The 262,379-nt window shown below is 41.5% G+C and overlaps 15 protein-coding genes across 21 annotated transcripts; 6 read left to right on the top strand and 9 right to left on the bottom strand.

Moving 5' to 3' along the window:
• Nucleotides 1–10,541: 10,541 nt before the first annotated feature.
• Nucleotides 10,542–21,734, bottom strand: LOC311000583 (uncharacterized protein; the record flags this gene model as incomplete). The annotated part of the gene is made up of 3 exons (XM_083991321.1): nt 10,542–10,550; nt 20,376–20,612; nt 20,922–21,734. 3 exons carry the CDS (start codon nt 21,732–21,734, stop codon nt 10,542–10,544), a joined length of 1,059 nt encoding a protein of 352 aa, XP_083847447.1.
• A 32,094-nt stretch (nt 21,735–53,828) lies between these two features.
• Nucleotides 53,829–54,491, bottom strand: insl3 (insulin-like 3 (Leydig cell); the record flags this gene model as incomplete). Its single annotated transcript, XM_083990822.1, has 2 exons — nt 53,829–54,031; nt 54,287–54,491. 2 exons carry the CDS (start codon nt 54,489–54,491, stop codon nt 53,829–53,831), a joined length of 408 nt encoding a protein of 135 aa, XP_083846948.1.
• Nucleotides 54,492–58,095: 3,604 nt separating this feature from the next.
• LOC311000582 (potassium voltage-gated channel subfamily V member 2) lies at nt 58,096–62,071 on the bottom strand (the record flags this gene model as incomplete). The annotated part of the gene is made up of 4 exons (XM_083991320.1): nt 58,096–58,413; nt 59,894–60,019; nt 60,818–61,451; nt 61,539–62,071. The coding sequence occupies 4 exons, from the start codon at nt 62,069–62,071 to the stop codon at nt 58,096–58,098; spliced, it is 1,611 nt and encodes a 536-aa protein (XP_083847446.1).
• Nucleotides 62,072–63,681: 1,610 nt separating this feature from the next.
• rps28 (ribosomal protein S28) lies at nt 63,682–66,476 on the top strand. The gene is made up of 4 exons (XM_083990823.1): nt 63,682–63,829; nt 64,129–64,176; nt 65,340–65,462; nt 66,354–66,476. The coding sequence occupies exons 1-3, from the start codon at nt 63,791–63,793 to the stop codon at nt 65,460–65,462; spliced, it is 210 nt and encodes a 69-aa protein (XP_083846949.1). The 5' UTR covers nt 63,682–63,790; the 3' UTR covers nt 66,354–66,476.
• A 13,673-nt stretch (nt 66,477–80,149) lies between these two features.
• On the top strand, nt 80,150–86,839 carry angptl4 (angiopoietin-like 4). The gene is made up of 7 exons (XM_083990817.1): nt 80,150–80,796; nt 81,590–81,700; nt 81,832–81,907; nt 84,647–84,760; nt 84,854–84,949; nt 85,184–85,468; nt 85,577–86,839. The coding sequence occupies exons 1-7, from the start codon at nt 80,269–80,271 to the stop codon at nt 85,759–85,761; spliced, it is 1,395 nt and encodes a 464-aa protein (XP_083846943.1). The 5' UTR covers nt 80,150–80,268; the 3' UTR covers nt 85,762–86,839.
• A 4,597-nt stretch (nt 86,840–91,436) lies between these two features.
• On the bottom strand, nt 91,437–105,594 carry LOC311000171 (dipeptidyl peptidase 9). Of its 3 annotated transcripts, none has more exons than XM_083990810.1 (21): nt 105,448–105,594; nt 104,106–104,196; nt 103,715–103,953; nt 103,397–103,509; nt 102,643–102,816; nt 100,417–100,588; nt 100,089–100,199; nt 99,831–99,959; nt 99,681–99,742; nt 99,502–99,602; nt 97,782–97,959; nt 97,484–97,643; nt 97,270–97,349; nt 96,661–96,813; nt 96,214–96,349; nt 95,095–95,240; nt 94,813–94,959; nt 93,963–94,115; nt 93,403–93,545; nt 92,610–92,721; nt 91,437–92,521 (listed from the first exon to the last, which is right to left on the bottom strand). In XM_083990810.1, the coding sequence occupies exons 2-21, from the start codon at nt 104,159–104,161 to the stop codon at nt 92,429–92,431; spliced, it is 2,658 nt and encodes an 885-aa protein (XP_083846936.1). In that variant the 5' UTR covers nt 104,162–104,196; nt 105,448–105,594; the 3' UTR covers nt 91,437–92,428. The 3 variants fall into 3 exon arrangements, with proteins under 3 accessions (XP_083846936.1, XP_083846935.1, XP_083846937.1); XM_083990809.1 differs by having other exon boundaries at nt 105,444–105,576; XM_083990811.1 differs by having other exon boundaries at nt 100,417–100,585; nt 105,444–105,576.
• Nucleotides 105,595–106,180: 586 nt separating this feature from the next.
• On the bottom strand, nt 106,181–108,259 carry rps15 (ribosomal protein S15). Its single transcript, XM_083990821.1, has 4 exons — nt 108,200–108,259; nt 107,690–107,775; nt 106,980–107,214; nt 106,181–106,342 (listed from the first exon to the last, which is right to left on the bottom strand). Exons 1-4 carry the CDS (start codon nt 108,200–108,202, stop codon nt 106,229–106,231), a joined length of 438 nt encoding a protein of 145 aa, XP_083846947.1. The 5' UTR covers nt 108,203–108,259; the 3' UTR covers nt 106,181–106,228.
• A 3,089-nt stretch (nt 108,260–111,348) lies between these two features.
• On the bottom strand, nt 111,349–117,915 carry cnn2 (calponin 2). The gene is made up of 7 exons (XM_083990819.1): nt 117,637–117,915; nt 114,718–114,839; nt 114,524–114,590; nt 113,985–114,122; nt 113,759–113,875; nt 113,023–113,169; nt 111,349–112,749 (listed from the first exon to the last, which is right to left on the bottom strand). The coding sequence occupies exons 1-7, from the start codon at nt 117,691–117,693 to the stop codon at nt 112,441–112,443; spliced, it is 957 nt and encodes a 318-aa protein (XP_083846945.1). The 5' UTR covers nt 117,694–117,915; the 3' UTR covers nt 111,349–112,440.
• Nucleotides 117,916–121,890: 3,975 nt separating this feature from the next.
• crsp7 (cofactor required for Sp1 transcriptional activation, subunit 7) lies at nt 121,891–126,613 on the bottom strand. Its single transcript, XM_083990812.1, has 3 exons — nt 126,310–126,613; nt 125,189–125,263; nt 121,891–125,100 (listed from the first exon to the last, which is right to left on the bottom strand). The coding sequence occupies exons 1-3, from the start codon at nt 126,379–126,381 to the stop codon at nt 123,358–123,360; spliced, it is 1,890 nt and encodes a 629-aa protein (XP_083846938.1). The 5' UTR covers nt 126,382–126,613; the 3' UTR covers nt 121,891–123,357.
• Nucleotides 126,614–132,851: 6,238 nt separating this feature from the next.
• On the bottom strand, nt 132,852–148,689 carry crtc1a (CREB regulated transcription coactivator 1a). 2 transcript variants are annotated; one of them, XM_083990813.1, is made up of 15 exons: nt 148,515–148,689; nt 146,269–146,385; nt 144,453–144,578; nt 143,787–143,848; nt 143,074–143,168; nt 142,256–142,341; nt 142,124–142,164; nt 140,977–141,167; nt 140,624–140,769; nt 140,249–140,341; nt 138,497–138,595; nt 136,813–136,917; nt 134,163–134,246; nt 133,861–134,038; nt 132,852–133,104 (listed from the first exon to the last, which is right to left on the bottom strand). In XM_083990813.1, the coding sequence occupies exons 1-15, from the start codon at nt 148,638–148,640 to the stop codon at nt 132,899–132,901; spliced, it is 1,755 nt and encodes a 584-aa protein (XP_083846939.1). In that variant the 5' UTR covers nt 148,641–148,689; the 3' UTR covers nt 132,852–132,898. The 2 variants fall into 2 exon arrangements, with proteins under 2 accessions (XP_083846939.1, XP_083846940.1); XM_083990814.1 differs by lacking the exon at nt 136,813–136,917.
• Nucleotides 148,690–152,008: 3,319 nt separating this feature from the next.
• Nucleotides 152,009–154,153, top strand: LOC311000178 (uncharacterized protein). Its single transcript, XM_083990820.1, has 3 exons — nt 152,009–152,176; nt 152,526–152,836; nt 153,275–154,153. The coding sequence occupies exons 1-3, from the start codon at nt 152,159–152,161 to the stop codon at nt 153,405–153,407; spliced, it is 462 nt and encodes a 153-aa protein (XP_083846946.1). The 5' UTR covers nt 152,009–152,158; the 3' UTR covers nt 153,408–154,153.
• Nucleotides 154,154–156,713: 2,560 nt separating this feature from the next.
• gdf15 (Growth differentiation factor-15) lies at nt 156,714–158,451 on the bottom strand (the record flags this gene model as incomplete). Its single annotated transcript, XM_083990818.1, has 2 exons — nt 156,714–157,519; nt 158,100–158,451. The coding sequence occupies 2 exons, from the start codon at nt 158,449–158,451 to the stop codon at nt 156,714–156,716; spliced, it is 1,158 nt and encodes a 385-aa protein (XP_083846944.1).
• Nucleotides 158,452–166,906: 8,455 nt separating this feature from the next.
• On the top strand, nt 166,907–193,276 carry mast3a (microtubule associated serine/threonine kinase 3a). Of its 3 annotated transcripts, XM_083991659.1 has the most exons (27): nt 166,907–167,357; nt 169,951–170,039; nt 170,898–170,970; nt 173,134–173,154; nt 173,347–173,425; nt 176,581–176,738; nt 179,775–179,850; nt 180,115–180,324; nt 181,642–181,743; nt 182,403–182,535; nt 183,161–183,246; nt 183,552–183,637; nt 183,955–184,163; nt 184,313–184,451; nt 185,165–185,297; nt 185,379–185,544; nt 185,712–185,813; nt 186,443–186,565; nt 186,778–186,890; nt 187,040–187,221; nt 187,399–187,520; nt 187,618–187,806; nt 188,209–188,432; nt 188,766–188,888; nt 189,111–189,247; nt 189,558–189,742; nt 189,865–193,276. In XM_083991659.1, exons 1-27 carry the CDS (start codon nt 167,272–167,274, stop codon nt 190,728–190,730), a joined length of 4,212 nt encoding a protein of 1,403 aa, XP_083847785.1. In that variant the 5' UTR covers nt 166,907–167,271; the 3' UTR covers nt 190,731–193,276. The 3 variants fall into 3 exon arrangements, with proteins under 3 accessions (XP_083847785.1, XP_083847786.1, XP_083847787.1); XM_083991660.1 differs by lacking the exon at nt 173,134–173,154; XM_083991661.1 differs by lacking the exons at nt 166,907–167,357; nt 169,951–170,039; nt 170,898–170,970; ... (3 more) ...; nt 179,775–179,850; nt 180,115–180,324 and adding an exon at nt 181,414–181,492.
• Nucleotides 193,277–201,560: 8,284 nt separating this feature from the next.
• pik3r2 (phosphoinositide-3-kinase, regulatory subunit 2 (beta)) lies at nt 201,561–225,939 on the top strand. Of its 2 annotated transcripts, XM_083992188.1 has the most exons (15): nt 201,561–202,033; nt 215,250–215,342; nt 218,355–218,429; nt 218,668–218,823; nt 219,802–220,012; nt 220,518–220,603; nt 220,834–220,936; nt 221,254–221,352; nt 221,478–221,658; nt 221,836–221,955; nt 222,542–222,684; nt 223,670–223,846; nt 223,963–224,034; nt 224,153–224,323; nt 225,339–225,939. In XM_083992188.1, exons 1-15 carry the CDS (start codon nt 201,715–201,717, stop codon nt 225,544–225,546), a joined length of 2,214 nt encoding a protein of 737 aa, XP_083848314.1. In that variant the 5' UTR covers nt 201,561–201,714; the 3' UTR covers nt 225,547–225,939. The 2 variants fall into 2 exon arrangements, with proteins under 2 accessions (XP_083848314.1, XP_083848315.1); XM_083992189.1 differs by lacking the exon at nt 218,355–218,429.
• Nucleotides 225,940–234,351: 8,412 nt separating this feature from the next.
• ifi30a (IFI30 lysosomal thiol reductase a) lies at nt 234,352–239,429 on the top strand. Its single transcript, XM_083991407.1, has 7 exons — nt 234,352–234,594; nt 235,851–236,039; nt 236,244–236,318; nt 236,487–236,573; nt 236,677–236,829; nt 238,716–238,784; nt 238,904–239,429. Exons 1-7 carry the CDS (start codon nt 234,463–234,465, stop codon nt 238,964–238,966), a joined length of 768 nt encoding a protein of 255 aa, XP_083847533.1. The 5' UTR covers nt 234,352–234,462; the 3' UTR covers nt 238,967–239,429.
• The last annotated feature ends 22,950 nt before the right edge of the window (nt 239,430–262,379 follow it).

Genomic DNA, 262,379 nt, shown 5'->3' with positions numbered 1-262,379 from the left:
GGATATTGTATACTGTACATGCGTGTGAGAGGCAGGGCAACTTTGGAGCAAGTTGAAGAACACGTTGATACTGGCACAAAGAACGATGTTCAACCAATACATTATCCAGTTTTGAATGACGTAGGAGAGAGAGCACCTTAAACTTCTTTTACTTACATCACCTGCACATTTGTTTTCCAAGCTGATGCCATGGTGACTCTTCTCTTCTTACATTCAGCCGTCTATCGTATCTGCTCTTCCTGGCAGATAGGAGCAAGTCTCTGTCCCAGTTACACAGACAGAAAATGTTCTATCCATGCAGACGCTGTAGAGCAGTCACCCCAGAAGCATCTATCTGCCTGTCTATCCCCTGCCCTTCAGAGACTCAGCTAGATTATCATAATGGGTTATGAAAACTTCACATGGAACAGTGCTTTTTCCGAAACAAGTCGGGGGGTGTGTGATAGCACCGCTGGCCCTTTTTATTAGCCTTGACAAAGCATGCCTAATGCCTTTAAATGTGCTGGTGGGAATAAAGAAGGGCGGCCCTAATGGAAATTTACTAACTCCGGTCCTGTGATGCTATCGTCTTGCGCATATTGTGGCTCCATGAGAACAGGACTAAAGGTTAAGGATTAGTGCAGCCCATAGTGTTTCTAATCCCCTTTTCTGTATTAAATTGCTTTTTAATCTGTGCCATTAGGACCCCTCTACACTTTTGAAGACTGCGCAGTGAGTGAACTTTTGGTTTGAATGACAGGAAATACTGCAGAAAAAGATACTGATATGGCAATAATGGTCAAGATGAAGTTCTTTATATGAGGATAAAAAGTAGAACAGAAAGTACTGGACTTTGAAAAAACTGATCTCGGTTCAACAAATTAAGATAATAAGTTCCTTCAAGATGCTCAGTGTGTTTTGACTAATTTGCACACTGCAAAATGTGAACTCTTGCAGTTTACAACAAAAAGAGCAAGAGGTGCAACAAGAATCAGTCCCTACATTTAATTATTTCACTGTTTCAAAATGTTTCGATGCAAACTTGAACTAGCATGGATTTTGGCAACTCAACACACCAGTACATAAAATACTATAACTGATTTTGAAGCAGAGATGTGCATAGTATGATTTAAGTTCAACAACGTTTAAAGAAAGAAAAAATATCATCATTATTGCCAGTTTCTGCAGTAATTAAGCATCATACATGTAAGATGCAGAAATGTTGTTGAATTGAACTTAACTACACCAGTTATTTTAGTAGGCAACTGTAATAGGTTTTGGTGAATGTTTGTGAAGTCTTCAGCGGGGCTTTTCTTTTTTTAACTAAGTTATACAGTTGATCTCTGCCTGTCACTGTTAGACTATTGAATCCACAGTGATCTTATACTGAGCAACTACAAAAACTGATTATTCCTTTGATTTTCAGTGTCACAGCATGATGTATGATGTTATTCATTCTCAAAAGAGAATTTCCTGCTTTTGTGTAGGAAGTAAATAACTGTGTAGTATTTTTAGTCCCAGTCAAACTTTTAGAGTGGTTCTGAGATGCTTGATATGCAAATACGGCTCCTGGACTATAATATCTGAGAAACAGTCCAAGACAACTGCTTCAAACATAGGCTGTTCATGTTTAAAGAAAACATACGGTAGCTGATATAAGTTTGTGCATTCTTAAGAATATGAATGTATGTTTACAGTTTTTTTTTACAATTGTATGTTTAATGTACATTTTACATCATTTACATTTTGTACAGTTTTTTTTTATTTTTTTATAGTTTCCTGAGAGACAACAAATGACATGACAAACCACTGGTCCAAGATGTGGATTCATCAGATCAGAGTGACCTCTGACCTCTGAGCATGTATGACTGTACAATACCTGACAATAGATGCCTGACAAGCCTCGGTTCATAATCACATAAATCCACCCTGCTGCAAAGTCCAGGCTCTCACTGACTCATGTAATTGTAATCTGGCTTTGGCTTCCTCTCTTAAATATTAAAACCAGAAGCCTCTAGAATGTTTGAACCTAAAAGCTGAATAATGACACACAAAATGTGGTCCCCTAATTTGGTTTCCAATGACCAATTACATGACCATAAATCAGAGTAATATAGCCATGTTGTGACAGCATGGGACAAAGTGGGAGCTGGAGATGTAAAAGGAGAACACCCTGAGAAGAGTTGCTCCAATAACGTAAATGAACAGGATTGATGATGCAAACCGAGGGTGCAGGGCTGCTGTTACATCCTCAGCTTTAGTTACCTGTTCCTGGTGCTCATTCCTCACCGAACCAGGTCGGGACTGACCCAAATTTGTGCAAACGTTCCATCAGTCAGTTTGTGTGAACACTGACATATGTGTTTCTGCACGAATTGCCACACAAGAGACAGGCACAATAAAGAGAGAGGATATAGAGGGCTGCATGTGTGACTTCTTCCTCTATAAGACTAAAGAGTCCTTCGCAGGGTTTTACAGCAGCAGCTCTCTCACCCTGTTCCAAAACCTCAAACCACTCAATCACTTGCACGCTCTCACTCACTTAGCCAGCCAAGCTCTTGTCTCTTTTCACATTTCCCCCGCAACCCCGACTAAACAGTGCAAGGGCACCGTGGGCCAGCTTTGCCCTTATTGTCCCCTCATGCTCCCGCAGAGGAGACATGGGGAGGCATCCCGACCAGTCGACCAACGGCTCAATTTCATTCTGAATGGCATGCAGCATCCAGGCTCTATGAAATGGAGCCTCATAATCAAATTGAAAAGCCTCAGTGCAGAACAGTTTAAATGAAGGCAACTCTCTGTCTCTCTCTTCTCTCCCTCTCTCTGTCTGTCTCTGTCTCTCTCTCTCCAGCTAGCACAAATCTAATAGAAAATCCTCATTCTTCAGTCTTGTACAGGGCTGCTGTGTTGCAGTCTGGAAGGCTTATACACCCTAAAAATGGAGTTGTGCTTTACAAAATCAAATGTGTTGAATTCTCTGTGTGTATGTTTGTGAGTTCGAGCATGTGGATGCCAGTCTGTTTAATTGTGTGTGCGTGCGTGCGTGTGTGTGTGTGTGTATGTGGGTGGGTGGGAGGATGTGTGCATATGTGTGCTAGTTGAACAAGCTGAGCCTCAGCCAGGCATTGGATTAGGTCGGATATTGACGCAGACAGTGTGCAACAACGAAACAAGCACGAGGAGGAATTGTTTGAGAGGATCCACGTGTATTTGTAAAAATCTGCGAACAGAGGACAGATGCCGACAAGGCTGACATGAAAGGAGGATCACGACGGAGAGAAAAAGAAGAGGGAAACGCGCCAGAACAATGCGGAGATCTAAAAATTGAGGGAACATGAGAGATGGAGGGAGTGAAAGAGAAGATAAATGAAAGAGAGGGCAGACAGCTCCCCGTGGGTCTCTCTGCCAGCCCCTGGAGTGATTGAGAGCTGCAGGCTATACTCTCCAGTTTGTCCCTGCACACTAGACGCTGTCACATTTCTCTGACAGGCCAGCAGGCATCACGGCTCCTCCGTCCATCCCTGACCAGCATGTGGATCATTACTCAGCGCTGGTAAAGACAGAGGAGAACCAGAGGCTTCAGCCCAATATCTAGGAAATAGGAATAGGAAAATCCTCCATTAGTGCGCTTCATCTGTGTGCTGCACTGGTACAGTATATATTTAATGTAGAATTCTGTCAGAGCATCAAATATTCAGAAATCAATACTATAAGAGTTCAAATCGCCATTCAAATCACGAAAAATTGTCATCTTTATCAAAAAAACTATTTCCTTGCAGAAGTAGAGAAGGCGAGCCCACTCCTTTCACTGTACTTCATGTCCTTACATCTCTGCTTGTAAAATAATGGCAGCTTCTGTGGTGTAAAATAAAGCTAACGCATTTAACAAAGACACGACATTCCCAGGGATCGAAGAGGCAGCCGCTGTTCAAAGATATTTCACAGAATACTCTCACACTGACTTCACAGGTCTGGTAAGGTCAGCAAGTGTGTGGACAGCTGCATGATGTGTACTGGGACAAGACTGGAATATATCTGTTGAAAGCCCATTGCAAAGTGTGCACGGTCTTATTTTTCACCTAATACATTCATCCAAACTCTTTCATACGCACATCTACTCGTGTGTGTGTGTGTGTGTGTGTGTGTGTGACAGTGCTCATTGTGTATCATCACCGATGCTACAGTTAAGATAATACAGTACAGCGCGGCACACGTCTCAAGCAGCGGTGTATTTCAGAAACCCTGCATCTCTAATAGAGGCTCCGCAGCTGTAGCTATCTCACTTCATTCCTGCTCCTGTAGATTTATTTAATATTGATACTGTAACATGAGACTTGATATTCTATCTCAATTCAAACTAGCTTTCGAATGTGGGAAAAGTTAAATATTTTATGAGCTGTTTGAATCTAAAATTAACACAGTGTCAGCACATTAGACCGTGCTTTGTGCTCCAGAAGAAGGTGTTCCTTAATTCATCATCTGTAGCACCTTCGCTAAGTTAGACCACTCCTCGTTTTGCTAACGCTACATGTATTTTGTAAGTATGATTTTGTCCAAAAATTGTTAACTAAACTGAAGTCAGTTCACATCTCCACTGAGGCACCTGGGCAGCTGAGACACTATATTAAATCTAAGAGAGGCAGATTTTGGATTTGCCTGCACATCGACAGCCCTGATACAGTTTAAATGCTGCATTCACTTAGCCATCTAGTGGACAGACACCTTCTTGTAACAGGGTTTTTGTTGATGTGCTGCAGTGAGTGTTTTGTCTTATTTCCTGTTGCTGGCTTGTCTGTTGAACAGGCCCACACACTATTCAGATTTGCTGGTTGATTTAGCTTAGCAGTTAGCAATGGCCCTCCCACTCTCCTGCTTGGTCTTGTTCAGTTTGTCAGATTTTTAGTCCTTCCTCTTCCTCCTATTAATAATAATACATGTAATCAATCATTTACCATAATAAAGGAGATGCAGATTGGGGAGTGTGGAATCCAGGCTGGCAAGGTAACTGCCTGGAAAAAGAGTTGTTTTGCTAGCCACGCATGGTCCAGTCATGTAGACTTTGGCAGGGGAAAATCTGAACCAGTCAATCACTCAGTCAGTCAGGAACATACATTATACCGTCCCTCCAGAAAAACGTGATAGTACAATCATATAATTCAACGCATAATAGCCTGCATATTATGTGGGAATTGCATTTTTTTAAAGACACCACACTTTCACTGGAGAAATTGGCGATTTCTGCACAAAATGCGTCACTGAGTCATGTTTATTAAGTTTTGAAATAAAACAAGATATTCCCAGCACTTTCTGTTATGTATTATGCTTGCTTATCATAGGAAGTCATTAGAAATTACTCTTTTTACATTAAGGTGGCGTAGCCTAGTGAGAACAGAGTGTTGGGGGAATTACTTTTTTTTTTTTTTTAATTTTTCATCAAATTGCATTTTTTCCCGCAAATTCCTGCAATTTCATCGCATAAAATTGCATAAATACTCTGCGTATTTCATTGCATTTTTAAAGAAAACATGCCGCATAATGAAGAATTTTTGCCTGCAACAATCACAACAAAATGGAATGACTGGTTATAGGGCTGTATATATATATATATATATATATATATATATATATACATATATATATATATATATATATATATGTATATATATATATATATATATATATATATATATATATACATATATATATATATATATATGTATATATAAAAAAAGATAAATTATAGATGGGACCACAAAAAAGGGCTCAGCCCTATAATAACATATATATATATATATATATATATATATATATATATATATATATATATATATATATATATATATATATATATGTGTATATATTTTTTATTTATTTTTTTATTTTTATTTTTTTATGGTGATAATGTCAACACTGCCGTGGCCTTTGGTGACTTTTCTCAAACCACAGTCTTGTCCTAGGGCAAATGACACAAATCTAGACCTCAGCTGTCAAAGTCCAGTGTCCAGTGTCACTCAGTGAAAATTGGTGATTCTTGTTATCATGGTCAAGGATTGTTTTGAAATTTCATTAATAGACATCTTAAATACACATTGTCATTCAGCGAGGACCATTAGTTGCATGTGGTAGAGATCTTGTCTACTACTTCTCAATTAAATTCCCATGGTGAAGATCTAACCCAACAACTCAGAAGGAGGAGAAAAGGCAACAATAAAATCTACACACAATAAACTGTGAGAACATTATAAAAAAAATTAAGTTCAGCACTGCAGTTGCCTGAGGGATGTTATAACCTTTACTGAGGCAAAGAACTAGACTAGAGAAATATGGGACAATGGCATTAACTCACAGCAGAAAAAGAAGAGATTCTCTTCGTGTTTAGGGCTGGCACCATTTAAAGATCACATTCAATCATTCTATGAATCATCTGAAACATGATGTGACCATTATTAGTTTGGCTTTTGTGCATTTACACAGTGGTAACAATATGCAGTCATGAAATAGAGGAGAAAATCCTACAATTATGTGAAAATTAGAAAACAGAGGATTTTCAAAAGCTGACACAGATGTTTAGTACCAAAGGGACAAATATGTAATGTACAATTAGTGTCCAAATCACTGTCTGAACACTATCCACAACAAGGAGGTTCAAATTATATGGAAAAGCTTCCTACCTTTTCCCTCCTTTTATTATTCAATTAGTGATTTAAAAAATAACAGCAGCCAAAAACAAGGCAAAACCTCCATGGGGAAAAGGGACACAGGTACATGCCTGTGGGAATGTGTTATTGTTAGGACTAATAACATACTGTGTTCAACAGGGACACAATGCTATTATAATTAGCACCCAACAAGGTTACTGCATGTGTGCTTGTGTGAGTGTGTCTTATAAACTAGGTCCTGGGGAGATTGGGGTTAGAACTGAAGGGGGGTTACTTTCCCTGTGGGACACCCCTGCCTCATTAGGAGCAGTTTTAATTTTCAACAAATTAAGGAGGAGGCTGTTAGAAACTTGATTTGTAGATACGGGCCATAAAGTATGGGCTGATCCTGATAAAATACTGAACAAACTGAATCTTGGCCTCGTGGATGCATAAATCTAATATACTATACGTATGAAAAGAGTGTGATCAAAACACTAATCTTACTCTTTCAATTTTGCAGATATTTTTAGATTCAATGTGCTTTACTCTTTCCAAAGATATCAGTATCTCTGTTGTCCATCACCAACACACATCCATAGATCCACTTAGAAACCATAGATAAAAGATGCTCCTTTTAACTTGAGAACTTTTTAAGTTCTCTTCACTATCAAAGAAATGTAGTGACAGATGTTTGAAAATCCATGTTACAAACAGGAAACTACTGAAAGCTATTAATGGGGCCAATTTGTTACAGTGAAAACATGTTGTTACTGTAGTATATGTTGTTGCCATGGAGTCTGCTTGGGCAGTACGCTACGCCTCCTGTTTGCATCCTCCATGGGGGACGAGGGGTGTTGGTGCAGGGTTAGCCTTTGAAAATCCCTGACTTACAGCAATCCGAAAGAAGGGCTTTGAAATACATAATTATACATTATATAATAATTATTGCAGTGCTTTCTGATGAAGCAACAGCATTAGTTATTGATTAAGGGAAGTGAAGGCAGCACTCACTGCTGCAGACTGTTCTGGAAACCAGTAAATATCACTTAACCAAAGATGGTTACCCAGCCAAGAACAAAGACTTGTGGCTCGTAAAATAACCAGTAATGTCACTCAAAGCTCAGAGAGTTTGTTTGCCCTCACTGGTGGTAAAACCCAGATGACATAACTGCAGAAGAGGCCGTGCTGCTTGGAGACCACATTAGACTCGGGTGTGTGAGCAGTGAGTGTTGATAGTCAGAAAAAAAAGTTAAGAAAAAAAACAACGACTCAGTTAAAATGGATTTAAATTTCTTTGGGAATGGATCAGCTTTTCTAACAAAAGGCTGTTACTGTTGGTTTAATTGTAAAGCATTTACAGTTTTAGTTGAATTTCCATGACTGTGAGGATTTACTTTCAAATCCCTGAAATCTTTTGCCTTACTGCACTCTTGTTATTTCATATCTTTTTTTTTACCCTACAAAATCTATTTTTACACAGTAGGAAAATGTGAGAAAATGACACACGACTGCTGTGAGACCTTTTTTTTGGTCCTGAATGAGTTGTGATATTGTTGTGAAATTTAAAATAAGCATATTCCAGATGAGATGGGTGATGGCACAGTATAATGTCAGTTGAATACCTCAGATCTGATCTTCTCAGTGCTGATGTGCGAATGCCTCCATAAAATCTGCTCCTTGAGGTTTGACATTGTACGTGGAAATGGAGGAGCATTTCTGCGTTGCACCAATCAGCTCTCCAAAGCATCCTCTTTATTTTAGCTAATCAACAGTATTGCCCCATTCGCCTCCATTGACTCCCATTATGGCTGATTGCTTGATTGATGCCAGATTTGTGCTGATAAACCTCTCATGAAGAGGCAGACCCAGTCCTTGACATATTCCCACACAAACTCAGACGTATGAGAGCAAGCCAGAAATCACACTCGCTCTTGTGCAACTCTGATACGCATTTGACCGAAGTGACTTACACATGTTTGTGTCCTACTTAAGAGTACTTTGACATGTGGAGCTCAGGAATAGGCACATCAAAGATTAACTTAATTCACACCCCTCCCCACCAACTCAGCTCACATACATCATTATAAGCTCTATAGTGGCTTATAAAAGACAAATGATAATGCACTTACTGAGCAGCGTAACGACAAAAGGTTAGTATCAGCAAAATATTCCCTGCCAACTTTCTTTGAAGTAACTGCCTACACTTTTTCCCCTCCTGACATACTGTATGCCATGTGATTACGACTTTGAGAGTTTCAAATGATTTAGCATATTGCTTGGAAACCATAACGACTGGTCATGTTAAGTAAGACTTCTAAGTTAAATTTAACTTTCTCAATCCTACCATTAGGAGATTTTTTTTAAATCACTGTTGACTTGAAGCATTAAATGGGATACAAATCAATATCATAGTTAGACTTAAAGGGATAGTTCAACATTTTGACAAATTGGCCCATTGCCATAATCCCTATAGTCATAGCAGTAGGTTCGTTACCTTCATTTGTCGGTGCGAGATATTTTTAGAACGGTGGACAAATTGTGACCTGCACAGCTATGCGATAATAACGGAACGTTAGGAGATGGAGTTGTTTTTGAGGTAAATTCATGCAAAACCGCTGCGCGCATTCCCGTCGGGGGCAGTTTTACGGCAAGCAGTCTCTACATTTGCCTCAAAAACGACTCCGTCTCGTAACATTCCATTATTATCTCATAGCGTGGTGAATGTGCAGGTCACAACTTGTCCACCAGAGCGTTTTGGAGTTGTCTGATTGTGTATTTGATGAGTTTGATGAGGGAAACCAAGAAATCCCATGAGCCTCCATAGCGTAGCTCTGAGCAGCTTGTGGCTCTGCTCCGCCGTTCTAAAAATAGCTTGCACCAACAAATAAAGGTAAGGAACCTACTGCTAAGATTATAGAGATGGCAATGGGCCAATTTGCCAAAATATTGAACTATCCATTTAAATATCCAATTGTCCCTTCGACTCCCTTCCCTTCCCTATGGTTTGTACAATTTATATATGACAGCATTGGAAAAAACATACTGTATCATTCATAAAATATAATATAAAACAGAAATCAGGACATATGCTGGAATGAATAGGAGAATAAAGGAAAAATGCATGTGAATGAATTCACTAACTGTACATGAGTTTATATGTAACAGAGGTCCGCGGGTAAAGCCACAGTCACGAGATACCAGTGAGGAGAAGTGACGGTCAGTGGTACTGAAGTTAAACTCACTCGCCCATAAAAGACATGCTAACCCACTTGCCAAGTGTTCTTTCACCACTTGGCGAAACGTCGCCCGCGGTACGGGAGACCCAGGTTCGAAACCCACTCAGGGCAGGCCAGACAACATCGGTCACATATAGAATAGCATTATTGTAGCGTACAGCATGTGAAAGTAAACAAGTGAGAAACAATGGCAAGTGTACGTCAAAAGATGCAGCTTACAAATGCAATAATATAACTGTGTGTGTGTGTGAGTTTGATAATCTATTAAAGAGAAAATCGTTATTTGTGGGACAAATAATGATGGCATAGTTTATGTGTAATTATGTGAGGACAAAAAAAACCTATAAAAGTGTATGACCAATAGTAGCAGCCTATTAAATGTGTGAGTGTTGGCACTTCAGTGTAGATTAATGTCACGTATATACCGTCCATTATCATCCACATGGACAATTATCCTCTCATATGTATACTTTATGCCTGAGTCTCAGATAAGTATAGTTATGTGTTGGACAAAAGTGACTATGATTGCACATGTAAGAGGGTACAGTGGTGTGTGTAGGAGAGTACAGTGTAACATTATGTAACATTATGATCCTGTGAGAACAAATATGAATTATGACCTAAAAGCCCCCTGTCCTTTTTTTTTTTTTTTCCAGCTAATCAAAACGACCGGTAATGCATGTGGTCAGGGACACTGGAGGCACACAAACACACTCAAAACACACCAAACCACAAAGGCTTGAAATATAGTTTAGTCCAAGTGGACTCTGAAGACTAAACCATCTTCATTAGGTGACTGTTCCCCTGGCGGCCATTTAACATCCCAACAGCACCACAGTGGCCATATATTCCTCGCAGAGATTATCACCCTTAAGTGCTCCATAACCCACACCACAATCCCACAATCTTTACCTCCTATGAAGCTGTATCCTCTACAGGGAGAACCAACAACAGCATCATGTGTAAATGCCACCGCCCTGACAACTTCTATTTTCATTGCGAGGTGATTGTAAGTCATTTGAAAACGAGCCCCTGGTAAATTTAGGCTGAGGCAGTTTCTTTCTGTCCCGAGGCAAAAACATCAATAGCGGAGAGAGAAGCCAGGACAACCTATAGCACATGACAGATCGATAGCTGCAACAAACTCAGTAAAGATTGACTGGAGAGTTGCCTGGAAACGTCCTGCGTGAAATTTATGATGGGAGGAGGACACGAGCCAACAAGAGAAGAAGCTAGGAGGACAAGAAAGGCAGAGAGAGAGCGAGAGAGAGAGAGAGTGATGGGGAATCAGGGGAAAGTCATTTTGTACCTCTCTCATCTCACATCTCACCAGTGTCTTATGGAGAATATATCAATTTTAAATACCAATTATAGCTTTTAATAGGGTTCTCTGCATTATGCGTGGAAAATAAACACAGACAAAAAAAAAGTCATAACACAGTGTTAATCTGAAGGCCATTCAGATTTATATCAGTTTTTTTTACTCCAGTTATCTTCTATTTTCCTTTCTAAGACAAGACTTTCCCATTGAGAAAAGGGGGGAAATGATATCTACTGAGGCAGACAGTATGTGTTTGACATTCCAATGGGAAAATTACTGAAACAGTGACAAGATGAAATGAGAAGATATCAGGTTTCATTGTTGCTCCACTCTGACAGAGAGCCCTTACCATATGTCACCCGGCTCCAGCATGCTCTGACTGGTGCAGCGGTCTTCCATAGACTCAGGCTAATTGAATATCCTTATCTGGCTCTGAACCCCCCCTCCCCTCCCCTCTTTTTCTCTGGTGAAGTGAAACAGAGGCCAGTTGAAAAAGCAGCACATTTGTATTCACCCACAGAGGCTTCCAGAAAAAAGATTGTAAGACATATAGACACACATCTACTGTACTTTAAGGAACTGCATGTAATCTTGTTTTCAGGTAGGTGAACCATACCCAGTACTGTACTACAGTCAAGACTAGCTGTCTTTCATGCTGGTCTATTACGTCTCACATGATAAAAGTTCTGGGAATTGTGCTAACAGCCTCCAGCTACAGTTTCCCTCTGTGATTTTTTTTCTCTTTTTTTCAGTTATGAAATTAAGTGCTGCAGTTTTCTAATGCCCCTTGGGCCCTCTAATGTAAATTGATTCTATTTAAAAAGAAAAAGAAAAGAAGCTGTTTCTCCCAGTCGGAGAAGAAGAGGTGGTGGGGCAGCAGAAACAAGTGATCAAAAATGGACTCTCAAAAAAAAGAGACGGGAGAGAGATGGGAGGCAGCTTTGTTCGTGAAAGGGTTAAAGAGAAAATGGCAGTGACAAAAGGGGAAGTGCAGAGACTGGTGGCCCATTAAGGGGTTAACAGTCGGAGGGAGGCCGATAATGGACGTTGGCGCAGCTGTATAGGAATTACAACACACATAGAGCCAAACACCATGGAAACCCTGAACATAAACCAGAGAAAAACACAGGGAGATGGACTGAGGGAGGAAAACAGGCACCACCACGTTTCTTTTTCTTTCTTTCTTTTTTTTCATGTCAGCATTGTGTGAACACTCACGAAATCTGATGAATAAAAATAGCATTCATGTACTGTTGTAAAAGAAACCAATGCTTTTATCCATTCACTTCCCAAACACCCATTAACACGTACGGTAACAGTTCAACCTCTTTGTAAACACGGCTGCAGATGCATAATTAAGCACAGAGACCAGATGCTGTGGCTCAAAAACAGGAAATTGTTCTTGGAGACGACTACAGCGCAACAACGCCGTGAAGGATTCCTGTAGGAGAGGGTCTTCCACATGACTACAAGCTGCCACAGAGTTAATGTGGCCTTTGCCACCAGAAGGCAACAGTGGCATCCACATGATAATGATATACTAAAGCTATCCTCCCACTCATTCACTCACTCACGCTCTCTCTCTCTTTGCCTTTATACATACACACAGGTACAAACAAATGTACGCGAGTGCAAATGTGCTCAAACACGCTACACACATGCAACAGGACAAAAACACACACACACATGCATGGCTAAAAGAAATGCTCTGTGGAGCAGATGTTTTTCTGCAGCTTACGTTGCCTCCAGTCAATCTCAGCAGACCCACAACTGTGTTATCCGTGAAGTCTGTTTCATATTCTCCAGCTAGGTGATGTGAGGTAACGAAGGAGGGGGGGGGGTGAAAGGAAAAACTGACAAAGCTGAAGGAAAGCAGCTTCATTCAACTCGTCTTCTGTTACAGTGTGTAAAGCTTGTGTCTTGGAGAAGAGCCACTATAGCTGATGATGAAGACTCACACATAGTAATTTACATATATTAGACACACATATAGTACACACACGCATACACAAAGGCCTCCAGATTAAAGGCTGGGCTCATGTTTTTATTCCCAGACAGAATATGTTTTGTTTGTATCAAGGTAACAAATCGTACTCAGATTTTTTTGTAAACTGCTGATGGCAGGGTAGATCTAGCTAGATGTGGATCAGCGAAGGTTTTTTGTTCTTCACTGAATATTTATCAGTGGACAGAGGAGGCTGTGATTGAGTTTTACAGGGGAACGCTTGTGTATCATGTGCTGTAAATTAAGTAGTGCAGCAGCTCAGGGGATCAGCAGGCAAACTCTGACCTGAGGGCATAAAGACCTGATGAGAAAGAGGGGGGAGCGAGCGCATCCAATGAGAGAGCACAGGCAGAGCAGAGGACTCATTATGAATATACGCATATGTATTCGCATGCATGGCTGGTGCTCACGCGCTACGCACACATGTGCACAGGCGCGCACAAAGCAAACACTCTCAGTATGGAATTTCACAATGGCAGGAGAAGCTCTCCAAACTTACATTTTCAAGGGCAGGCTGCAAGCGAAGCGTTGGTCGACAGCGTGAGCAAAGTATGATGAAATCACACATCTCTCACATCTCGTTAATGCACTCTGCTCTCCCACCAAACACTGTGTTTAACAAACATTTGAAAACAGCCAGCAGGCAATATTGAAATGACTCAATGAGCTCGCACGTCGACGGTATTAAAAAGGTGCGCATGCTCGCACACGTACAGTATGAAGCCATCAACTGTACATCTGAATCTCTCCAGCTTTGTAATGAATGACAAATATCTGCTTACAGCTGCATTACTCATACTCTCATACTCTTTTGTGTTGCGATCATGCCCTAACGCAGGAACAGCCTCAGATCAATAACCTAATTAGCCATAAGGCATATGCATTACGGTGATACATTATATGCCTGACATCCCTTGGCTAGAATCTCACAGGAATTACCATATAAATGAACTGCGGCCATTTATTAAGCTAAGAGCCGTGGTGGGAACTTGGCATGCTACAGGGTAGAGGGAAAAAAAAGCCAAGTTACAACACACATTAGAAAAGGAAAACATCGTGAGAGGTCGAGCAGTCAAGTTACAAATTGCATCGACTGCTGGCAGAGCGAAAACATCTGCCATGCTTTGACTCTATCTGCGGAGTAAGTTTGCAACGAGGCTCATGGCAACTGAGGAAACCCCCCCAACACTCTTTCTTTCCACCCTTTGTATTCAACTGGACTGCAAGTAATTCAATACACCTCTCCTTGTGCAGGCTCACTCAAATGAAACGCAAAGTGAATGAACTATACCAAGTGGAGCAGTGTTGGAACACCACTTACAGTACCATCAGCATTTGTGTGGGCTGCCCTCCACTGTGTGTATGTGTATGTGTGTGTGACGTGGACATGTGTGCAAGCCCTTACTGTATGCGTGCGTGTTTGTTAAAGGCAAGTGTGAAATGAATCGTAAATCCAAAATATAATCTTGTTCTGCACATGATTCCTTGACCAAACTCAATACCCCCGAGAGAAACTGCTACACAATACCAAGCTGATCTCTCCATAGCAACACACATGGTAACACAAATCTATTTCAGAGCAGGAGTGCAGCCTTGCACTTAAACACAGCGGATGGAAAAAAAAAAAAAAGAAAGAAAAAAAATAGGGAAAACAGCAATCAATTTTTAAAAGAGCTTCATGTTCGTACTTACTGCCTGTGTGTTGCCAGCCGCAGCCGAAACCAAGAGGCTCCCACTGCTCACACCTACCTCTCCTCATACAATTGTGAGCATTATCAGAGATCTACAGCAGTGCCACTCCTTCGTCACATACGGAGGTTGCAAAACTAGGAACTGCCCCTTGCCTGACATTTAATTGTTCAGTGGGGTGTATGTTTACTTTCAAGGTGTTGGCTGCCCTTCACAGACTCGCATGCATAAGGCAGTGGAAACATGGACGCCTAATGAGAGAAAAACAAACGGAGGCCCCCGTAACAACGAGATGACCGATAGAGAAAGTTTACATCAACATAATGTTTCTCCTGGCATAAACCCGCTGGTAAATCAGAGCCGTAAACAGATCTGTCGACATCAATTGTTCCAAGCTTCAGCATTCAGTGTTACCTCAGTGTTATTACGGAGCCAAGACAAGCACATGACTGATAAGATGAACTACTTTTTAAAGAGAGCCACAGTGGGGTTTTTTTTTTATTTTTTTTTTTTAATCTAGATGGGAGGAAAGCCACACTAAATATAAGTGTAGTGGTAATGATCTTAATTATAAGAAAACGTCAACACTCAAAATGAAAGCAGAAAAACTTTTTTCCTTTTTTTTTTTTAAAGGAAAAAGTGTTTGATTTGCCCCTCAGTTGTTCATGTTTCTGTTCATGTTTCTTGTTTCTGCAAGGAAAAAATTCACACTCGACTCTTCAAAGCTTTCACACATAACCACCACTAAACACGACCACGCTAAATCCTCCAGACAGCGTCAAAGAGACACTAAGTTGGTTGCAAGTGCCACTTTGATATATACTGTGTTGACCTTTCCTAGATCATATAGGGTGATTATACGCATGTTGCACTGCAGTTTGGCAGGAGCTGCACAAAAGGCTTTACTGTAATAGCTTTCCTCCTCTTTCGAGCCATCCATTCTGCAATGACACATACAACCTTATGTTCTCCAGAAAGGTGGGCTGGCACTTGTCTGACACACACACACACACACACACACACACACATATACACACAACATACACACACTTACAGCTACAGGAGAGCAGTTTACAGGCCCAGGGCACCCAACAAACATGGGTGGTGTGACAGCAGAAGGAAACATTGGCACCAGTCTATGAATATTCTATATTTCTTTTTTTTTTGCTTTTTAACCCTTGATCCGATTTTTTTTTTCCAATTTGAATTACGAAATCAAAGACTTGCATTGCATAATAACTAGTAAACAGTGAATATCAAGCACAAATATTTGTTGTATTTAAATTTATATTACAGCATCAGAAATCAATTAATCATTTAAGTCCTTTTCCAGGCAGAAATATCAAACGTTCTCCAGTTGCAGCTTCTCAATTTTAAGGATTTGTTGCTTTTCTTTGTCTCGTGTGATAGTAAAGCGATTATTTGGGGCTTTTGGACTGTTAATTGGACAAAAATAAAGCTATTTCAAGAAATCATCATAGGCTTAGTGAAATTGTGACAGACATTATTCGCCGTTTTCTGACATTTTATAAGAAAATGATGAATTAATTTGTCAAAAATAATCAGTGAGAGCTGGGTCACAACATTACATAACATTTTCTGTTATTGTGTTGTGCCTGCTTGGTTGTTTTCTTTTGGAACGTGTAAAGCTGAAAGAATTACTCGACTAATCTATTGTTTGATTAACTGAAGACTTTTCTTCTCATCAGTTGTGATAAATGATCAGTTGTCTTTAAGTAAAACTACCCAAACATTCACTGGTAAAAGCTTCTTAAATATTCAGATTGGCTGATTCTCTACTAAATATACAGTATATAATGGAAAATTACTGCATTAATTGGATTAATAAACTGAATAATCTTAAAATGTTGCCTTAAATTATTCAAAATCAATATAATCTTCAACATCAATTAATTGAAGAACATTTTGACCTTCCATCATGAGTTGTTAACTAAAATACTGGTCGATTTTGTCACCCAAATGCACTGGGAAAAATTCAAAAAATTCATCAGTCTTTGAGGTTTTCCCCCCAAAAAATCACCTGTGATGACCCAGTAAGGAAAGGAAGTTGTGTTATTGTAATTTCTAAAAATGCAAATAGGTTTAAAAGTGCACCCCCATTTCTAGGGCATTTCTCGTGTTCTCATTTTGACTTCTGTTAGTATTTTATTCTCTTTCAGACTTCAGAAAATCCCTGTTCATTTCAGGCCTTGTGTGGCATCAAATCTGACAAACAGTGTAAGAAAAAAAAACACACATTGAAAAAGACCTCGGTCGAAACGTCTGTGTCCTGCCTGTCCTGGTGCTTTACTGATTAAACTTTCCAAAAGGATTTTTGAGCGTGCTGGCTTTTCTCCTCTGATCAAATCTGACAAACAGGAAGTGATTAATCACAGTTTTTTACTGAACACGACATCTGTGTTTCCTTAAAAATCAGCCTTGTTAAACAAGGGCAAATCCACCACTGTTTATGTACTACAGTGACCCTGTAGGGGATATCACCATAGCAGTAAGTGGCAAGCATTAGAGTACTTACACAGCCTATCACAATAGAAGCAGCAATGCACCTTTCAAAGCACAATGTTATTGAGGCAGGACACAATATCGTACTACCTGCCATCAGTTCAGTGGGCTGGCTATAGAGTTTCAGGGTGTGCTGTGGGATACTGTAATCGTATACACTTTATCAGGCTTGTTCTGTCAGTGTTTTGTTTAAGGGATTTCAAATGGGAGTGGGGGTAGGGACTGTCTCATTAAGGGCAAGTCAATAAGATGTAACCACGATCCCACAAATATCCGTGAATAGATAAGCATGTCTAGCCATATCAAACTACTTGGCGTGGTTGGATCTGAGCAAGTGGAAAAGGTTTGATACTTATACAGAGTCTGTCATTGGAGCACTTCTAAGATTTTCATCCTTCAGATTTCCAGTTTCATGATTGAGACAGGATTATGTCATACTTGTGAAATAAAAAGCAGCATACAGTGGTCCCAATGTAAACCACAGCACTAGTTTGCAGTGGGAATTAAACACTAAGTGTCTGAAGAGAAGCTAATTATAAAACACGTCACCGTCACCGCCGTTTTGATCGTTCTAAGTAGTCGAGTTGTTTTAAGTTATAAGTTGTTCCCTGCTGAAAGATGGCATCGCTCTCCAGCTTTTAGCTTCACTTTAGCCATCACATCAGTTTGGAAAAACAAAGAAATCATGCAGTAGCATAGTCGAAATGGTTATGAAAGACATAACAGTCCTACAGCTGATTAAAATCCTTGCTGCTTTAAACAATAATGACTATTCACTTGGACTATTTTAGAGCTATCAAGGAGTCTTTGTAACGAGGTTTTACACTATAATTAGTACAATATGGGCTTTCATTCAGTATTACATAATGATAATAGTGTCATAACATCCTCCTGATGTTAACAAACAAGATTTTATTTTGGGAAATAGTTGGATTTGTGTATTTTTTCCTTTCTTGGTTTAGATGAAAAGAAACAAATAAACTGCATCCCTAAAACTTACAAACTACAGTTTCATGATGTCATAATATTATCTTTAGGTATTTAGAGACGAAGTGGTAGTTTATTTAGACAAACACATCTGGATCCTCCACTAGTCTTGCTAAGCTCATTTGCATCATGGTTTTCTGTGCTGCCCACCTGTCGACAAAACCACCCAGTGATTTTCACAATAATGGCAACTTCAAGAGAAAAGTTTACTTTGCCTTCAGTCATTTGGTCATTTTGCTGTTCAGTTCTGCTGATGCTCCAAAATCGAGCCAAGTTCAGAACAGTCATGTCAAGGTGGTTCGATGTACCACCTTTTGCAACTGGTGCCAGCTCAGCCCCTGGAAACAGCTGCAGCATTTTAAAAAGGAGTCTGGTGCTTTTTATTTAGATGCTGCACCCTCATCAGGGGCCTGCTCGTTCCTGCATGCTCTACAGCCATAAACACTTCACCTCGTGTAAATGCTGCGGGAAGAAAAACAACAACAAACAATGGTGGAGACCAAATGTACAATCATCAATAAGAACTAAAAAAAAACTTTCACAACCATAATGAACATGTGAGACCAATAATTAGCCATAATGGGATGTGCAGATTTCTTGTGAGAAAGATGCATTTGAACACCTTGATGTCTTTCGCTTTTTCAGCTTTACCTTTGTCTTTAAGGTCCAAACTGTGCCAAGACGTGTTTTCTGCTCTGATGTGACATAAAGACCATTAGACTCTCTAATATTTAACTAAATATTGAACCAATAACATGATGATGGTCTTTCATGCTCTCAACCACTTTCACATTGTCTCTCTTTTCTCCTCAAGACAGTGGATGGTGACACACACACTGCCAGTAAATCTGCATCTTGTAATAATTGGAGATAAAGAATAAGCTTTAAATATTACCTCAGAACAGCCTATCGTCTTTGAGTCTTATTTCTTTCTCCTCTACACACACACACACACAGACTTTTCCACTTGTTACCACACTTTTACCTAACCTGTGATTTCATTTTCTGCTAGGATATTTTCACTCGTCTTACAACCTTTGCTTGACATCACAATCCGAAAGATGTTTCCATCCATGTTGTTGCTTTATCTGTCATCCAATAGGCAAGCTCAAAATTTTCTGGTCACAGATTAGAGATGGGTTTTTTTAAGCCCTATATCGTTTTTATCACCATAAGGTGTCTTTACATCTATGGTTAGTGTCCGCATATTATAAAAACCCATTAGAATGACAGGAGTATTGGACTATAATGTGCAAGAAAGCTCTACCAACCTTCCAGCACTGCAGAAAGTGAGTTTGGAAGTGTGTTGAACACCAAGCAGCAGCTGCTCACACTGACAGGTACAGGCCTAATGATATAAAGCTATAACCATTAAGTCAGAAACGGTGTCTGGAAGCCAAAGTATTAAAATTCCCCCGCTCAGATCCCCCTCTGTTCTGTGGAAACAACAGGCGCTTTGTTTCCGATTCAGCTGCCACGGAGCGTCATTTGAATATTTTCAGTGGGCTACCCAAAACAACACTGCAACATGGAACAGGTGTGTGCGCGCGCGCGTGTGTGTGTGTGTGTGTGTGTGTGTGTGTGTGTGTGTGTGTGTGTGTGTGTGTGTGTGTGTGTGTGTGTGTGCTTCCGCGATCGCGGTTTTTTTGGGGGGGATGTGCACGCGCCTGCCTGTGTGACCAAATCAAACAAACAGCAGGTCAGATGAGGAAATATCGCGTACATTTATGGCACTTACATCGGTGTTTTTTCTGGAAATGCAGCCCACTGAATGACGACTCCAACACCCCACCTTCACACATTACACACACACACACACACACACACACATACACCACGCGCGCGCACACAACATACACAAATGTGATTGTGTTCTATCAAAATCATATGACAGGCGTGGTCATTGAGTGAAAACGCTTAGGCCAATTTGTTTTTGTGATTGGAGGCTAATTAGCTGAGATCGCACATGAGATTATGTGAAAAAGGCAGGCTACCTTATGGAGGTCGATGCGTATCCTCTCCTCTCCTTTATGTGGGCTCTCTGGCCACAGGTGATAGCTCGAGCCGTAGTTGGGGCTGTCTTTGCTGCTATTGCTGCAAGTCGCAGACGAGTTCCCCGCGTATGCCTGTTGTGTTACCGGGGGGGTTACGCGGGAGTCGCGGCTGTGTGGCTGCGCTGCTGTGCCTTGCGCGGCGATCCTCCCAGACTTATTGCGGTCTTGTTCACAGTGCTGCGGACGCTGGGGACAGAGCCCCAGTGCGCCTTGCTGCCGCTGCTGCTGCTGCCGCTGCTGCTGCTGCTGCTGCTGCTGCTGCTCTTGCTGTTGCAGCAGTGGAGCCTGGTGAGTCCTACATAGCTCTCCCGAGCCGCTGGCGCAGTAGTTGATAGGCAAGCTGCTCCCCACCAGTAGCTGTTGCTGCGCTCGTAATTGTGGGATCTGCTGTTGCTGCTGCTGCTGCTGCTGTTGCTGTTGCTGCTGCTGCAGGTCCTGAGTCTGAGACTCAAATGCTCTCCTGTTAGCCTCGGTTGACTCACATACATTTAAAGAGCGCCCTTTCTGCGAGTTTGCACGGATTCCTTCAGGGGAGGGGTCCCTCTGTTGGAGTCTTAAATGACTGTGCTGTTGATGCTGTTGATGCTGTTGATGCTGTTGCTGCTGCTGCTGCTGCTGCTGCTGTTGCTGCAACAACTGCCTGTGGTCTCGGTGCCCTCCTGCTCCTCCTCCTCCCCTGCAGCGTTCCACGATGCTTGCCTGTTGGTAATTATTGGCACTCCTTCGGAGTCGATCCCCCCTTTTAGATTCCCGGGAAAAGAGCAGAGAGGAGGAGGACGACGTTGGTGGCGGTGGTAGTATAGGCGGCGGAAAAGGTGGGGAGGGCTGCGGTGGGAGAGAATCGACAGGATGGTGCTGATTTTGAGAAAGGCTCGCCTCCTGCTCGGAAAAACTGCAGTGGCAGCTTGGAAAAACAGGCTGCTTCTGTGACTGCGGCGGCGGCGGCTGCTGCTGCTGCTGCGAGCCGGCCGGGGCCCAGGGATCCTGCTGCAGGTGCGCCGGCTGCCCGGTGCTGGGTTCACAGCCTCGGTGTGAAGGTCGCTGGGCGGTGTCGTAGCTCGCCAGAGGTAGAGGGTCGCCGCTGTGAACAGGTCTCCGAGTGGGCTGGCTCAGACAGGGGAGCTCCTGGAGGCTCTGGCGGTGAGCGGCGGTGGTCGAAGTGCGGTCTCGGTGGTGAGAAGAGGGCGGGGGCGGCAGGCTGAAAACAGGAGTGTCTGGGTCTCGGCTCTGCTTGCTGCTTGCTTGCTTTTCGTCGGGGATTTGGTGCTGATGGACAGCTCCCGCGTACCGATGCCGCATCCCCTTGATCGCCTCGTCTCGCTGTGGTTGCTCCTTTGCCGTGCAGAGCTCCGACACCCGTTCATTGCGATCAGTCCCAGCAGAATAGGACCGACTTGTATCATTGGTAGGTTTGACCAGGACCTGCCTTAAAACGTCACTGTACAGCCAAAACACCGCCTTCGACTGAATATCGGTCCATTGCCTGCTATGCGCACAGGTTGCAGCGGATCGATCACTCCTTAAGGGTGTTAGGGATATTACAAGAATGGGACTATGGAGATGGAGAAAGGTGTTTAAATCCAGCTCACATGGTCGATCATCTTAATCCACTGTGGACCCAATAGATCGACTTTGTCAGTGTTGCCATAACCACCCCGCATAATCAGAAATCACTTTTACTGCTACGTCACCCAAACAGATCCATAGGCCTGTCAAACATTATGTTTTGCCTAACCGAGCGTCACTGAAACTCATCATGATCAACTCTCACTGATCATATTCCCTCCAAGTTAGATGTCCGCAAAGTGTTAGTATATAAAAAAAAAAAAAAACCGAGCGCAACAATAATCACACTCTTGGTTGATATCTATTTCCAAGGCACATTTCCACTTGTTGACCCATAGAGGAGCATATAAAGTGAACAGGGCTGTAACGATTACCTCATGCCATACAGCCTGTGCCTTGTAGTCTGCTATTTAATAATTTAGCAGAATATGCCTGGTTTTGTATTACCAGGCAGAAATATTGAGAATGGGTGTTGCTGTGGCTCGCAGTGTGGTGTGTGTGTAGTTGCGTGCGTGGTATGGTGCGTGTGTGTGCGTCGCTGCTGTTGCATGCTGTCGATATAACACGGTAAAGGCTTCACTGTCACAGCAGCCGGGAAAAGCGGCTAGATGGAGACAGAGGGAGGCGAGGTGCAGACGGCGCTGTCCGCGGTGCTGAAGGAGTTGGGACGTACATCTGCAACAACTGGTTCTGTCCTGGTGTCGATAAGTAGCCACAGGATGGATGATTGTCCATCAGGTGTCATACAGAACGTCAGAATAAAGCAGTCTGTCTTTAAATAGTTGATACTCACATGTCCAACACAACGAAGAGGTGCATATCATTCTTCATCAGCCAGTACTGGCCATGTAGGGAAAGACTGGAACTGAAAGATTTCCCCTGCACTGGTCCCAATTGTTTCCTTGCAAAGCTGTAGTGGAGAGAGATTTACACAAAGAGGGAATTTTGTATTAGAAAAGACTAAAACTATATCACCTTGATTTAGTTATCCCAGTTGCCCTACATGTCATCATGAACACCACTATGTGACTAGGAATTTCAGACAACAGTCAGGGAAGTAGAAAGAAAACAACAGATAACAACAACCAGAGTGATACAATTTAATAAAGACCAAACTGTTTATATGTAGGGTTTTAAAAGCTTTTTAAAATATGGCCAGGGCTCGGCCGAACCACTGAGGGAGAGTTTATTCCACGGTGGTGCAGCTAAAACAGTAAAAGCATGATGGCTCTTTCACTTGAGCTTAGGACCTCAGGGGTCTCAATGCAGAATTACGAGTTAAAGTATCAGAAATATATGACGGCTTTAAAACTAGAATAAGAGAGCTGTGTGGCCAGCTGGTTTGGTGCTATTGAACCGAACCCCATCACCACTGTGTCGGTATGAAAAAGCTGAAAAACTGAAAACTTTTTCTTTTCTTCTGTACATGTAACTTGTTGCTGTTTGTAATTTGTTGTCTTTACGCTTAATGGGAGGGTCAGCATGAGAAAATATAGGAATAATCAACAAAAAACACATAACTTTTAGCGCAAGAGATAGATAGCAGTTGAGGCTGAGCCAAAGAGGCAGGAGGGGATAGGGATGGAGAGGGAGCCAACTTTTACATCATACATTAGCCATTCTTAATAAGTAATAATCCTTTCCTTAAAGCTGGCTCAGCCATTTGGAGTTTTGATGGGTATAAAGACTGCAGCAGTGGCACACTTTGCCCAACCACTGGAAGAAAGCTGAGGTACACTCTGTTTTATAGCTCCATGAAGTACTGCAGGAATCTGGAGTGGAGCTGCGGTCAGGGCTGCATTAGAAACCTGATCATTTTCATTAAGTAATTGGTCGTCGTGACCTGTGTGAGTTCTTTGGCGAGATGAAGTTTCATTTGTTGGTTTGGGAAGCAATGTTACAGCTTCCACATGAATAATTAAATCAAACTTTACAACTCCAGGACTCACACACACAAACACTCATTCACCGACCAGCCATGTATGCCAGTTTTCTCTCTGTCTGCCCCTACCCCGTTTTTATCACACACACAAACACACACAAAATCATAACACTGCAATATTTCACTAGAGCATCCTTTCTCTAGCAGAATCTGCCACCAGAATTGAATGCCTCTTGGATTTGTCCCATGCATGCAGCCGTCAGACTTGGCCGACTCCAGCCATGTTAAAAAGCATATAGTGTGTCTCTGTCCCTGTTGGCTACTGAAAGCAGAAGCAGCGGAAGATCTGTGACACTAAAATGGTAGAGGAGGAAACGTGGAGGAGGCCAATGGCTGCAGCACGTAACATAGGAAGTAGATAAGGAGCCTGTAATTACAGAGAAAGAGAAAACCAACCAGGGCGAAGCAGAGAGATGTGTAAGTATTCGTGTGTGCGTGAGAGAGAGGGAGAAACTGATAGGGTGCACACTCATGTGTACGTGTTGTGTGTGCTGTGTGTGTATGTGCACATGTGCGAGCAACACAGGACAGAGAGGGAGAGATATCTAAAAAGAGCAGGTGCGCCAACACAGAATGGATCAAAAGAGTTGAATTGAAAAGAAGAGGAAGACAGAAAATGTGTTGTACTGTGAAGTAAACCAAAAATAATTACACACAGGTACAGAGATTAACCTATTATTTTACCACTGGAAGATAAGTCATATGTACGTCTATAATCTCTATTCCTACAGACAGTTGTATACCTCTGTCTGGTATAATACTGTGTCCTTTTTAATGTGTCCGTCAGCCTTTATTGAATATCAATATGATCACTTGATTCAATTAACTGGTGTGACTGAGACCGAGTCAGAAACACTTTGTGGGTCTGCCGGCTATCAGACTGTCTCTCTAACCACCAGGCTATACCAGTCACGATGTTGTTATGTCATAAGTTTGTGCTCCTCTAATAGTGATCTGCAGTCAATGTTTGTTATCCTGAGGACAGAGTGGCATGCAGAAAGAGAAACACAGGGGACAAGGAAACAAGAGGCGTACAAGTGTTCCTAAAAAGACTTAGCAGAGGTTTCAAAAACACTTTCTTGTGGCCTTGAGTATGATCTGCAGCAAAGACCTACATTGTTTTGGTTTTTTTTTTTGCCTGGTTATGTGATAGCAATGGAGTGGAAGGCAGCCATCTTGAATTAATTTGTCAATTTGCTGCATGTCATGGCTATGGCTGTCATCTCCCTCAGCTATGACTAACTGGAGTGATGCCTCAAGGATAGAGTGAGTTTGAGGCTGCGGGAGCGACAGCGGGCCTTGATACAGTGTTATGACCAGTGAATAATGTGACACATATTCTGCTGGACTGATGCGGCTGGCCTGCATAAACGCTGATATGCTCCACACACATGATAAACAACCTGCGATCTTGGAGATAAGAGACGAGTCGTGACTCAACCCGGGCTGCGGCATCATGGCAAAGCTCAGTGCAGCCGGTGTGAGTTGATACCGAGGGCAGGCTTGAGACAGCGCGTCTAGGAGATACAGACTGCCAGCCACGGAGGTGGCAGCGGTGGCAGCAGCAGCAGCGACAGGGCCCTGTGCCCAATGGTGGAATTTATCTCTGACAGCTAAGATCATTAGTTAGATTTGCTCCGGCTACTCAAATGACTAAGCAGCTTTCCCATCATTCAGGAGGAGGCAGGTACAGCAGGAGTCATTGTTAAATATCAGCTGACATGTTAGCATCCCAAAGTCCCATAAATGAGTGGAAAGACCTGCGCAAGGCAGACAACTGTGATGAAGTGTTTTCTATTATCGCCACAAGCAAAGCCAAGGTGCAGGGAATGATAAAGTGGCCCGTGCAGGCGGCAGCTGTAATGCACAAGCATGCCAGGAACGTCCAAGATGAGATGTGATGAGATCCCATTGAAGGAATAAAGGGAGACTCAAGAAGCATCCTGGGTAATCCCGACACACAACCATAAGCTAGACGAGTAGAGGGGCGAGTGTTCTCATCCATCTCAGAGGATGAACAAGAGGGCAATTAGTCACCTTCGTCCACACAAAACGCCCCCCTACACACACACACACACACACACACACACACACACACACACACACGTTATAGCCGTTTCCTCTTCAGCTTATTAAAGTAAGGGCTACCACACCACAGTTGCTTTAGTTTTTGATTATGAGATTATGAATGACAAATATGAGGGAAATCTTTTCAGCTGTTTCCACAAGAATGACAAAAATATCTAACTAGAAGAGTAAAACAGAAAAAAATAATAATAGATTTGAAGCTTTTTCAAAGATGTGTTTTCATGCGATAGCTTCCACTTTCATTTAATTTGCCTATCCATCTCCAACTCCAACTGAGACATTATCTCACTATCTTAAAAACCTCATACGTCATACTCGTTCCCACCTTTAATGGAGGTGTGGTGGTGTTAATGCAGTAATGACAACAACGACTCAGGGGTTTGCCTGCTGCCGGCTGCACGTGACGTCTTCTCGCCACACAAAAACAAACACCTGCTTTGTTTTCTCCATCATGGCCCCGGCTGAAGCACTGGACCATCAACCTCTGTTCACAAAGCACAATGATGTCACTGCATTAAATGGAGCGGCTGTTGATGAGGAGAACTGAAGTGGGCAAAGAGAAAGAGGAAGAAAAAAAAAACAGGGCAGGGTCCATTTATAACGCAGTATGGTGTGTGTGTGTGCGTGTGTTCGTGTGTGTTCAAGACATGTGCCTCACAGTGTGTGTTTGTGCAGCAGTGTGCACATGTGAACACATGTGAACACATACCTGAGTGGGCGGATGGGACCAGCGTTTGACGAGAGAGGCTCAGTTTGGCCAGTTGTAAAATATGGTGATGAGAGATAAAGAGAGGAGAAAGCTCATCACTAATGCAAAGGTTCAAAGACTCGGCCCCTGTCTCATCATCAGAGCCGCAACAAACACAAAGGAGATGACCAACTGACCCCCACCAGCCCCCACCACCAGCAGGCAAAGATGCACTGTACACTCGTCTATAAAAAGGTCTTGTGAAATCTCCCCTATAGAAATCGTATCAAGAAGAACACACACTTCAGTGTCTTGGCTGCTTAAATTGATCACCTCACACCCTGCACACAAGGACAGAAAATGTAAATCCTGTACACAGGCAACATGGCATTATCGGAGACTAATGTAATGCAGAATGTCCCTTTACATCCCACACTGTACACCAGAAACACAGATATGGTCCATTTATTTCTGCTCCCTACGTCAGATAAGAAAATTCATCCCTGAAAAAAGAGAAATGAAAAAAGTCATGCACTGGTGCTGTTAGCTGTGAAAATGCAAATGAAGTGGGCTATAAAGGTTATTAGCTACAGATATTAGACCCTGCAATTGCAATTTCATCATGCAATCTTTTCACAGCCCTCTTTTTTAACTAATACTGATAGAAAAGAGAATGAACTGAATGACGATGAGGAAAGGGAAGGAAATACCTTTTCTCAGATGGTGGCTGCACAGGCTCTCTGCTTGTGGAAGACACATCAACAGTGATTATAAATGACAGGAGGACAATCAATAGTCTCCTGCTAAGAATAGGGGCTCTCCCAGTCATTGCAGTCTCCTGTCGCTTGTAGCGTGGAATAACGGAGAACACACGCTCTGAAATTCACGGAGCACATGTTCGTCTTATTGTTCCAGCCACCGGCTGCTTCCTCCTCTTTCTCTTCTCGTCTGTATTTGCGTCTATGTTTTTCTCTCCTCCACCTGTTTGCGTGCTGATAAAAACCCCGCTTTCTGCAACGTAAAGCCTCCTCCACTCTCTCTTCTCTCCCTTTCTCTTTTTATAAAATTTTGTATTTATTTTAATTTAATTCCTTTTTTTCCAATGAGTCCACATTCAAATCTCATTTCCACCTCTGTGCCATGAAATTAATTTTAGGAGGGGCGTTAAATGTGATTTACAGGGGATCGATACAATTTGGACGTTTATCAATTCAGGACGATAAAATAAAATCTGACACGGTACGGGTCTCCCGGCTAAAAAAAAACCGCTGAAGGGAGCTGTGACAAATCAAGAAAAGCACTGGAGGGAGGTTTTATGACCTTGTGTGCGCTGACGTCCCCCTCCTCCTCCTCTTCCCTCTCCCCCCTCCTTCCTCTGAATTGATGCGGGGATTCCTGCTGCTATTTTTAGCATCTTGGTCGTGGAGAGCCGTGCGTGGGTGGAGGAGAGAAAGAGAAGAGAAAGCTGCGGGAGAAGGCAAGGGTGATGAAGAGGAGGGAGAGATGGAGGAGAGGAAAATGAGGAGAAGGAGGAAGGAGGAAGGGGGGGAGGAGGGGGGATATTGAAAGGGAGAGGGGGGTTCCCATGCGGACCTCAACTGGAGCAGCATCAACACAAAGCCCCCCGCTGTGAGGGCTTTGAATCGTGACCAGACATCCAGCAGAAAGAGAAAAAGGGAGCGCCGTGTCATTCTCTCCTCCAGGACGGTACTGCTGTTTTTGATTTAGCTGCATGATTTTCTTTCCTTTTTTCCCCCTTTTTTAAACACCAGTCTTAAATTACACAGCTCTGTGAATAAGATGGTGGTGGTGAGGGGTGGTGGGTGGTGGGGGGGATCATGCAGAATTATAGAGTATATAATTATATTGTGGGGAAATCAGAGGGATGTGAGGATGCTGATCAGGGAGAATGTTCAGCAAGAGACTACAGTGATAAACCTGTAATGGCATTTAGATTTATTATACACTGCATTTTCACAGCTATCATTACTAATGCAGGCCTATAGCCTATATCACAGTCGTCTATTTGTCATTCAAAGGATTGATTTTAGGCGTCACACGTCCAAAACAATTCAATAAGATCAAAGTCACGATAAGGAAAGAAAACAGACTATTTATTATAGGTGTGTAGCCTATTTCTTAGAAATGCACTGAAACAGACTATACACCTGATGGTGTCCCTCCACATCACGTGTATAGGCTATAGGCCTAATACCCACATTGCTTTACTTAGCAGTTAATGAATTTCAATTTCTTTTTTTAGGGTAGCCTATATTTTTCTAATCCTATTATGACTGAACAGGATATACTCAGTTTGCAGAGAAGGGAATGGTGTGCACATTGTGTCCACAAAGGCCAACTACTTCACACCATTGTACCAGTATGAGCACTTCCGTGTCTTTACAATGCCAACACTATAAAATTAAGTCGTGCAATTAGCCGCACAGGCTGAAATCAGGATGTGGAGGGACGCCTGGCATATGGGGAGAGGGTTTTATTATTTATCACCAGCGGGGCTATTTTTAGCTCATGCTGCCGTGTTGGCGACGAGGGTTTCCGGGCACATAGATGGCAGGTTTCCCCGTCACCTGCGGGTCACACGGCAGGGGAGACCCGCGGATTACCATACCTCAAGAAGCTAGGCATCAGAGAGGACTCCTCCAGCTGGTTGCATTAGTTTATCCACTCGGGCACTGATTCAAAGGCGGATAACGAGCTGCTGGGGGAAGCACGAGCATGCAAAAGTGACGCAGAGGGGACGTGGGACTGTAAAAAAATAAATAAATAAACACCAAATGAGGCGTTCCGCTCCTTTTAGCTGGTTCACGTTTCATATTCAAACTAAACAAGCACACCTGTGACCGCATTACGGTTAATCAAGTGGACGTATCACTGCGCCAAACAACCAGCCATCTTCTACAGTAGCCATTCACACATTTAAATGTTTTCAGCCAGATAACGTGATAATTACAGTAGGCCTATAAATTAAACAGTAGTGTTACAGTTTTGAGGAATAGGATATTTAATGATTCTTATCAATAGGCTTATTAAAACACCAGCAACAGACAGGGGTTCTCCACCTTAGCTAGGCCCTTGTTGTCAGTCATAGTAGTCAGACTTACGAGGTAAATTCATGAATGGCTCTGTTGTTTTGTGTGCATGAATGCCATTAAGGCTAAGTAACAATAAGCAGGCCTGCACTCTGCAGTATCTGCTGTTTCATCATGCTTGCATCATTTACACACACATATAGATTCATTTGGCTCTGCATTTTAACAAGTTAAAGGTTGATGTAACCAATGTTCAAACACTGATAAGCAGATAATAAAGAGGCAACCTTTCCAGGAAATAAGCAGATATTTTGTTGTATTTCTACAAAAGAATTAGAATGAGCAACATCCAGGAACAAGGATTAATCAAGTTCTCACCACAGAGAATTTAGGCCAACGCTGGCATGGGAAAACATAGCTGAAAAGACCTTGAAAATCAACTTAATGATGCTGTTTCCCTTCCTAAATGGGTGAGTGAAGAGAAAGGACAAGAGCGAGAGAGGGATAAAGCAAAATATAAAAGAGAAAAAAACAGGGTTGTCTGATTGAGTGGGAGACGAGGGAAAAAGAGGGAGGGGAGGAGGGCGGGGGGCAGAGTGCATTAGAAATGATTGGAGGGGAGCGCTAAAGAAAGAGTGCAGTGGATGGGGGTAAATTCAGATGTTCTGGATGATAATGCAGCCTTGTGTCCTAATGAAAAAAAAAAACAGATGCTATCTCGCTGCTGGAAAATGCAGGACCTCTTTCCCTCTCTATCTTTCTCCATCCCTGGTGGGGGAGTAGAGACAGTCTCTCTGCTCTTGAAGGGCCCTAACTCACTAAACACAGTGGGGGGATTAGCTTTAGCTTCTCCTGAGGGCCAATGTGTCCTCGAGGTGCAGAGAGGCAGGATGTCTATCCCTGCAGCAGCCTGTGGGTCTGTCTACCCTCCATCTACTCTGCATGGATGTCTGGGTTCCCTCTACCCTGCCTGCCTGCATGTCTTCTTATTCATCAGTCTCCGTGTGTATGTCAACACGCTTGTCTGTCTTTGTCTGGCCAGCTGTTTGTCCAGTCTGTGTATTATTTGTATTCCATGTGTATCTTTGCACTGGTCCAGCTTTTCTCTGTCTTCCTCCCTGACAGCCTCCCCCTCTCTCTCTCCCCCTCTCTCTCTCTCTCTCTCTCTCTCTCATGTCTGTCTGCATGTTGGCACTCTCTCTATTTGACTACCTCCATTTTGCTGGATGTCTTCGGTGCTTGCTCCCGGGCCGCCTGTCTGCTTCATTGCCTCTTTGCCTGGGCACTGCTTCTGAAAAAAAAAGTGTCGAGACGAAAGCTTCAGCCACACCCAGAAGCATCAAGAATTTGTTATTCACAACGCAATGCTTATGCTATAAATGTACAGTTCGACTGCTCTGCTTGTGTAAATTTGGGTGACTGTGGCTAATTTAAAATAGACCTGAGGGAAACACAGAACAATGACACAGACACACTTCTAATTAAGGAATTAAAGCAGGGTTTAATTTGTAACAAGGTCCGTTCATCAGAGAATTTAACTACGTACCTTGAATTGGATGTTACAGGATGCAGCTCTAATTCAAAATTGACGTCATAATCTTTAGTGGAACGACTATCAGCTATTAGCAGCACTGTTTTAACCTTCCAGGGACACAGTGACATTTTAAATTTTACTCTGTTGTATTTTTTCCTAGCCCTCATGGCTACAGAGTATTTATAGCAGTTGCCCAAAAGAGTCACTGTCCCTGCTATTACCTTTGTTTCTACTTCTCAATATCAAACCATTCATGCAGTCCAAATTAAATGTAATATAATTAAATGATTTAAGGCCTTTTGTTTGTGGGTCTATGTGTGTTGAATATTTTTTGTGATACTTTTGTTTCTTTGAACTAAAAGTTTAGTTAGAGGTAGTGATTTCTGGACATAAACTGCCCCACAAAGGAAAAATATCTGAATACAGGAAACAATACCCCCCCCCCCCTTCAAAAAATAAATAAATGTAACTCTTTTTATAGGCTTGTGGGAGCCTATATGCTTCCACATGTTGTCTGTGTTGAGCTGAATTCCTCTGCAAACATTTGAGCTGGAGATGTGCAATTTTCTTCTGTGGAAAAACTTCACTTTCCACTTTCTATGTGTGTCTACATTTGGAATAGTTTTACAATTTTTGCATTTTCTGATGCATTCTCTGTTTATGATCATTCATATTCTTTGTGAGTGATGTTTACAGTCATGTCACACTATTAGACATGACTGCCTTTATTGATTGTTATATATAAGTAGCTGAGGTTGTGCTAATTCTCAATATGTGTAGCATTTGGTGAAACTTTTGAAAATGACAACTTCTGTCAGGAAAAACACAAAAAAATTTATTTTGGGACTAAAGGGTTAAAAAAAAAAAAGAATCTGAACTTCACCAACACTTTCTGAAACATGACGTCTCAGAATAGCTGGCAATAGCAACTGCTTACCTTTGTTTCTTTAATAACTTATGAACCAGATGTTCAGATGCAGGTTTTGATGGGCAGCCAAATTATCCACAGAGGTGTCCTCCCCACCATAACAAGTGGACCAGGAGATTAAAACATAAACAAATGAAGCAGTTTCACTTTTAAATATCAGTGAGGATGTCTCCAGTGGCTCAGAGCTGAGCTGACAGACACTTTCCTGACATTTTCTTTGATAACGTAAGATCCAGCAGTATAACAATCAAAATCAGAAATCCAAATATGGCCAAAATGTGTTTAAAACATACATTTAAAGCAGAAGTAAGTGATATATTTGTGTTAATATAAGTCTTAAATAGTTATATCTTCCGACAGCAATCACTTACATAGAGTGTTTGGTCTGAAACACGGGTCTGTCAGTCACTCTGCTCTGCTCTGAGCCGAAGAGAAAACATTTATCGTATCCTACAGTTTTTATCCAATGAGGAGAGAGAACGGCATGCAGGGCTGTGTGTGCAGCCAAGGGACGCCGTGAATGTGGTGACGTAGGGACGAGGACTGTTATGGTGCGTTCAAGGAAACTCGTATTTTTCCGACCGTGAAGTCGTACCAGTTCGATCTGGTACGAGTTCACCGGTCGGAAGTTACGAGTGGCCGTTATAGTGACTTTCACCGGTAAAACAGGTCGGAAAAACACGAGTGGGTTGCCTGGAACGCTACAAAGTCGTAAGTTGTGACTTGAAGCTGCAATTTACGATTTCAAAAGACTGCCTGGAACGCAGCATTAGCGAAAACGACCGGACCACTTACTTCTGCTTTAAGTAAATTTTTTTCCACCTATGGCAAGCTACCAAATAGCCATTGTAAACACACAGTGGATATCATTGCAATGATAAGCAACCAAATGACACAATCTGTTGCCATGATTAAAATCACACATTTTTCTTGGTTTAAGAATTAAAATATATATATATATATCACACTGATCTAGTCATTTTTGCACATTTTAATGAGAAAAAATGTAACTCTCATTAAAATGTAATTGGTTTTAGCATTTGAAAAACTAAGAATGACATCCACAGACCACAGAAACTGAAACAAAACGACAATATCTTCAGCTGTTGTTTTATTTGCTGAGTCAACCTTATCCCCTTTTGGAAAAGTGATTAATCACTACCACGCAACAAAACTTGGGCCAGGTTTGGCCCTGGAGGATTCGCCCATAGTAACCTTTGTTTCCTAGGAAAAAAAGATGAATTTTTGTGCCACATTTGAAGGAGCCTTATTGCACCAATGTTACGGAAGTTGTCCTCCAATGCAGCCTTTAATGGATGCATACATTCGAGGAGAATATCCAACTTATTAATATTAAAACTAAAATTTCACAAACCATTTTTTTTAAAAAGCAATGCTCAAACCCAGATATGTCAGGTATGGAAATAGAGTGTCTAATAATGAAGATCCACTTTTCACACTATAAGTATCTCAGCCATCTAACTGGACATAAAACAATAGTGACTACTTGTTTTGTTTTTTTGGGCTGACTCCAGTGCCAAAGCCTCCTCCTCGCTAAACGTGTTTTGGGCCAGATGCTGTTTGTTGGTAATGGGCCAGACAGATGTACTCGCTATCCATCAGCCCACAACATCTTCCATGTGTCACTAACAGTCTATTTCCCGGTGGTGCTGTCTCTCTTTAAAATGTGTCATTTTATTGTTCTGATTTCTCTCTCTTCTCTGGGGAATGGAATATGATTTCACAGAACATTAAGTGGATGGGATCTAAGGGAATAGTGAAGGGACCGGGGATGGTGGTGGCTGTGGCGCTGGTGGAGAGCAGCAGTGATCTGGCCTAATTAAGCCTTCTCCCCATCTCCTCCCTTCTCCTCCACCTTCACCCCCCTCCCCCCCTCCCCTCCCTCTCCCCGACACCCACTACCCCCCATGCTCTCTGATAGGTTGGTGACTTTCACCGTGGAGTGTGAAGGGCAAAGGAGTACTCCTAAAATCATAATCCGCCTCACTTTGGAAGAAAAAGGATTAGTCTAGCAGTAGCCTGAGCAGCCATGCAAAGGCACATGCATCAGCTCCCTGTGTCTGTCTAACCCTATATGTCATCTGTAAAGATGTAGAGAGAGTAAAGACACACATTATATGGCATCGGACCGGTAAAGGTTACACATTCATGATCCTGGTGGGTTGAAATTCTATCAGCTGATGAAGCCACAAATCAAAGCACTGCACAGCATCTAACCACTATCACTGTAAGTAATGTATAATGTAATCTCCTGTCGGTCCATATGATGCCCCCTCCCTCAGATATACAGTCGGGGTTCATATGAAGGCACACACCTCGTGTTTTCTAAATAGCTGCGACCAAAGTATCACTGCATGGGTGAGCGGTGCTAACCTTGTTTTCCCCAAGGCCTGAACAATTATTACCCAATCATCTGCTGTTATTAAAAGCACTGAGTACTCTGCAGCGCACACAGAGAACGAAAGACCCACAGAGGTCACACGCAGGGCCGTAGGCCTGGATACAAAACACATGCTCTAAACGCAGCGGTTCAAATGACGAATGACTGTGAGTGTTGGCGTCACCGTCACGGAGGCTCAGGAGAGGCGGAGGGAGGGAGTGCGTGGTTGGAAGGAGGGAGGGAGTCCTGCAGCTACAACACATGCCCCCTCCTGCACATCGGGCACGGGGCTCGGGCAACCATAGGGTGATTGATAGCAGTGCCAAGACAACATCTCGTCAGGGGCCCAGTGCACGAGGGTGCCTAGCAGAGCTATGATGGACGAGCCCGTAGATGCTACATAAAAATCGAAGCCGGCATATATAACACATTCCCAGCTCCCTTTCTTAACCTGTAATGTATAGTGATAGAAATTTGTTTCGCAGTCCATTGCCGTGGACAGTGATGGATGCCAAAGAAAGAGAGGGAAAGTGGAAGAGGGTAGGAGAAGGTGGGGTGGTGACTCAGTGTGTGTGTGTGTGTGTGTGTGTGTGTGTGTGTGTGTGTGTGTGTGTGTGTGTGTGTGTGTAGAGGCCCACTGTGGGAATTGGTGAAAAAGTCCTCTGTTAAATGTTGTACCTTTTGTCTTTCACAGACACATAAACATATATAAAGAACTTGGTAAAACTGGCTATGCAGTGCTGTGCACTTTTGCAGTCATCTGTTTAATCATTTGCTGTAACTTCTCAGAGAACATTGACTGTTTATTAAGGTCGCATATTTAAAACCATTATCCCACATAGTAGTGCCAACTTTGCATTGTTAACTGTTTGATGTTTGCAGCAGCATTTGCATCTTTCTAATGACCCCAGTCTTTGTTACATGTTCCCCTTAACATACTTCTATGTCTATTCATAATAACAAAGCACAAACAGACGCAATATACAATTTTTGCATATAGTCAAGTGGCAATGATGAACATACTTGAAACACACAGAGCATGACTGTGCTGTTAGATGACCCATCATCTCTTCAAATTTGCAGTTTGCAAACAGTTTTCAAATTGTGGTAAATTATTAACAAACAATTACAATTAATTACATTTACCTTTTAGAAAGCCCTATGAAAATTGTAATGAAATCATTTGCAATGATAACTGCACACTTATATTTCATCGTTTAGATGTTGGATTATTGTTCATTTACTTTCTTGTAGAATTTTTTTTTTTTTATTATTATTGAACTGCTGATAAATAACCCCCTTTACTCCAGTGGCACTCCCCACTCTCCCAGCACATGCTCTCCCATGTGTGTGCTGTTTATGCCTTGTTGATGAGGACTCATGTGCCCACAACAACACCGACCACCTCAGTGCATCGTTAGCCTATCAAATTGACTTGTCGTCACCAATCTCCCAATGGCTGATGAATATTAGATGGGAGCGGATAATACCTCGACAGAGGAGGCCTCCCCCCACCAAGGCAGGAGAGGCTGCACACTCAGCAGTGAAGCGCTGCCCACTGAGACCAAACGCAGGCTGCTGAAAGATTCCCTTGCAGTTGTGAGCACGATCCTGTATAATTGTGGGTGGATTTCATGTTAACTCGGAGGACAGCAAGAGGAAATGTGTCCATGTGTGAATGTGTGCATTTGTATGGCAGAAAGAAAGAGAGAGGGGTGACAGAGAGAGGTATTCATCTCTATCTATCTCCATAAACCTCCAATTGGATTTTACAGCAGTTGCTTCTTCATCATGAACTGCGATGGATTGTGTTCCAAAGCTGGGGCTGTAAGAGGAGGATTTCAGGGCTTATGTTTTTTTTAGTTATGTGTGAGAATGACAAGGAGGGGAGAGGAGCTATGCGTCAGAGATTTTGTATATACAGTGCATATGTATGCATGGCTCTGGAATACAATCTATGAGTGTGGTGGGCTGTATGTACGTGCGCGCACACGCAGTTGTGTACATGAGGATGAATAATTGAATACACAATTACTCAGCACTTATTTGTCATTGGGCAGCTTAAGAGCTTCTTTCTTGGGTTTGCCAGTTTCTTAAAACCACAATCTGTGGTACAAATGTAAACAGAAGATTGGAACCTATCAATCTCAAATTGACTGACATATATTTCCATTTAAGTTAAGGACCAACTTTGAAACACAAGCAAATCTCATTCATTAAACTGTTCAGATGCTATAAAAGGTGTGATTACACAATAAATATTTGTGAAGCTGGTTCAACAAACCCACATCCAGATCAGCCATAAAACAAACAGCACTGACTTTTCATCCATAACTCTTCAATAACGCTTATGGAAATTCCTCTGTGTGTACAGTCGAAAGAATGATTGATTATGACTTTAAGAGAGGAGTTTAAGATTGAGGCTGTTTTGACAATGTTCCCATTACGTCAAGTCGTTTCTTTTTTTAGAAACAGACTAAAGTTCTTGCCAGAGATTTAAATAAGCCAACACTGAGTGGCAAAACATGGATTGAAACAGAATCCACATACACACTATTATTTATTGAACACAGAGTAGTTAAATTTTGATTTGTTTACAACATTACTTTAATTTACATCAGGATCAGAAAGAGCTGGGTTTGAGTAACTGATTCTGACAGATTCCCAGAGTGTTTCATTTTATATATCAAGCAAGTGTATATATGTAGCAGCAATGCAAGAGGCTCTGCTGTGTCAGAGAGTTGATGATGGGCTGCTTACTACTCTGAATCAGTCCACATGAACAATCGGGCAACATGACTCTCAATAATCTGTAATCAAGTCCTATTAAAACACCATTAAAGGACTAGGTTGACGATCCTGGAAATAGCATTTTTTTTCACTGCGTGTTACAAATGTGACTCAACTCTACATGACTTCATTTCTGGCACCAGGAACTTCTTTTGCAACTGTAGTCAATACCCCCTGAACGCAGTATCATTTATTACAATACACAGTTCTTGTAGTTATTGTAATGTACTTTTAGTAACCTGCAAAACCCAGTCAAGCTGTGTCTCTGTTTGTTGTTTGTTTAAAGGGATAGTTCAACATTTTGGCAAATTGGCCCATTGCCATAATCCCTATAGTCATAGCAGTAGGTTCGTTACCTTTAATTGTCGGTGCAAGCTATTTTTAGAACAGCGGAGCAGAGCGGCGAGCTGCTCAGAGCTACACTACAGAGGCTAAAGGAATTTCTTGGTTTCCCTCTTCAAACTCATCAAATACACAATCCAACAACTCCACAACGCTCTGGTGGACAAGTTGTGACCTGCACATTCACCACGCTATGAGATAATAACACAACGTTACGAGACGGAGTTGTTTTAGAGGTAAATTCATGCAAAACCGCTGATGCACGTTGCGTTCAGGGACAGTTTTTCAGCAAGCAGACTCTGTATTTACCTCAAAAACGGCTCCGTCCCGTAACGTTCTGTTATTATCTCATAGCGTGGTGAATGTGCAGGTCACAACTTGTCCACAAAAGCGTTTTGGAGTTTTTGGATTGTGTATTTTATGAGTTTGATGAGGGAAACCAAGAAATTCATGTTCAATGAGCCTCCGTAGTTTAGCTCTGAGCAGCCTGCCGCTCTGCTCCGCCGTTCTAAAAATAGCTTACACCGACAAATAAAGGTAAAGAACCTACTGCTATGACTGGGCCTATAGTGATTATGGCAATGGGCCAATTTGCCAAAATGTTGAACTATCCCTTTAAGTGCCTACAGTGAGGGTTGTAAAATCGCTAGGTTTGCTCAGATTTTCCCATCTCACACGGTGACATTATCTCAACCCTGTAATTTTTTCACATCACCTTTTGGTATCACCTCGGTAACCAGAACACTTACAGTAATCTGTGTTTAAAAAAATATAGTCAATGTCCATGTACATATATGATAACATTTATGACAAACCTGATTTAAGTTATCATAATCTTCATTGGTATACTGTACATCTCACATTGTTATCAAAGGCACTGACACCAGAAGGCAAGGCGTATGTTTCTGAAAGACATAAAAAAAAATTCATCACTGAATAATTAAGAGTGAGTTCACACATCTGTAACGTTGCCTCTGAAGGAAGGGATTCACAGCAGGGTCATTTTTAAACAGTATCAAATAAATTCATATGCAAATAAAACTGTGATATAGTAGATGAGTGAAAACACACACTTGTAAATAGAGAAGATTGCCCCAACCTAATTGGCATATCGAAGGATCTACCCAACAGATGGTCTTGGATTATATTCAAGGCCTGGCATAATGTAGTGTGATGGAAATGTCTGACACAGGAACTGCCTCTCTGTGTTCATGGCTACTAGATACATGTTATAATAAATGAAGAGACACTCACTTTGACTCCAGGAAGGGTTTTCTTTGGACAGACTCCAACAGAGGTGAGCTCATGGTTAAACTTCAGCAGGTGTGTGTTTTGCTATAAAGAAAGATTTAAGACTGGATTTTTTTTGCCTTGTGACAGTGTCTTTGCCAAAAAAGATTCTATATACCTTTATACAGCGCAGGCATTTGGAGCTACTTCATCGTGCCTTTGTAATGAATCACTGATATCTTACCCTAATGTCGGCTATGGCTGAGCAGGCAGGTACATTACCAGTCTAAATCCTGTAAAGCCTTAAAGCTGGTGACAGGGCCACTAGTGGGTCAGTAGTACAGTAGCTGCTGGAAAATGCATTAGCTGATAAGATGGACAGCCCTGTGTAATAGTAATAAAATAGAATAGGCTAACAAGCTAGTCACCCATCGTCTCTAAGGGTTACATTAACATGGTGACTGAGCATGAGAGCAAATGTGATAGAGTTGGAGTTTAAATAGCTTCAGTGCTGAGGTGAAGCTGTTGTCTTGTAAAGTATCAGCTGTGAAGTGATACTAAATGTAACAGACCTGCATTGTAAATACTGACTTTTACATTGTGGCTGACTCCTTACTTTACACTGCCACTAATACACTGGAAATGTGTAAAACTTCTACTCACAGTATAACTGGTTTTAAATGAACATAGTCAGTTGACGAGCAGGAAGTTTACTTTAAAACATGATCAGGTGTTCAAGATTTTAAATTTAGATCAAATCCTTGGTTCACACGTCCTAATTTAGCGACTTCACCACTGTAAATGACAATGGTTCACATTCTTTAAGACTGACTTTACACCACATGTCCTTAGATATTCTTAAGTTTAGTTTTTCTGTATTGTCTTGTGTGGTGGAGTGAAACTGAGATACCATGAATTTGACCCAGTGTTTTTACTTGCTGAATAAATGAAAAAGACATGAAACTGAAAGAAAGAAGGAAGTCTGATACTTCAAACTCATTAACATGCACATTAACATGGCGTTGGTCAGGCCCCAAACATCACCTTGTCTAATGCTGGAAGAGAAATACACTGGCCGATGGGGCTCCTGCATTGTGTATTGATGAGCGTGACTGGATAGGATGACAGCGCAAAGTGAAACCAGAGACCCTTCACAGAATTAGGCAGGGACGGAGGCGGTGACAGTGGTGGCTGTGGTGGTGTGATTTAGCATTTTAACATTATCACTTAACAAGACAGGCCTGGCACAGTGCCCCAGTGGGCCCAATGAGAGCATGAAAGGTATGGAAAGGAAGGAGGGCAGTGAAAGAGGAGGAACGGCAAAAAAGACCAGTGCTTCCTGTCCAGCCTCACCTTTCTTATTCACAAGAGAGCAGGGCAGGAAGACAGAACGACATGGAGACAAATGGAGGAGGGAGGAAAAAAAACAGAAAGTGGGAGGGTGCACTTCCACTAGAAACTTAATTATGCATGACAGGGCAGCTGGAGCAAAGGAGAGGAGGAGAGATGGATGGAGAGGGAAAGAGGAGAGTACCCACCTACGCAGAGGAATGAGGGGGCAGGTGAAGAGGAGGGGGAGTAGGAAGGGCAAAGGAGATAAAAATGAGTGGTGGTGGTGGCAGTGGTGGTGGTGGTGGTGGGGCTGAGGGGAGGTTTCTGTCACGCTTAAAGGGGGTTGTAGGCGGCGAAAGTTGCAGATACACAGGAGCTGCAGGTGTTAATCTGCTCAGAAAATGGAAGAAGTAGATAATGTGAAAATGAACATGGGTCATTATTCTTTACTTTCTATTAAGACCTGTTAAAGTATGAAGACACATAATGAAGTACCATTCATTGCTAATTGCACACCTGCACTGAAATAAGACTGAGTGTACAGCCTCATTAGCCTAGCTTCTCCGGCTCAGTGGTGCTTTGTTCTGGATGCTAACATTAACATACTAACAAGCTCGCAGTAACAATCCTAACGAACTGATGTTTGTCTGGTATGTGATTATAAAATGTTAGTTAGCTCTTAGCACACGTTGCTGAGACGGATGCTATTGTTTGACCTGATGCCACCACATGAAAAGCTGATTTCATAGTTTGTCCAGTTGTGGACACAGGGAAATATGGAACTCATTCCAAATATTAAAGTGATGTGCCAACCAACCATCAGTGTTAAAGCAGTTAAAGTCATTTTGTATTGGCTTCACTTTTCAGAGCCTGAGGCTACATCCATGTTTTTAGTCAACAGACCAAGAAGCTATAGTCGTCCCACGCCCAGCCACACTGTTCGCATGATGTCAAGGCAAATTAAACATGGCTAATATGAATATTATTTACAAATTCTAGCAGGGCTCCAGATTGCCCCTAAAAGGGAGCATTTTGCCCCTAAAATTTGAGACAATGCGAGTAAATTTTTCATCTACTCGCGCATGTGCAACCAGTAAATTTGCTGGATTTTTTTTGTTTTTGTTTTTTTAACAGTGGTAAAACATGGAAGGGGGGACTCAAAGAATCTGTCATTACAGGTGGCAGGACAATGTTTGAGGATCATAAATGAAAAGAAATTGTGAATATTTACTTTGCAAGTCAATTTACGGTGTGTCTGCCCCTAAATTTTCTGCTTGCGCTCCTAAAATTTTAAGTTATGGGCTACTGTGCTCCGAGTAAGAAATGTTAGTCTGGAGCCCTGTGCAGCTTATGTTGCAAATACAAAGCAACTACTCTAGTAATCATGTAGCATTGAGTGCACCAGACCAGAAATCTACTGTGGGGCCATAGCTACACCAGTATTTAGGACAAACGCCAAATTTAGAACAAAAACTCAATTTCAGTGGCACCATTGTGATTATTGGACGGTACTGGTCGAGATGAAGTAAATTTGTGCTGGGGCCAACTTTATTGAACTCTGATCAATTGTAAACTGTCTTCATAGTGTTGACCTTTTAGGAATTGGAGGGTCTAACATGGAGAGAGATATCATATTAGCTGTGTTGCTCCTTTCAGTTTTATATAACCTTGTTCTGCTGAATGACAGCCAACACCAACAGAGCTTTCCTCCTCCATTTAGCCACAAACCAAAAAAACAAGTACAACACACATCTGCTCATACTGCACTAAGCTTAGCACCACCTGTTTTGTAAGTGTGTGTATGTAGATTTAACTGTGTTGGTTTTATGAAACATATGACATGAAAAAACAGTTATTAAAAGTGTATTATTTCTGTAGAGCAGTAAAATAAGACAACAAGCTCATGTCCCCCGCCTTCCTCTTCTTTTGCACCTGCCAGGTTCAGGTGGATCCTCTTTAAAGGCACTTTTGCCACAGAGGGGGCCAAACCATTAAGCCTCTGTATTCGTTAATGGCTCCACTTACTGGAAGTGACAGAGAAGCAGCTTTTCAATTTCTTAAAAAGCTGCCTCACTGTACTAAGATACTGTTCCTGCTGTTGCTCTACTCCTCTGGGCTTAAGTATCCCACTGAGTCACACACACACACACACACACACACACACACACACGCACACACACGCGCGCACGTCGCACACACATAAAGGGAGAGAGAGGCAAACAAAGCTACAACAATAGAAAAAAACATGCATACACACTCCCAAACACACACACCCATAGACGCACCTTAGCTTGCCAGGAAACCCATGCACTCTCATTCTGTCTTCATCACACACCCTGATGGGGTGGAGAACTGGAAGTTACACAAGCAGCTTAGCTCTGATTAGGTGAAGTGTATTGAATGGACTGCTCATGTTTTAACAGCAGCCTCCCCCCCGAGATGGACCCGGCTGATAACAGTGACAGGAATATCGAAGGAGGCAGGCCGACAAAAAGCAGTGTGTGTGTGTGTGTGTGTGTGTGTGTGTGTGTGTGTGTGTGTGTGTGTGTGTGTGTGTGTGTGTGTGTGTGTGTGTGAATGGCTATACATTGTGAGAACCAGTTTGAGGTTGTTTTTTAAAAGACCATTCAGGCAAAGACATTTTGCTCCTAGTTGTGAAGTATAAGGTTAAGCCTACGAACTAATACAAAAATGTGTGTGTGCATCCATGAGGTATGCTTGATTTTACTTTTCTAAGGCAAACTGGGGATATTTGTTTTGAATGTCATGTAAATGATTTAACATTGCTACGTACATGTATTATAATACTTATAACAGCAAGTGAAGGCTATAGCCATAAATGTAGTGATTCATCCACTGCATTGTTCAGCTCTCTAACAGTGTTTTACTATCACATCAAGTATAATCTTCTCCCACATCTTCACAGCAGCATCTTTAAAGTGAGCATCATTGGAAATAGGTGCCCCCCTCCAGCTAAGTACTCCAACCCAGGAGTATTTTGTCAACATTACATCAGCTACAAACAGCCCAGTCACACATGAGTGTATGGAAGGATGAGATGGAGGGAGTGATGGATGGAGAGAAAGAGGTGCAATGGAGCAATTGGGAGCAGCTGTGAAGGAGCAGCTGGAGTAATCGTTTTTCTGGGCCTGCCCACTGCTGTCTCTCCCCTGTCTCGTTTTTCTCCTCTTACCCTTTTCATACTCACCCCGTCACTCTCACACCCAGACAAACACACACATGCTTCTTCCATCTCTATCAATTACCTCCTTCTTTAAAGGGATATTCCGGCGTAAATTTAGCCCATGGTCCAACGCACCGTGACACCGAGCTAGACCCCGCCTCGATTAAGTCTGCTGACCGCTAGCTTCTCTAGTTGTAGCAACTTTAGCAAGTCTATTTTCTCCATGCGTACACCGCGACCAAAAAGCCACTTACAGCCACAAATAATGCTCAGAACAGCACCAAACTTGATCAACAGTACAAACAGGGTCCCAGCACATAACACGCACCAAACATATGTTAGCTTAGCCTGGTTTCTATTGAAAAGAGACGAAAACAACTCACCCACTCTCCTCCAGTTATAGGCTAAGTTACGCTAGTACGCAACTTTCCGCATCCAGCACACGTCCAGGCACTGACAATGGAGTCCGACTGGCAGCAGAAATATTCAGTCTCAGCGGCCACTGGCAGGCAGTGACCACACATGACCACTTGATTCCCCCAGGTCCAGGACATAGTCTCCACAGGCAGCTGTCCGTCTTTCACTTTTCTCCCCCATTTCCTTCAGCTTGTCTTCAGTAAACTCAGTCTCAAACTGATAGCTGCGCCCATCGAAATTAAACCAGTCGTCGTTGTTCTCAAACTCCATAAACTCAGCTGTGTTGTCCCTGCTGTGATGTCTGCTTCTGACAGACAGTCTCTTCCGGCAACAAACGTCGTCCTGATCTCGCGTGTGACGTCGCGTCTAATCTCGCGCTTGTTTACGAGATTTTCTCCCTCACATATCTAAAGTTAGACTTTTTTTTCTCTTTATTTTAAGCAAATGCATTTACAAACTAGTCAGGCAAATGTTATATCTGTGTCCAAAATTTAACAAGAGCAGACATCATATTTCAGAGATAAGAATCATGAATAACATTAAATAAACAAAAATTAACATATGTGAGTAGAAAACAAAGCAAACACATAGGCTATCAAACATAAAAGGGAAGAGAAAAAATAAATAAATAAAACACATACATTAAATCAACCAGGATTAAACCGTTGTTACGCTACATTAGTCAAATCATTTTTGAACATTGAATAGAGGTCTTTGTTTGGACTTTAGGGACTTAATATAGAGATGGAATTCATTTAAAAAGTATGTGAAGATGGGTGAAGTTTTTAGATATTTGGCTTTGTGAATAAAGAATTTGGCTTAGTAAAACATTTATCGTTAAATCCAATTGTTTGTCTTTTAACATAATACCATAGGTAGCCTAATAGCTACTATTGTAGCCCTATTCGCACGGGATTAGTATTACCTGGGGACCTCTGGTCATTTGTAATAATTGCGGAGGACGTCTGTGATCTTAATCCCGTGCGAATGCGCCCTGTCAGTAGCCTAATTTGTAAAGTAAAAATTCCCCCGCAAATTACTATATTTCACCAAAGACCGACGTCCCGTGGTAAAACTAGTCCCGTGCGAATCTGCATCTCAGTAATTGAGGGGCATTTTTTGTTCTTCCCCGTTGAAACCATAGCCTACTGTAGGCTACGGGTTGAAACATGGAGGCTGCGGTGGAAATTATGAGCGGCATTTTCGAAGGCGTTTAGGTGCAAACACGGGCTCGTATCGGTGCTGGAGACAAACAGCTCAGATCCATAAAAAGAGCAAAATTTAGGAGGATTGAGATGGATGACGTGCAACAGGCTTAATAAAAATGCCATGACAGCCCGTTATTGCAACAACTGCACTGTTGCGAAGTCACGTTGCTGCTTTGACATTTTATTTAGGCTACGTAATTTATTTATTGACGTCATATCGGAGCCTTAATGTCAGTAAATTCGAGTAAAAATACAGACTTGACTTATCCCGTGCGAATGCACCGCAAGAAACACAGACGTGGGGGAGTAATTTACAAATCACCAGACGTCCCCAGGTAATAGGCCTACTAATCCCGTGCGAATAGGGCTTAAAGGTGCCATATGTAAGAATGTGGCCAAAAATGGTTACTGCAGTCAAATTCAAAACACAGCTATCTCTTTTCCCAGCCGTAGCGGCAGCTCAGTGGAAGCAGACCAGAGGCTGAAATGCCACTGACACCGCCATGACTGGGAGAGAGGGCTAGGTGGCGCAACATGCCAACACGTAAATTCAAAACATAAACATGATTTTCAGTCTGCAAAAAAGATTTTTAATGCTAATACTCTGGCTGTAATATTGTTGTTGGTGAGTTCATCATGTTATATGAACATTACTCCTGAGTCTCTGTGACATATTAGGAGGATTTTACGGCCAGTTGCTTTAGATTTCTTACATATTGTACCTTTAAGTCTGGCATTGTTGGTTCTTTTCTTTTCAACCAGTCTGTAAATGATTTCCAGAACAGCTGGGTTTTAGAGCATGTAATAAAGAGGTGCTCTGTTGTTTCAATATCGTCTTTACAGAAAACACACAAGTTAGCCTACTTTCAAATCCAAATCTTAGTCTTAAAAATGAATCTTAAGTTAGAAATGCCCAATTCCGTAAATGTCCCTGTGAACACTTGATAATAACTTTTATAAACCGATAGGCAAGATACGTAAGATACATAGGAACTTTGACTGCATTGCATGGAGTAATAATCACACATTTTCATCCTTGAGCTGCGGGACTCTACTTCACTCGGTAATCGCCTCCACGCCAGCGGACTACTGTACCTGTAACCATGGCAGTAACAAGTAGCCTAGACATCACAGAAGGGACAACACAGCTGAAACATGGATCCATGGGCTGAATTTAGTTTGAGAACAATGACGACTGGTTTCATTTCGTTGGGCGCCCCTATCAGTTTGAGACCGAGTTTACTGAAGATGAGCTGAAGGAAATGGAGGAGACAAGTGAAAGAGGAAGAGATGCCGGTGGAGTCTAAATACTGGGAAAATAAAGTGGTCATATGTGTGGTCACTGCCTGCCAATGGCCGCTGAAACTGAATGTTTGTGCTGCCAGTCGGACTCGGGTCACAGACAGTGTGTTGGACCATGGGTTAAATTTATGCGGAATATCCCTTTAACTACTCTGGAATCTAATTTTCTGTTTTGTGTGCATAACCACACAAAATGTCTCATTCATTACTCATATTGTCAAGGAAAAGTGCATGATGAAACATATTCATCAATGACTGAGCTGACATCTTCAGCAATATCTGTGACTAAATCTCTTGACAATATCTGACAAAAAGAGAGGAGACTTAAATGGGCCCTTAAAATGAATTGCAACTACATTTTTCTGTTTTTTCACTAAGATAAAATGAGAAGATGAAAAACACAACTAACGACACAATCAAAGCTAAGCTGTCCTATCTAGCACTTAGCTTGTGTTGAATGCTAAGAGTTCAGAATTTTTCCTTTACAAATGTAGGAGTGCGTAAACTCAATTTAAACACTCACTGCGTGACACTGGAACACTACCACTTACACAATTACAAAATAAAATCAACATTTTTCTGGCACATGCTGAACATTATATGATTTATTTCACAGAGTTCTTTTTCATTTTGTGGGGTTGGATACTCTGAGTTATTATCAGACAGTAAGTTAAAACCACAGCAATGACTGACTCATACTGCAAGAGTTGGATTGCATTGGGGTTGCTAATGTTACCAGACTCCATTGCTTTATCGTCTTTCATGTCTGAATGTAATTAATAACAACAGACCAGATTCCCTCTCTGCAATGTTGTAATCCTAATCACACATCCTGTCATTTTGTAGGTTTTAGCCTAAAACCAGTGGAGAGACATTTTATTCCACTTTTCTGTGGTGTGACTGAGATGCTTGAGACTAAAAATCTGACGTTTTTGTCGACTAAAAACCACCAGAACATAGCAAAAAGGACCAAATAATAATAAAAAAAAATAATAATTTGTGTGAAAAGGTGACACTTGAGGACAGGTTTATTTCAATACAAATTATTGGATATGCTAGTTAATTTGCATAAATTATCAAATTCAAGCAAAATCAACACAATCTAGGCTACTGTGTTTTACACTCATATTGATATACTACAAAGCTCTCCCACTTTGATCATGAGTGGTGGTTAATAAAATACTATGAGAATATATCATTTTCATTAAAACAATAAACATTATATGACTATGGTTAAATAGCAACAACAGATTCTCAGTTGTTCAACTCTGCCATCAGATTTGGCTGCAAGCGGCAAAACATTACCTGTAGCATTCGGCTCTGCAGCTGCAGAAAACTTGCCTGCAGTTAATGACGGCTGCTGTTGCCACACTGCCCTCTACCAGCTCGGCTCTATTAGTTCAGCTTCACCACCTCTCAGTGGCCCCAAGGTTGTGAGAAAGTGGTATTTAATGTCTCTGTATATGTGCGTGTGTGGTGGTGTTTGCTGCATGTGCATCTATTCTGCACTGGACAGATTAAGCGGATATAATGACATGCATATGGAAGACCATATAGGGCGAGAAAGTAATTAAGGAATTTGAAGTAGTAATTGGCTTTGGTTCAGAGGCCACCGGCTGTGAAATATTTGGGGACATTTCAGTTGTAGGAGAAAAAGGAATTAAACTGCCACTATATACTCATGGCCTACATACAAATTAGAAAAGACTAACCAAGTCATATCTATATCAGTCAAAAAAAAAAAACTCAGAATATGTTACAGTGTTCTTCTTCTTCTTCTTCTTCTTCTTCTTCTTCTTCTTCTTCTTCTTCTTCTTCTTCTTCTTCTTCTTCTTCTTCTTCTTCTTAAGCCCCTTGCTCCTCCAGGGGGCATAGGTCATTGATGAATGTCCTCCTCCTCACTCGGTTAAACATTATTCTGGATAAAAAACTGGCTGTTATCGACCCAGACCTGCACTCACTATTAAAAATGTAAGATTTATTATTGACTATTATTATTATTATTATTATTATTATTATTATAGCTAACCTAGACACAATAGTAATATGAGTAATGTCATCACTATTAAATGTTTATTATATATACTCACTACTATTATTACCTGTTACTATTGAACCACTGTATAATTATTGTGCATTTCTGTCTGTTTGTGTGTTACCTGCCAAGGGACTACGGATGCAAATTAGCAAGTTGCTAACTCTGACGCATTTACATTTGTGCACACGTACGAATGTTCATTAATGTGTATTGTCCCTTTTAAATAAATAAAATAAATACCTGTATTATAGCTTCTAGCCATATATAGCAGTGCAAGTGATTAATTAATATTTTTAGCCATATTATTGTAACATAGCTTCTATTAGATATGACTACCAGAACTTTCTAAGCACCTTAGTGATTGTAAGCACTTTATCTCTTACTCGAGACACGGTTGCACTTTTGTATTATTGTTGTACTACTGTATTGTATTTGTATTATTACTGTAAACTGAATGCTGCTATTTTATAACTGTGATAACATGTTTTTATTTATTGTATTGTACTCCTGGGAACATCTGTAAATGGGACAACAGATGGAAATTCCTGCGGCTAAAATGTGGCTTGTTTACAATTCTGTATCACTCAGTCTTTTTCATGAACTTGCACTGTCCCACCCAAATAAAAAAAAAAGGCAGAATCTCCTCTCTAATACTATTAGGACAATCAGGGAAGAGGAGGAGGAGGAGGAGGAGGAGGAGGATGACACCCCTGAGAAACGACGCTGTCCAGTGATCGCCTCCCTGCCGCCCCAGCCACAGCATCACTCTTCACACAGCGGAGTACTGTAAATCCTTTTTATTTACTCCAAAATGCACAGTCAATGTCTTTACTCAGCTGTAATAGAGTTTTATCTTAATATTATAATTTATGAGGCTACATAAAATAAAGGTGGCAGCCTGTAATTTATTAGATAATATACTGTCTGTTTATAATAATGGCTATGTCTTGGAAAGTGTTTTCAATCACTGCACGGTGAAAACATAGGTGTGAATATATTAGACCGCATAGACTATTAAGTGTTTCTTTGTTTTTTTCAGTATCTAATACACAGTGCTAAAGATAGTGAGATCAGAGCACACAGAGAGACAACAGGAGAGCTTCTTTGGAAGTTCTGTCTTCCTCTTCTTCTTCCCCTGAGAGCATCCAAGCACACAATGCTACTGGAGCTGTCACTGCTGGTCAGCCCATCTAAATGTTGTAAAGCACGGAAGAAGACAGACCCATCATGTCGCAGCAGGAGATGGCAGCTGATGCAGATGGAAAGATAAACAAGTTGCACAGTATATGGGATGATGTCAAGAGCTGGACATGAAGACTTAGGACTCCTGCCTGAAGTGTGCAGCAGCGAAGATGTGCTTTGTCTTTTTCAAAAGCTTCCAGGAATCTGTGTACATCAAGTTAATGGTTATGGTCTATCAAGTCAAAAGAGCATACACACTGGGATTTTTTCATGAAGCATTAATATATATTTTATTAGCTATTAATAAACCAAATGTTACAGCTCTTTGTACAAAAGCCAAAACAAAACAATTTTTACATGGCTGTTTCTGCAACACAAAACCAATTCAACATATGTTAAAAACTGTGTTTGTGGTTATAGTTAATATGAGGAATAGCTTCAGCAGTATGACACTGCATTCATATTGTACTGGAGTTAATTATCATTTTACTGCTTGTAAACAGCTTTCACATCAGCATCCCATTTGAAATTGTATTCAGGAAACTGATTGTTCTGAAGGCTTAAATACACCTGCCACTTAAACTTCACCACTTATTCAAGGTAATTAACCTTAAATGTAATGGATGTTGTGCTGTATTGTCAACGCACACTCACATAATCAGTTGTACCATCATGACAATCTTCTTGAGTGTTTTAGTAAAAACATTTCCACAGAATCTTCCACAACAACTCCTTCTGATCACTGCAGAAAGAAATGTGCAGATGAAAAGCTGAGCACAGACCTCAAAGATCTTATGCAGGACAAATCAACCCTCACCATCTTCGTAGCCGCTGCTGCTGAAGATGAACGTGGATGCCAGTATCACTGGACTCAACTGGAAATTACCCAGTATGAAGGCAAGTACATGCATGCTAGCATACAAAATACAGTTTAGGTTCCAGTTCAGGCTCCATGGAAGCTTCATTTATTTCTCATATTCATGAACAAGAGTTGATCCGATCTTTGTCATGCAACAACTTTGCAGTCAAGACAGCTCTAAACAAAGACAAGGACCCTGTTACTGAGGATTTTTTTTTTACACAACATCTGACAGTTTATGTTACGTCGCAACACGCCTGGAGCACCGACAATAATGGACACACAAAAACAGACATGTCAGTCATTGTCTTGGCTTCTGCTCCCAAACACACATGTGTTCACTGGTTATAGAATAAAGCACACAAACAAACAAGACAAGTGGTGTAATGAGTGTAAGTATAGTGTAAGTATAGACATGGACTTCAGATGGGTTTCCCGGGCTTCTAAACCCACGCACACACCATTTATGCAGAGCACATGCACATATGTGCAAACACCGACACATGCAGAGCATACACATCAAAACATGAACCACACATACACACACACACACCAAATATAGCATCCTTAGCCTTGACACTTTTACTGTTGGAAACAAGAGCACTGAGAGCCATTTCATTTACATGCAAATTGACACCCACCAGTCCACACACACACACACACACATGCCTGACGTGTTTGTGTATGAGTGCTCATGCCTGTGTGTGAGCAGAGCTGCGCTGCTGGCACTCAGTGAAGGTGCTGTTCTGTCCTGCTGCTTTGCTTGCGAACTGGAACTAGACACAAAGAGATAGAAAGACAGAAGGAGAGAGAGAGAGAGGCTCGGATCTCGTTGCCATTATTCAGTTTAGCAGCTTTTCAGTTTATAAAGCGGGCACGGGGAGAAGCCCATCAAAGAGGCCCCATGCAGCCGTGTGTTTGTCATCTCACATTGTACCGAATAATGATGGGCTGAGGCCTAGGAGTGTCCTCTGATCAGATTACTCCCCTTGTCACAGGGATCACCTCAGTCACTTGAGGAGATTGAGCATTTTTGCAGTAATGAGCACAGAGAGACTGATCGTCATGGCAGGAAGGGAAAAAGGGGAGGAAATGCAACTTTATACAGTGACATTAAAATTCAAAACTTACATCCTTGACTTGGCTGAAGGAAGCATCTCTTTGGTGTCTGAGGCACTGAGGCGAGTGCTGCTGCCGGACAGAGAGCGGTGCAGAAGGTACATCATTTAAAATATATAGATATCTGTCACTCTCTGCTGGTTAACATGAGACACTGCATGAAACTGCTCTGTCAAATCACATCCTGCCCTCTCCTGCTCTCCCTCCAATGTTTATCTATTAAAAGAGCTAAAAGTTTCTGTAGAATATAAATAATAATATCCTTGCCACTATAGAGATAATGTTGTTTTGGGTTTTTGAGCTACTGTTGACTTTCTCAGGAATTATTCTCCATCTATGTTGCAATGAATGTTTGTGGACCAATTTTACATTTTTGCACATCCAAAAAAATGATAATCATAATTAAAAACAAATGAATAAACAACTACTAGAGGGAAACACGCGGTAAAAAAAAAAAAAAGAAGAAGAAAAAAAAAGGAAAGTAAGTTACTGCTGTTTCAAGTTTTGCAGTTTTATATTGAGATTTACATTTTTGAGGATATTACTATTCTCAATGCAGATTGAAAATAAATATCACAGTATCCCTTTAAAAATCATAGAAAGGAAGGTGCTGGTTTTAAACGCAGTATGAAGTCTTTCTGTGACTTTGTCTATGCTGCTTATAGAAACTGCTCATGAATAATTCAGTGTACCTTTAATGTTATAAACTTACTCATACTCTTACTCATTAAAAAAAAAATCTATAGAAACAGGTTAAAGTTATAGCCCAGTGTTTGAAATCCTCTCGTTTGTTTCATATAGAGATTAATTAATTGGCAATGTTCATTGTCCTCATTTTCCCCTTCAATTAGCATCAGATGTAATAATTTTCCAGGAAACATTGGGAAATTAATTGGAAACTACAGATCTGTAGAATGTGACCTATATTTAGTAATTTAGTTTATATATTTGACTTCTCCATCCAAGATGAAATGCCCTCAAATGTCATTGGCTTACTTACCCACTTTCTGACTCCTTGCCATTATACAGAATGCATGGTTTCAACAGGATTGAGGACACAGGGTAGAGATTGGTTTATTGTCTTCAAAGAGTAGAGCCAGTTTTATGGCTGGCAGCAGTTAGCCAGATGTGGCCAACTGTTCAAAACATTGTCTGACTGTTGTTTTCTCTTTGTATCTAAAAACCTTCCAGACAGTGTCATCTGCTTCCAACTTGATCTGAATTTAACATTAATCTTAGGGTGTTTAGTCAGATAACGCAGAAAATAAAACTAGTTTCTCAGAAACAAATTGTACGCACAACACAATCCATCCATCCATCCATCCATCCATCCCCAAATAAAACCAATTAACCAATCAGTCACTGTAGGCTGATTTCATTTGCTATTAGGAGTCATTTAGGACGGCTGCAGTATAGAGTGGCAGATAATCAGAAGAATATTTGATTATCCATTGAGAGAATTATACACCCGTCAGTGTGAGGAAGTGGCTGCGTTACAGAGATTATTTCTGTTATTATGGAGCTGAATGGCTCAGCCAATGGCCTCAATCCGATTTAGCACTATCAGAGCAAGTACCGGTGCTGGTAACTGCACTCACGCTGTTATTAATCAAGTGTAGTTTTTATCGTATATTATTGTATATACTTGAAAATCTCATTTAGTTTGACTCATTTGCTTTTCAAAGTATTAAAGTTTATTTTCAGATTGACAACAAATCAATATTGGTGTTGTAAATACTATACCCAAGAGTAACTTAGTGCATTGCATTGACATTACATCAGAGAAGTTGTGAACCATGATCAACCTTCACAAAACAGCTGAGATATCACAGATAAATAAAATTCATTGATAGTTATCAAACGATGTATTAATTTTTCCTTCAATAATGAAAGGATAATAAATTACTTTAGTACAAAATGATCTTTTCGTTTTGACAATCTGTCAGTAAAACCTTGTGATTTATTTTTGGCTCTGCTTAATGACATACTCAATAATTTGATTAAATATAATCAGGCATTTATCATTTCTAATGTGCAGTGTGTCATCACTGAAAATAGAGAAAAAGTATTTTCATATTTGTTTTACTCTTTTTATTCTCAAGCATTCAGCAACTTGGTGAAGGCATCTATTAAACTCGCAACACAGACCAATCCAAGACTTTAAAACTGCATTTTGTGATGTGATAGTCAGGTCTAACAAAACTGTATCAGCTCTTTCATGCTGCATCCTTTCTCGCAGCAAATATCAGATATTCTCCCAGCACTTCGTCTGATCCGGGAGGACAGGGGGTACCAGTGAGGAGCCAAGGAGAGGACATCCTTCGTCTCGTCGGACTCTGGAAGGATGTCCACTGTCTCTGTAGCCCAGTGCTCCTCCGTGGAGGCATCATGGTCCCCTGCGCAGAAGAGAAGGAAAGATATGTGGAGTTTAAAATGATGACTGGAAAACACTGAACTCAAACCATATAACAAAGAAAGAAAGACAACTCCTACACAGCAGCAAAGACAGTTATATAGGCTGTGCATTTCTCAAATGTAGCTTTAAATTATTAAAATGGTAAATTTGACTTAATGCTGCATGGGGCAATGTTGCAAGGAGTGTCTCTCAACCAATGCACATGATGTTTAACAATGTAACTTAGAGCACTTACGGTGTGGAGCGAGCTGCTGCTGCTGCTGCTGCTGGCCCAGTTCTGCGTCCGGGATGCTTCTCCTCAGCCGTGAGTTCCCACAGGATGAGACGGCCAGACGTATCAACTCCCTCCCACACATCTTAATCCTCTCCTCTGCTTGAACCGTACAAGCTGCAGCCACAAGCACCATCATCAGAGACACCAAATTCTTTGCAGTGGCCATTGTATGATGTGTTGCTGCTCCTCAGTTGGTCCGTAGAGGCAGGAACTGAATGATGTTGGGAGTGCGGAGACAGTGACTTATGAGGGGTACATGAAGGGGTTTATATATTCATTGTGTTGCCCACAGTTACAGTTTCCAAAATGCTGAGGCCACAGGTTGTTAGAAACATGTATTCAGCCTTGGTGAGGGAAAGGCATGTTCTGATCTGGAGCTCAGAATGATAGTGAGGCAAAGTCTCCTCAAGGTTGAAACTGTGGTTGAGATTTGAGAAAGACTATCTCAAAGTATCACGCAAGAAATACTGTGAATCAGTTTGGGTGGAGCGTCATAAGATAATCACATAGCTCCAACAGGTTGAGGTCTGAGTTTGGGCCTTGATTGAGAAAAGCAGTAAAACCAAGATGTATTTCAATCTGTTCAACTGTTAATAATCCCGGTGTTTGCAGATCACAACCTGGTTTTATTGTTTTTTAATTCAGAAGCGTCCCTAAGCTGCTCAATGTTTGTTTGAAATTGAAAGTTGAAAGTTATGACGGTGAATAATTTTCCTTGAATGTGAATGTTGCTTTAAACCTTATCTTGACACATCTTGAGGGATAGGAGCTAATTGGAACACAGTGCGACGGGCAGAAAGATGTCAAGGATATTGACGCAACTATTCACACACATGGTCACCTCAGGCCATACTGTAGCTGCATAAACACGCCAGTGATGACTGTTTCATATTTCCAGTGCCATTGAAAAAACATGAAAGGTGGCACTTTAATGTCTTAAATGTACTTCTGGCTATGCTTGGCATTTTAACCTCTAATGACGATATCACTGCTGAGTAATGACTCTGCCCAGCTGCTGCGCTGAGCGGTAAACACAGTTGTAAATATCAGTCTAACTTAATTTCTTTCACCTCACTGATTCATGTGTTTTATGTCTTGCAGAGGGGGTTAATGTCAATGCTGCTCATTAACAGTATTGAGTTAATTCCCCCAGATATTTTCCACAGATATTAAGCAAACTACATCAGTGCAAAATTGAATCCAAGAAAATGTCAACTGTGAACCGTCCTTGTGAGTTGTTTTCTGAAATGTCATGGTGTTCATGTCTCCTGCCGATTTCGCTTTGTTTTGCACTTCAGGGTCACAGATGTAAAATCATCCATATCTTTCCTAAACAAAAGGAAACATCTATGTCTGTAGTTTCACAAACAAATCTCGTGTGTCTTTTCAAAGATCTGCAGGATTATCACCGGTGGGGGGGGTTTAGTGTCTTTCAGCTCGTTGTTTTGGCATTATCGTCTTTAGCCTTAATGTCTTGGTTAAGTCTGAGTATAGATCTCAGCATCTTTGTTTGTAGCTCTGATCAAATAAAAAGAAGATGTAATCTAGCCAAGCACTAAACAACAGACAGACTCACAACTTGCTGTTGAACCCAGTAGAGCAGTTTGCAGCTAAAATCAGGAGTTGGAGGAGACAAAAACAGCTAAAAGGAGAGTCAATATACAGTAGAACTGGTCTGTGAGCTTTTTCAGTATCAATTTGCAATTGCTATTACTCAGAGACTCTTCTTGCTTTGAGATTATTTGAAGAAAATGATGCCAGGTACCATGTTTGGGGCACTGCGGGTCTGTCTGCACCAATTAAATCACATATATTATATATCAAATATTAGCTTTTTATGAACAATAACTTTAGTCGAATCCGTTCTTGATTCATCTTTTTGTATCTGTCTTTCTGTCTGTCTTTGTGTCTGTCTGACCTTTCCCCAATGTCCCTTTTGACTGCATCTATTCCTGTCTACTCGGTTGGGCCTCAGTCACACGAGACAGCCAAAATCCCCCAGTCAGTTCTCTTGAGTTTTAATTGATGCTGACGACACTATTAAACCACTGGCATCTTTCCCAATACCTTATCCTGTAATGCTATTAGACAGGAGCACCGTCCCTCAGATGAATGAGACAAGTGTCTGTTAATAGGCACATACCTCGCTCTGAGGTTGACTTTAAAGCAAAAATAACAATACAAGAGTGCTATGAAGAAGAGATTTTTTTTAATTCAGCCAGAAATCTCCTTTTTCCTTTTTTGATGAGTAATAAGAAGTATACTTTTTAATGCATAATAAAATGTGTTTGACAAGGTTTCCAGTTTGTATAGCATAGTATGTGTTTCTGTTTTGTTAATGCATAATAAAGAAAATTAATGACATTTAGGATTCTCTACAGTCACTAAATAATACGTTTCTACTCTGAGAAAGGAATGAAATTAATTTAATTACTAAAACAAAGCTAAATAAAAAGCCCTTGACCTGTGTTACCTTTCGTTTGCATTTTTTTTAACCAATGCAGTTTTTATCACATTCATACAGTAACAATAGTTCACGCAAAAGAGGTGTAAGGTAGATTGACAGATTTCAACCAGCAACTCCACAAACAAAACCAAGTTATTGCGTCAGGAAAAATGTCAAGTGAGTAAAGTGTAAAGTGTTTTTATACTGATGAAACTGATGATTCAGGACAGGAGTTGGTTTAATGATCTTAGCTAAGGAGCTAAATACAGTCAGCACATGGTGCCGGCTGTTCTTGCTATAGAACTGGGTGGTGCTTGATCCTGATATCTGCAGTCCAGCATTTGACTGTGCCAAACACCTGACCTGCTGGACCACAAGTATATGGCTCTATTGTTTCTTATCTCAATTTTCCTGCCTAATTGATGTGCTATCACGTATTCAGTTTAAATAGGACCAGATTGTGCGCAGTTGATCAGATTTTCTGTGCGACTGAAATAGCACAGAGCCCAGTTGACTTCTGCCCTCGACTGACCAGGAAAGAAGTTCAAAGCGGAAATCCTGGTAATCCCTGGGAACGAAATTACACTCATGCTGTCCATAGCTACTGACACAACCCCTGTGGTGCCTGCCCTCCCACTTATGTACAGTCCAGAGCACAACTGGGCCGACAAAAAAAAACAAGGTGTGGTTTCCTGGAGATTGCCACTTACACCTGACACATGGCACACAAAGGGAGGGCTTTGCAGTGATGTTGAATCTCTCTCCGGTGCACAAATCTGAGAGGTTCTCATTGCTTGTACAGTGGAGGACAGAGACAGTCAAGTATATTATGTTACAGAACACTGAAATCAAAGTTATGCTGTTTGTTGCGTGCAGTATCAGGACTGTCTAGTAACACATCAGAGACTATGTGTTTGTCCAAAACAGTTCATTAATAGCACTTCGCAAGCATCTCACTCCCTTCAAAGTGATCAGTGTAACATTGTTTTATTAATAATATTACTTCTTGACCTCCTTGTGTAGAACATCTATTTCAGTTTCACCAGAATTAGTTTCAGCCCGGGTGCTATTCTTGGAGACAGATAACAAGCTGTCTAGTGGGAGCGTCTTGTCTATTTGACAGAGGAGTCATCACCCATCGCGTGCAAACAGCAATGACTATAAAGCTGAGGCTTAAAGCTTATCTCAACTTGCTGCCGCCTCATTTGCCCCCCCCCCCCTTAGATTGTTTATCTCCACTCACAAAGGCTTGGAGTTGGAGGCAGATGATTTCTACACCCATGGGTGGTAAGGCCATTTAGGGTTAGCGACCAGGCAGCTTCTCTCAATCCTCGCTCTCACGGATGGTTTGCATTCCGCCAGGGCGGTAGTGTATGTCGTCGTCGGACTCGTCTTGCTGGGGTTCGAAGCAGTTGTCAAACTTGCGCCTCAGACGTTTCTTAAGCTGGAAGCTGCGCTCTGTGTTTGAAAACGTGTATTCCTGTTCTTTTAGCTTGGCGTAGTAGTCTGAGAACTTGTTGAACAGAATGGAGATGGGCATGCCATTGAGGATGATGCCAAACGAGATGCAGCCGAATGCCACACAGCGGCCAAGATAGGAGATAGGGACAACATCTCCATAGCCCACAGTGGAGATGCTCACCTGTAGGAAGACAAGAGTAATGTCAGCTATCTTGCTCGCATCATCTGAACTGAGCTTTTTACTTTTTTTTTTTTTTTTTTTTTTTTTACATGTATTTAGAGCATGCTGGAAAACAAAAAGTGGGATTTCTCTTTTTTTCATCATCATGATGCTTTACATCCTGTCCCAGAGTGACCTTTGGCCAAAGCTTTATGAGAATCCATTACTTAAAATATTTCTTAATTACTGAGCATTTAAAACATTTCAAGTTGGGAGCGAGCAGGATCAAACAAAACTTTCAGAAATGTACTGCAACACTTTCCATCTCTTGAAAGCAATCACTGTCTCTGGCCACAAACAAGACGCATTACAGCGTATTATAGAGGATTAGACACATCTAAGTTCACAGCTGCCACCAGATAACTGAAAACCAAGTGGAAAAACACAGAGAAATAGCTTGGTGATGTGCAGTGACACCATTTAAAAATGTAATGAAATTCTGCAAAATTGTTAATATTATTATTCTGACCATCACAACAAACATCAGAAAAATGTAATCACTTCTCTTTATAACATTTGGCTTGTGAAACAGAACCTAAACCACTGGTTGAGTTTACATAACACCTATAATAATAATAATACATAGTGAAACCTGAAATAATTATCGATTTAAGAACACATTCTGTTTTGTGGACCATGGTGTGAGAGATCTGCTGCTGAATGAATCAGTGATTTGTGTCAAAGATAAAAACAGAAGCTGCTGCGTAACCACAGGACAATTTGGTCCTGGCCAGTTCTTCAAATCTGCAAAGGCCATGTCTATCTTGTTCATCTTATTTTTTCCTGCTCTAAACATTTATATAAAACTCTATTAAGCCAACCTTTCATTCACAAAAAGACATTATTCAGCGTATCTTTAAATACAGTCTTTTTATGAATGCACTGCTAGGTAGAAGCACGGAAATAGCACTGCCCTGCCATGTGCACTTCTGTCTTGGTCTGGCAGCACAAATCCCAGTAGGCCTAATCCTTGACACCTGAAATGCACAGCACTGCTTGATCATACTGACACACCCCCTACTGAGCTTCTCATCAGTCTCCTCAGCACAGTCAAGAGGAACAGCTTAGCAAGGTTCATAACCAAGTTAACTGATCCGGAAGAATCTAAGTAGCAGCCACAAGAGCTGGCCCAATCCTCTAAATGATAAAGACACCGTTTCCTGCTCCATTAAGCTCAGGGCCAATTCAGGTGTTACCTGGCATCATATGAATATGTAGTCAAGTGCAACTTAAGATGGATTTTGCCGCATCCATCATGGCTTGATCCCATTTTTCCTTGACTTACAACATGCTCAAGGTTGCAGAAATATGTAGGACAGGGGAAAACTAACATAAATTATTACAACTTTTGAATCCAGCTAATTGTATTGCAAAGTCACTGATATACCAGATTATGGGTAATTGTAAAACCTGTCTGAAGGTTGAAGTTGATCTTACTTACCGCTGCCCACCACCAGGCATCAGGTATGCTGCTGAATGGTGTCCCGGGCTGATCCACTTCCACAGAGTGCATCAGAGCAGAGAAGGTGAAGATGCCCATGGCAATGAACAGAAACAGACAGCACACCTAAACAATGAGAGAAATCATTATGTGTCAACAAAAATACCCATTCATAGTTGGAAATTACTACATGTATAAATCTTTGGGTCACCAATCAGGTCACATGTTACGGAATTATTGTTATGACATACCTAGAATACCTGCATATTGATAAAATGTGCATACAATATTTTCAGCACTACAGGTCCATATGAACAGAAGTTACCAAAAACTACTAACCCAAGAACAATATATACCCTGGATGGATGAGGTTGAGGATTTGATACTGTATCAGTGTAACCACAGACAGGATCACTGTAGTACTACAGTATTAAATTGGATATTACCACAGATTATAAAAGACCCCCACTGCCCTAACTTTCGCATTACTGGCACATGTACATGAAACCTGTCAACCTTTCTCTGTGATACTTTTCCTCCCACAAAGATGATGTTGACATTTCAATATCATCATCATCGCCTTGAGAAATTATTAAATTATTACGTTTTTTAACAAAATGTCGATGTAAATAACACCTGGCACATGTGGAGAAACAGAAGCATTATTCTGGAGTCAGGTTTCTGGACATGTAGCAAGTTGGGTCTTCATCAGCTGAAAGAAATAGCTGCTTTGTGAGTGTCTGATTGCCCTGCTATCTTTCGCTACCTCCTAGCTGCTAACAGGCTAGCTTTTCAGTTGTAAACTGTTTTCTTCTGTGCGTGAGAAACAACACTACATCTGTGATTCATGTATCTGGGAGTTTTAAGTGTTAAAGGTATTGCATCACATGTATTTTATTTAGTTTTTATTATATTTCTCCATACCTGCTCAGAGCACTGGCGGATGGTGAAACCAAATGCTCTCATGCCTGTGGAATGACGGGCAAGCTTCAGGATACGGAAGATGCGCATCAGCTTGACGACCTTGAGCACCTTGCTGACTTTACTGACCCTTGCCATGGTTTTTAAATCTTCCTGTGCATTGGCGTCTTCTGTATTTATAACAAACACCTCAAAAATGATCTGGATGAAGTAGGGCATAACAGCCACCAAATCAACAAAGTTGAGGGCACTCTTCACAAAATGTTTGATGTCGGATGTGGTGAATAAACGCAGAAAGTACTCTGTGGTGAAGAAAAGGATGGAAGCAATCTCTATACACTCCATGTAGGTTTTGCCGGCAAGTTTATACTGCCTGAGCTCTTTCACTGTATTCATGGTCATGGCAACAATAGAGATGAGCACGAAGAGACTGGAAAACACAGCAAAGGCCTTGGCTGACAGCGAAGAGTAGGGATTCTCCATCAGGTCCCAGAGAGCCTTTCGAAAGCCTCCAAGAAACATGGCCTTGTATCCCTCATCGTCCTGGTGAGGTTTAATCTCGTCGATCAGCTCCTGGTTGACCTTCAGTTGGTCTCTAATGTCATCCACTTTCTCTTCAAACAGAATCCGACAGCACCTGAGTAAAAGAAGAGGAGAATTATCATCAGTTTTTACAAGAGCTACTTTTCAGAATCAAGTTCAAGGCCAGGTATCCACAGCACACCTTGAAGTGTCCTTCAGTTTCAATCCCCAGAACTTCATCTCTTCTTCAAAGTTGATGGGACAAAGACTGTCCATAACCCACAGGACATTACTACAGTAAAAGTGGAATATGTAGTGGAAAAACGTGGGGTCCCTGTCAAAAAAGAACTCGTCATTCTGAACACTGTAATCGTCACAGAGTGTAAGGCGCTTGACTGGATCATCACAGAGGGCAAGGACGCCGAGCCTGGTTTTTGGGTATCGTAGGACCAAATGTTTCGGGATGTGAAACACCTTTCCGCCCACATTGAGGTTGACGATGTGTAATGATGTGTGCCTTGGGTTCGGTGCTTCTTTAGCCTCATCATCTTCCTCATCAGGAGCATCAAGGTTGTCCATAGATGTCCATGGTTTCACCGAGCTGGCCTGTGAAAAAGGGAATTCGTACTCCTGTTCTTCAACGCTTTGTGAAAAACTAACTTCCCGTTTTACTGTCGCAAAAAGACTAGAGCGACGTTTCTTCAGGACTTTCAACTTTGGCCTCTTAGGCTCCATCGTGACAGCTTAGAAGACAAACCAAACAGAAAACTCCTGCACTGAGTTCAGATCAAGTCAGAAAAAAAAACAATAAAAACACGACTCCACAAGATCTTCATTTAAGCATGATGTTGTCCTTTGAAAAATTCTGCTTACAGGTTGAAATAAAGATGAAGTAAGAGCTCCCGTGCTTGTCTCTCAGCGTGCAAGAAGATCAACTGCATGAGTTACGGACTCAGCTTCCTCGCTGATTCTCTAATCCTATTGCTGTTCTTTCTGTCAAACACAAGTTAAAAATACTGTTCACAAGGATTAGTGTTGTGATTTAAGGCTTTGAGTTCAGAGAGAGGAGGAAAGGCAGAGGGAGTGATGTGATGGCAGTATTGCATTGCTAACGAGGCTATGGAGAGCTTTATTGCAGGGATTTTATACAGTATAGGTAGATTACACAAGCTAGCTCAAGCCCAGTTCTTCTACACTTGTACCTATAAATAAGCTATGATTCAGCAGAATGTATATATATATATATTTTTTTTTTTAGTAGGCCTATGTATGTTTCCCCCTCTAATTCTTCACAATCAAATCCCGGTTGGGAATTCATCTCTGCCAAAACTTAAATATTTTTGGTGATTTTAAAATAAAAGCACACCCAAAATAAATAATCAAATGAAATTTAAAAAAAAAATTTAATAATAAAAATATTTAAGCAAAATTCTGATCAAATAATACTGAATAAGGAAACACACACACACACACACACACACACACACACACACACACACACACACACATAACATAACATGATCTTCAGAACAGCCTAATGAGCATGTAGCCTATTTTCTTGTAGCCTATGTAGGCAGACAGGTGACAAATTAAAGGGAACATAAGGTGTCTTAATAATGTGCTTATGCCACCATGTGCAGATAGAACAGCTATATATTTGGCCTTGATTCATCTACTGTCTGTAATTTAATAAAGAGATAAACACCAATTTCCAAAACAAGACAAGACATCCCCTCATTTGGAGTTTTGATCCTCAAGTATCTTCTAGGCTACTTTATCTCAGACTGGGTTGAGATTAGTTATCTGGTCATCAAGCCATTCAATCACCCCTGGTGTATGATGGATTCAGGCTTCAGAAGTTGTCATTCTGTTTCTCTACTCAGTTTTCAAGTTTCCCCTTTCAATTGTCACACATCTTTATAAAACAGGTAGCTAAATGGACTGTGGTTTGTTGTTGCAGACATCCAAAGACGTGTGAACTGTATCAAAATAGTAATTCATATATTCATACTTACTGGGAGAATTCATATAAAACACAAAACATTAAATAACAGTTGGCGAAACAATGCAGGAACATTTTATCTGTGGATGGTAGCCTACTTTACATTTAAAGGTGAAATTTAGTGTACAGACCATAGACTGTAAAAAAAATAATAATAATACAGACACAGAGAATAATGGTATGGCCCATGTCGCCACCCACGAAGGCTCATGTGAATGGTATTTCCCAATGTAGCGGAAAAGGAAGTGCCTGTATAAAATTAAATTTTATTTTTTAATTTATTTAGGCTATACGTTTTTCTGTGTTTATATGTATATCGGTGTTGTTATAATTGTTTTAATTCAATCATAATTTAATAAAAAATATAAAAATCCAAATAAAGTAAAAGATTTCAGTTGGGATATATACGGTCCGCGCACCACGTGACTTCCTTTCTGGTCTAACCTGACAACATGGACGCCAGCCGCGTGCAGCCGATCAAGCTCGCAAGAGTAAGAAAACGTTTAATATTGTGAAAGTAAACGAAACCAGTCGGATAGACGGCTACAGAAACACTTAATATGTCATACGGTGCCGAAACATTGGAGTTACACGAGCTTTTACGCGGTGATTAGTGAACGGCCCGTGGGCTCTCGTGTTTCCATCATGGAGGCCTGTTCATGCCTCGGTCTGCTGCTTCACCACCAGCCCCGCCGAGACTGGTGTTACTGCTCTGGACTGGGGATGGTTACCCCCAGAAACTCGTTTTTCTCAGGCTGTAAAAGTAATATAACGTCTGTTGTGTTTTCAGGTCACCAAAGTGCTCGGAAGAACTGGTTCCCAGGGACAATGTACACAGGTAAGCTAACGTGGCTAATGTCGCTGGGTCGGCGTTTCTTCTGTGAAACGTGAGGCGTCTGATTGTGTCCAGTTTTCTTTTCCTTACTAAGTACTGAGCAGCTCCACTAACATTAACACGAGTATACCGTGTTCACACGTATTCATGTAATGTATTATTTATTGCAGACTGTCTGCACGTCAGCTTATTGATATTTGCCAATGTCCTAAACATGCTGTCTAACGTTAGCCTCGCTGTGAGCACACCAACGATACAAAATGTTGCTGTGTAAATTCAGCAAGTATGTAATATATCTGCAGCTCCAGGTTTCCAGACATGATGAGCAGAATAAACACCTGGACAGGAAATTATTTTGTATCCATTCATACTTTGATCCAGATCATGTAGTGATTAAAACGTTTGGAAATATTGTAGTATACAGCTAAGGAGTAAAGGAGACAGGAAATGTATTTGGTTAAAAAAAAAAAGAAATCTTCCAGCTATAGCATCACTCCATTCATATCTTATATGCTATGGTCAGTATGAAATGGGTATTTTATTGCGTTGCCTGTCACCTTTTTATAAATGTGTTTAATTGTTGGTAACTTGTTTAACCCCTCAGAAATGCCACATGTGAAAGTGCGTTTTGTGTTTTAGGTTAGTTAGGTTAATGAAATAAATATTTAATTGGACATGAAATGAATGAATACAATTTGAAATGAGCACTGCTTCAAAGTTGATAAAGCCGGTAAAACCATAATTGTTACCTGAATACTTCATTATTAGTGCTGCAACTGTTGACAGTGTGTTATTGATCTGTCTATTCCATATTTTATATGGTCTGCTGAATTAAATTATAGAAATCTGTCTGTCTACTGGACAGCAAGTTCCTTCCCTGAGTTAAGAATCCAAATCAATCATTAATCAATTTGCCATCACCTGAATAGAAAAATTAGTACATTTTAAGAGCTTGAAATTGGAGAATCTTCTGATACTTGCTATGCTTGAATAATAACTGAAATGATGATATCATTATGTAAAATGTAGCCACCTGATCAGTTGGTGGGTACACATGAAGTTTTGACTGCATCAGTTCTAGTGCCAGTGATGGAGCCGACCATCATGTTGCAGATTTTAACCAGGACTTGCTGTTTTTTAACGTAATTAATCATTCATACCTGCAGGTCCGTGTTGAGTTCATGGACGACAGCAACCGTTCCATCATCAGGAACGTGAAGGGCCCAGTCAGAGAGGGAGATGTGCTCACACTTCTGGAGTCTGAAAGAGAAGCCAGGAGGCTGCGATAGGTGAGGAAACATGAGCCAAGCTATGGATGTTTACTTATGGGTGTAATGGGTAAAGTGTAAACATAAGCCTGCTAGCGATTTGAAGATGTAACCATGACTCTGATGTCAAATAGATACTTGTTCTTTGACATTTTGTAGACCGAAATGCAATAAATAAAAACCCAGCAGTTGTAATAGTCATTTGTAAAATACAGTGCACCCCCAGTAACCACAAGACATTGTGAACTCTAAAATGTAGTGGTTCAACTGTACCATCAATATGATCAAATTTTGATGCAACCAAGTAGTTTACAGTTGCATTGGATTGGTTGCAGTGAAATGTATGCTAGTGGGGGAATTCTTCCTAGCCTGTAAATTAACTTTTATTTTTGTACTGTAGTAGTCAGTTAGAGAGTAGCTATGAACTGGAGAAAAATTCCTTGTATGTATGCTCACACATACCTGGCAATAAAACCAGATTCTGAAAAAGTTATGACTTTTAATGCTGTGTAGTATAAAAAACACAATAGCCTTATACTAATACAATCTGTACAAACTTAAACATACCACAAAGATACGATTATTGATCCTCCTTTGTGTTTAACTGTATTATCTGTTCATATGGGGTTCATATTTGACCAAGTGTAGCTTTGAACCCTTTCATGTCTTGGACCTAATGGCATGAGTTAGTCTCCACTGTCAGTGACAGTTGAACTCTTGTGTCTTGTTGTATCCCAGTCATGTCAGTACTGTGGACCTCAGATCTCAGGACTCAAAGTCCAGAGACACTGTCAGTGATTTGAAATGTGAAGTGAGTCCAGAACAGTTCTGGTATTTGCTAGTAACCTGTTTTGTTGGTTGTGTTATGAATTTTTTGTAAGATGGGTTGTGACTAATGTCTTGTCTTTGCAGGGCCCGCTGAAGCTGTAAGGTACCGATCCAGCGCTGTGGAACGGAGGATGCCATCAGTTTTGCTTAATGGCCAACATCTCATTTGTTCAGATGTTTTGAAATAAATTTGGTTATTAAGATGGAGGTTTGGTGTCTGAGCTTTAATTTTATAGGTATTGTGAACTGCTTATTGTCCACTTATAATGGACACTGATGCTTTGATTTATACACTTAATCATTAACATAATAGTGACAACTGTAGTAACTATACCTATTTGTTAAATATAGTTCATTACAAAATGTATTTACTTTTTTAAATTAATGCAGTCTAAGTTTGTCTGACATTTGTCAACAGTGGTTTGAGGTATGCAGGCAACATGCGTGCACACAGATTTGTAAACTGGATATTGAGGCACAGTGCCAAAGTTATGGAGGTGACCTCGGCCTATTAAATTTCAAACTGTGCACTGCTATGGATAAAATCATGGTTGAATTGCAATCCAGACTTTTGCTGCAAGAAAAATCTTAAAACACATAAGTAAAATTAAGTTACTATTTAATTAGATTAATGTCCTTTTTAAATTATTACAGTACCACTGACAATTTGATCTTGTTTATATGTAGTCATCCTCCAAACATCACCAGTGTAAACAACATTGTAACTTATCCGTCCACTGAAACTAGAGCAGATTATTTTTAAATGACAAATGTCACAAGGGCAAGTTGATAGAAATCAAGCCCACTGTACTGTTGTGTGTTTGGTATGTTCATGCTATTTATTTCCATACATGCGGTTGACATTTTATTGGGATTTTATGCACATGCACTTACAGACCATGGTTAGGTTGTGTCGTTTACATTCTATCCAGCAGAGGGCAGCATCACTTTAGATTACTCTAAAAATTCCCTCAGCAACTCATTTCTGATGAGTAACTCCAAGGCAACCTTTGTTTTGACAATCTGAAGGACCCCCTTTGCTCTACCTTAACTGAAGAATATTAATGTAGTTACTGCTTATTTTTACAGTCTATGAGTTACTGTTGTTGAAACACAAAACAGTTCAAACAGCTCTGACCTGAAGGTGTCCTGTGGCATCAGGCACCACCAGGCGTTGGCAGAAGACCTTCAGTCCTGCTAGGTACAAGGAGGGGGCATGGGTCACACTTGATTTTCTTGCACATCCCACACACGCTGGATCAGATTGAGATCTAGGGGATTTTGAGGTGAAATTATAGTTTGAACTTTCAACAGTTTCTTCAAACAATTCCTGAAAATTTAGTTCTCAGTTAGAACAATCACTTACTGGATGATCAAACAAATTCACAACTTCAGCAACATATGAGGTGTCCTTTTATATTAGTTTATTAAGTATTAAATAAATTCTAAATAAACATATTTCACAGAGTTTTTCCTTTGTTAAGACTTATTTTAAGTGTTAACACTTTTCTACGGCTGCTTATGACCATGGCTAGTGGAGCTTTGTTCACATGCAACAAATAACTTGTGGAACTACAACACTTTTGCACAACTGGCCTTTACATACTACATTATGTTGTGTAAAATATCTGAACATGAAATTATTAACATATATCTACTACATCAGAATTTGTAAATCAATGGGAATTAGTGTGTTTGTGTGTGTGTTTTTCTGAGACTGGTGTTTTTGAGCATGAAGGTGTTTGGCTGAAATCCAGCTTGAGGTGCATGAAGGAACCTGGTGGTTGTTTAAACAGGAAAGCAGGTCAGTCTGGGGTATGTGTTGTCAAGAGGCTCTATACATGTGTTCTGTTAGTTAAACGTTTTTGCATTTTCCATCTCTACTTTGACCTACTTTACACAAGAAACTGACCTGGCAGTTTGGAAAGGGAAATTAATTTTTAGCAAACAGCATACTGTATGATGTGAAAGCAATGCACATGCCTGACACAGCTGTACATTTGAAATTTGTATAAATATTGCTTTAAAATAGACTGGAGCTCATATTGCTCTTTGGAACAGCAATTTATGGTCAATAATATGTTGACAAATTGAAAAAAAAGAGTGTGATGTGTAATCAGGTTTCATTTTCATTTCATTTATAGTTGTTGAAAACAAATTTGAAGAGTATATTGACTCACATGTTGTTTTTTGTAGATACTTAACGGACTACAGCAAAGTGTTTTGGTTTTGGTTGTCACAGTTAATCCATGCCAAAAGTAGTACAGGTCTATACACGTTATTCTCACATTATTTTGTTATTAGATGTTCCACAGCTTACAGGATCGCAGCTACAGTACAGGCTTATGAAGGATAAACAAGGAAGGCACCAGCCAGTAACATGAAGCCAAAGAGTAAAACTGACACCAAGCCACAAATTAAATTCTGGCAGCTATTCATTAGGTTCAAGTAAGACTTGCATGACCAAGTAGAGCATGCCGGCACTTGACAGCCGGACTCAGTGAACCAGAAAGAGAGACGGTAAGACAGTGACAGCAGAGAGAGACAGAAAAACTGTTTTCTGATCTTCTTAATTCTACAAATCCAGCCAGGAATCTGAATATAAATCTGGCTAAACACGTTTTATCTTGCACAAAATCAAATACATCTACAGTATGTTTGTACAGTGCACCTTAACGCATGAACAAACTGCCCAGTAGTCTGTGTATCATGTTGCATCCATAGGTCAAATCAGGAATCAGTCTCATAAATCTACATTTAACCGTCTGGATGTGACTGTTACTGACAAAGACCTGCACTGGCTTCATTCTCACATCCTCATTCTGACCTACAGGACAAAATACAAGAGAAAGCAGAAGAGACAAGTTTTGGGTATTCACAGTCAACAGCAACTCTTTGCCTGAAAACAACTCGGTGTCAGCTTTCCACCCCTATCTCTCAAACTCTCCACTTCACCCCCCCATCCAGACCTATGGGTGGCATGTGTTTACCATCTCACCATTTACCCCGTCTCCCTCCCTCCTCTCCCTCTCTCTCCCTGTCCCAAGGCCACTCCCTGTTTGTCTGCATGCCACCAAGGTCTAACTCAGCCGGGAGAAAACACCAGCAGTGGACATGTCTGTCTGTCTGTCTGTCTGTGTATCTGTCCGGCTGTCTGTCTGCAGGCAGTATCTGGGATCTGCAACATTAAACCAGATACACAAATATCAAGGACACTGTGCTTTGAGGTGTCGCTCTTATTTTAACACTATGGGTATGAAACGCTTGCTCATGTTTAAATCCTTCAAACAATGTGCCTGAAAATGAGATCTAATCTGAAGTGTTTTCTGTCCTATTTTACACCTCATTCATATTTATAAGAACTCAACAAAGCCTGAATGTGGCTGCTGTTTTAGTTTTCTGACCCCAAACATTACTGTTTTGGTTCATGTTTAAGCCACAGCAAGAGACAAAACAGAAAATCTGCAGCATCTCAAATACATAGAAATTAGCATCTTTAGAGCCAGATGTTCCTCTCAGAAGTTGGTGGAGAAGAAAACAGAGCTAAAATAAGAATGAGTCTAACTTATGTTCAGCAAGATGCTGGAAATAGGACTCCAAATCAATGGTTAATGTTTCTCCATGAGTAATCAAATAATTGTTGACTAACAGTTTCATCATATCAACTCCTATGTTGATGATATTTCACTGTTGTGTATAAAATTTGTTTCCACTGCTCTAAAGCAGCCAAAATGTTTTAAAATATAAAATTAAAATATAACCAATGCCAAATTATCAATCATGCAGAAAAGTGCACTCTTCAATGTCTAACACTGCAATGCATTATGTTTCTGGACTGTTAATACTGGTGCATGATGAGAATGGTGAAGGTTGGATGGTACTTTTAACTTATTTTTCTACGTGCAGTAAAAGTAAACGGTATGCACAGTCACTGTAAAATACATGTGAAGGAGTACGAAGTCCAGTGTTTTGTCTGAGAAAGTAAGTATAAAATGTTATAAAGTTTAAATTTTCAAGTAAAGTACCTCAAAACTAAGGCAACTACAGTAGTAGAAAGGGGGGTGACATACTAGAATTTACCTTTACTCGTGGTTCCTATGTAAGATTCATTTATGATGCCTGTAACAAAAGTACTGTAAAGTGACACAAGTTCAAACTGCACATCATCTGGTTGAGGTGCTGTGGCTATAGCTGGAATTGAAGGGACTTGGCAGGAGGCTTTGGGCTTTTTTTCTTCTTCCATGCTGGTTAACAGGATGTGCAGCAGGGAGGTCATGGAGTCTCCAGGGGAAGAGAGGCCTCTGATTTACACACTCTGATCCCAGCTATGACCTGGGTCACGGCCCTCAAATTTACAAATGGGGCCCATAGGACACAAGGAGGGGATGCCAAGAAGACAATCACCCCAGAGGTAACTAGAGGACATCCCCTGCCCTTCTCACTCTGTTGGTTTGTGTCCTCTTTCTCACAAACTCCAACCCAACTGATCACTGAACTTTAGTACACCCTGCCTCTCTACAGAATTTCCTTGTTTCCTGCTTTTAATTGCAGAAGGTGGTGGTGGTCTAATTAGGCTCTAGGGGTACAAGCCAAGAGGGGAGTTTTAGAAAAACAAGTAACAAGGGTGAAAATAAAGGCTAAAGATAATAAGAATTTTAAAAAAAGTTGGCAGGAATAGCATATCTCTTATTCAAAATCCGCTAATCATGTTTACCTGTTTGCAAAAGCTTTAAATCCTCTAATCTGTCCAGGAAATAAAAGTACATTATATCCAGGACACATAATTCACTGACAAGAGAAAAAAAATTAGAAACAAATATCTTTGGGAATAGGAATTAGATGAAACCTCTGTATATTTGTTAGAGCAACAACAATCTAGAATAAATAAATAAAAGTCCAGAAAGAGTAAGTGTAAGACAGCTTGAGGGATGACAACGAAAAGCCAAGCACAGCTTTGACATTCCTGATTCACTTTTATGTAAGCAAAAGTGCAAAAGGGGGAGACTTCATTGTGCGAAGGTCACAAAAACAAGCCATCCATTTATTTTTTGAAGGCTCCGTCTCCCACAATGCATATGACTTGTAAAATATCTTTGCCCATGATTCCCCGCACAACAGTGTTGCAGTACAAACAGCAGGTGCGCAGACGTACAGACAAAGTGACGGGATGAAACACAGGGTCAGACACTCGGCTGTTGATAATAACGAAGCCTGTGGTGGAGGGATGTGGACGTGGGGGCGGAGTTAAGAAAGAGCTGTTTTGAAGCTCTGTGACACATGTCCTTTAGTAAACACTGTCAAAACAAAAGCTTTCTGGACTCGGTCACCTGGTCTGACATGAGTCCTCCTGGCACAGTTTACAGATGTTGTTCCAGAGACAGGTGTGTCTGTGCTGAGGGAAAGTCTGATGTGATCAGGCTTGTTTTATAGCCGCGATACAAGAGGCCTATAATTTTAAACTGACATGAAGCTTTAGATTCAGCTTCACCTGAGAGAACCTATTTCCTCACCAGTTTACACTTGTTGCCCACCACTACTGAGTGAGAAAACCTCCTATCTGTGCAATCCGTTTTCTCCTCAACATTGCCAAGGGTTTAATGAGAGGACAATCTGTCTATCTATATCAGACATCTTATCCGAACAATTCAGAATTTGCATGAGGAAAGAAGTCTATCTGGTGTAAAGGTTATGTTGATGTTCTGCCTTTTCTTGTTTCTTTACTCAGTGTTCAGGTTTGGTCTCTCTGCTGAAGAAAAGGAGCAGACTGTGTCAATATGTACACAAGAACAAAATGATATACAGCAGTCAATGACACATGCTTAAAACTCAATACTGGAAAAGAACTCGCTGCAGTGTAATGTTTCAGTGGCATCGCATTCTTCTTCTTCTTCTACGATCCTGGAAGAATTTTGCCTTTAGGTTTACAGAAATGTACAGGCACTCAGCAATTAAAGCTCTGAACTGCTGACACAGCTATGGAGTAAAGAGGATACATCCAGGAAACACAACTGGGTCAATATTTAGCAACAACAAACTAAAATGGAATTTAGCAAGTAAGACTCCAGGTTTGGGAGCAAAAATATTTACCAAATCCTTTCAAGACAGGTGACTCTAACCTAGCAGCATTTCAGGTTTGCTTTCACCTGTCATTTGAGCCAATGTTTGAATATCTACTGTGGGTGCATATGGACAAAGAATGTGTCATCTCAAATTAAGACTGACAAGTGAAATAAACACTAAATACCACAACAGATAATAGCTTGAAAACTGCTTCACATGCTAAAGCAATAACTGTTATCATGAAACAGCTTCTGGTGACTTCGTCCACAGAGAGGAATCTCGCTGGCCTACTTTACCTCTAAAAGTCCAAAACAACCTGTTGCATCCCCGATTTAGATGTGAAAATACAGACAAATACGAAGCAAAAAGCACTCCCTGAGCACTCAATTTCAATTAGATTTCAGGATGTGAGATTAATGTGGATCAAGGAATCAGTCATTAGAGCTTATAGGGGGTTTAATGGAGTAACTCAACAGATGGTTAGAAGTCACAGACTCAGTGTGACAGCTGATAATTCTTTAAGTGTTTAGGTTGCTTTTCCATTAACTGTCTTGGCTTCGAAACACTCTAGTTTCTAAAAAGATCTTGGTTTACAGAAGACCAAGGAAGACCACCGCAAACAAGCTACAACACTCTTCACTCAAGTTATCATTGAAGTTTTGCAGATTTAAATGGGAAGATTGGCACCACTATCACATCTATTTAGTAAATATGAAGCTACAGCAAACAGTGAGTTAGCTTATCTTAGCACAAACCCTGGTAACAGATGGGAGCAGCTAGAGTGGCTCTGTTGAAAGGTAACAAAGCCCAACGACATCTTTAAATCTCACACATGAACACATTAGTCCTATTTCTTCAGGGGGCATACTGTAGTTTTTTACAGTGAGGTTTGTTGTCATCAAGCAGGAGACAGGAAATGGTTAAACATTTTCAAACTAATTGAACGGCTAGGCCGCGTTTGTTAACTCCAGGCAGGGGAAGGTTGACTATTTCTCTGTTTTTCAGTGCAGTTTTCAAACAAATGTTCAGGTTTTTTGTCCTTTCTGCATCAAAACTAAGAGACATAAGTGTGTGATTTGTGCAGAGGAGTGCACAGCTGCTGTGGTACAGTTATAGGTCAGAACCTCTTCAGTTCTGGAAGAACACTTTGTAATTCAAGCCTCCTTTCCTTTTCCTTCTCCAAACCACCAGCTGCTTTGCACTTGACAGTAAGAGGCTCGCTGCCAATACCCACATCTTTCCCAGAACAGACCCCATTCACAGTTAGATCACTCTTCAGTTCGAGTGTCTCCTCCATCTGACCTGCTTCCACCTCCACTCCCGTTGATTAAAATTAATGGGGAAATGAATTAGTATCTTTGTGATCAGTAACCTACACCCACAGCCTCAAGTGCTCCTTACTATGTGGTAAACATCGTATGCGTGCTTGAATGTTCTACAGGAGGCCAATTAGTTCATGGGAATCAGGCTTGATAACTGGGGCACACACTCGCCAAGGGGCTGGTTTTTGGGGACAAAGCTGCATCCACTGAAACTCTGGGGAGACTAAACAGCCACTGCTTATCGCATCTGAGGCTTTTGGGTCCATTAAATGTATAACTCTGGTTCTGGAGAGCTCATTTAGCACCTACAGCTGCCCTATTTGAGCAGAATTCCCAGACAATGTAAATGTCTGTTTGAGTTATTTATGGCAACTGCGTTTAGCATGGAATTCAACCTTGACCTTGGTAAATTGTTGTGGTCTCCAGTGGGATTTTCTCTGTCAACACTGCTGGATTCAGGCCATATACATATAGACATGCTTTTGACATGGTAATATCCCACATACTGTAGTTCATAGTCCCACTGTAGGTACCCATTAATACAGTGTTGAAGGAAAGTTTTGATATTTAAGAAATATGTTTATTCATTAGATAAGACAACTGATACCACTCTCACATGTGTGTAACTAAAATGTGTGTAACTTCAAGGTTTCAACCAGGTGACAGCTTCTATCCATAGCTTTATAGTCAGTGGATATAAGGAGCATTACTGATCTTCTCAGTAAATTGTCATCAAGAAGCTTAGCACACAGAGAGGAGAGTAAAGGAGAAACCGCTGACCTGGCTCTGTCTGAGGGTAAAAAAAAAATGTGCGTGTTACATCTTGAACACTTAATCTGTGCAGAAGTGGAACAATGGATGGACGGCTGTTTCCCAGTTTCCACTGTTTATGCTACACTAATCTGAGCTAACCATCCTTCTGGCTGTGACTGCTGTAGTTCTTCAGTACAGTCCGTCATCAGCCCACATATTGTGTTGCATGAGAAACAGATTCAGCGAGCTGAGCTGGGGCTTTGTTTCACTCATGTTGTGTAAGTCCGGGCTTCCTCTCTGGAAGTACAGAAGGATGACGGCTAGAAAAGACTTAAAAGAAACGACTCCCAACAGCCTTTACACTAAATGCCTAGGTTAATCACTCAAGAGAATTATTTCTTATGTGTTGCTTTCTCCTAAATGAAGCCACTGCAGTAAATCTGAAGGATCAAGTTTAATACTGCTTGCACTCTTGCAAGATTAGCACTTCTTTGTTTGGTGACAGGGACAGAGCCTAACCCCAGAAATAGCGTAAAACAGTGTAGAGAGAAACAACTGACAGCATACAGTACACATCTGCTGAGGTTAACCACAGTCTAAATGTATTTACATTATCCAAACTGGGATATGCGTACGTACATTCTGTACTTTTCTGCTTCCTGCCAGCTGGGACACTCATTTAGTCCATGAGCAGTGAGAGAAGTGAGGGGGAAAGCGTCTGTGGAAGTGAAGAGGTATGAGGGACGTCCATTAGCAGGGGCCTGTTCCCCACAACCAGTCTGAGAAGTAAAAGTATCTCATGGCAAACTGACCCAGTGAAGCAGAAGCAGTAACAAAAACACATTCATTTGTATCACGTAGCACATGTCTGCGCATGTGTAAGCTGAGATCTAGCCTAAAGTCTGTAACAGTCTGTAAAAGTCTGTAAGAATATGTGTGTATGTGTGCATCTAAGCATGCAAGAAAGATACATGAATGAAATACTGAAATGTGTGTATGTGTTCATTAAAGTCTTCGGTCCACTGCACAAACAGGCCAGTGGACAGCAGTTACGTATTCTTTTGACTTACATAACTTGTCTTATGTCACAAATTCTTCGACCTCAAAGAGAAGAAACAGCTACATGCTTCTAATATGAGCAATTTAGATCCTGCACACTTTGCAGAAAAAAAAGCTTACAAAATGGAGATATCTAAAGCCTTAGAAAAAATGCAGAAATTAAGCATTTGTGTGGGAACTGAGGGGGTCTCTTGGTACATGCCGATGAATAAGTGGGACCATCTTCATACAAGGAGAAGCAGGGGTCCACACAGGAAATCTCTAATACCCTCTCGGGCCCGGTCCTGTCCGTGATGAACCGAACCCGAGGTGAAGAGAGTCACACCCACAGGTTTTTTCATTTGTTTCGGTGCAATGTCACATTCAGTATGCAGCTCCTGGGGCACCAATAGTGCACCAGTCACTATACTGTAGGTGTAATGAATGGAGACGTGAGCAGAGGTCAGCTCTGAACAAGGAGGCGGGTTATTCTTTAGCTAACACCACTTGGGGGCGATAGTGCGTTGCGCCTGGCTGCTCATGACACACAATGGTAATTGGGGAATTGGTCAGAGGGAAACGTTTTCTTCTGCACGTCTGCTGGTGCCTGCGTATGAATGAGTTCATATGTGTATCTGTCAGGAGGTATCGTCTGGCCTTCCTGATTTATTTGCTAATTGTAAAGGAGATGTCTCTGAAACGCTGAGGTCAAATCATGGTTTTGAGGTCATTCGTTCCAATATACAAGGCGGTTCTCTTTAAATGGAGATATTCGAATATGTGAAACTGACTAATGGTGACATTTTTATAAGCACAGGTGCAGACATCACATCTCCCTGCTGTTCAACCACATTTACTTCTCCAGTGCGTCCTGACCAATGCTTCTACTCAATCACAAGACAAGTCATAAGCTCTGGCAGTCACCAGCCCCTGGACATCAGTGGCCACACAGTCGGCTAAAAAAGGTCTGCAACTCATGAATATCTTATTATATAAGAAAAGCAGGACATAGGAAAGGTGATGCTGGGTTACCCAAAATGACTTTAAGAAATGTGATGCAGGCAGATCCTCATCTTACTGTACAGTAAGACATACAGCATTTGTGCCAAATCTAGTGCCTTATGCGGATAATGGTTGGATGCTTGCTTGGTTATTCAAAGGCTGAGATCTCAATGGTGTGAACAGGAGCATGCAGGGTGAAATTTTCTTTTCTTTTATATATTTATTTTTTGTTTCTTTTCCTTCATCTTCAGGTTCTCAAGTAGCTTTATTCTGGATTATTTACACCACAGAATTACATTCAGATATGTATTTCTGGCAGACACACATGGAAAAATCAACAAATATGAAATCTCTAATAAAATAGTCCCAAATGGAAAAAAATCACAGATCAGCGTCTATCCATGGGAACTGGAGGTCAACAGCTCTAACAGCCTCCAGCACCTGTTTTTTTTTCTTCTTCTTCTTCTTCTTCCCTCCCTCTTTCCATCCACTTGTACATGACTAAGTCTGGGGGCTGCACTGGTATTTACAGATGTGTTCTGAATCTGGGTAAAAGGTCAGCATGCCGGCTACAGATAGGAGCGGCCATTTTGGGAAATTGAATAAGCAGCTGTGGCGAATCGTGGATCCGGTCATGATCAGTGACACAGGACTGTATGGCTTTGTGAGAACAAACGAGAGGATACTGAGCAGACAAGATTCCTGCAAACCCTGCACATTACTATTACACAGAGAAAACTAATGCTTATTCAATTGAGTTGTTTAGTCTGTTTTTAATGTCAATACCTTTCTTACTTACAACGTGACGATTAGTCTGTTGGCTCTTGTTTGAACTGGTTTCAGCAGTGCCCTGGATGAGCTCCAGCTGTGGAAATCTACTGAACATTTTCACTGTAAACTGTACGTCATACAGTTATGAGGAATTTCTACATTTCTGGAGTATTTTAATGTCATGTTAAATTATACTTTTACTGCACTACATTTTGAAAGAACACATTTGATATAATACTGACATAATACAATTACTATATGTAATTCTAATCATTTTAACTAATTATAATGAACATTTATTTGTTAAAAAAATTGGTAATTTTTTTTCGGATTATGCTTCCAAGTAGTATGTTGATAATATTTCAGCTACTTTACAACCTAAAAATTATAATCATGAAATCTCAGAATCAGAAAAAGACTACACTAATAGGAATAATTAATACGTTTTGCGTAATTGCTGTGAACAATACGTTTACTTAGGCCTCTTACTGATGGAGTATTTCCACACCAGGGTATTACTACTTTTACATAGATTATAATACTCCCACTGATGAAATCAATATGATTTGAATTGCTGAGTATCTCGTTAAATTGTTACGCAATTCTGTCTGCAAAGTTAACAAGCATGAGTCATCCAGCAACTACACTATCAAGAAAATCTGGATTTCGCCTGTAACACATTCAGCCATTATTTGCAACATCAGAAAGGTCTTGTCATGTCAATTCTCAGTATGTCTGACATAACATAAAAAGCTAAAAAAAAAAAAAAAAAAAGGTCTGCAGTCCATCTCTCACAGCCTCACTGTACATCCCAGTCACATCCCTGCCAAGTTCTGTAATGTCCCAGAAGAATGCAACAAATGCAACGAGGCACGTACGTTCTTGAGGCTGCATGTACAGTCATGACATTAATGTACCAGACTCAAGTTCAGCTATTCGTATGTTCCCCCTTTAACCTGATCCACACAGGTACTTTCCAACCCTTCTCATTCAATGACAGGGAACTGTCGCTGAAAGCAAAAGCAAAATATGAATCATCATACTACAGTTCCTTCAGTCTGTCAGTTTGAACAAACAAAAGAAGATCTGTCCACAATAATCCCAGGGTTCCTAGGAAATGAAAAGGGCTGTCTAGCTTTTGGCGTCAGTTATTATTATTATTATTTTTTTTTTTTAACAAGGACGCGGCAGTCGTTGCTGGCCCTAGTGGAAACCGTTCTCTGCCAAGGCTTTAGGAAAACAATGCTAATAACGTTTGGTACATTCCAGGCGCATACATGAGGGCTGTAATTCCTCAGCACAGTGTTTCCCATCTCAGCACCGTCAGCAGTCTCCCAGTTACCTTTCACCTACTTAGTCTGGGCTACAGACAGGAGAGGGTTAAACCAGCTCCTTCTTTGTGGTCTGGCCCCAGATCACATATGGCCTGTGATCTCTGTAAAAAAAAAAAAAAAAAAACCATACTGGCCGTAATGTGGGCATTCTCTGCTGTGAACTTTCCCCTAATTCTCACAGTCCTCACAGATCAAATCTTTGCGGAGGAGCCCCTCAGGCCACATCATTCGCATGTTCCTCTCCTGTCTGTGACTGACTTCATTCATTCTTTGCATTGTCCAAGAGGAGATAGACGGGAAACCCTGACACACTTGTTCTACAGTAGCTGTTTTATGGCGGGTTTTTAAGAATGTTTTAATTATGATGTAATCCTTTTTTTCTGTCTGATCAGTAAAATGACAAGACTGCTTTATTCAGTGTAGTAAAATTTTTATTTTAAATATTATTTTTAATAGGATTATTGGGAAGGCTAATTACTGTAGTCAAGTGTGTTATGTTAAAGAGAAACTGGGGATTACAAGAAATTATTTAATTATAACAGAGAGTAAAAGTATCTGTTTTCAAAGCAATATAATAATCTGCTGCGCATAAATCAATGCATATCTTTTTGTTGTATGGATCATTCATGGCTCCTAATTTTGCCTGAATTCTTCATAAGTCTTGTGAGGAAACTACGTAGGAATTAATGTGCACATTTTTGAAAACACAAATCTGAATATCATTAAACTAACCAAGGATGTTGGTTAACACAGAACATGATCCTATTGGACACAGGAGCAAATACAAGACAGGTAAGAGAAGGAAAATACAGTTATAGTAAAATCAATAGACTGAATTAACAGGAGGAAAAAAAATCATCCAAATGGCAGGAGGTTACAGGGCATGATGGAATATATGGAAAATGTTTCTACTGGACAAGGAAGGGGCTCAGAGACTCCACTCAGATGGTGATGGAGTCCACTCTATAAAGGTCTGAGCTTCATCTTTCACCGGCATCAGTGTGGGTGGTCTGCTCACAGCCCATAACGGTATTTACTACTTTCACTTTCACAATTCAACTACAGTTAAAGGCTGGTTTACAGTGAACGATGTTCCCTGATGTTTTTAAACGGCCTGTTGGATCAAGTTCTACACACCTACCCTGGTTTTCGGTTTTACAGTGACTGTGAATATAGATTAAATATTGATATACTGTATTTTTTAAGCGTAATCAGAGTTTTGATTATCTTTATCAACCAATTTCAGACTGTTCCTACGCTGTTGAAAGGATTACCTCACCACACATCTCACACTTAGTGTTAATGCAGCAGTACCTCACAGAAAAGGGTTTGTTTCACAGCTGGGTATATCAATTGTTTAGTTTCCTCCAGCAGATAATGTAGTCCCTGTCCCCCACAGTGCAGAGATGAAAGCCAATCTTTTTGTTATATCATGTCCCTCCTCCGCCTCCGACATGAATAGTTAACAGAGAGGTGGAGGAGGGACGGAAACCTGAGAGTAGCTGCACCCCTCCCTCTCCCCAGCCAGCCAATGGCAGGCAGCTTACAGCTGAGAGTTGAGGGCTGTGAAACTATATAACAGTGGTGGTGTGTCTGATCCGCCAGGAGCCTGAGCTCTCAAATTGAACTTAAGAAGACAGGGCAGGACACTGCACACTTCTGCAACAAGACAACACATATTTCAAAGCAAGATTTCAAAACTTCAGGACAAGGGCAGAAATGAAGACAACACTGGCAACTCTGACTCTGTGCCTGGTGGTGCTCCTGGCCACAGGTTTCCCTCTGGAGAGGAAAGGAGGATCATCCAGCAGCAGCAACGGCAAGGAGAAGCGTGTACAGTACGCGGCATGGGATGATGTGAATGTCATTGCCCATGGTCTGCTGCAGCTGGGCCAGGGGCTGAAGGAGCATGTTGACAAAACCAAAGTCCAGATGAGGGACATTTCCACCAAGCTGAAAGTCTTCAATCGTACAGTGACAGATCTGGGAAAGGAAAGCCAGCGGCTGCGGGTAGAAGGAGAGGCCCTGAAGGTTCAGGCCCACGGCCTGGAGGACAGAGAGGGGCAGCTGCTGAACGTAACAGCCGAGCTGAAGGAGAAGGCAGAGGAAATGCAGCAGGAGAGGAGGACAATGAGTGAGAGGATGAGCCGGCTGGAGAGGAGAGTGGACAGCATGCTGCAGGGAGACGCGGCGCCGCTTGATTCAAACACTGGTGCCAAGAACAAGAGCGATGTTCGCAACATCCAGGTGAGGATGGAAGCATTTCTGTCTTTGTGGTTTTGATGATGGTCATTTCTTGAAGTAATCAGAAGGATGTTAACAAGTAGTGTGGTCTGGATTAGTTTCTGTCTTACAAACATTACCACAAACCTAAATATTGATGCTGGACTGCAACAGATGGTTAAAGGAAAGCTGAAAGTTGGTGGATGTACAGTATATGCATGGATAGTTGGCTTTTATGGTTGGACTTTGTCTCTCAGCTCAAGGGCACTGAATGAAAATGCATAGAGGACAAGCAGTGGGTGGTGGGTGTGGTGGAGTGGAGTGGAGAAGAGAGGGGTTGGTTAACAAGCCTGCAGGGGTTGGAGGACAGAGTGTGCAGTACGTGCAGGGAAAGACTAAACGCTGCCAGACAAAGAGATCTGCAGGCATCAGCTATAAGAATGTGTGAATAATTCTCCACAGCTGTCACATTTTACAACCTGGAGAGACTCGAACATGCCTCACACAGTTGAAGGGGCTTATGAGGGCTGTGCTGTCTTTGTAGTTCTGCTTCTACAGTGGAGTGTGTGAGCCTGAGAGGCTTTATAGTGGGATGGAAAAGCGGTGAGGGAGTTACATAACCACACCACGGACGCTTGGAAAGGGTGGAAATGTCTCCTGCAAAAAGCCCTGTTTGTTGTTAACTCTAGTGTTTCTTGTGGTGGTCACATCAAAGATTACTGCACCATGAGCACATTTTACGCACAAGCACACAGTGTTGAATAAAGTTGAATAAATCACTAAAAGCATGGTACCTTTGTGTTTTTTTTTCTGTCAGATGATGCTGGAGGCTCAGAACAGACGCATTGATGATCTGATGGAGAGGATCAGACTCCAACAGGAGAAGCTTGACAAGCAGAATGTGCGCATCAGAACCCTGCAAAGTCAGGTGAGTTAAGCGTTAACAACCAGCAAACCAACATCTCTTGCAATCCCTATCATTTCAGTTGTGGAGACAAATATTTATTGTTTTGCCAAGTGTTTCTGCAAATTTCATGACCGATTCCGAAACTTTTTCAGATCCAGCAGTCACGACAGAGACCCTCCCCGCAGAGCAGCGACACAGACGGCCCAGAGCAACGCGACTCACCAGCCGGTAAGTCAAACCCCCTCCTGATGCCGCCTTAAGTCCACTCACTGGACTAAAATCTGATGCCAAATGTGGCCGGCCATCTGTTTAGTAAACGCCACAAAGAAGCTTAAATCACTGGCAATTAAAATCAAGGAATAGAATCAGTTTGGGACACGCTCCTCTGCACAGCTTGACACCTGCAGATGACCCTTCACAGACTCTGTGGCTTTTAGCCTTTAAATCCTAATGACATTGTTCAGTTAATACAGGATAACAGTAACACAATGGCACGAGTAAAGCAAGTGAGGATAAACCGTTTAAAAACATTTAATTAGGCCAATAATAAAATATATATAAATTTAGTTATTGTTAAGAGCCTTACTTCTATTACCCATAAGAAAAGACATCTATTGAGATAAATAGTAGAGAAGACGCTAGATTGGGGAATTAGTCACTCTTTTGTCAAGTCAGTCTTTTGTCAGTGGCCCTCATTCTGTTGTGTACAGTCGTTGTAAGAGACAGTAAATGATGCCCTCAGTGTGCAGCAACGCCACGCAGCTGCTGCTCCCAACTGAACTGAGCTGTGACTGGAGCAGCAGTCATAATGAGTGCTTTCATCCACACTGTACCAGACTGGATACACTCCAACTGGGCAACAGCGGAGAGTCCCACCAGCTTCCTTAACCCACCACATTTCTGTCTCACTTTAATGTTTGTTTAGTCTTCACACAGCAGGATGAGGGAGGTGATGCGAGGAAGAGGGGAATAAAAACAGAAATCCAAACCCTATTGAATAGGCAGTTTATAATGATGAGTTTGGGTGAATGAAACTGGTATATCAGCGTCTGATGGCCACAGATGAGAAGTGGGTGAAAGGTGAATGTGGCTGAGGCAACAGTTGAGTTCATTCAGTCGGGAAAAATCACAATAACACCTCAGAGCTCTGACATCAGCAGGATTTGAGGAATGAGGAAAAGGAACAGAGTTTCTCTGGCAAGGTTTCAACTGGGGGAAAGGTTGCCGGTATTTGAGAGCGTTCAGTTAGGGTCACACAGCTCAATGGGATTTCTCACACTGATCATTTCTGTGGTGTCGAGGGGAGGGGGGGGAGTAGGGGAGGGAAGCCTGGAAAACGCAAAGGGAGGCTTTGTAGAAATCTAGCATGCAATGTTCCTCAGATTACTGTCCTTGTATCCAAGCCAAGAAAAAAAATGAGGGAAAACAAGGTGGAAAGTGGGAAAAGCCAGTCTAAATTTATCTGTGAACTTTGTACAGATATCCTCCACTTCACTGTTTCAAAGACCCAGACCCCCCCCCTTTAAGACATCCAGCCTCTGTGTGTAAAACAAACATTTGTACATCCCTCAAGAATGAGCAACCTTTCCCCTAGATCTGTCAAGGAGTCAGACTATACCTCCCCCCCTCCCCATCCTCCCCCCACACCTCAGTCATCCTCTCCTCCCCCATCCTTACACACAAACACACCCTCCCCACCTCCACCTCCTTCTCCTTTACCATTGTAATGAATGAGAAGTGTGCCAAAGTTCAGGAGAACCCCTGACCCTGGGGCAGACTACAGCCACAACTGGCCAGAGAGAGTTCATGCCTCTAGAGGAAAGGTCGTTAGACAAAAACAAGGTTTTGTGTTACTGCGATCAGCTGGTGTGTTTACACCCAAACAAAAGCCAGGCGAATATTTATTCAAAAAAAAAAAAAAGATATTACCTGCAAGTTTTTGTTCTGTAACTGTATTGAACAGCATCATGTGATGATGTCATACAAAAAAAAGAGGGAATACTGGAGACGTGCTATTTGTCTCGTGCCTCATTAGCCACATGACAGACTCAATTGGCTCCGGAGTCCCCTGCTTTGTGTTCCTGCAGTCTCAGATGTCCCTTTACAGCCACAACCCCCACCCCTCCTCCTCTCACCAGCCTCTGATCACTCCCCATGCATGCGCCAGCCATGCACCAGCCATGCACCAGCCATGCAATCCCCCATCACTGAGAGGCTGCTGTGCACGTGAGAGAGGTGTGACAAGCCAAAGAGAGGGGGAGCAGAGACAGAGCAAAGGGAGGGGGCTTAGGAATGTAAAAGCTAGTAGTGAGTAACTCAATAGACTGGAGGGCCAGGCAGCCATAAAGAGGGAAGTCTGCTTGGGAACTGGGAGAAAGGTCATATTTATAACCGAGAAAGAAGTTCTCACTCACTCTCTCCCTTGTTAAGGCTAGGTCAAAGGCTCTATCGGGTACACATGCATATCTCCAGACTTACTGATAAACTCACTTAGAGTGATAGTCGTATTTGCAAACACTCTGCTTTCGCAGCACAGAGAAACCTGTCGCTGAGGTTCCCTAACTGTGAATGACCTACTTATCAAAGCTTGGTAAAGTAAACAAGCTCAGATTCACAAGGTCCTCTTTTAACACAGCGCACATGACAGAATAAAATCTAAAAAAAAGAAAAAAGGCTCCAATTTAGGAAACGTACAACAACAACAACAACAACAACAACAACAAAAAAGATAATTCCATGACCTTATTCCACTTGCCACATTGGGCAGCAGTCCAGCAAATTCTGCCTTAGTTTAACAAACACAGTGTACAGCTGAAGAAGAAAAGATCTGTTAAATGTGTCACATATAAATAGCATAACTATAAGTGTAGGGTGTTTACACTGCTTGCACTGTGGGTTCTTGTAGAGATATGATACAGAACTGTTTTTCTTAACATTGAGCTTTTTCCCTCTTTGTTTCTATTGTAGAAATGGCATCAGACTGTCACGAGCTGTTCCTGAGAGGAGAAACCACAAGTGGAGTCTACACCATCCAGCCAATAAATGCTGAGCCCTTTAAAGTCTTCTGTGAAATGACAGCTGGTAAATAGAGTTAAACTTCCTACCAATTTTGCCAGAGGCTGTTTTGACTGATTAAACCTTTTCTGATCAACGTCTCTCTGTATTTCTTTCCAGATGGTGGATGGACAGTGATCCAAAGGCGCCAAGATGGCTCAGTGGACTTTGACCAGCTATGGCAAGCCTATGAGGAAGGCTTTGGCAGCCTGAATGGTAAATACCCCTTTGACTTTGATCTCACTTTCACCGACTCCAGGTGCTGGGTAGCCTGGCCAGGAGCAGATTAGTTCACACAGCATTACAGTATTTACAACCAGCGTATCAGTGGGAAGGAGACTGTGTCCAAAAGTATCTTATCTCTGACTTAAAACAAAGGCAAGAGTGTTTCAGCTCAGCTGTGGGTAGTTTTCTCACATTTTCTCTCCCCAACTTCCTCTTTGTCTGCAGGAGAGTTCTGGTTGGGTCTAGAGAAGATCCACTCCATTGCAAAAGATGGCGGCTACATTCTCAACATCAAGCTCTCTGACTGGGGGAACGACTTGGCATCCGTCCGCTTCCCCTTCCAACTGGGTGGAGAGGAAACCAAGTATTCGCTCAAGATTCAGGAGGCCGACACTTTCAGCACCCTGGAGAGTTCCCTGGGGACCGACGCCACCTCCGGCCTGCCTTTCTCCACCAGCGACCAAGACAATGACCAGAAAAACGATACCAACTGCGCCAAGCACCTTTCTGGTGAGTTGAAAACGACTATCACAATGCTAAACCCCTCTATTTCAATTGATGATGTTTCCTCACAAGATTAAAAGTACCTAACCTGATGTTGTTCTTTGTCTTCTGCAGGTGGTTGGTGGTTCAGTAATTGTGGTCGCTCCAACCTAAACGGTAGATACTTCCAGAGTCCTCCTCCCAAGCAGCGACACCAGAGGAAGCAGGGCATCTTCTGGAAGACCTGGAGAGGCCGCTATTACCCTCTGAAGTTCAGCATGATGATGATCGCCCCTGCTGCGATTGAGAAAAAGTCCTAAAGATTAAAAAGAGACAAAGAGAAAAGGTCAAAAGAAAGAGAAGGGTGAAGAAAGAAGTAGATTTTGGACTATTCTTTCTTATCCTGGTGTTTGGTTGGTGAGATAGAGGTTTCCATTTCCCTGGTTGTCTCCTTGCAAGGAAAACTTCATACCAGAGCCAAGGCCCTCAAAATAGAAGCAAGAACTCAAACTAAATGAGTTCCACGTTTCCACTGCTCTGTTCTCAGAGAGACGAGCAGATTCCTTCCCTGCACCTAAAGCCACAGATGGAAAAAGAGACAAAAAAAAACATGCAGTGGAACATTGTTGTCAGTTTTGTTTCACCATTGCAGTTGATTATTTTTGTTGGTGTGAGGCAGGGGCCCCTATAGTCAGAGGAGCAAGTCCAGGCCTGTCTTTTGCGCTGTAAGCTGCAAAATATTTCCAACAAGTCAAGACTCATCACCAGACTTGTTGTGTCAACGGTGCTGGAGAGCTGTTGTTGAGTTTGAATGCGAGAAAACAGCTCTGTCAGAACTGCTCTTACCTTATAGGGGTTTCAAGTACAATGCAAAGGCCGATTAAGTGAGCCTTTGAAACCCAGTGGTGCGGACCAAATGGTGACTTAATTAAAACAAAGAGCCATTTTCCACATGAACATGAGGTCAGTGTTCATGAGCATTATGTAAAGTTATAAATCACTGTACACTAGGATTATGATGCAGAAACTGTTAGGGCTGATGTTGTAAAGCCGTTCTTGGGGTACTGAAGATCATTCCAGCCTTTTGTACAATATTCAACAGGCAGTTTTGAATCAAATTAAGTATATACTTCACTGACTTAAATTTTTCTGTGGAGATTTTGATAAGTCATATTGACTAGTTTTAAGACAAGCGACTGTGTTTTGTACATAGTGTATGAAGGAATGTGGTCAGTCTTTTCAGAAATGTAACTGTTACTGATTTGTCTTGGCATTGTCTGTTTTGTCGTGACTTGAGAGTTTGATATTGTAGATGTTTCCTTTTCTTATTTAAATGATGTAAAGAATCAATATATATATTTCTGGTACTGCTTGTTTGTAATTTATATTGTCTTTGTTGTGTTTTAACAGATGTAAGATTGTTTTTTTTTAAAAGAGAAAATACCAATCTTTTGGCCAAAATGAGCCAATAAAATTGATTTAAACTACTCCTGGTTTTGTCTGTGTATTTTATGTGCCACCAAAGATGTCAGTGTACCCTCATATTTTAGTCAACTGAAAACAGAACTAACAATCTATGGCTGTTACTTTACTAAAAATAAGAATATTATAATAGAGAAATACCAAGCTATATCAAATGCAAGCAAATTAGACTGAAATGGCAAAAGCTGCCAGATTTGTTGCTATTTCTGGTGTGTAGCCTATATTTTATTGCAAACTATAAATTCAATGTAAGGTTTCTCTTTGATTCTTACTTATTCTGTATTAAAAAACCCTGTCTGGGTTTATATTTGAAAACTGACTGCAGGCCAACACAGAGGAGAGTGAAACCATTTCACTGCACCACACGTGGCAGGTCTCTTGTAGACTTTACCAGCTTAGTCATATTAGCTGGAAGCAAACTTTAGTAGCCTCAAGGTGTCACTTTTAATTTTCACTGCACCACTTTCTGCTTCCCGGCTGGGCTTACTGTTAATGTGCTTCATCCGCAGTGATCCTCCGAGCACTGACAACTGGTTAAGGATCAACCTCTGTAACAGCTGATCTGATCGAGTGTGCTCTCCACTCACCTTCAAGGTATTGGTATAGTGAGTGGAAGTCAGTGCCTTCCTAGCATGCAACAGACGTACTAACACTGCAGTGTAAACACAATTAAGTGTGTAGGTATGTTTTAACAGTTGTGTATTTTAATCTTGTAAAAGACTGAGTAGTGTGCTATTATGGATATTACTGGTGTAGCTATAGGGCTGGTTCACTACTCTAATTGGTTGTGGTTGGAAGTTGTTATTTTTCTCATGTAACAGACTGTTTGATATGTTAACCTTGAAAATAAGGTGAAATACCATCACATTGCATAGCCCAGTGTCACTTTCTTTCTCCCATTGCTTGCTTTTTTTCAACCAAAAACATTATGGAAAAAAATAGAAAAAAGGAATATCTATAAGATAAAATCATGAAATGTTTGATATGTCTGCTGAAAATGTGTAATGATAAATAAATAAAAAAGTATCAACATTTCATATCTACTGCTGGAGTAAAAAAAGAAAAAGAAAAAAGGAACCTGTAAAGTAATTGTGGCTAAAGGGGTTTAAGTGAAAGTGCAATATATCCCTGAAATGTTTAAATGTATTAAGAAACAGAAATTAACATTAAGTTATAATACCCACATTTAGGCTATCTGCCTTAATTTCATACACATTGTATGTGCCCCCCCACATGTAGCCTATCTCTAACTTACTTGTATGCTAACTAAAAAGTCAGAGCTGAGCTAGCAGAAGCAGTTACTAGGCAACAGGCTAACTCCAGAAAATCACAGGCAGTTTCCCCTCCAAAAAACACACCGGCACTCAAAACCTCGTATAACAACAACTTGTTCTTCAAACACGTTAGAGTTTAGCTCATTTGTTGTTGAACATACAAACCAATGAGCTAAACTTTGTGTGCAGTATTTGTTAGCTTTGCCTGGAGGCAGTTCCAAGTCCAGTTAGCAACTCCCCACTTGCTGTAGCCTCCTGTTTACTATGGTTTACCTCAGCGAATTGGTATTACTTCCTTCTTTTAAGTTTCATCAGAAGCACCACATGTAGCACTGAAATGACTTTCCTCTTCTTCGGAGCTACAGATTCCCCGTTATTAACGTTAACCTCGGATCAAGGCGGGAAATAGAGAAACTTTATTATCAAGAGGTTACCATGGAAACTGTGCTGTCCACAAAGGGAGGTACCAGGAGGCGCAACATGCCTCTGCTGCTTTACTCGTGCAAGATTACACTGCGGTCAAATGAGCCGTCGTTCGTCTTCGCGGAGTCAAGCCAGCCGCACAAACATTTTAACTGCGCCCGTATCATAGAACTTACGGCGAATGCTCCGAGTCCACCGACAAAGCTAGCGCTAATTTAGAACCAAGCGAGATGACTTCCGGTTTTCAAAATAAGACGAGGATAATACGAAGGCAATCGAGGTGTGTGTGTGTGTGTGTGTGTGTGTGTGTGTGTGTGTGTGTGTGTGTGTGTGTGTGTGTGTGTGTGTGTGTGTGTGTGTGTGTGTGTGTGTGTGTGATTACACCTAACAGGGCCTAATGAATTTTAAACAGGAAAGGATTCAGGACCACCCTGACTACTCCCTCACTCAATATCAAACGTTTTTACTGTATCATTTTGGAGAAATTAAGCCTCAAAGTTGCATTTTTGGATTTTTTTTTTTTTTTTTAAGGAAAAAAGGCCTTATACTCTTTATTTACTGTACTATAACATCACTTTGGTCCATAAGTTCAGGCAATGGTTGGTACAGTTGATTTCAGGACCACCCTACTCCCTCACTCAATGTCAAACATTTTTACTGTATCATTTTGGAGAAATTAAGCCTCAAAGTTGCATTTCTTGCTTTTTTTTTTAAAGGGAAAAATGCCTTATACTCTATATTTACTGCACAATAACATCACTTTGGTCCATAAGTTCAGGCAATGGTTGGTTGGTACAGTTGACTTCAGGATCACCCTGACTACTCCCTCACTCAATATCAAACGTTTTTACTGTATCATTTTGGAGAAATTAAGCCTCAAAGTTGCATTTTTTGCTTTTGTTAAAACATGACAAAAAGGTCTAATACTCCATATTTACTGTACAATAACAGCACTTTGGTCCATAAGTTCAGGCAAAGGTTGGTACAGTTGACTTCAGGATCATCCTGGCTACTTCCTCAGTCATTATCAAATATTTTTACTGTATCATTTTGGAGAAATTAAGCCTCAAAGTTGCATCTTCAGCTTCTTTTAAACAGGAAAAAATGCCCTATACTCAATTTTTACTGTACAATAACGACACTTTGGCCCATAAGTTCAGGGAATGGTTGGTACAGTTGGCTTCAGGACCACCCAGACTACTCCCTCACTCAATATCAAACGTTTTTACTGTATCATTTTGGAGAAATTAAGCCTCAAAGTTGCATTTTTGGATTTCTTTTTTTTTTTTTTTTAAGGAAAAAAGGCCTTATACTCTTTATTTACTGTACTATAACATCACTTTGGTCCATAAGTTCAGGCAATGGTTGGTACAGTTGATTTCAGGACCACCCTGGCTACTCCCTCACTCAATGTCAAACATTTTTACTGTATCATTTTGGAGAAATTAAGCCTCAAAGTTGCATTTTTAGCTTTTTTTTAAACAGGAAAAAGGCCTAATACTCCACATTTACTGTACTGTTCCATCACATTGGCCCATAAGTTCTGACAATGGTTGGTACAGTTGACTTCAGGAGTATCCTGGCTACACCCTCGGTCATTTTCAAACATTTTTACTGTATCATTTTGGAGAAATTAAGCCTAGAAGTTGTCTTTCCTTCGTTTGTTTTGCACTGGAAAAGCTCTCTCATTTTAGAGAAATTAAGCCTCTAAATTAGAATAAATACTGAGCATAAGGCCTCTTTCTATGTAAAAATGGAACTGTATAGCTGAATTTCTCTAAAATGATGCAGGAAAAATGCTTAATAGTGGATCAGTGGGTAGTAAGGATGGTCCTGGAAACAACTTTATCAACTTTTGTCAAAAATTATATAGGGATTTTACATTTGCGTGAATATTGAGCAAAATTAATGGATTAATTTATCCAAAATTATACAGTAAAAATGTTTGATAATGACTGTGGAAGTAGCCAGGATGATCCGGAAGCCAACTGTACCAACCTTTGTCTGAACCTATGGACCAAAGTGTTGTTACAGTAAATATGGAGTATTAGACCTTTTTGTCATGTTTAAAAAAAGCAAAAAATGCAACTTTGAGGCTTAATTTCTCCAAAATGATAAAGTAAAAACGTTTGATATTGAGTGAGGGAGTAGTCAGGGCGGTCCTGAAGTCAACTGTACCAACCATTGCCTGAACTTATGGACCAAAGTGTCGTTATTGTACAGTAAAAATGGAGTATAAGGCCTTTTTCCTGTTTAAAATTCATTAGGCCCTGTTAGGTGTAATCTCACTCTCACACACACACACACACACACACACACACACACACACACACCTCGATTGCCTTCGTATTACGGTATCCTCGTCTTATTTTGAAAACCGGAAGTCATCTCGCTTGGTTCTAAACTAGCGCTAGCTTTGTCGGTGGACTCGGAGCATTCGCCGTAAGTTCTATGATACGGGCGCAGTTAAAATGTTTGTGCGGCTGGCTTGACTCCGCGAAGACGAACGACGGCTCATTTGACCGCAGTGAGATTACGATGATGTATCCAGTGGTGCAGGTTTGGTCTGGTGTAGTACTTTGAAGAAGACCTCAAGAGGCTCCAAGTGTGGCTGAGTGGAGTGGCAAGTAGAATAGTTTGCACAAGCAGCACAGCACCCTGCAAAACACGAACAGCAAGACACTCTGCAGCTATCAAACGTAACCATAGACTGTATGAACGTAACCTTTAACATGTGGAATAAGAAGACTGCAGTAAAAGAGCATGTGATTGATTCATACATTTATTTATTATCATGTACAAATTGTATTCTGGTGGTACAAAGCTGTTGTAAGACTCCAGTGCTCACCCTCCTGTTGTCTTTATTGCAGTAAAAAAAGGAAATACCAGCATGATCAAGAGTCAAGAGGTACTTTGGCAAATATAAATTATGTGTTAAGAAGGCAAGCAGATATCTCGAGCAATGTAATGTGAGGGGAGAAAACGGCACAAAAATTTCAATGAGCAGCTTGTCAGCACTCATTAAAAAAAAAAAGAATAAAAATCCATAAAAATATTTTATTTAAACAACACACACTTAAAACACGTGGACAGAGGAAGAGATACGGTTTTCTTCCTTTCTTCATCATTACACAAACTGCCAGGTACAGACTCACAGTATATGTGGATATTGCAAGTCTGTGTGAGTGTGCTTGTGGGTGTATTTATGAAATAAACTGTACTTTACACACAGTGTGTATGTGCGCTGATGTCTGCAAATATGTTTATAGATTCCATTTCATATCTGTGAACTGTAACCCCATTTCTACCACTGACTCAAGTGAATAAACAGGTGGGGCGAGGGGGGGGGAAACAACACGATAACATTTGGCAAAAACCATCATGGTTGCAGATGAGGACGTGGCTGAGCAATGAGTCAATGTGACACAGCCTGCAAATATTTCTCCATATGTCCTTGTCTTTGTTCAGCTTTCAGGGTGAAACACCAAATCTCTGTGCTCGTAAACCATACCCCAGACTGTACACAGGGGGAAGGGCATGGAGGAGACAGGGCGAGCAAGTGAGTAACAGAACAAGAGACAGAGAGAGCGAAAGAGGGAAGAAAGGTGGAGAAGTGATATGACTAGTTCATGGGAGAGAGTGGCTTGTGGCTGCAGAGTGTCTGACAGTCTCTCCACGACAGGGTGAACAGTTGGAGACGGTGGGTTGGGATCGGGAGGTCGGGGGGGAGTAAAGATGGGTGGTGAGCTGGAGGGATTAGAGGAGGACAGAGGGGAAATTAGACTTGACTTCTTCCCGTTGTCTCATTTCAGAGGTATTGTTGTAGAAAGTGCAGCAGCATGATCTCGTAGTGCTCTCCAGACTCAGGGCAGCGAATACTGTGTCGCTCGTTGGGGTAGACCTGGACGATTGAAGCAGAGTAACCATAGTTATCCTATGTAATATTTCCATGAAAACCATTACTGCGGTATGAGGTTTGTGATGCTTACCTGAAGCTGGTAAGGTTTCCCAGCACGGATTATCTGTGACACTAGGAAATTGGTGTGGAAAAAGTGCACGTTCTCGTCTAGAAAACCGTGAAGAATCAGCAGACGATTGGGCCTGAAATGACAAAGATTACACGCTTAGAATACGATGCATACAGTGATTTTCATGGGCTTTCATAGGAAGAGAACAGTGCAATTCCTGAAATAGCATATTGCCCAACAGTTAGCAGTTAAATACTCCCCATTCCTTTATACTTAGAAAAAGGAAAGCGTACACAGATGCAAATTTGAAAAGCTGAAGAGCTGAAAGCATCTCTGGTATGAACTCAGCATCCAAGAGTATTGCTTCAACATGCCATCTGTCTGTCAGGCCTACCAACACGGCTGATAAACAATGAGGTTTGATTTAGTCTGTTCATCTCACACATTCATAACTTCACACTTGCAAATTTTAAGTTGTAACTAACCCTCTACTTATTACTTTACATATTTAAGACCTTCTGAGCTCATCAGTTACATTTTAAGCAAAGGGTGAGAACAACCAAGATGACCACAAAAATCTAGGACAAGAATGGCACCCATAAATGTGAAAAATATTGCCCTAAACTTGTCCAAACACACGTCAGACTAACTTAAAAGAATATGAATCACGACTTTGCAGGAAATGGAGCCACAGTAATGCTGAAACACAGAAATGTGTATGCTGTTACTGACACGCAGGATGGTTAAAATACAGTCTGAATCCCACATAAAGCCAGGGACTCTTGTCAGCTCATTAAAATGGGCATGTACTTACTCGCTGGGCAGCTTGTCCACATGCAAGGCCACCGATCCTTCCTCATAGCCCTGCTGGTTGTTCTCAGGCACATCCATGTAACGCTCTGTGTAGCCAGTGTCGTAGGCCATCCACACAGTCACTGGGGCTCCTGCGATGGCCAGCTGGTAGAAAAACACAACACAGATGGATGGTCAATTCTGACACTGATTTTATGGCTCAGTTGGATATATATTTCTGCAAAGAAATTATATTAGTATGTAAATTAAACTTTCAATCCCTCTTAGCATGAGGTTGCATCTGCACATATATTCACTGAATTAGGGCTGTTAGTACCATACTGTAGCACTGTCCAAGACAGACACCATGTGGATGTAAGCTGCAACTACACCTGCACCATTGATATTAAACATCTTACATCCAAAAATTAAGCACGTGCTTTTGTTTTTCATTTTGTTCAAGTGATAATAACTTGTGGTGTATGTTACAATTTCTGGCAAAAGGAGACAGTAGAGACTGATAGAAAGTGAGCGCACGGTTTAAAGATAAAAATGGCTGAGGGGTGGAAACAGCCTCCTTACCTTGAAGACATTGGGTCGCTGGATGAGACCCATGAGTGAGAGGAAACCGCCGTAGGACCAGCCATGGATAGCAACACGGCTGAGGTCCACAAAGTTAAACTTCTCCGCCACATACTGCAGCCCCTCCACCTGGTCCTCGATCTCAACCTGACCCTGGAGAGACAACGGTAAGTCATGTTTGGTGTTTTGTCTTATTATGATATTCACTTTTTCTGTTTCCCTGCAAATTAGTTAAAGCAGAAGTAAGCGATCCGGTCGTTTTGGCTAATGCTGCGTTCCAGGCAGGCTTTTGAAACCGTAAGTTACGGCTTCAAGTCACGTCTTACGACTTTGTAGCGTTCCAGGCAACCCGCAACTCGCGTTTCTCCGACCTGTTGCCTGTGAAATTGCACTATAACGGCCACTCGTAACTTCCGACCCGTGAACTTGCACCAGATCGAACTGGTACGACTTCACAGGTCGGAAAAACACGAGTTACGGGCTGCCTTGAACACACCATAACTTCTTGTCAGCCGACGGAGTTAGCAGCCCCCGCCCTCGTCATGGCTCTATTGGTCCTCGTCCCTACGTCACCACATTCACGCGCATCCCTTGGCTGCACACACAGCCCTTCATGCCGTTCTCTCTCCTCATTGGATAAAACTTGTAGGATACAAGAAAAGTTTTCTCCTCGGCTTACAGCAGAGCAGAGGGACTGAGAGACCCGTGTTTCGGTCCAAACACTCTATGTAAGTGATTGCTGTCGGAAGATATAACTATTTAAGACTTATATTAACACAAAAATATCGCTTACTTCTGCTTTAACAAAGTATTTGCAGTGTTAAATTATCACAGGCATACCGGTACTTACCATTTTGTTTTTTAGTGCTCCTTCAAACTCAAGGCCCCTCTGACAGGAACCCCTCCCGTCAATGACAACCACAGCGTAGCCCAGAGAGGCCAGCGTGTTCAGACGGAGGTACTTCATCCCCTTGAAGGAGTTGTTGACCAGCTGCACCTGAAGACGCACACACACACACACACACACACAAAATGTCACAACATCAAAGATTCTTTTAACTTAACACAGTACACAGATGAGAAAGCTCCGCTGCATAGTGGTAATAACAATTAAATGGACCTAGTCACCAACCTGTGGGCCTCCATACACAAAGAGCACAGTGGGGTGTTTCCTGCCAGGCTGCAGGTTGTGAGGCTTGTATACCATCCCGTAAAGCTGGAAGCCTGACTTCCCTGGAAAGTCAAAAATCTCAGGTGGACTGTAATCTCCTGGGCAACCTGGAAGACACATAAACACGTGTGCACGCTGGTTTAATAAAATACCAGGGTTTGTGGGGTCAACTCTATGTGCAACTTCACCTTTAACACAGCAAAAACACTTAGGTTGACAGTAGAGTAGGCTGTGATGCATTTTCTTGGGAAAAGCTACTGATACTCTGGAACACCAAAAAAAAAAAAAAAAAAAAAAAAAAAGTCACATCGTGACATTGAGGGCATGTTTGTTGTCGTCCATAATGAGGCGTTTTATGCACATTTAATGACAAAAGCACGCCCTGACTGTGGTCTGGGTTGCACTTAACCTGTGATTCCTTCATTTCTGACAAAGCAGAAACATTTGGATATGCACAAGAGACAGAAAATAACTGCCCTCTAAGTCTTGCTACTTGAAATCAATTATAAACAACAAGCAACTCTGACACAAAGTGCTCATAATGACCCATATGTTTGAGCACCACACTATCTGATTGCTGTCAGGATTGTCTGGAGGACGGCACTGTAGATCAAACTCACCGTCCTTGATCTAATCAAAGCCAGACTGGGCTCTATTGATTGTTCCAAAAATAAAACCACAGATAGGTGGCCAACCTTCACACTTGGCCAGACTGCTCTCTAAGACAAACTAAATGAGATCAATTATGTAAATGAAATCCCTACGTGCTGAATGAGAATCAAATCTGCTTGCCAATTTATGGCCTTCTTTTTTAAAAATGATTATTATTACATTTGTAATTTATCGAAAACAAACAAAGAAAGAAAAAACTACACAACATCTACAACATTTACTTTTCAGTGTAGCTGGTACTGTTAATTTACCTGGTTGGTAAATCCATTATATGTAAAGGAACATTTTACCCCAGGATCTGGTATTTGATTGACTCTTGACTCAATACAACAACAGAAACGTTTTGATGACATCAAAATAAATATTTTGATGTTGCAACAAGTCACTTCTTGTCTACATTGTGTTTACCTGGTGACTCCATCATGCTGGCCCAGAACTCAGGTATCATGTGTAGTGGGTCACCTTCTGAACTGGTCAGTCTGTAGACGTGAACACATGGAGGCGTACTCACGTTACTGTAGTGGCTGACAAAAAAGTCAAAGTTCTGCAAAGAGAGAGAGAGACAGGGGCAGAGAAACAGAGGTTCAAGTATAAATAGAATAAACATTTACAAGGACAATGGGAGAACTGAAATGCTGTGAGACTATGTGATGCAATTACAATGCTACACCACGTACTGCAACCAATTTCCCCAAATCTGAATTATTAGTTCTAGGACACTTTAGTTTAGTTCTATTTTAAGTCATATCAATGACTATATCAAAACAACATAAAATGTTGCAGCACGATTGAAAACTGTGAATGTCAAATGTCTATGTATGGATTTTTGGAGGTTGAATAAATGAATGGTGTTACCTGACTAACGGAGCAGCTGTGAGAGAAGCCAGGCTTTGTTAGTCTGACCACGTCTCCAGGTGAGTCATAGCTGACCACATAGAGGTGGTGCTCCAGAGGAGTGTCTCTGGTGCCCTGGAAGTACACCAACTTTGTTGCCTCGTTCACCCAGATCTAGCAAGAGAGAGAAAATAGAAAAATGAAAAAGTATACTTTACTTTATATCAATTCATAATTCCTAGCCTGAGAAATTCTGCAGTTCAAATACCGGTAAACAGTTCAGTCAGGAAGTATTAGGACAGTGGTGGTTTTAAATCAGTTTTTAGAGGTTATAACAGCTTTTAGTGTTTAGTGTTACAGTTTTTCTTTTTGCTCAGTTCCACATTGCAGAAACACCGTGTTGCAGAGGACCAGATGGAGGCAAAAATCCCCAAAAGTAGCAAGAAGCAAAGGTGGCTGCAGCAGAAGCCTGGCAGAGCATCAACAGGGAAGATAGCCTGTGTCAGCAGATGTCAATCAGTTGCCAAAGTCCGTCATCTGACGTAAACAAGTTAGACGGCACTCTTTACATCTGTGCATCTTTTATAGGTATGAAGCTCGCATATCCAACACTGAGAGACGTTGTCTAACCTTGGAGCCATGCCTTGCTAACACTTCCCATTCTCCAGTGGTCAATGTAATCTCCTCCTTGATTGCACATTTGAAGTCTCCTGGAAAAAAAACAGATAAGAGAAATCAACTCCTTGACATACCGAAAACTATGACGTAAAACACACAGCTACGTGACTATTTGACAAATGTCATCCTAAAAAAAAAAAAACAGGAGCATCTCCTTGTTCCTTACCCTCTATGTGTTGGTAGTCCTCTGTCCAGTGGTAGCAGCCGGGTTGTAACAGAGATGTGATTTTATACAGGTGGCTGAAACCTGTTTTCGACTCATTCACCCAAATGAAAGAAAACTCATCCTCTGTTGTTTGAATAAAGGGATAGAATATATCATGAACCTGTGGGAGAAGAAGAAGAAGAAGAAGAGCAGTTAGCAAGTTGCCTGAACAATTATATCAGAAAAACCTTACAACACTTTCTTCTCTTAGTAGAAGCAGGACAGATAACCAAAGAGAGTGGAATGTGAAAAGACTTGCATTAATCCAGACATCGGTGGTCTCTTCGTAGATGATGTACGGCTGTGTGTTCGTGGGCACGGCCTCCACACTCTCCTGCCTCTGAGCTGGGTCATCTGTGACGGGAATGAAGAGCGCCGGGGGCAGCAGGACCAGCTGCAGTCTCCTCTGACTGCGGTCCAGAAGCACTGCCCAGCCACTGGGGGCACACAGAACAACAGAACTCGAAATTATGCTTTTTATTTGGAGACTTAAAGAAAGAGGAACTAAGCAGGATTTCTCCCGTGGCTATGCTACATTTTTACCTTAACTAAAAAGCCCCGGACTAGTTGTGATAGTTAACTACATCAGTGGTTCTCAACTGGTGGGTCGGGACCCAAAAGTGGGGACAGCTGGTCAAAAAAGTAAATAATATTTAATGCACATCTGATGTTGGACATGTCTTTTATTTTGAAAAATAACTTATATTGAAATGCACGCGTCACGTGAACACATGCAGTTGTAAAGGTCCTCCTCAGTTTCTTATTATTTGCTCCATTTGCTCTGAATGCAAAGATATCAGTTTCTTATTAATGTGGCCTGAATGCATTATTTTTTTATTCACTTCTGTACATGCAGCTGTCATGGTCCTCCCCAGTTTCATTCATGTGCTCTGAAATGCACTTTTCTCAATAAAGAGCAAAATGAGTTTTTAAAGGCTTTTCAAAAAAAATCTTGGTTTGAATTCTATAAAAGTGGGTCGCGACTTGCAACCTTGCAACATCAGTGTAGTTAATTGGTCGCCGACCCCGGTGTCCCAGCTCTTGTCTCTGCACACCGTGACACAAACGCGCTCCCTAACCGGCAATCTTTTGTTTATGACAGTTAAGATTACACAAATACACACGTTGTAACATCATATACAGGGCTCCAGACTGCGACTAAATGGTCGCATTTTGCGACAAAAATTTGAGACAGTGCGAGTAAATTTTTCATCTACTCGCGCATGTGCGACCAGTAAATTTGCAGATTTTTTTTTTTTAATGACCACTGTGATTGGCTAATGTGTGAAAAGAAATGTGTGTTTCTCTTCTCTGCATCTCGGAGGAGACGTCTTTCCACAGCAGAGCTCCGTGTGAAACAGCAGGAGACACACAGACCGGCGTGTGTGTGTGTGCTGAACGTCACCCGCGATATTTTTTGTAGTTTACCACACGTGGTGTGTCTACTTGTTCTGTTATTGGTCAGATACTGTTGCACACCAAAATGTGAATTTAAAACATTATAGTTTCTGCATTTATCAAAGTATTTATCAGTAATACACTGAAAATTAGAGGAAATGTGAAGATTTACTCTGCAAGTCAATTTCGGTGTGCGCCCCTAAATTTTCTGCTTGCGCTCCTACATTTTTTAGTTAGGGGCCACTGTGCTCCTGGTAAAAAAAGTTAGTCTGGAGCCCTGGTATATGTTATATAACGTTATCCACTGCTCCATGTATTGATTTTTCGCTGGATGGATGAGAGGAGCGTTACCAAAACAGCGGAAAAGCCGCCGGACTTGCATAGTTCCCCTTTAACAATTTTGGAAGCAACTGCTCCACTGGAAATAACAAGTATTCAAAATGTTGCCAATTACGATAATATGATCCATGTGTCACTATTGATGCTCCATTAACAGGCTCTGGGACTTCTGGTGGTTTATTTTGAGAAAGACAGCATCACAATGTGAACAACAGAGTCAAAATTTAGGTTGTAACACTCACTATTTGCCGTCACTTGTCCATCCTACTCTGGCGATGTATTCTGTCCCAGGAAACAAAGAGGTAAATGGGACGACCAGTTCTTTGTCTTGCGTGCTCACAATCTGCAAGTACAACCAGAAACACATTAGTGGAGTCTCATTATCATATTGGAGAAAAAAGACGGATCATGAAGAACTCACCCTTCCTTGATGGTCTGTCTTTATCTCTGCCAGTTTAAGGGTAGCCTGGGGATTTTTGCTGCCTGTGAAACAAAGACATCAGGGTTAGGGTTAATAAAACTATTCACTGCTCCAAATTAGTGTAGACACGGTGCACAAGGTTACACTGACCTGTTCGAGGATATCTATATGCGTCTGCTTTACGCTCCTCCAGCGCTGGAGATGGAACATGAATAATCTCTACTTCCGTCTCATCCACCTCTTCATATAGAAGATACACGGTTTTACCTCCATCGGGGTCTGACAGGGAGAGAAATAGAATCAATTCAAAGAGAGCGTGTAAGGGAAAATAGAGTATACACACAAACAGAGCTATGAATACCTAGAAACACTGTCTTATGAGTGAACGAGTTGGGTATATTTGCTGACCTTTCACTGCTGAGGGACTCCACCAGTAGCCGGTGAAACGGTCAAACTCTTCCTGGATGACAAAAGTTGCTACACCTGCAGATTTGGGGTCCTCCTTGACATTATCCACACCTGAAAAAATATGCAAATATGTAATGTTAACGGTCTAACAATAAAGTATATGACGTATATCATGATACGACGATCAAATACGTTTTCCTGCATGTAGTTTAAACTGAGACTGAATTAGTTGTACTACTATTAGTTAAAGAGGGTATTAAATGCAGAGCAAATGAAGCTTATTACATCTTACTGCTTAATTATTTAACCCAAATGAAAAACTTCAGACCTTTGTGGCAGTAAGTGAGTCTCCTCTCCTCGCCCGTCTTAATGCTAGTTATCCACAGGTCGTTGTTGTTGATGAAGGCTATGAAGTCGGGGTCTCCGGGGCAGACCTTGGGGTCCATACGGGTCCCTGAGCACTGAGTCTTGATCTCCACAGGCTTTACAGGGGCAGACTGCTAAAACCAAAACAAACAATCTTAGTCATGGGGAGACAGGAGCAGGACATGCAAAGATATTACAGAAGGAGAAGGTTGATCACAGTCAGGTGCACCTTGAATCAGCGGGAATTCTAAAAAGACTTAGCAGCGCTTGTTGCAATGGAGAACAGACCGGCTCCCTTTCTAAACTGCCTCAAAAGTGCAAAAATGCTTTTCCCCAATACTCATCAACTCCTCCAGTCAAATTTCTTCAGCTTCACTTCTAGGTAACACATGCCTTGTCCACAAAAATAGCACTTTATTTATTATACTTTTTTGATGTTTTTAAATGTATAAGCCATTGAGTAAATATGAACTTGACACAACGCTGTTACTCTTTGTTAAAGGGATAGTTCACCCTAGAATGATATTTCGCTCATTATCTACTCACCCTCATGTTGACTAAGGGCTGGAAGAATTATCAGAGTCCACCGTCCCTTCTCTGAGTTACAGGGGGTCTTAGCGTAGCAGTGCATTTCAATGCAACGGTTGCAAAGGGACACCAGAGCTCTTCGTAAAAAACACACACAAAAAAACATCCAAATACCTCCATGATGCTCGTATGTAATGTCCGTCTTGTGCTGAAGCCCCAAATTGCGTAATTGTCCCGAAAAAAATTAAATAAGTCTATATTTTAAGCTTGTTTGTAGCGGAAGCTTCTCGAAGCTCCTCTTCCTGGTCCGTCCAAATCTCGCGTGATTCGCAGTAACCGCACTGACGCCGGCGCAAATCACGCGAGATTTGGACGGACCAGGAAGAGGAGAAGAAGAAGAAGACGAGAAGCTTCCGCTACAAACAAGCTTAAAATATAGACTTATTTAATTTTTTTCGGGACAATTACGCAATTTGGGGCTTCAGCACAAGACGGACATTACATACGAGCATCATGGAGGTATTTGGATGTTTTTTTGTGTGTGTTTTTTACGAAGAGCTCTGGTGTCCCTTTGCAACCGTTGCATTGAAATGCACTGCTACGCCGAGACCCCCTGTAACTAAGAGAAGGGACGGAGGACTCTGAAAATTCTTCCAGCCCTTAGTCAACATGAGGGTGAGTAGATAATGAGCGAAATATCATTCTAGGGTGAACTATCCCTTTAAACCCTTCAAAAAAGGATGTTGTTCCAACTACCCACTTCACTAACACTATGCACCAAATACAGTGTAGACAGAAAGACGGGGAAGAAAAAGAGACTTCTGCATTTTTAAGTTTTTTTTTTTTTTTTTTTACTTTTTTGGAGACATGGAGCGAGGAACACAAAAGTTAGGGGAGAGAGACAGGGACTGAGCCTACATAGTATGTTCTCTACCAGTTGAACCACCAGGGCGTCCTATGACTTGATATATTTCAAAAGGCACAAAAACATGATGCACAAGATAATTTGGAGGGGGGGGTCCTTAAGATGCATTCATTTCTTATCAGTATCTCAGGTTCAAACCAACTGTATTGTGTAGGATCAACTACAATCACAAGTCGATGACCATTAACTGTTGAAAACTTAAAATCCCTGGGCTCCAAAGTTCCCACAGAACTTATCTAGTGCCTCTGTAATGGCCTTAAAAGAAACTGCGTCTTATGTTTCATTCAGCTAGGATTTATGGTTAAGTTACCATTCAAAGACAACACACTAAGTTCAACGACATCTGGGAAGGGCACAAAACCCAAAGCAGTGGACAATGGAAAACAAAATTTAGTCTCATGATCGTCTTTCCTCCCTTGATATCTGTTACATCCCTTAGGCAAGCTTTGTGGCAGTTCAGGAGTCTATGCCATTAAAAATACAATCAGCACTCAAACATTTTGGATTTTAATCTTTGGCAACACACAATAGTGCATTAATTATGTCCAATAAGTGGATGAGATTACAATACAATGTATTGTGTTTGTACAAACTATTTAAGTTAAGTCACAGATTGTGTATTCAGAGCACCTCTGCACTGTGTTAGTCTGAACCTTTCAGATTTCATTACCTTGCTCTGAATTAAATCTTTAAAGGGATTCTGAATTAAAGGGGGAAAATCTGTATTATACTCACGATGAAGCCATTGTTGCCTCCATCCTGACAATAGAAGAGGCTATTGCTGGCCTGGAAGAGGAACAGGCCCGTCTGAGCATGGTAGTCATATGAGGTGATACCAAACGCTCCCAAACGTTTACGTTCTCTCAGCAACTCCTCCTCCCGGGAATAAGCCCCCTGGTGCGGTGTAGCCTTAAGAACAGATAGGAAAAACAAAAGATGAATGCATATTTCCAATAGAATGAGAAGATCTTCTGGGGCGGTCCGTGGCGCAGTGGTTAAGGCGGCCGCCCCGTGTAGAGGCTACAGTCCTCAACGCAGGCGTCCCCGGTTCGAATCCCGCCTCTCTGTCATTCCCCCTCTCTCTGCCTCCCCCTTTCCTGTCTATCTCACTATGTACTGTCAAATAAAGGCAAAAACGCCCAAAAATATATAAAAAAAAAAAAAGAATGAGAAGATCTTCTCTACACAAGCCTGCTAGGTTAACACACGCCGTGAGCTAATACAGTATTATTACTATAAAATACAGAACCACATTCTTAGACCCATCCCCGCCTAGATCAAATATCCACATAATGGTTGTACAGTACAAGCATTCCTCTCATAGTTTCTGCCATGGTTGCTTAATCTTTTGGCGTTTCATAACATTTTTGTGGTGCTATAAAAAGCAATACTGCCACACCTTCAAGGACCACTTATGTTCCCCATTTGTAAGACGCACCACTGTTTGCTATTTGGTATTGGCAAGAACAGGAAGAGAGGGGGAATTCACCTGGAAGTGATCCAGCATCTGTTTCCACGACAACACTAAGAGGGCCTCTTTACGGATCTTCTTGGGGATTTCTGAGTAGAGTAATGAGTTCTCTCTGCTCCCATAAGGCATTCCTGGGAGGCACATGGAAAAGAGGCAAAAATGAAAAGGCTTCGTCTCAATAAGATTCACAAAATATCTGTTATAATGTCACGAGACAGTCGTATTCTCCTGTCTGAAGTAAGAAAACATGGCCAATGTCAAGTGAAAGAAGAACACATGGGCTGCAGTATACAGAGAATACAAATTATAAGTCGATGTAGAGGATTGTCTGCTCACCGAGGTAGTACAACCGATGGGAATGGGGTCCATTCTCATCCTTCTTCTGCACGAACTGGAAGTCATGGGGGGCCTTATTAGCAATCATGCCCGAGTACTTCCTGCTACAGTGGATAATGTCACGCAGGCCCTCCCATGAGTGTTTCTCAACAAAGTATTGGGATGGGACATCCTCCATCTCCACCACCTCCGTACTGTGCGAAAGGCCGTCCACAGCCGTCATGCTCACTGTCACACAGCTGCATGTTGACATAAGAAAGGATTGAGAAGTGGTGGTAGCGACACTCAAGACACACCTGCACTTGTGCATTCCTTTATTGGAATAAAAACATTTAAAACATCCATCTTCGGAAACAAAGCAGTTAAAAGGAGACGTAGCGCCATGCCATACCTTTTCCAGATACCCTCTTTAGTGTCACAAAGTTTGACCCTCTTGACTCTATGCATTCACCGGTCAACACGCCTCACTCCAATTCTGTAACCTATGAACAAAGTACACTGTTAATATCATCCAGAATCCTTAAATAGAGACCAACAGGTACTGTTAACCATTATGAGAGTGATTCTGATATGAACATACTTTTGAGAGCATTAATCGTTTCACTTGGCAGATAACACTACATTTCACAGTCTTTGCAATCCTCAGACTACAATGTGTCTTGAGGAGAACTGGAAAAAACATAAATCATTCACAAGGCTCCATTGTAAAGAAACCTGGAGCTATTGACCAGACCAGAGAATTCCTGTTAAATGTCCCATGTGAAACAACTGATGTAAGTCCAACTCTGCTGCTGTGAAAACTTAGGGAGGGAATACCCCACATTCCTTCCTTTATGATCTGTGTTGTGTGAGGGATCAGTGAGAAAGATCACAGACTTCAGTACATTTCTTATTCCAGTGTTAGGAAAGTGTTTGACATTTGTGGTGGTGAGGCACCTTAGTTCTGTGTAAAGGAAACACTGAACCCACAACAAACACACAAACCAGCAGCTGCTCAGGAGATCAGAACGAGGCGTGGGCTGATGGTATCTATTTATGAATGGAGATCACTCACAATGTAGATCTGACTTTTTATCTGTGTGTACAGGAGGAAGTGCATCAATACTACTGGCTGTCTTCTTTTAGAAAACCTCCCGAAAACATTCAACTTTTATTGACCGCGGTTTGTGTTGTTATGGAAAATATGTTAAAATGGAAGGAATTACTCTACAACTTGTAACCTTACACACGAAACGGCCCTGTTTGGTGGAGCTGTGACTTCAGAGCTTTTCTCTAGCAAATAGTAAGGGTGGGTAAGTTACAAGTCGTGTCAAATATAAAACACAGGTACCGTTAATGTTAACAGTTAGCTAGCCTACAATAGATCTTTGTTCTCGGATTTCAACTAGTCAGTGACACTGGGAAAAACACCGGCAAATTCATTTGTGTCAACACTTCAACGGCTCTAACGTTACATTTAGCAATGAATGACAAAACCCCGAGGTGTTGGGAAATGACAGGTGTAAAGCAGTGTCTATGTTTAAAAAAAACCTGCTTGGGTATATTTTGACATGACAGCTCTCTTCTGTCATTTTCGCTCTGAAGCTAACTAGCTACCTACCGCTAGCCTAGCTCAAAACCAGCTAACCGCTAGCTGGCGGTTGCTGGCTTTCTCTTAAAAAATAATAAAATCACAGGAGCTCATACGACCGTCCTCACGGAACAAGCTAAAATCAAGGAAAATACTTACCAACCTGGTCACTGTTTCTTTGACCAACTTCTAGATTGTATTAGCGTGGTGTCAATAAACAGATTTTGCCACTGCTAAAGGTTGTATCCATGGCCCAGAGCGGCCACACAAAATGTAGCTGCCTGGCTCTCGGATCGGAAAGAGGAGGAACCTTCAGTCCAAGGAGAGCAACACACGCCGGAGCGTTTTCAGGGCCGCACCGCCGATCCGAGGAGGCGTCAGCGGCGGGGCAGGGAGGCGTGTGGTGGTGGGGGGGGGGGGGGGGGGCGTGACCCACAGGCCAACCTCCACCACACGGTAATTTAAACTATTTTAACATACACTAGATCAGAGGTATGGCCTCCTTGCAAATGTAAATTTCAAGTAGAACTAAAAAACACCACAGTGTATTGAAGCTATGTATTTCCTGAAGCTACAGGATTTAGTAAATGATCCCTCACCTATTAAATTAATGAATTCAATCCATCTACCAGTGGGCATCTAGAGCATGTTTTATTTTTAATATCCATCATGTTATACCATGTTGAGAGTTTTTGTAAATGACAGAATAACTCTGCTGCTTTTCCACAATTTCCAACTTGTTACAAAGCACAACCTATCTTGTGGATTATGGTCTTAATAGACTCCCATGCCATTTACTGAAAATGTTTGAAAACTCAAGCTTAAAAAAAAAAAAGACACTTTGTAATTTATCTTCATTTTGAAACAGTATGCAGAAGAAAGGGAAGGAGACAAGATGAGTGGAGCACCCAGTTTTTTTTATTTATACAAAGAATACAGCCATTCTACTTCAGAGGGATGAACCGAGAAGAGTGTGTGGCTCCAATACCGGGGCGACCGTGTTTGACTGGTTTGTAGGTGATGGAGAACTCGCCCAAATAGTGACCACACATCTCGGGCTGTGGAGGGGAAAAAATACATTAAGTTATAATTTAATATGTAAAAAATACAGACAACTGAAATAAGAGATGGTCATGGTGAGGGATGTATTTACTTAGGAAACTGGCATTCAAAATAAAAGCCCCATCGACAACACACAAGCTATGATGCAAGAAGTGGCTCTGCATGCATGTAAACTTGACCGACTGTGGCCCTGTGTAATTTTGGCAGGATAAACACTGTGTACATCCAATGCTGCATCTGCAGCATTCTGCATTCATATTGAACAAAATCAATGTGTTATCACTCGTCTATTTTTAGCTTGTTAAAAACAGGGAAATTTGATTTATTTCACTGTGGGACCTTTTAATGAAATATAGCTTAGAACGAGGGGTGACTGAGGAAAGTCACAAACGATTTAAAGCACAATACATATAAACTGGGTGGATCAAGAATTTGCCAAAGATATTATTCCAACATCTGTATCAACTTTAGTATTTTCCAGCTCATTTAAGATGTATCGATCTATTCATATACAGCATTCAATAAATAGCTCCCGACGCACCAATCTCAACTTATATACAACACTTAGTGTTGATAATAATAGTGTCCATAAAAGCCTAGGTTCGGCTCACACCTAACCAAATAGCATCTCACCTTGATTTCAACCTGGTTGAAAGTTTTGCCGTTGTACACGCCAACCATGGACCCGACCATCTCAGGCAGGATGACCATGTCCCTCAGATGGGTCTTCACCACCTCTGGTTTCTCCATGGGGGGAGCCTCCTTCTTTGCCTTGCGCAGGCGCTTCAGGAGGGACTGCTGCTTGCGGCGCAGGCCACGGTTCAGCCTCCTCCTCTGGCGGGCGCAGTACAGCTGCATCAGCTGCTCACTATAGAGGAAGGGAGGAGAGTGATGCCCATGACACCCCCTGACAACCACGGTGGCAAAAGCTACATTTTCAAAGACAGACAGGTTATGTACAGTTGTCAACTGAGGAACAGTTCCTATTTCCACCATCAGCATAATCTCTGGAGTTTCTTTGTACAGATCTAAAATTGAAAATAAATTGACTGGTCAGCACATAACTACCGGTATGAATGTTTGAGATAATTTTATATTATGATAAGATAGAGTTAGTCTCTAAAGGCCTCTGCTGACTAGAGATAATCACTGATGTACTACAGCTTGCTATGACAGGATTAAAAAGATGCCAACAACTGCAGGTCATGCATTTAGATATGTTAAAATGCCCGTCATTCCTGTGGGTACATCGAGGTTTTTGACAACTGATCGAGTCTGACACAAGCAGGAGATCACGGTGCCAGAGCTGACAGCAGTACAGCGACATTACGTGTCCGACTTACTAGGACATGTCCAGAAGCTGGTCCAGGTCCACACCTCTGAAGGTGAACTTCCTGAAGGTACGCTTCTTCTTGATCTCGGTATCCGCCTGGAAGAGACAGACATGGATGGGTCCCGGTCAGTCATTAGCCTACAGCTAGCCGTCACTTTATGAAGCAAAGCTGCTACACCCACGACTGCCTTCGGCGTCACGGGTATAGTTCAACGGGATAGTTCGTTAACGCTCACATGGACATTGCAGGGACATTATAAAGGCAGGCCATGTTTAATTAACAGTGCGCGACTGTGTAGAAGCACCGGGTTAGCTTAGCTACAGATGGTGTTAGCTCAGGCTAATACACAGCCTACAAACACAGATATATCCGACATTTTGGCCAACGATTTCCTGCTAATAGGACACTGGACGTATGAAACTGTCGGATGATACATTCAGCCATTGTAAATGTTTGATACAGAGCTCAGATGTATATAGATTATGTTTTGACGAGGCTCCAGATCGGTGATGTACCTACCATCTTGCCTGATGTTCCGGTGGAAAAGAACGGTCAGAAGTCTCGCTAGGCCTGATATCGCGCGATTTCAGGCAAACATCCGGTGGCGTCTTCCGGCGTCAGTGCCTCAAGTTGACAGCAGGTGGTGCTGTTGTACCATTACTGCGGTTTGTGACCAGGCTCAGGTTTCTTTTTTACAGTCTATGGTTTCTACCAACGTGTCCCGTTTTTGACATGGTCTCTATCTCTATGCATCACAGTGGAGCCCAGTCTTACTCCAGTTTACCAGGGAACAGACAACAAAGAGATAACACTAAACACAGAAAAGCAGTAAGGCCTGTGTAACTGTATGTTTTTCGTGGATATGACATGTAGCTCTAGCTAATAAAAGGCCCAAAGGTGTAAAGTAGGCTAATCATGCTTAGTTTGACGCAGTCTACTACTCCAGTATTTCAATTTGATGTTATTTCATACATTTACCCCCAGTTTATCACTCTCACACACATACACACATTTATTTCCAGATTATGATTTTACAAACATGACAAGATCATAGGATATAATAAGATCAAACTAGTGAGGAACCTCAAAGAAGGAGTGACACAGAAACTTGTTTGAGTGCTTTTACACATCATTTCATTTTCAGATGAACATTGGACAAAATGTACCACTACTAGCAAATGGCATTTTGACTTCTGAAGAAATAAAAAAAAACTTTGGGAACATATCTGAATTACAGAGACAATAGGGCCTACTCGGTATGTGACACCTTCAAAGTGTAAAGTGATCGGCGGTCACAGCCTTTATAATCCTTCAAGACCAATGACAATCAGGTCTATCGTTGCTTAAAGCAGAAGTGAGTGATCCGGTCGTTTTCGCTAATGCTGCGTTCCAGGCAGGCTTTTGAAATCGTAAATTACAGCTTCAAGTCACAACTTACGACTTTGTAGCGTTCCAGGCAACCCACTCGTGTTTTTCCGACCTGTTTTACCGGTGAAAGTCACTATAACGGCCACTCGTAACTTACGACCGGTGAACTCGTACCAGATCGAACTGGTACCACTTCACGGTCGGAAAAATACGAGTTTCCTTGAACGCACCATAACAGTCCTCGTCGCTACGTCACCACATTCATGGCGTTCCTTGGCTGCACATACAGCCCTGCATGCCGTTCTCTCTCCTCATTGGATAAAAACTGTAGGATACGATAAATGTTTTCTCTTCGGCTCAGAGCAGAGCAGAGGGACTGAGAGACCCGTGTTTCAGTCCAAACACTCTATGTAAGTGATTGCTGTCGGAAGATAAAATTATTTAAGACTTATATTAACACAAATATATCACTCACTTCTGCTTTAAGTCAACAATATTGGCAATGGATGTCATTGCCTATGGGACTGCTCACAGATTCAGGCCTTTTGGAGAGAGGTGATGGATATGATTTTGCAGGTTACAGGTAAAACTATAATAGACCCCAAACTATGTATCCTTGGTATTTTCCGATAAATCATAACCTTAAATCATGACCTTAGCAAGGCATCTATGATAATTTTTTGTATGCTACAAGCCAAATACACTAGCCAAATCATGGAAATCCACTACTAAACCAAGCATTAGTGTCTGGCTTGCAGGACTATCAGATTCATTGGCACTGGAAAAACTCCCTCCTACTATTGAAGCTTTAGTGATTTCCCTCATTTGTCAGTCACATGTCATAGATGTAAGTTTTCAGTTTTCAAAATTGTTTTCTTTAAATGATTTATAGTGTAACATAATTACACCCAACTACTTATAGACATTCTTTTTCTTTTTTCTTTTCCAATTCCTCTGTTGGTATCTAATCACTCGACAGCTATTTACACAGGTTCAGATATAACCTCACTGCCTCCACCCTCATACAAAACAGTCGACATGGAAAATGTAATTAGTATTTATTCTAATTTCTCCAGTGTGAGATTATATAGTCCCTGTTTTTTCTGTAATCTGTTTATTTAGCTGTAGATGTGAATGTCTGGAAATCTGATTGTGGAGATTTTAATGTGGAGAAGGTAGGCTAATCTGATTTCCTTTATTTGGGGGCTCTAGTGTGTTCTTTGAAAATGTATACTCAGGATGTGGCTATTGTGGTAATGTGGGCTGGTCACAGTTTTGTGCACAAAGCAGTAATGAGGACTTATTGAATGTTAACACCAATGTTGATGTTGAAAACATACATATACAACGCACCACAAATAAAAGGCTTATGAGTGAGCGGAGAAATCTCAAACCTGGAAAATACAGGAAAAACTGTGTATCTAAATTCACTCAGTGAGAAATTGATCATACATTCACAAAGTCTTCAGACCCCCTTTATTTTTTTGCATGTTGTTATGTTGTCATTATTTCCCATCAAGCAACACCCAATACACCATAAAAAATTGACTTTTTTGTTGTTGTTGTTGCTTTTTGCAAATGTATCATAAAGGAAAAAATAAAAAATATATCCCATTGACACTTTTCTATTTAGCTTAGGTGCCTCACTTTATCTTGATCATCTTAAGGATGTTTATACAGCACCTGTGTCAATTAATTTACCAAGGTTAAAGGAGCTCCCTACAGAGCTCAGGGACAGGATTGTATCAAGGCACAGATATGGAAGGAGTCTGCATTAAAGGTTCTCAGTAGCACAGTGGCCTCAATAGTGGAAAAAGCTTGTAACAGCCCAGTATCTTCATGCCTAAATGAATTAAATGATTTTAGCACACAGTTGCAACATAACAAAATGTAAAAAAAAAAAAAAAAAAAAGGGTAATGAGACCATTTAAAACCTGCCACATGTCTGTCTTGTAAGGGGGACTTGCAGCACTGTGCAGTGGTGTGTAGTAATGAAGCAATAGTGAAACTTCTGGACTGCATGCACAGCCACTGGTTTGTGACCTTCGCCATTTCTTAATCTGATAATATGCCTTCATGCTCATGTCTGCACATTACTCAACACCCGACATTTCTTCCTCTCTCATTTTGTCAAAGCACTTTCAGCTCCTTCCTGTGTATGAAAAGTGCTATACAAAAAGTGTATTATTCTACATCCGTCCTAGAGATTAAGAAGCCACAGACCCATTCATTCTTTGTGCTATAAATTACAGTCTCTTTACAAACCAAACCGACACCAGATTATGAATACACATCTTTATTACATAAAGATCACAAAAACATTTTTTTTCCCCCCCATTGGCAAAAAATTATTCCAGAGGGGGAAAAAACGATAGTCCAATACAAAATGTTATTCAGAGTCCAGGTACAAAATAGCCCCCATTCAAATCACAAATATGCATAAATAATAATCTTAATGATCAAATATAATCATATGATTGGTTCACATATCAACCAATATTAAGATTGATTCACTTAAACATTTCTCACTGACAAGAAAGGAATCCAGTATTCTTGCTTGGAATGTTCAAAACTTCACTTGAGTCTCATTTTGTCCACCACTCCCCACTCCTCTCTAATCCAAAGAAAACAAGCTCAACTCCAGTTGGACTGGTTATGCAAACAGAGGAAATATTTCCTCTGTTAGAAAAAAAGAAAAAATTAAATGAGTGAGAGAACAGACAAAATATAAGATGATAAGACTGGTTTGGTCCAAGAAAAAAAACAAAATCATTTTGTTCCCTCATCTGTCTGAACAAGCACAATGGTTTACTACTGCATATATCAATGACCAATACTGAAGGGATGAAGGAGATACTGAACAAGTGACAAACACAAAACAAATGTACATTCTTGTTCACAGGAATTACACAAAGATTTCATGTTGTTTACACAGATGTTATCGCCATTACAGAGAAGCACAAGCATGGGTGTTTCCATCAATAAAACATGCGTTTCCTACAACTGTCACAAAAAAAGTCCCTAATGTTTCACTTTTAGTTTCATATTGCCCTTACAAAAACCTAGGGATCTCCCTTAATGTAACTAAATGACTCAGCAAACAAACATAGGGGGAAAAAAGGGGGGGGGCTTTGGCACTTAAACATCCCTGGGCCATTTACTGGCTTTTGTGGTCACTTTAAATATCAAAAATGAAAAAAAATCACAGGAATACAGTTCATGATATGTGTAACGTTGGTCCTGCTAAGAAAACAATTTCATACAATACTATAAAGGATAAGCCCTAAAAAAGTTGCAACATCCTGTTGATATAAAAAAAATAAGGCGCCTGCCTCCAGGTCTTCTTGCAGAACATGCCTCCCTCTTTCCCTTCTTCAGCTCTCTGCCTCCTCCTAGTAATCTGTCCCGTCCTCTGGGTACACCTGCTGCTCTTCTTCCTGGTAACCTTGGTATCCTTCATCTTGGTAATCTGGGATGTAGTCACGGACGCCGCCTGCCCCGTTCTGGTCAGCTGGAACCTCTCCAGCTTTAGGACAGTACTTGGCGTCATAGATCTGCCTCCCCAGGCCGAAGTTCTGGCCGCTCTGGTTGGCTCCCTGACTGTAGCCCATCTGCAGGGACATGGTGCTGTTGTCACACTTGTCTGTGCCCAGTTTCTGGTCGTAAATGGCACGCCTTGTACCTGGAGCCGTCATCCCAGCCTGTAGTAGAGAGCGGAACGAGGAAACGATACATTTATGACTTTATTTACATGATTATCTTTCCTGCACTAGAAAGTATCAAACAAAGTCCTGATTTGCACTGAGCCCAGCTGCGTTTCCGTGTCGACAATCCACGGTTTACAGCTTCTACAAGTCTAAACATGGCACAGATTTGCAGCAGTGGGAGAACAGAAAGCGTGATGCCCTGAGGGTTATTTCAACTCCAGTCCTATAATAATGAATTGAGGACATGTTGGGAATTTGTTGCAGTACCTGGCTCGCTCCCTTGTTGGTTCCCATTTGCAGACTGATGGTGGTGTTGTCCATGGGGGGCTGGATTTGAGCTTTGTGATTATATAAGTGCCTCCTAGTGCCATATGCATTCATACCTGCCTGACTGGCACACTTGTTGGTGCCCATCTAAAGAGAGAAAATCACAATAAAGCATTTTTAGATACTATAAACAAAGAGAGTGCTTAAAACCAACGTGCTGCACTCACAATATATTGCACAACAGTCACTGTATTTTAGGTAAACAAACTTTCAAAAGTTTCAGTCACCTGTCATAAACCTGTTATAACAGTAGCTTGTATTGTAACCTGTCTAAACTGTGTAGGTAGCCCTCATATCTACTTGACATCTTCGTTGGAAACTGAGAAACAACAACAAAACAGGAGCTTAAGAGGCCGTGACAACAATGAGCAGCTCTCATACAGAGGTATGCTATGCTCGACATGAGATCATGATGAAGTCTGGTTTCGTAATAGTTTCGACACATGCAGGCATGTGAGGTTCCTCCACACCGTCAGGCCCAGGCAAAGGTATAAGATACATTGGAGTACTATTTTACACTCCTTTCCTGGGAAAATTACAGATTACTTTGTCTTCAATGTCTTTAAGTTTCACTAACAGACCTGTAAATAGTCACATGGAGACTTCCACATGTAGTAAATAGTGTCATATTAACACCCCTAGTTGCACAAGCCAGGAGTCTCTGAGCAAACTGTACCTGCAGGCCAATGACGCACTGTCCAGCCTTCATCTTCTCCTCATCAAACAGCCTCTCCTGCTTGTCGGCGTACTTCACACCGATGTCCACCCGGGACTGGCAGCCCTTGGTCTTGGCCTTAAGGAGGAAATACAGAGAAGAAGGGTGAGTTACAGCCACAATGGGTGAAAAGAACACCTTACTTCCAATACCAGTATCTTGTTTTTTGTTTTTTTTAAAGACTCACCATGCTGGCCAGTGCCAGCAGCGTTGTCTGGACCTGGGTCAAGTTACCGCTCTCAAACAGGTCGTTGGCTTCGAAGATATCATGAGGCTTCAGACCGTACGTTGTGATGGACTTGATGAAGTTCGTCAGGTTCTCAAGCTAAAACCACAGCAGATTAAACAAGATCAACAATATTGTCGCTGCAGGACGTCTTGCGGTAGATGTGCAATTATTTCTGTTTGCACACCATCTTCATTTTCTCATTCATAAACATGCGGCCGTTCTCATGTGAAACCTGTAGTTTAAAATATGGGGATCTGGTTCACAGAAACTTATTACACCTCTTTGAAGAATCCAGTCTGTTTACATCACAGCTGCCGTAGCATGATTCAGTATACCGACAGCCGAACTGGTGCAAGCCATTTTAAGCGCAACACAAGAGCACAGGGAGCAATCTGTTGACTTTGCATTTATGCATGTAAATAATGTGATTAGGAGACAATCCATGTTGCACCACACCCTTAACTTGTTAAAAAAGGACGCATGATCACCCGACTCACCTGATGCCAGTTCAGTGTTGACTGGTTGACCTTTTTCACAGAGCCAGGCTGGAGCTTGTTGATGAGACTGTGACACAGAAGCAGAGAGAACAAAAAAAAAAAATTAGGCTTTCCAAAACACTGTAGACATGGAGACAAATGATCAAGGCCGTGATGTTGCCGTTGCAGTTTAACATCCGATGTCTCCCGCTTACTCGCACAGGATGACACCATTCTTCAGGCCTTTCTGGAAGTCAGGCCCGATGGAGGTACCGGTGATGTCCTCGATCCAGACCCTCAGCTCCTCTTCCTTCTGAGGGTCGTACTTCTGTGCAATCTGTGTGGGCAGAGAGATATAAAGGTCACATGTGTCTCATGAAGAGCTACGATAACCAGTAGCTCACAGTAAATGCATTCATAGTTAGTCCTCTTTTTTTTTTGTTCCTTCCTGATACTGACCTCCCACCCACACACCCCCTACTTAAGAGTCATGGGAATTACATTAAGACGCATAACTAAACGGTATCTAATAATGATAGAATTGAGAATAACCATATCATGTTATTGTTGGTGCTGTGACGGCATGAACTCGTGTTTCATGGTCACTCTTGAATTTTACTGGGCCTTGGTGTAGCATGTTATGTCTACACAGAGTTGTTTTTGTCTTATTTAGCCTTCATAACTAAGAAGGTGACACTGACATAAGCTAACACACACGTATACAAGTGTGCGCACCCAGGCACGCATGCACACACACACACACACAAGGATATCCTGTTTGGTAAACTGTTAAATTCTGCACAGGAAGGCAGTGACAGGGGAAGGGAGGGGGAGTTTTAAAGGGTTCAACGTAGCACAAAGATCGACTCTCTGCTGAGGGTGCCACTGTTGAGGTGTTACTTTGATTTATAAGCTTGTTTTGATTGGTGACATAAGTGTAGGAGCCTGGCTACCCCTGGCTCTGAAAAAGGGGGCTATTCAGAAAGAGCATTGGATTCTGGTCACGTTAACAACAGTCCACTCTGTATGGCAGAAATGAGAAGAATAGAGTCAAAGAGTTCCTCTGGTGTAGGATGAGGTGTCGAATGGCCTGCGTGAAAAACTATCGACCAGCCAACAATCTGCCTCTGTTCCCAGAGAGCAACGAGACACCGAACCGCAGAGCTCAACCTACCATATACATAGAAGTTGGCTACTCTCCTCACAGCTGGTTGCACTCTTAAGGAATTCCTGTCTTCTAATTATGCTTCCTTCGTTCAGTTATCCCCACATTAAAAAACAATATTGGCTATTTTAATTGCCCGCAAAGAATGTGACGGATGTAATTTGCAGAGACAAGCTGCGCACAAGGAATTTAGTCCAAAGTGCTCGGATAAAAGCTGAATGAAGCGGCAAGGGTGCATGATTGTTGTGTACTGAGCCAATGAATGAATACAGACTGAGAGGAGACTAAAAAAAACTGTTATGTGTTGCTGCTGCTGCTGCTTGACTTGGAGTTCAGGGTCTAACTTCAGTGCATTCTTGCCAGTGGATGTTCTGCAAAAGTCTTTAAAGAAAATTGAGAAAAAAAGGGAAGGGGGAGCTAAGGGGAGAGTAAATCCTTAAATGCCTCACATTTCACAGAGGGGACTACGTCAGCAATGGCAGGAAATACCACTAAAGTCCGCATGTCTTCAACTACCCCCCCCTCCCTTATCCACTCACTACCCCCCACCTTCAAGGACGCTACTTGTAAGAGACAGAGGAAGTCTACGTGTTTTCTTAACGTCCGTCACTTGTTGTTCTGTGGCGATTTCAGGAGGGGACATGACCCTTCCCCTCCCATACAAGGGCACTGCTAAAGGGAGAGCATACATCAGTCCGACGGCTCATTTCTCCGACTACCCATTCTACAGTGTGGTTAGGTTTAGGGTAAGGTTAAGGGTTAGTGCTACTTAAGTCGGAGAAATGGGAGGTCGGACTAATGGACGCAAAAATAAAGAAATGTATGGTCGGAGAAATGGGTAGTCGGACAGACGTCATGCGCCCCTGCTAAGGAATGCAGAGTAAAAAAAAAAAAAAAGTGAGTTAAAGAAACTCAAGAGAAGACTGAGCAGAAGATCTTTAAAGGTCAGCTCAGCTGCAACTTAAGTCTGTAAAGTAACGCCCCATTTATTCCCTTCTCTGCATCAAAAAAAGAGAGGGTTGTCAAGGTTATGCAGTTCAGGGTGATGCACAGTAATCTCCAGCATCAGCCCTGGTATTTTAAGTGGAACCCGGTGTGCAGAGATTTGTGCAGACAGGCCCAAATAAACAAGGTGCTCTCCTCACCAAAGCCCCCCCAACTCTCAAAGTTACACATTAGCCTATTAAAAGAGTGATATCAGTCTGAAGCCTGGTTTGGTTGTGACTGACTTTAATCTGGAGTTTATTATACAGGGTGAAATCTGAAAGAAGAAAAATGTAGCCTATCTCCCTTTCTTTTCTTTTTCTTTTTTTTCCAGTTACGTTTTGAGCGAAGAAAAGTTGAACCATGAGAAGCAGCACGACACCTTACCACAAGGGGGGAAGTAGGAAACTATTCTTGATATTTCAAAAGAGGCAATAAAAAAGGGGAACAGGGAAGCGCAACACTGATGTTGGACGGCATCCAACGCAGGGACTAATAGGTGAATTACATTAACTGCTAATGCGGGTCACAACGCCGGGCAACAAGCTGCACACTCCGGGGACAGAAAAAGTTGGAAACGGGGTATATAACAACTTTTGCCACAAGGACAGACTTCTTTGCCAAGAGGGACAACGCCCATAGTCTGGTTTAAAGTTAGTCTCCTGCATGGGAAACTCAATTTCTGCCCCTCAACATGTAAAAACTTTGCAAACTATAGCCTACACACTCGGCGAAACTTTCGCTTGATTCATTAAGTTAATTCAATGTTTTTAAAACTTTTAAATCTCTATTTTGACGTCGTTTTTTCATCCACCCCGGTCTACCTTTTAACCTGGGCACGCGCATCAAAATGGAGGCCAGGTGACTTTGATAGTGGCGTTCATAGCATGGATGTATTTCATAGAGACGCACGGGGAGAGGGTGATGGGAGTAATAAGTTCATTGCAACATACTTTTAGTGATATAGAAAATTACAAGCACATACCTTGTTTTTGACCTCCGCAGATAACCCGTAGGCAGGACCTTTGTTAAAAGCAGCCATTGTTAAAGGGCTGTGTTTTTTCTTCTGGCGTTAAGGGAAAAAAAACACAAGAGACGCCGAGTTGAGAATAAAAACTGCGCTAAATTATCTTCGACTTTCTCTTCCAATGAAACCTCGGTGAGAACTAAATACTTCCTTTCTCTTTTACGGCCGCCAATTAGAGCGCTCCCACGGTTTCAGTCAAAGATGATGCGTTCAAGTGTCAAGATAGTTCACCGCGGACAGTTCACAGGCGCATTGCAAGAGAGCCGGGGAATTCCTCTTATATGAGAGGAGTCTGGGAAAAAACAACGTCTGATCTTAATGAATATTCAACACAACACACGACGACAACATGGAGTGTTTGGGTTCTTCCATAGTAGGCTACTTAACACTTTTAAAAAAGGGACAAACCCAACAGGACCCAGAAGAAAATAACAAGTCATATTGTCTTTTTATTCTATGTTTTGAACAAATAGCCAGGCTTTATATATATATCTTTTTCTTTTTTATGAAACAAAAATGTGACTTATTTTGGTCAGCGAACTGTCTTGGTGGCATAATTAAAGCTTAGGAACAGTAGCCTATATAGACTGTCACAAGCCAAACAACAGAAAACCATGTCACTGTCACACATGCCTGCAATAGAGGGCTACACACAACCAGACAGGAGTTGTAGCTTGGATGTGACAGACCAAACACAAACAGTGAGTGGAAAGCAACTGCACTCAAATTGGATTGACTGCCTGTGCTTTTTAGTTTCTGATTCATTCACTTGACACAAAAAGGACAATTAAACTTCTCATTTTTAAAAATGAATATTACAGGTTATTTATCAGTTTGTTTAAAGCAGAAGTAAGCAATCCGGTGGTTTTGGCTAACTTCTTGTCAGCCGATGGAGTTAGCAGTCCCCGCCCTCGTCCCTACGTCACCACGTTCACGTGCATCCCTTGGCTGCACACACAGAGAGGACCGCCCCTTTATGCCGTTCTCTCTCCTCATTGGATAAAGGTTGTAGGATACAAGGAAAGTTTTCTCCTCGGCTTACAGCAGAGCAGAGACTGACAGACCCGTGTTTCAGACCAAACACTCTATGTAAGTGATTGCTGTCGGAAGATATAACTATTTAAGACTTATATTAACACAAACATTCCGCTTACTTCTGCTTTAAGTCTGGTATATTTGGCTCTCCACATTGCCATATGAAAAAACTAATCAGTGTCTCATCAGTGAATGTTTGGCTCCTTCATGATAATCCTGGTGGTACTAAATATTGGGATAGCAGCACTAGGCCTATAAACCACTCAAAGCCACCTATATAGCCTGTGCAGCCATGTGGATGTCACTGCAAACTCTTGAAAAACAACAGCCGAAACAATTCACTGATCTTCCCATTACAACGACGACGGAAGTTCACGGGCAGACATCCTCTTGCCTCTCCTGAATACTCTTTGGATGTACTCTTCGTTAATCGATCCTAAGCTCCACCTTTCCCTTGCTCTTCCTTAGGTCGCAATTGATATCAAAAACTCCTTATATGGAAGGAAACTTCCCAAATTCCTGAATGGTGGGAGTGATCCGCGGGTCCCGCCCTGCATACCAGACGCGCAGTGGACTAGACGAATGGTCTCTTTTTTTTTTTTGAGTCACTGTCGATTTAAAGAGAAAAAAAAAGTCTGGGGAACTAAACTAAGCACAATGAGCTCCTGAGTTGACGTAATGTCGCTGCTATGGGGTTTTAGATAACAGATACAACCTCTGCTTACTTGCCAGGGTTTTAAAGCTACTGAATAATGTCCAAATCTGAATACGAGACTAGGCTACCAGTTTACAGTTTCCGAGGCAAAGCAGCTCCACTTTTTGCATATTAATGTCACCGTGCGTATGTAAATCGGCTGTGAGTTGGAAACACCGGGGAATTTGTTCACGGGGGCTTTTTCTTTCTCTACTTTTTGTCAAGTCAGCTATACACAGAAACAGCAGGACTGGTCCACAGCTGCTAGGGTGCTGCTTCTGGGAATTAGGGGGGCATAGCCTACCTTTAACATGGAAAACTAATAGAAAAGAGCATTTAATCGTTATCTCGGGATTTTAAACTTCATTTCATTTCATTTTGATTTATTTCATTCATGGTATTCTCACATAGTTGCACATATACACCGTGTACACATTTTCACCATGAACGAAAAGGAGCAGGATGAAGAAAAAACTTATAATACCTGCCCCTCTCTGTTGTTACAAATTTCATTGGCTTACTTCAACACCAATATTATACTCTGTTTCAAAATATTAAAGATGATGAAACATAGTAACTTTGAGTGAATCCTGAGCTAGAAGTACATCTTTTAATATAAATTTTGTTTTTCTTTGGAAAAGTAAGTGCAAAATGTAAAATGGAGAATAGAGGAGAACATTTCAACAGTTATATTTCCAGATAGGAAGCCAAGTCACAGTGACAAATCACACAGCTGTTTTTCCAGAGAAGCTGTTATCTATGGACTTAACCTCGTCTCTTCTCAGCTAGTCTGGCTCCACACGTATATAGCCTACTATTATATTGTATGTGGTTAATCATTTTCATTCAATAACTGTTCAGTTATCCCATTCATCTTTTCAACCACCTCTCAAGCAAAAGGGCAAAACATTTGATGGCTCTATCTAGCCTCTCAAATCTTGAGATTTTGATACAATCACATGTTGATTGAGTTGGCTTTGGATTTGCTGATGGATAGAAACAGTGTTCTGGGAGATGAGATCAGTTTATGAGAGCAAAAGTCATCGGATTAATCAATAATGAAAGTTATCTGTCACAGTACTGATAACCACAGCAGATATGAATTAAATAAACAACTTAAAGCTGACGTTATGTTTGACTGAGCTTGAACCCTTCATGATACATTGGCAATCCCTTTCTACACATTCAAACCAGACAAGGTGGGACGTAAAATTTTGAAAAAGTAACGACGTAAGCCCAGGTGTCTCTCCTCTGACAATACGTCTGGTTATAAACACAGCTGTTTCCCAACCTTTGTATGGCTGGTAACTACGTCATACAGGTGAGCAGAGGGCTGATTCAGTGTCTGAGCATAAAAACGCCCTAGGGGGAGGGTTGTTACTCACTGATACACTTGCAGTGAAATGACATCAGCACAGTGAGTCATGGCAGGAAGTGATGTAGCTATGATGTCCCTAAAGGCATCAAACCATCAAACATGTCAGGACCAACATGCAGTCACTGTTAAGGCCAATAATGGTAATAAAAATGCTACTTTTGTACAGAAGGTCATTACTTCACTGAAGTGGGCTTTGTTCCAGGCCTGGACAGATGGAGGATGACCAGAATCTTGAGTGTGATTGTTTCATCTAAAAATAGACGGCCTAGTACTCTCTGTTGGCTTATAAAATTATAAGTCTGGTCCAAAACCCCACACTGAACTGGAATTACTCATAGCATCCCACCCTGACAACACACTGAGGCAGACTTTAGCAGGCAAATGGATGATGTGCACCCCCATGTGGAGGAACTGCATAAGTACAATGAATTACAGCAGCTCCTATAGTAAAGCTCAAATCAAGAAAGCAGAGGTATACAGAGCTCAGACTGACTGTTATGTTTCCATTTCAGGGAAAAATAGTCAAGGTTGACGTGAATTGTTGAGCACAATTGCACTGTAAAAGACCCACCAGTCAGTAGACTGAGCTGAAGATTTAGATCATTTTATTTTTTCAAACAATTGAGAGATGTTAAACACTGAACAAATAAAGATGCCCCAGTCAAAACTCCAGAGAACAGGTTCTTATCAACCAGTTGTAGCACTTTTCCTTTATTGCCAGCTGTGTTGTTGTGCAGTTTCTCAATGTCTGCAGCTTCACCCTTGCTCGATCAATGTGTACAAAAAGTTAACAGAAACGGTGCATATACCAGCTTCATATTGATCGTGGGATTTGGAGTTCTCGCACATAAACTCAGCTCCACAGACAGGCGTGTTTTATGCGGAGGCAAATCCAGATTAACCATTTACCAAGGCACATTGGTAGGGATGAATGACTGAAAGAACAAACGAACAAACAAACAAGAGAGGCTGCACATAAGCCTATCTTATTTCAAATTGTGAAGAAAAAGTGGTAGTGACTGATGAGTATAAAGGGAAAACAAAATTATTAGTTGTCACATGAACAATACCAAGAATAACTGATGCACACAGCTTTCTCTCTCCCTTTTATGTTTGCTGTTTTTTTTTTTAATGGAAGCAAAAGAAATGCTACCGCAAACGACATCCTAATTTTTTTTTTTTTTTTTTTTACTAAACTCTTGAAAGCAGCTGAAAGAATTTTAAATGTGTCTGAATAAACTACGGGCACATAACTGTAACTTGTGGGAGTATCACTCACTATTCACACTTGAATCAAGTCAGCGATGAAATGACCAACAAGTTGTCAACTTATGTACAAGTGCATAAGAGGTCTCAATCCCGTACATTCACTAAGGCTGTTTAACATACAAAAATCAAGGATTTCAGAAGGCAAACAATATCTAAAGGAATGGAAACAAAGTGAGTTCCAGCATTCAAACATTTCCTTGTGTATTTTTTGTCTTACATGTAATTATTGATCAGCACCATCTGATTTGACATTCTAAAACATTTTGGACCTGGGAGAGAATTAGTGGGTGGCGATAGTTTTCACTTCAGTGTAGCTTGAATGAAGCACCACACAAGTTTTATGGAACCATTTGAAACCAAATCATTTCTGAGAATAAATTTGCTCCGTCACAGTTGAGATTGGATGGACACATAAGAGCTGCGTGATGAGATGGAGAGAGTGAAACTGGGTGATGGGTGGAGTATGGAATGTTAATAACCAAATGCATCGGCCAATCTTAAAGAAAGACCACGCCAAAAAAAACATTTGTATGCCCCCTTTAACAAGGAAGATTCAGCTGACAACATTGTGATGCAAACAGAAAAAAAAAAGAAATCTATAGGTTTTTGAACATCTGTTTTGATGAACTGGTCAAAAATAAATAGATGTATACATGTTACGAAATTTATAATTTACTCTTTATATCTCACGTAAAGCTTCTTGTAACTGCCAAATATGCTCCAGAATTTCGTACTCTGGACATGTTCAGCTCTACCTGTGCTAGATGAGCTCTATCAACACTTTTTCTGGGCACTGTCACAGTGGTCTGGACAGGACAGCTAAACCCCAGCCTTCCCTCAAATTTAACACTAGATTGTAATTCCTCATTAAAACTAGAAGGCAAAAGTATAGGGCAGTATCATCCCAATGACCCTGAAATAGGGCTACAATTCTGAACATTAAGAACTCACATCATATCACCATCTCAGGTTGTATGGGATAACTCTGCCCTCCCTTTTAGACCATCTGTGTTAGTACCAGCACTCTGCAGCTAGGGCCTCATTATTCCTGTGGCTTTCAGTTTGAAAAATAAAACAGAAACAGCCCTTGATATTACAAACTCAACTATACTTTAATCTTTTTACTCTTTTTTTATACCAAAATCTCAATAGATTATCACAGAAAGAGGAAGAGGCATGGGGGGAGTTTAGCAGGCCTGGCTTTTGCCAAACTCACAGTGGACAAACAAAATCACAAAGTATCTCATCTCTGTAGAGAGACAAAGAAAGGAGTGGAAAAAGGACAGCAACCATCCCAAACCCCTCAGTCTAGGCAAATATATGGCAGGATGTTCAATTTGCTTTCATCCCCGTGAGGGTCCAATGATATGCACTCTGTCCAATCATACCAGGTGCCCTTGGTATCGTAACAACCATTCACCCCTGGCCAGTGCTGTGTGTGTATCCTGTCCAGGTCCTCATCTGTCACCTCCCGGCTCACGCCTGGTAAAACCCCTACCGAGCTGTCCGTCTGCAGAACATGCGTCTTCCTTGACTCCTTAATCTCCTGTTCTTCCCTTTTCAGATACTCTGACATGAAAAAGTGTGCACTAGGGGCCTGGACCCCTGAGGAGGTGAGCACATTGCTCTGAAGGTTCAAGTAGGACTGGATGAATTCGTTTCTGGACAGCTCCTTCCAGTTTGTCTGGTGGAAAGGGTTAGCATTGGGGCCTGGGCCGGGGCCTGGGGTTGGGGTAGGGGTTGGGGTTGGGGTAGGGGTAAGGGTAGGGATTGGGGTTGGGATCTGGACTGGGGGAGTGGGCTGTTGTACAGTGCTTTCAGTTCTCTGCCTAGACTCAGAGGGGTGAGGAGTGGGGACTTCCTCTGTTTGAGAAGGTTCTTTATGTACCAGAGGTTTGATCTGACCTGTCACGGGGTCAAATGTTAGTCTGCGTTCTTTTAACCGTACAGGTTTAGTCGTGTCCTCTATTTTCTGGCCATCTAAGTTGACAGAGTAGTCTCTAGACCTGTACTTTCTCCTTTTATGCTCCGAGTTTGCCGCCATTGAGACGTCCGCGTCATCGGACATGGCCATAGCTCCCTCAGATGTCGGTCTGTGTAGTTCTGAGTTCTGTTGGGAGAGAGAGGTTGAAGGGGAGACTGTCGGGGATTCCAGTGTTGCAGATGTGTCTTGTGGTGGGCAATGAGAGGGGACCTCTGACGAACTGGGCCACTGCATTGAGGACCTATGAGAAGAATGTGGCAGCTTGTCGGCGTATGATGATTGGGCTGGGGAGGAGACAGGCTGGGGCAAAGACAAGGGGGAGTCCCTGGAGGAGGGGCTTGGGACTGGAGTTCCTTTCGGTGCATATACTGAAGAGCGCTTGGCCACTGCGTCTTGCTTCACACTCCTTGGACTGGTAGTGAGGCCACGGGGACTTTTGGCTTGATAGAAGCCCCCTCCTCCCCCTTCATCCAATCTGGCCTGTTGCTGCATGACAGCAACCTTGATCAAAGAGGAAGTGCTAGGTAGTTTGGCTACTCCTGGGGAGCTGGGACGAGGCTTAACAGCATTGACCGGAATTCTGTTGGTTTTATCATTATCAAGGTGCTCTATTCGAGATCTGTCAGGAGACGGGACAACCTCCTGATCAGGCAGGGTATCTGGACTGCCTGCAATCCCATTGGTAGGTGGTGGTGAAACATTGTTATCATACGGAGACATCTTGGGGATTTTTTCTGGTAAGTGCACTCCACTGTCTCTGTGCTCTGCCCGCCGCTTGCGACTGCTTGATTTTTCAGCTTTTGGTGAATATGTGTTGTGAACATCATTTCTGATTTTGACTTCAGTGACATTCTTCCCTGACACAGAAATGTCAGGGGGAGATGGATCTGTTCTGCAGGGATGAGAACTGCCGTTGGTAGACCCAGGGGTACTCACAGCCACAGCTGGTCCAGGTTCAATCAGCTTTTGCCAGTTCCTTAGGAGTTTCTTAGCACGCTTCGCAAGGTCTTCATCCTTGGTCTTCTTTCTGACATCATTGATCAACTTTCCTAGTCGGGTTTCCTACATAAATAATGTGTTTGAGAGTTAGAGACAAATTAACCTGCACGATTTATTGAGTAGAAGTTGGTGTGTAAAATACTTGTCTTACCTCAAGTGCTTCTTTGGTGATAGGATATTTCTCAAGACAGGTAATTACCTCCAGTACAGCAACCATATTGCATATCTGAAGGGAGGAAATACAAACATTTTGCATTACTACACGCTATACAAACCAAATATGTGGCATTAGCCCAAACTCTCTGCATCAACTGGGGAATAACCAGTAGAAGTGATTGTTACATGGGAAGTCCAAGCACAAGTCTGATTTTTAGGAAAGCTACTGATAGCTACTACTAGTATGATAACCTGAATCTCTTAAATTGATGTGAAAGCTACTAAATCGTGCCCACAACGTGTGTATGAAGGGGGATGGGAGGGGGGGGGCGAGTTAACATTAGCTTTCACTTTAGCCTGGGGATGTTAGCTTGTCAGTCTGTACGACTCTGAAAAGTACAGATGCAAAAGTGTCAACTCAAAAAAACCATTTCATTGCAAACGTTTAATCAAACGTGTAACGTGTGAGCAAAAGCTGGACGAAGGAAAAACTAACTTTACTCTAAGGGAGTTTCTTCGTCCTGTCGACTAAGTCAATCAGCGTCCGACTGTCGGCAGACTTACCTGTTAGCTGCATTAGCCTCCGTTAGCACTGAACTAACATGGGAGCGAAGGGTCCGACTATTTCCTACAACGTAGCTGTAGCTCTCCGAGCTAACAGTAGGCTAGCCATGGTTAATACTTCGTTAACAGGGTATTTTATTCAAGTATAACAAACTACAGCGAAACATAATTTACTCAGCTGGTTGAATATGAAGATGATCCACTAGTACAATTGGCTTTCTCTGAGAATATGTATGCTTCGCGGCCATGGCGTTACATACTCTAAAATCGTTTCGGTGTCACGGCTAAGCTAGCAGCTAGCATGCTAAAGCCAGACTACTGTCTAACCATGGCAACGCTGCTACGTTAGCTTACAAGTTGTCAACTGGGGACTTCAGCTTCTTTACACACTCTGTAGACATGTTGGTGCGCACACGGAGCATAAAAGACGCGTATTTAAAACAAACGATGAGACAGTTTTTTGACAGCCGCTGGGGTGAAGTGCCTTGTCGAGTGCGCTGGGGTGCAGGTAAACAAGCTAACGTTAGCCCGTTAGCTTTAGCGTTCACTCACATTGCTGTGACTGTCGATGGCCTGCAGCAGCCGGTCCCTCATCTGCTGCGGGGTTGCTGAGACCGTTGTCATTGCCTGTTCGGTGCGATCCGGAGGATGGAGGGAGGAATCCTCCAAAATGGAAACCGGGTGACAATGGTGACTCAAAAGCCGCTGCGGTGACACGACAGGCGTCCGAACAGCATATTCTTCTGTCGCCCGTAAGGTAGACGGCTCAGTTTGTCTCACATGGAAGTGGGAAATGTGTGCGCTGTGTTGGCCGCTAGCTGCTGCCTGCTCGGCGCTCTAGCAACTCACTACCAGCTGCTGGATCTCTCAACGGCCTCCTGCTGCATGCTGGGATACAGTGAGTGCGCTTTGACGTCTGCACGTAGTCAAGTAAACATCCCTGCCGTACACCTACACTCCTATTGCACTCCTGGGCATACCTTACCCCACTGCTTCTTTGTAAGCGCACTAGTACGGAGCCACAGTAAAGTCTTCTTACTCAAAAGATCAAGGGGATTTGAGGTAGCCACGCCCAAAAATAACGAGCAATAATAAGTATACAAATGTCAAAGAGCAGTAGAAATTGGCCATTACAGTCTCCTAATGTGATCATTTTCAAATTACGTTTTTCAAAACTATATCAACAGAAAAGTGCAGCAAATCCATTGAAAGAGTGTTGAAAAGTGAATGCATTTTCTCTTGCTTAAGTGCTCCTTAATTCTTCAATAACCAAAGTAGCCAATTAAGGGATGAATTATCTAATTGCTTAATCCACTCATCCAGCTCTGGATTTAAATGAAATATACAAAATGGTCAAAGCTACAAAACAAAAAAAGTTTCTCATCATCCTTTCACTCCAAGGTGAGAAAATGCATTTGAGTTTCAAATTCAAAATCCGCTGAATAAGTTTTTCCCATCTAATTTCCCTTTTCACCATCATATCTCAATTTTTTTAATTTTTATTGAGGAGGCAGAAGCTCAAATTATGTGTTTATCACAGCATGTAAATTACTATGAATGATGGATCCTGCTGACTTTATATTACAACGCTCCACCAGCAGATGGAGTTGTGCCGTTTCTGAAGGAGGGCATAACTCAGTGAGTGTGGGGAGAGAGGTTTTAGCTAGGAGAAAGTCAGGATGTATAGACATAAGTAGTTGTACAACAATCTTGAGACTTTGAGGATACCAGTTGTGCCAAACCTCAGTGATTAGTCATGTTCAGTCTTAGTGCATTTAGTTAGGTGGCCAAATATAAAACTTCTTGTTCATTTAAAAATCTTACACACCCAGGCTCAAGCTCGGTTCTTGACTCCTACAATAAGACAGTGAACTAAAGCTTTCTAATATAACCACGACCCTCAACCAAGTGTAAGAAAGACAGCAATCCTACCACCAGTCATCTCAACTTTTCTCATCCCCATCCCACATGCAAAATGTCCACAATCAACTCACATGAGAGTGGACAGAGTGGGAGAGGCAGGGCAAATGTTGGGCGTGAAGTCTAAGTTAGGCCAGTTATGGGGGCTGCAGTCACCATGCAACCACTGCTTTAGGTCTGAGTTCTTTTTGAAGTCCATAAAACAAAATATCAAAACATCTCTGCTTATTCAGATATATTTATTCTCATTTCATTTACAAATAATAATGCAAAGATACAAAGACATAAGCCTTCACACAAGAAAAATACATCAGGTACAGTTCAAACAGAAGCATATTTCATCTTGAATATAGCACACATTTACAGCCAACTTGGATTCTTTTGGTCCGATTTGACGGTTAAATTAGAAAACACACAATTTGAAGAACAAGGTTTGAACCAGTCATATTTAAAGGGTTAGCTCAAAAAAAGTACCAACTTGCCAAGCTGTGCTGCAGAATGCTAGATTTTGCATATTCTATGAGCATAATGTTTCCTGTTGCTGTGGGTGCTCTATAGGAGAATAGTTCACCCTTCCACGGCAGTAAAATGCATGTGCAGTGTTTGGAATAGTATCACTGTACTCTAAAACAAAATACATTATGTAACAATTTAGCTGCCATTGTATGAGGCTTTAACCAGCAGTGGGCAGTCCTCAAAATGCACACAAAGGATTTCATAGATGTGGGTAACCCACCGAGTGACCATACATGACTATGACTCCATTTCATCTTCCTGATTCAGGTTGTGTTTTAACATGTCATGTCACAAAGTCAATCTACATATATCTATTTATCTATCTACCCTGACTATACAGTGTTTGTATTTGCTATTTCCCATGTAATTTCTTACTGTATGTGATTTCTTAGACAAGATGTATATAGTTATATTCACTACAAAATAGTGTTTGACTGCATTTTTTTTATAAAACAAAGAAACTAAAGAAAAAAACAACAACATGTCAAGGTATTTTCTGACATTTTGAAATTCTGGATCATGCAGAAAAGAGATTTCTCAGGTAGTGGACAGGAAATGTCAGTCACATCTCTTTACGTTATGCTGCAAGACTTTCAGTAACCATGTTCCATGTAAACAATGCACTGAATAGTATTATGCATGAAATAATTTGAACCCCAGTCAAGCATTTTGGAAAAACAAAGGAAAGGGTGTGTTTCAAAAGTTCTATCGCAATTCTGTCTCATTTATGGCTGTTTTCAACTTTGGCTTTTTGGTTTAACTGTTGAGTTGACTGTTGATTTAACAAGGAAAATAATATTTAGTGCTGATGATAGATTTACCATAAAGTTAAATCCAATAAAATCTAAATAGTATATACTCTCTTTAAAAAAAACAAACATCTTGGGGCGGTGCGTGGCGCAGTGGTTAAAGCGGCCGCCCCATGTAGAGGCTACAGTCCTCAACGCAGACGTCCCTGGTTCGAGTCCCGCATCGGGTAGACCTTTCTGCATATCATTCCCCCTCTCTCTGCCTCCCCCTTTCCTGTCTATCTCACTGTGCTATCAAATAAAGGCCAAAAAGCCAAAAAATATACTTAAAAAATAAAAAGTCTGTTAATTTAATTTAAAAAAAAAGTGCTTTCAGGGCTTTGAAATGCACAAAGATGAACAAAATATAATTATTTTTTAGAACTTCAAAACCTCATGAAATTGAGTATATATTATTGTTGTAAAATTGAAATAACATTAGTGAGTCACCTTTAATCTACATTGCAAGTGGTTCATATGTAGTCTGTTGTTCTAGATACAGTATATCTCTAAGCTGAAACATCTCATGAAGAGAAAAACAAACATTGCTCTGTTGTAAACTCTTGTCTCTGTAAACACTGGTGTTACACCAATGGATACCTGAACGTTGATGCATAAAAAGGTGGCAGTAACAGGCAACACATCAGTCAGAGCTATCCACATGACCACAAGAAGGTTCAAAGAAATATTTTTAAACATAAAGTGGACCTAAGAAGATGTCAGGCTCACTATAAGGTCTGAGGTCCAGCAGAGAATATAGAGCCACAATGACATATTGCAGCACAGTATTTCTCAGTGCATTTTCTCACGTTGACATCATATCACATAAAGCACGAAAAACATTGTTCCTATTTTAGCGATATACAAAGCTAGTCTATACCATGACATAATAAACCTGTGTGTGTGTTGCACAGAAAATAAGCACATACTGTATATTGCATTGTAAAACATAGTACCAAACGACAGCTTCTACATGTGCATAAAAGGCTGATTACCATATTTCTGATGCTTTTAGGCTTCACGTAGCAGTTACTTAGCCTACCCATGACTCTGACTTAAAAAGAGACAAAAGACAAGTTTACCGCACAAGAAAAACAAAACACTTAGACAAACAAAGCTGAATCCACCCTTTAAAGGGAAAAAAACCCAAGCCATTGAGGGGCAAATATGTCCAGCGATTCATGCGTTCACAATTATTAAAATAGAAAAAAAACAAGCAAATAATACAAACAAAAACATTAGAATATTTTTTTAAAGGAAAAAAAAGGTCAAGGTCAACAACTTTTTTTTTTCAGTTGATTTACTCACATTTCCCAAAACATTTTTGAATTCACACTGTGTGAGAGTAACGGTGAAAAATGCTGGCACAAGAGGACCTTGATGCACACCAACAGACATAATGTAGCAGCTACAGATTAGCCTTTTTTAAAGTGTGGGGTATTGATGGGTTGTAGTTATATAGTGTTGTAGAACATAAATTATACTCATTTTATGGACTTTTTAATAACAATTATACCTGGACTGTATTTCAATAAAGATTCTATAAAATACATTTTAGGGACTGATTGATCCCACCTGGCACAATATTGTGAATATGCCCTGCAATTCTTTTGAATGTTCTCATGAGAATTCACACTATATCTGTATCTTAAACTATTTCAATAATAAACCTTTTTGCTACTCAGTGAATTACAGTATACATACAGTTCATTTAGTCAGATTTACTCTGGCCTGCTGTCAGTAGCAGATAGAGCTACAACACGGGAACATGACCAACACACCTCTGCTCACCGCTGTCCTAAAATACAAATGTTTCCCAGAATTTAGGAAAAACTGTGTAACAGTAGAGAGCTAACAAAATATTCACTGATTACGTAAAAACAGCTCTTTTAAATAGACTATCTATATAAGACTTTTCAAAAATAATTATAATTTTGCTTTTTTCATATTTCTGTTTTGTTTTGTTTTTTTAAATGTTTTTTACAAGAAGGCAGTTTAATCAAAGACAGGGCAAACAGGTCCAGTGCACATAACAGTCACAGGGGGTGTTTGGTATAAACTTTCATCAATCAGTGGTTTAAATAAATGCATAAAGTGCAAAAATGACATATGGGGCACAGCTGTGAGTGAAACCAAATGATTCACTCACTGAGAAAGACACAGAGGATTTTTTTATAGGGTAAATGCGTGAAGCCATATTAATTAATGCAGAACCAAACACCAGGGATACACAAAACAAATCGATGAAGGGCGCGCACACACTCACACACACACACACAACACGAGCATGACGAAGAGACTGATATTCAGTGTCAGCGCAGTGCCAAGGAAACAAGCAAAGTCATATATAAAACCTACAACAGTACACCACATCTCCTCTGCAGGGAGAAAAGGAACAGGTGAAAGATTTTTGGTCCTACAGTACATAAAGGCTAGATATGAGAGGCGATGAGGACGACAGGATGGCAACAACACAGCTGTACAGATGTGACCTAAATACATTCTCATTGCATCAACAATGCTGTTCTAGGATAGAGGCAGTTCAATTGTCAGGAAAAAAAATATATATCTCAACTACACTGAGGTCACATCTTTGGGAGTAATCCAGGAGAGTTTCCACTGTATGTCACACTCACTGAGCCTTTTTTTTCCTCTGCACGTCACTAGTCTGAAAACAATACGTATAGTATTTCAAAAGAAACTGAACTTGGCACCATCGTTGTGCAATCTCTACGAATCCTGCACACTGGCTTCCTCGATGTAAGGGTTCATTGTATCCGTCTCATTGTACAGTCCTCAATCAATCACTGCAGTTTTGCATAGATACTATTACGCAAAATCTAATCACATTCTGTACATGTAAAATGCAAAACGAAACAAAGCCTGTAAACATCTATTTTATAACAAAGAGTTCATTTATCTGTTCAAATCTGATGATAAATGAATGGGATAAATGATATGGTAGTGACGATGGATGAAGAGTTAAATATCAGCACGCCTCAAAAGTACAACTACAGTAATGCAACTGTGAACAAACCACCTGTAGAACAGTAAAAATGACTTTTTTCTCATTTACATAATAGAAAAAAAAAGTCAAGCTATTAAGGCAAAACAAGTATGCACAGTGATTTGTGATTTCATGCATAACTGATGACTGATATTTACTATGGTAAAAATCAAAATTCAGCACTTCCTAAAAAAAAAAAAAAAAAAAAAAAATCAAACAAAAAAACAACAATGACTCATTGTCTCCACATCTTCAGTCTAATCGAACTGGATCTTATTTTGTCTCCTCCATCAAACCACACAGAGATCAGCACAAAATGAAAATCTGAACTAGCACAGAGGGAGGTTAAACTTGACATGTGCTTCCTCTGAGATATCAAGCTACTCTATGTTAACAGATGAGCTGTGCACTGTAGTTTGTGAGGGCTTCGCTCTGCAGACAGAGCTTAGTCAGTCATTGATAGAGATTCGACACTCCTTCCCCTAATGATATTTTCACCAAGCTCCCTCAAATGAAAACTACTGTAGGTATCTGAAATAAATCAAAACTGGATGACACGAAAACCACGAACATGATTCATACCGTTACTCGTATTTCATCAGTCGTTAATCATCTCTCCGGCTCTAAGGAGACGGGGTGGGCTGGCAGCAGTCTTCAAAGAAACAAACATTTCGTTGCATTTTCTGACAATACTGTTTCTCTCTGATGGGGTCTGATTGGGTTGCTTGGTGTGGAATCGATGCTAAGCCCAGACGAGGCCTTTACCAACACCCTCCAGAAATCTGCTCCTCCCAGTTTCATTCCCCCAGGTGAGATATTCTCTCCTCCACCCTCTCCCCTTTCCCCTTCCCTCCCTCCGCCTGGGGCAAACAGCGTTCACACACCTGCGCGTGAGCATGTTGTGCGGTGGTTAGAGCCGGTCAAGGCGAAACGCGTCCTCCGTGGCGGGGTCAGCAAGGACCATGTCTGGGTCGTTGAGCATGTGCAGGCCATCGAGTGTCAGTGGGTCGATTTTGAGATCGTCCAGCGGGAACTGGGAGTCGACATCAAAGCTGACATCTGTGGACAGCGAGTCTGTCAGGTCCTTCGGCAGGCTGGGAGGAGACTCTCCGCTCACTGCACAGAAGCAAGACGGCGGATTAAAAACAACATCACTAGTTCAAGGCATTAGTCGGCAGAATCTCTGACTAAATCAATGGCAGCAAGACAAGAAGTTGAAAGGTCTGGGGATTATGATTTGATAATGACTTATGAGGTCTGACATCTTAATTATACATTTCAATAAAGGGGCGATTCACAACCGACACCGTTTAGAAACAGCTGAAGGGAAAATTCAGCTTCAAAATTCCTGTTAAAACAAGCTTACTGGTTTATTTCCAGATTTACACAGGTTTAAGTTATATAGTTGAGTTTTTTTGTCACTAATGACAAAAATCTAATTTACTGTACATAGATTTCTCTCTCCCCTCATTATAAAAGCTGCTTACCTGTGTCAAGATGGTTCATGTGTGGGTTGTGTTACTTTCTAGAAACTCACACATCAATGTTATATTTAGATATTTAATGATGTTATAATAGTGTGACAGTTTATTGGGGGTATACTGTGTTAATCTAATCTTTCATATCGCTCTGAAGCTTATAATGTTTGATTTTGGTTGACACGCTGTTGAGAAACGGTTACTGCACATGGACCACATATGAAGCACGACCTGTCCTCTGGCGTGAGGATCAGTACGGTTTAGAGTCTTCAGGGTGCCACTTTACAACAAGACTCCCTTTTTTAATTAAGTAGTTATAAACCATTCATAAATCCCTTTTAAGGGGTGTCTTTTTAAGCAAGATTAAAGAGGCCACGAGATGTCAAAGCAGCACCTGTGAGAATGATGTTGGGGATGTTGCCATGGTTACTGTAGCCCAGCTGCTGTGAGTCTTGAAGGTTGCAATGGCCAGTCAAACCCATCATAAGCGCCTGGGAGTAGTTGAGGGTGGAGGTCTGGTTATACAAGCTGTCAGAGCTGATGGGGGTTTCAATCATGTTGAACTGCTCCAACTGGCAACACACAACAGAAAGAAAAGAAACCGGTTGAACATATTCTATCACAACATAATCCAACATGTGCTTACCGCAAAATGAGAGCAGGTAGAAGCACGGACAACACAGACAGCGGTCGTACCTGTTGAGAGAGAGCACTGGCCTGAATGGACGGGAGCTGCTGGTCGTAGAAGTCTGCAAACACGCTGCCCAGTATGGAGTTATGCTGCAAGAAGAAACAGACCACAACTGTTAATGGACAGGTAGTTTAAAAAAAAAAAAAAAAAAAAAAACCTTGTGCGGACCACTGGTGTGAACATTAAGTTACAGTTGTAAGCAAAGGTTTGAAAAAAAAAGTGAGAGTGCATAAACATGTAAACAGCAGCCCATCTATCTGCACCAACTTCTTTTCAGTGGCCAAACGTTTGCATACAACTGCTGACATTTAACGTAAGATGTTGAATATGAAAAGGACACAGTCAAAGCAGTCACAACACTCAAACAACAAACTGCTTGAAATCATCTCGTAACATCTGAAAACATTTTTCCTTTTTTTGAGCTGAGTTTGCTGAAACATGACCAGTTTATCTAGGCTAATGTGTCCTGTGGTCTGTACAGTACGTGCTTGTTTGTGTACATGTTGCAGAGGAGAGTCTGTAGAACTGCTGCACTAAAACGTGAACAAGTTTAGACATGTACTAACAAAAAAGGGGGTGACACAGAAGAAAAAACGTATTATTGAGAAGAAACATTTTCATTCCCAAAGGATCTTTCAGACACAGACATGTGACATATGAGAGTCTACCAAGACATTTGTAGCCTGCTGTTTTAATAATAAATACAAGCTAAACTAATCCATGATATTTCACTGAGTGAGCTCATTAAAAGATACTAAGAGCCACTCCATGTCCAGAATACTTGCACAGATATTATTGAAATGTTTTTATTTTTATGTTGTGTGCAACAAATAACTAAATGAATTGATGACTAAATTAGTAAGCAAACAAATGTATAAATAAAAGATGGGTACATCTATAATTTGGAGCTATTCCATGCCCTGTTCCATTATTCCAAAGGTCAATATACATGTAATACTGATAAATGGAAACCCATCAAATGTCAAAAATTAGTTAGCTCCACATAATGACAGTCACCTCCTTCCACATGAACGTCCTCTGCTGTCTTCTGGCCTTGGTGTTTTAATTAACATGCACCATGTGGAATAAAATTCACATGAAATAAAGTGAATGATTGAAAATATAATCCACTTGTGACTTTACTCTCTCTCCTCTGACTCATTCAATGCATAGTGATTCTCCTCAAGTCCCTCATTTTAATGTCCTCATTCAACCAGCAGTAGAAATTCTCCTATTTCATCGTGGCCTCTTAATGTATAAGTAATTGGATCATATTCTCAGCCCGTGCTCCTCCTAGTTCAAAACCAAATTATCTGTGTGTGCTGCAGATGTCCCCACAGGGCAGAGCAGGATAATAGAGCACACAGCCTGTCGGTTGTGGTTTAGCCCGTGGATAACCTCAGGACTACGAGTGAGCCACTCAGGAAAGAGCCCGGTTGGGTAAGCAAACAGCAGGACAAACATGTACAAATGCACGTGCACACAAACACACACACACACACACACACACACACAGTCATCACTGTCACTCGCCATCTTTCTCTTCCTCAGCATTTCAAGGATACAAACTCACACTTACAACTCAATAGGAAGTGCTTATTTAAAACAATCTGATCGTGTAAATGTTTTCTATATTTTGATTTAATACTTACATTTTTATTTTCACAACTTTTTATTTTATAATACGAACAGTGAGTTCCAAATCTCAAATGCTTTAAATACTGAGTCTGAAAGAGATTATCAACCCTGATCCAATGTTTACCTTGGGTGTGTTTAGTCTATCCTACAGCACCACCCTGCAAGTAAGGCTCAGTTTGTTGAAATCCAACCATGGAAATGATCAGCAGCTTCTCCTCAAAAATGCTTCAAGGGGGGTGGGGGGCTCACATCTCTCCCCCCACCCTCCATGCCAACTCAAATCCCCATGCTGGTGCAAACCCACAACAAACACAAAGACCGGATTAACATAAAAACTCCGCCATAGTCTCATATAGCAGGACTGGGGAGGAAAACAGTGGAGATGCAACGCAAATACCACAGAAGCAGCAGAGGAGGAAGGTCAGGGGACACAGCTACACGACAACACATCGATGACACTGAGTGTTTGGAGACTGGTGGTCAGATCTGGGCAAAAGAGGAACTACTTCACACTTCACAATTTACCAGCATGTAATCTTGGCATCCATCTCTGTACTCACATCATAACATTGTTCATTTTATTGTGTGAATTCATGTGTAAAGTGAGTTTTCTCCTATAGTGTTTCTTTGACTAGATAATGTTTAACTTTATCGTGTCAGAGCATGAAACGTACAGCTGTAACTCTGTTGTTTATGTTTGGAAACTTTGATTGGCAGAGACTTCCAGCTATTTCCTGCAATGACATGTTAAAATGTAAGCTTTGATTGTATAAGAGGATCTTATTACCATGGGTTTAAAAAAGTGAATCTATTATGTGGGAAAATATCCTGGGTTGATTTAATTCATGTTCGGTCAAGTTTAACTTTTTTTTTGCCCAGATCTACTTATGTCGACACATTAAAAGCAGCTGTAGGGGGTCAACAGAGTCCTACTTGGCAACCACAGAGCTACAATGCAGGGGGACGGTGAAGTTTATACAGAACGAGCCAGCAGCTCGTTGGTTCACACGCCCTTACTTGAGGCGAGCCTCCCGGGGAGAAGCCTTGATTGGAGACGGGGGAGGTTGGAGACTGATTGGCAGAGGATCCGACCCTACTGCGGTACTGTTGGAGGGAGGAGGCCTGATACAAGAGGATATGTTTGAGTTATTCACAGTGGAGGATTATCTTTGTTGGCGCCTGTGTGTGTGTGTATGTGTGTGTGTGAACGTGCTCATGCTGGATATGTATCCGTGCTGCTTGTGTTACAGTCTTCCAGAAGGTTATACTTTTCCCAGCATCACCTCAGTAGGAGATAATTAACAGCAGGAACCGCTGACTGAGAAAATCACTGAAATATCATCTTTAATGGCTGCAGCGCAGAGTATTTGCATCTTATACCAAAAATGAAATTAAAATAATTGAGGAATGTGTGTGAGAAAAACAATGTGAACACCATGCACTTCATGTCACATCAACCCTGGAAAAAAAAAGATCTGGGAGAAACAGTGAAAACTACAGGGGATTAATTAGGAGAGGGAAAATATTGCCAGCAATCCAAGCAGAGCAGCTGAACACTATAAAACTGGAAGATCAGAGAGAACCGACTCTGTTCCTTTGTTCTCTTTTGTCGTATCTGCTCTTTTCAGTGCACTCATCCAACTAAATGAAAAGAGGATATTTGAACAACCCCTCCCAAAAAAAAAGATGAAGATAAAATTGCAGCGAAATTCTATTTAGATAAAGAAAATCCACTCGATTTAGGCAACACACGACCATAACTGTGTCATGCGAATATCATGTTACTATCAAAGTTACTATCACGACAGATAAACTTTCGAGTAATTCAGAGGTGTATCAAACGAGAGTGATAATCTCTTATCACTAAAAGGGGGTTCAAATCACAACAATCCTAATCTACGCACAGATAAGATATCAAAATACTGGTAGCATGAGATATAGAAGTGATAAAGCAGTTCAAAGTCTCTTGCTGCAGATATAAACTAGAGCAACAGACCTGCTTGAACCCTCATGAAACTGAAAGTGTACCAGTAACATAGGCTGGAATTGGAGGAGGAGATGTCAAACACCATCTCTGGAAAAAAAAAGCAGTGCATCACAGGAGCTAGACAGCTACACATAAGATTCTTACTGATATGAGGGGGTTTATAAACAATGTTAAGGCTAAGCTGCAGTCCCTCTGTGTCTCCTCACAGTGTTTCACTTGACCCTACACAGCAAAGTCTATAACTGAGATGAAGAGAATGTAGGCCACTTCATTTCTGCAATAATCCAAACACATTCCCACTGCAACATAAGTAGAGCAGCAAGGAGCCAAGATCCGGAAGATGCGCAGCGCCGCACTAAAGCATTTAGATTCCTTGATGGTTTACACATATTGTGCTTCATGCATTAATTCTGTTATTTTGTCTTAGTTCTGTGCAAAGTGTGCCAAGTAAAAACAAAACTAAATTATGAAAGAGACAGTAAAATTTGTTTCCTCAATAAATTCACCCTGCAACAACTTGTGCACAATGTCAACAAGTCTGAATACTTTGACAAAGCCGTGTGTGTATTCACTGAGACCAACAAACTGATCTCACCTGAAAAAACAAAAGACACAAGAAGTGGTCTGAGGGTTGTATAGGGGGGTTGGGGGCATCATTGGCAGCTAAAGTCATTAAAACCACATCTGATTCAGACAGATGTGTGCGCTGCTCACCGTGTTCATGTCCATGGTCATGTTGGTTTGCGAAGACGTGTGGTTGTCTGATGTGGAGCAGGAGTTCATGGAGGACGGCAGCTGGACCAGACCTGTCTGCTGGAAAAATAAAGAGCGGAGCCATAAATAGATATGGACGGTATGGAGTAATCAAGTACCACTTTATAGTTTTAATACTGGCTTATCACAGATACAGTACATCAGTATCGGCCTTTATAGTGCATTGGCAGATGTGTCAAAAGAATTAGCAGAAGCAAATGGCTACAGGCTGCGTTGCTATTTGTATAAGGACATTTTAATCCTAGCTTTAAATATAAATGTGTATACGTATATTATTATGGTTATTTAACTTTTAGTGGTTTACTATTCAAAATTGACCATCATTTTATTTTATTCTTACTGTTGTATAATGTAATATCCCTCATATCTTGAACTTATGTTTGTCACAAATCTTTAATAAATAGATCTGAGGAATCTTGGCTAGACATGTTGTTTACATTATAATTAATTACATACGCTATGTGTCACGTTGAATATCAAACACCACCAGACGATGTGAGAATAATGGTTAAATGTTAATAACTGCATCAAGAGAATGTAACATTAATCAGAATAAGACATGAAAGGGGTCTAAGTTTTTAATCATGACTACGTCAACCAATCATGATCAAATCATTCATTTCTGAACTGACACTACATTACATCAGAGCAACTCTGCATCAAAGGGGTTTTCTCAGAAGTGTTAAAGTGAAGTGTGGATCAAAGGACAGAAGAGTTTGCAGACAGCAGAGGAACATCGATGGATTTTGATTTGGCCACTGAAATTTAATGAACGTATTTCCTCTTTCAAAAATGTCCTGCGGGAACCCTCGGGATGGTACAATTTTTGTTGGGGGGAGACTGAATCACAGAGTGTGTCTCAGGGATTATCAACCACAGCTCAGAATATACTGAGGTGGCAAACAATATAACTGTTCCTAGGTCTGTTCCTGGCTGGTAATTAGGAGATTTATTTTACAAAAATATGCTTTGTTAGCAAATGACTATCACAATTACTTGCTACAAGAGATGTCCCATTTTGCAATTAGTTATTTATATTTTCAGATTAAGGAGATTATTCCAATAATGATTGTAGCTGAAGGTCAGGACAAATCACCTTTATTAACAACAGTCCAGCGTTTATCTAAGATGTTGTTAATTTTACAAATTGAGCCGCAGTGTAATTAGAGCGTTGTTGAAAGTTTTCTTTTAAAAATTGCAATGGACAGTCTGGTAGTAACTCCTGTTTATGGAGACCTGTAAATCCTGTGATGCAAAGAAAATGATCAGCTGAGATACAAAATGTTTTTGACACCAATTTAAAGCAGTAGTTTGTTTCATGCATTTAACTGCGACGTGTTCTTGCAGAGTGGCAATTTTCTGCATAAATATTGCAGAGTCTCTTGGTGTGGTTGGACTTTATTCATAGATGTGATCAAAATATTTCAGGAATTAAAGAATTTGTGGCCTGACTGACAAGGATGAGAAACTATAAACTATAAACAAAGCCACAATTATGAAAAAGAAAAGACAGCTAGCCTTGTTTACAGCACCAGTCAAATTTGTCAATAATTTCAGCGGAGTTTGAGGTGTTTTCAGGTATTAATGTAACGCTAAGTGCATCTCAAATATCTCTATTCCAAAACTTAAATCAGTCTAGTGATGCATGTCAGCTGTTTACGTAATTCTTTGTATTAGTTGATGGAAACTAACTTGCTGGCTCTGAAGAGTCTGGGTGGACGGCTGCTGGCCGAAGAAGGCGTACTGGGACAGCTGCTGCTCAAGGTTCATAGCGTTGATGGCCGCCTGGGGAGAGTCCAGCAAATAAAGATAAAGGATGAGGCTCCCATATTTCAAAGAACAGGAAGTGGTTCCAATATCTTACAGAAAAACGCCTTGATTCCCAAATTAGCAGGCTGCTCAGCTGCCTAATTCATCATTATTTCACACCTACCCAATGAAAAAAAACATGCCACTGAGGTATTTAAATGCCACAAATATAACCTCCATAGTTAATCAAATTAAATACACAATAATCAATTAAGCCTTGGTGATTATTTCTATTCAGGTCAGAGAGCCGGTCTGTACCTGAGAGAGAGTGAGAGGTGGAGATGTCGGGGAGAGCTGCAGGTTCTGGTGCTGGTGGGAGTCTCCTGCATTCAGAATAAGAGGAACCATGTCGTCCTGCCCAGGCTGTATTTCCATGGTTACTGTGGGCTGAGAGGTGTTCACTCCTACCCAGCACACAAACAAGGCACAAGGAAAGAGTTTTCTTAAAAGCGTGCACACACACACACACACACACACACACATACAGAGAAATGCATACACACAGACAAACGTACATACACAGCCTGAAATTGGCAACTAACAAGTGCCACATTCTGAGATACTGCATTTAATTAATTACAGGACAGTCAGATTTTTTTCCATAGTGCTACCTTGCGTATTAGCCAGGGCCTGTGTGCTGTTGGAGGAGCTGAAGGAGGCGGCTGCTGCCTCGTCCGAGTCGAGCGGTGTGGGCAGTGGAGGAGGGAACTGGATGTTGGTAAGGTCAGGCAAAGAACCGCCAGTGTTGTGGGCTGCTGGTTTTAGTGATGTGGTCAACTGCTGGTCCGGAGACGGGAATATGCTGCAGGAAACAGAGGGATGTATTGAACAGAATGGTGACAACAAGCCCAATAGTCTCTGAAAAAATGTAATCAGAAACATAAACACCGGACTGCTTATGGCCTTGAAAATGTTCTCCAAGATAAACAACTCCTGAGATATTTGGACTTCATGCATTTGGCCAGTGGTATTTTTGCTAATGCTTTGGCTCCACACTCTCATTACTTTGGCAGTCAGATAAGAATACTACCGGTCAAACGTTTTACAACACATCAGTTTTTCCAGCTGTGTCAGTGTTTCAGAAATTAAAGCATGGAACAAACAAATACACACATCTGGAAAAAACCATGGAGTCTTCTTGTTGAGCTTAATTCAATTTTTGTTTTGGCTTCTGAACACACGTGGTGGTGTTCTTTCTGCAATGGAAATTAAACATTTCAAGATTATCCCAACAACAACACTGATGCAGAGGCTCTGGTGCACTTGTTTGTGTTGCACTTGTAGTAAATTTTGCTTCCACTCTCTGCCCAGTATATTTTTTGGGCATTTTTGCCTTTATTGGAAGCTATAGTATAGAGACAGGGGGAATGACATGCAGTAAAGGGCCACCCGATGCGGGATTCAAATCGGCCACTTGATGCGGGATTCAAATCGGGACCAACTGCAGCGAGGACTGTAGCCTCAGTATACTGGGCACGTGCTCTACCAACTGCGCCACACAACGCCCCCTTGAACTGCTTAAATTTAAATATAAACTAGAATTGGATGCTGGAAAACTTTTGACACAAAGTGCGAATTAAGATGACATTTAATTACAGTCAAATGGCTTCAATTTGAACATGTTTTATTCATGTTTGTTCTGAGAATGGATGTAAATATGCACATCTGTCTGCTCTTTAGGACCCTGATCAATTCAATATGTTAATCATTAAGGACCCTGAGAATGGCTAAAATGAGGAAAACAGTTAAAATACTCACTGGATCCCAGGAACCCTGCAGGGCTTGGACCTTGAAATGTTCTAAAGGGGCAGAAAAACAACAGCTGGAGTTATTCTGGAGACAGAGAAATCTGACAGAAAATCATTTATCTGTTTGTAGATCGTTTTTCACCTTTTTACAGTCCCAGTTCTGTTCTTGTGAATCTTCGTCGCCCTCTTGTTTAAGTATTTCAGACCCCGGTACAGTGAGCAGGAGAACTGGAGAGACGGAGAAAAACAAATCTCCTCAGTCTCTTGGGTCTTCAGACGTCCAGGCCGTTTGAGCTTGTAATAATCACGGCCCACATGTCCTCAAATAATGTGATCGAATGATATTTCAAGAAGACAACAGAAAACCGGGGGGGGATGGGGAGTGTGACATTAGGAAGCAAAAAAATTTTTTTTTCAAATGTAACTACTGAATGATAATAATGGGTTGCACCAAAAGGTTTCCAAGGAGATTCATACAAATTCAATCGAAGTGCATCAAATTAAAATAATCTGCCTCTCACAGCCATTAGCACTGAAATACATCGGACACTTAGACGAGTCTGTCTGTCTGCTCGGCAGTCATTTTCCTCCACTGCCATCAAAGCCACATTCAAACCCTTTCATCATACGCTGGAGGGCACTCGACTGAACCATCAAGAGAAGGCACCAAAATACCACAAAAGGAGACACAACCACCACCGACAGCAGATAATAAGAGAAAAACATCTGAACAGTCTGCTTAAGAATTGTTACGTTAAACGCAGACGTAGGTAAGAGCGCGCTTTACACAACAGAAGTTACACGATGAACTGTGTATGTGGTACAGGCCTATTGCAGGATGTTTTCACTTTACCCTCACTTATGTATTATTCTCAGCAGTTAAAGTGCATAATGTCAATGACCCTGTCCTCGTGTGAGGTAACAACTTTTAAAATGTCGACTCTTTCAGATAATGTGTACCTCGTTTTGGCTGGAGCTCCTGTGATCCTCCGATGAATGAGGCCTGCTGGGCTGGGGTTATTGTGCTCTGGTGCAGTGCTGAGTCAGAGTTTGCCCTGCAGCACAAGAATTTATATGTCATACAGCGTGACGTAAAGTTAAATCATACAGACTTATGAATTCTGAGCATATTGTGTCAAAAAGCAGACAGAGGACACCGCAGTGAACTGTGGAGCTCTGTATCACATACACAACTGAAGAAGAAACAAATCTCAATTCAGCCACGTTGACACATTTTTAGAATCGTGATAAATAGGGAAACAAAGTCACACTTTTTGATATAATGTTTCTTGCAAGGGTTTCAGATCTAAATCTCTTGGTGACTAAATAGAGCCTGACACTTTGTACAGCTGTCACATGTACAGTATGTCAAATGTGTTTGGTTTTTAACACAGAATCAAAAATAATTTGAATGTGTTCTTCTGTTTTTTTAATGAAAATATACTGAAAATATATCTTTTTTTTCTGTGGCTGAAAGTAAATGTGTTGCAGTATGTTGAGAAAGACTGAATGTTAATCTGAACCGTCTTCTTCAAGATTAGGAAATAATACATAATGAGTCGGAGCTGTAAGGGAGGCTCTGGGGAGGATTTATTACGATCATTTCTAAAAGAGTAAACATTAAGATATGCAGTCATACAGAGACAACGTCTCATGCCTGGAGGCTGTCTTACCTCCTCCAGCTGGTATCAGGTGGTGGTGACAGATATACTGAGCCATATGGACAGCTGTCAATGTGAGATCCCAGGTTAAGCAAATACAGCTGGAGACTGGAGACTGAAAGTCTTGGCAGAGTCAACGCATTTATCCCAGTGAATATTTTTAAACACATGAAGATATAATTAAAAAAAGCAAAGTGCTGATCGTAGGTCAGCCAAACCAACAACTGATTTACGTGAGTAATAATGAACTATGAGCTTCACATTGGGGTCTGATGTTTGTCAGGACTTCATTTACAATAATGACTACACTTGCTCTACATCTGTCTTATTACCCTCAACTAAACACATTCAAAATGTGCCTATAATTCATTACAGACTGAGCTCATTTACAAGCTTTAACAAAACGAATTAAGTGATTCTGGAGCCACAGAAACATCTGTAAAATTTAACAAGGAACCGTCTTGCAGTTGGAGCACTCCAGCTGTGAACATGCTGATGTTCTATTACACATATTTACCAACGTGACAAGTTATAATGATTGATCACCAAGTTCTACAGCAGTGATTAGATTTAAGCTGCGACAGGTGATTCACAGTTTCATTTTGTTGCAGCCTTTAGAGCAAATTATAACTTCATCCTTCTTGTTGGTAGCTGGAGTCTGACAGCATGAAAGGATATCTGGCGTCCGTGTTTGTCAACAGACAGGGGTTTTCGGTGGGGTGACGTGATGCGGTTCCGGTCCCTGTAGACTCTGTCCACCAACCCATGGTGTCGTGTCGAGCGGTTTGTGTCCAGCCCTGAATCCTGACACATGACAACAGAGGAGAATTAGTAAGAGTCATTGTTTTTGTCCAAAATATTGGGTTTTAAATACAAAATGCTGACAAAACATTAAAGGGAGTCATCGCACTGGCTCATGTGTTTCAGAGGTTTTTCTTGGCCCCAGTTACACTGCACTTGGCTCACAGAGAATAAACCTGTGTTCTGAGCTCCCTCGTCAAAGGGGATGAAATGTAACCTGAGGCAAAAATGGCAATAGAAAATCACGGAAAAGCTTGTGAAACTGAATATGAAAATTAAAAGAATCTGGAGAAGGACCCCTTTTGTTCTGTTTGCACATTTCTTAAAGTAAGGACTGTCGCACTGTGGCTGCTTCGTGAGGGAACTGAGTCTTGACGAGGAAACAATAGCACTAACTCCCACCATCTTCTGTCTAAATAATAATACTTCACCTACGTGGGTTTTGGAGGGTGTTAGTGGGAGGGTCTCATATTCACAGCCATACCTCGTATTTCTGTATCTATTTATTTTACACAAATTAAGCCAAAGTCTTATCAAGCCACTAATGCCACTAAAATCAATTGATACCTTCTAAATTTCATTTATTTTTTCCACAGGATCATGTCATAGTTATATATTGTATACACTTGCCCCCTGTCCATGGGGATATAAGGGACAAAGATTTTCTACACCCAGAGCACAGCAGTGCTGGATGAACATTTCTGCTAAGCGCTAATATTTCAGAAATTCCCCATCTCGGTGTAGAAATTCAATACCTTTGGTTGCCTCAAGCAGGGCATTGTTTCCAATGTAATTTTGAGGGGAAAAAAGGAAAAATGGAACTGCTTCTCTCTTTCATATTTTCACACACGGCACTGTAATAGTGGACAACACTGCCATCACACAGTTCGCACAACATTTGCAAAACAAAATAAGTGGAAAAATGTTCATTTGTGATGCAGCACTGTGCGTCCATGACTAATTTCATGCATTTTAATCAAAGTATAATGTGGTGTTAAAGTAATATAAGAAGTTTCAAGTTAGGTTACAGAAACAGATAGCCTACTTAATGTGGGCTGCTGCACAGTATAGTATGTGCTCTGCACTCTTGTTGCTTGCATGCACACATTGTATTACACATAATTTAGCCCAGGAAGCACCACAGTGTTTGAAAAGGCAAATTCATAGAGTGGCCACATGTTGAATAAAAACTGTAGGATATTGTTTGAACACAGACATTGGCAGAGAAAGGTCCCTAGAATAAACAGCTGTGGGTGATTACTGTGAAACTACAACTGGCACAAATTAAATGTTCACTTTCCATTCAAAACAAATCCACCAGGTTGTATTTGTACAGAAACTGTTTCTAAAAAGATATTTGAGTTTGGCATCAGGGCTCCGACTTCATCACTCCCTGAGAATAGGATTTCATTAAAGTATATGGGAGTGATGAGCGACTATCTTAACCCGGAGCCTACAGGTGAATGCTGGGGTGGTGGTGGGGCAGAAAATAGGGTAGAGACGTGAGATGCTGCTGTGTCATAGACGGGCAAAGAGGACGATGGGTAAGTCACCCATCTTAAATAGACCACCACATTGAGAGGGTGTGCGTATGATGTCATGAGAGTGACGCAGCGCAGCTCGAGTTGGCTGCCTGAACTAGCAGCCAACCTTCGCTCCATAACTTCTACCTGAGCCTGAGTAAATGTCTCACCTGAAAAGGCAAATCCATAATGCTGTTTCCAATCTGGTTGACGTTTGGCAAAGATCCTCCATAGTACTGACCACGGTTCGGTCCCAGCTGCAAATACTGAGTCTTCTGCAGCTGTAACTGGAGACACCACAACACCAGGTAAGACAAGATGAAATGATGGCAACTTAAAGAAAAGAAAAGAAATAAATATGACAGCACGTCCATGATCTAGTGACAGTACAACTACAAATTGGCTGCCGGACACTCCACAGGCCAGCAACAACAAGATGTGCTCAATCACATTATCAATAATGACAGCTCAATGTGATTTCCTGCAGGAAATTTTCACCCAAGATGCTGCAAAGGGGACATTTATTTATGTATGTCCGACCCCAATCCCATTAAGCTCTTGCAGCGTGCGATTATGTTCTGTCGACAGCAACAGTGAAAACACCACACTGATTAATGATGCCTTCATCAAGCACCTGTTCGAGGAGCCAAAATAAAGACGATGTTTACACCAAATGAGAGGAACACCACATTCATCCAACTAGCTAAAAATAAATGTGAGTTGTATGAAGTGAAAGTTTAACGCCGGCTGCTAAATTTACAGCTGTCACAGCAGCAGCATAGTGTGAATACCCCGTCTTTAACATGTGAAGAGACGTAAGAAACTTAAGGTGGAAGTGAAGCACTGCAGAGAGAAATCAACTCTGAGTGAATTTGCACATGTGTGAATTTCTAAAAGTAAACCCTCTGGAGCGTTATCACAATGTTTATTTCAAAACGACCTGCAGTTCCATTTCCCATTACAGCACCCATAATCGGTCAATTACATTTTCTCATGCAAGCCCACTGCTCACTGTTGGCAGGGCAGAAAATCTAATAAAAAACAATTACTATGCCTGCATCACTGGTGTATTTTGATAAGCCTCTGACCTCAGAGTTTATTTGTTTAAATACATGCAAACCTACACTGTTGACAGAGGATTACATATTGTAACATCCCCGGATCAGGAAGAGGCCAGGCTTAATCTTTTTAACCACAGTAAGTCAGGTACAGAGAGATGAGAGGGGAAGGCTGAGGAGAGGGAGGGCAGTGGGTGAAGGGGGTGAAACCCTAAACCTGAGGCCTACTTCTCACAAGTCTAACTTTGGCTCGGTCAGGAGACTCTTTTAATTTGTCCATTCAATCATGAAAATAAAATTTCCAAAAAAAGAATATGATACTTAAAATGGTAATTATGACTCTACAGAAAATTAAACAAATTAATGATAATTTTGCGGCTACATGCCGATGTGAACAAGCTTTCTCAAAGCAACTTGTGACTTGTCACAGTAGGAAAAGCACAGGTGTTGATGTTGTTGGTGACTGCAATACCTAGCAATGCCTTGAAACTAAAGCAGTTAATTGGAAATAAGATGCTATTCATGTTATTTACACCTGTGAGACAAGGGATTTTTTTCTCTAACCTGTTCCACCAAAAATAGTTCCACACCATGATATCACAGGGATATACTTTCCACATGCACAGCCCTTTTCCACTCAATATAGTGACAGTATACAAGATTATACACTAAGCATCACAGTACAGCTCCATGGTCAAAGTGTGTCTGCCCATCAGTCAGCATAGCAGCAGCACTACTGAAGCCCTGCCTCCATAGGCTTTATTTTGGAGGCCTGTGCTGTATGTGGCTCAAATTCCACCTAATCTGGTTGCCTTTATCTTTGGCGTAAGTGTCAATCGTGTTGCAGCGCACACAGGCCTGAGGACCTGTCAAACAAGTTTACAGAGCCTCGGCGCACAAACACCTCGCCACACGTTTTGCCACAAACACTGCGGTCCTATACAGTCATTTTATATCAAACAAAATAGGTGAACAGTTGTTATTTAAAGCGGTCAAACCGTCTTGTCTGTCTGTCTGCATCTCCTCTCTGAAAACCATAGCTGCAGTTGGCCGCGCGCTGTCAAATACGCATGCACGCCCCTTCGCTTTCTACTTGCGTGGGACAAAAATTGTAATAACTTTTTCGGACGGAGGTCCCTGTCGTCCATTTGTACACTGCAGCACTGTCACCTCCTGCCAGCTCTGGTCCTTATCACATGAAGGAGAAGACGGCAGAGGCGGCAGGAAGCGTCGTTTGTTATTGTTTACCTCTCCTGCCCTGGCTGCGTGCAGCATATCTGACAGCTCGCTGAAAACAACCGGACAAGAGGCGGTGGGAGGTAGAGAGAGGGGGAAAGAACATGAACCGGTTTCGTTACCCTCGCTGCCCGGGTAATGCTGAGGTCTTTCATCACTTCTTCAAACGCCGCCGTCTCCTCCGCCTGCTTCTGGTTATGTAAAGCGATTTTCTCGCTGAATTTCCGCGGATTGTTCGAAGTCGCCATGTTTCGCTCTTCTGCTCCGTTTTCCTTCAATGGTTAGCGTCAAGTTAACCGAGGTACGGACACTGGACTTCCGGTTAGAGATGTTGACATAAGAGACAAACACCAGGGAGTGACTGCACTGTAAAGTTATGTGAAGCGGTGTCTCACTCACAGTCACTGTCCTGGTACAGAAAACACGTTATGGAGCTGTGACTAACATTATCCCACTGGGATGAGTTGACAAACAGCATTAGCTGCAGGTAGGCTAAAAGCTACTAGCTGTAGGCTCAATGTGTCATTGTCTAGAGATCTTTACTGTTTTATTGATAGGATAGTTGGCTATTATACATTCAGTTTGCCTGAGTGTCACAGGGGCTGGAGCCAATCAGAGCTCCAGGCAGGGTTCACCTGGGCAGGTCACCAGTCCATCACAGGACTGACATATAGAGACAAACAATGTCACACCTCACATTCACAAATATGGGCAGTTTCAAGCTGTTATAGAAAAGCAAAGGTGCATGTCCTTGGACTGTGAGAGAGAGCTGGAGAGAACACAACCAGGGAGAACATGGAGACTCCACAAAGAGAGACCGAGCTCTGGGGTTCAAACCCAGGGCCTTCTTACATTGTAGGAGGCCTACTTGCTGGAAATTATTATATCTATAAAAACACAGGTATAGCTAATTATTAATATTAGACACTTGTGCTTCCCTCATCAAAATGTCTAATTTGAAGAAAACTCAATGAACTCAAATCTGCAAAATGATGCACAGATGGTTGGTTCTCAGTAGCTAAAAAATGAGACTGAAATTAGAAATAATCAATTTTCATTATTATTTTTTAATTAATTATTTTTAATTTAAAAAAAATACCTTTTTAAATAAAGGTGGTCTCATTAGTTGTCAAAATAGTGACAAACACCTGTTTTAGGTAGGCTACAGCGTGACAGCGTAGTCGATCAGTTGTTAATAGGGTAATTCATTAACCAACTTGACTAAATGCCAGTGGCATTACGTTTCTATTCCCTGACATTTTATAGTTGTTGGGACAGGCACGTGCTTTTATTTTGAAGCCAAAATAGTCTGATTTCCGGTATGTATAGGGTTGTCTCTAGTAGACTTGATGCGGCTCCCTCGGTGAGGTTTTGCGTGCTCACGTCGCGGTGCGGGGGGTGTATGGAGGCGCACCGCACATCTGGACTGCGGAATACCCGCAAAATCACACTTTTTAAGAAAACGACTTTGTGCATGTTTTTTATATTATTATTATTATTATTATTATTATTATTATTATTATTATTATTATTATTATTATTATTATTATTATTATTATAATATAAGTAGCCTATAACATGTCTGTGCTACTAAACTGTTCTCCTGTTTTTCATGGGGAGTTGTAAAGAGATCATGTGTGTCATGTGAGAAAAGCTTAAATTGAGTTTACCAGGGTTCATAACAGTGGACCAGAATAACCTTCCTGATCATAACATGACATCTTGGGCCTCTGGGGATGCATGTGCACCCCTGCTGACTGAGGATAAATGCTGTCACAACACTGTCTCCCCTTGCTTTCCAGCTGAATGGATACACAAAGTGAATGAACTGCACTCTCCTGCTGGAGAATTACTCATGTGGAGAAAATGAGCTCTTAGGTGAGAGAGAAAGGGGCGGTGCTCTTGCAATATATTTGTTAAGCCTCCTCCCCGGTGAATTGTGTGATAAATGTTAACACAATCAAGACTTGCAGAACTCTACATGTCCATTCTTGTCACTTGGCTGCAGTGGGAGTTTCATTTTCACAGTTATACTGCAGGTATTGCAGACTGTTAGCCACACAAACAGCTGCATGCAGGCCTGTGAGTTTCATATATGACTATACATGACTATATCAAGCTCAGCAGCTCACATGCAAATTCAAACAAATGACACAAAACATCTCAAGCTTTTGTTTTTTCTCTAAGAGGCCAGATGCCACACCTACAGTCATTGTTTCTTTTTTTGTGTGTGTGTTGTTACAGGCATTGAAGGCAAAGTGGAGCTGTTTCACCCGCCATTCAGGAAAGTGTAATTTGGTTGTAAAGTAACCATGGTAACGTAGAAAAAGAGGTGACTCCAGGGCAGGTGGAGGGAAGGTTTATCCTGTTATTGCTGAATAAGCCGCTGGGTGGGTGGGGGTGGGGAGTTCTTGAAGCTGATTGCGCCACAATGAGGAAAACGTTGGTGTATTGCTGCATCCAGCTGTTGTTTCCCATTTAGTGTGAATGTTTATCTAATGCAAACACCCTGTGGTAATATAACCAGCAACAAGCATTCTTTTAATCTCATTTCATCATCACCAACATCTGTTAAACCTGAGAGTGTGAAGTTACTCCCCTAAGTTTGTTGTTCTATTGGCACCACTAAACCACAATTTCCAGCCACTTTGTTGTGTAACCTGCCATGTAGCCTGCAGAGAAACAGTGGCAGATAGTGTGGATTGAATGTCTGTCAAGTTGATTCTTGTGAGCTATTCTCATGGATGGAAGAAGTCATTAGTCATTTATAATTCACATTTATTTTACAACAATTTATATATATATTAATCACATTCTGAAAAAAGAGTATCTTCTCTCTTTTGGCACAACAGTCTCTTGAATACCAAAGGATTTGATTTTCGTTTATCAATATAGTCCAAAATCGTCATCTTCAGTTTGTGTCAGATGGATTCATAAGAAGCACAAACTTGATTTGGATGAAGAAAACTCTACAAAATCAAACTAGTTAAAACATTTAAGAGAGTAAAAATTAATAAAAATGAAGGTGAGTGGGACTAAAGGAGTCTGACATGAAGGATCAGTGAGAAAACAACTAATATTAGGAGTGTGTGAGATGCTCTTTTTCTGAATGGAAACTGTATCTCACATTAATCGTCAGCCTTACAAACATTTGTTTTGTATAGAGTCTAAAGTTTATTACTGTAACCATGCACGGTGGGATTCACCTCCTGTGCAAATGTAATGTAACATGTCAGTTTGATGGATTGTTCACATGGGGAAGTAAACTGACGGCAGGGGGAGGTAAAGGTCTGGTTGAACTAAATAGGCAGTAAGTTTAGTGAGAGTGTTGGTAGATCAACTTCACTTTTATTGTATCGTCATAATGATCCTTTGTGTCACCTCTGCTAAACACACTCCCATCACTTGAGAGCAAAGGTAATGATCCACTTTGTTTCAAACTTTCCTCTGTTCATAATCTTCTTAATTCTTAATAATTCTTCTTCTGTTAAATCGTAACCGAACATCCTGTCAAACTGAGGTTAAAACTATTTCAGTGCACAGGTTGGAAGTTTGCCTCTTGTGTCATAAAGTTTATTATAACTCAAATTCAGCTCCTGTCAGCAGCTGTCTATTTGCAGAAAGCGAAGTTTTACAGGAAATCTTCTGGTTTCAGCTCTTTCATTTCCTAGTTCCATTATTTCGTGAAAAGGGAACTTCATCATTGCAACTGTGAGGTTTTAAAGAGAAACTGCATGTCTTCACACTCAACTGAGACCTTGACCCCATGGAGCCGCCGCAACTGGTAAGATCTTTTTTCTTTTTGTTCTTCAGCTACAATTTGACAAAATGTTGTTGGATTTTGCTTGAGTGAGTTATAATAAATAATATCCCGGATTTTATGGTGAATTATTATACTATAGTAAATTATTTCATTTTAATCTGCCTGTAATAAGACCCGGACTGGGTAACTATCATCAGGTCAAGATTACATAAGCACTAATTTATATGGAGGTGTTTTAGAATAAAGATCTAACTAAAACATTTCTTAGATGGATAATATTGGGATGCAAATTGTTACAAATGACTATAGATATTAGTTGAGCAATACCATCTCGTCACTCACTATAATTATTTAATTTTCATATTTACAGAACGTGGTGCTTAATACCACAACTGGGGACACCTCTGGCTCGACCGTGGGGGTGTCAGTGGGGCTGACGCTCTTCTTCTTGCTCCTCATCGTGATAGCTGGTGTGATGTTGTACAAATACCACAGTAAGATCAGAATTATACTGCAGTCTCGACAGAGAAGGAGCCAGAAGGAGGAAAACAGAGGTCCAACAGAGGTTGATCCGGAGCATTATACCAGTATGATCACAGACCAGTCAGAAGGACAAGCTCCTATCTATGAAAACTTAACAACTCGGACTAGTGGCTACAGCAGGCCCACGCACAATGTCAGGTAAGTGTATTATTTTCACAGTTTTAGTTTATGGTTAAAGTTTTCTCACTTTTTTGTATCAGGACACATTTTTTGTGTGAAATTTGAGGCTAAAATAACACCTATGAAACTGAGGTGGAAACGGAAACAGATGAAGAAACACTGTGTGCATGCACGGTGTGAATTTCCCCATTTTGTACAAAACTTTTGTAATACAGTACATACCCAACACACAATTTGGCCGGCATCTGGGGATGATTTAGTCTGTTGTTTTATGCAGTTTAAAGTCTATTATTCAAACATGCCAGCTCATGACTCAGTGCTGGAGTTTTCCTCTGAGCAAGAATAGAAACTGGGGGAAAGTTAATCCACACAGTTTACATATATTTGTCTTGCGTCACAATGGTTTTGCAACAGAAAAAGTGCTTTCTGATGGAAACATCATCCACTGCTCCACAGGTCGCCTTCTGAACCTGAAGAGGATTTGTACTTGGAGTGTGATGTACAAGATGAGGCAATATACAGCAATGACCCGAAGTGTAACCTTTCCATCTCCCAAGACGAGGATGTGTACATTATGCCAGACACATGACAGGAAAATATCTCTATTACTGTGTGGATATTTTTGCTGTTCATTGGCTCATCCTATAAATGAATATTGTTACAGAGAAATGATGGTGCTGCTTTTGAATCTGGCTGACGGATAAACGTATTGTGTGACTATTCAGAGCAAGTGTACAGCCACATACATATACTGTATATATATACACACACACTGATTATACATGAGCCACGTTCACGTTGACCAAATGTGTACAGTTTGTTCACATGCCGAATTATACACAGGCCTATATCCGGCTGTTCTCTTTACTGTCAGCAGCCAACAACAGCGACCAACAGCTCTGCTTGTGGTCTCTGTTACATTTAGAGACATAACACAGGAAATAAGTATTCACCTTGAGTATTTTTATTTTCTTCACAAAGTTAACAAACAGGTTTTAGATCTATCTACAAATACAATTATGTAAAAAAAAAAAAAAACTCTGAACTTTTGAAATACCAAGAATATCAAAATATGCTGAACATATGTACTATGTGGTGTAGTATGTGGATGTGTAAACTTATATTCATAGTAATCATTGTGTTTTATAAACCGTAAATGATAGTTCTAAAGCTACAATTTATAGATTTTATTTGTGACCCATGCATTTTTGCAATTTTCTCATTTTGGCTTTTTAACAGCCTCAGGGTTTGTTACTGGAAACTAATGTTTACAGCAGCTGCATCATTGAAATTCATTATATTTGAACATTCAAGCTTACTTTGCTCTGTATTATTGTCATAATATACCACTAATTGTTTTACCAGCATGGTTGACATGTACATTTGTTGAAATAAAAAGCACATTGATAAAAGTCATGGATTATTTTGGAGGTTTTAGATTTTTGATTCAGCAATTTCAGGTAACAAGATGAGACAGGGTTAGGTTTATTGAGAAGAGAACATAACATTGAGAAAACAACAACAAGTATCCTAAAAGTAATACTCTATTAGCTCCAATTTCAGAGATGAGAATTGCTTTCTAATCTGTCAAATGATGCTTTTTAACCTCATCAGCTCTTACCAAAATATGCAAAGGTCAGCACCACAATAAATGTTTTTGCGGTCCATCCGTTGTTCAGAGGAGACATACAGAGGATGTGAAAATCTGACCACGCTGCTGAACTGCACTGTTGTTGAACTGATACCAGTGGGAGGCAGGAAAAAAATAAGCTTAAAGCTTTGTCTAAAATTTGCAGAATAATACGATTTAAAAAGATTTGTGCCTCTCAGGAAGGATAATGACTGGAGATGGGCTGGACGGTTTACAGAAGATGTTTGGGTTTTTTTGCTTTTTTTTTTGCTTTTTGCTTTTTTGTTTTGTTTCCGGTTGCACTGACATTACTTTCAGTAAAAGTTTTACGGGTTATCTAAGTGAGGATTAAAACAAGGGAAAACCCAAATACCGGAAGTAATTCTGTCTATCTTAGATTATACACACAGAGGGCTTTGATAAATCCTCTCTGATTCTTTTCTACTTGTATACTTTGGGTGGTAACTGAAACTCGGGACCTTTCAGAGTCTAAGATTGAAGACCTTTCCATCCACCCACAGTTGTGTAATGAGTGAGGATGTCATCCCTGAAACAAAGAGTAGCAGAACAACAACAGAGAAATGAATGAGCACTTACTGGACAAACGCCTGAACTCACCGTAAGGAAAAGCCTAATTACAGTAAGTGTTTGTGTCTGCAGCTCCGATTAATCACTTCTTAATTTATCAGACTATTTATTCAGTCTTCCAGGAATCATTCAAGACACCCCACCCCTTAATACATCCACTTTATTAATCGTGAAATAACATTTGTTCACATTCTGTGACCTTTAGTCACTGAGAGATAAAAAAACAAAACAAACAAACAATAAAACACTAATTAGGGGTGGTGGTGTCACTTCTTTGAATGATTAAACTATATTCATTTCATTTGAGCTTTCTTCTGAGTTCAGGTTCACTTGAGTTGAGTTGAGTTGAGATTACTTTATTTATCCCATAGGGCAATTCTGTTTCTGCAGCTGACCGCCGCACCACAATCACACACAAGCATACATACAATTGAGGAGGAAAGTGCAAGACAGTGCAAAATTGAGATCAGGTAAGGTAAAAGTACAAAAGCATAATAAATACATAAGTAGGGCAATATACATAAAAACACATTGGCAACCACAGTACTAAAATTACAGCTTCAAGCCAGCTGAGCATTCAACAAATTTGACTGAGTGTCACACTCAAACTCTGTTTATTACTTTTAATATTTCAATTAGTTTTAAGCTCCAAAAACCTCACTCTGAGTCTCATGCAACAGCCTGTGTGCTGATAAATATTACTGTATTTCATGTCTCGGTAATCACAGTTATCGTCTGATATATCATGTTGTTATTTTTAAATGTTTCTAATATCTTATCTTAACATCACCTGCAAGTAAATACTACAGACAACACGCTCTGATAATCTGCAGTGGACATTTATTTGCAGTATCGTTAGTGATATGTAATCTGAACACTTAAGTTTATACAGCAGTCTGCTTTTTTTTTTTGCTTTTTTTTGCTTTTTTTTAACTTTTTGCAGATTCCCACTTTCCCTGTTTGAAATAAAATACATACTTTCTCTCCTAACTTTGTGGCCAAGGACAGTGAACACAACTTAAAGGTCAGTAGTGGGAGATAGAAGTTATCATATCTTATGCTGATTTCTCTGACACACCCTGACCCTCATTATCTTGAGTGATTGAAAGTGCTTATTCAGAAAATTAATGACAAATGTGAGAAAATGTCAGTGTCATGTATTTATTGTGAAATGTAGTTGTGGATACATTCAAGTGCAGCAGTTCAGTAGGAATCAATCACCGCATTTATTTGGGCAAATCATTATTGAAATGTCGAAGACAACAAGAAGAAATATCTCATTGAACAATACAGTACTTTAAATAATAACTGTAAAATTAAATAGAAAACAGGTTGTAACATAATACACAAAATAACACAAACAGTACCATAAATAGAACTTAGAATAAATAATTACCCATTAAAGGGCAAATAAATGAATGAACAGGTCTACTGCAAAACAGCGGCTCTGTGCAGCAGTAACATCAATTTTCCGTCTTCTAAAAAAAAAAAGAGAAAACAACAAGAAAACAAAATAAAGATGAATGACTAAAAATTAAATTTGTTAAACAATGAAGTTATGTGATAAATTGTCCATGTAAGAACTCTTTGTTTTGCTTTCAGAATGTAACTTCTTTTCTTTTTTTTTTCAAGTGGAAATTACCGCCCAAAGAGGTTTTGGATTTACTTAGTCTTTCTTCAGGCACAGTGACACTTACTGACAATGAAGTCATCAAAAGGTGTCAGCTTCAGCTTCCCTCTGCTGTCATAGTGCATGAGGACCATGGGCTCGTAGGCCGCCGGCACGCAGCAGGGCCGAGGCGTCCCACCTCTGTTGATCAGCTGCAGCCTGGACTTGACCTGTGTGTGCATGCTGGCTGGCTTGTAGTTATGGGGGCACGTGCCGTCGCAGAAGTGCATTGTGTATTCGGCCGGGGCCACGACCCAGTCCGTCCAGCCGATGTCTTTGAAGGACACTGTGAGCGACTTCCGGCAGCACCATCCTCGCTCGTCACAGTCGTCCTCCCTGGTGGAGCGACGTGTCCTCTCTGCTGATTTGGGCTGCACGAGGTCTAATTCCAGGGAAATGTTTGGTTTTACATTGTGGTCGTGGTCTCTGTCGACCACGACGGCCATCCCTACATCCACGACCAGAGCCTGAACACCGTCAGTTCTCATCCACCTCTCCACCTCAGGGCTGATGTCCAACATGGCATCTTGAGAGGCCGAGGCATTACTGTGGACCGGAGTGTCTGCGTGTGTCCAAGCAGCAGCAGCAGCGTTCGTCAACCTCCTTCCATTGACTCTGACTCTAACTTCTTGTCTTACCTCAGGCTGAACTGATGTGTGTTTATTCAACATCTGCCTGGAAATCATCAGCTCTGCCCGAGCAAGAGTCTGTTCAGTCTGGATGTTTAGGTTTTTATGGAAAATGGCTCTGTACCACCGCATGTGTCCATCTGACTGTGGGTGTTCTCCTCTCCAAAGAACTTTCACTTGCTCCACTAAAAAAAAAACACACAAACATACTCTTCATTAGGACCAGAGCTGGCAGCATTGTGTAAAGATTTCACACAAGATACACACATCGAGAACAACATGGCATTTAACAACTGACTGTGGAAAAAACAATGGAAACATAAACGTATTTTGATCCTTTCTGTATCTATTGTCATTACATGCCCTATCATTGATTACATTGGTATAAATGTGTTTGTGTGTAGTGTAACATGATGTCAAAGGTGTGCCAGTCACGCTGGTTATCTTGAAAAGCTCTTAGGAATGTGTTCACTTTGTTTACAGGACAGTTTGTCTATTTCTAACCATTCACATACGTTTAGATAGGTTCCAGGAAGTCGAAAAGCTTCACCTGGAGCATGAACCATAGGGACAGATTCTATTCATAGTGCTCAGTACAAAAGCCTTTGTCTGTGTGTGCAGAGGTAAACTCACAGTGCAAGATTTTTTGAACTTGCCATGAAACATTCTTTCCAGCTCCCAGTCAAACGTATCAAATTGTCTTTTCACGTCAGTCATGTCAAGTGTGACAGTGGTTAAAATAGTCGCCTCTGTCTGATGTCTCACCTGTGGCTGGAAAAAGAACAGTAGAAACTTTGGGTTGCCAGGTTTCTTTCAACATTTGGCTGGAATTCCCTCGCATCTCCCTCAGTTTTTCTCTATAGAGCTGATGCATCTTCCTCAGCTCCTGGACCGTGGCCTTCTGGGTCGGCCTGGGCTCCCTGTCCATCCCCAACGAGCTGAGGATTCCCGTCTTCACCGCCTCCAAGAGCAGGCCCGTCTGGCTGCCGGTCCCGTCCGGCGCATCAGGTACAGGTACGGCCTCCTGGGCCACGAGGCGAGGCCGGCTCTCCCCTGAGCCGGAGAAGGAGACGAGGAGCAGCAGTGTGCAGGAGACAAGTGTGTGTGATCTGAGCATGATGAGCTGGCTAGGTAGGTCAGGTGTGTGTGTGTGTGTGTGTGTGTGTGCTGCAGTTCAGTGGATGTGGTTTGTACATGTCATCAATGAAATTCTTGACCCTATTTATAGGGCTTCTATGTTGCCACACCCATCCTCAGTCAGGTGAGTCAGGTGAGTCTGTGAAGGGCCATATATCATTATGTTGCAACATTTTGCAGTATTGTGTCATGTCTCAACAACATGTGATCTATGAAATTAGAAATGTGTTGTTTGAGTTAATTGTTTTCTTTTTCAGTGTATTTCAGTGGTGAGTGAGTGAGAGCAGAGATAGGAGAGACATGAAACAAAGGGGCTTCTGGGTGAGATTTAGTTACGTCATGAGAACATGGTGTGCACCTCAGTGTCACCAGTATTGTCCACTAATGACCAATTCTAAGGAGAGGGAGAATGGGTAATTACATTAGCTTCTCCAGGGTTATTAATGACAATGTGACAGTTTATTGATTCTTGTAAGGCTGCGACGCTGTTCCCTTATATCCCGGTCCTCTGTGGTCAGAGGTCAGGAACAGCTCCAAACCAAAGATACATGTAGAGTTTTACCCAACAAGTTGCCTAAAGCTGGGAAACCCCATTTCTGAACGGTTTGAAGTGGTGACACGCAGTAAATTAATAGTAAAGATTAAATAAAGACAGGAAATGGTACAAAGTTATTTTCCTTCCTCCATATTCACAAAAACTGAGATAAACGATAATTAACTATCACCTCAGTCGAAAACGAGAACTGTCCTGAGCTTCTGTGACAAAGTCTGTGGAGCGCAGTGTCAAGGTACTCTATTTTATAGCAGATAAAACAGACTCAAAACATATTTGATCTCAACCTGCACTGGGAGAAAGAGCAGCATTCCTGCCCCCACGCTAGTGACTGTTAGGGGCAGGGCAAAGACCGAAACCTGAGCTACATCTGTGTCTGCACAGTGCAGCCCCACTTCTCACAGCAAATAGGATTGGCACTGTTCCTGATTATAAAGTAGTGTAACTGTTGCATGGCCCCTTGTGTCACTGACCCTATTCTTTCCACATAAAGGCATTCCCAGCTGTGGTATGTACTGATAAAGTGTCAGTGAGTTTATGGACACACACACATTTGAAATTTCTTTCAGATAGTAATGAAGATGTGATAAGGGAGTTCAATCAAATACTTTTATGTGGATTATTATATAATAAAATAATCAAACAATTAAAACATAACAGCCATATAACTGAAAGAGTAATTAGGTGCAAAGTAAGACAACTCATGCCAAGATTGAAAGCTCATACAATAAATTACAGTGACATCTAATGCAAAAAAGAAAAAAAGAATCTGCAGCATGACAAAGCTTTTTTTTTCTTGTGAAGTGATGATTTTTTTTTTTTTTTTTTTAATACAAATACACATTATAACTAGAGAAGATAGCATCATTCTTCTCCAAGTCCATCTAACCTGTGAAGTAGTCATAGTAGGGAAAGAGATGGGATCTAGAAGTAATTCTGCATCTCTTTATAATTACATGTCTCATTGTTCAAATTAAAAGCAAGAAAAATTGTCCAAGCTGGGAAAACGTTACTGCCAATGTAGTGTCTTCGACGTTGCAGAGTGTGTGGATTTCTGAGCACTGAGTCACTGAGGTGATGAAACAGTCATGTGCTTTGCCAGGTAAGCTTACCTTGCAAGCTGACAGTGTGTTAAAGGTGTACAGTGACTCATGTAATGTTGTGTATATGGTCATGTAAAACTCATTCTCCTCTCAGTGTAGTTTCCTCTTTTCTTATCATCTGGATCATTGCGTGACAAAATTATAAAAAAGAAAAATGCAGAAAACCACAAACTGGAGTTGAAGGAGAAATGTGTCAGAAGTCGCAGTGAATTTCATCATATACGCTGATAACAGACGCTCTAAATATAAAGTGAGACGAAGACGAAGAAGAAGAAGAAGAAGAAGAAGAAGAAGAAGAAGAAGAAGAAGAAGAAGAAGAAGAAGAAGAAGAAGAAGAAGAAGAAGAAGAAGAAGAAGAAGAAGAAGAAGAAGAAGACAGTATGTTGCAATAACCACATAGTGCTGTTGCACCCAATTTTGAGGTTGGGAGACGTGATGTGAGGTGAGTCTACTCTGGGCTGGTCTTGGGAGATTTTCTATCATGTATGTAAATTAGAAAGTGAAGCTGTATTGAGTTACATTGAGTTTAATCACTTGATATGTGATGTTTAGCTCCTCGTTTACTTTATATTAATGTAATATCTGCACTGCTCTGTCCTAAACAGCTAAGCAGACATACATTCTGACAGGAACTCAGGGCTCTGAAGGGATTACATTGTCCATCTTCTCTCTTCAGTTGGTTGTAAGGTGGTTAGTTTGGGGACTGATAACATAGGCTACCTCGCTGATGGTATCTCCAGAATTTTACCGTCTAAAACTTTACATTGCTGGTTGCAGTGCATATTAACAGGTGACCACTGTTAATTCTTTACTTCTTCACCATTTCCTCTCTCTTTTAGCTTTCATCAAATTGTTTTCTGAGTGGTAAGAGAAGTGGGACATTTCCCAGGACGGTTTGGGAGGATTGATGTACATAAAGCTCCATTACACCCTCTTGTGGTGATGAAGTTATGGTGCAAGATTCAATTAACAACACAGCACAACTTCATTTGGAGTCACAGGGAGCACTGGTTTGCAGAGGCTTAACTGAAGGCCAAATGTAAGACTGTGTGTGTGTGTGTGTGTGTGTGTGTGTGTGTGTGTGTGTGTGTGTGTGTGTGTGTGTGTGTGTGTGTGTGTGTGTGTGTGTGTGTGTGTGTGTGTGTGTGTGTGTGTGTGTGTGTGTGTGTGTGTGTGTGGACGTTTCACAGAGAGAGAATAACTACAGAAATTAGGCCACTGCTGTTATAGTGACTCTGACTAGTTGGTTGTTAAAGCTGAGAACAGTAGAAATGACAGATCAGAAGCAGTGACTGTGCCGAACTTTCCACATCAGCATCAACAGTGTAAAAACAAACACAAGATACCTTTATGTTTTTTATTTTTTTATATATTATATTCGGTTGTATGACTATAGTGTTAGTTTGGTGTTTTTACTCAAACTGCTGGAAGACCAGACCTTTTTTCTCTTCTTTTTTACTTTCAGCCTTGCGATGGAATAAAACTTGTAGCCTAAGTGAAGTTAAGATCTAAGTCACAGAGTAGGTGGAAAGACAAATGACTGTGAAAAGAGTGCTGCAGAAGAGCGGAAGAGCTGACTTTCATGCCTGACTGGATCCACTAATGAGCATGGAGCATTTGAAGATGACCCACGCTGGATCACATGGAGATCACGACGAAAAGGACACATACTGACTTTGCAGTCTGTGCTTTTCTCGTCCCAAACCCCAATATCAGTCTGGTGCGGAAGAAAAACACATATATCTGTACACATGGATGGTTCATTTAAAGAATTTTTCATCTCATCAGTTTATGTTGCTGTTCAACTCACAGAGAGAAAATAAATCACATAAAAGAGGACTCAGCCATTTTCCCTGTCACTTGAACTAAACCCTCTGAACTCTGTCTCCTTGTTAGGAGCTCATTCTAACTCTACTCTTGTTTATATTATTGATGAAACACACACACGCACTCACATGAACAATTACAATAATGATCTGCAGCATCAAACTGACAGTAGACCTGGATGAAAGCAATAATATAAATAAAAAAGACTGAAGTAAGAAATGTAAAGATTTAGACCACACACAAAGTGTCTCTACAATGGCAGACTGCTCATACGATAATACTTTTTTACTTTCTTTCTTTTTTCAAGTGACTTCAAAGCATAAAAACAAATTTCAAACAAAAAATCTTAATGAATAAATGTAAATACTCCTCCTTCAGATATTCAAAATACAAGATGCAGACTAAAGTCACAGCACAACATTTTTATTTCTAACCCTAATCCTAACACTCTCAGTGTTCAAATATGGAATACATTTTAATTCAAATAAATCCAGAGTCACATATCGACCTTATTAATCCAAAACTGGGTATCTGATTTGCTCTGTTAATGCTTAATTTCTCTCTCTCACTTTTCTCTTTTAACCTTCAAACAAACAGGGGGAACAAGGACGGATTCACGTCTGTCTGGCTTGTAAGTGGACATGTGACAGCACAGGACAAGAGAATAACCATTGTAGGACGTGCACATCACGGTACCGCCGGGCACCAGGCACAGATCAATCAGTGCTATTCAGCTCAGCTTCAAAGCACAATTGTCCCTCATCCTTCTCTAATCTCACTGGTGAGGTTTTGTTCCCTCCAGACAAGACGTGTGTTATTTAACATGAACGGTGAGAGGTAAGTTAAGTTGCATCTGACTCCTGTGCAGCCAATCAGCCTGCATGGACCAACACATATGGAAACAAGTGGAGTGGATGTGTGTCTGGAAGATTGTGTGTCTCTTTCCAGCTGCAGGTTACAGCTAAATAGTGCAAAAATAATGGTGAGTTGCTAAGAAAACCCTGGAGCTTATGATATTATTATCTATCTGGGACATGAAGTGGTGAGGATGTAACAGGGTCTTTGAGTGTTTGTGTATTTGATGGTCCTTGACTTGATTTTTTTTTTTTTTTTTTTTAATGTTAAGGAATAAAAAAAAAAGACCTTTACTCAGTTAAAGCAGCATTTTGCATTTGTTGATTGACCACAGTCAGAGTATCAATAAGAGGGTGGGTTCAACACGCCCTCTCACTTCATTAATGTGTAGGTCAAAGACCTATACCCACCTCCACCCTCATCTGTCCATCAGGTGATCAGCTGACTGGGGTGACCACCTTTTCCCGGAGCCTGCTCGCCCCAGGGAGGAAGAGGAGGAGGGGGAGGAGGAGGTGGAAGTGGAGGAGGAGGAGAAGGAGGAGGAGGAGGAGGAGGTGGTGGTTGTAGAGCAGCAGCAGTAACAGCAGCAGTAGCAACAGTGAGGAGGACTCTCCATGCTCCCGGGGAGAGGGGGATAGGCTATGCATGGGCTGACTGACTGACTGACTGACTGACCGGGGCTTTTTCACCTCATCGTCTTCAGTGATGGATGAACCGAATATCCTGAGGCGCCGCGGTCTACAGGTAAACGGAGACCGTCATGACAGCGACGTGGTTGTTTCCAGGCAAGCGGGATGATATGATTTGATGAGGATGAGCCATAGGCGGCGATGCAAAGGGTTTCTCCAGGAATTGCTTTGGGATGTAGGAGCTGATCCGCTCTATATAGCTTCCTTTTTTGTATGACATTTATTCTATATCCTACTTGATAACGATGATGCTTGTTTTGCAATAATTTCAACGCGTCCTGTGTCCATTCATGAGAACATGCGGTGGCACTATACAGTAGTCATTTGATCACACAATATAGCCTGCAATTTTTCTGAATGTAAATGCTGTATCGGTGCTGATCTCACTATACCCATACCGTGTTTATTTTGGAGCTCTCCATTGGTGCTTTGGGGAATCTGGTTGCCTTGGTGACAGGAGCATAAAATCCTGCAAAGGGTTCCTGCATGATTGGCAGAAATGTTCCTTTAATCTTCTCCAGGGTTGCACGTTTATCTCACAGGGATGTCCAGAATGAGAATAATGAAGTGTTTCAGTCTAGTGAAAGCTGCATTGTTGTTTCTACGTCACGGAAGAGGTGATGTTGGGTTTGTAATGAAAGACCCATCAGTCCAAACTGGGTGTTCCCATTTAATTACAGTAATTGCTTTCCTCTTTACCTCACATTCATCTGCAATTCAGATTCAAGCACAGCACTGTGATTACGCTAATAATGAACACAGTGGTGAAATTATTCAAGGTTTGCTTTCATGTCTCCCTGAAACCCATTAGGCTATGTGGTAAAAAACAAAAAACAACAACAGCAACATATTGTTAGTCTTCATTATGCACTGAACTACAAATTGGTGCTGATTGGTGATTAAGCTTAAAATATAGTAATTAAAGCCGATTTTCTCTAGGAATCAGTTTACCTACCTTGCTTTTCCATGTGCTTGTGACATTAATTAATCCCTGTCTGCGTTTAAGAGATAGCATAAACCCAAGATGATTTTGTGTACGAGCTCTCTCACACTATCAGGCTGCCACTTGCCTGTTCTTCCAGTACTGACTGAAAAGGGCAGATTTTGCAGTTGCCTGAGCTCAAGCGCATTCGCCACGGCTAGTGAGGGTTTGCACATTGCCTTGCCACTAAATGATTACGAGCCCTACTTGTCGTGCCAGAAACTAGGCCATACTGCATCTAATGATATTTACCATGCATTGAAATGAGTGCAAATCAGTGGAAATGGTGGAGAAGGATATAAACATTTAGGAGAAATCCATTTGGAAAACTGCTGTGTTTTTGTGACAGTTTCCACACTCTGTTTATTTTGAGAAGTCAACATGTGCTTTCATAATCATAGAAATTATTAAAAATAAGAAGGAAAATATGCTGATCTATGAAGGAGTCCCAAAGCAAGACAATACTGTAAATGTATTTTACAACCTGCATTTCAAAGCAATGAATATCAGGAAAACATGTAAAAATATATGTTTTTTAGTTAAATATTTCATCAAATCTTCGCTGTCTCTTCTATTCTAGAAAGAACTGAGTCTTCCTCGCAGGGGAAATGTGTAAGTATCAACTGACTTATTGTGCCCTCAGTCACTCTCACTCCCTCCCCCTCAAACCAGACCGGTCAGGTGTGTGTCACTTGTCAGCTTTATTGTGCATGCATGGTGTGTTTTGGAGCATTATACAAGAACCTCTGAAACTGCTCCAGAGGATCACTTGACAGACAGAGCAGTCTCACCGCTCAGACAGGTTTTTGCATAAACTTGGAGGAGGAGAGGGCAAAGACTGAGATAAGGTGTAGAAGCCTCTGAAACACAGGGCAGGGGTGAGCTACTGTATGCAGATGATTTTCTAAGGGAGTCGTGATCAATGTTGCCCCAGTCTTACTGTTCATTCCCATGATTTGTATCAGTTTTCTTTCTTTTCTTTCTTTTCCAAATTTGCTAAAATTAAAAAAGAAAAGAAAATATAGAGTAGGCTATGTGATATTGGATTTAAATATTTGGTACTGAGGAGGTTCTTGGGTCAGTGGTGGTGTATTTTCCCCCTCTATCTTTATCCTGGTTGATGAAGTTGTGTCACACAACACAGTTGTATCAGATCATGTGTTGTTTTCTGAACAGAGGAGTGACACATGTGAACAACATGAAGGAAGCTGCTTGTTATTTTGCTGCTCAAATAGCAGACACCCCAGTCACAAACAGCCTCATCACCTACTCTGGACTGGCCTGGGATTTCCCCCTGTCTTTAGTGCAGACACTCAGTCAGGCTGGTTCAACCGTAGGTGAGTCAGAGGAAGAATTGGTACAATGGAAAACACTACCAGAAGATAACAGCTGAGCTATGATAAGATATAAAACATGTGTGCCGCTCACCTACAGTTCTCCCCTTTCAGTAAGGTGAAATATATATATGCAGGAATTGAAAGTCTTTGCTGTTTGTGGCCAAAACTGTTTCAGTGCTCAGAATATTACATAAATATAGGCTAACTTTTAATTTCTAATAGCCTATCTTGAAAAGATGACGAGTGCCTCGATGGAATAAACAGCCAGATACTTAGTTAGAAACCTGCAATAATATTATGTCTGGGGTAAAATTCTGCCATGTTGTTGTTGTTATGCCAAGATTTCTCTATCATGACCTTTAACCTGTGTAATAGCCAACAGAGGTAGATTAACTCACTATAGTGCAAATATGACCTTTGGGGAGTGGGGACACACGAACTGACTCCCTCTTCGTAGAAATGTAGTTAAGTAAGTAAGAAAGAAAAAAACACCATGTGAAATTCTGACACTGACAGAAAAGACATTCCTAAACAAACCCAGCTGACCATGAAGCAGCCCCAGGCCAGTTGCCTGCCTTTACACGTTGTTACCCAACAACGCAGCCCTGCATTTTAATGCGTTAGTGCCGAGAATTGTAAAACATGACACGTATTAATAATGATGTATTATGTGGCTTGTAAAAAATTACAGAAACAACGGTTGAGCTTTAAATGAAAGCAGTAGCCTACCAAGGCACATGATCATGTGCTGTGCAGTTTTTGAGATCCATGAAAATTTCACAATGGTCTCAATTACAGCCTAATGACAGGAATGCGACTTTCACGACGACTCGTTTTCTCACACAAAACCTGCAGTGCACGTTTTACCCGTATGGTTTAAAGTGATTAATGCGCAGACACGTCTCTGATAAAGGGGGTTCTTACTATCCCCACATCAGTGTGTTAAACCCTGGCTGGTTCAGTCGAGTTTTTATATGATGTCAAAAATAATTCCGACGGCACATGAAGGCATCATTAGTCCCGCCTCCCTCCGGCGCGAGCTGACGCGGCTGCGCGGTGCAGCGGACGCACGGTGCTGCTGTTGCTGGAAAGTTTGTATCACTCTTTGGTGTCTCGGTGGAGGTATCTCTCGATAATGTCGCATTCTGGGGCGGACGGGCTGTGTCTGAAGCCCCGGTGGTGATACGGAGACGGGGCAGCAGGGCGGACATGGCCGTTACAGTCGGTTGGTGCTTCAGAGCTGTCGTGCCGCGGGTCTGGGGTCAGTTTGTACCGGAGCTGAATGGAGTTTGTGCCGTCGGACACTGCGTACTGGCCTAGATCACCTCCAGCAGCACCGACCACCACTCCACCGCCACCGGAGAGGCTGTAACACGATGCTCCCGCATTAACCCAAGGACATTTCTCCTCTTGTTTTACTGCCTGGATTGGCTTTATCACAACCACCGACCAACATGTCTGACCAAAACTACTATTGGACCGTGTTGCCGAGCTACAAAACTAGTTTTGTGACCGGGGCCATGATGAAACGTTCAAAAAGGTAAAAAAAAAAAAAAAAAACCCAGCAACCACAAAACAACACAGCCCGTTTTGCTAGTATTTTTTTCCTGTATGTAGGCTACCTACAGACAAAAAAAGGCCCATTCCTGACTGAAACCGTGCCCGTCTGCTCAGCCTGTGGTTGTCATCAGCTCCCCGCAGAGCTGAGCCCTTCACTGTCTGACAAACACCAATTTGTTGAACGTTTCTGTCGAGCTGTTTGATTCGCAGCACGTAAACGCATCTCCCCCTCCCCACCGCCGTGCTTGGTAACATTATCAGCGTACAGCTTTGATTGATAATGTCACTGTGGTGTCTGCGATACCCTACAGTACATTACTGTCTCTCTCTGTGTATGTGTGTGTGTGTCTGCCACATCCGCCCTAGTTTTTGTTTCCGACGGAGAAACGTGGCCATTGTGGAGTGTATGTGTATGTGACTGTGGGCAGACTGCATTGTCTGCTGCCAGCTGTCGCATAAAACGACACTAAGTCCTGGTGGCGATCGATACACTGATGTGGTTAGTGGCACAGTAGTATTAGGATTATGCTTTTATCTGCGAGATAAAAAGTCATCAGCCAACACACACATAAGTGGAGCAGTAGCATTTGCATTTCATGTCCTGCAAGGACTCGGTGTGCCTTTGGTAGCCTACTCATTGAATGACCTTATCACATTTAATGACACTGGTATTGTGTTTGTCATAATCCTAATTTTTCCATAATGAACTGGTTTGCATTGGCCCTAGTATACAAAGCATCTGTTATAGCTGCTATCAGTGGCAATGACTGCAGCTGAGTTTGGACTGGAAAAAAACCTCAGTGTTTTCCATCTTTCCACTTTTTTTTTTCCATAGCTTGGGATCATGCATCAGCCATGTAAACCTATTAAACACGGTCTAGTTTGGAAGGGAGCACAGTGGATAAATGCATCCCCTTTTACCACCAGCAGAAATGAAACTGGCAGGCCAGCCAGGCCTGCATCTCAGTGGTCTATATTCACCATGCTACTTGCCTGGCTGCAACACACTCTACAAAACACTATTGTTAGTTTCAAAATATGAGCAGCCTTATCACTGCTAACTGTTGATAAAGCTCACACGTGATCATGGTGTGACACAGTGATACTTTAAGGCCTCTTTTGCCCAGGCTCTATAGTGTGAAAAGGGTCTGTTTATTTTCTGATAAGAATAAAATGGTGTGCACTCAATGGTGTCTTACGGAGCTTGAAGCTGTGTCCTAGACTAAAGCCAAAGTCGAGCACTTACAGCCTCTCTTTCTCTTGTTGCTGTCACTGCCACCGTATAGGTTGGGGGCCATATACTATGTGAATCTGCCTCAGCACCGACCCAGAAATGTCAGGCTCTGTTGTCATCTCAGGCCCTCAATTATTTTAGGTCACTGCCAGGGAGAAAGGGAGATCACATCGACATCACTGGGATGAAACAAAGAGCATGATGGGATTACACCCAGCTTTGTTTGGTTTTTCCTAAAGAAGCGCTCCAGTTTATTCTGAATTAAACCATAGGTGTACTGGGGCCTGGATGTGCCATATACTGTATATACAAACAAGGAAGTAGACACAATATTATTGGGACTAACTGCATCATAATTACACTGGCATCTATGTGGGTGAGTCACTGTCCAAAAAAAAAGCTACTTAGTATAATACATCAGCCATTAGGCTGCCAGTCACTACTTCGATATGTGATGTTTCAAGGGGAAGGTTTTGCTTTTAAAAGAGCTAAGAAGACCGACTGGTTTTATGTTGACGTAAAAAGTTGTCGGGTAACAATGAGGAACGGTGGTTGGAGGTTGAAACCACGACTTGCTCAAAACAACACAAGTAACCAGCCTCAAAAATAACTGCAGATCTGAACCAGCTCCTCTTTTGACACCGTCTTAATCAACATTGTGTGTCATGAGCTTTGACATGTTCATCTTAGGCAGAGCCGATGTATTATAAAGGAAGAGCATGTGTCCAACGTTCCATCAACTGCTGAACCTTTGAGTCAGTGCTGTGGAAAAACAATCTGCTCATTGATTATCTGACGTATGGATCAGTTTGTGTTGTCTATGCTTGGATAAAGACTGTGTTCATCCATGTAAATGGATCTGTAATTTTACAGACGTTATACTATGACCTGCACAGTTATGTCACAGGAGTCATATGGCCCCTTATTTCTCAGAATAGTTGTGTAATAACTAGCCAAGGCTGTTTTATAGGATCCAGCACTCAAGGCAATTATTCCTCCAGATGTTTCCCATATTCTCACATGGAAATTGCTGCAGATACACTAGACATCATTGTATCATCACTGATACTTGTCATGTAATACCGAGGCACGTAATTTATCCTTATTACTTATATTATCTTTGGTCTTTCCATTGTTGTGTATAAATGTATGCACACACAACATTACCGTTGCCACAGTTATCAGTGTTTTCCTTTTGTGCAATCAACAACTTTAGGTGATGTTTACTGCACTGATAAAAGACTGATACACAGCATGTGCCTCTGGGTGATTGTGTTTGTAATTGCATTGCATAAGCAGTTTTTTTTAACCTCTTCTGTTTGTTTTCCATTCCACACAGTTCCCGTAACAACAAGAGAAGGAGTTTGGCGGTCGGGACCCCGTCGCCCACGCTCTCACGACCGCTCTCACCTCTCCCGCTTGCCACAGGTACTTGTTGTGTGTTGTTTTCTGTTGCGTGCCTGTCGGGCTTACAGTAGTGCGTGATATTGTTTGGCGATCAGAGAGGATGATGTTCATTGGTCGTTAGGCTACACCGTACACAGACATGATCACATCTCTAAAACGGGGTGAATGAGGTCAGTCCGATGAGGTGAATGGCTCCATCTGTGACAGGAGGAGAAATTGCGTTTTGCCTTCAGCCTTGTGTTTGTTTTGATCCTGTATGTCACAAGACTGGCACTGCCTTCCCTCTGGTGCTCAGTAAGTTTTTAATTGCTGTTGGATTATAATGTGCCCACAGTATAGTGCATAAGGCTCAATGGTTTTCCTCCACATGATGATGTTTTTCATGTAGCTTCCTCCTGGCTATTCATTCCTCGATCCAGCTGCCTGATAGGGAAAGTCATTCATTCTCTGATGCTTTCTCATCCATTTAAAAAAAATGTGATTAAGGGTGTGACTTTGACATGAAAACCCCTTAGTGACCCTTTTATGTAGTGTGGTTTGCCCAGAAGACCTGGCAGAACCTATACTAACATCTGAGATTGCTACGCACTCGCAGAAGAAGTTATGTAGCGTGGTGTGATCAACAACAGCACTCCCTCCTGTCTCCTGAAACTGAGATTCTTTCATTAGGCCTGGGAGAGGTCTAGTTATTCTCCATTATGGGTATGTTACTGTAATTAAGACTGATAGCTTCAGGCTGAAGTGAAAGAGGGTGGTCATGTAAAACAACAGTGCAACCAGTCAAATGATTCAAGACACAAGCAGCCATATTCATAGTTTGTTACAGTTTCTGATCATTTTAAAGTTCTTCACAGCTTGTTTGTGTTTCTGTTTCTTCAGCTGGCAGCAGCCCATCAGAAAGCCCCAGAAATGTCTCTGCTAGCACCTCTGCCAACTTCCAGTTTGCCCGCAGGTGAGAATTAACTCCAATTCTTTTTAATATGGGTTTGGTCTGAGGAATTTAAACTCAGCCAGATTACTACAGAAGTACTTTCCCGAAGCCAATGTATAAACTAGGAAATGAATAAAACTTTTGTATAATTCAGAAATTAAATAAAAAAAAAACTGCATACAGCTGCACTTCAAAACATGAGAAATAAATGCCAGAAGAAATAGATTGCCACTAATAACCTCTTCAACAGTAGCAACCAGAATCTGTACTGAGAGTAAGAGATAGTAAAGCTTTTTCCCTAGCAGGGAAAAAGCTTGACTATCCAAGCAGAAATAAGAACTTAAACAGACCAAGACTTTGTTCTCTTATTTTAAACTTATCCATTTGAATGAAGGCACAAAAATAACTAAATAAAGATTTTTTTTAAATTTTTTTACATTTTTTTTTTTTTTTTTTACATTTTTTGGAAGTAGGTTGAGGTGCCTTAATAATAGACATGCCTTGGCTTGTTCCCTTTCGCCCTTGTAGTGAAAATGAGGCAATGGACAAGCAAGTCCAACCAGCTGAAAGGCCCCAGGGCCACTAGCTGGACATGCATCTTGGCATTTGTCAGGCCAATTAAGGCGGCAAGTCATTGCATACACTCATTAGTCAGGACTCCTGTGATTATGGAGGGAAAGTTGCCGAGCTTGTCCTCTCACCACGCTGCTCGCAACGCCCTATAGATTCACTGTGATTCAGAGGAACAGTCGATAGCTGCTGGCATCCCGGTCAGGTAGCAGAAGGAAAATGGTGTGTTGTCAACCTGCAAGCAGAAAGATCACTGGATAAAAACAGCAGCGTGTCGGCTAATTGTGAAGGACATAGTCACAAGTACACAGACATACACAGACGCCTCATGAATATGCTGCTTCTATCTCAATGAATGTACTTGAAACGTATGTGTGCTCATCTGAACTATCATGTATGAATTAGCCTTTAATGTTGCAGTCACAGTGCAGTATAGCATACTGCACCATAAGCGCAGGGATGGAGAAGGGATGCCTCCTGATAGAATTGCCGAGCACACGGCCTGCATGACTCATCTAAATTTATTGAGACTTTTTAAGCTGCCAGTGTGCAGACAGATGCTGTGACTGCACTTTTGAGAACTCCACTGGGTTTATTTGTTATTCACACAAGCTGTATCGCCCTGCTGCTTGTGCAATTATTTCTTCATGTAAACATGGAATAGCCAGGCACACAATATCTGGCGTCCATGCAAAGAATAATAATAATAATAAAAAAAAGTAATTTAATGCAAATGAAGGAAAATAATGTGGTCAGGATCTCTCCCAAGGGTGAGGCATAAATGTTCAGTTGCAGCTCCCTCTTCACCATTAAAAGATGCTTTTTTTAACCTTGGGGAATGAAGATTGCCAACACTTTGGCCGACGATAGTTTTTTCTCGTTTCCACCACAGGCATTGATTCCAACATCGATTTAAAACCCTGTTTTTAATCTTAACCTCTATCCTCTTTACCCTTGATGCGCCGTAATACAACAAGCTATCCGATAGAGCCCAGATGAGGGAAATATACATGTCTCACTGATCCACAGATCTCAGAGCAGAACCATCCAATTTCATTGTGTCACCTCTGATTTAGCTATATGTCCCCAAGAGCTGGTTACTGTGAGAAAACATTTGACCATCCTTGTCACCACAGATTGAATCAGTGAAAGAAACTGGGCCACATCCCCAGAGTGCCATATTGGATGGAAAAGTAGAAGGGCAACGGCAATAGGGCCACTGTTACAAGTGGAAATTTAACACATAAAGGTTGAGGTTTTCTATGTCTACTGGTGGTCTAGCTGGATGTTTCATGTGTCTGCACTGTGTAGGGGCTTATTTTGTTTGTGTGTGTGTAATGAGTCACAAGCTACGTGTCTGTGGGTGTCAGTGCTGCTGTTTGATAGCAGCTTGGCAGGTGCAGCAGCAGGAGCAGCAGCAGACCGCCACTGGCTCAGAGTTGTGTGACAGAAAAAAAAAATCCAGGACTGTGACTGACGGCCAGACTTACTCCGTCACTGTAATTAAACACTGTGTTTTTCTGTCTTACTTTGCATCTTACCCTGCCCCTCTTCCTCTCTGTATCTCTCTGTTTCCTTCCCCATATATGTCTTCCTCCTTTTACATTTGTGAAGCCAACTGGCCCGCACTGAAAGGTAAGAAAATGACAAACTCTCCCATGCATCAAACTTGCATGCAAAGATTTTTTTGTTTGTTTTTGTTAGAATGAGATTTCCAGATATGAATAGCTGAAACTGAAGATCCGAGTGAGTCATCAGGACATATAGGATTTCTGCACAATAGAAAGCAACCGCTGAGCAGGGTGTCTCACTGTTTTGTCTCTGCAGAGCGGATGGGCGAAGGTGGTCCGTGGCGTCGGTTCCCTCGTCTGGATACTGCACCAATGCACCCAGTTCATCAGTATCTGTAAGCTGAGTCTGTTCTCATGTATCGGTGTCTCCCTCATCTCTTGTCTCCCTGTAACCACCATTCTCTGTAATGCCTGTCTCTCTTTCCTCTCTTACGTATTCAGCATCTCTCCAGACCGGTGCCATGGGAGCATTCAGCTTCCTGTGTTACTTAAACTTACTGTATCAATTAGTTTACAGTGTGGTGTCTTGTTAACTCGCAGTGCTGACAGAATGAAGTGTAAATACCATGATGTTACTGATCTGACAAAGAAAACAAATCGCCCGTAAATGGTGGTTGATTTATATTAGACCACCTTTTGAGTGAATCGTTTTAGAAAAGTGCTCTGCATCTGGACCACGTTAGATAAAGAGTGAAAGTACGTACTGTACAACTCAAGGTGAAGGACAGGGACCATATTTATAAACTAAAGCAATTCTAAGGCGGTGCTTCACTTACAGTCTCTCACCCCCTGTAGAATTAAAATGCACTGTGAGGAGTTTGTAAGGATCTTTACACATACACAACGAGGCTCTATTCTTTACATTTGGCTTGATGCCAATATGAATAGAGTTGAGACTGAGATTAAGTGCCGAGTGCTTATTATGTTACTTGAAGTAGGTGTTTTGGGAGCCCTCCCAGTATGCACAGGGGCAATATATTTGTTGGCATTCTTCTTTGTTACAAGTGTTGTTTTGTTGCTCCACAATATTTCCACTATTTCTGCACTTTAATTCCGGTTAAGTTATCAGTTATTATCCATGAACTTGTTAAGACGACTGGTGACATTGGTGAGTTTTTCCCTGCATTTTTATTTGCATATCCAGGTTTTAGAAATGCGACATCTGTCCGTTAAGCTACAATATGCAAATTTTGGAAATCAAGCAACCGCTGGCATAAGACTTGGAAGCAAAGTTGATTCACTCCACACACCCTCCTCCGTCTCTCTGTTCTCTTACGCTCCACCCACCCCCACCACCACCTACATCTTTGCTGTATTCGCTGTCTCAGCAAGCGCAGGATCTTGCTAGCCTGTCAGGCATGAATGTCTTCCAGCAGCTAATACCAGCTAGAAGCCAAGGTGTATGAAGAGGAGTAGATCAAACGTGTGTTCACATATTGATCGGCAGCTGTGAGCTTCCATGTCTGGCTTTGGCCTTCTCTGATTGGTTGGACGGGTGAGCCTCAAAAACTTCAGTGAGGAGGAGTATCTCTGCACCGCTGCAGGCTGTTTAAGGCCTGGATCGCAATCTCGACGGGGTCATCTGTGATGTGAGGCTTCTGACAGAAACGGGGTGTAGAGTATGTGTTCTGGCATAAATACAAGTGCCTCATATTGCTGATGATCCAGCGGATGACAAAGTGGATTATGCTGCAGGAGTGATTTGAAAAGTTTCATACTTTCATTCTGCCCTGAAAACTAGTTTCTGTCTGAATCACCCATGAATCTCAGCTGACCGCAGCCCCCCCTTCTGGGAAACAAACCGTGAAATTTTTCAAGTACAGGTGGTGACAGTTTTATTTACAAAAGATTTTCAATGGAGTGTTACCTAACATGAACCTTGTAGCACAGAGGAGCAGATGGAAAATACGACTGTCTGACAAACCATAGTGTCGGCAGCAGTTGATTTACACAAAACAGCTGACTGGAACTGGATGTTGAATCCTTTAATGACTCAGCCATGACAGGATACATCCAGTGATGATGCACCCCTCAATCATCGGCCTTTTCATCATGCTTTCCACTGCAGAGAGGAAATGGGAATGAATCCTCAGATGCCTTTCCCAGACTTTTCCTGGAATGAACCAAGAATGATTAATGATGCACAAAATGTGTATGTATGTGGAAATGAAGATATGTGGTGGTTAAATTCAAAAATACCTTTAGTTGGAGCTAAAAAGATTTAAAAGTTGTGAAGGCTCACAGTAAAGTTAATATTTTACCATGCGACCATCCTTATTAAATAAATGACTTCATACCAAAATGATTGAGTGATTTCCCTTCAGTCCCTTTAGACTGAGGGGAAAGTACAGGGATAACAAGTCTAATCGCTAAAATAACACAGACCTTGTTGAAATGCATGGTTTCTTTTCCCTGTGTGACATCACACATGAGAAGAGACTGGGCTCCTCTTTGGGGAAAAGGGAAACGAGTTGCCCAGCTACACCCATTAGTTATTTGTTGAGGGTTTCTGTGGTGATTATCTTGAGATTTTGCCTTCAAAGCCCTAACTGGAGCTGCAGTCGGTGGTAGAAAAACAATGCCCAGCTCCTCTGTCACGACTGTAATTTTGTACGGTCGACCACATGGCTTGGAGACGGTGAGGTCAGCCTTCCTCACACAATGCCCCTTTCAGGCTCGCTGTCAGTGAGGTCTTTATACTGCTCTCGCCCAGTCCTGACATGTCTCTAGTTTCCTCCTCAGGGTATCTTGCCACCCCCCCCCTTCCCCTTCCCCTTTTACCACTTATTCTCTGTCTCGTTCTTGCTCCATGCTTTCTTTCTGTTTCTTTTTCTCTCTGTTGTCCTTTCACTTTTTCCCTCTGTTAGCCTTTTCTCATTTGTGCTTCCTCTAGCGAAACACAAGGCCCCAGCCAGATGGGAGTTATTCTCATAAATTCCAGGCTGCATGTTACACATTTTGGCTTGGAAAGAGAAATCAAATGCATGCATGGCCAACGCAACAGCTGTCGGTCGGTCCCCTCTGCAGGGCATGCTGCAGCAGGAAAGACAAAAGTCCTGCTTCGGGGGACCAGAACACAAAATCTCACCAAGTCCCTTTTTTTAAAAGTAAAAATAGATTCATGATGTTTTACTTTACTGCAGTCTTTTTCAGCATGACCTTGTTGAGTGCTACATCTAATTCAGATCTATACTGGAACATGAGAGCCTTTAAGACTCAGAGTATTAACAGGATAATGAGTGAATCTGAGAGAACAGTGGTGCGCCTCTCTTATCAGAGGAAACCTTTTCAAGACAGGATGTTATATCATCAAAGCTGCAGAAGCAAAACCTGACACAGATACAAATGTGAAAATAAATGCAGACAAAAATGGGAAATAAGCAGTGTTTGATCATTCACCAGTTGTCTGTGTTTATCACATATTTCATATTAATTCTCCTTCTTCCTTCCCACTCTCCCTCTCTCTCCCCTGTGGACTTTTCCATCTCAGTCCTCTTCTTCCCAGGAGTTACTGCACCAGTTGCCCTTCCAGCCCACACAAGATGATCTCCACTTCCTGTTCAAACATTTCCGGAGTACGGAGAGTGTGGCGGATGAAGAAGGAGCACACGCCTCGCCCCCTGTCAGACTCCGCTCACGTAGTCTCAGGTAACTTACAGTGACTACACCGATCACAGTTACTGTATGCACTGTTTGCTTTTGTCACAAACATTTCCGTAACACAGTATGGCGCCCAAAGAACAGATGATCTGATAGATTAGATTAGTTTGATTTGAGTAGGTGGAAGCCACAACTCTCCTGCCTAAGGTTTTAGTTTAGGCTCATCAATTTTTGAAAATGAATTACTTAAAGCAGATATCAGTGGAATGTTTTTGTTAATATAAGTCCTAAATAGTCCTATTTTCCGTCAGCAATCACTTACATGAAGTATTTCAGCCTAAACACGAGTCTCTCCGTCACTCTGCTCTGCTGTAACCCGAGGAGAAAATTTTCCTTGTGGGATACAAGTGTTATCCAATGAGGAGAGAGAACGGCATGAAGGGCTGTGTGTGCAGCCAAGGGATGCGCGTGAATGTGGTGACGTAGCACGAGGACCAATTGATGCCTGACAAGGGCGGGGGCTGCTAACTCATGGTGCGTTCAAAGAAACTCGTACTTTGTGTTTTTCCTTCCTGTGAAGTCATACCAGTTCGATCTGGTACGAGTTCACGGGTCGGAAGTTACGAGTGGCCGTTATAGGGAACTTTCACAGACAACAGGATGGTAAAAACACGAGCTACGGGTTACCTGGAACGCTACCAAGTCGTAGTTGTGACTTGAAGCTGTAACTTACGGTTTCAAAAGCCTGCCTTGAACGCAGCATTAGCCGAAACGGCCGTGAAGCTGATATCTGCTTTAATGTATTGCATATATCATAGCAAGGTTTAAAGTTGTGTAATTGCACTGTAACATAATTTCCTCTTTTTAAAAATGTGGTCTTGATGAACACTGAACATACAGTAGGTCAGGAGCTGCGCAAAGGAAAAATAAAACATCAAACCCCACACTTAGTTGCTACTGCTAATGTGGCTAAAATGCAGTCAAACACTATTGTGTTACTTGGGTTAGTAACATTAGCTAGTTAGAAAAGCTAGCCTTTCTAGTTCAAACAAATAATTTAAGCATGTTGCGTTAACAATACAATGATGATGAAAGGTTAAAAAAAAGTAATTCCTACCATTTGCATTTTCTTTCATAAACAAAGTTTCTCCTGTGTCAATTCTATGTGTGAATTTTCTCATGAGCAAACATTCACTTGTCATTGATTTGGCTCAGTTCAGGTATATATCTAAACAATAACTGCAGTGTGACCCTGCACTGCCATTGGAAAATTCTTCTCTGCTAATTAAATGCTAGCTGCTCAGTGCATATAAAACTTACCACCTCCAGAGGTGAAAAAATCATTTTATGAGAGACTAAAACAGCACTGCGTCAACTAAAACAGCCTGCAGTTAGCGTCAGTGTGCTACTTATTAGCAGAGCTGTAAATAGAAACATGAATAAGTAATGTACCATTTGGTAAGATTGGTGCTTGGCCTTGGATTGACAAAAGTAGGCCTAATGTTCCCTGGCAACTTTCATGTATGATTATAAATATTGAAACAGTGGCTTGGAGGATTTGAATATGGTGGAATAATTATTTAATGTGGTTCTGTAAAAAGCCTGCGTGCTGGTTACTGGTTCTTCGCTGGATTAGAATTGAGCATTTCCTCATCAAACGGGCCCTGTAAATAGCTCTGGTGGTGGACGGTTGTGAGGTTGCTGGAGTCTTTTATGAAAGGTTGCAGAGGGTGTTGGGCTCATCTTGATGTGGTTGTTTTTTCAGTGGCGTGTTCGTGCCTTTGCCACTCATTCACACATGCTCTAAACACACAAATAACACACACACACACACGCAGATAGAGTCTATAATGAGCCATACAGAGAAGCTTCTGGATGCTCTAGATACGTCTACTCTTACAGATATGCAGAAGTGTTGGTTTCTTATCTAAACGGAACAGGTTACAGTCATTACATCATTATGATTGACTAATCAACATAGATGTTTCTACATTAACTTAGATTTTTTTTTTAATGAATATCTATATAGTCACATTCAGATTTCTATGATAATGTGTGCCTATTAACTTTTTTAATTTGAATTACACTAAGTTATGCACAACTAAGCTATTTATACACCCAGCAAATAATTATTTCCTTTCAGGTGGTTTGTTAATGTGCTGGCTGGCTAATTGGTTGGTCACAGATCAAACATGAGATTCCACAAGCTGTAACAATTACACCAGAGAGAAACCCCCTCTGCTAAACTGTTGGACCGTGTAGCTTAGTAAATTAATGTAATTGACTTTTATAATGTTGTTAAAACACTTATAAGTTTTCCAGCATGTATTGACTATAGAAATTGATGACTGACAAGATTCCATGTTGCTCCAAAATAGCTCCAGAGGGTGTGTAAAGCATTTCTTATCGCCCTTCAAATATTTCTCAAGGGGTTAATGGCTGCTAATGCCCTCAAGTAAAACCTCACTGCATGTGCAACTGTTGTGGTTACCCAGAAATAGTAAAGTACTTGTCACATGTTGATATTGTTATTTGTAGTATGTGATGTATAGGGGCACACACAGTTGTTATTTTTACCATTTGCGATGACAGTTCATTGATTTGTAATGTGTATGGACAGTTTAAAAGGAGCCCTCTCGTAACTGAAGCCCTGTGCACACAACAGATGTGGTCATGGATACTGCAGATGAGAACCTGATCTGAATCACATCAGTGTCGTTTTCAAACATGCTGTGTTTACGACTCGGGGTGGCAATAAACACTTTCGGTTGTAATTTACACCTAAGAAATTCATGGATGTTGCGTAGCTATAACAGAATTTTTATGATTAACACTATTTCACAGCTACAGTGTATTACTGTTGATTTTAGATAACCAGTTACTTGACTTGCAACATGCCTCTCTAATATGAGTCTCCTCCTTCTATTATCACTCAATCCCCTGATCGGTATACAAATGACATCCCTTATTGATACATGATTCGAATTTAGCATCCATCACTGCAGAAATATTTTATGGTATTCATCGTTGCATAGAATTTCTGATCTGTTTTTCTGTTCCTCTCATTCGCCTCTGCTCATCCAGCCCTGGGCGGACCTGTGGAACATTTGACAATGAGATTGTCATGATGAATCATGTCTACAAAGAACGCTTTCCCAAGGTATAGTCTGTGCTATTCTGGCATTTTTTTCTTGCCCCCTCTCTCTCTGATCTGTATTTAGCAAGCATCTTTTAGATATAAAATGAAGATCTACAAATGTCTGCACTGGGTGTTTTTATTTTACACTTGGAAACCAGGACAGGAGATTTTGCTCATGGCAAAGTCAAAAACATAAACCACTCACCAATGGGATTTAGAGAAATTGTTACTACAATACTGCTGTCAGCGTTTTAAATGAAGTCTTCCATCTTGGTTGTTTCCCAGGCGACAGCCCAGATGGAGGGTCGGCTGCTTGACATCATTGCAGAGTGTTCCCCAGGCACTGCTCTGCCCCTGGCCGATGGTGTGCTTGGATTCATTCAGCACCAGCTGGTGGAGCTCGCCAGAGACTGTCTGGACAAGTCCCAGAAAGGCCTGGTCACCTCCAGGTACTTTGTGGAGCTACAGGAGAAGCTGGAGAAGTTGCTGCATGAGGTGGGTGTCTCAATAAATGTTTTGCATCTCACTTTTACAAAACATACTCATAATTCTGTTCACTCTGTTCTATTCATAGTTATTGAGCCAAGTTTATTCCTTCTAATTTGGTAGTAGTGGATTTCAATAGCACCGACCGTCCTCTGGAACATTGCATGCTCATCTGTAGCTGCACCGGGAACATTGAATTGAAATTGCATGTTTGACTGGTTCTAGTTCATTGGCAAGTAATGGCATTGTCATTTTGTACTGCTTCATAGATCTGTGTGGTGGTATAGCGTTTGATTATGTAATGATTTATTATGTAACGTTTCCACCAACAATTTTACTGCAGCAAATGCTGCCTCCTGTAAAATAGATTACTGCTTCGGCTGCAGACTGAGACTGAGAGTGACTTTTCTCTGTTAACTCAGAAAATTGGATAATTTAACATTAAGTAAGTTGAGTTCATTGATAGCAGTGCTACAGTCGCCACAACCAATCCAGTTCTTTTTCTGTTTTCATCCAGTATCCTAGTAGAGCCGTTTACTATAGGGTTCAACTGGGATAGCTATTTTTTTGTCTATAATTTCCACTAAACCACACTTCTGTAATTATGTTTCGTCTTGGCTCAGAAATAATTTCCCATCTAAGAAACAGTTTATTTTAAGCAAATAGTCCCTCATGGTCACATGTTAAAATGTTTTAATTTGCCTCAGAGCTTATGAGTTCTCTGGATTTATAGGCACTGTCTCAGAGTGGAACCATAAAATCTAAACAGGTTTGACATGGAGCCAGTTACAGATTATCATCTGATAAACCTGATCTTTGACTGACATCAGTCTTCCACGACCTTTGCAGCTCACATTGGGAACCTGCTGTTTGACCAAGGCAAGGCAATGCTATACCCCTTTCCCACTGGGCAGACTCGGCTCATTTTGGTCAATGGGAAAGGGGCCAAATGCCGATTGTTAGCGGGTCGACCCGCGTTTAAAAAACCCACGTCGACCCACTAATTTTAGTGGGAAAACGGCTATTGACTAAGATATGGAGACAATGAGAGTTAATAAAAGTGTACTCACTAGTGTTTTCAACTATTTATTAATCTGACAAGGCACCGAGCAGAAACAACCATCGGCACAATATGTCTAAACGCCAGCCACAGTTCCTTGAATCAACAACAGATAATGTAAGAAGATAAAACGGATGCTAAAAATACTGTCAGCCGGAGCAAAGTGCAGACAGCCTCCGTGGGTGAGCTGTGCTGCCTAATGGTTATGTGCCAATTGGATTAAGTTACAGTAACAATCCATCATCCTTTGTACTTTTCCTGATCAGGCATATGAGCGTTCAGAGAGCGAGGAGGTGCCCATCATCACCAAACTGGTCAAGAAGATTCTCATCATCATTTCCAGGCCTGCCCGACTCCTGGAGTGTCTGGTAAGAATCATTTGTAGACAAAGTAGGGGTTATATGTGAGAGGGTAATATCAACATTATGTTTATCAGCTTAGAGCATTAACACACGCTGTGCTCCCTCAAGTGCAGGTAAGACAGGTGACTAACATACGTTGATGATATGTTGTAGTAATGATTGGTGGTTTTTGCAGTAATAATTACAGAGTTGGCGTTGGAGTAAGCCAAGAGCAAGTTTGACAGTTTGAGTAAGGCTTGTTCTCAGTTGTAGTTCTTGTTGATACTTTGATATGGGCGGTAGCTGATTATTCAAGTTTCACTGCTTTAAAATTAGCCCAGTTATTTGCCCCAGTTAGTTGTTCCAATTATCCAAGACAAACATACTGCGCTTTCTTCAGCCTTACCTTGCCTATCATGATGTTTGTTGCAATAACATTCATTTTGCATGGTACACATGATCTTGTTTACTTTATTGAATCATACTAGAAAAATGGTGTTCCAGATGTTGCAACATGTGTTTCCTGTTTGATTCCTGGTGCATAGTTTGCTATTGAATTATTTCCTGTTTAACACTTTCCTGCACTCTCTTAGAAGTTGGTTTGTTTTTGCAAAAACAAAAACAATCCAAGTAATGTAATGAACAAAAATGCAATGAAATCACAACGTTTTATTTTTCCTCTGCAGGAGTTTGATCCAGAGGAGTTTTACCAGCGTCTGGAAGTTGCAGAGGGTCAAGCCAAAGTGGGCCACGGCATCAAGACTGATATTCCCAGATACATCATCAGCCAACTCGGCCTCACCAGGGATCCTCTGGAAGGTGACTTATTTATATGTTTTAGTATTTGTCTAGTCCATCTATTTAGGCACCATTTTATGTATTCTTTTTATTTATTAGTTGAATTTCACTACATGTTTTTGTGCCAGAAGTGAGATATCATTGTTTCAATGATTTCTTTTAGAGAATTACCTTATTATGTTGTTGTATTTTCTTCTTCTTAAAGTGTGTATTAGACAGCTATCTATTGTGATCTGTAGAATTAGACAATTAGAAATAGATAAATCAGTCTCAGTTGTTGCATTGCTGAGTGCATTCTGCTCCAGGGAAGCAGTCTTTGCTCCATTTGATGAAAACATCAAAGCATTTCCACTTCTTTTACTACTGAACTACTGGCTCTGCTTCCCACAGAGATATCCTGCTGAGAAGAGCCTCCTTCAAATGGATTCGATGCCATTTATCATTTAACTGAAATGGCACATTATAAATGACTCACATTAGAAAATCTGCCAACAAATATGCTGTGAATACAGTGACAGGTGTCTGAATTTGTTCATGAAGCATCATTAGCGAGTTAGTACCATTGCAGGCAGTTGAATAAACATTTGTTGTCATCACTGGAGCTTATGTAAGATGAGATCGATCTGCGTGTCTGATGCTGTTACAGAGATGGTCCATCTGGAGCAGACGAGCCCGAGCCACAGATCAGCCAGCAGAGAGTCTGATGACACCGGAGAGACGACACCCACACAGGTAGAACGATACTGACACTGACAAGTCAAGATGTCATTAATTGACTTTGGGTGTGACAAGATAACAGACAAGACATCATAAAGGCAGTGGAGGTTGTAGAACAAAACAACATTTGAGGAAGTTGATTGGATATATAAAGATTCAAGTGATGAATGCAGCACTTGTTTCTACAAGCAGACAAAAATCCTTCACATTATCACATTGAAGTCATGAAGTGTATGTAGTCATTCTTTTTAGCAGCAATGCAGCAGTTAAGTTTCTGTTATTTTCCATCCCTTATGCTTTTGGATGTGTGTGTGATTCAGAGCCGAGCAGCCTGCACCCCTCCTCGTAGGAAACCACTGGAGAGCGACTTCGAGACTATCAAGCTCATTAGCAATGGCGCCTATGGGTGAGTAAGACAGACTTCTTTGTTTGCAGTCGACTGACTCGGTCTCTTTGTGGACACCATTCCAATAAAAGCAGAAAAGAAACCAAAATGAGGATGTTTTTTTTTTACATAGCACTTTTATCTTTACGCTGAGAAATTTATGTGGGCAGTTTTATTTCAAGTCTGAACTGATGTGAAGCATTAAGCGATGTGGATGTTTCCTCATCCTTTCCCCAAGGAAATCTCTCAAATTACCTCCCTTCCGCACCTGTCACTTCCTAACTATGTTTGTTTGATCTGAAATATTCCTTATTTCTTCCCTTCATCCTCCCTCACAGGGCTGTATTTCTGGTGCGCCACAAGGAAACCCGTCAACGTTTTGCCATGAAGAAGATCAACCGACAGAACCTGATGCTTAGGAATCAGATCCAGCAGGTGTTTGTGGAGCGAGACATCCTAACTTTTGCTGAAAACCCATTTGTGGTTTCTATGTTCTGTTCCTTTGAGACTCGGAGGCACCTCTGCATGGTCATGGAGTACGTGGAAGGTAGGCTTGGTTTGGATGTTATAGTAGTAGTAGTAGTAGTAGTAGTAGTAGTCATTAATGTGTTAAGTCCTCCCGTTACTGGGACTGGGCTCTCGGAAACTATGAAATACAAATTGAATCTTGTTTTCTCCTTTTCTCACACTCAATAGGCGGGGATTGCGCAAACCTATTGAAGAACATTGGACCTCTGCCAGTGGACATGGCGCGAATGTATTTTGCAGAGACCGTCCTGGCGTTGGAGTACCTTCACAACTACGGCATCGTACACAGAGACCTCAAACCTGACAAGTGAGTCTCCGGCCAATCACCAAATGGAATAGTCCCACACATTTTTCATTCCTTCTCTCTTTCAGGCAGCGTCTAGTTTTCCTTAAAACTTTCATCGTCTTCAAACTTGCCATCATTTTTTTTTTAAACTCTGGCAGTCTTTCTGAAGTTGGAGCAGAATTTTCTGAGTCTTTCAATCTTTGATGTTTGTTACGACTGCCGTCGTTATCTGTTATCTCCAGCTGAGCAGTCGGCGGGGGGGGGGCAGAGCACGGCAGAAGACTCCTTTCCTCAACCCAACCAGCCACTTTTAGTTGTGTTGTTCTTTTGTAGGGGTGGACCGCCATTTCAGTTGCAAGTTTTCTCCTGTTTTTGTGGTTAGCCAGGGAGGGCAGTTTATGTTCTTTCCTTTTCTTTCCTTTGCAGGTCAGCTTGCCATTTTGAGTTAGTTTCCTCTTTTGTTTGTTATGTTGGCCTGGGTCCACCCTGAAGTCCTCTTATTTACTTATATCTACCTTACCTATTTTGTACAACAATAAATTATGAGTTATTTCACACTCGAATCATGGTGGCTGTTTTGAGTTCTGGGAAGAGAGTGTCTCGTATTCACGTTGCTCCTCAGAGACCCCTAGCTGGGGCGTAACAATGTTTTTTTCACTGCATCTGAGATTTACGATCTTTGGGCTTAGCATTTGATGTAACATTAAACATCTTTGTGTTTCCATCCTTTGTAGTTTGTTAATCACCTCCATGGGACACATCAAGCTGACGGACTTTGGACTGTCAAAGATTGGTCTGATGAACATGACCACCAACCTGTATGAAGGACACATTGAGAAAGACACCAGAGAGTTTATTGACAAACAGGTTTGTCTCTTCTCATCACGTCTCCTCTTCATCCTTTCTGTTGTGTTTGACATCCACTGACATCTGTTGTCCTCTGTACAGGTGTGTGGGACTCCAGAGTACATTGCTCCAGAAGTGATCCTGAGGCAAGGTTATGGAAAGCCTGTGGACTGGTGGGCCATGGGAATTATCCTCTATGAGTTCCTAGTGGGCTGTGTGCCTTTCTTTGGAGACACACCAGAACAGCTTTTTGGTCAGGTGGTTAATGGTAAGAGATCCTTACAATTATCGTTGCATTGTTATTGTTAACTTCTCTGCACAGGTTAAAACTTCTTGTTTATTTTTGCCTTCAGAAATGAACTTGTCACCTCCAGTTTCTGCATCGACAGATTTAAATCCTGTCACTAAATTGCTGCTATGTGCTACTTTGTCCAGATGACATCATCTGGCCAGACGGGGAGGATGCTCTGCCAGCTGATGCTCAGGACCTGATCACCAGACTGCTGAGACAGAGTCCTCTGGAGCGTCTGGGAACAGGTTGGTGGCAGCGTGACTGACGGTGGGTGGGCGGACAAGGCTCCGTTCAGTTAGAACCCGCTGGGTCCCACGTTTGCACAGCACTGTGACCATCTGCTGGCCAAGAGGTGGCACATGCAGAAGTTATCCTCACTGGTACCTTTATTGCCAGTGATGACATATTTTACTGTGGAAAAATGTTAAGTTTTCAAAGCACTTTGAGTGGCACTTTCAGCTCCAGTGTAATTTAAGTAGATGTAACTATTCTGCAGGCAGTTCAAGCCAATTCTGTAGTGGTGAGTGAATAACTGAATGATTTCAGTGATTTTTCCAAGCAGAAATGTTGAATATCAGATGACTTCATGTTCTCAATTGTGAGAATTGGCTGGTTTTCTTCTGCTTTAATAAACTGAGTCTTTCTTCAGAATAAAAAGGACATTTGTTGCCAGCAGATTTTGTACAACAGACCAGTAATTGAGCAAATAATTGTCAGATTAACAGTCAATAGATTGAAAGTTAGTCATAGCTTTAGAGAAAAACATTGCAGTCATTTTACTAATGTTACCAGGGGAGCCTCTCCTTACTCCTGGACGAGGAATAGTTGTAAACCAGATGTGACATGACAGTTATTTGCCTTGTTTCCTCTTCAGGTGGAACCACTGAAGTGAAGATGCATCTGTTCTTCCTGGGCCTGGACTGGAACGGGCTCCTGAGGCAGAAGGCTGAATTTATACCTCAGCTAGAGACAGAAGAGGACACCAGTTATTTTGACAGTATGATGATTTATTCATAAAAAAACACACACAGTGCACCCACAAAGCTAGACACACCTCAGAAGAGGCTGTCAGATATTTAGACTTTTTTTCTTCGGGGGGGGTGGCAACCTAATTTCACAGTGATGCCTCTTGGCAATTTAATTTCGGGAAAAACCAATTCCACCAATTTTACATTTTTTTTTAATGCGCTGTCATTGTGATCTCTGCAGCCCGATCAGAGCGATACTGTCATCTGGGCTCAGATGAAGACGATGAAACCAACGATGATGAATCCTCCTTGGAGTTGCGACAGTTCTCCTCCGTGGCTCATCGCTTCAACAAGGTATTTCTTCTTTATTATAGTATTAAAAGACATACTGCAGCTAATGCAAATAACGCTGATATAGAATACAAAATGAGTGTGATTATTTAGTAGATGCGCATCTATACAAAATTAGAGCAATGATTCACCACACTCTGCTTAACCTCTAGGTGTACAGCAGCACAGAGCACCTGTCCACCTCCACACCATCCAATCAGAGCCTGTCGTCATCGGAGCGAAGCCACAGCGAGGAGAAGGAGGAGCGGTGGGAGGGCAGGGGAGTCCTTTCCCCCGGCGATGGGCACAAACACTTGGCTAGTGGAGACAGGAGGGCAGATGGACACAGAGGGAGGTGAGAGCATGACACGCCAGAGAGAGTGATGTCCTTATTACGAGAGGAAATAAACTCAGTCCTCCCCCTTGCTTTGCTAGCCACATATTTTATGAAACATGTGAGACGGAAATGTAATATCCCCCTCTCTTCCCTGAAATACTCATGAACTACGTGATCTTTTGTCTCCGTTTGCAGTCTGCGTCCTCGCGCTTCGTCCAGTTCCTCCCAGTCGGAGCGCAGCGCCAGCCCACTGGTGATGAACAGCACCCAGAGCCTGGACATCATGCCTCGCTTCTCCATCGCTGCAGAGGAGGAGGGTAAGGCAGACTGACAAAATATTTTTTATTTAGCGTTCTCGCCCGTCATATCGCATTTGCAACGCCACTGCTGACACTCTTTGCCTCGTGGTCATAGATGGGATGGTTTCCAACCTGCGTCGCATCCGCCTCCGGAGCAACAGCACGGGCACCAGGCCATCGTTCAGGAGAGGGGCATCCCGACGTATCGCCCACCAGCTGGAGACCCCAGAGAAACCCAGGGCCCCAGCTGGCAAAGTCCCAAAGTCTGCCTCTGTCTCTGGCCTCTCTCTCATCATCACCCCAGGTAAACAGGTTGATAACAATCTGTACATTACATACAAAATACAAAGAACCACCATCTTGTCCCTTACATTGAAATGTGTATAAACTCAGTTGTTTCTCAAATGAATTGTCTTGTAGAGGGACAAATGTAATCTGATTACATTTGCAAAGACTATTTGTTTGTTTATAGTGCCCTCTACAGCCTGATCCTGTGTGATTTGCACAAGACACCATAAATACCAACACTGTCCTGATGATCACTCTCAAACTCATTCTTAGTGGAACAACTTCCCATTGGATGATTATGTGGCGACTTAGTAGAAGTAAATTAATCAAATACTAAAGAGTTTTCCGATTTGTATTTGTTTCTGCACATAAGTACTCAGCTGATAATGTTTCTAAACATCTTCCTTTCCTGTCCCAGACGACTCAGCAGGTCCTCCCACCAGCCCCAAATCTTCCTTGTCCCTGTCATCCAACCCCTCGTCCAGGGACTCGTCTCCCAGCCGCGACCTGTCCGTCAACATCAGCTGCCTCAGGCCTCCTGTGGTCATCCACAGCTCTGGGAAGAGGTTCGGCTTTGCACTGCGAGCTATCCGGGTCTACATGGGAGACAGTGATATCTACACTGTCCACCACATGGTCTGGGTATGTATCCTTATCTCAGGTTTAGCTGATGGCGTTCATCATGGATGGAAAATTCAATATGTAAATGTAGGATTGTAGTTACCAACACACAGTCAAAGGCTATAGAGACTTAATGATTGAATCAACTCTTGTGTTTTTTTGAATGAATTTGACTTATCTAATGCTCATGCTAGTGCATTAATGTGTTAGAATTTGTATTTGTATTTTTGAGTAAATAAACTGAAAAAACTGCTAATAATAAGTAGATGTAACATTGCCATAGTGATAACAGCCCTTTAGATGGTTGCTTGACCAGTAATGTGGATCTGATGTTGTGTGTCTTTGTGTTGACAGTGTGTTGAGGAGGGCAGTCCTGCACACGAGGCGGGACTGAGGGCTGGTGACCTCATCACTCACGTCAACGGGGAGTCTGTCCAGGGACTCGTCCACACTGAGGTGGTCGAGCTCCTGCTCAAGGTAAGAGAGCCCGTTAATGGGGATAATGCGTATTGGACTTTTATTTCCTGTTCACATACTGTATTATTTATTGAGGTACACATGTACAGATAACATCCACATATCTGTTTAGCATGGAAAAAGCTTGCTCTTAGGATACATTCTGACAATGATAACATGTCATTCTGTGGCTCTTCTCCTCAATAGATGTTTATATTAATTGTATTAATCTGCTTTAAACAGAGTGGCAATAAGGTGACCTTGCAGACAACTGCACTGGAGAACACTTCCATCAAGGTGGGCCCTGCCAGAAAGGCAAGCTACAAGGCCAAGATGGCCCGGCGCAGCAAGAAGAGCAAGAGGAAGGACGGGCAGGACAGGTACATGAGGGGAGACTGAAGACATTACTGTTTAACTTTTACAGCTGCATTGTGAAGCTTAATATTTGACTTTAATAAGACATAATTCATTTGGCATCATGACACAAAATGAAAACTCCAATTATCAAAAAATATAATTGAACTGATCAGGAGTTGTTCTTTAGGTGGACTATGGATTAAGGTGCAAAGTTTTTTTTGCTCAACGTGAGGTTTTATGTATTTACCATGTAAGTTAGCTTGAAAAGAGGTGAAGGAAAGAAAAGTGCCACAAACGATATAAACATCTGACACCTGTGTTTTTCTCTTGCAGCAGGCGACGTAGCATCTTGAAGAAGCTGTCTAAGCATACACCTGCTCCGCCCATGCAGAGCAGTCGTAGCTTCTCTTCAGGGTTCCACCAGTCATCTAGTGACAGCCTCTCTGGTTCCCCCACCCAGAGCCTCTCTCCCGGGCCTTCCACACCATGTCGCTCTCCTGCCCCTGACCACTCCGGAGGTAAGAGAGGACTCTTTTTATCATCCGAAGGTATTGCCTTGTGTGTATTTGTCGTTTCCCCCCCCCCAGAATGAACAATAACATTTTATCTCTCTCTCTTTCTCTCGTTGTGTCTCTTGTAGATTCGAGTTCCTCTCCTTGTTCCAGCTCCCCTAACTCGCCTGTACCACAGGCCCGCCCCAGTTCTCTACATGTTTTGGGTCGCTACACCAAAGCTGGTCGCTGCAAGTCCACCAGCAGTATTCCTCCTTCACCACTGGCCTGCATCCCACCCCCTCAGCCTCTCTCCCCCCAGTGCTCTCCATCCTGCCTCCTCAGCCACCCCAAGTCCCTACAGGGTTTCCATGGCAAAACATTGTCCCCTCCCACCATCGCCCGGCATTCTGTGCGCCCCCGCAGTGCAGAGCCGCCACGCTCGCCGCTCCTCAAGAGGGTCCAATCAGCAGAGAAGCTGACAGGAGACAAGACCACAGGGTACCACGCGGAAAGGAAGGCCTACAGCACCCGGCGCCACACCATGGAGGGGCCTCTGTCCGAGGGGGAGGGGCTGGAGGACATGGATGGGGACACGGCCACCGGGTTCGTGTGTGTCGGCGAGCACGGCCGTCAGGGGTTGTACATCGGAGGGCAGAGAGGCCACCAGGACGCAGCCGCCGGAGGCAGCGAGCACCATCGCTCCACCGTCTCGCCCCAACACCGCGGCGGCAACCACCACTCCAAAGAGGTGGTGGTGATGAGGAAGCTGGCTCTGTCGGAGCGCAGGGACTCCTTCAAGAAACAGGAGGCCGTGCAGGAAGTGTGTTTCGATGACTTGGAGGAGAGAGAGGCGACACCCAGCCCTACGATCCCCGTCATGCAGCCGAAGGCATTCAAGGCGTCCTGGCTCAACTCGGCCCAGGCAGAATCCAGCGTGAAGTTGGAGGGAAGAGGATCACAGGGTACAACATCACAGCAGAAAGCCAAGTCAAAAGACAAAGCAGGGTTTTAGTTTTCACTTTGCCAGGGATCACAGGTCAACAAAGAGAAGTGAAGTCTTGGACCTGTTACTGTACTTACATTTTGAAGGCCTTGCATGTTGTGTCCAGAAAACTGTGACCCAAGTCCCCCGAATCATCATAAGCAACTGCTAGAAGATGGAAGAACAATTTCAACTTGATGTTTCTCAGTAATATATGCATCCTGCTACACTGTTAACAGAATAACTGACTGCCAAACTGTGTTTACTTCCTAGTTGCTTGTTTTTTTTTTTCTCTCGGTTCTCAAATCACTGTGGCACCAGTAACTGATGTATTTTGTAAATACTTTTTGTTTTAAATGAAGAAACTTATTTATGACTTTGTATGCTCATCTTGTTTTTTTAGTTGTTAAAAATGCCTTGGATGCTTCAGCTGTTCTTATTTCAGGAATTGCACAAAAAGAAAAAGCGACGCAACAACTCTGAGTAGTTTTACAGCAGGTGCAGAATAGGGGAGGTCAATATCGTACCATGGTTCATTTTTATATACCGCAATGCCTGTCTAGAACTGGGTGATGATTTGTGTTCAGATTGAGTCGTTGAAAGAAAGCTATAGTGTCTCTCCTGCAACATATAATGTATTGTAAAATTTAACAAGATGTTCTGTGCTGCCTCAGAAGAAATGTAACATTTCATTTGTGGTGGTGAACATTTAGACTCATCAATCTTGAACACAGACATTGTATTAATATTTTAATGGATAAAATAACAACAACAACAGAAAAGTCTAGCGCTGTTGCCAAAGCATGGTTTAACCATAGGAACCATTTAAAAGAGGTACTGTAGTTGTACATAAAACAAAGCTTCATGCATGCATGGGCTTTACCTCCACTTGCTGTTTGTCCTGTAAAAGAATTAAATACAATTTTCAAAAAGCGCAAGTGCTGGCACTCTAGCAGCGGTTTAAACCATCACCTGATCAAAACACAGGTGCGTAGATGAAGCTTTGCGACTACCTTTGGAAACCAGGCTGCTGTATCTGTCTTCTAATTCCTTGTAGAGTCAAACCTCCGTCCAGCTCCTAACAAACGTAGTCTAGCTCAAGTGTTTGCACAAGTTGTCGTAGCCGTAGACAGTTAGATTTACACTCCAGGACGATCTCTTTCTCTGTGGGATTCAAACGTTGTACAGTGGATGCAACACACAAAACTGGCTCCATTGGCTGTTTAAAAAAAAAAAAAGTGTATTATGAATGAATGTTTACATTTTAGTGCAAATATGTGTGTGTGGACTTATCATGTTTTTTTTTTCTTTTGTTAAATTATTATGGGGAAAAAAAAGAATGACAGGGAGTGACATATTTCAAGCAGAAGCCCTGAATGGATGAAGGAATGAGTCGAGGTGATCTCCTTTTTGTTTTGTATATTTTGATAGGGAAACGGTCTTGTTGCAGTACTAATAACCTATGCTGTTGATGTATATTGCATAAACAATGGTGGACCTTATAGCAGCTGTAGGTGGTATCTTTTTGAAAGTGACCTTGTATGGGTAGATGGACTCAGAATGAATAATGTGTAATGCCACTTAAGCGGCATTGGTCTTAATCTCCTGTTGTGATCATCCTCAAATGATTGTGCATAGTTCACATCCCAATACAATTTCTACACGATTCACACATTTGAGGAAGTTTCTTTTTTTTATTTTATATTTGAGGTAATAATCTCGTTGGATGGGTCATGAATTATCACTGATTTGAGCTTTAAAGTGAGGGAGGACATATGAACATATGGGAATTGGTATTCATGTATGTATTCCTTAACTTTGTATCCTCACATTTTGAATTTGTTATTTTCATTCAGGAAGTGTTCCGATCAACCACCAAAAATGCTTTCAGTCCCAGTTCAGTGTGTCTTTTGTTCTCACACACATAGTGGAGGGAACTCTAATGTGGGAATTAATAAGCTTTGAGTAATGGTTATAGATTGTTCAGGTTAAACTAGAAGTTACACATTTGTTCATTGTACTTGAGGTAAAAACAAAACAACTTCTGTCTGTGTGGGATTTATCACTGAATTTCTGATGCAATATATACATCTTTGTATGTTCTTAGGATTTAATGTTTCTTCATGTTTGCATCATCACCAAACTGTCGTATCTGTATCTCTTCACCTGAAGTTGTATCCTCATGTTATACTTTTTTTTTTAAATCAGAGTTTGTTCTGTGGTTAGCAACATCAGTCCATACCAGCGGTTTACCACGCATCAAAATTAAGCATCACAAGGAACTCCTCATCTCTCTTTTTGCCTCTGTGTGTGTGTGTGTGTGTGTGATAAACTCCATGTCTTCACATGGGTGCTCAACTGTCATACGGTATATATTTACCACACTTGTTTTAGCGTGGTTGTGTGTTAGAAGTTGTTGCTCCCCACTCGACACCCCCCCTCCTTGTCACCCAATGACAAACTGGCCTTTGTGAAATTCTTACCATGTGGGTATCTGGTGCAGACTGGTGTGACATTGTCTGTTTTTCTATTGTCTTAACAGTGCTTGAAATAAATGAATTGCGGAGGACTGGAAAGTCCAAGACTACAAAGTGTTTTGTCATCTGTCCGTCATACAACATTATCAGGGATAGTTTCCACAATACTTGAAACCATAACAAATCACAATATTTGTTATACTGTATTGATCAAATTTGGCTCTTAACATTTAACTACACTGTAATAATTTATTCCACATAACAATACACTGGAAATACTCAATATAAAACTCGCTAAATATGATATCCAGGTTTTTACTGCATCTCTCTGTTGAAAATAAATAAACCATCCACGAAGTAAGATCTAGATATATATGAGTGGTTAGGTGATGAGGGACTTTAAACTTTGGATTGTGTTAAAAAAAAAAGAAAAAAAAAAGAGGGGAGGGGGGGCTGTTACTTAATATAAGAATTCATCCCTATGTAACCTAACATGGGATTAGACACGGATTTAACATGTGGTTGAGCAATTTAGCCCTTTCATATGAACCGGAGTCTCCGGGTTGGGAGAAGAGGAGAAGAAGAAGAAGAAGAGAAAAAAACAGCCTCAACAGCTTAACATCGTCAGGTTCAAATTTCCATCATGGGCCGAGGCCACTCGGTGACCCCTCACTAATCGTTCGGATTTTTCCGCTCGGCTTCGTCACTTTCCGCGCTCTTCATATTAGTTCCCACGCACTCTCCCTTCCCTGCGCCGTGCTGCTGAGCTGGAAAATGGCTGAGTGAGGGAGCAGGGAGTTAGGGACGGGGAAAAGAAAAGAAAGAGCGAGAGCGAGGAGGCGAAGTGAGAAGTGGACCGAGGGTTTAGCTACAAGTTCAGCGCACATCGAGGAGGTCTCGTCCGCACATACGGCGCCAGTGCCACACGGACCCTTGTTCTGCGACTTTGAACTGTTGAAAGCGTCGCAGCCAAAAAAGTGCGAAGAGTCAAGAAATATCCGCGGGTGAGTTTTTCCAAGTTATTGCACATTTCCAGTACAGCAAGGCAGCGGCAGCGGCAGCAGCAGCCACTGTACTGGAAAATGGTGGAAGTGCTGCAAGTGTGCTCTCCACACGCAGCCCCACGCTACTCACTTGTGTCCTACTTTTAAAGTTTAAACATGAGATTTTCCTCCTCGTGTTTGTTTTATACACGTTCAGCTCTGAACACACTGCACTAAAGTGTGTTTGTGTGTGTGTGTGTTTTCTGTCCGTGCAGCGTGTTGCTCGACGCTCGCGCTTGTCGACAGTTGACGTGTATCAAATGTTGAGTCCGTTAAGTTACTGTAACATGAACTTTAACATTTTCAAAGTTACTTTGGGCCTGCATTAGTTAAATACTTTTACAGTTTGTTGTGTATTCTTGGTATTAACGTGATAAAAAACGACTTTTACAAGCCCATCAAGTTGTCAAATGCATTTAAACCTCCAAGTTTGTTTTTGTTTTTGTTGTAGTTTACTCCTAATAGCCCCATACATAAAAAAAAGAAAGAAGGAGATGATATTTGTGATGTTTTTAGGATTCCAAAAGTTGCACTGGACCAGATTTTGTTGTGTCCCGGTGCACAACACTGGTATAGTATGTGGTGCACTATAATAGTGCCTTTACATTGAGTGCAGCCTGCAGGCGGCCGTGCAGTGCGGAGGCCTCACATAGCTGAGACCCTGACATGGTGTGTGTGTGTGTGTGTGTGTGTGTGTGTGTGTGTGTGTGTGTGAGATGTCCCTGCTTTTATTGTTTAGATGCATGAAAGATTGAATGGAAATTGTGCCACTTTCATAATAAGACAATCCTGTTAACAGTGTGCATGCCACCACCACCACCTCTCCACCCAACCCCTCTCCTACTCCCACCTCCCCCCCCCCCCCCCCCCCCCCCCCCCCCCCTTTTAATTACTGAATCCAGCATTATGCAACCAAATGTCAATCCTCCATTATGCTGCTTTATCAGTGTGAAGCATGACTTGTGGCCAAAGCCGTCATTCCTTCTCCAAATGTCTTAAAATGCTCCGAATGACTCGCAGGGCTCGTTGCATTAAATCTTTTAGAAGAAGTGCAGCACTCGCAAAATGCCAAGTGTCACTTCTCGGAGGAGCTGGATAAAATCGTGAGCCAACTTCCAAGTTCCAGGAGACGCAGCAGTACAGCTGTGTCATTTATTTTTGTTATACGTCCTTCAGCCGTGGGGACCCAGTTAAACTGAAATGGTGTTATTTGATCAAAATAGCAACAGAATCAGCTTTAAGGCCAGTTTAGGCATGACTCCACTGAAAAGTGCTGGAGACTCTGAGCTGGGATCTGTACCCAAGAAAATAAACGAAACATCTGAATTTACCCAAGACCAGCGGTCTTTACTCTCCAGGAAGATGAACGAGCCGATTTTAGATTGTGATCTTGCCACCTCCATGGCTACTGGGACCATGTGAGTGACATTTTTGACTCCTGGTAATTTTACAGTAACAGTGTGTAAAATGATAGACTGAGAACTTGACAAACGCACCGATTGAGTGACATGTTATATTAATTTGCTGTAACTGCTACATAATTCATATTATCACATTACCAAGCAAGTAAAACTGGTTCCTTTCTTTCCCCTCTGTGTCACAATATCATTACTAGTTATTAGTACAGTCACTGCAGTGGAGACCACTGTGTGTCACCTGCATACTTTAATGTAACAGAGTAATGGAGGAGTCGTAGTGCAGTTTTATATGTTTATATTTGACTTGTTATGGGTAAATGGGCATTGATGCAGTAACCTGGGTGAAAGAAACAAGTATGAAGCTTTCTAACCACTACAAACCAACTACACAGCAAAAAAAAAAGGCCCGTGCTATATTCAACAGATTTATTTTTCCTTTGTCGCAGTCAAAATGTTTAAATGCAAACTGCAGCCTCATGGATTTTAGGCCTACTTCTCATATCTTCTGATAAACACAGAGAGTCGTCATTAACTGTAGAGCCTTGTGGCACAGTTGACTTTTCAAAACAGTGTTGTCTCAGTGCTGCATAATCTTCACAGCAGATGTTTCTATTTAGCACAGTGAGCTTTTCAGCGTCATTAAGGACCGATAGAATTCAGGTGAACATAAATTATAAACGCCCTAAACCCCGGTTGTAGGCTGAATAGTAAGTCCTCGCGAGCTTCTGTGTCGTTGGCTCGTCCTCCCTGCCTGTGGCGCAGTAGATTTTTCATTTCCATGTGGACAGATAGCCTGAGGCCAGGCTGCATGCGTGGTGGCTCTGTAGTCAGCTCCTCAACAGCAGGGCCGCCGCAAAGGGCCGCCGCATAAACAAACTTTAAAGAAAAAGCTGTGTCCATGTAAATGTTTGAACTTTGTACAGTGCATTTATTTGTCTCTGTGAAAGTCGTTTAAGAACAACAGGAAACTGGGCCGCATGAAATCCATAAACTGTGTCTGTGAGACTCACATCGGTGTGAAGCCTCACGCTTTGTCCTTTTATAAGAAGTGTACAAGCTAAGACAGATATAAGACACTCTTAACCTCATCAACGCTGCAGCTCTGTGAAAAACCATTACACAGCACACACAGCCGTGGGGTGAGCTGCTGCTGCTGCTGCTGCTGCTGCTGCTGATATTTGGATTGGATTTGTCAAGGCATGTTTCCCTTCAAACTTTCAAAGATTCTAGAAATGAATGGGTGCACATAAATTTGCACTGACCTACCTAGAAATATGACTTGATGAAACGCACAAAAGTCTCGATTAATGATGCTGAAGACGATGCTTAACACACCCTCTGGTCTACAGAGAAACTTGTTCATCTGCATTGGTAACAGATCACTGGATGATTGATCGATAAGGGAAATGATTAAATTCAGGTTAGTTTCCTGTGGTTAATATGATAGTATGTAAAGCTAGAAGTGTATTGACTGACACTGTGTGAATGCAGACGTGTCAGCCAATTAGTTACAGTTATGTTATTGTTTACTTACAAGTAACGAGTTTATTACCTGTTGCTACAGAAAATTATATAACAGTCAAATGTTTAATTGCATTTTATTTATTTTTTTACTTAAGCATCAATATCAAAACTTCAGGCCAGGCTATGATTATTATTGTATATGGCTTGTATTAGGGATGCACATTTTGAATTTTTTTTCGGACTGATAACCGACGCTCGTTAATCGATTATTAACCGTTAACCGATAAGATTGCAACGCTCGCGACGTGTGCGTTACCGTTGCGCTGCGACAGCTGATCAGCGATTTAGCTTGTATGGCTGGTCGATAGAACAACCATCAATCAATTAATTTACCATAATAGGTTTTCAAATGCTATTCATATCGTGGTAGGTGTTTTTAGTTTCATGGAAAATGTTTTATCACGTGATTTGTGTTGTCATATCAACGTCATATCAAAATAAAGGTAAATTGAACATAGTAGAAGGTTTTATCTGCATTGGCCACTTGTCTATGTTAAAAAAAAAGACTAGGGCCAATTCCATTTTTTATACGTATATCAAATATTTGTTTAATGAAATAATATTTATTATATAAAACAGATTAGATAAAAGAGACATCTTTTCCTCAACAACAAATCATTCATCAGCTAATAATATCAGTTGTAAAATAGCACAGGCCTGTATGCTTCCTTTGAATGAATAATTAACTACCTCGGTTTTTTCATATGAATATTGGAGACCCACAGTAAAAACAAAGTCTCTTGCTTCAAGTCATATTTATTGGTTTACAAGCAGTGACAACAGCTCGTTATCACTCGACTGTGTTAGTGATGCCCTGAATGGCTTATTTGCCAGTTTACGTTGTGCATACTGAAGTATAATGAACAGGTCAGAGCTCCTCCGGCTGACTACACACATCAAGAGTCACTCAGTGTCTGCAGACAACACAGTGAAGTCTCGATGCCATTTTGAGTTCAGTCCAGGGCTCGCTTCCCCCACAATTTAATCAAACTTACAGCGACTCCAAGTGTTTTTAAATGAACCTCTCTAATGAATAGTTGTTCGGGATATTGTATTACTCTGTCAAAATTTTGGTGCATATTGTCAACAAACCACAGTGACAGAGAAAAACAAACATCTCCTCTCATTGCTTCGTCCGACTCATGACTCATGGAATTCTCTCCAATCACACGCAGCCTTCAGTTTTTCCATGTTATGTTTCTCATCCTCATCCTGTGGCATTTTCATTTGATTTAAACCATCATTTCATCGCACTGACTGAAGATTCATGGAGGCTGCACACATGAAAAAAGTCAAGTGTGTGGGGAAAAGGTGGAGTTGTTTGGGTCAGACGTTTGATCACTGCCTAGATACATTTTCTAATATTAGAACGTTTCCTTGATTTGCCCGGCTTCTTTGGTGACTGGGGAGCACATGGCCACGGCAGCAGCCAATCAGAGTGCAGGATAAGCTTTCCCTCTCTCTAGCAACAGTGAGTTACTTGCTGCCTATTCATTAATTATTTTCCTGTGGTCTCCCTCAGCCGTTTGGACTCTGGTGATAGCAAAGTGCTCCATCTCTCAGCCTCACTGTTTTTTTTCTTCCACACTGCTCTCTGTCGCTCTCTGCTCTGACTGAATAAAAAGTCTTTTTTTTAAAAAAGCAATGGATCCAGTGACACGGAGCTTTGCCAACTGCTGCTGCTGCTGCCGTCTTGAACTGTGAGCTACTACAACACAGAGACCAGGACTCTTGCAGAGATGACTCCTCTCTCACCTCGCACGACTTTCTCTGCCTGGGAACTAAGCGGTGAAAAAGGATTGCTGAACGGGAGGGCACCCTGTGCACCACTTTTCCTCCTGCTCTGTCTTCATCTCGGTTTTGCCTCTTTTCTGCAGCAGCGCTTCGACTATAAACAAATAAAACATGGCAACTGGAAAAACGACTGGACTTTTTCGCTGGCTGCGGATGGAGGGGTGGGGGTGGGGGGGGTTGTCAGTTGGAGGCAGGACTCTGTGTTTGGGAGAGGTGGGGGGGTGAAGAGCAGGTGGAGAGAGGAGGGAGGTGGGGGGGGGTTTAGGGTTGGAGGGGGGGTTATGGTGGTGTGAGGATTGCGGGCTGTGGTTGGGTATGCCAGTGCCACGTGTCTAGCCTGGCACCTCTTGCTTCTCGACTCGAAGGATGTTGGACTGAGAGTCTGGCTGAGCCTGTCGGGCTTCTCTCTGAACCAAAAGTGGGGTGAGTGTTGCACTCTGCTGCATCCTGTTATCACAATAACTCTTAAACCTTTATTTAAAAGGGCGATATTCTTCTTACATGCAAAGGTTTGCAGGGAATGTATGTTTGCTTTCCGAACGTGGTTGGGAGGGGGGACAGGGGATAATCTAGACTAAGGTTTGAAAGCAATGGTCCTTGGCATCCGAAGATGCAATACCGGACGTCTAGGTTTATTTTTTTTATGCCTTCACCTAATTTTATTTAAGCGTCTGCAATGCATCATTCGAAACATTGTCCAGTCAGGAACGTATTCAAAATGATTGCACAACATCGGGCCTCTCAAACCAGGCCTATGGCTATGAGGATTTGGACGTTTTGGGAAATTGCCCCAAATAGCTCCTCAGTCTTAGCATAAAAGACCAAAACTTCCATCCACCCTCCTGTCGCTTTCACCCTTCTCCTTTACCTGCTTCATCTCCTCACTGACATCTTTTCATCCCGTCCTGAGAGGCTAACAGGACCATTGTCCTCGGTTGGTCCACAGACCACAGATGTCGTATTTAATCTGGAAACCCTAATCTCTCTCTCCTCCTCGCTCACTGTCTTGTTCCTCAGTATATTTTCCATTTTGAATTTTTCACTCCTGCTGCATTTGTTTTTCTCCGCTCAGACCTCGGATGACCAAACAAGATAAATGAATTTTTCCATATTTCATTCTGGCCATTATAATATTCAGCAAAATTTCATTTTTTTGAATCAACTGGGTGGTGGTTCTGATTAATTTGGTTTACCAGAACCCTCTACACAGATAAAATTGGTCCTTTTGAAACTGTTACGTCGCTATTTTATAGTAATAATTGCGCACTTGAGTGTGGCATTTTATTGGGCCTTGCGATCATCTCCATCAGAGAATATTAATTTCGGGTCCATGGATTGACCTTTTGCTATATTGGTGCCATGACGTGATGGACTAGAAGGAGTGTTATGTGCTTTTAAGGGGTGTTTTATGAGATTGTGTCAGTCTTTGGTTGCTCAGTTGAGTGTCAATGTAGTATTCTCACCCACAATAGACTTTGTACAGTATGATTTAGCTATTTTGACAGAATGAAACCTGAAATATATCTGAAGCATCACAGATCTGGCTTTTTTTTTCTCTCCACGGAGAGGAAACTGTTGCAGGAGGTTCAGCATGTCTCAGAAATTTCTAGTCACCCTACAGCCATGGTGCAGGTCTTAGTTTCTTTTGCATGTTCACCCTGCGAAAACCTTTTTTTCTTCCCAAACCTGCATGAATTTCTTCGCATCCCGTTAATCGTTCGTGTTGTTGTGTAAGTTGAAGGGACGTTTATTTCACAGTAAAACTTCTTGTTCCTGTGGAAACTGTGATGCGTCAGTTAAGGCGATGAGTGTGTGAATGTAGAGTGGAGGGAATGGAGGCTCTCGTCCAGGGACCCAGTCTGCTGTTGGTTATGACGCAGCAGCATCATCCGATCTCTCTGTCCTAACCGAAGACTGCACAAACGCATGGAGCTGCTGCAGTTCGCCATTTTCATGCACCGCTTTAAGCTTTCTCTCACATAGATGTGGCCCGCTCCACGTATGACTATTTAGTGAACGTAATCACAGTTATTTCTATTTCTTTCAGTGTTTGTTTTTATTATTGTTTTTTTTTCGGACTGATTTCAAATATGTTTTTTCCTCTTTTCTCATTTTTCCTGGCGTTTTTGTGTTGTGCAGGTCGGTCATAATCCCTGTCCAGAACATGTGGGACCCCGAGAGAAGTGAAGAGGATTAAAGACCATCCCACTCGGCCACTCGTCCTCCAATCAGACCACTTCATTTTGACCGTGGGGAGCCAACGACACAGGGCCCTCGGCAGGCAAAGACTTTTACCCGGCTGCTCCACTAGCACCCAGCCAGCAGGGTTTTTTTTCGCAGCTTGAAAGAGCATGTTGCCAACGCTCTCCCTCTGCTCCATCATCTGGCTCAACCGGGGGATCAAGCTGAGGAAAGTGCACCAGGCCGCCAACACAGGTCAGGTCTGAAACCGCTGCAGCCACATCCACAACAGCAGCAGAGCGCCACCATACCGACTTTTTGAAAATGCTCCTAAGCTTCGGGTGACTCCCCCTCCTCCCTTCGCCCCCCCCGACCCCCTCCCTCGAGCCACCCATCTAACATCCAACACCAGAATTTAGTGACTCAACAGCCTTTTTTGGTTGCAGAGGAGGATTTCTGCAAAGCCGAAGCCTGTTGTTGCAGTGGCAGTCGGGCTGCACCATCTAATCCTCTATTTGGTGGCCATTTTGATTTTTTTTTTTTTTGGTTGTTGATTTTTTTTGTCTCCTTCAACAAAATGGCGGCTGAAGGTTTTCAGTATCGTGCCCTCTATGCATTTACCAAGGACCAGGACGAGGACTTGGATCTGCAGCCCGGTGACCTCCTGACAGTCAGCAAGGCGTCTCTGCTGTCCATGGAGAACTACCAGGAGGGCTGCGAGGAGCAGCCGGAGCGCCTGGGCTGGCTCCTCGGGTACAACGAGCGCACCAAGCAGAGAGGCGACTTCCCCGGGACTTATGTGGAGTACGTGGGCTCCGTCAAGATGGTGCTCCCATGGAGTCAGCCCAGGTCCCAGCGACCACTCCCTGCTGCTCCCAGACCAGAGCTGTGTCAAGGTAAGGACGTTTCTATATTGATTATGTCTTTCACATGTTTTTTTCTCAGTCACACAGCTGCGAAATAGGTTCGTCGTTTTCGTAACATAGTTCGTAGCAACACCATTGTACGTTTTAAGGTCACATTACCATATGATGTGGCGATATTGGAAATTTATAAATGATCATGAACAAAAGTTCTCAATAATGTTCCAGCATAGATTTTTATTGACTTCTCTTTACTTAAACAACAATTAAGACTATTTTGTTTCTACAATGTGATGTTGTCTGTGAATGTTACAATGAGTTTGTCACTTTCTGCAGCATTACAATGAGTTACTTAAATCTTCCACTACCATGAATGTGCATTTTTCAATGAAACTCCCACCACTTACAGTATGTGTTGGCAGTTTTGTGTAGATTTTTATCAATTGTTGTTTTCTGTTTTTCAACTCAGTTTGTTGCATATATTCAATTTAGGTTTTTTGTAAGCTTTGTTTGTAAGCTTCAGGTATGCAGAAAGTATCCAATAAGAAAGCAGAAATGTAGCGTTGTTGTGCTCGACCATCGATCATCAGAATAATCACCGATATACATTTGTAAATGTATAGATGATAGTTGATTTGTTTTATTATTTTCAGTGTTACATTTAATTTAGTTATTCTGCCCCAGTTTCGCATAGTTTATATAATATATATTATACAATTGCATATAACCATGCTTACAACATGTACGCACACTGATTGTAATGAGACCCTGTTAGTTTATGACGGTGCTGCGGCGTGATTTCATTCATTTTGGTTTCTCAATCAAAATTGTGATGAAGCTCTGAGGTTTTGCATGAAAAAGATAGAGAGAGAGAGACGAGACGAAACATATTTGCTTTCGGTCACGTAACATAGTTTCCCCTACAATCCAATCTGCAATCGGTGATCAGCGGGATGATGATCACTCCATCAGACTATGGTAAAGGTGACGCAGCTGCGTAACATTTAATGCAGCCCTCTGTGCTTAAATGGAGCTTTCTGGATTTGCCTTTTTTGCAAACAACTTAAAGCAATTTTTTTTCACATAGCTTTTTGTGTTGCGTGAAGAGGGAAAGTTTTTCTGTGCTCACCTGAAAGACATAAGGGGTTAAAGATGTGTATTTACACTATGATTTAGTGACTTAAAAACCAGTTTGGGAGTCAGTCTTGGCCCAATATACAACTTGCACAACTGGTGAAACTTGAATCATTCAGCATATAGCCGACTACATATACTCAGAACGGGCTTTCCACTGGCAAGTTACATGTTTGAATCAAAAAATATTATTACCGTATTATTTTCAGATATTTATTTTAAAGGAGGAGGAAAGTATTTTGTTTTGAAAGGTCACTGAACTTCCTTGTGGAATAACAACATTAATACAAAACATGTCTTTAATCCATGTCCACTGTGTCCAACTAGCAGTTTGTGTACTTGATGTATTTCTGGTCCATCAACCACCTTGGGAGTTTTGATAGTCACATTTGGCAGTGACCTTGAACTGACCCTTTAATCTATACTTAAAACGCGTCATAAGCCTCACCTCTTTGGAAGTTCAGCTAACCAAACTCTGTGCCAAATAATAAAGGGCTAATCCATCTACTTACTAGACTCTCCTGTACAGGTCTGTCTGTGTGGCCCCCTTTACATTCACCATTAACATGTGTCCTCGCCATTCCACTCTGCATCTGGGCTTATCTGCACAAAAATGCCTGCTGCTCCTCCATTGTGACGTCTTATTAACCCCTCTTCTCAACTGCGGGCAAAGGATTGCGCAGCAGGAGGGGTTGCAAGGAGTTTTCAACTCTGCTGTGACCAAGACTCACTTACAGACACATTGAGAAGGACTAATGTTTTCATAGGTGTGTTTTTATTTAGTGCAAATTGAGAGTAATCCAACAGTTGAGGGAATACAATGTCACATGTTTTTAATGCGAGATAAGTGTTCTTTCACACCTCTCTTCACTCCCGTGACTTTGGGAAAATAGGTCCGTCGGATATTTATTCATAATGGTAAGAGTCTGCTTTCAGCTACAACAGCGTCCAAGTCAAATATAGTCTTGGCATGGATTGTTCGACCTTAGCAAGCTCAACTTCAAGTAAAAACTTTGATTTGTTACCAAAGTTCTTTTGCTCTTCCAAGATTTCCATCATTTTCTCCTCATTTGCATTCCCATGCTTTTGGCTTCAGCTGGAAAAGATGCGTTGGGCCAAAATAGATAAATAGAAGTTTTAATATCATTCTACATATGAAACCAGACAATCCTCATCTGCCAAAAGCTGTATTCTTTTCAGTTCCTCCATGCTTTCTTTATGACAGATGGGCTAAGTACCACTCTGAGCACGTAGGCTGTGAACTCTGAATTACCTCTGGTTGAGCCAATTGGCTATTCATCGTGTACAACAAAGTACACTGGGCCTCATTCAGATTCATTTCTCAGTATTTTTCTCTGAAAAGTCCGAAAAGGCCTGCGATATCACAGCAGCAGCACAGATTTATCCAGAATTCTTATCAAATGAGATTTGTCCTTGCCAACATTTATAAAATCTTGAGAGTGAGAGTGAAAGTGAATAAAGCACAGGCTTAAACGTCCTCCAGCAGAGGCAGGTGAGGAGGAGAACAGTATCCTCGCTCTTTGACAGACAGTGAGACAAACCAGTCGGGCAGCAGGCGTTTGTGTCTGTGATTTGGAGAGACGGGGGCAGAAGAACCAAGTGAAACCCTCAGAGTGAGAGAGAGAGGAGGGGAAGGCGATGTGAGAGGTGGGGTGTGGGGGTAATTTTACAAATATCATCCTCATTTCCCTGAAGGAACAGAGGCCCTGGTCGTCATGTGAATAGAGCTATTGTTAATGTGGCCCATTTACCATTCACTGGGATCGTAACATTTGGCATTGTTGGGCAGCACCACGGCCCGGTGGTCAGGGAAGTTGACCAAGTTACAGGTTTAATCCCAATCTCCAACCTGTAGAAATTAAGAATTGATTTATTTGTCTGAACCGCTTTATTGCAACACACGACTTTACCGCAGTTTATTTTTCAGACGAAAAATGCAGGTCATGGGAAAAGCTGTGGCTCTTTGAAACACCTGCACACAAAACAGCGTGACATTGGATGTAATACAGTAAGAAATGTGTAACCTGGTTACTGTAAACTCATGGTTACATGTGTTTGGCTGGTTATCAGATTTCTGCTCAGCCCCAACAGCACAACGACAGGAGCAAATGAGGTTCATCAGTGATATTTATACATTCGATTGACACTGAGAGAGCTAACTCTGTTGCGACAGGGAAGTTTGTTTTTAACTTTCTGCAGCATATTTTATTTTCAGTTTAAGTCAGACCTTAAGATTCCTATTTGGGTTGTGTAGGTATAATAGATAATCCTGTCTTCACTAGGCACTGCTGCTACAGCAACACTCAGCCTGAAGTCTTTGTCATGCAAATACAAATGTAAAACAGTCATTAGAAACATGGTTTGAAAAAAATCTGGTTTCTTTTATAGAAATGTTGCTGTTAATCAGATTTTTCGTAACCTCGACTTGACGACTAACCAGGTTTTCTCCTTCGCACTGAAGAAATCACATCACTGCAGTTTGTCAGTAACAACCCGGTTACTGAAGTGCATGTAAATGTGTCGGTGTTTTTTCGACAGCAGCAAGCGAAATGCAAAACGCAGATGCAAATGGCTCGTCTTCTCTTCTGTCTAACGTTGCATAGTAATGTGAGGATTCTGGATTAGCAGATGACGTCATATCCAGTGTGAATATCAATAAAGAAGAGCGGCTGCTGTTGCACTGATAACATGCACCCTCATCTACACTTGGATGTTATGTGTAGATTGTGTGTGTGTTTGATTGCGGCTTGGCTTTCTGGCGATTTGCAAGTGTTGCATCTGTCAAGTTTCCACACTGTGAACCAGTTTGTTTGGAAGGATTTTGAGCGTATCATGTTACAACGTGCATGTTGCTTCAGCACAGCGAGGGGAGAAATTAGACCCAAAACTTTTCTTCACTTGGAGCAGAAATAATTCTTCAAACTCAGTGTGTTTTTTTTTCTTCTTTGCATTCTCTTCTCTCGCTCTCTCCTCTCCCTGGCCTCACTTTAACTGCCTGCTGAAGTGAACCATGGCTTGGCATTTTTGCAAACTCCTCCCTTCGTACTCCCTCTCTCTTTCCCTCCCTCCCTCCTCTCTCCTTCTCTCCCCCATCCTCCCTTCCTTTTTTGCAGCCTCTCTGCCTGATTCACATACACGTCTGATACTGTCTCTGGGCAGCTATAAACCATGTTAGTGGGGGCAGTTCTCAGAAAGGAGAGGCCTCCACTCACTCTGCACTCCCCGTGCCTTACCAGGAAAACACTTTCAAAGAACCCATGGAGGGGCTTGGAGAGGGTGGGAGAGGGGCTGAAACAGCAGAGAAAGAGAATGGGAAAGATATGGAGAGGCTGGAAAGGGAGGGAGTCGAGGGCTACGGTGTAAGCCAAGGCCACCCTATCCAACTGCAAATATAGGAACCAGCTGTATTTGGTTTCTCCTCTGACTGTTGTATTATTCTCCCGGACTTTAGTAAATTTAGCATGTTAGTTTGCAGAGCTATAGAAAATTTTATTTTCTGGAGCATTTCTTTACCACCAGAGCAGCAAATGAGAGCTCATTTAAGCGTGAAGTTGTCTCACTGAAAGATTAATGGCTTTAGCAAACCAGAAACACAGCAAAGTACATTTTGTACAGTTGCTTACTAAAAGCAAGAGTGAATTAAAGCCACAGCTCCTGTTTACTTTGACAAGAGTGATACCAGGAAAGCATTTATAATCAAGTATGCAGATGTTTTGTCCAAACAATAATAATAACCATGCTAAAAAAAAAAAAAAAGGCCAAGAACTTAATCATGCTACAGATGCAGATCTGTACTTTTCTTCTCAGGGCTGAAATCTCCAACTCAGCATTTTCATGAATGTGTAAGTGTCAGAGAGCTGGAAGCTGTTTAGTTCAGTGTGTTCAAGGCCAAGCCCATGCTTGAAACAAAGTAGTTTGTGCAAGGTACTATAGAGCAACCATGTCTAAGGGAAGTGTTAATAGCTGTTCAAAATGGCTATGTTCGACTGTGGTGTTAAAAACCTGTCACATGAGACTTGTTTTAATCAGGATACAGGGAACGCTTTTGTACTATATCTCTTCAGAGGCGTTCATAATGGTGCATATGAAATGTGACAAAGAAGTTGCGAGGAACAAGAAAAGAGAGTTTGTGAGAATGTCAACTTGTTGGACACAGCCACCTTAACTTCAACGCCTGCAGATGGTGTTGAACAATTCGACCGACTGACTGACGGACTGGGTGATAAAGTTTCACCACTGATCGCATTAAAGTTTCCTCATTGACTGTTTCTCATTCAACATGCAGCGACATGAACAGTTTCTCAGGCGTTACAGGTAGTATATCCAACTAAGCCACTTTGCTATTAGATTTAGCAACTTTTTAGACCGTTAAAGCTATAGTGCGTAACTTTTTCAGGTCTGTTAAATGTCCGTTGCGCCCAAGCCATTACTAGATGAGATTATGAAGTGCCGACCCTTCGGCTGACTCCACGTGAAGCCAAGATGTGGATTTGAATATACCACTGTACCACAGTGTAACGGTTACCACAGGTAAGTATATTATATTGATGATATTTTAATATTAAGCCAGTATCAGTGAGATCTAGGAACGACTGCAGAGCCTGAAAGCCTGTGTCAGCAGAGATACCACACACACACACAACTGAATGGTTTGAATTGAGATGTATTGTACACAAAATAATAAACATGAAATTACAGACCCTGCCTACCTAAGCCGGCTTCCTAGTGTGCACATATGCACAATAAATGGGCCCAAAATAAATAAAATAAAATGAATAAACTTGAAATAAAATTGTCCTCTTTGGAGGTTTCCTCAAAAAACAAAGAGTTCAATGTCCAATGTGCACTGCTCCTTTACGGAAAGAAGCAAAGGTCTCTTGTGTATGAGTGTGTGTGTTCTTGTAATATCTGTGTTCGAACTACCCGGGTAGATTTTTTTTTGAGTGTCAATCTTATCTGTCTGTGAATGAAGAGGGAATCGATGATGCTGTGTTCTGCAGAGGGGTCCTGCGGCTGGCCACACCGCGTTGCTGGTTCCTCCACAGTCACTTTAACTGGCTCGCCACTGAACACCAACTTCAGGTCCCGATCGACTCGGTCTAGGTAAAAAAAACAATCTATGCACACAGCGAAGAATGCATAAGTCACAATTTTTTTCTCTCTCTATCGATCTCCTTAAATCATTACTATCATTCAAACATTCTATTTAAGTATATCCAACAGTCTAATCATTATAAAATGAATAGAATCACATCACACAAGATATTTTAGTGCCAATGAGCCTATAAATCATGTACTCTAAATCACAACATTCACTTAAACATAATGAAATCATAGAATGTATTTAAAACTCACTATTTATATTTTTAACATATTAAATCTATTTATGCTTTTTTAACTGCACTGTAAATATAACATATTTTTAATTAAACATATGCCCTTTAATATATTCACCTTTTTTAATTGTTAAGATGAACTACACAGCCCTTATGTATTCATTTCAAACATATTAACCATTAAATGACATAAATCAATCACATCTTACATATAATCAGTCTAAAGAGCAAATACTCCCTCAATAAAATAACCTTTACCTCAAACAACTAAGTACAAGGCACCTTTAATGGTGTAAAACACTGTTACTGCTCTGCTTACAGTGCTAGAACTGCAGCTAGCTTAACCAATGTAGCAGCATAGTGTAAATAACATTAGCATGACAATGCAAAATTAGCTCGCGACTAGTGCGATTAGCTCGATGCTAACGAAATTAGTGATCTTTTTATACTCATTCATCACAACTTAATATGATCTGTATCTGTATCTGTGTAGTCTCACATAGCTACTCTTGGTGACAGTATCACAGCTCCGATTGGTTTTTATTCATGGATAAAGAGCAATATGATCACTTCAAGGAGTCAGTCAACACAGCCAACATGGTGCCTGCATTAGCATTTTTGGGAGCGTGCCTATGTTCCCACAGCCCTATGTTCCCTCAGCCCTATGTTCCCACTGGACTCTCTCTACCTATCTGGACTCCATCTATCTGGCCTGTCTAGCCTCTACCTGGTCTTAACCAACTCCTTTCTTCATTGCCTAAACCCAACCAATGGTGGGACCAAAGGGCTGTGGGAACATAGGGCCTAATTTTCAGTGACAACAAAAGTTAGAAATGTGGGAACATAGGGCTGAGGGAACATAGGGCTGTGGGAACATAGGAATGACCCCAGCATATTTCTTACCGGAGCTAAGGCCCGCTAACAGAGGCGTTCCGTTCCACCTGAATCTTCACACAATGTTTCACCCTGACGAACGAACAACATGTTAACAGTCTGTACCAGAGGAATTATGGTGAATTTCTGGTTTGAAGAGCGTATATTCCCTACCGGGAGTTCTCAGTGAGCTGGGTGCTCTCAGGCAATATCTTCTGCCGAAAAGAGAGTGAACTCAGGCTGAGAGAGCTTTACTCATAGCGGACGCACCACCCTCTGGTTGGCCAGGGAACTGCACTATTTCAAACTGCAAGCTCAGAAACCCAGGTGGGTTACAACAGCCACACTCACCAACGGCAGGTGATTATCCCCCCGTTAGTGAGAATTAATATATGGCTATATAGTGGACTCATCCCACAATGCAGCATGAAAAGCAGTGTACAACCGATGGTCACTAAGCAAGCAATATATTCCATAATGCATTGCGGTCATGCATCGCGGTTGGCATTGATCTGGACTGTGTTAATTACGTCAATTAACTGCTTGGCGGAGAAGTGTCCGAAAGTATTTTTTTTTTATTTATCATTATTTCACTGGGGAGCTGAGAAGGGAGGAGTGAATGAGTGAGTGATTTTGGACACAGCCATAGCTTAGCTTCTCAGTGTTGGAAAGAGTTCAAGTTTTATGCAATAACTGTGAGGTCAGGCTTCGTCTTTTGTGTCACCCTGGCCCTGTTGGAACTGACGGCTGGTTTAAATGATGTCTTAATGGGCTCTGGTTTAATGACACTGGGCTGAGTACTGTGTGCACACAGAGTAGGAGAGGTTGAATAATAAATAAATAAAGGGCTGAAACCATCTGACACTAGGTAAAATCCAAATACGACATGATGGCGTTATTAATATGCTCATTGAATATTATATCATTTAGCAACTTTTCAAGCAAGCTTTACTTTACACAGTCCAGCCATATGCAAGGTTTTGATGCAGCCTTGTTACCGTATAGTATGTCCCGATCTACTGCAGCCTCAAAGATGATCTTGTCAGGTTGCATTAAACACCACTCAAGCAGCCTGCTATTACATGTTTCATTCTGCATTTCTGCAGTAATCTCATGTTAGCTGTGCCTGCAGGCCCGTAAAAATCCTGCGCTGTGCTGAGATCACCTGTGTTTGCCTTGGTTGCGGGGGCTCACTTGTACATGTGTAGCTTTGAAGCATGTTGTGACAGAGGAGTGGATGGTGTGCCTGGTCATGATGCATTGCCTGTCTGCATAGCTGAGATGCAGTGGAGACATGTAGCAGTGAAACCTGACCAGCAGCGTACACACTGTTACACACCATTCGTGAGCCAGACACCAACTGGCCTTGTCACCACTGCACATAAGAAACACATGCTCCGAGTGAATGGCGTGGTTCAAAAATGTTTTAGCAAATTTTGTCCTCATTTATCGATGTAGGTGTTTACTTGCAGTTCAGCCTCAAATATTTGTGTACATTTCCAGCACAGTGAAACCTTAGAAACTGTGAAATAAAGCAGATGATAAAAGTGATTCAAGTGAATCTGTTATTGTTTATAATGGATCAACCATTCACTGATTATACTAAACTGACCAAACTGAAACGGACCAAGCTTAAATATATTATAAGCTTAGTATTTTTTGTGGGATATTCAGTTCCATTGAAATGGAGTCCATTACTCTAGTATTTGTTGGGCATCAGTGTTAATTCAATAGTATTTTATTTTTTAAAAAATGTTATTATTTCAGCATTATTACAGTGTGTCTTTTCTGGCTTGATTTTTTGAAAATGCTCAGCTGCCTCTGTGTTATGGACACTAAACTCCACCTGTTACGCTGTTCGAAAGAATCAGTTGCACCAGCGGTGTTGCTTGAACTGGACACTCTTTAATAATAAGACATTCACATGGAATCAGCACAAATCCACAGTGTTGAGAGTGTTGCAGTAAAGGTGAGGAAATTCCTGAGGTTTGATTCGACCAGTGAAATCCTGTGAATGAATTCATGCTGTATCTCCGCAGCTTCATTCTCTGACACACGGCTCCGAGAGGGAGAATGCAGCAGAGCCAGCTACGTATTACATAAGCATACTGATGCAGAAGATACAGAGCAAATATTTTGCTTTGCATAGCTTTCCTTCATCCAGGCTACTTTTGCCTGTCTGCTGCTTGCCTTGGACTGAGCGAATGGGTCAGTGTAAACAAAAGACAGGATCTGCAGCATTCATCCGACCTTCACGCTCTCAGCTTCATGTGTGGACAGCAGGAACAACACATGACTGTAGATTTTCTCACTGACATAGATGTTGTTGAATGACCATCTGACCTTAATTTACTTGCTGTAATGATTTTAGCAAAGCTTCCCTGGAGAATATTTGAAAACACAAGATCATGCATCGACTAGACTCATAGCTTCAAAAGCGAGAGTGCAGAACTACACCCTCTTTCATGCTCTTTTCCTCTTTATCTCTCCCTTTCTCATTCTCTGTCTCTCCCATCGGCTACATCTCAGGGCATGTCAAGTCATATGCCTGTCTCTTAGCTTGCAGTTTGCCAAGGAAGTGGTTCTAATTGACTAAGGAGCTGCTGTTACTTTATCTCTCTCTCTCTCTCTCTCTCTCTCTCTCTCTCTCTCTCTCTCTCTCTCTCTCTCTCTCTCTCTCTCTCTCTCTCTCTCTCTCTCTCTCTCTTCTCATATCTTTCCAAAACCCTGAGAAGACTCCAGGGATACAGCTGCTTGTGCAAGAAAAAGAAAAGACTCCTTCTTTTCATGAAAGTCAGAGCCCCCCCCCCCCCCCATTTTGAGCAGAGAGAAATATACAGTGAACTGAATGTTTATGTTTGTACGGAGGAGCGAGAAAGTTCCTTCCTCTTGGGAAAAATATGGCAAATCATTTTTTTCCTCTCCACTCTCCTCCCAATTAGTTGGAATGTGTTCATCTCTGTGGTTTTATAGCCTATGTATGTACTTATTTCCCTGTTTCATGTCATTTCCCAGTTTTATTGCCTGTAGCCTGCCTCAACACGACTGTTCCATGAGGACTGGCTCTCGCTCCCTTGCACTGAATAATTAATGCACTCTACTTTCTAAAGCAATGAAGTTTCTATTTTGCTGCATCTGTATTTACGACAATCCAATCTTTCTTTCTTGGACAGTGTTCATTTGATCTGAACAAGTAAATACAGGCATAGAACTAGCAGCATGACTACAGCTGTACATCAAAGCAAAAAAGTTAAGGGTTGATGGTTTGTGTAAATTGTACTGAGAGGAAAAACACCAGCATCGATTTGATTGTGTGCTTAGATGCCAAATACACCATAGATACCTCAAATGGGCCTCAAATTGCCATGTTAATTCTAACCTGTAAGATTAAAGGTAAATCGTGTGACTTTGTTACAGAGCTATTGAAGGTTGGAGTGGTTGGTTTTAACAAAGCTTGTGACCATGACAAATGGAGTAAAGCTGGGTTCTGATACCCAGATAGATTCTTTCTAGTTCCTTCAAAATTTGCCCCAAAGCTAAAGGAACTGCCCCTGCTGCAATGACAATGTAAATAAAAATAGCAGAATTTTCATTTTAATGTTGTATGCTACCTGCCAAACTGTAAAAATGAAACCTTGGTTTTAGCAAAGTCTCTTATCATTTGTCTGGTCACTCACTTTGGTTTCTGAGAGGCCTTTACACTCTTTACACACATTACTCAAACTGGCCTTCTGACAGTCTGGGCCGGAAGCATTATGGTTTTAGGTTATCTGTTCATATACCCATACTGTATCTCTCTACAGTTCGTTTCATTCTCATAAACACAAAATCTCAGCAACAGCTCGAGGGAATTTCTTAAGATAAGAATTTGGTGATCAAAAGTTGAAGGTTAATGTTACCTCATGTAAAAACTTTTTGGGTCAGAACTCATTCATTCATGTGCCAGACCAGTTATAACACAGTTTAACCCAAATGTCTCAAGAATAATTATAGTGTACACCCTAAAGGTCAAAGGTCGACAGTGTGATGTCATGATGTTCTGCAAAAGCACCTCTGGCTATTATTCAAAACTGTAACTCAGGAACAGAGGAGGAGATTGTGGCCATATTTCCTTCAACTGGGCTAGTTGGCCGAGGCATACGACCACGAGGCAGTAATTCAAGTTGGTCTAAACACCGGGTCAGTGAGGAGACACAAGAGACTACTATCAGTCACAATAGTTTCTTTTAAACATGAACACGATCTGCCCCCTAAGTTGTTTTTGTGCCCTTACTGAAGTTAACCTTAGCACACAGTTGGGGCGGATAGGAAAATCTTTCAGTAATGGTCATGTAATGAGCTTCGTTATACAAAACTACGTTGACTTGCCGATGGGCTAGTTAGATCAGAAAACAGTCATCTGAGTCCACATAAGTTGATGTTTGGTTTGGTTGTTGTATGTAGAAGCTGTAGTAGTGCACATCGAGGGGAGAGAGACGCTGTGATAAGAGAGGAGGGGGGGAGGGGAGGGGTCTGCCAGCCAAAATGGCCAACAGGGATAAGGAAGACGCAGAGGTCTGACTGTGTGCTCGGCTCGCTACAGAGCTGAAGACTCTACCAGGCAAGTTTCCATGTTAAAGTGGCAGGCACGGAGAGAGCGTGTGTGTGTGTGTGTGTGTGTGTGTGTGTGAGAGAGAGAGAGAGAGAGAGAGAGAGAGAGAGAGAGAGAGGACAGAGATTTATCGCATAAAAACTTTAGCAATTGAGATCGAATCAGAGGAAAAGAAAGAGGGAGCGAGAGAGAGAAAGTCCAGCAAGAGCAAGAATGCAATAGGGCAAAAGACAGAGGGAGCGAGAGAGCGAGGGCCAGAGACGTCCAGAGAGACTAAGAACAAGAACCAGGGGGGTCGGGGGGACGGAATGTGCTGACACGGCGTTTCTTGTTTGAACTCCCCAAATTAATAATCAGCAGCGGTTTAGCCGAGCTGTGCCAGGAACAGGAGCCTACTGCCAAGCCCCGGCCAGGCCAGGCCCTCCCTGCTCCCAGTGTTACCCCCCCTCCACCCCCCCCCCACCTCCCTGCACTCAACCCCCAGCTCACAGCCCTGCTCGGGGGCCGAATAGGAGGCGCTGCCTGCCTGCCTGTCCCGGCCGGGCCGGGTCTGGCACACTGCCACAGGGCTTTTGCTTGTTCAGGAGTTTTGATTAAATCCTTTATTGTGCTCCACTCACGCAAAGAGCTAAGGCGAAACACCGAGCAGGATGGAACGGAGGGGAGGAGAGAAAGCAGGAGGGGAGAAAAGAAAAGGGAAAAAGAGAGAGGGAGGGGAGGGGATGAAGAGGGGGGAGGGAGGGAGGGAAATGGGATCTGTCTCTTTTTTCTCTCTTGCTTTCTCCTTTTCTCTTTCTTTCAGATTGAAAAGATGTTTGATTTAGTCTATGGGGAGTTGTAAAGTACATAAAGTTTTTGCTCGCCATCAGCAGTCTGGTTTTTTGTGGCCTTTTTTATTTTCACTCGTCTGAACAAAGACTATTTTCAGTCTTTTGTACAGTCTCTAAATTGTTCTGGTTGTATTATCATTCGTCTCATCAGCTAGACGTCCAGACCACAGTGACAGGCCTCAGGTTTTTTACTCTGGTTTAATTCTCTTCAAATAAATGCAACACAGAACTCCACAGTCCCCAAATGCTTTCTGCAAAACCAGCGCACCTCTTTCAAAATGGATTCTGAACTCCACCTTATCATGTTTTATAGTGTACTTTTCTACGTGCTCTCGACATTATACACGCTCCATATCTCCAACTGCTCCTAGTTAACTGGACCCTTGCGAGCGCTGCAGCACCCCCCGTGGTCTTTTGGAGGCTTTGTGCCAGAAGCGTAACGGTGATTTGTGTTGTTGTTTCAGCTGTTTCTGCGCTGGACCTGAGCGAGCAGTTCACACCACCAGAGACGGCTCCCCCAGCCCTCGTCAACCTGATCCAAGCCATAGAGAAGAGAGGTATGTCCATGTCAACAAGCCATCGTATTTGTCTGTCTCGCTCGCTCCGTCCGCCTCCCTGTCTTTCCGTCTATGTGTGACTGTCTCCCTCCCGCCATCTACCTCTTGCTCTCACGCCAGCATTTGCACAAGAGCAGACATACAGTACAGACATGTGAATGCAGACGGTCACACAGATGTAGAGGAATACGCGCACGGCACGTTCATGCACGCACTCCTCCTCAGTCAACTCACAGACTTGGTAAAGTTAAGTTTACTAGTGGGTGGTTTGGAGCAGTAAACTTTTTTGTGACAAGTGAAAGAGAAATTTAAAACAATTTTAAAACAAACAAAAAAAAATACAGTGTGTCTTCATTATCTACTTCCCTTTCGTAGAGGAAACTCTAGTGTATCCTATGCTAAAAAAGATAAGGTAGGAAGCATCGAAGCTTCTTTCCCCAGCTCTTATCAAGGCTGCCACTGAGACACTTTTACAACTTAGAGACACAGACTTTTTCGTCTGCAGCTCTCGTCCACTCATATAGAGCGAGCTGGGTCAGAGGTCGTCACCACCACAGGTGTGTACAACCTGCTGAGATGCGATGGCTGATCAAAACACAGTGCATTAATATCCACAGTCATCATCAAGTCTCATCAATGTAGAGTAAAGAGTCATGTCCTCATTCCAAGATTTGGTTTTCTAAATATAGTCATACTTCAGACATGTAACAAAAGCCAGCAGCAACATCCAGGGAGGGGGGGGGGGGGGGGGGGGGGTCATATATAAAAATGTCCAATAAAGGAGTGATGTGTCCAGTGCTTAATTGCGCCTCCAGATAATCACTGGTTAATGTTAAAGCAGCACTAAGGAACTTTTCAACCTTCATAAAATATTTTCATAACTTTTGTGATGATACATCGACTTACAACAAGTTGAATGACACCTCTGTCATGGCCTGAGGGGGTCTGTATCTCTTTCTCTGGCACTAAGCAGCTTTGAGGAGCATGGTAGGAACCCTGCTCTCACGCTAGTGTTCATGGGAAATGGAGTCTTCCTTCACTTTCACTTTTGCGAGTCACAACAAGGAGGGAACAGGCAAAACGGCACTTTAGCAATGGATTATGTTTGTGTTTTCACTTTGAAATGATCCACTGGAAACAGAAACTTAGTTTTGATGTCTTCTGTTAATTTTAATGCAGGATATTTACAGGGCTTCATGCTAGTGTTCATGGGAAATGGAGTCTTCCTTCAGGCAAAACACTACCGCTTTGGTCCACAGGCGCCGCCAAACTCAACCAAAACTGAAAGTTCTTTAGTACTGCTTTAAAAGCATCACAACCAGTTCACAAACAGATCTCCACAGACATGAGATTCAAACTCTGGTTGGTATTATGTGAAGTTTTTTGTTGAATATAACAGGGAATTGATAATAATAAGTCACACCAACTTTAATCTTCGTCCAGGGACAGAAAGATGCACAAGAAGCAGTCTTAGCTGTAACCTTAACTAAACTGTTTGGTTAGTGTTAGAATTTGACATTATTTTATCTAATCTGAGGGCAGTAAGCCTTTTCTTTGGGACTGGATGTGGTTAAATAGATCCAAGTTGAGTTAGAGCAGTTTTCATTGGACTCGCTGGGAGTCCTGCACAGTGGGTTTCATTCACACTATGTTATTAACAAATACCACTCGGTGGGTTTCCATTCACACTTTTTCCTCTTTTTTTTCTGTCTTCCTTTTTGACTTTCTGTCTGTGTATCTCCTTAACCGTCATGGTATATGCATATTAATATAAAAATGTGATGTAAGGTCAAAACATTTTTTTTAAAAGGCAACATACCACAATAATGTTATAATTGAAAATCTTTAACCTTGTGTAAATATTACATAAATGATAGTATCATGGTAGCACATACGTATTTTGCCTTGTGGATCTTTATCAGTTTTATCAATTTATCAGTTCATCTGGTTGCTTTTGTATTAGCCTATTGATTAAGCGTAATTGTTCTTTTGTGTACACTTTTGTACAGTTTGGGCTACACACTCTCTCTCTCCTCCTCGCCACATGCAGATTCTCTACCTAACCACCTGTCACTCATCCGTCTGTCTGACTCTCCTCCTGAATGAATCTCCTCATTCGAGGAAATATTCAGATATTGCTGTCTATAGAGGGTGTGTCTCTAAATATAAACAGTATATGTCGGAGGGATATTGAATTATTTCCCCATGTTGGATGCACACACACTCTGCCTATATGGTGTGGTTTTCACAACTACCTGAGAGACTGGCTCGTCTCAAGGAGTTGCCTCCTAGATGCAAGGTGTCTAGACTCTGTGTGTTTCTAAAGGTTTTTTCATGTCAAGCCTGTGAAATGAGTAATATCATTCAGACTTAAATGTTCTCCTCAGGGACATTTTCACAGGAAGTGTGAAATCTTTTGCAGCGAACAATCTTGCTAAAAAGAATCCGGTGATGTTTCAGTGTAGAGTTAAATTTTTCCGTGCTGCGCCTGGCTGGCACAGAGCAGAGTCACTAAATGAATCACACATTTCCACAAAGAAATCAAGCAAACAAAAACGAAACACTTAACACAGGAACATTGGTTGGCTCCGCTCTTGTAAATATTGCTCATACAGAAACATTTGAAGGATCAACTCCTCCCCAGTTGATTGATTACTGTCTCTCTGTTCTTGGATGTGAGACTGGAATGAAAACAGCCCACGGCTGACATGTGCCGAGAATTTCCAATTTATGTCTTATTTTATCTTAAGTGCTTTGTCGTGTACAAGTTGTTGCTCACAAACTGACAATGTCCAGCTGCTAATAAAATGTCTTTGTTGCGTGTTCATCATTTCTCCCGTATTACCTTGTCATAAAGTCGCCTACCTCATCAGAGTGAGCTACTGGCTGCAGTGTAGGGATCACATGTGCATTTCATTTTATCATCACTCGTTACCTTGAATTCCTCTTCTTAACCTTCTGGTTTATTCTTCTTTTAAACTTCACTCAACTGCTTTTTTCTTTCTTTCTCAGGTCTTGACTTCAAGACATTGTACAGGACAGCTAGCTCCTCGGGTTCAGACAGCCCAGTGTACAGCCTTAGCACTGGTGAGTTAGTTTTAATTAGCTAAACTGGACTTGTAAGAAGTATTATGGAGCTTGTATGCTGCGTTGCACCTGCACCTTAGTAATTGTAATGTTTCAGTGTTTAAATCAAAGAGATCTCATGCTCTTCAGGTCATAGCCCTGCTGTTTTAAAGTTAAAACACAGTCAGCAAAATAAAACCTCTCACCAGATTTAGATTTCATGAATTTACTTGTCTTTGTGTATGTCTTTGTGATCCAGAGGGTGACGTGGGTCAGAAAGACGTGGCTTACCTGTCCGAGTGCGTCCTGAATTACTTGGGAGACCTCCCGTCAGCTGTCATCCCTCCCTGTGTCTACCCTCACCTCCAGACAGCCGTCACACTGCAGCAGCAACAAGTCCTACAACAGTCAGCAGGTGGGTCTCAAAAGCTGACACCCTTATCATCACCTCTTCTCTATCTGCAACTACATTACCAAGAGACCAGAAGAAAAATAGATCAACCACATGCACATGTTCTCTGTGACTGATTGTCTATCTATCTCAAGTGAGATTCAAGTCCCTGCTAGTGGATGACTTCCACTCATAACTGGAACCAATGGCCTAACCATAACTATAACCATATAGGCAATGGGCATGAGCCTTTAAACTAAGATGTATTGTTATCAGTCACTCAGATTTCCTAACCACTCTAGATGAGGTATTATAGTATTATGATATACGCTTGATTCATTCTTGAATCTGTGTGAGACAGGTGAAATAATCTCATCTTGTTGGTGCTTTATTTTTTTCTTGTTAGGAGAAAGACAAAGAGCGAAAAGATGGCTATTTTAGATAGGGGTTATTGTGCAGTGTCATAGCACGAGCCGAGAATTGAGCCGTGTGCTGCCGGTGCTGTTTTAGTGAACAGAGAGGCACCTTTCATTGCTTCAATGACTGTAATTCAAGTAAAAGAATTGCACGAGGCCTAAACCGAGCCTTGTCTTCTGGTGATCGAGGTCAGTCGCATGTCAGTGCTGAGTGAATAAGAGTTAAGTGTCAGGAGAGGGTGAGCTCATTCAGGCATGTTAGAAATGCTTCAGCTGAATTTCTTTTACACAAAGGACCCCACCATTTCATTACATATACTATATACACAAGACCGGTTTGCAGAAACATGCACTGATCATGCATTGTCCTTTTATTGGTACCGACCAAATTCTCACCAAAGTACCGAGTATCGATTCACGTCAAGTCAAACGGTACCACATTTCTGTACCTGAACACAACTTCGAGTCGCATGCGAGTGGATGGGCTAGTCTATGGGAGGGTCTGGCTGATGCAAATATTAGGGTTTGTCACAGTAGTCTTGTGTATAGATCCTCTGTTCATGTGTGTTTGAATCACTCATTTCAGACGGTGCGGTTGCTGGTAGCCATGACAGAGAGGTGAGCCAGGTCCTTGAGAGCTCCACCACCGTCCCTCTTCATCACCGTCTCACCCTGCAGTACCTCCTCACACACTTGGCCAAGGTCACCCAGCTGCAGTCCTCCAATGGCCTGGACACACACACGCTGGGAAAGATCTTTGGACCGCTGCTCATACGGACCGGCCCCTCCACCCCTTGGTAAATGTTTGGGTCTTTTACACAGGCGCAAAGTGTGTGCAGTTGGAGTGATGATCGATGGACATTCGTAGTAAATCTAGTTTGAATTTGATCTATCTATCTATCTATCTATCTATCTATCTATCTATCTATCTATCTATCTATCTATCTATCTATCTATCTATCTATCTATCTATCTATCTATCGTCTGTCTGTCTGTCTGTCTGTCTGTCTGTCTGTCTGTCTGTCTGTCTGTCTGTCTGTCTGTCTGTCTGTCTGTCTGTCTGTCTGTCTGTCTGTCTGTCTGTCTGTCTGTCTGTCTGTCTGTCTGTCTGTCTGTCTGTCTGTCTGTCTGTCTATCTATCTATCTATCTATCTATCTATCTATCTATCTATCTATCTATCTATCTATCTATCTATCTATCTATCTATCTATCTATCTATCTATCTATCTATCTATCTATCTATCTATCTATTGCCGGAAGGATCAATTGACTGTTTGATTGATTGATTCATTCATTTGCAGGTTGTCAGTGGATGATAAGTTCCCTGCCCTTGTGGTAGAGAGGCTGTTGATAGAGAGAACTACAGAGCAAGACCTCACTCCTCCAGGTTGGTTGCTTTTGTATTACCGGACAAAACAGTATTTACTGTATGTCATCGACAGCACAAACTATTTTACTGTATTACAGACAACTTTCTGTTTGTTGGCACTTTTGTCAGTTTCCAGTGGGTTTAAATGTGAAGACGCTGGTTTACCTTACTCCAATAGAATATACAGTTTTACAGTAACAGTGATCCTCTGTCTATGTGTGTGTGTGTGTGTTTGTGCCTCTTTGTAGTTCTTCCAGCAAAACCAGTCAAGTCAAAAATGGCACCATCAGCTCTGACAGACACAAGCAGCCTGTTGAACGACGCTGAGTGGTACTGGGGCGAAATCTCCAGGTAACATATTAAAAGCAAAGTGTTTAGCGGAAATTTGATCACAGTCAATATAAAGTTTCCAGAGCAGCATTTGAGTCACCGGTCGCCATGTGCATTAGCCTCAATTTGATAAATGGTGGAACCACATCATACATGTAGTGGATGGCAATCAATTAGGATTGTTGTGTGCAATACCAGTATACTACATGCAAAAACTTTTAGAAAGCCTTGCACGATATGTTATTGCACATTTTTATGATTGTTGACATGTTATTATTTTGCAGTTAAATCACAGCTAATCAATAATGAGAGAAAAAAAAACCTTTTTGAATTTACAGAGAGGAGGTGAATGAGAAGCTGCGAGACACTCCAGACGGCACCTTCCTCGTCCGAGACGCCTCAAGTAAACTGGAGGGCGAGTACACTCTCACCCTCAGGTAAAGCAGCATTTGTGGTTTTAAGTTTCTTTTTGAACATCTGCCGCACTGACACACCATCTCCAGCCTGGATACAGCAACAATGTTTGTTTTTTTTCTCATTTGGCTCCTGTCTCCCTCTGCAGGAAAGGGGGGAACAACAAGCTGATAAAGATTTACCACAGAGACGGGAGGTACGGCTTCTCAGAGCCTCTCACCTTCCTGTCTGTAGTGGAGCTCATCAATCACTACCGACACGAGTCCCTGGCTCAGTACAACGCCAAGCTGGACACTAGGCTTCTGTACCCGGTCTCCAAATACCAACAGGTCGGTGATGCTGCAGATTATGTAGCAGTTTGTTGAGTTAGTCTTCCAATTCACTTCATATGAACTTCTGTAAGCCTCCTCTGATTTACAGTACAGCCTGTTTGAACAGTGTTTCATAGTTTAATTGATCCATTTGGTGACATCTGATATGTTTCCTCTGCTTTGTGCATGTCTCAGCTGGTGAAGGAAAACAGTATAGAGGAGGTGGGAGAGCAGCTGAAGGTCTACCATGAGCAGTACCAGGAGAAGAGCCGTGAATATGATACATTGTACGAGGAATACACACGCACCTCACAGGTACCAGTTCAACACCTATGGACACACACACCCCTACATACACCACACATATGGTATTATGAGTCATAGTGGATATAATATAATATAAATATAAATGTGTATTTATCTTACACTTACATGTTTTCAGGATACAAAGTGTATCCTGAAAATAAGAAACAATGATTATTTTACATGAGAACTGGTTGTAGTGAGAATGGAATATAAGAGAAATATAGAATAACTAAAGTGATATGATTATGTATATGCAATTTTTTTTTATATAATGTATTATTTCTGATTTTGATTCTGAATTTATTTGACATTAGTAAAAAATTAAACAACACTGGAGCACTTTATAATATGAGAGCACATATAGTCAAGATAGATTGCTGATTTTATATAGTATGAAGTATGATACAGATAATTAAAAAGAATCAATATCAGAATTATATATTGTACAAACACATTATAAGGCACTATGCATCTGCCTTCCTGTTAGCTTTTTGATTACATTTCTCTATAAACTGTCTTAACTTCCAACTGAATGAAATATAAAAGTCGTCAAACTGACGGTCACGGTTTGTGTCCCTCGCCTTTTATTCCACAGGAGCTGCAGATGAAGCGCACAGCCATCGAGGCCTTCAATGAGACCATCAAGATCTTTGAGGAGCAGTGTGAGACTCAGGAGCGCTACAGCAGAGAGTCTTTGGAGAGGTTCCAACGCGAAGGCAACGAAAAGGAGATTCAAAAGTATGTTGATGTTGGTATGCAGGAAATTTTTAACAGTCCTGCCTCTGCAAAACCAAGGCAGCATAAACTCAAAGCAAACAAATTATTACATTTTGTTTTTTGTGATCTAGAATCAAGCCGCTAAATAAGGGTGTTTTCACACACGTTTAGTCACCAAATGTTAAAATGATACATTGTTTAATTTTTCAGTTAGTGCGGTTGCTTTCACACCTGCTTTTTGTCACTCGGGACCAAACTTGGAGAGCGTCATGTCTCCATGACTACCGGTTGAAATCTGGAAGCGCTGATTGATAAAACTTTCATGATGGAGACTCCAGTAGGGCCGGTTGTTAGTAGCTCTGGCCATTTATTTCTATATTGTTTGCATGTATAACTCTGTTTGGTACTTCCGGCTGGTTTCCGGTTGCGTTCACCCAGCTCGGTCCCGTTAGTTCCTGGTTAAACGTTAAACACGGGCGGACCTCTGCTGCTCGGTAACCAGCTGCTCCGCGGACACAAGGGACGGACCCGCCGACCTGTCCGGTGTCTGAGCGACTCAGCGGACACGCACCGACTGGCTGCCCCGCTGCTGCTGCTTCGTTTGTGGGGACAGAGCTGTGTAGGACCGGAGGAAGACCGGAGCACCGGGCGGTCTCCCCGCCGCGTTAACCCGTTGTCAACGACTACGGGAGCCCTTTTAGCTCAAACTTGTTGAGTTCGCCTGGCAGTTGGGTCGCACCAGAGTGCGGTTGCTTTCACACATCAACTAGTGCGCACCAGAGTTCGGCTGGAGCCGAACCGAGACCACCTCCTCAGGCTGCACTAGTTTTGGTGCATTAGAGTGCCATGTGCTTTCACACTGACCCAAACTGGACCAAATTTAGTGCGATCTAAATTTAGTGCGCACTAACACCGCAGGTGTGAAAACACAGAGTAGTATTTTCATATTTTCTTTATTTTGCATTCATTAAGCACACGTTCATTGAATTATCCTTTCTCAAATCAGGATCCAGAGCAACTCGGAGCGTTTGAAGTCCCGTGTGAAGGAGATCCACGACAGCAAGCGTAAACTGGAGCAAGACCTGAGACAGCAGGTGTCTGACAACAGAGAGATCGACAAGAAGATGAACAGCCTCAAGCCGGATCTCATGCAGCTCCGCAAGATGAGAGACCAGTATTTGATGTAAGAAGAACAAATTAAATATTTACACCACGCTTAAAATACATCCTCACACAAACTCTAACGCTAGTATCAAAACCGTCAGTCAGCACTGAACCTGTGATATTCTGGCTCTGCAGATGGCTGACACAGAAGGGGACGAGGCAGAAGAAGATCAATGAATGGCTGGGCATAAAGAACGATGCTGATGAGTAAGTGCTGGAAACAAGGCTCTGCTGTCACATCCCCACCTGAGTGATTGGAGAGTTTTGTGCACGATGTGACGTGTACTTGAATGTTTTCTGTGGGTTTTTTTTCATGCGATTCCAGCTCCTACTCGCTGGAGGAAGACGAGGGCTCACCCCACCATGATGAGTGCACCTGGTACGTGGGCGACATCAAACGAACCCAGGCGGAGGAAATGCTGAGAGGCAAATGTGATGGAACCTTCCTCATCCGTGAGAGTCAGTCACAGAAAGGCTCCTACGCCTGCTCTGTAGTGTAAGTCTGGCTTTATGTTTCTTTTAAAAAAGGAGAAAATCCACTCGGAGAATTTTTTTTTGTAAAAGTAGAGAAACCATCCCTCAACAGGGGAGGTGGCCTCAGACACCACCTATCTCCAATTTACAATGCTGCCCTTTCATCCCTTCCCAGGAGATTCAACAATCTAGCCTCAAAGAACAACAACTGTCATTATAACAACATAGGGCACTAACGAAGTCGAAACCAACTTTCCATCAAAGACAGTCATTTAAACGACTGTCGTTGGCACTTGGAGCACAAAAGGGAACCATTGACATCATCACCCTTGTGAACGCCCACACAAGAGGTTAAATAGTGAGTCTCCACACCAGATAGTTGGACCAGTCCCAGCCTGGTCAGATGCGTACATGAACTGATGAAGCCTCTTGGATGAGAGGTGAAACGTCTTCCTAGACAAATAACTAAGTCCAGTTGCTTTCGATTTAACCTCCTTTGAAATACTATGACCTGGGCAAATGAGAATATGCACCGGCCCACTGTATTTTCCATTTTGTAATGTGGTAATGTACTGCTTCATTTACATCAACAACAACAAGTCTGTTTGGTACCAGACCCAACATAACTCACATCATCATTTTGAGTCATTTTTAGTTCTTAATAAGATAGTGTGACATTTTGTGAACTACACCTACTTGCTTCCTGAAGGAAAACTAGATGAAACGATGAATACTACCACTCTATAGGTCCATATGGTGAATGCACAGATGGGGAAAATTCATTCCTTGTTTGCTTCTACAGTCTACAAAAGCACAACTCACTGTTTTAGTTGGAGTTTTATGTGCAGCACTATTTACCTTTGTGCTACTAAATATGTTTTCTGTAAAAGCAGCCTCATTAAATGAAGATATAAAAGTGGAGTCCAAAAACATTTTACATTGTATGTTATTTCATATTGTGACACTTCTCAAGTTTACATGATAACAAAAGTTTACATATTGACAACATTTTCCTTCCTTCCTGTCCTTCTTTTCAGTGTGGAGGGCGACACCAAGCACTGTGTCATCTACAAGACGGCCACAGGTTATGGATTCGCCGAGCCCTACAATCTGTATTCGTCCCTCAAAGACCTGGTGCTCCACTACAAAAACGTCTCCTTGGTCCAACACAACGACCAGCTGAATGTAAATCTCGCCTACCCTGTCCTGGCTCGCTCTCAGAACCAGAACCAGCACCCGAGATGAATCAACCACCAGCAGCGCAGGACGTCAACCAGGGTGGGGAACTAAATTTTCACTCAAATGCATTGGGGGAAAAAAAAAAAAGTCGAAAGTGGCTGGTTAAGAGAAACTGAACTGCCACAATTTAAAATTCATCCTTTTTTTTCGTCTGGAGCCTGGTGCTGATTTCCCAAACTGACCCCAGTCCGGCAAAGAGCACTCCTTGCTGACAGCATGGCTTCAACACAAGCACACTGCTAGCAATAACTTAGCACTGTACAGTTAGTCTGGCTGACGCAGCAAGTTTTATCTTGAGGAGAGACTCGCATTAGCCAGCCATGACTGTACAGTGTCAGTTATGAAAAAAGTGTGACACATTTTCAAGATAATACATTTGATACAGAAAAAAAACTAAAAGGAAGACGAAATAAGCACACACACACACACACAAAAAAATATATTGTTTTCAAGATTGTGAAGAGGAAGAGGAGAGACCAGATGGGATGATGAGAAAATTTACAAGAGGCACTTTTCTTTTCTTTGCCTTGAAAACATGATGACTGTCCACAGACAAAGGCCCGATCTGTCATCCCCAGACTGCCTGCAAACTCTCCGTAGACAAAAGCCCGAGCTGTCGTCCACTAAAAGGACTGGCTTCGGCTGAACCAGGATGCTCGCTTCACACCTTAAAGGTGCATGAGAAACCGTGGACCTGGGGTCGGGTGTAGTCACTGGAGTCTGAGGGGGAGAAGATGTGGGGGGTGGGTGGGGGGCCGGGAGGTCTGTTGGGTTGATGTTTTTCGGGGTTTTAAAAAGATCAATTCATTTTAAAGCTTGCTTAAGTGCCATAGTAATAGCTTTGAATGACCACAAGCCTGTGTCACTAGAACAAGGGGGCATGTCAACGTTAGAAGAAAGAAGAGAAGGAAGGAAGGAGGGAGTGAACGACATAGACTATGCTACAGCTTTAAAAAAAACACACACGCACACACACATAGGTATATTTTTTATGAAATGATCTTTATTTCCAACTGCTTTGGCTTGTTGCTCTCTCTCAGCGGGCCTCCTTCCGAATTGACGAGGTACACCATACAGTGAATGCTGCATTACAGGACAGAAATGTGTGGTACATATTTGGTGCGTTGTGAATAGAGAAGCATTTTTTAATCACAATACACCAGATAAGATAAGATAAGATAAACTTTATTGTCTGTCACGAGTGACAGAAATTCGTCTTTGACATAGAGAGGTACATTGATAAATGCAGTTTCACATGATTCAGGTTTCCCTCTAAACGGGAAGAGTCCTGCATCAAACGTCTCTTTGTTTCAAACTTCTTCCTTCTTTTTTCATCCTCTTTAATTCTGTAGCACCTGTAGCCATTGACTTAAGGCATAACTGTTAGTGTTCCTCTTGCGTGTCTTGTTTCTCTTTGCTAGACACTTACAGAGCATCAATCTATGTGATAATTGTATCTTCGGTACTGTATTTGCTTCGTCTCTAGGTAGATTAGACTGATTGCGCGGTACAACGTCCTTGCCGATGTTTATTGTCGTTTTTTAATTTTTTTTTTTTTTTTTTAAAGCAGATTTACTCACGGTATTTCCTTCCCCCTTGCGCTTGACTGTTCATTTCAACACAAGCTTGACTCACAGAGCTGTAAAACATTGATGTACAAAAAAAAAGAAAGCAGTAATATAACTCATGTACAGTATATTTCAGACACACATACAGTCAGTGTATGTGACTTTACACAGTTTAATGGATGTGTTTCTTTATGTTTTCAGAATATTTGCTATGCTCTTAGATTCTGTTTAAGGATTACAGTACACAGTATCCAGCTAATGTGAGCCAAATGAAGGATGTGTTTTCATGTAGCAAGAAAGAGAAAAAAAGAACCAGTCCTTTTGCCATTTAGCGTGGCCTCTGTGGTCTGAGAGATTATCTAATACAGTATGCATGGAGTCCTTCGCTCGGGTTGTGTTTTTATTTTTTAACTTGGCACCAGTGGTTGATAATTGTGCTTTTTGTAGTGCATATACAGTATGATGTGTGTTTGATTATAGCAGTACTATTTTATTGTAGTACTATGCACAACGTAGTGGGATGTGGATAGTAAGCTTTTAGCTTCACAGACAGTTCTCACATCAGTTCCTCCCGTCGTTCTGTGCTGTGGCGGTGAAGTTCTCCCGTTTCCCCTTGCGTTCATTCGGCTTGAGATAAAGATTGTACCACCCTCTGTTCAAAGCACAGCTCGTTTGTGTGAAGGCAGGGTTACTCAGTTATTATTGCGTGGTCGATGATAACAGGCGTCACATGATGTCACTTTTAAAATTGATTTTACATAGTTGATTTCTTGAGATTATAATCGCTCAAATTTCTCACACCTCGTAGACTCCAATTGCCTAAAGGAGAAAAGTATTTTTGTGGAGAGGTAGAGAAGAGGCGAGTCATTGGCAGTAGAAAAAATGCACTGCTTTTAAACGTTTCACATTTGGCATTTTGGGTTTGTTTTTTACTTTAGTTGAGGAGGGGTAGAAATTTAGATTTTGTTCCTAATGAGAGATACACCTACTCTTCTTGCCACGGTAGTTGATTATTAGTGAATATTAAACATTTTTCATGTGTTGACGGATTCACAACACTTCAGGAAGCAACAACAGACCAATCCCACTTTTAACCTGAAAAGCTTAAATCAAGACATCTCTTTGATTTCAGTCAGGACGAAATCAGTTGTACTGTACTTTGCACAATTCTTGGCAAGTAGAAAATCCCAAGAATTTAAACTAGAGGTGACAGCGGTGCTTTTGATGAGAGGGCTATAAAAACATGTGAGCGAGAGAGATTAGAAGTGCCTTTAGTCATTGTGATGAGCTCGTTTTTCTCCTTGTTACCATTCGAGCGTTGCTCCACAAGATGGTGCCACCACCACCACATGCTGTGCCCCATGGTTCACACATTTGCCATTTGTCGAAAACCTAAAGAGTATCTGGCAAATTAGCATGGTTGTTGTTGTTGTGTGTGATTGTGCGTGTGCGTGTGTCTGATTGTGTGTGTTAGAGCAAATCTGAGCATGTTGTAGTTAGGAGAGTGACGAATTTTAGTTGTGCCTCTTTGTTGTTACATCTACAATTGTTACGTATTCCTTCTTTCTATGGTGGGGGTTGTACAGTGGCTCGGTGCTTCCTCTCACGGTGCACCCAAGCTTTTTTAGTGTTTTTTTTTTGTTTGTTTGTTTTTTTTTAATTTGTCTGGTATATTTTTGAATAAAACTCAGATAAGATAGAAATGTGAACCGTACACATCCGTGGCCCAGCCCAGTTGTTTGAAGCTCATTTGATAAGCTCTCAATTTATTGCATGCGACATTTCTCAGTGTTTTGAATTAAGAGTCAGTTCCTTTTGTCAACAGGCGTTCTGGTTGAGTCACCCGCCACTGCTGACACATCCATTATCCAGTTTGTTGGACCAACACTTTGTGACTGCACTTTTTTTTCCTGTTCCACACACTTAAGGAAGTGTGTCGAACGCCAAACAACCATAAACTAACAGACAGTGAAGCTCAGTTGTCGATAGTGTTTTAAGTTGATAGTTTTAAGGTCTTTCCATACAGTATATCAGGAGTGATTGACGTTTTTCTTTATGATATCAGATTATACAGTGTACAGTACAGTATATGCTTTTGTTGTTTTGCAGTCAACAGCTGTCATGTACGTAATTTTGATGCTTTTGACTGATTGCAATGTTTTTACTTTAACTATACAGACTGTAAAAACCCTGTAATACTTTAACCAACTTTATGGAGAGCCATTGGCTCATTATGCAATTTTGTGTCCACTCAGCAAAATTGTCCAACTTAACAAGACAAATAACGCTGATTTTCCTAAATGGTCAATTCATCCAAATTTCACAAAGACATCTTTTCACTTAGTCTTAGCGGTGGGTAAACATGCAGACACTTTTGGTTTATTAGATTTTGAGAAGTTCTTGGAGAATTTCTTTCAACTAAAGTAATCCTAAAAAGTGAAGTCCAAGACAAGACATTGTAGCGTTGCTGACGTCTATTTGTATTTGGTGCTTTTCCCAGCACAAAGAAAGTTCTGTTGAACTCTTGTGTTGTAGGTGGCAACGGGAAATTAATATCTCAAACCGTAGCACATGGAACTGAAACTAGATCTGTCTAGTCTGATACTACGAGGAACTATGTGGGAGATGTTTCGGGGGAATTTGGTTAAATCAACTGTTAAAAAATGTGTCTGGGTAAAAACAAATCCTGCCAATGAAGCAAGTGGTTTCACTTTATTCCATAACAGAGACACTTGTTTCAGAGGAGCTCATGAACCCAGTGGATCTGCTTCCATTTAAGCAAATTATTCAATTTATTTAGTTCCATGAAGGAAAAAAAAAGCAAAAAGCAAAACTGAATAGCTTACTACATTACTTGTTAAGATGAACATTTTTGCAGTGTACTTCAACACTTTCATCTGCCATATATGCCATGTTAATCACAGATGTTTAATAGCTAGAAGCAATGCAACTTCAGTAGCAATGAAACCTGGCCACACAGTGAGACAGGCATGAAACGGGCAGAAGATGAAGATTGTTGAGCTTTGACTTGGGGATGAGATTTTAGTCCCACCTCATCTTTCATCCTGCTCGTCTCTTAGATATGCATTTGTGTCTGAGCTTCTTGAAAAGCGTTTTTCTACACGACAGGTGATCCTTCAAGGAATGAGATATTTTTTCATCAGCTTTGGTACACTGTAAATGATATTTCTTGAAATGGCCTCATACACAAAGCACATCTTTCACTAACTACAAGGAACACATATATTTGGTGTCTATTAAGGTTTGAAGAATGAGACATAATAGAGAATAAATATTTTGAAATATATTCTTAGATATCTATATTTTTGGATTATATAATTCTGATTTGGATTGTGCTTGAAACAAATCAGACAGAGGCTTTGATGTGAACATGATCTTTAGACTTGCTCCACGGGTGCTTTGTATTCGAGCAGTTATTGAAACGCAAGCATTTTTACTAATCAGCTGCAGTGAGCTTCATTGTGATCAGCAAGTTGATCGACATACATGTAATCTATTAAGCATGATTATCAGGTGCGTTCAGAGGATGAAGCAAGCTCATGTACATGTGTTAATATTTACAGAGCTAAGTCTATATGTTAAATGCAGCCCTGGAGCTGCTTTGCATTTATTAAATATTAGAGAAGAGTTTTTTTCTGTTTTTTTTCTTGAACGTGAGAATCTGTTATGTCATACGGAAGATTCTGGTGTTTGTGAGTAGAGGCAGTGTTAAAAAAAAAAAAAAGTTGCACCACAAAAGATACACTTGGTTGCTGCCACAGAGATCCACCACAGATTGGACACTGATGCTGTAAAAGTGAACTGTAAAAGTTACCACTGTATCTTCCTTTGGTTGATCTCTGTGGTCGCTGAAGGAGAAATCAAAGTAAAAAAAAATAAAAATACAAACTGTTAATCTGACAGAGAAAAGGTACATGGAACAATGATGGCATTAGAAAGTGTTCTTTTATGGTGCCTGAGTATATATATAAATATATATATTTTATTTGGCTTTTTTAAAAAGCTGATAGATTTGTCTGTCCAAATGTTGGTTCTTTTTTTGTTTTGTTTGTTTGTTTATATCTGTCAATGATAACCTTACAGAGCCTATAAAGAAAAAAAATAAGCTAGCTTGAATATTTTTCCTCCATACAGAAAAAATACAAATGTTTACAGTATGTAATTAACCAAATGGTAAATATGCGTTTGAGAATCAATCTGTCTGTCCCTCAAAGTGGCTGTGATAGATTGATTTGTATTTCTTTATTTCCTCTGTTTTTTTAAACTTGAAAATGTTATGAATGCTTGTTCTGTTTTTTTTTTCCTGTTTCAGTTCGTTCCTCTTTTTAAATTTTGACTTGTGAGAACAGTGCTCCCTCAATTTCACAGTAACAACTCAACAAGATAAATTTCCAGTGTCCATAACACATAGGTATCCTTCAGTCTGTCATTCTCTACCTGCTGACTACTTCACCTCACACTGAGCCTTGCATGTGCAGGACTGAATCCTAACTTGAGACGCTGTTGCATTTTTGCTGTTTGTATCATGTACAGTGTGGTAGAATTGGCTCTGCCAGGTGTCTCTCTGGTAAGGTCAAAGTTCAAAGAATTTATAGTGGATATATATATATATAAAAAAAAATCCCACGCCACTTGAACACGCTTGTGTACAATTTTCGTACATTGAAAAAGTTGGAAATTCAGGAATAACTATCAAGAGGCACCCTGTTCTTGATTTTGCACTACACAGCAAATGAAACTCAAATGAAAAGGTGAATCAATTGCTCTGTTGGTTGGTTAATTCAATTGTAAGACCAAAAAGTATCCAATACAGTCTCAGCTTGTGTGTGATTTCCATTTTAAATATGATGACATTAGTAGCTGCACTTTCATTTCTCCTTTTTTTTGTCTGCCTGTATCAAATCAATGACAGTTTGCCATGTGTGTGGTTCGATCAGACGCAAATGCTGTAGTGTTTTCCACTGGTGTACAGTAGTTCATATTCAAGACCCAACTCTGAACGGTTAGAAGCCCGGCAGTGATCCACCTGGCAAACAATTTGATTCTTGTCTCCACAATTTCAACCCCTTATTTCAACATCCATCGCTCTGTGGTGTTGCCCAACAAGTTGCCAGGTGTATCACTGCCTCACAGCAGCAACAGATATATATGGTTCTTAGTTAATAATGATGTGGTGTTCTCTTTCTTTCAAAAGCGGTGAATGGTAATGAAGAGGGCAGTCCGATAAAGCTACTCTACACCAAAGTGCAATTGAACTCAGAGGGAGCACTGTTGTTTCAGCCAGTAGAGGCCTATTGGTTGTTGTGTGCCCAACCCCCCTATGCACGAAAAAGATGGTTCTTCTTCTTGTTCTTCTTCTTCTTGTGTTATCCTCCCTCCATTGGTCTGTCTTAATTCAGATGCGACAATTTCTTTCTTTCTCTCTCATGTACAGCTTGCTTCAGAGATGTGTTTGTCCTCAGACAGGTACTCTTTCATCTGTACGGTTCTTTCTTTAGGCTGATGCAATGATTTAAAAAGACAATAAAAGATATATAAAATGAACTGTGCTCTATTTGTTCTTTCTATAATCACCGGTCATTGCCCCACCACAGTTGCTCATATATTCATGCCCCAGATACACTCTAGCTGACTTTGCTCAACTTAAACATGTTGCCTCATAAGTAACACTTGTGGTTATATGTCATTTAAGAAGCAAAGAGTAAAATGTAGTATCTGAAACTTAAAAATGATCTATATATGATTGTGAACACTTGTTCTACTATACAATTTTATTTATCCCAAATTGGGCAATTTGGTATAAACTAATCGCAAAGGTATTATTCCATTTTCCTTAGCACCTAGCAAGCACCACCAATAGGGAACAATGTTTTTAATCGTGGGTCCCATTTTATTCAGAGTGTCACGCATGTGCACATAGGTTTATAATAAAAACACCAAACAAGCAAGCATTGGTATGGAACAAAAAAAGGAACAAAAAGAAGGCTGCCAGCAAACAAAATACAAAATGCAGTTTTAAGTCTTTTTTTTAAATCTGTCTTTACAAAGTTGATTCAGAGAGGGAATGCATTAAGCATGCTTGCCAGGCCTCATGGATGCACACAATGCATCGAAGTTATACAGAACTTAGAAAGCACTTCTACAGAAAACTTTCATGTCGTCAGTGGTGAGGTGTAACTGGATTTTTTTCCCCAGGGAATCAACAGTGTTGCTTCCTCTGAAAACATAATTTGTGATTGCTGTGAGAAGCGTACTATTGTTTTCAGTCAGTATCAAAATCTGGGCAAGCTAAACTCTTTGGACGGCTTGATGCTTCTAGAGGAAAGTGACAAAAGGTTCAGGAGTGGACCAACACATCTTTCACTTCTTGCAATATGACGCATATAATGTGAAAGTAGCTCAGATAAATCTATGTAATTATTGCAGGCTAAACCAAAACAGTATAAAAGGTTGACTGGCAATATGATGCTCTATAGTTTAATGCTACACTCCGATAAAAAGCAGAGTGAGTCATGCAGTGTCATCATGTCATGTTCTGTCTGCTTTGCAGTCACCCTGTTGTTTTTTGAGGAAAACATGGGAGGCATCATGTGACAGTCACCAGGTGAAACCTTGTATAGTCTTAATAATGTTTGTGTGTTTATGTTTTTTGCTGCAGTGTGTGCTTCTTATGAGTGTTCTTGAGCAAGACCTTTGGACTAAGGAACTGAGATGAGACATGCAATGGCTTTATAATTAGCCTGATGATGCAGTAGACACGTGAAGAAGACCATCCAACAAACAGCTGAGTGAACTGATCATAAGACTGCAATTCCTCCTGAGCATGTCTCCAAGTTCATCTGCCTTTTTTTTCAGTTTGAAAAATAAAACAACTTTCACACCTCCCCAAAGGTATAATTCAATAAACCCAATTATACCTCCTTTGTGTTTGCAGAACAATGTTAACTTATGCAGTGCATTGTGTGTTACTGGGAGACATTTGAATAATAAAAGATTAATCTATTGCTCATGCATGCAAGTTTTATGTTGTGTTTACTCAGTTATCCATAGTGGCTCACCATATCATTTTTTTTAAATATATATTTCTGTGGAATCCCACTTCCCCAAAGCAGCAGCTGGCTCGACTCTGCGCTGACATCTCTGCTAGTAACAAGTGACGTCGTCTTGGTCATATGACCGAGAGCCAATCAATAAACAGGCAGCCATGCGGAAGCGTCGGAGCTGTATTTAAAGTTTGCTCGGGAGAGTACCAGTCAGTAGGTCAGTGCTGCTGTGCTGCTGACTTTATCTCTGAGTATCAAAGTGAAGACCTGCCCCGCAGCTGAAGAAGAAGATGAAGGGCCCTCTGCTGCTCATTCTGACTGTGTGGTTAAACTCTCAGTCCGGCGGCTGCTATGTCTCCTCTTTGTGTTCCTCCCCTCCGCTGCAGTGGTGCTCATCTCTGGACACAGCTATCCAGTGCGGGGTAAGTTACACTTAACGTCTTAACAATAGCATTTCGAGATATTACGTTTTTGAATGGCCAGCGGCGTCTGTTTCAGTCCCAGGACGCATCACTCACCACATATATAGTTTCGGTTTGCACTGCGACCACCGTTCTATATCTTTGCGCTGGGCTCCAGGAAACCATGGCAACAGCAACATTGACAATGAACGCGATGTACACATCCGGTGCTGCAAGTACATTATCTATTATCTTAGCAAGCTAACTCGCCGGTGAAACTTTGTGCACTGCTTTCTTCACAACAATGGCCCATTGACAAGACAGCTTCCTCTCATTGAACACATTGCTAGTATTCAATGGCTAAACTTAAATGGGTCAGTGAGACCCAGTTGACTGTTTGCCATGTGGTGTTTTCCCCTGTTAGTTTCACAAGGGAACTGATACACTCGTATGTAACTTTGGACTGGATGCCCCAGGTTGTCAGCTAGCCAGACTCATTGAGGAAGCAGTTTAGTTTTAATTTTTGATATAATCTCTCTCTCTTACTTCCTCGGTGTCTACAGAGACAGTTAATGGACACAGATGGTCTCTATTCTGTATACTGGTATTAAAAGAAATGTACAAAATCACACCCAGTCCAAGTAGCAGGGATCCTTATCTTGTTCTGGTAAATTTGACTAAACATCTGTTTTGACTGTACCATTCATTTATATTGATGAATACCGTAAGCAAGTAAAAATGGTATCACTGATCTTAAGTGCTCCAGGTATCATTGAGAGCAAGCCCTCATTTTCAATGATGTCGAGAGTACAAGACAGACATTTACAACACAAAATACAAATAAGACGACAACAACAACACTGCACAAGTTAAAGAAAGAACACAGAAGACAGTTTGCATATACATCATTCAGGGCAGGTTGAGCAAACCTTTTGACTCAGGAGCCATGATGAGTTCCAAAATTTGACGGATGGGAAAGTATCAGATGGATGGAGGCTGTTTGTATGAACTAATATGAATGACATGTAAAAGCCATTAGCTATCTAAAAGTAAAAGAAAACTTACAATCAGTTTCAGTGGGAGCAGATTGGTCACAATTTTTTTTTTTTTACCAGTCAAACATGTGGAATGCAATTTGGTCCTCACAAAGCTGTTTGACCTTAAAAGATTCACTGGGCTCCACAGAGTTTTTCAAGCCTCACAAATATGGTAAAATAGGCTTCATATCACAGAGAGTGATTAAACATGAACCTCCACATGTTTGCCTTCTTGTACAGGTTTTGAAGCAGTGCCTTGAGTCTAACTTCACCAGGTCCCATCAAAGAGCAGACCCAGTCCAGGTGGGACTTTACTATGAGAGTCTGTGCCCCGGCTGCAGACAGTTTCTCGTTGAGATGCTCTTCCCCACCTGGCTCTTGCTGAATGACATCATGACTGTTGATCTGGTGCCCTATGGAAATGCAAATGTAAGCAGTGACCTAAGAATTTCTTAAAACAGTATTAAGATGGTTAATTTACTTACAAAGAGGCACAAGCAGAATAAGTTAATTCAATACAAGAAAATAATATTGCATGGAAGAGGCAATAGATTTTTTTTTACTGAGGAGGGAATTTTGTGCATCATAATCTTATAAATCTGTTCAATGTACCCCACACTCTAAACTTTATAGGAGAAACCTGATGGACAGAAATTCATTTACGAGTGTCAGCATGGAGAACAGGAATGTCTGGGCAACATGATTGAGGTAAAGTTACACAACTAATGCACAGAGAGAAAACTGCTGAATGAAAGTAGAACTACAGTTTGATAAAGGAACAACTTTTTTAAAATCTCATGTGCATGTGTGTATGTTGACTGTTGACTATAATGAATTAATTGTATTGTTCATGTGTGTTGTGCCCTATTTCTTCAGACTTGTATAATGAACATGACCAGGCTTGCCTTCCCAATCATCTTCTGTATGGAATCCTCATCAGATGTCATCAAGTCGGCCAAAAGTGTAAGGCGTCTGTGTATGTGTGTTAACCTACAGATGAATAAAAACAGAACTGAAGTTATTTCACTGCTGACATGTATGTGTTGATCTCCATTGTTCTTTGTAGTGTGTGGAACTCTACAGTCCTGAACTTGGCTGGGACAAAATCATGAGCTGTGTCAACGGGGATGCGGGAAATCAGTTGATGCACGAGAATGCCATGGCGACCAAGGCACTGAAACCTCCACACGAATATGTGCCTTGGGTGACCATTAATGGGGTAAGGCTCCAGTGCATCCAGCAGCTCCTGTGGTATTCTGCAGAAGAACCATGACCAGGAGAGAGCTACTGTAGACACGATCGTGTTACAGATCTAAAGAGATGGAGTTCAAACTTGTCTAGACTCGAGATATTTCTGCCTTTCCATCCAAAAGTCACTCTTCCATCCGTGTCCCTATTCTGCCACGATGCCAACACTCAGAAATCAGTGATGTTACATTCATAGTGATGAAATGATGCTTAGATTTTTTCGACACTTGATCTGATTCAAAGTCCCAGTCAGTAAGTGAAAGTAAAAGAGTTCTGTGACTGATGTGTGTGATGCTTCAGCTCAATGTTATTCCAAAGTTTAGTGTGAGAAATGCCACGCTCTCTCCAAAAAAGCAACCTGAGACCAAAAACACAACAATGAGTTGACACTGCTGTCGGCAACGGAAACTCTGAGCGTAACAAGTTTTCTTCAGCGCATCATGACGCTGGAGTCTGTAAACACGTAAGCGGTAAGAAGTGCACTGGCCCTTTGAAATAATACTTACATGGTCACGTAACATTTAAGCCATCACCTCACCTACCTTCACTGATCAATCAGGCTGTGGCAGAGCCACTGTGGATCTACGCTGCGACCACAGCGGGGGTCTCCTTTTTATCGCTGACGAGAGATTAAATAGTCCGCTCAGCCGCTTCTTGTGAAAAACGTATTATTTTAATGGTAAAAACAACATTAAAGTATTAATAATTGATTTAATATTTATTTATTTCGTAAGTGACCATGGTATAAGCCGGATAATGCCCTTCGTCGGGCATTATCCCTTACGTAATACACTTAAAGTTATGGTCGGTAATCATATTCAGAAACGCTTTTTGTTATACTGGGAGAAATGGTCCTTCTATCCTGAGAGTAGTCAATACATTATGTATTCAGAAAAAGGAACGGAAATAATCAGACCTCTGTGGCAGCTGCAGGACTGACAAAACTCTGACCAATCCATGCTTTTTGCTCCGAAAAGGAAAAACCAATCAGATGCCTTCATGTCTAGTTCTGCCTACGCCCAATCAAGCTGCTGTCTCTCTCCCTCTCTCCCTCCTCTCACATGCGCGATCAGAGTCTTCACCTACGTCCGCGGAAAGGTGAAGGTGTGGCTTCAGAGAACAGTCTGAGGAAAGGAGCTGGGACTTTTGACTTGTGTATTTTCAAAATGTGGCCTGCTGAAACCATTTTTCTAGAATCTCCAACCCTACCTTTAATTCACTTCATCTGAGTAGAAATAGAAACATATTTTTGACATTTATTCCCACCAGTTGCATTTCATTTGTAATCACCTGTTTGAGGGCTAATACGATTTTGCACTGTGGGAAAATCACAAGCAGCAGTCTTGGCACCAACGGCAGCTGCTGATTATAAGTGGCCTCAGAGTTCTTGGCCATGACATCATAATCCAGAAAACCCTTCATATCTTAAGACTCCCATGAATATCTGTCTCAATGTATCTGCCAAAAGACACCATCATGAAATCATACATGTTACTCAAGTTTAAGTTTACTTCTTTATGTTTATGCAAAATATTCTAAGCAACAGTTTTGTTGTGTTAAGCAACAATTCTGTTTGGCCCTGTTGTAAGCTTTTCATAGCAGTCACTGTTCCTCTTTGCCTCTGCAGTCTCTGTTGGAGCCTGTATCCCCTATCATAATAAATAACACATACAGTTGTTGCAAGTTAATTGCCAACAATTTTCAACAGTGATGGTAGTGGCATTTTTTGAAACTTTAAAGAAAATGGCATGCTGATAACTGCAGACAACCACCCCTCCATTAAGCTCTGTTTTACTTATTCCAATGACTATCTTCATTTATACAGGTCTTTAGGTAATTAATTGTATTATTTTGCAGGAGCACACAGATGACTTGCAGGACAAAGCCATGGCCTCTCTCTACACTCTTGTCTGCAGCTTGTACAAGGTATCTGTCAAATACCATTCACTGAGTCTTATGTGTGTGTGGCGCTTTTGTTTCTTTAACAGTTTCATTGTGTTTATTTTTCAACAAGCCATTTAATGTTGTTCCATGTGTCTTTTCAGGGCGCCAAGACTCCAGCCTGTGGAGGGGGCCAGAGACGCTTCAAAAGCTACAGCTACGTGTGAAGTGAAGGAGCAGCGCCGAACTTTACTTTATACTTGTTCTGCTCCAGGTGTGGCCACTAAATAAGCAACACTGAGCAATGTCATGAAATATATTTTTTTTAAAGCTGTGATTTTACAATGTTTCTATAAAGGGAAGAACTGATCACCACACTTTATTAATTCAAAGAATATGAATACAATTTACTTTATGAAAAGAAAAGGTGTCATGACTGAAATCTTATCTAGTGAAACCATGAAACCACGACTGACTGGTCAGTGTTGTGCTATTAGTGTTCTCTGAAATGCAGTTTTCTGACAGTCCATTAGATGGCGCCATATGCCATGATCTCATCTTCACTCTGAGGTAAAAAAAGAAAGAAACAAGACATCGAAGTCAGATTAAGAACTTGAAAAAACTTGTCATACTATATTTTGAAAAATGTGATTTCAACTCCATAACCCTGACATGCCATTCAAAAATAAAACTGCAAAAATACATTTCATTCTACATTACACACATTTTATCGGGCAAATCAGTGAACAAACTTTGAGCGGCTAAAGTCACATAAGTGATGAATGAATCACAACTGATGATAAACTTTGTTTTACATTTTATTCATGCGGGTGTGATAGTGGGAAGAGGCAGGGTCATCAGAGTTCACAACACCCCCTGGGAATCACAATGAATGTAAAACACTTTGTTTCACATCCTTTAACAAAGAGGTAACTCCATAAATCCACTTAAAGTTGTTTTAATGGTGGAAAAAAACCAACATTAAATAGAGTTTTAGGCATCAGCTTGACCATAGCCAGAGCCAGTCTGGCCCAACCAGAAGGGCTGGATTCATGAGGTCCACTGATTCTACAGTCAGATAGACACACATGAATAATGGCCTGTCATGCAAGCAGCTCTACTGCCTCGGCCTCACTACTAGCTAACATCTGGTGACTCTGTCCATTCCCAACTGACTAAATATTATATTTAAAAAAAGAAAGAAAGAAAGAAAAAAAAGATATATATATATACTTTTATTATATACAAATACTGTATGTATTCATTGCATTTAGGTCTAATGAGCCTATGGAAAAAAGGCCACCTAAAAAGTTTAAAAAGTTCAAATGCAAACTCATGGGGGCAAAGAAAGTTACCTGTTGATCAGTGAACTAATGACAGCTGAGGGTTTCTGAGGAGGCGGGGACATGCGTCTTTACTGAGTGACAGCCCAAGGAAGTCTAAGTGCCACAGACTTCTTCATATCTGATCTTAAATGGGGTTCCTGTATCCTCCTCTGTGGCATTTCCTTCCCAGTTGTCTTGTTCCCATGATACAGTAACTTGACAGTATGAGGAGAAATAACTCATCAAAATTTTTCAACTTCACTGAGGTAAGAGCCATTAATGAACCTTTAAGGAGTGTTAAACGACAAAATGTGGATTACTATAGTCAGTTGTGGTTGTGTAGGTTATTTTCTGACATCTTTTCAAAACTGGAAAAAGTTATCACTCTTATGTTAGGAGTGTCGTGTCACACACACAAACTGTCTTGTCCTGTGCTTGATGCCATTGCTTGACAGTTGTGCAGAGGAGTAATGAAGCCCTAAGTGTTAAAATAAGCATTTTGTAAGGACAAGTATAGATTAACAGCAATATAATCATTCTTCTGTTGTGATTATGAGTTAAACAAGCGAGGTTTGAAAGGTATTGAACAACCATTTAAAAGTTACAAACATAATTTACCAGTCATTTTGTGAGCGAGATGAAAATAGGAGGAAGTCGGTGTTTAATAGCGATTGAGATTTGTGTCCTGGTCACTGTGGACGGGAATGGTCAACAATAAAACCGGAGAGCACGTTGACAATTGTTTATATGGAAAGGTGGAACTCCCAAGCAGATGGAGAGATAAGGTCACGGGATAGTGGCAGAAAACAAGGACTCTTATCTGTTTTCCCTTTCGACACTGACGCTGAAAAGAGAGATGCCCTAAGAGCTAAATCCCAAACACTATCTCACTGTGAGAACCGTCTGTTGTGTTCAAGGTGATAGTGTGTGTGGGTCTCAGGACCTGAAATCAGATAAACCTTTCAAAAATAATGCCTGAGTGGGCTTTTTTCGAGGCTCGTCACATTTTCAGCAAAAGCACAAAAACGGCACTGTCTCAAATTTACCTTTAGATCTCAGCGATTTATTCTTTTCTTTTTTTTTCATACTGTCTCTTTGCAAAGTTTCAGAAAAGGCCATGCTTGACCTTAGTTTAAGGAAACATGCCAGTGAAATCTAAGACAAACACACCGGTAGCTCTCTTTGGCTTTTCCTGCAATTTTGTTTCATGATGACGCAGATAGTCTATCTCAGCTGCACAGTAAGTGCAAAGTTATGTGGAAGAGGGTTAAGCTACATAGTTTATAGCATAGTATTTTGTTTCATTGTCAATGAGCTGTAAAGTGTTGCGAAATGGCAATTAATGTCAGGAACAGTAGGTACTTCAGGTTCAAAAGTAAAATAAAGTCTTGTGGTAGAGAGTGACTGAGCTCTGTCTCTCTCTTCTAAAACTGTGAATGAGTGAAAACAGTTTGCTCACGCAGTTTTTCCATGAAAGAAGCCGTCTGTAACTTACTGTGGATCATCTACATTTCACATCTCTTCATGCCATCACAGTCTCCTCATTCTCTAGTTTCACAATTAGAAGCATCTGATCTAATAATGTAATCAAATTGTCCACATGAAATGACTGCTGTTTCCTTTCATTTCTCATATCCTGGTCTTTGTTTCTTCTTCTTCTTCTTCTCCTTCTCCTTCTCTTTCTTCTCCTCCTTCTCCTTCACCTCCTTCTTCTTCTGCCCTCCAGAGACAGTGGGACTGCTCGGAGCAGGCCTCCTCGGCTGACTGTCTGCAGGGCTCCGATATCAAATGTGCGGTGAAGAGGCTGTTCTCCGGCACGCTGCAGCTGCCCAAGCTGTCCTGCAGACCCTCCATGCAGGACAGACCAGAGGATGGCCCCCAGCGCGGCCCCTCGGCTTGGGGCATCAAACCCTCCCGGAGCCTGGGGACACTGACCAGCTACATATGTCGAGGCCTGTGAGTCACTTGATTATTGTGTTGTTGGTGTACTGGTGGTGGGGCTCTTAAAGAAATATGTAGGTCTATTTAGGTTTAACAGCAAATTATTATGTTAAACAAAAAGTTTCCATTCTCACATGCAACATTTTTACTTTAAACATCAAACTGAGGCGTCTCTGAAAATTAGTTTGTTTTTATCCAGCTCGGTTTGTTTTCAAGATTCAAGAAGACCACGCAGTTTTAACGTTTGCAGCACTTTCTTCCAGTTGCGTTTCCTGTGAAGAATTCAGCTGAACACGGTGATATATATTTTTTTAGTCCCTCGCTGCTTAATTTAGGTAGAAAAAGCTGATTTGCTTCTTGAGCATATGATCCGACAAAGTGTCCTGCTCAAGGCGTCGCTCTCCCCTCTGTCACACTGCTGAACAATTATAACTATAAAAGATCAAACAAACGAGGCTCTTATGATTGTTTCCATAACGACATTCCATCTCTCTATCCCATATGTGAGCGTACGTATGTGTGTGTGTACTGCATTTTTGTTTTCTGTTTTTGGCATGCTGGGGGAATGTACACAGACCTGTTTGAATTCATAACTTGTTGTTGTGTATGACAGAGGTGATCAGATAGGGCTGGTCTTCGGACAAAGACGCAGTTGTATCATAGATGGGGTTTTTTGTCCCTTTGCAGCCAACAAACCTTCAGCATTGTTTCTAATGACGAAAGCAGCACACATACTACATGGTGAAGCGAGACTGTAATGATGCTGGTCATTTTGGAATAACATCGCTCGCATGAACAGTCTCACACTTTAAGATGTAACATACAATGCTGAAAAGTAGATACAGGGTAATTAATTTTAATACACTTAGAAACCTATTGGTGAACTGTGTATCACAGTGTATTATACGGGCTAGTCAAAAATTTAATTATATTGTTTGCCACTTCCTTATATGAATAATAAATAGGAATAATATGTTAGATTTGACTGGATTGCACAAAAACATTAATGCTTGTGAAAATCTATTTTTGAGTTAAAAATGTATGTGACAAGTTAAGGATTTTGCAATATACCAAATTTGATTCTAAATTGATAAACACAAGCCTCACTTTAAGCCAGAACAAGTGCTGTGTTTGCCTGGCATCGAATAACAAAAATGCACATCTGAAATTCATCTTGTCATTTGGACTGCTTGTGTCCACACCTCTCCAGTGGTAGAGTGCAGAACTAGTTTACTCAGGTCATTGTTCCAGATTGAAATATACATTTTGCACCTGTGTTTATGTTGATATAGTGTTATTTCAAAAGTCAGTAAGGCAAGAAATAAATAGTGTAGTTAATTGTTGTCAGTGATAATCCATCTGTTATCATGAGTCATATTTAAACCTATGAATTAAAACTTTTATTTAAGCACAGCCCACTGTGTCTAAATCAAGTAAACTGCCATTCTGTTTCAGTGGAGGACATGAGGCAAATTGATACGACTTGACATTTGTCAAAATGCTACGGCAAACACACTGGATTGCAGATCCATCACATTTACCGTAATGTGCTGTAAAAGCGTACAGATGAGACACTGGAAAATAGACTCATTCATTGTGATGATTAGACTATATTTATTCCATAAATGTTTATACAAGCAGGTATTAAGCAACACTGCCTCAGACATGGCTGCTATGATGTTGATGGACCTTAAAAGTCCTTAATTGTGTTCCTTGTCTGGGAAGAGGGCCATGTGCTCTCCTGTTAACGAGTTGGTAGTGCAGTTTTGATGCAGTGCCAGAGAAGTTGTTTATGGAGTAGCATTCAAGACCACAGGTTGTTTAAACCGGACAGTGCCACATACTATGTGAGAGGGGAATCCAATCAGAAGTGAACTCAATCGGGCGGTGCGTGGCGCAGTGGGTAGAGCGGCCGTCCCATGTAGAGGCTACAGTCCTCGCCGCAGGCGTCCCCGGTTCGAATCCCGCGTCGGGCAGACCTTTCCTGCGTGTCATTCCCCCTCTCTCTGCCTCCCCATTTCCTGTCTATCTCTACTGTCATCACTATCAAATAAAAAGCAAAAAGCCGAAAAAATATACTTTAAAAAAAAAAAAAAAAAAAAAAAAAAAAAAAAAAGAAGTGAACTCAATCATTTTATTGTGATGTTGCTGATTTGATGCCATTATATGCCCATCGGTGTTAATATGAAACTCAGACTAACTTCATCTAAAGTGCAGTCTACAGTCAGTCATGCTTGTACAGATGAAAACAAGGCTGTCTGGCCTCCGCAGGACAAACACTTTGTCACCACCTCTCTTGGATTAGTTTTTAGTTTTCCTTCAGCCTTATTCCTTTAGTCAGGATTAGGGATGTCACAATTACTTGTTTTCACAATTAATTGCGGTATTAAACGCAACAGTTAATTGATCATAAAGATTCCTAAATACCGTCACTTTCCGAAAAAGATTATGTCGGAACCATATCGGCAGATGTGTGCCAGAGTAAAGGTAAATGCACAGATACTGGTCCATTTATCTAAAGTAACACTGAATTGGTAGGAATTTAAATGTTAGCTTATTATTTGTATTGTCAAAAAATGATTAAAATAAACTTAAACATTTTGTATAGATGAGAATTAATGACTTCCCCGGGGGATTAATAACTGGTGTACAGTAATGTAATTATATTTTGACTATAATTGATTTTACACATTCATAGTGTTGTGAAATTTATTGATGCATAATAATCGTGATAATCATAACACCGTGATTATTTCTCTGACAATAATCGTACCAAGAAAATCTATAATTGTGACCCCCTAGTCAGGATACAGTTGATGAACTGCCTGATGACGTCTCCACCCAGGTACTGAGGAATAACCTCTGGCCCATAATGCTCGTGGATCACAGTAAAATTGGTGCAGTTATGCACATGATGAGAGTCAGACACAGGAAACAGTGTAACATATGATTATTCAAAGAAGAGAAAGAGCAGGAGCAGCGGGTGATGGCAGGCTGGAGAGTAAGAGATTTATTTGGTAATAATGTGAGCTAAAGCACAAGATGGACAAGTGCATATGGAGGTAGACTAAGGTGAATCAAGTTCTTCTAAACATACTTATGGAGTCAGACTCATATGACTTTCCACTTGAAAAGGAAGATCTCCAAAAGGCCGACCATTCTCTGCTTAGATTGAACCTTGTCCCCAGTTGTGGCTTGAACACCACCTAAATGATGACATTGTTTCTCGAGTTGATAAAATATTGGTAACATTGTGTAAATTGGTTGGAGCCAGCCTGATGTGACAGGTCTGGGTCCGGGATGTTTCTTGTGTCTGGCTGTTTGACTGTTGACAAAAGCTGTTTGGTGAAGTTGCTGAAATTAGAAGAAGACCTGAAGACCAAAAAGGTTTTCCTGAGTGGGTAAGTGGCTCATGGTGGTCAGTTATCAGAGTTTCTCCTCAGTGACCCAGTGGACAAAGCGTTAGGATGCTGTCTACAGGACTTGCTTTGTGCAATGTGGAATATGCTGTAACATGCAAATTGATACGGCCTCACATCGCTGAACTATGACAACTACCTTCTGTTGAACTTGATCAACCCTGCTCCAGGACCTGTGGGAGAGCCGCCACAGGAATGTGCACTCTGTTCTGGCCTCTCTGGATGAAACTGAGAAGTGGGCAGCCCTCACCTCTGCCTCTGTCACCCACATGACTGAGATGATGATGTGCTTCAGGGCCAGGATTTGTTTGGGCCTGGGATCATCCTCTGACGTGTTGAGCATGGGGAAGAAGAGAGGAACATCTTTACTGCTGGAGACTGGAACATGACGAAAGTTGAGAAACAACTGCACTTGACTGCACAAGGTTGCCTCATACTACTAATACCATATATTACAATGGTACAACCATGTCCCAAAGGGATCCACATGTTATAAATGTAATTTTAGAAATCCAATGAAAAGGTTTATCCTCTGAGCCAAGAACAAAAGATTAAAGCAGCATTTAGAGATTTTCTTGCCACTTGGGGGCAGCAGAACAAGCTTTAAACATCATGTAGACTTTTTATCCCATTTCATATGGCGTCATTTGCATATTGAGCAGCATATAGCAACATAAGCATTTGTTGAGGCACAAAAAAACAAAATGCTGAGCTGATATAGACGCCAAAAGTCTCATAAATAAAACACTGATATGTGCAATAGGTTAGTAACCTGTGACTGTTAACGGTACTCCAAAGAAAATGATTGTAATTGTGATACTGAAGTGTTGAATCTGGTGTCATGGGAGTTGTCAGCTGGGAAGGACAGACCCAAAGTCATATCCGCTATTTAACACAGTTTTTTTTTTAAAATATTCCCCTATATATTCCCCTATACGATGAGCGATATAAACATTATTGACTGGCAGTTGACCTCATTATGAGTTTATATTCAAGATGTTTGTGTGACACTCGGATGAGAGCAAATTTCTCTGTCTACTAGTACAGTACTGTTGCATCAGAATACATACAGTACAGTATCTGTGAATATATATCCATAAAAAGCCCTTAACCAAAGAATCTTTCTTCCCTGTTCTCCCTACCAGCTGTTGGTCATAGGTTCAGTCCTGTGTCAGATGCTCCAGCTCCCCAGGTTATTTCAGTTACGTTAGACAGCACCGGTGTTTAGCTGTGAGTCCTTAATCACAGGAGGACCTTTTCTCACTCTGCAGCGATAAACAAAAAGATTGGGTGGGGGTGAAGATGATGTTGCCTCTGGTCACAGATAGAGAGCGCCATCGTGACAGCACCCATGCTCTCTATAGCTTTTATCTACCTCTGCTTTTTATAGTCAGAGGCTCTTCATGTGACTTCTCCTGGTACGCTCAGAGCATGTGAAAGGCAAAGAGGCTGCCTCTGAGGAAATAGGCAACTTCACAACAAATGGCACCTCGGGGACCACGGAGGGGGGAAAAAGCCTGAGTCTGCAAAGTCAGTTGGGGCGAGAGCGAGTTAGAGGGCCAAGCCAGGCGACGGCTTAATGTTTATACAATGGAGGAACTCGGAGAGGAAGTAATTATGGAGCGCAGTTTGAAGTTGATGAACAATATGCTCTGTAAGATTAGGAGTGAAGGAAGAGAGGAGGTTAGAGCATTGGAAAGAGAGAGGGAAAGGCAGAAGGAGGCAATCTGTCATGTGTCTCCTCCCTGTATATCAGACATCCATATTTAGTTGGAGAGAGGGAAGGCCTAGCAGTAATGTAAACAAAGCCTGGGAGAGGGAGGGAGGCAGCGAGAGTACATCAACACTAATGTTTGAGTCTATTGCCCAGCACGACAGACAGCATGGTCTCAGGAGGAGACAAGAGAGGGATTCATTAGGTTTCAAATAAAGATACAATCTGTTAGAGAGGTCATTTTGTTAACTCTCTGAAGAGGTTTTGTTTCTGTTTTTGGATTTTTTTTTTTTTGCTTCTTCGAGACTATTGACGAGAGTTATGGAGCGGACAGGAGCAGGTCCAGGTGTTGTTCAAATGTGAGGAAGTCAGGACTGGACCAGAGGAGCTAGCTTCACCTGGATTGGGCAAACCAAGACGGATCACTGACATACACCCTGTCGCAAAAACATCAAACAAAGTTTATTCGAGGAGACCACAAATTCAGTTCAGAGACAAATTCCTCGGACCAGACTTAAGACCAGAGCGAGTGAAGGAAATAACCTGATCCCCGACTATCGTCTGTTCCACCATGAGCGACCTGAGCTCAGAGGAAGAGCAGCCAGAGGTTGAGGAGAGGCTGCAGGAGCAAACGCTGACCAGGCTGCCAGTCATTCAGCTCCTGCCCAGGTCCAGAACGAGTTCACCTGGAGGATCCCCAAAGATCTCGCCCAAGGATTCCCCTCGCGGGTCTCCTCGAAACTCCCCGCTGCTCTTCAGAAAGCTGCTGATGAACCGCAGCATCAACCTCCAGAGGCGTCGTTTCACTCTCGCCCACACGCCCAGGTAGAGTCCACAACTCTGTGGTGACAATGACAGAGATGTAGCCATTATGTGTACCTTTACAGGTAATTTCCACTTGTGTGAATAGCAAACCATGCAGCAAACCGTGCAGCAAACTGTGGTAACAGATGAGCAAGAAAACCTCCCCAAGTTAAACTGATATGCTGATATTCCAAATGCAAGCATATTTATTACCCTGATCTCAGAGAGATATAGAAAAATTCTCAGTTGTATTTTATCAAAATGTTTGATTGGCATTTCAGTGAATTTGTTTTGTATGAGTTCAAGTAGGCAATGGTTCCCGTCTCATGGCCAATAGTCACCTCACTCAGCTGCAGATGTTAAAATGTATTTTTAGTTTATTTTTGTGCAGGCAGCAACCATTCACACTACAAAAGTGGTTGCCCTTAAGCTCATGGTTTGATCCAGACCACAAGATGTTCATGTACTGCTGCATTCCAATTAAACACGCTGTCCTCTACCAGAATAAAATCAGCTGCTGTTTCGGGGAAATTCTGCTAAATAAAATCCTCTCTCAACGTGAGGATTTTGAAGGTGCTGTTTCATCCTCTATAAATGGAACTGGCGATATTCAAAATACAGCAACAGCAGATGCCAGATTGGTCCCTATTGGTTTTTCTGCTTGATAAGAAATGTTGTTATTTCTATGGCTAAAATCCACTAAAAAGGCCGAACCTGTTTTGCCGAATAGGAATTGTTTTTTAAAATGTGGCGTCAGTCTACTGCTTCATTTCCTACAGGTGTGAGTGTTTGTCATGAGCTTTGTCCACCTTCTGTTTTCCAAGCCTCATCTCTGCAAACAAAGCTCAGGTCAACACGATCAGCAGTTTATTGTTCCACTTCTCCATCAAGCAAGTACTTGGATCTGTCAGCGACTTCAGTATCCATACAACACTAGCCTGGAACTGGGTGTTTTGTGTTTTAACTTCAAACATTATTTGTTTAATTTTTTATCAACTGCACCAGCTCCGCACTAATACCTGTTGATAGCTTTAGTTTTATGAGCCATTATTGCATGAGGCTTGGCCCTCAATTCCAATGCAAATTAAACATTTACATGGTTAACGACGTCAAGGAAAGAGTCGTATGACCAATTAAACCATACTTGACCTTAACTTCTTGAAAGAGCTAGAATAAACAGGGCCCTACACATCTGTGTGGATGGATATACAAACAGACAGACATTTGTTCGTCTTGCTTCGAGCACACAGTGTCGGTCTGTTAAATATGCCTGTAGGTCTCCTCAAAATAAATGCCTATTGTGGACTGTACTGTAAGTAGTGTAAAACCAATTTTTACGCAAATGTCTCGTACCTGTTTTGTCAATGTTGACCCTTCACTTCAACACTTATACATTCAGACGTAAGTACAGAGCAAAGCTGCACTGTCGAAAGATCTTTACAAGTTGCTGCAGTGATGTAAGATCACATCCACCTCTGTGAAATTTTATTAAAAGCCAGGGAGAAACTGGAGCCGGTGCTGTAAAACCCTGCCTTACTGTTATTGGCAAGAAAGGAGTATTAGACATTCCTAAAGACGCCAGTGCCTACTAGAAAACTCCAAAACTGTTTACAAGTTCATTCACCTTCCGTAAACATGTAGTGGAGGGTTCATTTTCCTTTGGGCGTTAAATGGTCTTGGATTTGAGATGGCTGGACATGTTTCTGTTCCAGGGTTTGCTGTAACTTCATTTCATTAATTTCAGTGTGTCTGTTGAAAATCTAAACATTAGAGGGTGAGAGTTCAGTCAAGAAGTTTCAGCGCTCAATCAGGAAAATCGGATACTTGTAGGATAACACAGATATTCAACATGTCAGAGCTTTTATATTATACAGCTCTAAAGGTCAGGCCATTGGACGTGTCCCTTAGCAGGGTATGCACAGTGTCCCATAATGTCAGAGCTGGAATAAATGGACGGGGATGAGTTACTGCAGGATGGCTGGCAAGGAGGAGGAATTAAACAAACTGGGGGTCCAGCGGAAAATAAATGTCGCAGGCAGCTCAAATATAGAACATACCCGCAAAGTTATTTTCACTTAGTGTCGAAGTTGATTAAACCTCTTTTTCCGCTTACAGACACAACGTCAAGTGGGTTTTTTTTTTTTTTTTTTTTTTGGGTGAAAAAGGTTTTCTGAACATTGTTTTGGTCGGTCAAGTCTAGTGTGAGTCTGGGGTGATTTGTTTCCATTACGTCTTTCATCGATAAATTTAGGACATTTTCTGGGCTGAGACGTACACTACAGATAACGACTGTTTTTCAGTCAAATGGCCATTAGCATACCAGAGATGCATATTCCACATGTACAGTTTTATGACTGCAAAAATATTATCCCATAAGCATTAGATATTTTTAGCAACTGTATCACGGTGTAATGACAAAATAACGAGGCTGCAACATGCTACAAAATAATAATAATAATAATAAAAAACAGCTGTCAAAGAGTTATATTTAAAGTTACTGCTCTGCAACAAGTGATTTATTTAATGAGTGATTAGACATTACTCAATAGATAAAACAGAATATATAGTGCCCAGGTTAAAGGTGATAATCTTACCTACAGTAATAATCTTAATCTCAATCAACTGTAACTCATTTCCTTTTAATTTTAATGTAGCAGTTCTCTTGTCCTTTTGATACAGTTAATTAATTGGGATTGTCCTCGACATAATAAACTAAAACTAAACTAAACTCTGGACTGGAGTATTTGGTGTTTTAATCTGTCATTATTAGACTGAAGAGTTAAAATCAATATTCCCAGTCTGACTTGGATATACAGTACCGGTATGCCACATTTACACACAAACACACACAAAACCTAAACAACAACAGAAAAAACCTGGATATATTCAGGACGGCCACATGAATATTGACCTGGCATTTCCCGTTTTTTTCCACTAGAGGCTGCTGTGTTGTGCAAATGCGAGCAGAGAGCCTGTCAGGAAGATGTGTTTCGCTTCGTGTGATGGGTCACAGTCGAGGAAAAAGACATCAGTTTTTGGCTGAGGTTTATCTCCGTAGCGGCTCAAATGTTTTAGGAAGATAGAAAACAGTTTTGACTGAGATTCTGGCACGGTGCTGTTAGGAAATATTGCTGTTAACCTTTTCTCTGAAATGTGGTGAATTGGACTGAAGATGTTGCTGTGGCAGATGAATAATAGTTTTAAAAAGTTAAATGACACACTGTGACTCACTAACTGAAGGTTCTGCATAATTTACACCTGTATTTTGACCCCAAGTTGTCAAAGATATGTTTAATGGTGGAGCAAGTGAGCACAAGCCCCCCAGCTCCAGGATGGACCGTTTAAGTTGATGGGACTGATCTGTTGTAACAGACACTTCCTGTCTGCTCCTCCCTCTCATTCTGAAAAATGATTCAGTGCTTCACTAATCACCTACTCCCTGCTGTATTTTCACAGTCACGTATTTGGTGACATCAAATATTTGTTTAACAGTGCAGGAGGATATTGTACGAATCGGATGGATTATATTGTGGCATGAGAAGAGAACTCAATATTAAAGAGGAAAATTGAATCACCTTCGAAAAAAAAAAAAAGCACACACACACACACACACACACACACACACACACACACACAATATTGAAGTATTGATTGACCACTATGCTATTGCTGCTGCTGGCATGGGGGGCAGGCTGGTCACACGAAAACAGAAACTGTTACTAGTTCCTGTTGCAAAAAAAACCAACCAAAAAACAACTTGTCCTCACAATACTATAAAGCAGCAGGGTGTTTTTTCTACTTTCACCTCACCTCCACTTGTCCCACCTTAACCCCAGTTAGCACCGGTCACACTAGTTCACTTTCTCGTGCTTTAGCTGTCATTCGCTGTGCACTCGCTATCTCTCCCTCCCTCCCTCCCTCCCTCCCTCCCTCTCTCTCTCTCTCTCTCTCTCTCTCTGAGCCACCCAGCACCCCACCCCTTCTCTCTCCCACCACAATATCTCTCCCTCTCTCACTCACTCTCAGGGGAGATAGTGTTGTTGTTTGTTGTTTTAAGCCTGAGTTTGGTCCCACCACTCTCAGGAGAGAAGAGAGGAGAGAACAGAAGTCTATAGAGGGGACTACATGGGACGGCCCACCCCAGGGAGCATCTGTTGGGATTATAACACTCTTTCCAGCTCACTTTTTTCCCACTAAAGATAAACTCAGTGTGTTGTTGGTGGTGCAGCATCACAGAGGCAACGCTGTGTTGAAATGGACAGCTCTCTGTCAAGGTTGTTGGACTTGATTTTTAAAGACAGAAAAATATCCGGGGCCCATTGTTGAGGAGCTCGGTTTTGTCAGTTTTGTGGCTCATTTGGAAGAAGTCAACCTTGCTGTTTTCCTATTTAGGAGTACGAAGAGAGAGACAGAGAGAGAGAGAGAGAGAGAGAGAGAGAGAGAGAGAGAGAGAGAGAGAGGGGAGGGAAAAAAAAACAGGAGAGCCGTTTGTCTTGGCGCGTCTATGGTGGTGAGCTGAGAGGAGAACTGACAGCTGACACCATCCTCAATTTCACTTGATTTAATTCGGCCCCATACTTCCACTGTCAGTGAGATGATACGCTAACTCGCTCTGCGATAGGTCTCTGACAGCCAAGACTCTTTTGCCTTTTTAGGCTGTTCACACACACATACTCACACACTCTCTGAGTTCTGAACCTTTTTGATTCTTCTTTTTTTTTTTGCCACAAAATCAAATGGACATATCCTTATTGGCAGGACTAAATGCTCATCTACAAATTCAATTTCCAGCTTGATGCACTTTGGTCCATTGATTCAGCACTAGGCTGGAAGTGAATCGCTTCTAGCTAATAAGTTTTATCTAATAAATAGTTGGGGGGCCCATGCAGCAGGCCTGGCTTACTGTTGCGCTCGCTCTCTCTTACTCGTACCAGGTGCAGTTGTTGAGACTCTTGTTTTGCTGTTTTGCATCTTGACCTTATTTTGCATCCGTCATTCTTGGGACCTGTTTTTCCTGCATTGTCCTCTCGCGGGGACCTTTCTCCCTGTGCCATAACTTTTGACCGCAGACGGCGTAAAAAGGAATTGGGGCAGCTTTCTTTTTCGATTCATGACAGCATGGGGTTTTTCGATTGCGCCACAGAAGTTCACATCGTCTATCCGTTGCCTCCCGAAGCTGCTGTTGTGATGCTTCTCTGAACTCAACCCCAAACTCTTTTCAAACCTGCCAATACAATGATGAACAAAGACTCTCGCTTTTCAAGGAAAATGCAAGGCAACTTCTCCACCCGCCGGCACTCGTGCATTGGGTATGTATTTGGCTGTGTGATTGTGATGACAGTTGCTGGTTTACAGTGAACGCAACATGATAATTAATGTGTGTGCACAGGAAGTATTGGAAAGTTGATTAAGGCTTTTTTTCTGTATGTCTGTAGTACCGTACTGTCTGTTTTTTGTCTTTTTGCAGCACATGAAATGTAATCATCTGATTGGGAAGTGTTTGACTGTGCTGCTCTGTTGCTGTGTTTACAGTGACGTTGTGTTATGCTGATAACTATCTGGTGGTTTTATGTGGTTTTTGTGACGCTTGACGTGCATCTGAGTTTTGGTGTGTTGTGCAGTTGTGACATTTCCAGCCCCTGCCTCAGAGTACCATTTAAATACGATTTAAATATGTACTGTATTTAACACAGAAAACATTTTGACGCGGAATTTGTCAGACCGAAGCACTGGGTTGGTTTGTTGTAGCCGGTGATGAGTCTGCACCTGAGTGCTGTTTAGAACTGGATCAGCCTTAACAAATATCTGCCACATGATTTGATATGCACTGTGGTGAAGCCAGTGGCTGCTGCTGCTGTTGGAGCTCTGTGGTTAGCAGTGCAGGCCTCGGGGGTGGCATGGCGGATCAATGGCTCTGTCCACTGATGGCCCTCCTTGGGCTCCATGGACCCACGCCAGGCCCAAGCGCCCCCGCGTTAGGCACGGTATGATCCATGAGAGCGGCAGACGGAGCAAGCTTCACCTCTGCTTTCTGTCTTCTCCTGTCAAAATAAACAAAACACGTGTCGAAATGGACTCACCTCCAAGAGGTAAATTACACTCAACAGGCCGTGGTGTCGACACACTGATGTGACTGATTGACTTAATTGTGGCTGAAACTTGATACAGCAGTGTAATCAGCTGGCAAGATTCAGAAAACATAAGATCTACTACAGCTGTCATGAGATCCCTGCAGGACATGTTGTTATGTAAGTTTATAGAGACTAAAAACAGAGACTCAATACATGAAACAAAAGAGTACACACACACACACACACACACACACACACACACACACACACACACACACACACACACACACACACACACACACACACACACACACACACACACACACACACACACACACACACACACACACACACACACACACACACACACATCAGTATGCACACACATATAAATATATAAATGACTTGATTTCTTTTGGAGCTTATTAGGGAAAAAAAGCACCAAAAGCTACAGAGATTCATAAAGAATCTTTTCTTCTTTGCACTGAAGGGGGGAAAAGAAAAACATGTTGAAGCTCTCGTGGGATTTTTTTTTTCTTTCTGTGCAGTGTGTGGTGTGGCAAACTTTTCTGAACTCTGGGCATAAGGCATGTGCCTCGCGAGTGTCATCCGAACTCCTCCAGCCGTGAGCCTGTTTGGATCATATGAGGAGATCAAAGCAGGAGATTTTAGACCACAGCCAGAAATACAGAAGTGCAGCAAGAAACAGAACAAGCCTCTATTCTCTTATTACCTGATTTGTTCATGGAGCTTTACTGACTGACTGAGAGAGAGAGAGAGAGAGAGAGAGAGAAAACAGCACTGAAGCAGAGTCACTGTTGGCAGCTTCAGCTTAAAGCCAAGTTCAGATCTTGTTTTTCAGTTTCAACCATTCTTTTGTTGTGTGATGATGGAGAGAACACCATGTGGTGTTACAGCAGTAGTAGGCTAGCACTTAAATTAGTTAGGTAAGTACTTTCAAACTTTAACAAATTAAATATTTTCCCTGCCCTCGTGCATCGCACAGACACACACGCGCGCCCTGAGACAAAGCAGTCTCTTGTAATCCAGATGTGTCCATCACAATAGAGACAGCTCTTATCCGCACTTGTACTAACAGTACCAGGGCACTATTCATCCTGCCCTATGACTTACACAAACACACATACACACACACACACACGCACACACTCCTAGTAACCTTCTCAACAATGCTTTAAATGGCTTCCCTGGCAGTGTAGCACATTTAAACAACAGTGTCACTGCATTCAGGCGGACACGAGAGCTCTCAGTCAGTGTCATGAGAAGATAGTTGATGCTGCGGCGACGGTTTGAGAAGATTTATCTCAAGTAGAGAAGGACAGGAAGAGACAGAGTGAGGTGAGAGTGAGAGAGAGAGAGAGAGAGAGAGAGAGAGACGCAGCAGTTGACTGACTGGGGAAAAGAGATAATTCAGACAAAGAGGGTAACGGCACAGACGAGAGGGCGGTGGAGAAGCGATAGAGGGTACGCGGGGTTGAGATAGCGCTGCTTTTAGCACAGAGATAATGACTGGAAGGGAGAAGGTGAGGCCAACAGGGGACAGGGTGAAACGAGAGTAGAAAGATATTTCTGAAGTAGATGACAGAAGAAGAGAAGCAGAAAAGTGATTGTGACTGAAAAGAACAATGGGGAAAACAATAACAAAATTTAAAAAAAAAAAAGTGTCAAGTGAGGCCACCCCACCAAAGAGCAACAGTGTCAATGTCAGAGGTCCCAATATAGCCGCCAGCCCCCCCCACCCCCCCGCTCTCCAACACACACCAAGATTAGTCAATAGGGCCTGTGTGGCTGTGGCGGGCTAGCTGCCGTGTGCGTCACTGCTGTACTCCATATTTTCAGCATGACTGATTTCCCCAATCGCCTCCAGAGCCTCATCGATTCCTGAGGCCGACATCAGCAGCAGCAGCAGCAGCAGCAGCAGCAGCAGCAGCAGCAGCAGCAGCACAGAGCTAACACGTCTGGTATTCAAAATGAGCAGCTCTAGTGTATTTGCTACTCATACTGTCTGAGGACTTCATCCAAAGTTCACAGAGACTGCAAAGGATGCAATTTTTTTTTTTTTTTCTCATACTGACCAGAAAGTTGACAAGCTGCTGCTTTAGTTATTCATCTTTGCAGAAATGAAGGATATGACCTCCAAAAAAAATGATTTGGGTAAAAAAAAAATTGCCAGACAGAGTAATGCACACCTTTCAGCCACAACATTAAAGCAGAAGTAAGCGATCGCTTTGGCTAACTTTCTGTCAGCCCTCGTCCCTACGTCACCACATGCACGCGCATCCCTTGGCTGCACACACAGAGAAGACTGCCCCTTTATGCCGTTCTCTCTCCTCATTGGATAAAGGTTGTAGGATACAAGGAAAGTTTTCTCCTCGGCTTACAGCAGAGCAGAGTGACTGACAGACCCGTGTTTCAGACCAAACACTCTATAAGTGATTGCTGTCGGAAGATATAACTATTTAAGACTTATATTAACACAAACATTCCGCTTACTTCTGCTTTAAAACATCATCAATTGATGTATCAATGCCGAACATTATTATATATTTAAAAAATACCATTTATTGAATATTGTGCCCCTTAATTTCTGATCAACATATAAATTGAAAACTGAGGGAACCACTCTGTTGTGTCAGCGGTGTGTGTGTGTGTGTGTCTGGATGCATCAGGACGACTGTTCATTGCAGCCACTAGAGGGAGAGACTGACTAAGTAATGCTCAGACAGTGATGGAGGGCAGTGACCTCCCATAGACCAAGTGCTAGTTGGTAGATTAAAACTTTATTTTTAGGCTGCTGGAAAGTGGCCATGTTTCACTAATGAGACTTTCTCACTGCTGTGGAGTTTATGTATTTGTATTGATCTCATAGCAGAAGATTGATACCATGAAACTCTAACGTAACATTCACTTTACATTTTCTCCGTATTGTATGTTTATAGTCTGTTCCTGAGGTTTTTCCTCATTTCTTTTTCTTTTTCTTTTGAGGCTGTTTCAAATCACAAGTCTAAGCACAGGGGCGTTGGCTGCTGTTCATATTGTAAGAAGACAGATCTTTGATTTATATAACAACGAACGCTATGTTGCAAATTATTTTTAATTACACACCTTGTACATTGATTTTTTATGAAAAGTTAAATCATCTCTTTGAATTGAAATTCATTTTTTTTTAGCAGTTAGACTCTCAGGTCTCGTCCAATAATTATTTTACTTTGAAAGTCAAACTTTTAAATTAATTTTTAACAGTGACTCGTGGAATTAATTTCTTGTTTGTTACTTTATAACATTTGATGTATTTCTCTGCCATTCATATAATACTCTTCAGCCCTTATAACCTCAATGATCAGGAATTTATTATCAATTTTAAAATATTTTATTAATTTGATTATATGTACAGTAAGTCTTAGGAGCGCCCATACACACAGTGCCCATGTAAACTTGCACACACACTTGCAGTGGGCTACACACTCTCTTGTGAGCATTTCTCCAGTTTTTCCTACAAACCCTCCCCGCCTGAAGGAGTTGCCACCTGCCACAGAGGTGTGCACGCAGCCGCAGACGTATGAGCATCTGAATGTGCGTTCAATGTGCCCCTTTGAGCTTGTGCCCATGTCCACGTGCATGCATTAGCGAAACTCCCTTGTGCTCACGTCCGGGCCTTTTTTTGGCTCTCTGTGTGTGTACGTGTGTTTGTATATGTTTGTGTGGCCGTGTTTGCATGTGTGCTTATAAGTCTGTCATCCACCCAATGCCCAAATCAGACGAGGCCCAAACCCTCGCTGTCATGCTAGCAGATGGCAGCCTAATGAATCATGGGGCGACACACTGATAGCCTTTACTACAGTACAGGCTGTAACATGAAGTTTGACATCACTGAGACTCGGTTAAATTTAGGCCGCTAGCAGCAGCCACATGCTGACACCTGGTGCTGTTGCTTTGTTACATGCACAGTATTTTAGAAGAAATTTCTTTTAGGTTGTTTTGGTTTCCCCTGGCTTCACTTTAGTTTTAAATAACCAGAACAAGTGCTGCGCTCGTTGACTGCGCATCGCATCAATTTTTCTCGCATTTCCAGTGTAGATACAGTCCACACAGACAGTTTACAGCCATGCTCACGTGAATACGCCTGTGTGTTTATGTTAATAGCGTGTTTGTGTCCCCTCTTCTTCTGCAGCTGCTTTTTTAACCCCTTGAACTTTGTTGTACGCAACACTCCAGTCCCTTTGTACAAACTCACGTTGTGTATGTGGTTGACACACAAAGTTATTTTGAAATCTGTGGGGGACCTAAGATCCAAAAGTATATGTCTTTTCTTTTTCATATAACATAATATGTTGGGCTTCAATAAAATTCTACTAATAAGATGCTGTTTTAGGCACTGGTCAGATAATAGTTGTTCATATTTATTATGTGACCAAAGAGAAATTCTGTTCTGGCACATTAGGAGGAATAACTGTATGTTTGGTTTCACAGACTATATGTTTTATGGCACATGCAGAACCTCTGTTTATATAATAATCATGATAATTGTAATGATGTGGGAGAAGCCATGAAAACTTTTCATGTTCCTTATGAGCATAGCAGCTGTTTTTCATTTACTCTCATGAGACGTCATTGTTAAGAAATGAGAGGGTGTTTCTAAATTGCTCATCATTTATTTGGTGCATTTGAGGAAATTAGGACGTTACATCTCCAACTTGTACCATACTTCAGTTATTCACAAACCTCAAAAAACAAAGCCTAATAGTATTTCTAAAATACATATTGTTTTCTTTGATATTCTAACATTATATATGCTTTTTTTTCAGACATTGGCAAACACATCCTAGCAGGCTGAATATCCTTAATCGGATTCAGACCGACTGTGCATTCATATTCTCACTTTTAGTAAATACACTAAATTGAAAACTTGAGGCAGTGTAAACTTTAGATGATGTGAGATAAGTCAAACTGCCCTCTAGCGTAGCAGGATACGGTTCTGAAAAAATGTTTTTAAAACTATGTCATATTGTTGTATAGTATTTTATTTAAAGGAAAAGAAAAAAAACTTACTGTAGCAGTCAGTTGAAAACTGAAATCCCCCTGTTCAGGGCAGCATCTCATTTTGCCAAAATGTTTGTGGTGCAGACAAAGGTTTTGATAATTAGAACAAATAAAAGAACAGGGAAATTATTGCAAGGTCATCACAGTCACACTGTTGACCTACATGAACCTCAGACAAAGAAACAACACAAAGCGACTGACATGACTTTGGATTACAGTCAATATTGTTCTTTCCAGTAAATGTCCCGACAATTATTTCATTGTGCTTTTTCTTGTATTTTCACTCCAACATAATTGGTCAGCAGCGGACAATACGACGGTGGAGATTAATCAGCATCAGTTAGCTTTACAAACAAACCACAAACAGGCAGTGCGTCCGTGGACAGGCAACAGCTCTGACATACAGCGCTCCTCGCTCACTTCAAAACAGCTCGTTATCCAGGAATGCTCACCATGCCTCCGTGTAGCCAACACATGATGTCATGAGGCCCCTTCACAAATAATGGACTATTAAACCCACAACCGAGGGGTCAGCCAGATTTTATGATGCCTCGCTATTTTATGAGTTTTAAGAGATTACCTTGCCACATCTCTTCAGCCTCGGCGTCCAGCGCTCCACAGTGCGACTGTGTCAAGATGAGATGTGAAGATACTGTGCAGAAGCAAACATTTAGTGTCTGTCTTTCTTCAGACATCCACTCTCTTCCACCGTGGTGACGCAGATACATGGAACACTGTGAAATCGTCTGGTAAACTGCCAACTAAAGACTGTGTGTATGTGTGAGAAAAGAGAGAGAGACAGAGAGTATGAGAGCGTGTGTGTGTGTGTGTGTGTGTGTGTGCATGTTCACTGTAGATGACAAAAAATATTGCTTTTGAAATGTGTTGTTTAAGTTTTTTTCCTCCTAACTCCACATGAAAACAATTTTCCTGTCATGAAGACTTGTCAAAAGTGCAGGTCGCTTTAAAGTTTTAATCCATAACATCCCTTCGTCCAACTTTTATCAGGACATTGTTCATCCCAGCAGAGATAAATTCTCCAGTTTTACAAGCCCAACGTCAGGTTGCATGTTAATGTTTATACAGTGTGTAGTCTCTGAAGATAAGTGGGGATACAGAGCTAGGAAACTAAATGAACCGAGAGACTTCATAGGACAAGTTTGAAGTATATCCGGTTTGCCGTTTCTTCTTCATCAGCTCATGAGGGGCCCGATCAGGATTCTGGCCCTGCACACCTGAGCCTCCTTAACAAAAATAGCTATCATTTAATTCACTGTAGCTATGTGATTGCATTTATAAATTGTTGCTGCTGAATTAAGGCTCCAGGAAGCCATAACATACAGCGTTATTATCGCTCTGTGCAGTTCGTGGTTATGATCGGACCATTTGTGTGTGCACCTCTTCAGAATTCCTTAAATGGCAGTTTTTCTTTACACACACATCTTGCACAAACCCAGACACTTTTTCATTATGTTACAGGATTATATTAAATATCTTTAGTGATCAAACACCACAGTTTTAAGATGTCTGTGCTCTATGTCACAACCAATGTAGATTTAAAGCTGAAAAATAAAAACATACCATTTTCAGATGACATAAGACAACTCTTTCACATAAGCAGTAATCCATGATACACTTCTGTGATACACTCCAGAAAGGAGCCTGGTTCATATTAGAGATACCTACTGAGCCTCTGCTGTATAACCACTCATATTACCTTTTCTTTTCTATCCTTACCTATTGTTGTCTCTCTGTCTAACGTTTATGAATTCCATGGTGATGAAGCAATGCCATTGATTGATTTGCCAATTTAATTGAACCATGTCATGCTGCAGAATGTAGTTTAAAGTCCATTTATGGAGATGTTTTTTTGTGTGTGTGTGTGAGCTAGCTGGAGACCAATTGATCGTTGCCTGTCTATGCCTGTCAATCTCTCTGGACTTACAAGGTCTATACTCTAATGAAATTTACTGTGGTGGCCAGTTTTATACTCAAAATTCCAACTGTCTAACTGAGCCAACATTAGCTCCATTAGTTGTTTGAAAATGCCATCTTGAGTTTCCTGGTGCCTCTTGTTATGAAGACATGTCATGTTAATCTTAGATATTCATTTGATGACCATATGAAGGATATACAAGCTAAAAATACAAAACTTAGGCCTAAGCTTTATGTGGCAAAAGACAGTATTGGACATATAGGGTTAGCCATCATTTTACTGCACAATACAAATAAATACATTTTTAAGTAACCCTGTCTGGATGCTTAAAGGAGCATTATCGCAAATACAGCAGTAATAGCATAAAATAAGCTGACATATGCAAAAGATGGGTCGGGGGGAGCCATAAGTAAATTTACAAAAAAAATCGCCAACAGTATAGTGTCCGTGAGGCAAATGCAGCATTTGTCTTTGTTATGATCCAAGCCGGCCCGGTGCTTGCTGCGTTAAAATGCACTCGGAACTCGCAAATCCGACCTCCGAACCGGACAAATATGCAACAGTAAGTAATGTAGCAGTGTTAGGGTGCTTACAGTCACTGAATCGCTCGGTAGAACACTTTGTCTCCACGTCCCTGTGTCTTTCTTCAGCTGTCCTCTCAGCGTTATTAAGGAGGAGGACGTTTCAGTTGTTGTTGTCGTTGTTGTGGTTGTGCGCGACGTAGAGCTGCCGCTTCCACTAGCGAGTTTTCTTTTTCCCGCGATTGCACGTTCATTCGGCCTGGTGAGGGAGGAGGAGGGGGGAGGGAGAAGGAGGGGGGGCGGGGGGGGGGGGGGGGGACTAAACGAGGCTGCTCTCTCTCTCTGACAGCTGCCCACTTGTTTATATCTGATAAGCTCCGCCTGGCTCCATCTAGTGGCCGAATTTTGCGATAATACTCCTTTAACTTACATACATGTTTATTTGTTGTTTTATTTGGAGCTAGACAAAGCTGCTAGCATTAGCCTCAACTCTCGCATCCGGACTAGTTTACACACGCTGGAGAAATACTTCACAATGTATTTGTGAAATACTTTCACGGTATAACCTGTAATCCCACAATGTAGTTAGTTAATGCTCCTCCTCCTTGGAGCTATAATGCTCCGTTACCACATTTTTTGTAGTTTTTTAATCTATGCTGCATTAACACTTTGATTGCCTTGAATTTTTGCTTTAGGGAAGACTAAAAAAGATGCCACTCAGTATAATATTTAACTCCATACTGCTTTAACATTAGGACAATGTGAAGCTGGACAGGAGGACACCCTGGTTATGGTAAACAAGCTATAATTGGACAGTCACTGTTTGGGGGAGGGGGTTGACGGTCAAA

Source organism: Trachurus trachurus (assembly GCF_905171665.1).
Source record: "Trachurus trachurus genome assembly, chromosome: 17".
Lineage (NCBI taxonomy): Eukaryota > Metazoa > Chordata > Actinopteri > Carangiformes > Carangidae > Trachurus > Trachurus trachurus.
This window is presented reverse-complemented; position numbering and strand designations above follow the sequence as displayed.

Excerpts from the sequence above, each read along its gene's own strand:
- rps28 (XM_083990823.1), top strand. The coding sequence starts at position 63,791 with ATGGACGCCAGCCGCGTGCAGCCGATCAAGCTCGCAAGA. Across the intron at positions 63,830-64,128 it reads AGCCGATCAAGCTCGCAAGA|GTCACCAAAGTGCTCGGAAG; the intron begins GTAAGAAAACGT and ends TTGTGTTTTCAG. Across the intron at positions 64,177-65,339 it reads CCCAGGGACAATGTACACAG|GTCCGTGTTGAGTTCATGGA; the intron begins GTAAGCTAACGT and ends TCATACCTGCAG.
- angptl4 (XM_083990817.1), top strand. The coding sequence starts at position 80,269 with ATGAAGACAACACTGGCAACTCTGACTCTGTGCCTGGTGGTGCTCCTG. Across the intron at positions 84,761-84,853 it reads CTTCTGTGAAATGACAGCTG|ATGGTGGATGGACAGTGATC; the intron begins GTAAATAGAGTT and ends ATTTCTTTCCAG. Across the intron at positions 84,950-85,183 it reads AGGCTTTGGCAGCCTGAATG|GAGAGTTCTGGTTGGGTCTA; the intron begins GTAAATACCCCT and ends CTTTGTCTGCAG.
- LOC311000171 (XM_083990810.1), bottom strand. The coding sequence starts at position 104,161 with ATGCATAGAGTCAAGAGGGTCAAACTTTGTGACACTAAAGAGGGTATC. Across the intron at positions 97,960-99,501 it reads TGGACAAGTGACGGCAAATA|TGGCTGGGCAGTGCTTCTGG; the intron begins GTGAGTGTTACA and ends GTGTGCCCCCAG. Across the intron at positions 96,814-97,269 it reads TAGCAAGGCATGGCTCCAAG|ATCTGGGTGAACGAGGCAAC; the intron begins GTTAGACAACGT and ends CTCTCTTGCTAG.
- rps15 (XM_083990821.1), bottom strand. Across the intron at positions 107,215-107,689 it reads CAGCTTCTGGACATGTCCTA|TGAGCAGCTGATGCAGCTGT; the intron begins GTAAGTCGGACA and ends CTTCCTCTATAG. Across the intron at positions 106,343-106,979 it reads TCAACCAGGTTGAAATCAAG|CCCGAGATGTGTGGTCACTA; the intron begins GTGAGATGCTAT and ends TCCCCTCCACAG.
- cnn2 (XM_083990819.1), bottom strand. The coding sequence starts at position 117,693 with ATGGCTGCTTTTAACAAAGGTCCTGCCTACGGGTTATCTGCGGAGGTC. Across the intron at positions 114,840-117,636 it reads CTGCGGAGGTCAAAAACAAG|ATTGCACAGAAGTACGACCC; the intron begins GTATGTGCTTGT and ends CTGCCCACACAG. Across the intron at positions 113,170-113,758 it reads AGTGCGTCATTGGCCTGCAG|ATGGGCACCAACAAGTGTGC; the intron begins GTACAGTTTGCT and ends TTCTCTCTTTAG.
- crsp7 (XM_083990812.1), bottom strand. The coding sequence starts at position 126,381 with ATGACAACGGTCTCAGCAACCCCGCAGCAGATGAGGGACCGGCTGCTG. Across the intron at positions 125,264-126,309 it reads CCATCGACAGTCACAGCAAT|ATATGCAATATGGTTGCTGT; the intron begins GTGAGTGAACGC and ends TCCTCCCTTCAG. Across the intron at positions 125,101-125,188 it reads TCACCAAAGAAGCACTTGAG|GAAACCCGACTAGGAAAGTT; the intron begins GTAAGACAAGTA and ends TTATTTATGTAG.
- crtc1a (XM_083990813.1), bottom strand. The coding sequence starts at position 148,640 with ATGGCGACTTCGAACAATCCGCGGAAATTCAGCGAGAAAATCGCTTTA. Across the intron at positions 146,386-148,514 it reads GCATTACCCGGGCAGCGAGG|TTACAGCTGCAGAAGACTCA; the intron begins GTAACGAAACCG and ends TGGTGTCTCCAG. Across the intron at positions 142,165-142,255 it reads AGAACTGGGACTGTAAAAAG|AACATTTCAAGGTCCAAGCC; the intron begins GTGAAAAACGAT and ends CTGCCCCTTTAG.
- LOC311000178 (XM_083990820.1), top strand. Across the intron at positions 152,837-153,274 it reads AGGCCCACGCACAATGTCAG|GTCGCCTTCTGAACCTGAAG; the intron begins GTAAGTGTATTA and ends ACTGCTCCACAG.
- mast3a (XM_083991659.1), top strand. The coding sequence starts at position 167,272 with ATGTCTGACCAAAACTACTATTGGACCGTGTTGCCGAGCTACAAAACT. Across the intron at positions 183,247-183,551 it reads GAGAGACGACACCCACACAG|AGCCGAGCAGCCTGCACCCC; the intron begins GTAGAACGATAC and ends TGTGTGATTCAG. Across the intron at positions 185,545-185,711 it reads TTTTGGTCAGGTGGTTAATG|ATGACATCATCTGGCCAGAC; the intron begins GTAAGAGATCCT and ends TACTTTGTCCAG.
- pik3r2 (XM_083992188.1), top strand. The coding sequence starts at position 201,715 with ATGGCGGCTGAAGGTTTTCAGTATCGTGCCCTCTATGCATTTACCAAG. Across the intron at positions 215,343-218,354 it reads CCAAGCCATAGAGAAGAGAG|GTCTTGACTTCAAGACATTG; the intron begins GTATGTCCATGT and ends TTTCTTTCTCAG. Across the intron at positions 221,659-221,835 it reads CGGTCTCCAAATACCAACAG|CTGGTGAAGGAAAACAGTAT; the intron begins GTCGGTGATGCT and ends TGCATGTCTCAG.
- ifi30a (XM_083991407.1), top strand. The coding sequence starts at position 234,463 with ATGAAGGGCCCTCTGCTGCTCATTCTGACTGTGTGGTTAAACTCTCAG. Across the intron at positions 234,595-235,850 it reads ACACAGCTATCCAGTGCGGG|GTTTTGAAGCAGTGCCTTGA; the intron begins GTAAGTTACACT and ends CTTCTTGTACAG. Across the intron at positions 236,040-236,243 it reads TGCCCTATGGAAATGCAAAT|GAGAAACCTGATGGACAGAA; the intron begins GTAAGCAGTGAC and ends TAAACTTTATAG.